Genomic DNA, 283,570 nt, shown 5'->3' with positions numbered 1-283,570 from the left:
GAAAAAGCAGCTGTACCAAAATGAATTATTGCGAAAATGATGGATATTTGAGGGAGGGGCCGTCAAAAGTTGTCCTCGCCCAGGACGCCACTTGAAGGAAGCAGCGGGGGCGGACGCGGGTTGGAATCCTCTCAGCCCGGCCTCCCTCACAGGGTTGTTGTGGGGGGTAAATGGCGGGGAGCCCCGCCCGCCCCCCCCCACCGGAGCTCCTGGGAGGGAGAAAAAGGAATGCGAAAGCGCTAATAATAAAAGCCAATTTATATATGTGGAGAGAGGGAGGGAACCCTGAGGCCGCGTCAGGCCCACAAAGGCGGGAAGGGGCCCCTCAGCCGCGCAGGAGGCGCCTGTCCCGCAAGAGGCCAGCAAAGGTCACCTCTGACGCCCTTGCGCCTCCCTCCCTCCCTCCATTGCGCGCGCAGCGGGGGGGCGTCGCTCACCATCCTCCGTGGCTGCGCGTGGCGGCTGCAGGTCGGCGGGCCCCTCTGGCGCGCGTGGACGGCGGCGCCCCTGGCGCAACTCAGGCGCTGGAGGGAGCGGAGCGAGCGGTACATGGCGGAGGCTGAGGAGCGAGGCGCCGCGGGCGGGCGAGGGGGAGGAGGACGGTGTGGGCGGAGTCGCAGCCAATGGGGTGGAAGAAACCCACGTTTCCTTTTTGAAAGAGAAACTTTTAAACGAGCGCGTGGTTGAAGAAGGCGCTTGCCCAGCTCCCCTCTGCGCCTCGGAGGGCGGGTTTGAGCACGCGCAATGCGCCGCCCTCCCGCCCTGCGCCGCCGCCGTTTCGCGTTCCTCCCTTTTGTGCGCGCTGCCCCGCCGCCGCCCCATTGGCCGGATCCTGTCAGCTGATCCTGTGTTATTTCCTGTGTGTGTGTGTGTGTGTGTGTGAGGGGAGAATGGAGAGAGAAACCTCGGCACCATCACCGCGGAGCCGCCCCCGGCTCGACGCGGATCCTCGCCGCCGCCGCCCCGCCTCTCGCCGCCCGACTCGCCCGCCTCCCTCCCACGGCACACCAGGCAACGTCTCGCGGCACACTAGTGTGCCGCGGAACACCGGTTGGGAAACACTGGTTTAGACCACAGCGCCACACGCGTCCCAGGGCTTGGGAGATGGTAAGTCCTAAATATCAGAGTACAGTAATGTTTCCTCTGGGCTGGAACACTGTGGCCATCGAACTATTAACCACCTCAGGTTGGTCAATCCCTCTCCGCTCAGTATAATATGCCAAGAAGGCAAGGGTTGAGCATACATTAGGTGTGTCCCCATTTGTCCAGTCACCTTGGTTACATCCTCAGGCCTTGGCAACTGAAATCCACCCAACGGAAACTAGCGCGGGTGAAACTATGGAGACCTCCAAATACGGATTCAACGGTTGCGCCTGAGTCAGGGCAGACATGGGTTGTTGTTTTCTAATCCTCTTTGAGCTTTGAGAACATGTCACAAGAGAACCCTCTAGGGTTCTGCAACGTCCCCAGGCAGGCCAGATTGCAAAAAGCCCTGAAGGAACCGCCAAAGCTCTGCTGGGGGTGGCACTGCAAGGATGCGATGGCGCTGGAAAATAACTGCTTGTTCCTTGACACCACGGCCACCGAAGAGGCTCCCACTAGCGTCTTCAGTCAGACTTCTTGTGCTGCAGCTATCTTCCTGTGTGAGCCAGTGTGGTGTAGTGGTTAAGAGCGGTGGGCTTGTAATCTGGTGAACCGGGTTTGCTTCCCCGCTCCTCCACATGCAGCTGCTGGGTGACCTTGGGCTAGTCACACTTCTCTGAAGTCTCTCAGCCCCACTCACCTCACAGAGTGTTTGTTGTGGGGAAGGAAGGGGAAGGAGAATGTGAGCCGCTTTGAGACTCCTTAAAAGGGAGTGAAAGGCGGGATATCAAATCCAAACTACTCCTCCTCCTCCTCCTCCTCCTCCTCCTCTTCTTCTTCTTCTTCTTCTTCTTCTTCTTCTTCTTCTTCAGGGGTGATATGATAGCCATGTTCAAATATATAAAAGGATGTCACATAGAGGAGGGAGAAAGGTTGTTTTCTGCTGCTCCAGAGAAGCAATGGATCCAAACTACAAGAAAGAAGATTCCATCTAAACATTAGGAAGAACTTCCTGACAGTAAGAGCTGTTCGACAGTGGAATTTGCTGCCAAGGAGTGTGGTGGAGTCTCCTTCTTTGGAGGTCTTTAAGCAGAGGCTTGACAACCATATGTCAGGAGTGCTCTGATGGTGTTTCCTGCTTGGCAGGGGGTTGGACTCGATGGCCCTTGTGGTCTCTTCCAACTCTATGATTCTATGATTCTATGATTCTTCCTTCCTGCTTGGTTGCCCTTTGCTCCCTAAATTACCAAGGAGCCAGTTGGGATAAGCTAAGCAGAAAAGGGTGCTGAGGAGGAAGGGGGTCAGAAGGCCTGACTCATCTTCATATTCTGCAGAGTGACCTGTGCCAGCTGCGGCAACTGGAAATTCCCCAAGGTTGTCTGGACTCCTGGGGATTCCACGAGCCTCCGGGGATGGACCTGCAGATCCATCCCAGCAGAGGGGACTAGATGCAGAGAGACTAAGAGCGCCTCCGGACATGCAAACCACATGTAGGAAACTTGTGCAGCAAGCAAATCAGGACGAGCGCGAGGCAAACGCTCGTTGTCAACCACCCCATAAACTAGTCAGAAGGCATGCTCGATAAAACCAGATATGATCTAAGTACCTGTGTTAACTTTTGTGCAAGCAAATCAGGAAGAACGCTCAGTGAACAGACAATATGGAAGAGCCCTAAACCTCAACAGGAAGCAATTAGATCAGGGGTTGGCAAGGTTTACCTCGCCTGGGCCGGTTCACTCCAGTGGTGATCCCTTCGTGGCGCCTGAATTTGCGCAGATGCGATTTCCGGCACCACGGAAGCGAGTCCCTGTGCCGCTCCGGTTTAGCGCAGCGTCCAGGGACTCAGCGAGTGGGCAGCTCAGTTTGGGGGTAGCTCGTGAGCCGGTTAAACGACCCTCGTGGGCCTCTTGTGGCCCATGTGCCTTAGGTTGCTGACTCCTGAATTAGGTTGACAGAGGGAGGATTTATTTGGCTATAGACACTCTATGGACAAATACGAAAGAAGAAGAAGAATATACAAAATGGATGAAGACAATGCGAAAAATTTAGATGTGATATAAAAAGCCAGAAGGAAGGGAGTTGGCTCTTAGGAGCAAATATAAATGTAAAATGTAATATAATATGTGCATGTGGAGTACATTAATGAAAATCAATAAAGAATATTATGAAGGGGGGGGAAGAATTAGATTGACGGAGATGTCAGAATACCCCACTCCCCACCCCCCTTCAGAAGTAAAATGTGTGACGAGTCAGTGGCGTAGCGTGGGTTGTCAGCACCCGGGGCAAGGCAAGTAATTTGCACCCCCTAACCCGTGGATTTGCGCCCCCTAACCCTAACCCCCAGATGTTGCGCCCGATGCGGCCGGGCCCCCCTGCACCCCCCACGCTACTACACTGTGACGAGTTGGCTTTTATTTTTGTTTTATCAGGGATGTTGGAAGCCCCCTCTAGTATCTTTTTTTTTTAAGTGGGGTGCACACCTTTGAAATAAGTCAGTATGCTCGGATGGCTGTAAGCTAACCAAAGATGCACCTGTTCGGAAGGGTGCATCACCTGCGAGACACGATGCACGCACCAAACTTCAAGCGCGTTTGAATGCTTGCAGGTGCTATTTGAAAGGGCGTTTCTCGATCTTGCAGTCTGCGTGTGTGGGGCTATGCGACTTTTCACGGCTGCAAAAGTAACAGGGTTTACATGCAAAGGGGGGAAAAGAGAACATGCGACGGTTAAAATTCCACTGGGAGGAGAGTCTCCAGCCCAGCCAGACAAGTGTGGGAGTGAATTTGGCAGGCCTTCATTTCCTCTGTCCAGAGCTCAGCCCGAACCCACCCAGTTGTTCTGAGATGCTGATTGACCCAGCATTTACGCCAAGGCGGGGGCAAGCGGGTTTAACCCCTACTAAACCTCAACAGTGGGAGATGTTGGGAATCAGAAAAAACTGAGGGAAAACTAGGCACTGAGCCCAACAAGCTCATGCTTATTACTGCTCACATTTTATCAACAGGTCTGAAGGCTTAGAATCTTTCAAAATCCAGTGGTAAAAAAGTAAGAAATTTGAAAGCCTTGTTTGTGTGTATATATTTAAAAGCAGTGCTTTTTTATGGGGGAACACAGGGGTACGCATACCCTTAAACATTTTGTGAATCTTTGTACTTTTTTCCCTTTACTGTATTTATTTTTCCTGATTTGAACTATAAAATGATGGTTTTCTTGAATCAAAATGAGAGTACCCCTAAACATTTTTTAAGAAAAAAACACTTTCTAAAAGCGTGTGTCTTTCAGTTTTACTAAGTAAAAACAGGTGGTTTCCAGCCAGAAGTGGCATTAATGAAAAATATGGTATTTTTCAAAAGTGTCAGGGAGCAGTGAACAAGAGTCCGCAACAAAATGTTGCAGTTTGCCCTGGTTTGCATGTGTGAACCTGATCCTGTGGCTGAATTGGTTGGGCAAGGGGGAGAGTTAGTATCAAAGGAAGGAGTCTTTGTTCTAACTTGGGTCTTACTTCATGTTTGTATATTATGTGTGTTTTAAGGTTTTGAACGTTTAAAAATGCAACCAGTCTGCATGCAAGTCACTGGAACAGGAGTGCAGCATGTGACTGAGTGACTGGTTCCGCCTGGAAGCGCAAAGAGGCAATTTAAGTAGACTGACCTTTGCTGCAACCTGAGAGGTGTGGGGAATTTTTTGAGTGGGGGACCAAACTATCCTCAACCTCACCTGCAAAATTAACAGTACGCTATAGAGGCAGGGCTGTTGTAGACTATTCTCAGTGAACCCTCCAACCTGCAATACATGTATAGCAATGAACGCAGGTGGCGCTGTAGGTTAAACCACAGAGCCTAGGGCTTGCCAATCAGAAGGTTGGCGGTTCGAATCCCTGCGATGGGGTGAGCTCCTGCTGTTTGGTCCCTGCTCTTGCCAACCTAGCAGTTTGAAAGCACGTCAAAGTGCAAGTAGATAAATAGGTACCGCTCCAGCAGGAAGGTAAACGGTGTTTCCGTGCGCTGCTCTGGTTCGCCAGAAGCAGCTTAGTCATGCTGGCCACATGACCCGGAAGCTGTACGCCGGCTCCCTCGGCCAATAAACCGAGATGAACGCTGCAACCCCAGAGTCGGTCACGACTGGACCTAATGGTCAGGGGTCCCTTTACCTATTTATGCTGCAGAACTGCTGTGTACAGTTCAACCCGCAATATGGGGATAAAAATAAGAGTTTTCTTCCCTCCCCCTGCCCCAAAACAGGCAGCATCCTGTGCCCACTGAGTCCTCACCCCAAAGATACTGCAGACTTGGCGTTCCCTTCAGCCTGCTAACACTTCCCTCTCATGCTCTTTTGACATCCTTCCCTGAAGATTGGATCTGTAAAGATTTTGAGAGATACCAAAAGCTCTGCTCCCTGCAAAGCAGATACGCATCCAAACCAGGGATGGTGGTGGAATCTCGGGGCATAATTCTTTCAGAAATCCTTTCAGAGTCAGCTGCCTTGGATAAACTGACCAGGCAAGAGATGCCATTCCAGGAATCTACTTGGCAGCAGCCTGGGCAGCAGCGATGCCATCAGGGGAGCACTGCGGGAGGCCGAAGTCCAAGCTGAATTAGCAACAAGGCCCACAAATGCAGCAGGGTTATCTTATTACATTTTGAAGCCCTTACTTACTGTCTAAATAGTGTGTGGGGGGGATGTCCTTAGGACCGTACAACTAAAACGACCAATTGCACCTTAGCTGTCTGGCGCAACTTAACACAGTTTAGCTACCTATTGATATCATTTCACCCTCCCCTCATGCATAGTTGCAAAATTTCTGAAATATGATTCAGGAGAGCCATGACAGGGTTTCTTTATATATTTCTTTTAATGTTTCCCAATTAAAAGCAGCTATGGAAGCTTCAGATTTTGACTGCAGCAGGATAGGTTTCAGTCCGTCCCCCCTAAAAAAAAAAAGCCCACCTGAGGCCCCTAAATTGGGTAGGGGCATGGAAGGGGCGCCAGATGCCCCTCTCATGCCAGTCTTTTACCTGAAAAATGGCAAGGGGGGAGATGTAAAAACCAGGCTCCCTGCAGCTGTTTGAAAGCAAAACCACAAACCGCAATTTGAAATCTTCCTAGCTATTTTAGATCAGTCTGCAACAAGCAGCTAGAAAAATGTACAGTGTCAAAATTCCATGCTGTTCTGCTTTCTTTTCCACATGAGTAACGTGAAGTATAAACAGAGCAAGAGGAACACTCAGAAACACATTTTTAACATCAAATGTGAAAATGGTTGTTTTGAATATGGCAGCATAACAAAGACTTTGCACAGTGCTGTGTTGGAATTTGTCCTCCAGTTACTTGAGTTTTCATCCCCTGCAAAAAAACTAAAAATTGCTACTTTATTTTTTGCATCATTCTCAGGGTTCTTTAGAAATTCAGTGGCTGCGAGGTTTTGAGCCTTCCTTACTGTTGAGCGGTGGAGAAGGGTGGTGTATGTTTTTCTTTCTGGTAAACATTTCTCAAGCACATGTACAGCCTCCTTGGTTCCTTACACTTCCTTACCCTCTCACAAGAAAGATTGCCTCATAAAGGTTTCCCCTGAGCTCTAGCTGAAACTTGGGCACCTGGGGAGGCTGCAAAGTGCAGACTGCTGGTGAGATGATTTGTCGACTGAAGGAACTGCCATACACGAATATCCTTGGCCTCCTCAGAGGTAAGGTAAGTGCAACAAAAACCACGAAATTCACTAAAAAAACAACAACCTCAGATGCAACTTGTTTTCTCATTAGCTGATGGGAAAAGCTGATGGGTGAAGGAAGAAGCATTCGCAGACCTGCTGCCACCGCCTTTGAAAGCCTAATAAGAGCCCTGTGGGATCAGGCCAAGGAAACCATCTAATCCACATCCTGTTTCCCACAGTGGCTAACTAAACGCCTCCAGGGAAACTCAAGAGCAGGACGTGAAGTCAACAGCCACCCTTCCCTACTGCTGGCTAGCCTAGTATTTAATCACATAGCACCTCCCAAAACGGAGGCTAATTAATAGTTGGGTGATTGATAGCTGTTGATAGACTTGTCTTCCCCAGTCGAATGTTTCGCAGCTTCTCTGGAGCTACCGCAAAGAACCTGACGTGCCTAAGAGTTCTTAATTTCTGTCATGCAAAAGGATTTTTAAAAATGAAAATTGCCAGGCCTTTGGCTGCCCTACATATAACACATTCCTTGCCCTGGGAAATGGAATAGAGAAAAAGCGAGTCTGCCCATTCTCAGAACAACTCTCCTTTTTTATTATGTTCCACATCTTTCAGACCCTCCAAGTGTCCCTATTTTCCAGGGAGTTCCAGATTCATAGATACCGTCCCGGTTTCTGATTTGATCCTGGAATGTCCCGCTTTTCCTTAGGACGTCCCTGTTTTCATAGGAGAAATGTAGGAGGGTATGGCGTTAGGCGACCTCCAAGCCAAAGAGATAAGTAACTATGCAACCTTTAGGTGACATCTCAAGGCAGCCCTACATAAGGAAGTTTTTATGTTTAACGTTTCATTATGTTTCTATATATGTTGGAAGCTGCCCAGTTGACGTCCTTCTCTCCATCGGGGAATGTTGGAGGCTATTCGGCGTGCGAAACCTGCCTCCCGAGTTCGCCAGGAAATCACATATTACCCTCCATTACAACTCCAGGTGTGTACCTAAGAGGGCGGACGGGGAGCCGGTTAACGCCACTGCAGCCGAGGAACGAAAACCTCTGCATATGCTCAGGAGAACTGCGCCTCTTGCTTCTCGAGCAGAAGCCTCCCTGCCGCCTTATCAGAGGCTTCAGATACCTCGGATCCAGACCCCTCCCCAACTCGCCCTTGCGCTTTCCCTTCTCCGGCCGAAGTCGGGAAAAGGCGCAGCCCCGTCCCGACGGCGCTTTCTGAGCCGCCCCGATCGCTCCACCCGGCCCCGATCCTTGAGTTTTGGCACCAGACCGGAGCCCGCCCGCCTGCTTTGCCTCCGGCTCCGGGGCAGCGGGAAGCTGAGCTCGCCCCGGGCCTGTCTCCCTCTCCCAGCCGGTCCGCGTGACGCATCCGGCTGCCGGCCCCCCGGAAAGGGCGGCTCCTCCCGGGGCAACCGGCGGGGCTGGGCCGGGACGCGCTGCTCCTCCTCCTCTTCCCCAGCTCGGGCGCGGGGGCGGGGAGAGCCGGGGCGGGGCGAGAGCGGGCTGAGCGAGCGCGCCAGACGGCCGGGGAGCTGCGCGCCGGGAGGGTCCCTCTTTGGCGTCTCCAAACGCGCCCTGGGCGCACCGTCCTTTCCTTGGCTCGCCTTGCGCGCGCGGATCGAGGCTCCTGCGGCGAGCTCAGGCGCCGGATGCCGTTCCCCGGCGGCTTGTGGTGGTTGCTGTGCTGCAGGCAAGGCTTCACCTTGCTCCGACGCGACTATGGCGAGGCAGGCAAAGGGGGGGCGGACGACGACGAAGCCGAGGAGTCCTTCGAATTGCGCAGCAAAGGCGACGAGGTGAGTTGGGCAGCTCCCGGAGTTACTTGCTGCAGCTTCTGCAGAGCTGGCCGGCAGATCTCACTTTTATTTTTTTAATACCTTGCGCTTTTGCGACCCTAGAGGAGCCCGCGTGCCTTAACTCGTCCCCGCGCCCCCGATACGGGGGGGGGGGGAACCAGTAGGATAAAGTGTCCTGAACGCGGCTGGGACGTAAATTCGCGCAGGTTAACTGCGGCTTCGCCTTTGGAAGCTCTGTCCTGTGCGCCGGGGGCGGGGGGAAGAGAATTGCTGGCTTTACTCAGTGTAAAGGAATTCGCTTGAAACGTGTTCGGAGGCTTTGCTGAGCCTTGACTCATGCAGCCCTGGACCTGCGTTCTTGATTTGCAAAGGAGCACATGAAGGTGGAACAAGGAGGGCTGGCGCGGTAAGATATCCGTGCATAAACTTCTTCAGGCGCTTTTGCACCTAGGATATATGCTCTTTGGGGCCGCCGATCTAACCTGCAGGATAGCACCCCCGGCCCCATCAGCTTGTCTCCATTCTGTAAGCAGTTTGGGAGCCATCCCCAGGGCAGCACTGCCCGTCTCCTCATCCTCCTAATTTCGGGGGGGGGGGTGGATGAGCTTCTTCCGGATAGGTAGCATGAACTAAGTGGCAGGAATGATTTGCTGGCAACGTGAGTTGGGGAGCGGGTGTCTCCTCATATTCATAATCCTTATGTAATTCTACGGCCATGAATTATGCAGAATGAGCTGTTGTCTTGGCTGCTTGGCCACCTCTTCCTCCCAGCCCATTTCCTTTTCACCGCGGGCAAAAGGAAGTCATGGAGAGCTGAAACCTGGCCAGCTTCAAGAGTGACAGAGAGCAGGGCTGCCTTTTGGCTGGCTGGGACACAGGGCCCTTCACAGCGCGACCGGAGTTCAGAAAGAAGCCATTCATCTTCCCCACCCTGCATTTCCCTCCGTTTTCTCCCTGGGGAGCAAAAGGTGCACTGCCAATTGCCCACCCAACCACCTCTTCCAGAATAGGACCCAGACCAGTTTCAAAGGATGAATTTCTTGACATCAGCTGAAGCTGTAGATTTGTGCCAGTTGTTTTTTTTTTGCAGGAATAATGATGCTTACTCTAGGGTAGAACGAGCCTGTTTGCTCTAATAAAAGATTTCCTTTCTCTGACCTAGTACTTTGAATACTAGGCATACCTTTGCACTTGTGGGCTTCCTCTGCAAGAGACCTGGAGAGCAGCAACACGAGAGCAGGGACTTCTCTGTGGTGACTTCCCACTTGTGGAATGCTCTCCCCAGGGAGGCTTACTCTGGCGCCTTCGTTACCTGTCATTAGGCACCGGGCAAAAACATTCCTCTTCTCCCAGGCCTTTGGCTAATTAAGCATTCTATGGCCTTTTAAACAGTGTGCGGGGGTTATTGTTTGTTACAATGGTATGTATTTATGTATTTTTACATTGTAAACCGCCCTGTGATCCTTGGACAAAGTGTGGTACAGTGGTACCTCCGGTTACAGTCTCCGCTAACCCAGAAATAGTACCTCAGGTTAAGAACTTTGCTTCAGGATGAGAACAGAAATCGTGCTCCAGCGGCATGGCAGCAGCAGGAGGCCTCATTAGCTAAAGTTGTACCTCAGGTTAAGAACAGTTTCAGGTTAAGAACGGACCTCCAAAACGAATTAAGTTCTTAATCAGAGGTACCACTGTACAGGCAAAACATTGTAGAGAAGCGGATTGCAGTCTGGCTGGCCAAGGGACTTGAAAAGGTTTAGCTTAACCCGAAGCTGGATCTGCTGGGAAAATTGGGAGTCTCTTTCTCTCTCTCACACACGCACACCTTTCTGCTCTGAAACTTCTCCAGTCAGAAAGGCAGGTCCTGTCAAGAGGAACGGGATGTGACATGTTGGAGGCGATGCATCACCGCAGCCTGGAAGGAACAGGTTTGGGGTTCTCCAGATCTCTGCAGAGGTGTTATTAGACGTCCACGGAAGAGGAAGCGCTAGCCCTGGGATGGGAGGAGGGGAAATGGATCTCCAAGCTGGACTGCCCAGCGAGTTGTAGCCTTCGTTTGCCAACACATTGCTGCCTCTGGCTGCATTTGTAGGCCCTGTTGCCCTTCCAAGAGGAAACAAAATTTGGGGCTGTAGATGATTTGGCTGAAAAGGCTGCATCACAAATCCTGGAGACCAAATTAAAGGTAAAGGGACCCCTGACCATTAGGTCCAGTCCTGGCCGACTCTGGGGTTGTGGCGCTCATCTCGCTTTATTGGCCGAGGGAGCCGGCGTACAGCTTCCGGGTCATGTGGCCAGCATGACTAAGCCGCTTCTGGCGAACCAGAGCAGCGCACGGAAACGCCGTTTACTTTCCCGCCAGAGCGGTACCTATTTATCTACTTGCACTTTGACGTGCTTTCGAACTGCTAGGTGGGCAGGAGCTGGGACTTCACGCCGTCGCGGGGATTTGAACTGCCAACCTTCCGATCGGCAAGCCCTAGGCTCTGTGGTTTAACCTACAGAGCCACCAAGAGACCAAATTATTGGAGACCGAGTTATTGGGGGCTAAATATACACATGCTGCTTTGAGCCGCCCAGAACTTTTTATTGCACTAGCCATAGGCCATGGCATCATTCAGAAGGAGAACTGCAAACAACAACAATAACCATAACCATAACAATCATCGGGCACCACACATACAATAAAACCACAGTCTACTAAAATTATTAGATGCATTAAATATAATAGAGTAGCAGAAGATTCTCAGGTAAGATGTGCCAAATTAAATATCCGAATCCCCTTTGCAGTTGACCGCTATTTTGTCTAGTTCCTTCCTCCTGATCTTCTTAGCTGCCGGCCCATAGAGTGCTGCTTTATAAGTAACAGTCGTCTGTGTCGCTCAGCAGCCATTTCACCCTTTCCACCCTATTCAGATGTATTCCACTCGTAAACGGGTTTTATAAATCCGTCTCTTGGGTCTATATATAACGGGCACTGCAATAAATACAGTGGTACCTCTGGTTATGTACATAATTCATTCTGGAGGTCCATTCTTAACCTGAAACTGTTCTTAACCTGAAGCACCACTTTAGCTAATGGGGCCTCCCGCTGCTGCAGTGCCGCCGGAACACGATTTCTATTCTCATCCTGAAGCAAAGTTCTTAACCCGAGGTAATATTTCTGGGTTAGCGGAGTCTGTAACCTGAAGCGTATGTAACCCGAGGTACCACTGTAATGGCACAGGTCCTCGACCCAGGGTTGTCCACACAGACAGAGTCTCTCTTCATAATGTACTTTGAGCACCTCCTATTTAATCCTGCTTAGCAGTAAAATTGGAAGCATGTATGTCCAGCTAAAGCAGGAATGGTGAAACTGTGGCCCTCTATATGCTGTTGGACTACAGTTCCCATCTTCCATCACCAGTGGCCATGTTGCCTGGAGCTGATGGGAGATGGTCCATCAACAGCTCGCCCGCCCCCGTCCCCCGTCTGAATTAGATGGTTCTGGGAAGCCCACAGCAGGGCTTGAACCCAACTGCCCTCTCCCTGGCTGTTGGACTAATTACTATGGCTAATACCTATCGATAGGCCCGTTTATAGAGGATAGGTCCAATCCCATTTTAGAGCCATCTAAGCCCATGGCGGGGGACGCGGGTGGCGCTGTGGGTTAAAGCCTCAGCGCCTAGGGCTTGCCGATCGAAAGGTCGGCGGTTCGAATCCCCGTGGTGGGGTGCGCTCCCGTTGCTCGGTCCCAGCGCCTGCCAACCTAGCAGTTCGAAAGCACCCTCGGGTGCAAGTAGATAAATAGGGACCGCTTTCTAGAGGGAAGGTAAACGGCGTTTCCGTGTGCAGCTCTGGCTCGCCAGAGCAGCGATGTCACGCTGGCCACGTGACCCGGAAGTGTCTTCGGACAGCGCTGGCCCCTGGCCTCTTGAGTGAGATGGGCGCACAACCCCAGAGTCTGGCAAGACTGGCCCGTACGGGCAGGGGTACCTTTACCTTTTAAGCCCATGGCCATTGTCTCTTGTGGCCGTAAGTTCAATACATTGCGTCAGGGCTGGGGAACCTGTGGTCTTTCAGCTGTTCCTTGACTCCAGCTCCCATCAGCCCTAGCCAATGTGGCCAGTGTTTAGGGATGATGGGAATTGTGGTCTAGGAATGCATTGTGTGACTTTCTTTTGTCTGTCCCCAGTCTGCTGGCCAACCAATTTAACAGCGTGACCCTCAGTTTTAGCATTGAAAGGGGCGGGGACATTCCCCCTCCCCAATACCATGCCTGATTTTGCGCACCTCTGTCTTAACCATCCTTGTCTGTCAGCCTAGGTAGCTCAATTGGTTAGAGCGTGGTGCTGATAACGGCAAGGTTGCAGGTTTGATCCCCGTATAGGTTAGCTGCATATTCTTGCATTGCATGGACTTGGACTAAATAATAATAATAATAATAATAATTTTTTAAAAAATTATTATTTGTACCCCATCCATTCTGGGTGGCTTCCAACAGAGATTAAAAATACATTAAAATACATTTAATAAAGGTAAAGCTAAAGGGACCCCTGACCATTAGGTCCAGTTGCGCCCGACTCTGGGGTTGCAGCGCTCATCTCGCTTTATTGGCCGAGGGAGCCGGCGTACAGCTTCCGGGTCATGTGGCCAGCATGTTGCGAACCAGAACAGCGCATGGAAACGCCATTTACCTTCCCCCCGGAGTGGTACCTATTTATCTACTTGCACTTAGACGTGCTTTTGAACTGCTAGGTTGGTAGGAGCACGGACTGAGCAACGGGAGCTCACCCCGTTTCGGGGATTCGAACCGCCGACCTTCTGATCGGCAAGTCCTAGGCTCTGTGGCTTAACCCACAGCGCCACCCGTGTCCCAAAATACATTTAATATAAAGATTAAAAATAAACCACGGCAAAGCTAAACTGGTTCCATTTCTTTATCCTCAGGGTCCCTTACAACTCTACAATTCTGTGGTTATCTGATTCATTTATTCTCTCCCCCCCCCCAAAAAAAAGTAATTACCAAGTGTTCTACCTTTTTTTTTTTTTTTGACAGGGGAAATGCTCTAGCTACTTCATCATGTCTTTTAACTATAGGCTTTGTGCGATGCTGCCAGAACCTGTTTTCCCCAGTGGGGTGCTACGCCAAAGCAGCGCTGGGGTGGGCGTGAGCTCACTTACCACCACAAAAGCAGCTTAGCTGGAGAGACCAGATCCTGAACCTGGTCATCTGATAGGTGTTAACTGGGCGTGCTGTAGTGTCACACATGCCTGGCACTCCTTACCTTGACCCCTCAGGAAATTTAAGGATTTGGCATCCCCAAACTGGGCCCTCCAGATGTTTTGGGACTACAATTCCCATCATCCCTGACCACAGGTCCTGTTAGCTAGGGATGATGGGAGTTGTAGTCCCAAAACATCTGGAGGGCCGGGTTTGGGGGCGCCTGATTTGGAGGATGCTATCCAGCTTGGGACGCGGGTGGTGCTGTGGGTTAAACCACAGAGCCTAGGACTTGCCGATCAGAAGGTCAGCGGTTCGAATCCCTGCGACGGGGTGAGCTCCCGTTGCTCGGTCCCTGCTCCTGCCAACCTAGCAGTTCGAAAGCACGTCAAAGTGCAAGTAGATAAATAGGTACCGCTCCGGCGGGAAGGTAAACGGCGTTTCCGTGCGCTGCTCTGGTTCGCCAGAAGCGGCTTAGTCATGCTGGCCACATGACCCGGAAGCTGTACGCCGGCTCCCTCGGCCAATAAAGCGAGATGAGCGCCGCAACCCCAGAGTCGGCCACGACTGAACATAATGGTCAGGGGTCCCTTTACCTTTACCTATCCATCTTAGGTTGGCTGGGGTTAGGATGGTCCCCAGGAACATCGCCGCTGGTCAGGGAAGAAGGGAGTTGAAGTTTGCCAATATCTGGAAGGCCACAGCTTCCTCACCCCACCCCACCCAGCATTTGAAATTAGCCAGGTGCCATGCACGTTTTGTGACTGGCATGGGTTCAATTGCGACCACTTGGAGATCTTCGAATGCCAGGTTGGAACCTGTCATTTCCACCTGGCTGGCCCCTCCGGCTTTCTTAAGCAGCTAAGCAGTTAATCATTGCAACGATCCTGTGAGGTAGGCTGTGACCGAGTGCATATGTGAACCGTGATCTCCCAGGTCCTAGTCCGACACTCTAACCCATGGGTGGGCAAACTAAGGCCTGTGGGCCGGATCCGTCCCTGTCGCCTTCTAAATCCAGCCTGTGGGTGGTCCGGGAATCAGCATGTTTTTACATGAGTAGAATGGGTCCTTTTATTTAAAATGCATCTCTGGGTTATTTGTGGGGTAAAGGAATTCGTTCGTTATTTTTCCTTCAAAATATAGTCCGGCCCCCCACAAGGTCTGAGGGACAGTGGACCGCCCCCCTGCTGAAAACGTTTGCTGACCCTGCTCTAACCACTACATCACCTTGGCTTCCTAGAGTACTTCTGCTGTGCTATGAGCTAAATTAAGTAGGCAAATAAATATGGGGGGGGGGGAGCAAAATGTCACTTGGAGAAGGATCTGAAATATTTTCCTTTCAACATGAATTGGTTTCATTCTGGATTTTTTTATTTGGTGTTTTAATGTGTTGTAAAGCGCTTTGAGATTTCTTCTTCTTCGAGATATAAAGCAGTCTAGAAATGAACTGAAGAAAAGGAAAAATAAATCTCATTAGGAGGGTGGAATGGCACCTAGACATTCTGTTGTGGCGACCGTAACCTAGGTTTTAAGCTGCCATTTTGCAGTGACCTTATATGTCTTGAGTTTCCTAACATGGCTCACCCCTGGTTTATGGAACAGCAATTGAAGAACATCTAGCCCCACATTCCCCTTTTTAGTGGCTTCCCTCCAAGTCCAGTGTCTTTGCCCTGCCAAGGCTTTCTGAAAGAGGAATGCAGAATTTATTTTTCAGTCATGCAAGTTCCTTCATTTCGGGCCCTCAGAATGGTAAGGAAAAGTGTTCAGTTCTCTTCTCCATCAGGTTGTGGTGAAAAGTGATCAGACACAACCGTGTTTTCACCCGCAGACCCCACTTTGCCCAAGTGAGAAAATCCATGATTTGTCATTTATGTAGATTGTCGTCCAAAGAGTTCCATAAGCTGAAACAGTTTTATTTTTAAGGGAGTAGAGTTCTCTCTTTCGAAGGAGGAGTGAAAGCTGCTGTAGTCAATGGGTAAACTCTTACAAAGAGTTTACTATTTCAGAACACTTTACAGTGGTACCTCTGGATACTACCAGGATCTGTTCTGGAGCCCCGTTCGCATCCAGAAGCGAACACAACCCACGTCTGCGCAGGTCGTGATTCGCCGCTTCTGCGCATGCGCATGATGTAATTTTGACTGCGCATGCGCGAGTGGCGAAACCCGGAAGTAACGCATTCCATTACTTCCGGGTCACTGCAGAGCGCAATCCGAAAGCGCTCAACCTGAAGCAACTTCAACTGTATTTCTAAAGTATTACAGTGGTACCTCGGGTTACAGACGCTTCAGGTTACAGACTCTGCAAAACCAGAAATAGTACCTTAGTTCAATAACTTTGCTTCAGGATGAGAACAGAAACCGCACGGCGGCAGCGGGGAGGCCCCATTAGTTAAAGTGGTACCTCAGGTTAAGAACGGACCTCCAGAACGAATTTAAGTTCTTAACCCGAGGTCCCACTGTACACTGTTCACCTGAACTAGAACCCTACCAAAGAAAGCAAAGAGAAGTACCTGGCTTCTTTTTGCTCCCTCCCCCCACCAGTCCCTCACAGTTCAGACTGCTAATCTGAAATATTTCAAGTCAAGGTGCTTTTTCGGTGAGTACAAGGGCTTGCAGACTCAAAGAGGGCCCTTCCTTACCATGCAAATTTGAGATAATTGCTACAAACAACCATTAAACTTTTAAAAGCCTTCCTGAGCCTGGTCATTATAGTATGGCGTCATTCCCTTCTGGAGAAGGAGGAAGGGACACCTGTCAGAACAGGGGAGGGATGTTTAATTTTCATTTTTCATTTTTCATTTCACATTTAATTTGTATACCACCTTTCTATTTCACTATACCCAAGGCGGTTTACAAGCTGAAGAGGCAAAGAATGTACACCATGTAACAATCCAATCCAAAAATGTGATAATAAAACATAACTTTAAAATAAGCAACTTATATCAAATAAAGTCAGATTCAACAATCCACTAGAAGAGTATAGAATATTAAACATCAGCGTATAAAAATGAAACAGAAACCCACTCTTAACAATTACAATAAATAATTTCTAAAGTATAATAAATAAAAACAAAGGCAAGTCACAGTGTATAAAATAATACAATACAAATTGAGAAGCCATGAAGGAAGGAAGGATAACAACAGGAAGATTTAAAGAAGGAACTATTGGAAACTCAAGGCAGTAGAAACATAAGATGATTGGAACCCCACTGAACTTGAAGCATGGGAAGCCCCAACAAAAAATTATAATTTGGCAGAATATTTGGATTATATGAGATGTATTTGTATAATTTGGAATGTGCAATGTGATCTGATTGGATTGTTAAAATGGAAAACTTAATAAAAATTATTATTAAAAAAGAGAGAAGCAGAGATTGGAGGGTGGGGCACGGCAGGCAGAAAGGTCTTGCCTGATGGACAGCTGGAAGTCTCTCTCCTTGAGGAGACCTTGAGGAGTTCTGCCTAGGGTTCTCCTTGCCGGAAGCAAATTAGGGCCTTCTCCCACAAAGACTCTGGACCTGCAGTTTCCAGCTCTGGTAGCTTAATCCTGCTAGGAGGTCTTCTGAGAAGGGTTCTAGGAGAGCAGTCTCAACTCCTGGTGGGCTCATCATGCAACGGATGAGTGTTGGCCTAAGACCTGGGAGACCAGGGTCCATGTTTCCACTCAGCCATGAAGCTCACCACCACTGACCCCAACCCAGCTCACACGGTTGTTGTGAGGATAATACAGAAAGGGGAAGAGCCACGGACATCATCTTCAATGTTTGAAATTGTGTTGTTGTTGTTTAGTCATTTAGTCGTGTCCGACTCTTCGTGACCCCATGGACCAGAGCACGCCAGGCACTCCTGTCTTCCACTGCCTTCCGCAGTTTGGTCAAACTCATGTTGGTAGCTTCGAGAACACTGTCCAACCATCTCATCCTCTGTCGTCCCCTTCTCCTTGTGCCCTCCATCTTTCCCAACGTTGGGTCTTTTCCAGGGAGTCTTCTCTTCTCATGAGGTGGCCAAAGTATTGGAGCCTCAGCTTCAGGATCTGTCCTTCCAGTGAGCACTCAGGGCTGATTTCCTTCAGCCCTGATAGGTTTGATCTTCTTGCAGTCCATGGGACTCTCAAGAGTCTCCTCCAGCACCATAATTCAAAAGCATCAATTCTTCGGCGATCAGCCTTCTTTATGGTCCAGCTCTCACTTCCATACTTCCATACATGATGTATGGAAGTTTGAAATTAGCCGGGCACATTTTGTACCTGGCTATCGACCACTTGGGGCCAAGTCAAGATGCCTGGGCTTCAGGATGGTGCCTGACATGTCCATCATCTGGGGATCATTGGATCTGGACTGTTTTCACACACTAGTGCCATGTCCTGTAGAATTTTCTCCGTTTTATTTTATCTGCACAATCAGAATGAATTTCTGGAACCAAATTGTTGTTTCTTCTTTTTCTTCTGTGCAGCCTGAGTAGGAGCAGTCACTGTTAAGAAAAAGAGGGGCAAATAGGTCATTATATGTGTGGATTGTCCCTGGATAAGTTCTCAAAGTTCTTAAGCTAGTCCAAGGTTGTCAACTGAACTAGACAGATGTTTAACATAATCACAGTCAGTCCATCATTTGGAAAATAAGATTTTAGTGCTTGCCTCGGCAGCACATATACTAAAATTGGAGCATGGGAAATAAGACTTTAGAGCCTTCTTGCCCCAAAATGGCAACCGGACATTCCTTTTTTGGCGACTTTAACCTTGGTTTAAGGAACCATTTGGCCCCTAGCTTATATATCTTAGTTTCTAATGCTGGTTTGAGCGCTTTGGAGGAAAGCTGGGACAAGAAAGCTAATTAATATACAGTGGTACATCGGGTTAAGAACTTAATTTGTTCTGGAGGTCCGTTCTTAACCTGAAACTATTCTTAACCAGAAGCACCACTTTAGCTAATGGGGCCTCCTGCTGCCACTGTGCCACCGGCATGTGATTTCTGTTCTTAAGTAAAGTTCTTAACCCGAGGTACTACTTCCGGATTAGCGGAGTCTGTAACCTGAAGCATCTGTAACCTGAGGTACCACTATACTATACTATACTATACTATACTATACTATACTATACCGTATTTTTTGCTCTAAAAGACTCACTTTCCCCCTCCTCAAAAGTAAGGGGGAAATATGTGTGCGTCTTATGGAGCGAATGCAGGCTGTGCAGCTATCCCAGAAGCCAGAACAGCAAGAGGGATTGCTGCTTTCACTGCGCAGCGGTCCCTCTTGCTGTTCTGGCATCTGAGATTCAGAATATTTTTTTTCTTGTTTTCCTCCTCCAAAAACTAGGTGCATCTTGTGGTCTGGTGCGTCTTATAGAGTGAAAAATACAGTAATATTATAATATAATGTGATATGATATGATATGATATATAATATAATATAATATAATATAATATAATATAATATAATATAATATAATATAATATGCATTGTTCTGGAAGCACCCTGTCTGTGTGCCATTACTGCTGATCAGCCATGGTGAAACTGTAGACTCTGGGTTGCCCTCAACCCCACAAAGGAGCTCAGTCTCTGGAACGGGGCTGTGGCATTTATTCACCAGCCCTTGCCCGGGCACCCACTGGAAAGATGCAAAAACAAGGGCAGGGCCTCTTGCACTTGGAATAATTGTGCAGAAGAAGGCATTCCAAGAGTTGTCGCTTCCATGACAACCTCACATGGGACGAAGATGGCCCCATCGGTGCTGCAAACCTTGCCGCTTGGTGCTTTGGGGAAATCGTGGCTTACGGAAGCTGGCGTTCCCCACCCCCCGTAACATGAGGATAGGTAAAGGTAACCATTAGGTCCAGTCGTGACCAACTCTGGGGTTGCGGCGCTCATCTCGCTTTATTGGCCGAGGGAGCCGGCGTACAGCTTCCGGATCATGTGGCCAGCATGATTAAGCCGCTTCTGGCGAACCAGAGCAGTGCACGGAAACGCTGTTTACCTTCCCGCTGGAGCGGTACCTATTTATCTACTTGCACTTTGACGTGCTTTCAAACAGCTAGGTTGGCAGGAGCAGGGACCGGGCAACGGGAAGCTCACCCCATTGCAGGAATTTGAACCGCCGACCTTCTGATCAGCAAGTCCTAGGCTCTGTGGTTTAACCCACAGCGCCACCCGCATCCCTTTAACATGAGGATAGTTGAGAGCTAAGGGAATCCCAGCGGTCTTATAGTCTTGGGGGATGTAATGGGATGGCTGCCAGACAGCGCTTGCTTCTACTTGTCCTCTGTTGCAAGCCCCCTTCTTCCTCTCTGTGTGCCCAGTGCTTGCCCTCTGGGCAGATAAATATAGTGCTGTTAAATATGTGCTGAGCAACAGTGCCAGAGTGCAGGCATACTGTGATTTTTTAAAGATACAATGCAGCCTGACATATTACAGTGGCACTCACGAAATCAAGACAGCTTTTCCTTATGTCTTGGCCTCCACATACTCGTTGTTTCTTGCCGTCTTTTCAGCCATGCTCATCTTCCTCTGCAGGTTGGGACAACGTTGAAGCGAGGGCTAGCTTGGTGCATGAATTTTAATATGCTTGTAAACGCTATAATCTGAATTATGACATCTGATTTTAAGCTGAAGAGAGCAAGATGGTGCATGTTGCCGAACCAAAAGGGAACCCAGCAAAGTTTTGCATTTCCCAGCATCATCAGAACATCCCACTTCTTCTGCTTTGCTGATAATTTTCTGAATGAGGAATTCATTTTAAACACAGCCTACGTGCTGGAAAGGCTGATTTTATGCATGCTGAGTGAGTCATAAATCAGGATTCGCTTCTTCTTTTCCATTGCTAGTTCCACCTTGTGATGGCAAAGGCATTTGTCCTTCTCCTTGTCTTGTATCCTTCTCCATAGCCTTGGTCAACATTTTGATCTCCCAGTTCTCCTATATGACCCACCATTATTAGCTTCTGCCACTTCCTCTAATTCAGATGAAATCAACAGCAATGGCAGCGCATGATGCTGTGCTGTATGGATGTAGTCAATGCATAGCATGGATGTAAAGGATGGATGGCGGCTAACAGACTGGGGTTGAATCCTGACAAGACAGAATTACTGTTTTGGGGGGACAGGAGGCGGGTGGGTATGGAGGACTTCCTGATCCTGAATGGGGTAACTGTGCCCCTGAAGGACCAGGTGCGCAGCCTGGGAGTCATTATGGACTCACAGCTGTCCATGGAGGCGCAGGTCAATTATGTGTCCAGGCGGCTGTCTACCAGCTCCATCTGGTATGCAGGCTGAGACGCTACCTGCCTGCATACTGTTTCCCTAGAGTGGTGCATGCTCTAGTTATCTCTCACTTGGACTACTGCAACGCGCTCTATGTGGGGCTACCTTTGAAGGTGACCTGGAAACTACAACAAATCCAGAATGCGGCAGCTAGACTGGTGACTGGGAGTGGCTGCCGAGACCATATAACACTGGTCTTGAAAGACCTCCACTGGCTCCCAGTACGTTTCCGAGCACAATTCAAAATGTTGGTGCTGACCTTTAAAGCCCTAAACGGCCTCAGAGCAGTTTACCTGAAGGAGCGTCTCCACCTCCATCGTTCTGCCCAGACACTGAGGTCCAGCGCCAAGGGCCTTCTGGCGGTTCCCTGGTGAGAAGCCAAGTTACAGGGAACCAGGCAAGAAGGCCTTCTCGGTAGTGGCACCCGCCCTATAGAACGCCCTCCCACCAGATGTCAAGGAGAAAAATAACTACCAAACTTTTAGAAGACATCTGAAGGCAGCCCTGTTTAGGGAAGCTTTTAATGTTGAATAGGTTATTGTATTTTAGTGTTTTGTTGGAAGCCGCCCAGAGTGGCTGGGGAAACCCAGCCAGATGGGCGGGGTATAAATAATAAATTATTATTATTATTATTATTATTATTATTATTATTATTATTATTATTATTACATCTAACACCAATAGCAGCCTTTTGTAGGCATTATTTGGGCTCCACAACGTTCGGGGTGTCCTGGTTTTTACTTTCTGAAATATGGCAAACCCTAGGCTTTTGGCGCATACCTGAATTTATACATTCCTCAGCTCGCCACTTCAAATCAGTGGTTTTGATCCTAAAATCCGGCAGCATTTATGATATGGGTGGGGATAATTAACTGAGCTAGGAGAGAGAGGGTTCTACTTTTCTTTTTTTGATAAGCATTTGAAGGTGTACGATGGTATCCCGCCAGTTCCAGCTCTGCTTCTTCTGCAGAATAATCCTTCCACACTCTCTTGGCGCCTGCTGCCAGCCCGCCTGCCTTCCCCTGCAAGGATTATGGCAGCCCTTGCAAACTTGATCTGATTTATAACAGGTGTTCTAATGCCAGAGGACAGTTGGTGCCCCGTCTATAACAGGCTACCTGTTGCAGCAGCTCCCTGGCTTTATATTTCGTCTCTCCCGTTTTTTCCACCTGGCCTTTGCTCTGGCAGAGAGAGGGGGCCTGGAGGAGCGCATTGGCCTATGTCAAAACCGGACCTGGCTGTGTGTCCTGCACTGCCCCCGTCCCCTTTAACTGTGCCAAAAATCTCCTTGCAGATTTTGGCGCCTGCCAACACCACCGAGCCCCTTTGAATAACGTGCACGAAGCCAGGTTTCCCTCTTGCCCTCTGCTGGGGACTTTTCTGCTCTCCCGGCCTGCCCATCCCCCTTTGCAGAGGAAGGAAGCCTTGGCCACAATAGGACTTTGTTTGCCTGTATCTTACTCAGCAATGTGCTTGTGCAATTCTGCACAGCCCTGGAGCCCAGTGCCAAGGTCTGCTGAGGATACAGGAACCCGTTCAGCTGCTGCAGCTTGCGGTGTGTGCAGTGGGGAGGGTGGGGGGTGGCTAGCCAGACAGACTGTGGCCTGGGAGGGGCAGCAGCCCAGACGAGGCAGCCTGGGAAAATTGCAGATTAATAATTCGCTCCCATGTGTGGTTGGGGAAATGGGAAGGGCAACGTTACTGTGCATTTCCCCCCTATCTTTCTCTGGACCGGCCTCTTGCTTTTATGTGAGAACACACACACACACAATATAATAATGTGCGGCAGAGGGTGTTGTTCTGGGTTTTGACCCCCCCCCCGTCTTCAAAGCCTTCCAACCTGTCTTCTAACGCAGGTGGCGCTGTGGGTTAAACCGCAGAGCCTAGGACTTGCCGATCAGAAGGTCGGCGGTTCGAATCCCCGTGACGGGGTGAGCTCCCGTTGCTCGGTCCCTGCTCCTGCTAACCTAGTGTGGCAAGGCCACCTGGAAGAGTTTTACATTTTCTGTATAACCATGTATCCCAATAATGCTTAAATTGTTAAGGCTAGAATCTTAGGATTCTAAATCTTAGGAATCCAAAAATTTTAGGAATCCAGAGTCTCTCTCTGCCCTGTTCGAAAGCACATCAAAGTGCACGTAGATAAATAGGTACCACTCCGGCGGGAAGGTAAACGGCGTTTCGGTGCGCTGCTCTGGTTCGCCAGATGCGGCTTAGTCATGCTGGCCACATGACCCGGAAGCTGTACGCCGGCTCCCTCGGCCAATAAAGCGAGATGAGCGCCGCAGCCCCAGAGTTGGCCACGACTGGACCTAATGGTCAGGGGTCCCTTTACCTTTAACACGTCTCCTTATCCAAATCACCTGCAAAGCGTAGTTTTGTTTTCTTGTGTCCTGATCAGTGTCTCCCTCCCCCCCTTGCTTTTCAGGGAGCTCCCTTGCAGGTGAACGTCACTCAGCCCAGTCGGACCAGCAGCGGTTCCGAAAGGTGAGCAGCGAGGGGTCGTGGGGCAGCTCGGTCGGTAGAGCACAAGGCTCTGAATCTCGGTTGCAGGTTCAATTTCCACGTTGGTCAAAAGATTACTGCATTGCATGGGATTGGGCCTGTAATAAACAAAAATCTGCCCTTATTCCCCATAAGGGAATAAGGGCAGATTTTTATGACCCTACCAACTCTACAATTCTGATTCAGTTTGGGGCGTGGCACTCAAATAGGTAAATGTGTTATTGGGGGCGGGGTAAGCTGTTCATGTCAGAATTCTGGCTCCTGTCCTGTCCAGTAGCTACGTGCTAAGGGAGGATCACGCACTGCATGTGATTTTCTTGTTGCATGTTAAAAAAATACCAGTCCTGGGACTTCCATCTCAAATTAGCATATGACTGGGGGTTCCTACTGACTTAGATTGCAGGCATAGGAGTGGGGGAAAGATCATTCTAGTTGCCCAAACAGGTATTTAATTTTTAAAAAAGAATAAGTGGCAGGGCATAAGCTTAGCTAGGAAACCAGCCATCTCCCCTGAAAGTATTCCCTCTGATTTCAGATATCTGTGTGGGGAGAACACTTTGTACATGTTCAGATGCAGTCTGCTAGCATTTTACATGAGAACTGGCTAGCTTGGGGGGGGGGCGCATTGGACTACCTGATCCTCATTGTGCCTTCCAGTGCTGCAATTCTGTGATTCTCTGTTTTAGAGCAGAGAGGAGCCATAGTTCAGTGGCAGAAGCACCTTCTTTGCAAATAAAATATCCCAGGTTTAGTTGGACTAGGGAGAGAAATCCCATCTGAAACTCTGGAGAACCACTGCAAGTCATTGTAGATTATTATTATTATTATTATTCATTTATTTCATTTTTCTACTGCTTTATATTTTAAAGAAAAATCTCAAAGCGGTTTACTTCATATTAAACATCAATAGCACAATCCAGAACCAAACATTTCTGAAGAAAGTACACAGTCAAAGCAACACAATTAACAGGAAACCAAAATACCATCTCAGAGATTTCAAAATAAAACATCACAAAGGAGGTCAACCACAGAATACATATTTAACACAAAGTTAACGAAAACAAAACAAAAATCTTAAACATTTCAAAAGAAAACGTTGCTGAGTGAAGTCAAATATAAAATGCACATTTAAAACAGCATAATTAACAAGAGAACAAAATATTATCCTAAGCATGACACGGCTGCTTGGCAGGCACAAAAAAATGGGGCAAAAGAACCCAATAATTAGGATTTGTTGCCAGGCATCACCATAGATGATGCTGAGCTACACAGACCAATTTCCTGACACAGAAAACCTAAGAGTTCAGCCCCAATTTGGGGAGCATTCCTCCTGGGTCTCAGACTAATGTGTCCCAAAGTGCGCCTTGTTTTGTTCCTTTTTGGAAGGTTTCTCAATTCTTTCTCAACTAGAGAGCAACTGGGAGAGAGAGAGAGAGAGGAGAAGCGATTGTGGGAAGAATTCTGTCTGGTGACCCACACTCCTCCCGCCCCGCTTGCAAGCTAATGGTTCCCAGCTGGGGTCAGGCCTAGCCTGGAGGAAAGGGAGTCCAGCATCTTCCTCTGTTGCAAGACAGGGCCTGGGAAAAGGCCGAGGGGAACAGAGGCCCATGTGCGAAGATGAGAGCTCTGGGGTTCGTCCTCCGCAGAGCGAGCGTCTGAACATTGCTGTGGCTGAGCGCCTGGGAAAAAGCAGAAAAGAAAAGGGGCGAGTGATGCCTTTTGGGAGGGGGGTTAAAAACATCTAGGTGGCAGTGGACTCTCATATATATATATATACCGTATTTTTCGCTCTATAAGACGCACCAGACCATAAGACGCACCTAGTTTTTGGAGGAGGAAAACAAGAAAAAAAATATTCTGAATCTCAGAAGCCAGAACAACAAGAGGGATCACTGCACAGCGAAAGCAGCAATCCCTCTTGCTATTCTGGCTTCTGGGATAGCTGTGCAGCCTGCATTCGCTCCATAAGACGCACACACATCTCCCCTTGCTTTTTAGGAGGGAAAAAGTGAGTCTTATAGAGCAAAAAATACGGGGTATATATATATATATATATATATGCAGGTTTTGGTGTCCTCGGGTGTCTTCCCGTGTAAAAGTTGGGGTGTCTAGGCGACGTTTCGACGAGGTCTCACTCGTCATCTTCAGGCTGGTGCTTTCGGCTTCTTGTTACTGGAACAGAGCAGGATCTCAGTGTTTGAGTTCCTATAAATACTGTTGAGGGGGTGTGGTGTATAGCCTCCAATGTTCTGGGCAGAGAGGAAGTTCCCAGGCTAGTGTGCCTTTTCTTCTTTTGTTCCTTAATTACTTGAGGGATATCTTGAGTGATTTCTTGAGTGATATCCTGAGTACCACTTAGGTGGGTCATTAGGTGTGGATTAGTTGCTAAAGTCTTTGTGTCTTGACCTCTTGAACTTTGTGAAGAGTTTTTCTGAGAAGATGGCTGTACTGCACTTAGTTGTGCTCTGGCTTGGCTTCGTGTATAGGGGCGAGCTGTGGTTTTGTGGCCACACCCCCTCAACAGTATTTATAGGAACTCAAACACTGAGACACCCCAACTTTTACACGGGAAGACACCCGAGGACACCAAAACCTGCATTCCTGTACCCGTGAAAATCTACGAAAGCATATATATATATATATATATATATATCTATCCAGAATGCGGCAGCTAGACTGGTGACTGGGAGCAGCCGCCGAGACCATATAACACCGGTCTTGAAAGACCTACATTGGCTCCCAGTACATTTCTGAACACAATTCAAAGTCTTGGTGCTGACCTTTAAAGTCCTAAACGACCTCGGTCCAGTATATCTGAAGAAGCATCTCCACCTCCATCGTTCTACCCAGACACTGAGGTCCAGCTCTGAGGGCCTTCTGGCGTTTCCCTCATTTCGAGGGAACCAGGCAGAGGGCCTTCTTGGTGGTGGCCCTCCCACCAGATGTCAAGACAACAAACAACTATTTTACTTTTAAAAGACAACTGAAGGCAGCTCTGTTTAGGGAAGTTTTTAATGTCTGACACTGTGTTGTTTTTAATATTCGGTTGGAAACCGCCCAGAGTGGCTGGGGAAACCCAGCCAGATGGGTGGGGTATAAATAATAAATTATTATTATCTTAGGTGGGGCCAAAGCCAGCAGTGGATGTGGCCAGGACCAAAACGTAGATGGGGCCTCTCTCTTTCCCTCTTATTCTCCACTTTGCAGTCTGCTATGGGAGGGACGGGTCACTCTTGCAAGAAGCCTAAAACTGGCCTTCAAAGTTAGCCCGACGCCTGCTTTTTGCCTGCCCTTGTCTAGGAGTAACTGGAAGTCTTGGTTTTCCTGTTTTCCATCTCCCTTGTGGGGGTGTGGGGGGACCCCCAATCTACCTCCCTCTGGAAGGCCCTCCCCCTAAGCCCCAAATGGATAATAAGTGCTCATTCCGTAGTAACTAATGATAGTACCCCTGAGCACCTAAAATGGAGTTTAGAGTCACCCACCAAAAGGAGAATATCGTATATCCCGGACTCATGGAAGTGTACAAATGGGAAACAGCACTTGCAAGTGGATGCATGGGATGGAGTCAAAATTCAGAGACGGCGGTGGGCGGATAAGGCCGGAAATCGCTTAACTATTTTGCACATTTTGGAGCAGTTCTAGCAACACGGGGGGGGGGGGCAATGCAAATATGCAAGTCAGAAGCAAAAATAAGTAAAATAAATGTGGGGCTGGACTCCCTTCATTGAGAGGGTTGCAGAATTTAGGGGTAGGGTGGGGGGCAAGCCCTTCCCTTCCTCTTTTGTCGTCCCCCCTTGCCCAAATGCACACACTGTTCCCTCGGACAATCCAGCCGGCATCCTCTCCTCTCCTGAGCTCCTTCGTTTCCCAAATTCTTGGCAGCCTTTCTATATAAACAGCTTATTTTTAGCCGGAGGTTAACAGTGCAAGAGCTGGCGGCCCACTTTCCCACAGCCGTGGAGGGAAGTGGGTGTGGGGCCGCGTCCGAGGAAGAGGAGGAAAAGCAGTGGGGACGGGTGCTGGAATGTGCGTAGGCCGCAGTTTGGGGTTCTGTGGGGAGGGAGGCGAGGAAACATGGGAGCACGCAGTTTCCAAACCCTGAGCCCCACCTTTAGCAATTGTGAGGCTGTGTTTTAATTTTTGGCCGTATACTGTATTTTTCACTCCATAAGACACACTTTTTTCCTCTTAAAATCTAAGGGGGAATGTCTGTGCGTCTTATGGAGCGAATGTGTGGTCCCTGGGACTGGGGGGGGGGACCCGGGCTTCCCTTGCCAGTCCCGACCTGCTCTTTGGGACAGAGCGAGGCTCTCTCACTTCCCCCACCTCCCGCAAAAGTCCTCAAGAGCCGCATTTTTTTCCTCTTGAATCTCCCCCCCCCCCCCAAGTAGGTGTGCCTTATGGTCAGGTGTGCCTTATGGAGCGAAAAAATACGGTAGGTTGCAAACTCACTTTAGTTCTAGCTGAAATGCAGTTTTTTTACTCCCGACCCACCGGTTGGAGACCAGGCCTTCAGGGATGGGTCACACTCAGGGTGGATTTGATTTAAATCAAATTGATTTAAACCACGATTTAAACCACTAGTCGGTAAGACTTGATGTAAATTAAATATATATTTATAGAAAGACTCATTATTTCTGGTATAATCTTAATATTTATAACCAGGTGGAGGTTTCATTTTTGGAAGAATAAATTTACAGAGTAGTTTTTGCAGTTGCATCAAAAATTACAGATGTGTTTAGCTATTAGAAATACCTAGATAATTTTGAAATTATTGTGAGGTTTAATAAGTTAACTGTGTGGACAATTTTTCTGCTGTACTTTATTGGAAGGAGGAAAACAATCATTTCCTTAACAACAATTTAAACAATTTGTTTAACTAAAACAATAACATTATAGCATATGCATCCATGTTTGTTAACTGATGTGGTTAAACAATAAAAACAGACTGAGCTTTAGCACACATGAAAACCTTAAAAACAAATCCTTATTTCCTGATGAATAGCCTTTGGAATATAAAGTAGCTTAAATAGAAAACTAGAAAGATTTTTTTCTCCAAAAGCATTTTATTTAAAAAAATTCGATTTAAATAAAAATAATCCAATTTAAATTTTAAAAATCTGATTTTTAAAGTTGATTTTTATTCACCCTGGTCACACTAGGGCCTCAGGTTGATGTTTCCATCTCTTTAGCTCAGAGGTGCATAAAGCCCTGAATTAAAGCAAATGTGGCCCTTCAAGGCTCTCTGTTTGGCCCTCAGCACCTCCCCCTTGCAGCCACACCCTGTCTCTCCAGACCACAGTCCTCCTCACCAGCTCCAGAATATTGCCTGACTAGAATATTTCCTTGCACTCAGAGGGGCATAGAAACTAGCTTACGTGGAAAGTTTTGAGCATTTGCATTTTTTGCTCCACCCACTTTTGCCTGTGGCCCCCAGAAGCTTGCTGAGGGGGAATGTGGCCCTCGGGCTCAGTGAGGTTCCCCGGCCCTGCTTGACCCAATCTGTCATCCCGCAGGTCTCTGCCAGTGTCCGAAGAAACGCACAGTCTTATCACGGAGAAGAAGAGCGGGAGACTGCAAGGAGAACCCGATGCTATCGTGAAAGGTAGGGTCTTAACGCAGCGCGACTCCCTGAGCGTGGTACTTGCATTGCAAGTTGCGCTAAATTAAAGAGCAGCCACAAAGCGTTTAGGGGATGCGGGTGGCGCTGTGGGTTAAACCACAGAGCCTAGGACTTGCCGATCAGAAGGTTGGCGGTTCGAATCCCCGTGACGGGGTGAGCTCCCGTTGCTTGGTCCCTGCCCCTGCCAACCTAGCAGTTCAAAGTGCAAGTAGATAAATAGGTACCACTCCGGTGGGAATGTAAACAGCGTTTCCGTGCGCTGCTCTGGTTCGCCAGAAACGGCTTAGTCATGCTGGCCACATGACCCGGAAGCTGTACGCCGGCTCCCTCGGCCAGTAAAGCGAGATGAGCACTGCAACCCCAGAGTTGGCCACGAGTGGACCTAATGGTCAGGGGTCCCTTTATCTTTTTACTATTCCTTCTCCTACATAGATGGGCTACCTTCCCAGGTTGACCAGCCCTATCTGCCCCACCTGTAGAAGCAGAAAGAGAGCCAATGTGTTCTTGGGGTGGGGGCCAACCTGAGCACAGGCTCCACCTCACCATCTTTCTATTGCCTCTTTCAGGCTGGCTGCAACGGGAGGTCCGGGGAGGTATAAAGACCCCTTGGCTGCGTCCTCGCAAGTACTGGTTTGTGCTGACGGAGGATTCGCTCGACTACTATAGCGGTTGTGAGGTGACCGCCCGGTGCCTTGGTTCGCTCGTCCTCACCAGTCTCTGTTCTGTGCTGTGGCCTGACAAGCAGACCTACAAGGAGACAGGTAAACAATGTGCCTGGCTGTGGAGTGGGAGCCCGGGAGCCAGAGCGCCCTTGCTTGGGTATTGAGCCTTTTAGCACAGCGTTGGAGAACCTCAGATTCAAATGTGGCCCCTTGAACCCTTTCCTCTGGCCCTTGGGATTCTCCTCAGACCACGCCCTCTTCAACTTGGGGGGTGGGGTAGGTACCAACAAGTTTTCTGTCCGGATTTTCACTTTTTGAAATATAGCAAACCGACTGGAACGTGACCTTGTAACTTGTTTGGGTGGAGGTGTGTGTTGCGTGTAGAAACTGGCTTTTTGTGTGCATTTTGTGCGGCTGGAGTGCAGCCTTCTGTACAAAGGGAAGAATCGTGCCTATTGCTCTGCCCGTGTTTGTGTCTGCCCTGCCCATTGCTGGCACCCCTGGCCCATGAGAAAATGTGGCCTTTGGGCCAAAGCAGGTTCTCCACTCCTGTTTCAGCTTTCTTTGATTGATTGATTGATTGATTGATTGATTGATTGATTATATGCCGCCCATCAGACTGGGTTACCGCAGCCACTCTGGGTGGCTTCCCGCAATTGAAAACATCAAACACAATAAAACGTCAAACATTTAAAACTTCCCTATGCAGGGCTGCTTTCACATGATTCTTAAAAGTCAGATAGTCATTTATTTCCTTGAGATTTGAGGGTGGGCACAACGACCGAGAAGGCCCTTCTGATTTTCGCTACCTCGGTCTCAAAGCTGCTTTTCTGCAATAGAAATACATTGCATGCAAAATGTAAAAACATAAAAAAAATATTTATGTAAAAAGATAAATTAAACCACAGAACCTTGGGGGTTTTTAAAATATGGAAAAACTTAAAGGGAAAGCATCAGGGAATTTTAAACTTTGGAGAAATGTTAATGAGACAAAAGGCTCCTAAGTTTGAAAGGATAGATATAGATATAAAAGAATAGCCTCTCTATGGCCTGTGTGTGGCTGTCGTGGGGAATCCAGAGCCCTTTCTCTTCCTACTTCCCGCATTTCTGTGTTCCTTTCAGGCCTATATCTGCTACTAATGCTTATAGATAGGGACGCGGGTGGTGCTGTGGTCTAAACCACAGAGCCTAGGGCTTGCTGATCGGAAGGTCGGCGGTTCGAATCCCCGCAACGGGGTGAGCTCCCGTTTCTCAGTCCTGCTCCTGCCAACCTAGCAGTTTGAAAGCACGTCAGTTGCAAGTAGATAAATAGGTACCGCTCCGGTGGGAAGGTAAACGGCGTTTCCGTGCGCTGCTCTGGTTCCCCAGAAGCGGCTTAGTCATGCTGGCCACATGACCTGGAAGCTGTCTGTGGACAAACACCGGCTCCCTCGGCACATAGAGCGAGATGAGCACACAACCCCAGAGTCGTCCGCGACTGGACCTAACGGTCAGGGGTCCCTTTACCTTTACTAGTACCGTATTTTTTGCTCTATAAGATTCACTTTTTCCCTCCTAAAAAGTAAGGGGAAATGTGTGCGCGTCTTATGGAGCGAATGCAGGCTGCACAGCTATCCCAGAAGCCAGAACAGCAAGAGGGAATGCTGCTTTCACTGCACAGCGATCCCTCTTGCTGTTCTGGCTTCTGAGATTCGGAACATTTTTTTCCTTGTTTTCCTCCTCCAAAAACTAGCTGCATCTTGTGGTCTGGTGCATCTTATAGAGTGAAAAATACGGTATATTATACCTGTGTATACGCGTGTGTGTGTTTCTGTTAATCACATGCTGGTACTCCCTTCTGTCTCCCTCCTCCGCAGGATACTGGGCAGTGACTGTTTTTGGCAGAAAGCACTGCTACCGCCTCTACACAGAGCACTTAAACGAAGCTGTGCATTGGGTTTGCGCCCTACAGAAGGTCATCATCAGCAAACCCCCCGTGCAGACCCCAACACAGCTCCTCATGTGTGACATTGAGGTGAGTGGGGCATGGGCCAGGAAGGGAATGGGTGCGGTGCCAGGGCCAGGGCCAGGACACACCTGCTGAGGCTGCAAATGGGCCAAGCCACACTCCCGTCAGGCAGCAAAGGAGTTGGGAAGCCCTTGGAGCTGTGAGGGTTTTCTCCCTTAAATGAAGGGAGCGGCAGCTGCAGACACAGCATTTCCTACTCCTTTAAGGTTTGGACTGTCATTTTTGCACGCTTTAATTCTTATTCATAACTGCTTTAAGAGCGTCTGCAATGTTACGGGTTTGACGGGTTGTTTAAACATCTATTTTTGTAATTATTATTTTTCCTGCCTGTTGTAAAATAATTTTTATTTGATTTTAGAAAATATATGAAAGTCAATTAAAAATCCATATACAGTGGTACCGCGGGTTACATACGCTTCAGGTTACATACGCTTCAGGTTACAGACTCCGCTAACCCAGAAATAGTGCTTCAGGTTAAGAACTTTGCTTCAGGGTGAGAAGAGAAATCGTGCTCCAGCGGTGCGGCAGCAACGAGAGTCCCCATTAGCTAAGTGGTGCTTCAGGTTAAGTACGGACCTCCGGAACGAATTAAGTACTTAACCCGAGGTACCACTGTAAAGGGATTGCTCTAAATCTCACGACTCTCCCTCCATCATCCTCCCCATGGGTCCTAATGCCAATATTTACAACTGCATATCCATTATCCACATTTTTTATCCATCTAAATCAGGCATCCCCAATCTTTGGCCCTCCAGATGTTTTGGACTACAGTTCCCATCATCCTTGACTATTGTTCCTATTAGTTAGGGATCATGGGAATTGTAGGCCAAAACATCTGGAGGGCTGCAGGTTGGGGGTCCATAGTTTCTGTTGCCTAAATTGTCCATAGTTTCTGTTGCCTTTCAGGTGTGATTTAAATCCTGCTAATGTTTTCATCTGCGTTCCATAGTCTCCTAAATAATTTATAAATTTCCCCCATTCTTTAAGTTTTTGTCCTCTTGGTTCCTGAGCTTTCCATTTAATTTTGCTATTTCAGCTTAGTCCCATCTGTGGGCTAATAACATAAACATATTATTATTATTATTATTATTATTATTATTATTATTATTATTATTATTATTGAAATATTATTATTACAACAACAACAAAACAACAACAACAATAATAATATCATAATTTATACCACCCATCTGGCTGGGTTTCTCCAGCCACTCTGGGCTGCTTCCAACCGAATATTAAAAACAACACAGCGCCAGACATTAAAAACTTCCCTGAACAGGCCCTAAATTTAATGATCTAAGTCTTGGGGCAGGGGGCTGGTTTCATAGGCGAGGCCTATGCTAATTAAACAGACAACCAATTAATATTGTTGCGGGTAGGGGTGGAGAGCTAGGCCCGTTCCTTATTGCTGACGTGCCCCAAAGTGTTAAGTTGCACCATCTGCCCTGGGGATTTGCAGTGTGAAATGCAAACGGGTTTCGTGCCCGGAGCCCACGCGCACCTGGTTAGCCACCTTTGCCGAGGGCAGCCCCTTCATGGTGGCAGCAGGTATTTGCATGCAGGTTTCCTAAAGCTCTTTAGGAAGGTGCTCTTGTTGACACCGCAGCAGTTCCTAGACTTGAATCACTAGCTGTAGAATTTCTGCAGGCAGTGAAATGGCTCAACTGACAAATACGTTAAGGGGAAATACAAAACAACCATTTACTCAAAAAAGGGATGTGTTCAAGAAATACCTACAAAAATATAATAACGATATAGCATCTATGGCAGTGATACGTTATAAGAAAGTATTAGAAAATATATTTAAGAGTAAGCTAATAAGTATAAGTACATTCAATATTGTAAATGTAAAGCACATCAGGAAATGATGGGAAGTCTGTCTTAACATAGGGTGGTACTGTGGGTTAAACCACAGAGCCTAGGACTTGCCGATCAGAAGGTCGGCGGTTCAAATCCCCGTGATGGGGTGAGCTCCCATTGCTTATTATTATTATTATTATTATTATTATTATTATTATTATTATCATCATCACTTATACCTTTGTATGTGAATATAAGATCATGTATGATATCCATGGATTTCAGTAAAGATGATAATAATAATAATAATAATAATAATAATAATAATAATAATGAAATTCTTCAGGCAGGGTGGACCTGTAAGTCAGCAAAAGCCTTCTGGGAAATTATTTATAGTGAGCTAAAAAATTGTTTAAAATAACTTTTGTTAAAAAACCAGAGGCTTTTCCATTAGGTATAATATTAGAAGAGATAGTGAAAGAGGGAAGAAAGAAAGAACCCCATCAAAGGAAGAATGGATATTAAAACTGATGGATTATGCCGAAATGGCGAAATATACACCAAGAGGACAAAAAAATTAGAAATGAATGGATTAACTTTATAAGAATATATGAAGGAGCATTACAAACATTTAAAAACGTTAGTAGGATTGGATTAACACTTGTAATATAATTTGATAAAGGGTATTGAAAAAGGAGACTTAATAGATTGGATAAAAGTATTTAGTCACAGAAAAGAGAAGAGATAATTACTGGAAACCGGGGAGAGGAGTGGGGGGAAGTCCGGGGGTCAGAAGAACCCCTATAAAAATATTGAATTTGTTATGGATTAGTGCAATTTGTGTGTTTTTTCTCTCCTCCCCATCCCAGGAGAACCGTAACAGCCCAGAAATCCTGGATCAGATTTATCAAAATAACCCCATCCTGTGCTACACGGCTGGCCCAATCTACGCGCCTCTGCTACCCTTCCCGTATGCAGGTGGGTGACCGCTTCCTTGCACATGGGTCAGCATCGTCCTAAAATTGTTGGCTTCAGTCCTTGGGCAGCATGTGCCGTTGGCTGTACAGTGCCAAACAGTTCAGCAACTTGGTGGTACGTGTCTCAGGGCCGCAATACCTCAAGGTTCGCATATGAACCTACCCAATCCCTGAGTTCATCTTCTGAGGCCCTCCTTCGTGTGTCTCCTCCTCGAGAGGTCCAGAGCGTGGCAACACAAGAACGGGCCTTCTCTGCAGTGGCTCCCCGTCTGTGGAATGCTCTCCCCAGGAAAGTTCGTCTGGCACCTTCATTATACACCTTTAGGTGCCAGGCAAAAACGTTCCTTTTTAACTAGGCCTTTGGTTGATCTTGGGACGCGGGTGGCGCTGTGGGTTAAACCACAGAGCCTAAGACTTCGCGATCAGAAGGTCGGCGGTTCGAATCCCCGCGATGGGGTGAGCTCCCGTTGCTCGGTCCCTGCTCCTGCTAACCTAGCAGTTCAAAAGCACGTCAAAGTGCAAGTAGATAAATAGGTACCGCTCCAGTGGGAAGGTAAACGGTGTTTCCGTGCACTTCTCTGGTTTGCCAGAAGTGGCTTAGTCATGCTGGCTACATGACCTGGAAGCTGTACGCCGGTCAGTAAAGCGAGATGAGCGCTGCAACTCCAGAGTCGGCCATGACTGGACCTAACGGTTAGGGGTCCCTTTACCTTTACCTTTTTTGGTTGATCTTATTGACATCCAATACCCTTTTAGAATGTGGCTCTTGGGGGGGGGTTTATTGGGCTATTGTTTTTAATTTGATTTTATATACAGTGGTACCTTGGTTCTCAAACTTAATCCATTCTGGAAGTCTGTTCCAAAACCAAAGTGCACTTTCCCATAGAAAGTAAGGCAAAATGGATTAATCCGTTCTAGACTTTTAAAAACAACGCCTGAAACAGCAATTTAACATTAATTTTATTCTCTAATGAGGCCCTTGATCCATGAAATGGAAGCAGTAAACAATGTATTGCAGTCACACAATCAGTCAGTAGCTAAACTGGGTTCCACACAGTCACAAAAAAACAAAACAAAAAGAGCTGCAATAACAGAAACGCGAAATAAATAGCAAAAACAGACAGACCTCAGCGTAACACTTAAAACGGATGTGTGGCCCTCGAATCGGAAGTGTAACACTCAAAACGGAGCACGTTCGGCTTCCGGAAAAAGTTCACAAACCGGAACATTTCTGGGTTTGCAGTGTTTGAGTACCAAGGCGTTTGAGAACCAAGGTACCACTGTATTATGATTTTCTTTGTGAACCGCCCTGAGACCTCCGGGTATAGGGCGGTGTCTAAATCCAATTAACGATAATGGATCCTGAGCGCACAGCTTATTTCTCCGTGTCTCTGCAGCTCCTGGTGGCCAGGGCTACGCGGGGATCCGTGACGAAGCTGTCAAGCTGTTCCACTCGCTGCAGCAGCTGGAGGGGCTGCGGGAGCCAGCCCTTCTCATGCAGGGGGTGCTGCAGACGTGCCATGATCTCCCCGCCCTGGTGGACGAAATCTACTGCCAGCTGGTGAAGCAGACCACAGAGCCCCCAGCGCCGGGTGCAGCCGCGGACCTGCGCTACTGGCAGCTGCTTGCTTGCATGAGCTGCACGTTCAGGCCGTCGCTTCCTGTCCTCTGCTACTTGCAGCTACATCTTCAGCGGTGAGCCCTGGGGGAAAAGGGAAATCGGAGTGCGTGTATGTATGGGGTGCATGTATTGCCTGTCAACAGGCGGAGAGGCCAGAGATGATGGAATTGTGGAGTTGCAAAGGACCCCAAGGTTCACCTAACTCAACCCCCTGCGAGGCAGGAAACTTTCCCCCCCAATTTTTTTTTTATTTTCCAAAAAATTTAAACAAACAAACAAACAAACATACATTTTAATTGTACTTAACCCAGTCTTAGTAACATTGTTGAGTGACTTCCTCCAATCCCCCTGGCTGAATTTCAGTGTATATCATTGTAACAGTTTTCCAAAACCAATTTTCACATTGTTGTTGTTTAGTCGTGTCCGACTCTTCGTGACCCCATGGACCAGAGCATGCCAGGCACTCCTGTCTTCCACTGCCTCCCGCAGTTTGGTCAAACTCATGTTGGTAGCTTCGAGAACACTGTCCAACCATCTTGTCCTCTGTCGTCCCCTTCTCCTTGTGCCCTCCATCTTTCCCAACATCAGGGTCTTTTCCAGGGAGTCTTCTCTTCCCATGAGGTGGCCAAAGTATTGGAGCCTCAGCTTCAGGATCTGTCCTTCCAGTGAGCACTCAGGGCTGATTTCCTTCAGAATGGATAGGTTTGATCTTCTTGCAGTCCATGGGACTCTCAAGAGTCTCCTCCAGCACCACAATTCAAAAGCATCAATTCTTTGGCGATCAGCCTTCTTTATGGTCCAGCTCTCACTTAACATCTTTCTTTCTTTTCATTTTAACTTTAAACATGTTATTCTCTAACATTACATATTTAACATTACATATTTAAATCCTAAGCCTATCTGGCATTTGCAAGTTTTTAACGTATTTAACTAAATAGTCTTTGAATTTCATCCATTCCTCCTGGTAGTCTTCCTCCCTCTGGTCGTGGACTCTTCCAGTCAGGTCGGCTAGCTCCGAAAAGTCCATCACTTTCATCTGCAACGCAGGAAACTTGTGCTGAACGTGGGGCGCAAACCCACAGCCCTGAGATGAAGAGTCTCATGCTCTGTTAGCTAAGCTATCACTTGGCAGAAGCTTCTCTGCTACTCTTAAGCGAAGGCAGTCCTGTTCTCCCTCTGCACCGACTCTTGTTGATAGGACGGTCAGGAAAGGGGGCCCTGTACTCTATCTCCTTGCTTTGAGGTGGGATGCAAAAAATTGGAAAGAAAAGATTGTCCCAACTAAGGATCAGTGGTTGGATAAATTAATAGAGTTTGCAGAGTTAGCAAGCCTGATGGCCAAAAGAAGGAATACCTATGGGGGGGGGGAGTGAATGGCAATGCCTTGAAGAGTATTTAAAGAAAGTTGGCATTAAGGTAAACTGGCAAGTAGAATGAGCATATGATCAGCAGCGGAGAATTCAGTGGTACCTTGGGTTTACATACGCTTCAGGTTACAGACTCCGCTAACCCAGAAATAGTACCTCGGGTTAAGAACTTAGCTTCAGGATGAGAACAGAAATCGTGCTCTGGCGGCGTGGCGGCAGCAGGAGGCCCCCATTAGCTAAAGTGGTGCTTCAGGTTAAGAACAGTTTCAGGTTGAGAAAGGACCTCAGGAATGAATTAAGTACTTAACCCAAGGTACCACTATATAAGTGATTGTTGTTGTTGTTGTTTAGTCGTTTAGTCGTGTCCGACTCTTCGTGACCCCATGGACCAGAGAACGCCAGGCACCTCTGTCCTCTACTGCCTCCCGCAGTTTGGTCAAACTCATGCTGGTAGCCTCGAAAACACTATCCAACCATCTCGTCCTCTGTCGCCCCCTTCTCCTTGTGCCCTCCATCTTTCCCAACATCAGGGTCTTCTCCAGGGAGTCTTCTCTTCTCATGAGGTGGCCAAAGTACTGGAGCCTCAGCTTCACAATCTGTCCTTCCAGTGAGCACTCAGGGTTGATTTCCTTCAGTATGGAGAGGTTTGATCTTCTTGCAGTCCATGGGACTCTCAAGAGTCTCCTCCAGCACCATAATTCAAAAGCATCAATTCTTCGGTGATCAGCCTTCTTTATGGTCCAGCTCTCACTTCCATACATCACTACTGGGAAAACCATAGCTTTAACTATACGAACCTTTGTTGGCAAGGTGATGTCTCTACTTCTCAAGATGCTATCTAGGCCTGTCATTGCCCTTCTCCCAAGAACCAGGCGTCTTTTAATTTCGTGGCTGCTGTCACCATCTGCAGTGATCATTGAGCCCAAGAAAGTAAAATCTCTCACTACCTCCATTTCTTCCCCTTCTATTTGCCAGGAGGTGATGGGACCAGTGGCCATGATCTTCGTTTTTTTGATGTTGAGCTTCAGACCATATTTTGCGCTCTCCTCTTTCACCCTCATTAAAAGGTTCTTTAATTCCTCCTCACTTTCTGCCATCAAGGTTGTGTCATCTGCATATCTGAGGTTGTTGATATTTCTTCCGGCAATCTTAATCCCGGCTAGGGATTCATCCAGCCCAGCCTTTCGCATGATGAATTCTGCATATAAGTTAAATAAGCAGGGAGACAAAATACAGCCTTGTCGTACTCCTTTCCCAATTTTGAACCAATCAGTTGTTCCATATCCAGTTCTAACTGTAGCTTCTTGTCCCACATAGAGATTTCTCAGGAGACAGATGAGGTGATCTGGCACTCCCATTTCTTTAAGAACTTGCCATAGTTTGCCGTGGTCGACACAGTCAAAGGCTTTTGCATAGTCAATGAAGCAGTAGTAGATGTCTTTCTGGAACTCTCTAGCTTTCTCCATAATCCAGCGCATGTTTGCAATTTGGTCTCTGGTTCCTCTGCCTCTTCTAAATCCAGCTTGCACTTCTGGGAGTTCTCGGTCCACATACTGCTTGAGCCTTCCTTGTAGAATTTTAAGCATAACCTTGCTAGCGTGTGAAATGAGTGCAATTGTGCGGTAGTTGGAGCATTCTTTGGCACTGCCCTTCTTTGGGATCCTTCTTTGGTGTCACTTCTATAAGGTGTTGTAAGTCTTCATAGAATTGGTCAATTTCAGTTTCTTCAGCACCAGTAGTTGGTGCATAAACTTGGATTACTGTGATGTTAAAAGGTCTGCCTTGGATTCGTATCGAGATCATTCTATCATTTTTGAGATTGCATCCCAGTACAGCCTTCGCCACTCTTTTGTTGACTATGAGGGCCACTCCATTTCTTTTACGGGTTTCTTGCCCACAGTAGTAGATATGATGGGCCGGAGGGAAGGTGCTCCTCAAGCGAGGGGGTCATCCGATATGATAGATATGATGGTCATCCGAACTGAATTCACCCATTCCCGTCCATTTTAGTTCACTGATGCCCAGGATGTCAATATTTATTCTTGGCACCTCATTTTTGACCACCTCCAACTTACCCAGGTTCATGGTTCTTACATTCCAGGTTCCTATGCAATATTTTTCTTTACAGCATTGGACTTTCCTTTCGCATATAAGTGATGGAGAATGCTAAAATAAAGGTGTAGCAAAATAACACGAATCGGATGTCGGGATTGGTTGGGAAGTCCATGTAAGAGGATGACAAAATGACGAATGTGTGTAAAATATAATCTGGAAAAAATGTAAAAATAAAGCTCCGTGCTTGGAGGTGAGATTAAACCTGCCAAGAGGAAGTAGACATTCTTCATGCCCGCCTGTCTCTGCCACTGCCAGAGCAGTGTATTTAATGCACGACAGCAATTTGCAGGTCCTTTCTTGGGAATCTTGTTTGTGGCTAGGGGTGTGGAGTGCTGAGCACCGTTCTCGGGTGTGGGTTCCCTAATGCCGGTGTTTCCCCGGTCCCAGCAGGACAGAGAACCAGTTCCCAGGCTCGGAGGCGACTTGGTACGGACGCTTCATCGCAGAGGCCCTGCACAAGACCAAGGGGCGAGAGTGCGTGCCTTCGCTGGAGGAGATTGCGGGGCTGATGGGGCGCCAGGAGACCGAGTGCGGTGTGCATTGCCCTAGCATCGCCACCTGCCATGTGGCCGTCACCTCCCAGACCACAGTCCAGGAGGTGAGCAGAAGCCCTGGGGCTGAGTGGCGAGGGTGGGTGGTGGGCAGGGGTGACGCCAGTTGGGGCGATATTCCTACCCGTGGGGCTTGCAGATTGCCAACAGGAAGCTGCGGCTGAACTTGTGGACGATATTAGTGGTGTTTACTTAGGGTTTGCGGGTGGCGCTGTGGGTTAAACCACTGAGTCTAGGGCTTGCCGATCAGAAGGTTGGCGGTTCGAATCCCCGTGATAGGGTGAGCTCCCGTTGCTCAGTCCCTGCTCCTGCCAACCTAGCAGTTTGAAAGCACGTCAAAGTGCAAGTAGATAAATAGGTACCACTCCAGCAGGAAGGTAAATGGCGTTTCCTTGTGCTGCTCTGGTTTGCCAGAAGCGGCTTAGTCATGCTGGCAACTAATAATAATAATAATAATAATAATAATAATAATAATAATAATAATTTAACACTCTGGGCGGCTTCCAGAAAAATATTAAAATAATGCAATACATCAAACATTAAAAGCTTCCCTAAACAGGGCTGCCTTCAGATGTCTTCTAAAAGTCTGGTAGTTGTTGTTCTCTTTGACATCTGATGGGAGGGCGCTACTACCAAGAAGGCCCTCTGCCTGGTTCCCTGTAATATTACCCGGAAGCTGTACGCCGGCCCCCTCGGCCTATAGAGCAAGTTGAGCGCCGCAACCCCAGAGTCGCCAATGACTGGACCTAATGGTCAGGGGTCCCTTTACCCTTTACCTTACTTGGGAGAGAGGAGGGAGGAAGGGAAAGAAGACTTGCCTCTTTCTTTGCCAAAAGGCCCAAGCAGCCAGGATTTTGTCTTGCACTGTGGCGCTGGCTGCTTCCATTCCACGGTGCGGTTGGCGAGAGATGAGGCAAGCTTCTTTTCCCTTTTCCTCTCACCACTGTGCACCAGTTGGGTCTCTGTGCCCCTACCCTTCCACCCCTACCCTGCCCCCCTCTCCGCCCCTCTGCATGCTTGACACTGTCTGTCTGTGTGTGTCCCCTTTGCAGCACTGAGTGCCCTCCTGCTGGACATGCCCAGGCCTCCTGTCACCCCCTTTGTCTCCTCGTCCCAGGTGGCCCTGGAGCTGATGTTGGGCCTGGGCCTGGCGCATAGCCCCAACTCATTTGCTCTCTACGAGGAGAGCTGGAAGCACGTGCGCCCCCTGCCGGAGGATGCCCTGGTGGCAGATGTTCTCACGAGGTTCGAAAGGTAAATGACCTCCCCTCAACCCAGTAGAATTTAACTTGACACACAGGAGCCAGGAGGAGTTAAAAAGAGTTGCCAGCACGTTGAAAATCCCAACTCAAAATAAAGCGACATCCTAGCCTTTGCGGCTCCAGAGAGGATCTTGCAAATATACGGGGGGAGTGGCTTGGGAAAAGCTGGGTTGCCGGAGGAGGAATGTGCATGTGATTGCAGAGGTGGGGTCTATTTCAGCTAGGAGGAGCGGAACTCTGCAAAAATATTTTTTTTAAAAACCCCTAGTTATGCAGGGCACACTTCTGAGATGAGTACAGAATGTATCTGACTTTGTGGGGAAGAGGGACACAGTAAAACCTCGGTTATCGAATGTACAGTGGTACCTCTGGTTAAGAACTTACTTCGTTCCGGAGGTCCGTTCTTAACCTGAAACTGTTCTTAACCTGAAGCACCACTTTAGCTAATGGGGCCTCCCACTGGTGCTGCGCCACCACCACCCGATTTCTGTTCTCATCCTGAAGCAAAGTTCTTAACCTGATGTACTATTTCTGTGTTAGCGGAGTCTGTAACCTGAAGCGTCTGTAACCCAAGGTACCACTGTAACCCATTCCGGAAGGCCATCGGCTTCCCAAACGTTCAATGACCGAGGCACGGCTTCCAATTGGTTGCAAGAGCTTCCTGCACACAAGCGGTAGCTGCGTCGGATGTTTGGCTTCCGAAAAACGATCGAAAACCAGAGCATTTACTTCCAGGTTTTTGGCATTCGGGAGCCGAAACATTCCAAAACGGAGGTGTTCGGGAACCGAGGTTTGACTGTTATCAAGCTACCAGGAAAGTTTCAGTCTTTTTCGTTTGCCCCGGTATCCGTGGCATATGGGGTCAGAACATTGGATCAGGTTAGGGCATTTTTGCTTGTCCCAGAACTGATGGGATGTCTTTGCTTGCCTTGTTGTAGCTCAGCTGGGGAAGAGCCACCCAGGAATCCCCCTGGCAGACTCTGGTTCAGGCATTATGGGTGTCTGAATCTGGACTGCGTCCCCTGCAACAGCCAGGAGTTTGCAGTGCTATTTGAACAGGTAAGAAGAGGTCACGCTGACCAAGAGAACAAGCTTGCAGGAGTGGGGAGTGCTGTTGTTCCAAGCGACACACCCTCTCCCTACAATGGCCATTAGCTGTTCATCTAAGGCCACATTGCCCATTTGAGACCTTTCCACCCTTGGGCTACGTCACACTTGCAGAACCTGAATGGAGGCTTCTCCACCCACGCCTACATCCCTTGCTTGGACCAGCTTTTCCTTATTGACCTGCTGTCCACCCGCCTTAGTTTCCTGCTCTCTAATTCCAAGATCTTCCTTACCACCAGGGCATCTCTCGCTGGAGCATTGTCTGCTGGGCTGTGGGCTCTCCCGCCCGCGGTCAAGCTGCGAGCAGAGTGGAAGCAGCTCCCGTGCAGCCATTTCCTGGAGACAGCCTCTCTGACGGGAGTTGCCGTGTGCGAACGGAAACAGATACAGGGGACGAGGCAGCCAGAGATCAGCCTGGTGGGCACGTGGTTGGCCTTTGGGTCTGTCCTCTGTGACGCAGAGGTTTATTTATCAGGTAAGTCGTCCCCCCTGCTCTTCCGTATTTCCGGGCACGACTTGAGAAGGTACATGATGGAGAGAACTACGAGAGATCAGTGGCACAAACTCGAATAGTGTGCAGGCACTGCTCTTTGGCAAAGCAGGATCCGGCCATTATTGTGGAGGGAGGATTTTCCAACACATGTAGCACACTCCAGAATCAAAACAGATTTGGGTATATTTGCAGGTGGAGCTGTGGTTAAACCACAGAGCCTAGGACTTGCTGATCAGAAGGTCGGCGGTTCGAATCCCCGCGATGGGGTGAGCTCCCGTTGCTCGGTCCCTGCTCCTGCCAACCTAGGAGTTTGAAAGCACGTCAAAGTGCAAGTAGATAAATAGGTTCCACTCCAGCGGGAAGGTAAATGGCGTTTCCGTGCGCTGCTCTGGTTTGCCAGAAGCGGCTTAGTCATGCTGGCCACATGACCCAGAAGCTGTACGCCGGCTCCCTCGGCCAATAAAGCGAGATGAGCGCCGCAACCCCAGAATCAGCCACGACTGGACCTAATGGTCAGGTGTCCCTTTACCTTTACCTTAGAGGGGCAGGAAACGGCCTAGGAGGGGTAGGCCGAGCTCTGACCTTCCCCCCATTTTCTTCTCAGGCAAAGGAGGCGGTTCTGCAGGCCCAGCGTATTCCGCACGGAGCTGCAGGAGGAGACTCTCGCGGTGACCGCCACCAACAGACAAAGGTCTGCACTTAACCAAACAGCCAGCGATGGGGACCCTGCCTGCGCCGACTTTTCGCCCTGGCAGCAGCCTTGAAGGCCAGGGAGATCTCGTGCCTTCCCCAGCCAGACACTTGCAGTGACAATACCCGTGGTACTTTATGCTCCTAAGGAGCTGGAAACGTATGTCCTCTCCTGTGTAGAGGGATTCCCTTCCCTTCCCCAACGCGTGTAAAAAATTATTTATATCGATAGATCTCCTTTCCTCCATTCGGTCTCTCGGAACAAGTAGTTGGCACACCTCTCTCTTCTGCCTGTAAAGCTGCAGGCAGCTTGACACTGTGCCTATCGTCTGGTCTGTGCAGACAATGCCGTGTTTTCACTCGCACATGAAGAGATGGTGAAAAACAGCAGAGGACTTGGGAGTGCTGGGTAGCATCTCCTCCTATGGGTCTCTCTTGCAAAGCTGTTTTTTTAAAAAAACAAACAAAATAAATGTAGTAAACACAAGCCAGTGGCTGCTTAGCTTTGAGCTGGATGAAGCGTGTCTTGTGAGAGGGATTACCAGTTTCCCCCCGGAGTTTCTTGTCTCTTTTCCCACCACAAAGGCCTCTGGCCAAGCTGTTCTGAGCCCAGCTGATAGCATCGTGATTATCAGTGAGAATCGTTTTTTTAAAGGCAGGGTGTAAATCTATAAATACTATACGGTAACAGGGTGCCTCTAAAACAGCTGGTGCTCATGTTGCATCGCATGGCCTCTTGCCTTTTTGTGCTGAATCTCTAATATTGTAGCTCGTTTTTCCGATCTCTCTCACTGCATGGCGAATGGCTTGCAGTCTGCACCATCTGTAAGAGCGTTCATGTGAACAGAGGCTTGTTCAGCCGCAAATTTGTGCACATGGAGTTTCCACTCCTTCTACACAATGCCCAAAGAAAAGGATTTCACAAGAGTTTTGAGTAAATGAAGTCCAGGGGCCTGCTGGACCAGGGTGAGAGAGCCCACGTCACGCTACAAGCATTTTGGCAAATAGTTTTGTTTTCTTTGAAGTCCACAAATTGTGTCAAGACCCGATAGGCAGCAGGGAACTACGGAAAGCTGCTTTGAAGCACACACAGAAGAATGACTTTCACTTATCCACTGAGCAAGTGTGTTGAGCCCGAACCCACAAGAATGTGAAGTGGCCTTCAGCCCTTGCTGAAATCAGAACTCAAAGAAGCAGGTTATTCTTGTCTCCTCAGCTGCAACCATCCAGGATGATCTTAAAACACACCAGTTTAGGCCTGGAAAATATTTTTCAAGCCTAACCAACACGGGGAGGGAAGAGAGGCAGTAAATGTAGGGTAGGTTCTCACAGGCCCCAAAAGGTTGGCAACCCCTAACTCCTATCTCCAGGGACGTGGGTGGCGCTGTGGGTTAAACCACAGAGCCTAGGACTTGCCAATCAGAAGGTCGGCGGTTCGAATCCCTGAGACGGGGTGAGCTCCCGTTGCTCGGTCCCTGCTCCTGCCAACCTAGCAGTTCGAAAGCACGTCAAAGTGCAAGTAGATAAATAGGTACCGCTCCGGCGGGAAGGTAAACGGCATTTCCGTGTGCTGCTCTGGTTCGCCAGAAGCGGCTTAGTCATATTGGCCACATGACCCGGAAGCTGTACGCCGGCTCCCTCGGCCAATAAAGCGAGATGAGCGCTGCAACCCCAGAGTCGGGCACGACTGGACCTAATGGTCAGGGTTCCTTTACCTCCCATCTCCACTGCTTGTGCCCTACGTACCAAGAAAACAGAGTCCCATCAAAAGCTTCTGAATCCACCCAGCAGCACTTAATAGTTAAATTCCACCTCCTGCCACCAAAATTCCACTGTAATGGTTTTGTGGATTTCTTTTTTGCACCAATCTCTCCCCCTTTTTTAAAAAGAGCTGCCCATTCTACATAAACAAGATCAAGTCTTTGTTGTTTAATCAAACACTTCCATTTGTGGGATGGGTGAATCACTCCCCATTTCTGGGACATTTTTTCAGGGGGCGGATGGGTCACCTATGAGCCACTTGCTACGAAAACGGCAGAGGCTGGAGGGTAGCAAGATGGCAGGAAAGAATAAAGAGCTTGATGTATCGCTCCCTCGCGCGTCAGGAAGTGACAGCAGCTGAAAAGGTTAATCTGGCGGTTCATTGTTTTTAAAGATGGCAAAATATGAGGCACTCCTCGGTTTTGATCACCTAGCACCAATTCTTGCCCATCATGACAAAGCCATTTGTGGGCTCCTGTTTCTCCTGCGGTGGTTGGACTGTGCAGAGCAGAGGGAGACAACCTGTAGCCTCATTTGGCGGCAGGGCCAACCTCACCCCAGTTCCCATGCAGCCCCTGCCAAGCCGCCCTTACGCCAGTGCATCCCTTAACAGGTTGGGCCACGCTAATGCAGTTTCCTCAAGGTGCAAGAGCTTTCAGAAGAATTCATGGTAGGAAATGGGAGGAGAATCCTATTGTGCTGTTTGGAGCACAAGAAAACATTGCCATTGCTATCCAAAAGAAAAGGGAATAAAGGGTTCTTTTGTTCAGCAGCTTTAGGAGCAAAGAATATGTCTTTTTCATCCCTGCTACTGGTCTCCATGGTCCTGTCCCTTTATCAGCATGAACCTCCCTGTTAAAAAAAGGTAGCCGGATGCTATGATAGAGGTTCTGAATGTTAGTCTGGTATCTCCTCACCCGTGTCCTGTCTTACGTGTAGCTACGGCACAGTTTCTTTCAGCTGCTGTGGGATGGTAACACAAAATACACAGAAACACAGATGCCTAGTTAACTTCAAAACGTTGCATCTCTTTGGTGCTTATTTCCGCCTGCGATCGAATAAGTTTCAATAAAACACACGTGCGACAGGAAAACCGCTTAGCAGAGGAAAAAAGCTTTTTAGGGATACGGAAAGGAACAAACAAGAAAAGGAGCTATCCTAATGCTGCTAACCAGACTCGCTCCTTGGGAAAATGCCAAAGAGACAGCCTGGTTCTTTTAAGGCAACGGGGGTGCAGTCAGGCCCAGGAATCGGAGCATTAGGCTGCAGCTTGACAAGTGATGGATATTCTAACAGGAGAGCCAAAAACAACACAAGGAATCCCTTCCCCTGTTTAGGGACCTGCAGGTACCCTCACAGCCCCAGCCCTGGGTCACAGGGGGTGAAGGACGGCATCTTTGTCACTTCCAGAGGGATGCCCATGCCTCACTGCTCTTGTGTGCCCCAGGAGATGTAGTCGGGCCGGGTGGCGGCATGGTATTCGTCTATCAGCTCCTGGACAACTTTCCGGGAGTCGTCGAGCTCGTCAAAGTTCTCCTTGAAGATGTCCTCCTTGCGGAACTGCTCCAGGAAAGCTTCGCGTTTGCGCAGCTTGTCGTATTGCTGGCAGGTGCGTTCAAAGAGCTGGGTAAAAGAAGAAGAGTTTGGATTTGATATCCCGCTTTATCACCCAAGGAGGGACGCGGGTGGCGCTGTGGGATAAACCACAGAGCCTAGGGCATGCCAATCAGAAGGTTGGCGGTTCGAATCCCCGCCACGGGGTGAGCTCCCGTTGCTCGGTCCCTGCTCCTGCCCACCTAGCAGTTCGAAAGCACGTCAAAGTACAAGTAGATAAATAGGTACCGCTCCGGCGGGAAGGTAAACGGCGTTTCCGTGCACTGCTCTGGTTCGCCAGAAGCGGCATAGTCATGCTGGCTACATGACCCGGAAGCTGTACGCCGGCTCCCTCGGCCAATAAAGCGAGATGAGCGCCGCAACCCCAGTCGGCCACGACTGGACCTAATGGCCAGGGTCCCTTTACCTTTAAGGAGTCTCAAAGTGGCTAACAATCTCCTTTCCCTTTCTCCCCCACAACAAACACACTGTGAGGTGAGTGAGGCTGAGAGACTTCAGAGAAGTGTGACTGGCCCAAGGTCACCCAGCAGCTGCACGTGGAGGAGCGGGGAAGCGAACACGGTTCGCCAGATTACGAGTCCACTGCTCCTAACCGCTATACCACACAGCTCAGAAAGCCACAGGGGGGCAGGACGCTGTAGATTTTGCATCAAGGTGGAGCCAAGCTGAAATAAATCGGCAACTTAAAAAAACCAACAACTACGGTATGTTTTGTGCAGTAGGGTTACTAATAGTTCCAATGGCTCCTGCTGCTCAGAATGCAACCAGGCCTCTCAAGGCACTTGAAAGAGCTCCACTGCCCAATGTATTACAGATTAAGTTGCAGCGGGGAAGGATTTTTTTCACTGCTGCCATCTCTGGCTGCATGTAAAGCCTCCGGACCAGCTGTCAACAGGGGCTGGGGATCTCTTGAGATGATCTATCCATGGAGGCTTTTAAATCCTAATGGTTTCATCATCATCTTCATCATCCACCACCCATTTAGCTGAGTTGTCCCAGCCACTCTTGGCGTCTTCCAACTCACGTACAAAAACATAATAAAACATCAAGCATTAAAAACTTCCCTAAACAGGGCTGCCTTCAGATGTCTTCTAAAAGTCAGATAGTTGTTTATTTCCTTGACATCAGGTGGGAGGGCGTTCCACAGGGAGGGTGCCACCACTGAGAAGGCCCTCTGCCTGGTTCCCTGTAACCTCACTTCTTGCAGTGAGGGAACCGCAGAAGGCCCTCGAAGCTGGACCTCGGTGTCCGGGTTGAACGATGGGGCTGGAGATGCTCCTTCAGGTCTAGTGGGCTGAGGCCGTTTAGGGCTTTAAAGGTCAGCACCAACACTTTGAATTGTGCTCGGAAACGTACTGGGAGCCAATGCAGAGCTCTCAGGACCGGTGTTATGTGGTCCCGACGGCCACTCCCAGTCACCAGTCTAGCTCCTGCATTCTGGATTAGTTGTAGTTTCCGGGTCACATTCAAAGGTAGCCCCACATAGAGCGCATTGCAGTAGTCTGAGACGGAGATAACCAGAGCATGCACCATAGTTCTCCCATAGTTCTGCCCATTGCTCCATACAGTCACAGCAACACCCTCTCCAAACAACCCAGAACCACCCACCCTTTACTAGAAGCCTCTCCAGGAACATCTTACAGGACTTTCTTTTCTCTCCTACATTTACTTTCAGAGAGCTATCACCTTACGGCCCTTGCTTTTCTTACATATATCTCAACAAACATGAAACCTGAGCACGAAAAGCCTTAAGGGAAACTGAATCCAGTTTACAAGTTCCTGGACTGTGATCAGCGTTAGCTACTAGTCAGGAGAGTAGATGGAAGTAACAGGCATGCTGCCAGGGCAATATTTCTTAGGCCTGAAAACGCCAATCCCCTTAGGAAACAGCCGCATCTGTGCTTGCACCCAGACTCACCGATGAAATGTTGGTATGGTTGGCCATCATCAGACCGCTGACCCGGTGTGCTGATGGCAGGTATGGAGACTTCCTAGAAAGTGCTACTTGGATGCTGGCTGGGCCCCAGGGAATGAAATTAGCCAACTTCCTCTCTCGGATCCGCTGCAGGCTCTTGTGGACCTGGAAGGAAGGCAGATTATTTTCAAGGGTGCAAACCGAGGGACATGTATAGAATTCTAGAGTTGGAAGGGACGACGAGGGTCATCTAGTCTGACCCCCTGCAATGCAGCAATTTTTCACCCAGTGCGCAATTCGAACCCACAACCTTGAGATGAAGGGTGCTGTGCTCTACCAACCGAGCTATCCTGACTGCTTCCTCTTTGGATCATAGAAAGGTAGGAGTTGGAAGGGACCCTGACGATTGCCTAGTCCAGGGTTTCCCAAACTTAGGTCTCCAGCTGTTTTTGGACTACAATTCCCATCATCCCTACTCATGCTAGCAAGGGATGATGGGAGTTGTAGTCCAGAAACAGCAGGAGACCCACGTTCGGGAAACCCCTGATCCAGTCCAACCCCCTGTAATATGGAAATAAGCAGCTGCCCTATACTGGGATCGAACCTGCGACCTTGGCATTCTCAGCACCATGCTTGAACCAACTGAGCTATCCAGCCTAGGAAGAGACTGTGGACGCTTTATATTTTGAGTAGTTGTGGACCTCTGCAGCATTCCACAGGCACCGCAGAGGTGCCTGGAGATGGTTGGAGGATGGATGGCGTCTAACAGATTGAGGTTGAATCCTGACAAGACAGAAGTACTGTTTTGGGGGGATGAGTGGGCAGGCGTGGGGGCCTCTTTGGTCCTGAATGGGGTAACTGTGCCTCTGAAGGAGCAGGTGCGCAGCCTGGGAGTCATTTTGGACTCACAGCTGCCCATGGAGGCGCAGGACAATTATGTGTCCAGGACACCTGTCTACCAGCTCCATCTGGCCCACAGATTGGTGCATGCTCTAGTTATCTCCCGCTTGGACTACTGCAATGTGCTCTACATGGGGCTACCTTTGAAGGTGAGCCAGAAACTGCAGCTAATCCAGAATGAGGCAGCTCGACTGGTGACTGGGAGTAGCCGCCAAGACCACATAACATCGGTCTTGAAAGACCTACATTGGCTCCCAGTACGTTTCTGAGCACAATTCAAAGTGTTGGTGCTGACCTTTGAAGCCCTAATCGGCCTTGGCCCAGTATACATGAAGGAGCATCTCCACCCCCATCCTTCAGCCTGGACACTGAGGTCCAGCTCTAAGGGCCTTCTGGCGGTTCCCTCCCTGAAAGAAGGGAACCAGGCAAAGGGCCTTCTCGATAGTGGCACCTGCCCTGTGAAACGCCCTCCCACCAGATGTCTAGGAAATAAGCAACTATCTGACTTTTAGAAGACATCTGAAGGCAGCCCTGTTTAGTGAAGTTTATAATGTTTTATCGTGTTTTTAATATTTTGTTGGGAGCCGCCCAGAGTGGCTGGGGAAACCCAGCCAGATGGGCAGGGTTATTTATTTATGTATTTATTGATGAATGAAATGTGGGTATGCGGTTCTCAGACTGCTTTCCTTGACACTGCCCATCATGAGCAGTGGCACACACACACCCCGGTGCAGGTTCCTCCATACAGTTGCTCTCCTAAGGCTGATCTCTCTCTAGCCACTGACCTGGGTGGGGTCCACTTCCCCCTGGATGATGTTAAGGATGGCGATGTAGCAATGGTTCGTCTGCCGGTCACGTCCCATGGACACCATGACGTTTTTGGGCTGCAACAGCCGCCGCATCACGTCAAGGACGGTGGTTTTGCGGACGCTGGCCACCTGCGGGGGGGGGGGGGGGAAGGTCAGTATAGGCCAGTATTGGTAGAGAGGTCAGTATTGGTAGGAGAAATGAAATGTTCATGCCGCACACCGAGAGAGTGGATCATCACAGCTGGGAAGAATTACCCATTTCAGGAAGTGTCTTCACCAAGAGGCTATCCTGAGACATTACAGAAGAATCACCCCTAGGTTCCAAGACCATTCGGAAGGAAAATGTTTCAGCCTCCCAGCTCATACAACATCTCTTTTAATAATAATAATAATAATAATAATAATAATAATAATAATAATATTTACTTATATCCCGCCCTCCCCAGCCGAAGCTGGGCTCAGGGCGGCTAACAACAATAAAACAATACAACATTCTAAAATCATTTCATTAAAATTAATTCAGCTCAAATTGATGGCAACTATATTAGACTAAAGTTCAGTGAAGATTGCCAAAGGAGGGAGTCAGGCTGTGCCCTGACCAAAGGCCTGGTGGAACAGCTCTGTCTTGCAGGCCCTGCGGAAAGATGTCATGTCCCGCAGGGCCCTAGTCTCTTGTGACGGAGCGTTCCACCAGGTCGGAGCCACAGCTGAAAAAGCCCTGGCTCTAGTTGAGGGCAGCCTAACCTCTCTGTGGACTGGGACCTTCAGGATGTTTTTGTTTGAAGACTAAGTTCCTCTGTGGGACATACCAGGAGAGGCAGTCCCGTAGGTATGAGGAATAGGGCTTTAAAGGTTAAAACCAGCACCTTAAACCTGATCCTGTACTCCACTGTGAGCCAGTGCGGCTGGTATAGCACCGGGTGAATGTGATCTTGCAGCGAGGACCCCGTAAGGAGTCTCGCTGCAACATTCTGCATCCGCTGGAGTTTCTGGGTCAGTCTCAAGGGCAGCCCCACGTAGAGCGAGTTTTTCTGATATTTGGGGGAGCAGATTCACCTTCTTGGGCCACTCTGGCTTCCATTAAGTGACAGAGATAGAAACAGAAATACCAGCTGCCAGGTCAAACCCTGTATCCACAGATCAAGGTCAAGAAAATAGGGAGCGAGAGAGCTCTCACACACAGAAGTCGCCACACCCACACCATGCATTTGATACCCTCTTCTGAACTGCCAGCCTCTGCGATCTGCCCTTCTGCATCTTCTCCTGCTGCTTGCGAGGGAAGGGGTGAAAAGGGGATAAAACATCTGTATTTAGCAGGGTGGGAGTGCTGCCAAAGGGGTCAGCCTCAGGTATTACCCTTCCTTTTCGTTTCTGCACACCTGCAGGCAGCGATTTTTTCTGGGGAGGACACAGGGGGACACATACCCCTAAACATTTTGTGATCTAACGGGAGAAGAAACTAAAAATTTCCCCAAAAATATTAGTTTCTTCTCTAGCACGGTGAATCGTCAGTCCCGTTGCTACCCATGATGGCGGCCTCATTCCCTGCCACAGTGTTTCCTGAGTCTCAGACGGAAGCGAGCGTTTAATGTGTGAAGTAGGAGTTGGAATCTAGCATGGCGATGGGTCAGTTTCGGGAAGATGTTCGTGCACACAACCGCATGCCGATGTGGAGGTTACTGGGAGCTCACAGCTGTGTAATAGGAGGCAATGCGTGTTCTTTGTGCTTTTGTCCATTTACTGTATTACCGTATTTTTCGCTCCATAAGACGCACCTAGTTTTTTAGAGGGGGAATGCAAGAAAAAAAAATCTTTAAAGGGAGCGCTGAGCAGAGCCTGTGTGCATCCTTTCACGACCCGCGAGGTTGACGGGCTGCCCTTCTCCCTCCTTGGGGAAAAGTCTGCAAGCGCAGCACACACACTCCTCGCGGCTCTTTAAAGGGAGCGAGGTTCTTGGGGTATAGCTGCACGAAGCCTCCGCAGGGCACAAGAATGAAGGCTCACCGTGCCCTGCAGAGGAGGAGGAGTTTGGATTTGATATCCCGCCTTTCACTCCCCATAAGGAGTCTCAAAGCGGCTAACATTCTCCTTTCCCTTCCTCCCCAACAACAAACACTCTGTGAGGTGAGTGGGGCTGAGAGACTTCAGAGAAGTGTGACTGGCCCAAGGTCACCCAGCAGTTGCATGTGGAGGAGCAGGGAATCGAACCCGGTTCATCAGATTACGAGACCACTGCTCTTAACCACTACACCACACTGGCTTCGCGCGAAGCTATAACAGCTCGAGGAAGCGCTGCGCAGCCCTCCCTCTAGCTGTTCTGGCTTTTGGATAGCCCCGCAAAGCCTCCACAGGGCACGGGGATGAAGGCTCCCTCTAGCTGTTCTGGCTTCTGGGATAGCCTCCAGTCTGCATTCGCTCCATAAGATGCACACATATTTCCCCTTACTTTTTAGGAGGGGAAAAGTACGTCTTATAGAGCGAAAAATACGGTATTTTCCCCAATTTGAACTAGAAAATGGTGATTTTCTTGAGTCAAAATGAGAGTACCCCTAAGCATTGTTTTAGAAAAAAAGCACTGCCCGCAGGCCTCTAACACCATTATAATCATTGCAACCATAGGCCGGACACATTCTGACTGCACAGTTCCTAGGATGTCACATGGCTGGCCATTAAAACAGGAGGGCAGGAGACTGAAGACGGTGTCTTCTCAGACCCCTTGAGGGTGCAGAGGGGGGCCAAAGGCCAGTAATGGAGCAAGCATGAGAACTCCCAGAGCTTGGCTTAGAATCAGAGGCAGGAAAGCACTTACAGCCTGGTCTGTGGTGAGAGGAGTGTAGCCCGTGATCAGGAAGTGCAATCTGGGAGTGGGAATCAGGGAGGCGATCAGCCCGATCAAGTCATTGTTCATGTAGCCCGGGTAGCGCAATGTGGTGGTGCTGGCAGACATGATGGTGGAGACCTAGCCAAGGAAGCAAAACCAAAACCTTAAGTCAGGGCAAGATTTTTCCTACCTTGGATCCCGAACGCCATGGTACTCGGACGTTTTGGCTCCTGAACGCCGCAAACCTGGAAGTGGGTGTTCCGGTTTGCGGACATTCTTTGGAACCCAAACGTCCGACGGGGCATCTGTGGCTTCTTTTAAATAACTTTTTTTTAGAAACTTAAACAAAACATATTATCCAAAAATATCACATCCTTAATTTTCCCTATTTTCCTCCCTCCCCCCACCCTCCCATAAAGGATTCCCCCCCCCCCGACTCCCCTCAGTTCCAGTCTTTGGTTTCTCTGTTGATACTGTTCTCTGCATGTTACAAATTTGTATAAATCCTTAAATTATCTAACTGATTATTGTCAATAAAGAGTTTGTGTTTATTCAAAACCTGGCAAAGAGTCCAATTCACTTTGTTGCGTCATCAAGTACTTTGTAAAGGGTTCCCATTCATCTTTGAAATCACACTTGTCCTTGTCCTGTAGCTTATGTGTCATTTTGGCCAGTTCTGCATAATCCATCAATTTCTCTTGCCATGATATCCATGGCTTCTGATTGGCTGCAGGAGCTTCCTGCAGCCAATCGGAAGCTGTGCCTTGGTTTCCGAACGTTTTGGAAGTTGAACGGACTTCTGGAACGGATTCCGTTCAACTTCCAAGGTACTGTTTTCAAGGGGCTCCAAGAAAAGGAACATGTGTCTGTTTTCCAGGACCACATCTCTCAACCTCCTCTCAGAATCCTAAAATATAATAGAATCATAGAGTTGGAAGGGACCACAAAGGTCATCTGGTCCAACCCCTTGCAATGCAGCAATCTTTTGCCCAATGTGGGACTCGAACTCACAACCTTGAGATGAAGAGTCTCCTGCTCTGCTGATTGGACTATCCCAGGTCCAATGTGGGCCACAAAGCCGAGTCAGAGGGAGATGTGCCGGCGCGAAGAGTTTATTCCAAGTACTTCCAAGTTTAGAAAATAAATGGAGCCAAAATGTAGCCTTTCCTGGGATGCAAATGTTGAGCTTGGACGTATGAGAACCAGGTTAACCAGCCCTTCTACAGGGCTCTCACCTCTGGAATAAGGCAATTAATCTTGCCAGATGTAATAGCACTCTTCAATTAACCACACACAACCCAACACAAGCCAGTAAAAACACGCAAACACTCAAACTTGCAGAGAACATGAGAAAAACCAATAGCTGGCAAACCAGAAATGCCCAACGCTGAAATCTGAAAAAGAGGAGTTATTTCTAGCAAGCGAATAAAGGTAAAGGGATCCCTGACCATTAGGTCCAGTCGTGACCCTCTCTGGGTTGCAGTGCTCATCTCGCTTTATTGGCCAAGGGAGCCGGCGTACAGCTTCTGGGTCATGTGGCCAGCATGACTAAGCCGCTTCTGGCGAACCAGAGCAGCACACAGAAACACCGTTTACCTCCCCGCTGGAGCGGTACCTATTTATCTACATGCACTTTGACGTGCTTTCGAACTGCTAGGTTGGCAGGAGCAGGGACCGAGCAAGGGGAACTTACCCCATCGCGGGGATTCAAACCACCGACCTTCTGATCGGCAAGTCCTAGGCTCTGTGGTTTAACCCACAGGGCCACCTGCGTCCCTAGCAAGTGAATAGGGTGGGGCAAAAATGTCATTTGGGTCAAGTTCATTAGAAGCCCACACTTTTATTTGCCCGAAAACATTACGTGCCACTTTTCATAAGCACATTTGGCATACAGTCGCCATTTTAAAAAGCGCCTACAGAACCAAAGGTATAGTAAACAGCAGATTTAAATTCCCAGCCCTGTATTTTGACATCACCTTAACCCCCAGCCTTCCTTCTTCAGGGGCTTGGGGGTGGGGACAACATCTTCTTCTCCCATCATCCCTGCTTACTCACCAGCTGGTTAATTTGGGAAAAGGTGGGATTCTGGATATGCAGTCTGTCAGTCGCAATGCGGTTCAGGGCTGTGTTGTCTAGAACCACCTATCAAAGGGGAGGCAGGGGTTAAGAAGCAAAGGATGAGTACATGCGGGGAGGGAGGGCATCCCTCTGCCCGCTTAATAATAATAATAATAATAATAATAATAATAATAATGTATTTTTTAAAAAATAATATTTATTCAAGTTTTAAAGATTACAATTTTTTTTAGAAAAAACAAAAAAGGAGGAAAAATATATATATTAAAAAATTACAGAAAAAATACAAACAGAAAAAGAAAAGCAGCTCAAACTTTTACATAATTTTCTTTCCTTTGCTTATTTCCTTGACCTCCTCACACCTCCCTTTTTTGTATTCTAGTTCAATTAGATATTTCAGCAAATCCTTTCCAGCTTTGTTTTTATCCTAATGTTTTATCTTAATATACTATAATTTTACCTTCTCGTCTTTCACCAATTAAAAAATCAATTTTTACCTAATCCTTTATACCATTTCTGCTAAAACCACATTACTTCATTCCAACATCCTTCTAACATTCCTTAATTTTACAATGTTTCTGTAAATAAACTTTAATTTTTTCCAATCTTAATAATAATGTATTTTTTATACCCCGCCCATCTGGTTGGGCTTCCCCAGCCACTCTGGGCGGCTTCCAACCAAATATTAAAATACAGTAATCAAACATTAAAAGCTTCCCTAAACAGGGCTGCCTTCAGGTGTCTTCTAAAAGTCTGATAGTTGTTGTTCTCTTTGACATCTGGTGGGAAGGCGTTCCACAGGCCAGGTGACACCACCGAGAAGGCCCTTTGCTTGGTTCCCTGTAGCTTGGCTTCTCGCAGTGAGGGAACCACCAGAAGGCCCTCAGCGTTGGACCTCAGTGTCCAGGTAGAACGATGGGAGTGGAGACGCTCCTTCAGATATAATGGACACACAATGTTCCAATTCCACCCCACATCTCCATTTGTTTCTTGACTGCTCTCAGCTGAATTCTCAGCCACATTACAGGGTTAACTGACGTGAAGGCATTAGGGAACAACATATAAAACAACAATGCAAGCTCAGGAAACACCAAGGAGCTCCCTGACTCTGACTGTGTTGCCGTACGACCCGCGAAACCTTAACAAAATACCAACCAACTCTACGGAAATTGTTCCCATGGTCCATCTCTCCATACACAGTGGTACCTTGGTTGTCAAACAGCTTGGCTCCCTTACAAATCGGCTCCCGAATGCCGCAAACCCGGAAGTGAGTGTTCCGGTTTGCGAACGCTTTTCGGAAGCCGAATGTCTGACGCAGCTTCCGATTGACTGGTTTTCGAAACGTTTCGGGAGTCGAATGGATTCCTGGAACGGATTAAATTCGAGAACCAAGGTACCACTGTATTTAAGAATAGGGTGTTAGGCTTCTCAGCTCTACTGCTGAGACCTGGGGGGGCAAGGGAAGGAAGGAAGGAAGGGAGTTTCGCCTTCCCCACCCCCCCATGGCAGTCCCCAATTTTGCACCCCTTACCACACAGTCGGCATTCTGTGTCAGCCGCTTGAGGGTCAGGAGAGAGTTGTACGGTTGCACAACCACATCGCTCATCTCATCCTGGTTGGGAAAGACCGAGTATGTCTGTACCAGCTTCTTGGGGTACCTGCAAGGAGAGAGACGGCCGCTTCAGTAAAGACAAACATCCTGTATCTCTTTGTGCTTTTGCAGGACTCGTTTCTGTGGACACAGCGCCAGGGTGTGCATGACGACCCGGCAACCATTTTAGGAGATTAGATGTGCTACTGGGCTGAGGCCTAATCAGATGCTGGGGTGATGAGCGTCGCGGGGTATCTTACTGACTCCTGCCAGAGTCCGTTAACAATTTATACTTTGTTCTTGGCTTCTTCCCCTGCCAGATAAATTTAGATATATATTTCTGCCGTTCCTTGAAGTGTCCTGCACTGCTGATTACGGGTATCGATTGGAACAAAGATAATATTCTTGGCAATACATTCATTTTTATGACTGATATCCTCCCCCACAGAGATAAATTCATCCTTCCCCATACCTCCAATTTTTTCTTTATTTCTTTCCAGGTATTTGTATAGTTATCCTTAAAGATATTTATATTCTTAGCTGCCAACCACACTCCTAAGTATTTGACCTTCTCTTCTATTATCAATACCGTAATTCGTTGTAGGTCTTTTTTATATTGTTCTGCCACATATTTCACCGTTTTCATTTTACTTTTTTTAACTTGAAACCCGCTACCTGGCCAAACTCACAAATCTTATCCAAGACCAACCATCAGGTCTTCCACAGTAATCACAAGGTCATTTGCATGCTTTACTTCCCACTGAGAAGTAGAGGAAGACTTAATGGAGTGGGACAAACATGTCGTTTTTTCAAGTACAGTGGTACCTCAGGTTAAGAACTTAATTCGTTCCAGAAGTCCGCTCTTAACCTGAAACTGTTCTTAACCTGAAGCAACACTTTAGCTAATAAGGCCACCCACTGCTGCCGCGCCACTGGAGCACAATTTCTGTTCTTATCCTGAAGCAAAGTTCTTAACCAGAGGTACTACAGTGGTACCTCAGGTTACAGACACTTCAGGTTACAGACTCCACTAACCCAGAAATAGTGTTTCAGGTTAAGAACTTTGCTTCAGGATGAGAACAGAAATTGTGCTCCAGTGGCACGGCAGCAGCAGGAGGCCCCATTAGCTAAAGTGGTGCTTCAGGTTAAGAACAGTTTCAGGTTAAGAACGGACTTCCGGAACGAATTAAGTACTGTATTTTTTGCTCTATAAGACTCACTTTTTCCCTCCTAAAAAGTAATGGGAAATGTGTGTGCATCTTATGGAACGAATGCAGGCTGCGCAGCTATCCCAGAAGCCAGAACAGCAAGAGGGATCGCCGCTTTCGCTGCACAGCGATCCCTCTTGTTGTTCTGGCTTCTGAGATTCAGATTTTTTCTTTTCTTGTTTTCTTCCTCCAAAAACTAGGTGCGTCTTATGGTCTGGTGCGGCTTATAGAGCAAAAAATACGGTACTTAATCGGAGGTACCACTGTACTACAATCGTGTGGGGACATCACAGCCCACCTATTTTTGCAAAAACCGAGAAGTTGCCGCTTTCAAACATAATGAAAATTAACCACAACCAAGGAGTGTTTACTTGGGGCCTTTTTTCTGAAGCCAAAGGGCAGGAGTCAAGTAAAGGCTGTGATGTATCTGCACCGTTTCAAACGGCTCCATCCCCTTCCTCCCGATTTCTGAAAACCTTGCAAGGATACGGGCTCGCAAATCGCTACGTGTCGACGCCAAAGAGATGCGGTTTGCTTTCGCAAAAGCTCAAGAACATTCCTTGCCTGTGGTGGCAGGCTGATCTCAGCCTCTCCCCCCCGTTTCAAGTCACAACTTCACCAGCTCCAAGGCTTGCCCAAGCTGGTGTCTGGGTGGGGCAGGCCTGACTCTGAGTCAGCCGGGCGTCTTACTCATCCTCTGGGCTGCTGGCTCTCCAAAGCAGCCTGGCTGGCTGCATCGCCTACTGCTCCCTGAGTGGTGTGTGCATATGGGTCCATGCATGTGTGGGTTTTTTTGTGCCACTGCTCACCTGTCATTTAATCTCTCCAGGAGGTAAGAGCCCAGACCAGAGCCTGTCCCACCGGCGATGGAATGGCACAGGACAAAACCCTGGAGGAAAGAATGACATGCGACAGAAAATATGTCAATGCACATTACAACCGTCAGGCCAAAGGACAATCGAAGCCACTGTCTGGTACTCAACAAGGGACGCGGGTGGCGCTGTGGTCTAAACCACTGAGCCTCTTGGGCTTGCCGATCAGAAGGTTGACGGTTCAAATCCCCGGGACAGGGTGAGCCCCCGTTGCTCTGTCCCAGCTCCTGCCAACCTAGCAGTTCAAAAGCACGTCAAAGTGCAAGTAGATAAATAGGTACTGCTGTGGCGGGAAGGTAAATGGAGTTTCTGTGCGCTCTGGTTTCCGTCACGGTGTCCCGTTGCACCAGAAGCAGTTTAGTCCTGCTGGCCACATGACCTGGAAAGTGTGTGTGGACAAATGCCGGCTCCCTCGGCCTGAAAGCGAGATGGGCGCCGCAACCCCAAAGTCGCCTTTGACTGGATTTAACCATCCAGGGGTCCTTTACCTTTACCTGTACTCAACAGGTGAAGGATGGCTGAACTAGCCCATTTTTTTAAAAAAACTGCCACGCTGTGTTCATTGAGTTTCCATGGAAAATTCAGACAACGCTGCTGGCCCAATTCCTTTCTGTATTACCATCTTGTAACCTTTTCAGTGCCATTTTTAAAAAATAAAATAAAAAGCGAATCTGAAATGGTAGACTGTATGGAAGGATTCCTTTGTTTTTTAGCTGCAACCTTATTCCTTGCCCTCACCGCTTTTATTTTATTGTAAAACCTTCCCCTGCGTTTGTTTGTATGGGATTTCCTGCTTTTATCCGTTATTAATTCCAACTGATCTGTCCACTGCATTGATACTGACCTTAGGATTATTTTTAGCGGAGCTCAATTCTTTCGATATTGTATGGGGTTTGTTAGGTTTTTTGCTAACCTTTTGCATACTTCGTATTTCTACAAGCCACCTTGAGTCTTCTTGAGACAGGCAACGGATAAATTTAAGGACAACACAACATCCGCAGCTCAAACGCCCCAGGAGATTTGCCGCACCCCTGTCCCCTAACCCAAATTGTAACCATGTTCCTCAGTGTTGCCTGAAAAAAACAGAGTGGATTACATAAATCTGTTGGGTAGTCAAGAGAAGAAAAGGACCTCGAAACCTGTTTTCAATTCAGAACGCAGACTTAGAACTTCCAGATTAGTATTGTTCCGAGTGGGGAGCCCCAACCAAACGTTGCAGCGTATCTAGCAGCTGTCAAGAGGAGTGCTTTTGTTTAGGGGTCTAGATAGAGAGCCTTGTAGAGCTGTATGATACTACATGGTGGCTGGGTAGGATAAAAAATTATAGCTTTTCTTTTTAACTTTCCCACACAAGGAGGAAAAGTATCCTATTTCCCTCCTCCTGAAGCTTCACTATACAGTGGTACCTCAGGTTACATACGCTTCAGGTTACATACACTTCAGGTTACAGACTCCGCTAACCCAGAAATAGTCCTTCAGGTTAAGAACTTTGATTCAGGATGAGAACAGAAATCGTGCTCCAGCGGCAGCAGGAGGCCCCATTAGCTAAAGTGGTGCTTCAGGTTAAGAACAGTTTCAGGTTAAGAACGGACTTCCGGAACTAATTAAGTACTTAACCCAAGGTACCACTGTAAACTACAGGGCAAAGAGTTTTTAATCTCATGACATACAATGTTCCAGAGCATTATAAATGGTTAGGGCAGGGGTTCCCAAACTTGGTTCTCCACCTGTTTTGGACTACAGCCCCCACTATCTGTACCTAGCAGGACCAGTAATCAGGGATGATGGGAATTGTAGTTCAAAGCCTCCCCCAGATTACAGTGATACCTTGGTTCTCAAACGCCTTGTTACTTGAACAACTTGGAACCCAAACTCTGCAAACCCGGAAGGAAGTGTTCCAGTTCTGCAAACCCGGAAGTAGGTGTTCCAGTTCGCAAACCTTTTTTCGGAAGCCGAATGTGCTCCGTTTAGAGTGTTACGCTTCTGATTCGAGTGCCACACTTCCGTTTTGAGTGTTACACGGAGGTCTGTCTGTTTTCGCTATTTATTTTGCGTTTTTTGTTTCTGCTGCTCTTTTTTGTTTTGTTTTCGTGCCTGTGTGGAAGCCAGTTCAGCTACCGATCGATGGTGTGACTGCAGTACATTGTTTATTGCTTTCATTTTATAGATCAAGGGTCTCGTTAGATAGTAAAATTAAGCTGCTGTTTTAGGGGTTGTTTTTAAAAGTCTGGAACAGATTAATTCATTTTGCATTACTTTCTATGGGAAAGCGTGCTTTGGTTTTGGAACGGACTTCCAGAATGGATTAAGTTTGAGAACCAAGGTACCACTGTATATGGAGAGAGAGAGGAAGGGATGGAAAGAGAGAGACAGTATCAACTTCCCCCATATTAAAGAGAGAGAGATTTGTTGTTGTTGTCTAGTCGTTTAGTCGTGTCCGACTCTTCGTGACCCCATGGACCAGAGCATGCCAGGCACTCCTGTCTTCCACTGCCTCCCGCAGTTTGGTCAAACTCAGAGAGAGAATTAACTTTTCCTTAATTCCGGAAATTTACTGAGCCTAATCGAGCTGCTTTAAAACAACAACAACAACAACTTTCCTTCCTTTAATCTACAAGTCAATACAGTGGACGCTCGGGTTGCGGACGTGATCCGTGCGGGAAGCATGTCCACAACCCGCAGTGCTGTGTCTGTGCATGCACGGGTTGCAATTCAGCGCTTCTGTACATGCACAAAGCGCGATTCAGCGCTTCTGCAAATGTGCAAGTGCCGAAACCCGGAAGTAACCCGTTCCTGGTTCAGCACGGTGCACAACCCAAAATCGTGCAACCCGAAGTGTCTGTATGTATGACTGTACATGTGTGCCTAGTGGAATCTCATACAAGCAGAAAACACGATCTTGTTTTTGGACAGCCCTGTTTCAAGACACCTGATCACTCAAGCTTGGCATGAGAGGGAATAGCAACAGTTTCTATCTGCCTATAGGATTCAAAGCAGTACATAGCTGTCAACTTACAGATTTGAAAATAAGGGACCAGCAGCCTAGAAAATAAGGAATCAGCAGCCAAAATAAGGGATCGCCTTTCCTTTTCCCCCACCATGTGCCCCTGCGCCAGACAGACCTTTCCCCAGGCAAGGGTAAGTGGGCCGTCGATGACGTATCCATCCGATTCTGATCCAAGCACTCAGCACAGGTATGTTCAACTTCTGAGCCCCTCCGAGCCAAAGGCAGAAAGCCCAGCCAGCAGCCAAAGGAAGCCTCAAGCGGTGGTTCCCACAGCGCAGCAACCCGGCAAAGAGGATGCAGCAAGGAAAACCACCGTCACCTCTCTGCTGGGAAGCGCTGAGCAAAGGCGAGTCCCCAGGCAATGCGGCCGACTTGATCGGCACAAGGCATGCAAGCTCCGCCCCCAGTCGTTCTTAGACTCCTTATTGGGTGAGCAACACAGCCAAGCAACACAGTTGGAGCCTCCCTCCTCCCTGGCCGGCAGGGAGGGAGGGAGAGGAGCTGCTTCCTTTGAAACCCGGGAAATTTAAGGGGCATCATCAATAAGGGACAGCAGTGGGACACAGCGCTGGGATGAGGGACTTTCCCGCCAAATAAGGAACAGTTGACAGCTATGAAGCAGTATACCTGGAGGATTTCCAAAAAGAAAAGGCCTAGGCAGAAGCTAACCAGACCACGGATTAGACACTGATAGCTAAAGGAAGTAACAAGGTGTCGCATTGAATAGAACTGCCATCCTTGACTGTGAAGCAGAAAAGCGCCTCTCTCGTTTTACTAGTGTCAGTGGCGCGCAAGTAGCCAGAGAGACAAATCCCCAAGGTGTAAGCCTGTACCTAGAAGCAGCAGCAGAGCAAAAGTCTGAACTCCTCTGGAGGGAGGAGCCCAGAGAGGGCGGCTGCTGCTGAGGTCTGCCAGGCGGACTGCCAAGATAGGTCATGCCTCGTTGCAGCTGCCAGCGGAACAGCAAGAGTAACCTTAGTGGATTAAAACGAAAGGGATCTGGGGGAGTTAAAAAGAATTTTTGTAAAAGGGTTTCTTCCTACGAGCAAGAGTGACACACAGCTGTTTGCGAGAGCTGGTGCAGCCTTGTACACAAGGCCAGAAACACCACCAACCGTAGTTTTACCAGTCTGCTGTTTTTACCTGCTACCAAGCAGGCTCTGTCCCTCCTCAGCCAGCTCTACGTGGGGCTTCCAGAAACTACAACTAATCCAGAATGTGGCAGCTAGACTGGTGACTGGGAGTGACTGCCGAGAACACATAACACTGGTCCTGAAAGACCTGCATTGGCTCCCAGTACGTTTCTAAGTACAATTCAAAGTGTTGGTGCTGACCTTTAAAGCTCTAAACGGCTTCAGCCCAGTGTACCCGAAGAAGCGTCTCCACTCGCATTGTTCAGCCCGGACACTAAGGTCCAACTCCAAGGGCCTTCTGGTGGTTCCCTCCCTGAGAGAATTGAGGTTACAGGGAACCAGGCAGAGGGCCTTTTCAGTGGTGGCCCCTGCCCTGTGGAATGCCCTCCCATCAGATGTCTAGGAAATAAACAACTATCTGACTTTTAGAAGACATTTGAAGGCAGCCCTGTTTAGTGAAGTTTTTAATGTTTGATTGTTTATCGTGTTTTTTATAGTCTATTGTGAGCTGCCCAGAGTGGCTGGGGAAACCCAGCCAGATGGGCAGGGTACAAATATATTATATTATATTAATTATATTATAATTATATTATATTATATTATATTATATTATATTATATTATATTAATTATTTCAGCGCTGGCTGTGGTAGTCAAAGGGGTGGACTGAGGTCTAGCCAGATGCTAGGAGCTCATCTCCTGCAGGTTTTTCTTAATACAGTGGATGCTCAGGTTGCGAACGTGATCCATGCAGGACGCACGTTTGCAACCTGCAGTGTTTGCAACCTGCAGCGGTGCGTCTGCGCATTCGCATGTTGCGATTAGGCACTTCTGCGCATGCGCAAAGCGCGATTTAGCGCTTCTGCACGTGCGTGGCTGCCGAAACCCGGAGGTAACCCGTTCCGGTACTTCCGGGTTTCAGCGGTCCATAACCCAAAAAAAACACAACCTGAAGCGGCTGTAACCCAAGGTATGACTGTAGTTCAGTTGTCAGTGAGAGGGTTTTTAATGCTTTACTTTTCACCGTTTCCCACATTTGAAAAGGTTCCTCTACTCCCATACTGCTACTTGTCCAATGGGGTAAGGCACACATAAACCTGAAAGGTATATTTATGTGTCCCCCCCCCCCCAAAGTGCAAATTATTAGCTGGGGGTGAGCTGCAATTTAGATAAGGAAAAATCCAGGGTGGTGGTGGTGTTAAAACATATTTTCCTTGAGCCACTCCTTTAATTGGCCACCTACCTCTGTAGCTGCTTTGAGCTAAACAAAGGAGGAGGGAAGAATGCGAGAGAGTCAGTCACAAATCTCTGCCACAAACCTGACTGAGTGATCTTCTTTGAGCAGTTATCTCAGCCTAACGTGGGTCGCATGGTTGTTGCGAGAATAAAAAAAGGGGATAGTGAAGAAAGCCACAACCACATATCTCAGCTTGTGCTCTTTGGAAGAAAGGCAGAATTTAAACAAAAAACAACAATGCAATTATTTAGTGATGTGGATTAAAAGATAGCCAAATTTAGCCCGCCTGTATGTGAGTTGTTGTTGTTGTTGTTGTCATTTAGTCGTATCCGAGTCTTCGTGACCCCATGGACCAGAGCACGCCAGGCATGAGTAGAAGTTTGTTTTTGAAGAGCAAAACACAGGGGGTGGAGGTGGAGAACTATTGAGCTATTTTGGAACAAGCATGCAGGAAAAGGCCTCAAAGAGGGACAAAAGCAGTATACAGTGGTACCTCTGGTTGCGAACGGGATCCGTTCCGGAGGCCCATTCGCAACCTGAAAAGAACGCACCTGTGCGGGCCGCAATTTGCTGCTTTTGCACATGAGCATGACATCATTTGTGTGTCTGCACATGCGGCGAAACCCAGAAGTAACCCGTTCCGGTACTTCCGGGTCGCCGCGGGATTCAACCTGAAGCAAACGTAACATGAGGCATGACTGTATCCCTGCTAAAGATTTGGAACAAACGGACTGGAATCCTTCTGGAAAGAAATAGCTGCTTCCAACAGAAAAGCCTAGGAAAACAGACCAGGAAGGCCTCCCTGGACCAGCAAAATGTCAGGCCTAGCTGTGTTTTGGACAGTCCTGAAGCCAGTACCTCCCTCCTTGCTTCTTCTCTTACCTCTAAACTGTCACTGCCGTCAGCTTCTCTGTCGATAATGTCAAATATATCTTCATGGATCTTTTCTCCCTGAAGAAAGAATCGCAAAACAAACCCAAATATTTATCCTCCATTTGACTTTTTAAGCCAACAGAAAATTAGAAAACTATGAAACTAAACACTGCTGTTGATTATATCTTCCATTCAAGCAGTTAAAAACTATGAGACATGATGCTATTTTGAAGGGGGTATCTTTGCCCCCCCCCCTTCAAAAGGAACCAAGGCTGTTTCCATACCTGAGCCAGCAATAACCAGGTATGGAAACAGCAAAAATTGCCTACAATAGAAGAATGGCAGTACAAGGTTATAGAGTTCGCAGAAATAGCCAAATTAACAACAAAAATTCGGCATCAGGGGGATGAAACATATCAAAAAGAATGGGGATAAATTATGTTATATAGAGAGAAGATGATGTGAAATAGGGAAACCAGTAGAATTAAAATAATATCTCATAACGGGGAAAATACAAGAAATTTACTGGATAATAATATCAAAATGAATTAAAAATGCATATTAGGATTATTATTGAACAATATTTGTAAATGAATATAGACAGACAGCAAGAATTTGTATATATAGAAAGATTTATTTGTTTACGGACATTTAATGGAAAAAATGAAGAACAATCTTGTGGAAAGTGGACAAAGACAATGCGAAAAGTCAAAGAGGACACAAAAAGCCAGAAGAAGGAAGGAGGGAAGTCAGCTCGGGAGAGCAAGAACAAATGTGAAATATAATGTATGTGTATGTACAGTATGTAACTAAAAATTCAATAAAGATCATCGGGGGGGGGGGAGGAACCACGGCTGCTCAGCCCCCAGTTCTGTGACCCTCTTACCTGTGAAAAGCCACTGGCCCAGTTATTCCCGGCCCCGCCGCCATGCTCAGACAGGTATATGTTTTCTGGGTTGTACAAGTTGGCATACGGAGAGTTCAGGATGGAATGGATCACTCGTGGCTCCAGGTCTAGGAGGACAGCTCGAGGGATATAGTGTTCATCGTCTGCCTGTTAGCAGGAAACGCAAGCGCCTTGAACCAAAAGGACAACAGCACCAAAAAAAAACACTCTGCCCCTTCCAGGAATTTTCTGCCGGCAAACCTGTAATCTTAAAATGAGTGCCACACATAGATAGTGACAATTGCCACAAGAGGGCCTTACCAGTTTCTGTTATTTTCTCTTTTTTATAAAAATGGTTTCATATTTCAATAAAATAAACATATTCAAACAAACGCAATGTACAGGCATAATAACCACTTACAGTGGTACCTCAGGTTACATACGCTTCGGGTTACACACGTTTCAGGTTACAGACTCCGCTAACCCAGAAACAGTACCTCAAGTTAAGAACTTTGCTTCAGGATGAGAATAGAAATCGTGCTCCAGCGGCACAGCGGCAGCGGGAGGCCCCATTAGCAAAAGTGGTGCTTCAGGTTAAGAACAGTTTCAGGTTAAGAACTAACCTCTGGAACGAATTAAGTACGTAACCAGAGGTACCACTGTAGTTTGCTTTGTTTGCCCTGATACCATACAGCCTTGGCCCAGTATACCTGAGGGAGCATCTCTACCTCCATCGCTCAGCCCAGACACTGAGGTTCAGCTCAGAGGGCCTTCTGGTGGTTCCCTCACTGCAAGAAGTGAGGCTACAGGGAACTAGGCAGAGGGCCTTCTCGGTAGTGGCACCCGCCCTGTGGAGCAGCCTCCCGCCAGATGCCAAGGAAATAAACAACTGACTTTTAAAAGACATCTGAAGGCAGCCCTGTATAGGGAAGTTTTTAATGTTTGATGTCTTACTGTGTTCTAATGGAAGCCGCCCAGAGTGGCTAGGGCAACCCAATAAGAGGGGAGGTATATGAATAAATTACTACTACTACTACTACTACTACTACAGTACTAGCTATTCTGCCTGCTTGCTATGACACTTATCCAGTCATAGCTGCTATGTCCAGTTCCCACTCATAGCAGAGCATTTTGTTCATTGCAAATCAGAGGGAGGCTACCTCCCCTCAGAACCCACAAGGCAGAGGGAATAGAAGCCTATTGTACCTGGTAGAAGAAGACATCTTTTCGGTCCGTGCCCTCGGTTGCAAACTCCTCCACAATGCCCTCGGGGCTGATGCCATGCTCTGCGCAGAGCTGCTTCCAGAATTCAAAGCCAACTGCAACAGGAACGAAAGCATAAAGGTGGTAATAATAATAATAATAACAATTATTTATTATTTGTACCCTGCCTTGCCATCAAGTACAAAGGAAGGTAAAGACATCGCCCTACTACTAAGGGGGAAATAATGCGTGCGCAGCGGCAGCTGCATTCCCCGTCCCACAGAATTTTGACGATACAATACTAGCCCATGAAAATAAGCCCATGAAGTTACCAGCTTACTTAAAAAATACCCCAAAACTAGCTTGCATTGGGAGGGGGCCTGCAGAGGAGGAAGAGTGAGTTGCATACCTTCATAAATTTAATAAAGAAAGAAATATGCATCATCTTTGGTGCAAAAATGGTCCTCAGGCAGGATGCAAGGAGCCTGAGGTATTCCACCTGCTGCACATCACAGTGCCAGTCCTCACCCCAATTCCACAGGGACAAGCAGCCTTGGCAACACAAGAGAGTGAGAGACTCAGCCCCTATGCTGTTTTTTACCGGCTCTCCTTTCCTCCACTCCCAGCCCCACTACATTCTCCATTCTAACAAAATGGCAGGTGCCATGCTGTTTATTCCCTTGTAATTATTGGTGTGGCTTTAATAGTTTTATACGTCTAGGTTTAATTTGAGCAATACTTTATTTTAATGATTTGTGTTTCCTCTTCCCCGTCCCTCCACCCCTACAGCCGCTCTGTGTTCAGGATGTTCTTGATTTTATCAGTAAGCCGCCTCGAGTCCCTGTTCAGGGGGAAAGACGTGCTTTTAAATAAATATATGGTAGAGCAGGAGACCCTTAATCTCAGGGGCCGTGAGTTTGAGCCACATGTAAAGCAAAAGTGTATCTCCACCTCCATCGTTCAGCCCGGACACTGAGGTCCAGCTCCGAGGGCCTTCTGGCGGTTCCCTCCCTGCAAAAAGTGAAGCTACAGGGAACCAGGCAGAGGGCCTTTTCAGTAGTGGCACCTGTCCTGTGGAACACCCTCCCATCAGGTGTCAAGGAAATAAGCAACTATCTGACTTTTAGAAGACATCTGAAGGCAGCCCTGTTTAGGGAAGTCTAATGTCTGATGTTTTATTATATTTTTAATATTTTGTTAGAAGCCGCCCAGAGTGGCTGGGGAAACCCAGCCAGATGGGTGGGGTAAAGGTAAAGGGACCCCTGACCATTAGGTCCAGTCATGGCCGACTCTGGGGTCACGGCGCTCATCTCGCTTTATTGGCCAAGGGAGCAGGCGTACAGCTTCCGGGACATGTGTCCAGCATGACTAAGCCGCTTCTGGCGAACAAGAGCAGTGTACGGAAATGCCGTTTACCTTCCCGTCGGAGCGGTACCTATTTATCTACTTGCACTTTGACATGCTTTCGAACTGCTAGGTTGGCAGGAGCAGGGACCGAGCAACGGGAGCTCACCCCGTCGTAGGGATTCGAACCGCCGACCTTCTGATTGGCAAGTCCTAGGCTCTGTGGTTTGACCCACAGCACCACCCGCGTCCTGATGGGTGGGGTGTAAAGAAATAAATAACAATAACAACAACAACTATTATTATTATTATTGTTATTCCTGCATTGCAGAGGGGCTGAACTAGATGGCCCTTGGCCTACCTTCAAAATCTTCAACTCAAGTGTCTAGTCCTCAACACTTTTCCGGCCCCGCCCCAATAGAACGCGGCCAACGCCAGGCCCCGCCCCTTTAGAACCTTCGCTGTCCCCACTCCTCCCTCCCCCGCCCTGCGCGCTTTTCCATAGACCTCCCCCGCATTCCGGCCTTACTTTGGTTGCCGCATTGCCCCAGCTGCAGAGTGATGATCTCCCGCGGCATGGCGGCTCCGGGCCCTGCTCCTCCCGGGCCTGAGACGCGTCCCCTTCTTTAAAAAAAAAAAAAAAGAATAAATGCCGTTTGCAGCCCCGCTACGCTTCTTCCCGCCTTCACCTCCTCCTCACACCCTATGAATCCGGTATATAAATATATATATATTTTCTTCCCTCGGCAACGCGCATGCGCCGAAACGGCAGGAAGCGCGCTTTCCGTACGGCAAGATGGCGCCGCCGGTATGGGGGCGGCCATGCGAGTGTGTGAGAGGCGGCGGCGGCGGCGGCGGTAGTGCCGCTTGCCTCTGCGGTGTCCGTTGGTGACGGAGAACGATGATCCTCCTCCGCCATCCGCGGGTCTCCCGGTGACGCTGGGCAGAGAGGAAGGATGGAGGCCGAGGCGGAGGCGGCCGGAGGAGGAGGAGGCGGCGGCGGCCGGAGCGGCGAAGGTTCCCTCAGCGGCGCCCAGGCCCCGGCGGCGTCGGAGCGGGAGCGGCGGGTGCGCGCGCTGAGCGCCTACCTGAAGGGCCGCCTGGGGCCTTACGAGCCGGCGCTGAGCGCCCTGCAGGCCACGCTCGTCTGGGAGAAGCCGGCGAGGAGCGCGCTGGGCTGGGCCGGAGCTCACGCCGCCTTCGGGTGCGAGGGGCTGAGGGGGGTCAGGAAAAGGGGCCTCTCGGAGGGATGGAGGAGGCGAGGGGACGCGGGCGGGAAACGGGCTTGGCGTGGGGTGAAGCTTATCCTTCTCCTGCGACCTGAAGTAACAAATCCTGAGGGAATATCCTTTTCAGGGGTTTGCTTTTGTTTTGGCGGGTGGGGGTGTCGGGTACCTTGTTAAAGTCATAGAATTGCAGGCTTGGGTTCTGAGGGTCATCTAGTCCCACCCCGCTACAATGCATGAATCCTCCCCCCCCCAAAAAAAAAGTGGGGCTGGAACCCACGACCCTGGCATTAACCCAGCCAGATGGCAAGGTATAAAAAAAATATTACTGTATTATTATTACAGATAGGTAGCCGTGTTGGTCTGCCATAGTCAAAACAAAACAAATTCCTTCCAGTAGCACCTTAAAGACCAACGTTGGTCTTTAAGGTGCTACTGGAAGGATTTTTTTTGTTTTGTATTATTATTATCATCTTTATTATCATCATCATCATCATCAAGAGGCTCCTGCTTTTCAGACTGAGCTGTCCCAGGTTGTTGGTGTTGTTTGTTTATTAGCGCTACCTGAAGTAGCAAATCATGAGGGAATATCCTTTCAGGGGTTTGCTTTTGTTTGGGGGGGGCGTGTCGGGTAAAGTCATAGAATTGCAGGCTTGGGTTCTGAGGGTCATCTAGTCCCACCCGCTACAATGCATGAATACCCCCCCCCCAAAAAAGTGGTGCTGGAACCCACAACTCTGGCATTAACCCAGCCAGATGGCAAGGTATAAATAAATCATTATTATTATCATCATCAAGAGGCTCCTGCTTTTCAGAGTGAGCTGTCCCAGGTTGTTGTTGTTTGTTTATTAGCACTACCTGAAGTAATAAGTTATCATTGAGTGGCGTGGAAGCAGACTTGAAGTACTCTTTTAGCCTCCTTTCACAAAGTTGGAAGGGGTCCCAGGGGTCATCTAGTCCAACCCCCTGCAATGCAGGAATATTTTGCCCGAGGTGGGGCTCCAACCCACGGCCCTGAGATTAGGGGGCTCATACTCTATCAACAGAGCTATCCCTGGTTGTTATTTATTACAATTACAATTATATGCTTATTTATACTGCACCCCCCACCTTTCCCCCCAGACTACAAGGGACTACCAGGTCTTACAACAGGTGGCTTAAACTCTCCCAACGAAATGAGTCTCTGAAGAGGAATATCCATTATGTTTTTATGAAGCATGGTGGTATTCTGATTAAAAGGATGGCTTATGTGGCAGCTTTGCTGAGCTCTTGTCAGGGAGCCTGGCCTAGAGGCTAGGAAGAAAGGGACTTGCTGGAGGCTGGTCCATTTGGGGAATGGGGCACTGCGCCACCAACCTTGGGTTGGCCTCAGTGAGCTGCCACTACCACTCCATCACCCTTCTTACTGCCAATCCAGGGGTTGGCAGCTTCTTGAAGAATTTGTAGAAGTCACAGAATTGTAGGATTGAAAGGGACCAGTCCAGCCCCTGCAGTGGTGTTCCCATGCAATGGAGGAATCTTTTGCCCAATGTGGGACTCGAATCCAAGATCCTGAGATCAAGAGTCTCATGCTCTAGCAACTGACCTATTGTTGGGGCCCATATTCTATTGCCCCTGTGAATCCCTCCTGTCTGCACGCCTGTTGTCAGTTTTGAATAAAAAAGCAAAAAGTAATGGACTGAGGAAGAGCTCCTCTCTCCACCCTCCATTGTGAAGACAATTCTGCTTGCTAGCTAGCTTGCATCTAGTGTTTTGACATCAAGACAGTATATGGCATAAAAGTATTTATGGGAATAGAGCCTTCTTTGTGTCCAGAAGTGAGATTTGAACTGATCTTATTTTTGCTTTAGTTTTTTCCTAGCCAGAAAGTTCATGTATACTCTTAAAGGCTTAGACCCAAGGGAAAAGGTTGCCGGCAGAAGTCATTGCCTAGATCTGTTTTATAATGTGGGTTTGTTAGGCAGGTTGGAGCATGCTGAATTGACAGAGTTCAGTTGCTCTCTGTTATGAATCATGAGGGCTAGTGATGGGTGTGCTGGCCAATCCTGCACTTGCCATGGGAACACCTGGAGACTTGATGGAGCTGTTTGGATACTGGATGGAAAAGTTAGGATCTTAGGCTTTCCTAGTGCTTCACTCAGCATCGATGGGTGAAGCTATGATCCCCTCCCTGAGGTTCAGGTACCCTTTATAGAATCCCCTTCAGTTTCTTAGACTGATTCTCAACCCAGCAGAGCAAAGCTTTGTCCTTGGCCAGCCAAAATCTGCCTCTTATGTGGTCACTGCCTGTGCTTCCAGAAAGTGGTTCTGGAGATCCAGATTACAGACTTCTGATCCTCCGTTCTAGAGAGTAATGGCGTCTCATTGTGATAGACTGCTTCTCAGAGCACCAAGCTGCTATGCCTGCAGCAGTGCTTTTAAGGAAACAATAGGAAATGTGTGGTCCCCTGAACTGCCTTCGTGTGAGCGTAAGCATGTACCTGCTGACCTATGTCTGGAAATAAAATGTTCAGTTGCAATTAATAAAAACAGAGGATGAATGCAGGCAGTTACACACTGCACAAGTGACTGGGGAACCCTGGTCTACCCTGCTCTCAAAGGGAAATCCTCTGATGCTTGATAATCTATTATTGATAACCTGTTGTTATTGGGTGAACCCTGGGGGAAGCTTCCCCATTCAGTATGACCTTCACCGCAGCAAGATTGCTTTAAATGCACACACATTTCCTTTGGTTGTACTGTATTTATCAGCCAAGTACCGTATTTTTTGCTCTAAAAGACTCACTTTCCCCCTCCTAAATAGTAAGGGGAAATGTGTGTGCGTCTTATGGAGCGAATGCAGGCTGCGCAGCTATCCCAGAAGCCAGAACATCAGCGATCCCTCTTGCTGTTCTGGCTTCTGAGATTCAGAATATATTTTTTTTCTTGTTTTCCTCCTCCAAAAACTAGGTGCGTCTTGCAGAGCGAAAAATACGGTAATTTGTATTCTGGAAAACAGACCTGAAGCGTGTTAATTCCATAGGTAGGACACCAAAGAAAGATTGGCATTGTTCTTGATAGGAGCCTGAGGTCTTCTGTGTATCTTCTTTCTAAGTACTGGTGTGTAATTGGGTCTCATTGAAGAGCCCCTTATTACATGCCTCAGATTGATCATTTATATCATTAGTGCTACAGATGGCTTGTGACTTTCTCCCAAGGGCTGCTTCTCATTAAATGATTGAAAATAGCCATCTGTCTCTGATTCTGGTGGACGCAGCTCCTTCCCAACAATACTGATTATATTTGACTAATCATTGCAGAGAAAGCACACAGCTCTTATTCAGTGAGGGAACAAGCAAGTCTTCAAATCTTCTGAAAAAAACAGAACCTCTGAGCTCACATGTCATTTTGTGTGTCACTGCTGAGTGGTTCTGCCTCTCACTGACTTAACAGGCTTCTTGGCATTCACTGAGTATCTCTCTTGCTACATTTAACAGACTGCAGTCATTCAACAAGGCTCAGCCTTAGCTTACCAGAGATATTAAGACTGTAAAATCCATAGTAATTTATGTCTATGTTGAAACATAATGACAAGGATCTTGTGTTGGCTGCTGAGTGTTTCAGTTTGAAAAAAGTGTAATCTTTCTTTGTATGCATGGATACAAAGTTATTTACATGTTTACATTTATGGTAAAAATAATTTTGACTATAGAAAGCTGTGTATTCACAGTTTACTAGCACTGCAGATTTTGCTTCTGGTTATAATTGAGTGGAAAGTGACCACTGACTTGAATACTTTCTAAATGCCCGATATGTTGATACTCATTTGTTTATAATGACTCTTAAGAGATAAATAAGAATAACATGAGAATATATATATATACACACACACAGCCATCTTTCTGTAGTCCATAGGCAGTTTTAAGCTTTCTCCCACTTTTCTGCAAACTCCTGACACTTGATGCCAAACAATTTTTCTTCCCTTGAACTTCGTCTCTTTAAACATTGTCCTGCCAGAAGGTACAAACCATTGTAAACTGGTTCCTGTCCACAGCAACCCATATGCTTAAGATTTCAATACTGTATAACGATAATAAATAAGCTGCAGCTGCCATAAATGTCAGTTTCCTTCTTGATTGGCAGAGTGAATAGCTAAAATGATCAGTTTTCAGATCATTAATCAGAAACAGGATGGTATCTGGTAGATGTCATAGAGGTCACACACACAAAATCGTCTCTCTCACATTATTTAACCCTAATGGAAATATACTGCAAAGAGCTGTTGTGATACCTTCTATTCCTTACCTGTTGTTTTCTAACCTCTTCCTGCCAATCATAAGGCAATAATTATTTATCTTGGGATTCTCCTGCTCCATGGCCTAACACCAGCTCTTGCTTTTAAGGTAACATTTCTAAAGGAAAATTGTGTACTGACTAGCTTTATTTTCCCTCAGGTTTTTTGCTCTGACGTCTCTTCATCTGATATTCTTGGTTGCTTTCACCCTGATACTAATAGTGTGTTTAGATCAGTGGAAGAATAAAATATGGCCTGAAATAAGAGGTATGTTTTTCCCTACTTGACCCTTGAATCCAGCTGTGGTCTCTTCCCCCATTTCTGAACTCAAGAAATTGCAGATCTCATTAATCAAAACAGTCATTGACAAAGATCTTGTAAACTGGGCGCCTTCCTAGTTGAAATGAATGTTTAGGAGTTGATAGTGTTGAAAAGGCTCCCTGGCTGCTCAGATGGTGGGAGGGAGAGGAAGTATTCCACCATAATGAAACTGGTGGTTTGGAAAATTGGGATTTGTATTTCAGGTTGCTGCCTTTTCACTACTTGTTCATGTGTAGGAGCTTTGCTTTCCAAATTCACTTACCCAGATCTCAGATGTTCCAAAGATCTGCTTTTGTTCTCTAGCTCCAGAAAAAGCCTTTGTTTATCAATGTTAAAACATATTCCAGAGGGGTATTTTTTCTTATTGGTTATAGAGACATACAGTCCAGGCATTAGTTCATCATTAAATTGAGCATTGAACTAACATCTTCGTGTATATCTTAAATTATATTTTAGTCTGAAAGCAGTCAAGTCAATTCAGTTCATAGGGAGGTAACCATGGTAAAAAAAAAATCTTTGTTGACTATAGTAGTAGTTAATGACATAGAAAGCTGTATTCATGAAGGATGGAAGAATAAATTAAAGCAGTAGTTTTAAAGGCTTCATTGAAGACTGAAACCTGATGGTTTTTCTCTCTAATATGCTGGAGCTGAGGTAATATTTGATTAAAAAAACTTGTTATTAATTGAAAGCCTGCTTGCATTTTGAGAACTATCACCTTAGATAAGAACTAAAAGAGTATTAGTTCAGGTTGCACATAATGCTAAGCAGAATCATGGTTTACTGCAAGGCCGCAGGTCCTTGGAGAGGAGATGGTAGTTTCTTGTTCCTCCAGTCCTACTGCTATGAGCTAAGCCATAGTTTGGCTTAGTATGTCATCCAAACCCAAGCTTGTAGTCTGTCTCCATCAGATAAACCATGAGCTGTAAAACAAGGGTAAACTTGAGTTACTTTTGTGTCAGACCACGAGCTTGATTTCAGATTACATGAATGACTGAAGAGCAAAGTGACCGTAATATCTTCTCTGGCAACCCACACATTTGCACTAAGCTATGGTGAGGTTTGGGGATGCGGGTGGCGCTGTGGGTTAAACCACAGAGCGTAGGGCTTGCCGATCAGAAGGTCAGCAGTTCGAAGCCCCGCGACGGGGTGAGCTCCCGTTGCTCGGTCCCTGCCCCTGCCAAAGCACGTCAAAGTGCAAGTAGATAAATAGGTACCGCTCTAGCGGGAGGTAAACGGCGTTTCCGTGCGCTGCTCTGGTTCGCCAGAAGCGGCTTAGTCATGCTGGCCACATGACCCGGAAGCTGTACGCCGGCTCCCTTGGCCAATAAAGCGAGATGAGTGCTGCAACCCCAGAGCCGGTCATGACTGGAACTAATGGTCAGGGATCCCTTTACCTTTACCTTTATGGTGAGGTTTAGCATTACATGCTAACCAGATCATTGACTGCTAGCTCTCCCCCCACCCCCCATCAGGCTGCTATAATAATAAGAGCATTACAAGAAGCTATCTTGAGGAGTGTTTTAATTTTTAAAATACATTCTAAATATATTTGCAGATTTATAAACTGCTTCACAACCAACAACAAAATAGCAAAAAATACAAAATGTTTGCATTTGTAAACTAAAGGCAACAAAACCATTTCTACAATTGTACAATTGCATTTGTACAAAATTACAAACATAATAAATAAAAAAGTTGAGTTTATAAAAGTGGGGGCACAGGATAAAATACTAAGCTCAGGATGTTTTCAGTTGCAGGCTGTCAGTGGGAAACAATTATGCATTATTCTCAAGTCATCTGTGTATTTTAATTATGCAGCAAAGAGTTTTCCCGGGCATTTCCCTCACAACTAATCCTGATCTGTCTTTAATGTTTTAGTAGCAAGACCTGATGAATTAGACAATGAAAGGTATGAAAAATTAAATATCCTTTTCTTTGTAGCATGTCTCATGTTACATGTGCTTGTGTGGCTTAGCTGTAATGCTTTTTGTTACTTTAAACCTTATTGGCAAGTGAATGCCCTTCCCTGGCTGGCTGGATGGAAGGAAACATCCCTTGCTCCTAAATATTGTTGCTTACCTACCTCTTCTCATAGTTTGTAACTAAGACTGCAATGCCATGCTTGCTTGGGAGAAAGTCTACTGCTAAGGCCCAGAGTAAGGTTGCAATTCTGTGTCCTATTGCAGTGAATAGGACTTCATTCTGAGTTGACACATAGAGCATTGTGCTGTAAACCATTATAGTGGTACCTTGGTTTGCATACATCCTGGTTTGCATACGTTTTGGATTACAAACATGTCAAACCCGGATGTGCCTGTCCCGGTTTGCAACCTTTTTCTGGATTACAACCCTTGTGGGGTTTTTTTGGATTACAAACAAAAAAAATTGGGGGGCCTCATTGGCAAAAGCGCACCTTGGGCTACGACCTGTTTTGGTTTACAAACGGACCTCCGGAACATATTATGATTGTAAACCAAGGTACAGTACCACTATATTAGGATTAGGTTGCAAGCTACATAAATCTGAGACCTTGAACTCTACATGCACTGGGTTCTTAGAATCTCCAGTTTTCCTGGGGAAATGGGTTGAAAAGCTGGGGAAATCCAACCTGTTCACTGCTCCTTAATCTCTTCGAGTGCACAGCCAAGGACATATAGATTTAAGAACTTATTAACACCCTTTCAACTGCCTAATTGTGAATACATGTGAGTGGCTTGTTTGCCTCCAGTGTCAAATGCTTCTGCGCATATCCCATTGAAATGAATTGAGAAAATCTCATTTACTTCTGTGGGATATGTGCTTGGGAGTGCCACTGGTTTACAGAGAGCTCAAATTAAGCAAGTGTGGGTGTTAAGTTCAAACGCAGGGTCCGTTTCTTGCGTGTGAAACGTGAACCCTGAGCAGCTTTGATGAGGTGGAATGAGAAGAGGTCTATTTTAAAACTGCAGTAGGATTCATTTCTTGATTTTTTATTAGCAAAGTAAGATGTCGTTTTTGTTCTCCCTCCAGCTGGGGCTACGTCCACCCCCGACTGCTGAGTGTGCCTGAACTATGTCACTATTTGGCCGAAGGATGGGTCACAGGAGACAGCTTCATGAGGAACCTGTTGGGCTTCAAAAGGCAAAATCCGGGCAAGGTGAAAAGCAGTCCTCATTGATACTAGCCATCGGGGAATAGGTTGGAGGGGAAGGGGAAGCAAAGAACCAAGAATAGCAGCAGTTTGAATTACTCTTTTCATTATGTAGAGGTATAATCCATCTGGGACACGGGTGGCGCTGTGGGTTAAACCACAGAGCCTACGACTTGCCAATCAGAAGGTTGGCGGTTCAAATCCCTGCGATGGGGTGAGCTCCCGTTGCTCAGTCCCTGCTCCTGCCCACCTAGCAGTTCGAAAGCATGTAGATAAATAGGTACCACTCTGGCGGGAAGGTAAACGGCGTTTCTGTGCACTGCTCTGGTTCTTCAGAAGCGGCTTAGTCATGCTGGCCACATGACCTGGAAACTGTACGCTGGCTCCCTCAGCCAATAAAGCGAGATGAGCGCCGCAACTCCAGAGTCGGTCACGACTGGATCTAATGGTCAGAGTCCTTTTTATAATCCATCTGCAACTGTGTACGCAAAGTGCTCTGTACAGGTGTGCTTTCATTACTAGGAAAGAAGCAAACTGGAGGCTTGAGAGGCAGGTACAAAGGGGAAGAGGAATGGGATGCCAAAATGGAAAATACCGCAGCCATCCTATTAGATGGAGCTTTCATCAGACTGGTCTTGCTTCCACCTACGTTCCAAAGTAGAAATGTTGCCCTGATTCTGTCAAAATCACTCCAGGGCTTGGTCCAAAGGTAGCTGTTGCTCATGAGGTTCCTCCCTCCCTCTCTCCTAATTCTTATGCAAGTCTTCTCAAGCAGAATTCCTCTGTTTTGGTCTCTGTTCCCAAGCAGTGAGCTTGCTGGCAGCAGGCAGTGTGTCTGTATGATCTTGAGCCGTAGGAGCCACTTTGCTCATTTTTCTCAATTCGGTAGAGACTAACTTTGGGTTTTGTTTTCCAGTTCTGCCTTCTGGCTTGCGGTGTCCTCACATTTTTGGCTGTGTTGGGCCAGTACATTCCAGGTGTCTGTCTTGCCTATCTAACAAGTGAGTATCTGTGTGCTGGGTGGGGATTGGGCAACAGAGTGCCTTTCACTTGAAAGTACAGAGCATTTGCAAACAAGGTTATTCTGAGCTGTTCCAACTCGGTTGCATTGCAAACTTGTGTGTACATAATGTTTAAACAGTCCCTTAAGTGGTTTACAAAAAAAGAAGAAAGTACAAAGCAAACAATAAAACCACAAACATATCTATACGTTTAGATAAGCTCTTTCTGTATGATATAATACATGATATCTCTGTTCTATTATATTGTATCCCAAAATGCCTTCTGAGACTGTTTATTGAACACCAACACTCTAATCATCCTCTTCCTGCAGTGGTTTCCTTTTTTTTTTTTTAATAACAATTTTTATTAAGTCTTCCATTTTAACAATCCAATCAAATCACATTAAATATTCCAAATACATATCATAAAGTCCAAATATTTTGCCAAATTATAAATTTTTGTTGGGGCTTCCCATGCTTCAAGTTCAGTGGGGTCCAATCATCTTATGTTTCTACTGCCTTGAGTTTCCAAAAGTTCCTTCTTTGAGTCCTCCTGTTGTTATCCTCTTCCTGCAGTGGTTTCCATCCTTCTGTGGCCACTTGCTGTTTACCACCGGCTGGCTCACCGCCTGTACACCAAATTGGAGCCAGCTCTGCAGCGGCTGGACTTCAGTGTTCATGGCTACATGATGTCCAAACATAAGGAGAGGCAATGTAAGTCTTCTGCAGGGCTGGTACTAACTCACCCACTCCTTGTCTGCCACCTCTTTTTGTTGGTGATGTGAGGAACCTGAGAAGATCAGATGAAAACACTGAATGAATCAGTAGTTACCTAAGAATGTTCCTCGCATCCCTGACCACACTTTGTGGGGGTTTGAGGGGGGGAGGAAGAGAATGGGCATTTCCCACAATTGGATGAGCAATTGAATGTCTGAATGTCCGGAATTGTTGCAGTCCTAATTAGGGCACAGTGGTCAGTTAGCATTTTAGCTCTTGGGGCGCCCCTCTGCAGCCTCTGGTTTGCAATCCCAAAAAAGTCTTCTCTCTGGATCACACCTGCTTCTTCTGCTTGGCTTCTTTACTGGCATGCAGAGTTGTTTCCTTCCCATTTATAACTGCTATTCTGTCCCCTGATTTCTCTGCAGTGCGACAAAAGATGCTGAGCCATCATGCTGCTAGTGCTGATGGGAGCGACAGTGAAGAAGAACTTGCTGCTTTCTGTCCCACGGTAAATAGGGCATGGATCTTGTTAAACAGCAAAGGTAAAGGTACCCCTGACCATTAGGTCCAGTCACGGACGACTCTGGGGTTGTGGCGCTCATCTTGCTTTATTGGCCAAGGGAGCCGGTGTACAGCTTCTGGGTCATGTGGCCAGCATGACTAAGCCGCTTCTGGCGAACCAGAGCAGCGCACGGAAATGCCATTTACCTCCCCTCCGGAGCGGTACCTATTTATCTACTTGTATTTTGATGGGCTTTCGAACTGCTAGGTTGGCAGGAGCAGGGACTGAACAATGGGAGTTCACCCCGTTGCGGGGATTCGAACCACCGACCTTCTGATCGGCAAGGTCTAGGCTCTGTGGTTTACACCACAGTGCCACCCGCCGCTAAGATAGGGTGCTGCTAAGATTGGGGTGGGGGAGGGTAAGCAACAAGGCGGCCTGTGAGTTTTTACTCATGGTCAAACTTGCCTGATTTCTGAGATAAAGCATCTCCTGCTGGCTCTTTTCTTCTTAACTTGAATATAAAATTGTTTTTTTATAGTGCCATTGGATTTCCCTCATTACAACTACATCTCATACTTTCAGAAGCAGATATAGGCATTTTAAATTTTGTAAAACAATTTTTGGGCAACACTTGGGTGGCTGTAAAATGAAGTAAACACCTCCAGAATGGAAATGAAGAACTGGAGGGCAGTGCCTGGCTTTCAAGTTCCTCATTTCCATTGCTGAGAGGAATGTCTCTGGGCCCATGTGGTGTTGAATAGCATTATGGAGGTATGTGTGCTCTCCAGTAACCCAAAGTTATCTTGCTGAGATCTTTTGTTTTATCATTTGCTTCTTTTCAAGTTGGATGATGCAATAGTTGCCAAAGAGCTGGCTATCTCTGATTCGGAGCACTCTGATGCAGAAGTATCCTATACCGAGAATGGAACATTTAATCTCTCACGAGGTCAAACCCCCTTGACAGAGGGATCTGAAGGTGAGGACAGCTATTATCGAAGTTATAAAGAACATAGTTGCTACCAAATAACATATTAATCGTACTCTTGCAGCTGTTGGTTGTTGGGATAAAAAAAGCAAGATATCAGAATGTTGATAAAGTGAGACCAGCCAGCCTTCCAACATGGAAAGTTTGCCTTGGTCCTGCTTTAAAAAGCTTGTAGTTTACATTGAATGAAGCAGACAAAGATTGGTGCAGGCAGAAGCTGAGTACACTGGTCCACTGAGTGACAGAACCTGGAATTTTATTCTTTGAAATGGGAGCTTTCAGTCCTCAGCACCTTCAATTGAGGGCTTTCTGGTGTTAAGAGTTAGAAAGGCTTCTGCCTGCCGGATTGTTTTAAGACCCATTTGCCAATTAAGAATGCCAGAACCCAGATAGAGTTAGTTCTTGGTCCCTCAAATTCAATTCTGAGGTCTGCTGCAGTACAGAAGCTTTGTAAATTTTCTCTCTCCTGCAGAAGAGGCAGCTCAGTCAAGTATTTGGGAATAGGTTTCATAACTCTAATTTTTTACTCGGCCCCCAACATTATAGATCCCTGTGGGAAGACAATATAGTTTGAAAGAAATTATTGCCTGTTTTCCAATAGGAAGTTAGGCTACTTAGTGGTAGGCAAAGAAACCAAATATTGACTTTTTGCCAAACTAATTCTCTCTCAATAGACTTTGATGGCCACAGCGACCCTGAGGAATCCTTTGCCCGAGATCTTCCAGATTTCCCTTCCATCAACCCTGAGGTGACAGGCATAGACGATGAAGATGATACCAGCATAGGCATACCAAGCCTTGCCTGTCGTGTACAAGGCCAGGAAGAGCTGCGACTTTCTCATGACCGGGAGGAAGTGACCTCAGATATCCTAGGTAACCTGCCATTAATGCACAACCTCACAGATGACTTGGCTGGCTTTGTGACCAGGGGAATGATCCAGCTGGCCTTGTCGGGAGCCTCCCAGTCTGGCTCTGTGCCTGGCAGCAGACGGCAGCAAAGTGCCAGGGCTTTCCTCCGGACCTCCAGCTCGGAGCTCGATACAGATGCTGAAGGAGATGACTTCGAACTGCTGGATCAGTCAGAGCTGAATCAGATGGATCCATCCAGTTCCCGCGGCCAATAAACAGTTGTCTTCCCTTCCCTGCTGTGGCTCTTCTGTCTCATGGAGCACAGATGGAGAGCCTTGTGCAGGAGTAGGATAATACCCCATTCTTTGATGTAAAGCCTGATTGGGCAAATTTGGAAGACAGTGTGAATTTTAGAACAAAACCCTTCTGGTGCAGAATCGGAAGATATTTGTTGCTGAACCTGCCATGCCCTTCACCTTTCTAGCTTGCTGTGTGTTGCACTCTTTGTTCAAAGCCAAAATGTCCCGCTCCTGTGGTTCACGTTCCAAAACGGGCCTTCCAAGACAGATCTCAGCTCATGTTTAATGCAACACAAGTCAGGCAACAGGAATTGGCTTTTATTCAAAAGCCAGATAAAGAACAAGTTCTAAAATCTCTTGAGTGATGGAAGTGACTTGTGCCCAGCTGCTGATTGTAAGAAGGAAATCTTCAGATCCAATTGAGTGTACCTCTGTTATGTTTGTGTATGGGACCCTACCCTGACATCTGCAAGGTATAGGAAGCAGCCTCTATCTATCCCCAGTAAGCATTTGCACGTAATGACCCCAAATCCTTATGTTTTGAACTTCTGGAGCTCTATTCTGGCTCTTCTCGCACATGATAATGGCAATAATATTTTGGTGGGTTGGACACTCACGCAAACAGTCACACACACACACTTTACTATTAACTATTTCAGAGAAGTTCCCAGCACTAAAAATGCCCTCCACCCTGCACCATAAAGGTTTGGGCAGAAGCAACAAAAGATTTGGCTCCTAGTTACCCTCTGTCATTCACCAAAGCCAGCACCGATGCGGGAACCATGAATATGCTTCCTCACTAAACAGTCTGCAGTCTGTAGTGGCAAAGGGTCTGTTAGTCTGGTGTGTCCATGCACTGGTCCATGCACTGTTTCAGAATTCATGGATGTTTTATGCTCTCAGATGGCCCCCTCTTTTTGAAGAAAACAATATAGGTACTACAGAATTTTTTTAGCCTAGGGTCACAGATGAAAACGAGTAGCAAAGCCAGACTCCTAGGGCCTGCTCGCCCACAATATGTGCAGTTTTGCAAGTAGAGCATAAAAGTGGGGATCACGGCTTCAGAATATTTCATTAGAAAAAGCCTCTGTTCATACTGAATGAGACTAGTATCATCATTTCTGTGGATCTCTGCAATCAGTATGGCGGCAGCATTGTTTTGGCTAAAGGTATTTGAAGACCAAATTTAGATTGGCTCGATGACTGATTTAGGGTACCAGATTCTCATATCTTGGTTGCACTGTGTGCATTGCTGTGAAGATGGTGCTGTGTTCCTCAAGAATAAACCATTTACAAATGGCATCTGGATGTTGCTAATGTTTTGGTTTGGATTTTCACAGGACCCCCGATACCTGTTTCTCCTTGTTTCAGTAAAACCAGCACAAGTTGTTAACTATGCTCGTATGATTTTAACCAGTGTCTCAGACCTGCAAAGAACCTCCACAGAACATACTGTGTGGAACTATGTGCTGCAGCTAGTAAGTTGGTGATCCATATCTTCCCTTATAGAACACCACATCCAGACTTTGGGTTTGTATACAAAAAGATTGGAAGAGTGTACCTTAGAAATAATTACTCTTGGTGCAAAGCCATTCTGATAACCCTCTGTGGACTGAAGAGAGAATTGAATAAATGCTGTGCTTTTACTTTTAGTTTTATTTAAAAGGTTTCCAGCCTACTTTCACAACTTGTGAATCTGCTGAACTGAACCATCTTGAATACCTGCATATCCAATTAGCCTTCTAGGTTCCCATAGTTCCAGCTCAACTTGATTCCTATTTCAGGCTCTGTAGTTAGGCGTTTACATATTTTCCCCGACTTCGCATCTGAAGACCTCTGTGATACGCTGCCTATTGTTTTCTTGGCCAAGCAGTAATGTGATGTAGATGCTATATGCCTAAATAGCACATTCTTGCAGAAAAGACTCAAGAGGGTGGTGCTTTGTATATTTGAAACAGCTTGGTTTTGGTAGCATTTGTGTGGCAATATCATGGTGTTTAACTGCCTTTTTTAGTGTTTACAAATCAGCCAATATTGTGGAAGTTTATAGAGTAATTTGTCATCTTGCAGAAGTTTTTAAAATAAGATGCTGATAAATTTTGAGGTGGGAAACTGACATTATTTCATTAGGTTTTGTGTTATGTGGATTAGAACAAGATTTTAGTGCAATAAAACAACCATACCTTACCCACTGTATCAGTAGTGGGATGATACTTTTTTGTTTTTGTTTTTATTGAGTGTTTCTTTCTGCCCTAACTGGTGCAAAATAAAGAATTTGAGACAAGCCTGGTTTCTTGGTTTCTTCAGTGCTACTATACAGATAATACAGAGATACTTCAATGGGGCATGGGCGCACATGCAAGCCCTACCTCTAATGTCCCTAATGGACTCATTTTTAGATGTGCAAAGCTCTGCAGCGGACAACTCCCTGTGATTGAGAACCTGGCTTCAAAATGCTTAGAAACCCTTAGCGGACCTTGAAGCTACAAGTGCAAAGGCCAGAGAAGAGCCCAGGGACATTGCATGCATCCCTGCCCCTATCTAGGCCTACACTGAGTGCTAATGGCAGGCTTTCCTGGTTCAGATCCAGCAATAAGTATTATTGGGCCACTGACCTTGCCAGGACTAAAGACGGTTGGATTGGCTTCACTCAAGCCTCAGTTTGGAGTGATGCCAGCTAAGTAGTATGAAAATTTGCACAAAATATCCAGCACAAAAAAGAGCAGCAAGACCACCCCCTTCCTACATTATCATAGTACTTTTAAAGTGTCCTGCATAGGTTTTGTTTTGTTCTGCCAACCCACACAAAACAGGTATATTTGTTTATTTTAAAAGCCTTTCAAAACAACTTCATTTTTTTTTTAAATCTCTAAGCGGTACTTACACTATGAACAATATTAAAAACGATATTCATTATAACAAAAGTGCAGACGATGAATCAATAGAGCGGTATGACAACATCAAAGTAAATAGAACAGATTCTGGGGGTTCATACGCATTAATGAGGGCCCAATCTTATAGGTCAAGGAAAGGTTTAACAAACTGCCGTCTGCGACAAGCAAGGTGGCAGGTTTGGAATAAGTCTTGGCCGCACTTGCATTCTGACTACCGCAAAGTGTACTGGTTAATAAAGGTTTTTAAAAATAAAAAACAACCCTTTAAATTCCTTTCTCTTCGCCTTGCCATCGATCAAATGGTTAATTTCGTGCAAATTAGAATAATAATCCCAATGCTGCCAGAATTTATTAAAGGCAACAGGAATGAGTGCAGCCCAGCCTTGTAAATCATTATAAACTCCTTTTGAAATTGAAGCATCAACTCCCTCAAGAGCCTGAACTTTCTTGTCTCCGTGGCTACCCTTTTGCGGGCAGGCGGGTTTACCGATTCCTTGCCGAAGCCACCAGCTGCATCTACCCCGCAAAAACTGCATTTCTCCTTATTTACTCCCCGCGAGCCCGGAAGCCACACAGTGCTTTGTTGTTGTTTAGTCGTTTAGTCGTGTCCGACTCTTCGTGACCCCATGGACCAGAGCACGCCAGGCACTCCTGTCTTCCACTGCCTGCCACAGTTTGGTCAAACTCATGCTGGTAGCCTCGAGAACACTATCCAACCATCTCGTCCTCTGTCGTCCCCTTCTCCTTGTGCCCTCCATCTTTCCCAACACCACGGTCTTTTCCAGGGAGTCTTCTCTTCTCATGAGGTGGCCAAAGTCTTGGAGCCTCAGCTTCAGGATCTGTCCTTCCAGTGAGCACTCAGGGCTGATTTCCTTCAGAATGGAGAGGTTTGATCTTCTTGCACTCCATGGGACTCTCCAGAGTCTCCTCCAGCACCAGAATTCAAAAGCATCAATTCTTCGGCGATCAGCCTTCTTTATGGTCCAGCTCTCACTTCCATACATCACTACTGGGAAAACCAGTAGTGATGTATGGAAGTGAGAGCTGGACCATAAAGGAGGCTTTACTATACGGACCTTTGTTGGCAAGGTGATGTCTCTACTTTTTAAGATGCTGTCTAAAGACAGTGCTTATCCCTCTACCATTATAGCTCCGTGGTTTCCAGGGCGCCCTCCCTCTCCTGGCCCGAACGCGCTCCCGGAAGCCGGGCAGGGCCTACCCACCCACAGGTATAGCTCTATGGTTTCCACTGGGCCCGCCTTCCCGCCCTCTTAGCGGCAAGCTTCCGCTTCCGGGTTTTTCCGGTAGGGGGGTCTCCGCCGTGGCCAGGATGAGCGGAGCAGGGAAAACCCGGGAGGGAGCTGCAGGTAAGGCAGTGCGGGGTGGGGAGAACGTGGGGAATCGAGGGGAAGGCGGAGGGGGTGGGGAGAGAATGAGCGCGAGCGTGCGCGCGCGTCGCCGCCTCTAGGCCGCGGCTCGGGCCTACCCTCCTCCCTCCGGTCCTTGGCGTTGCTAGGCAACGGCCGGGCCTCTCGCCGCAGGCCTCCATCGCCCGCCGAGTCCGGATCCGGGCCTCTTCTGGCGGTGTGTCCGGAGACCTGTTACCTGCTTCTTGCCTTCCTTCAAGCGCCAATTCTCCCGTTTTCTGGAAGGCCGCAGAGGCTGCGTGGCGATTACTATCATCATTATTACTGTATTATTATTATTATTATTATTATTATTATTATTATTATTATTATTCATAGCATTTGTATACCGTCCTTCATCTGAGGGCCGCAGGGCGCCTTACCAACTAATAATAATGATAAGTAAATAAATAGAACAACAACAAGAAGAACAACAATAAAGGAAATCGAAATATGTAACAAAGGAACAAAAACAAACCCCTAACACCCTCCTTTAATCAGCCAAAGGCCTGATTGTGAGACCTCACCTGATTGTGAAGAGGAGGTTGTGAGACCTCCGGGCATAGGGCGGTATATAAAGTCAATAAACGAATAAACAGGGACATTTTCACCCGGCTCCTAAAGGTGTACGATGATGACGTCCGGCAAGCCTACCCAAAGAGAGTGTCCCGCAAAAGGGAAGCTGCCGCTCAAAAGGCCCCGTTCTCATGTTGCCACTCTCCTTATCTCTCAAGGAAGGGGGTTGCACAGAGAAGGGCCTCAGATAGTGATCATAAATAATAATAATAATAATAATAATAATAATAATAATAATAATAATATCTTTATTGTCATTGCCCCCTCTCAGGGACAACGAAATTACTTGGCTGCTCCATCCACCCAGATAGGGCACTCCACTCAAAATCAGAACAACTATAAAAACACTAATTAAAACAATACAGTATAATACAGCAAGGAAGATTAGATGACTTTCAAAGTCCAGGCTTCCCATTCAGGGCCAAGATCGCTCTGGAGAAGAAGCTGTTCTTGAGACGGCTCGTTCTTGTCATCATCGTCCTGTATCTCCGCCCCGAGGGCAGGAGCTCAAAGAGACAGTGACCAGGATGCGATGGATCTTTTACTATGTCCGGTGCCTTCCTATGGCACCTTGTGGCATAAATCTGCTCTAAGGTGGAGAGTGGGCAGCCAACAATGCTCTCTGCTGCCTTAACAACTCTGCACAACGCCATCCTGTCCTGGGTAGTACAGCTTCCGTACCACACACATAAGCCATAAGTGAGCGCACTCTCAATGGCACAGTGATAGAAGGCAAGCAGCAGTTTCTGTGGAAGATGGTTTTTCCTTAGGATTCTTAAAAAGTACAGTCTCTGCTGTGCCTTCTTCACAAGCCCCCTTGTGTTGACACTCCAGGACAGATCCTCTTGTAATTCAATACCCAAAAATCTGAACGTTGTTACCCTCTCCACACAGACCCCATCAATCAAAAGTGGCTGGACATTGCTCTTCTGTCTCCTGAAGCCCACCACAAGCTCCTTTGTCTTCCTTGTATTTATGAGCAAGTTGTTAGCTCTGCACCACTCTGTCAGCCGCCCCACCTCATCTCTATAGTCCGTTTCACCCTCCCTTTCAGAGATGAGCCCAATCACGGTTGTGTCATCTGCAAATTTGACAACCCTATTACTAGGGTGAGCAGCGGCACAATCGTACGTGTAGAGAATATAAAGGAGCGGACTAAGTACGCATCCCTGTGGTGTTCCTGTGTTAGTCTTAAGTGTATTAGAGGTATAAGGGCCCAACCAAACCCTCTGGGTGCGGTCTGACAGAAAGGCCGATATCCACCCACAAAGTGATAATGGGAGCCCCAGATCTTCCAGTTTAGACACCAGATGTTGTGGTAGAATGGTATTAAATGCCGAGCTGAAATCCCCAGCCACTCTGGGCGGCTTCCACAAAGACCAAAAATACACTTAAGATGTCACACATTAAAAACTTCCCTGAACAGGGCTGCCTGAAGATGTCTTCTGAATGTCAGGTAGATGTTTATCTCTTTGACATCTGATGGGAGGGCGTTCCACAGGGCGGGCGCCACCACCGAGAAGGCCCTCTGCCTGGTTCCCTGCAGCTTTGCTTCTCGCAATGAGGGAACTGCCAGAAGGCCCTTGGCGATGGACCTCAGCGTCCAGGCAGAATGATGTGGGTGGAGACGCTCCTTCAGGTATACTCATCATTGCAGGATCTGGTCTGTTCATGTGATGCTGGAGCAGGCCCTTGGGATGAGCTGAACCAAGAATGGAAGCCCTTGGTCCTCTCTCTGTGTGTTTATTATTAGTTGGGGGCAACCCAAAGCAACTTGCCAACAAAGAAACAGAAAAACTCACATCGACACATTAAAACTGGGGGGGGGGGGGGGAGAGAGAATGCATCAATACATGTTTGTTCACCGCCACCTTTTCTTCCTATATGAACACGGCCATATACTGAGCATCCCTCCTATTCTTTCCCATTGCAGTTCTTCCCAAGTTGCTGTCATTGGCAATAGAAGGGCCTGCTTTCTGCACTCTTGATGGAATGGCCTTAAATGCCATTTTGATTTCTCTCCCCATCCTCACCCTCCTCTTTCTTTAATAATAATACTAATTTATTATTTATACCCTGCCCATCTGGCTGAGTTTCCCCAGCCACTCTGGGTGGCTCCCAATCAAGTGTTAAAAACAGTACAGCGTTAAATATTAAAAACTTCCCTGAACAGGGCTGCCTTAATATGTCTTCTAAATGTCAGGTAGTTGTTTATCTCTTTGACATCTGATGGGACGGCGTTCCACAGGGCAGGCGCCACTACCGAGAAGGCCCTCTGTCTGGTTCCCTGTAACCTCACTTCTCACAATGAGGGAACTGCCAGAAGGCCCTCGGCGCTGGATCTCAGTGTCCGGGCTGAACGATGGGGGTGGAGACGCTCCTTCAGGTATACAGGACCGAGGCCGTTTAGGGCTTTAAAGGTCAGCACCAACACTTTGAATTGTGCTTGGAAATGTACTGGGAGCCAATGCAGATCTCTCGGAACCGGTGTTATGAGGTCCCGGTGGCCACTCCCAGTCACCAGTCTAGCTGCCGCATTCTGGATTAATTGCAGTTTCCGGGTCACCTTCAAAGGTAGCCCCACATGGAGCGCGTTGATTCACACCGCTGCTTTCTGTTTCCAAAGGAGCTGGAGAAGGTGCAGCTGCCATCCTACTACGTTACCTCCAGGAGCAGAACCGGCCTCACAGTGCTCAGGATGCCTTTGGCAACTTACAACGAGAGCATGGCCTGGGCAAGACGGTGAGAGAAGATCTTAGAGGTGAAGGTGTGGGGGCCTCATCATCCACCATTAGCGCAAAATAGACATGTGCAACACCTTTCAAAAGCTAAGCACACTCTGTATACAGTGGTGCCCCGCAAGATGAATGCCTCGCAAAACGAAAAACCCGCAAGACGAAAGGTTTTTCGGTTTTTGCATCGCTTCGCTAGACGAATTTCCCTATGGGCTTGCTTCGCAAGACGTTTCTTGCAAGTTTGTTTCCTTTTTCTTAAAGCCGCTAAGCCGTTAATAGCCGTGCTTCGCAAGACGAAAAAACCGCAAGACGAAGAGATTCGCGGAACGGATTAATTTCGTCTTGCGAGGCACCACTGTACCTTTCAAAGGCCCCCGATCATACAGTGGTACCTCAGGTTACATATGCTTCGGGTTACATACGCTTCAGGTTACAGACTCCGCTAACCCAGAAATAGTGCTTCTGGTTAAGAACTTTGCTTCAGGATGAGAACAGAAATTGTGCTCCGGCGGTGCAGCAGCAGTGGGAGGCCCCATTAGCTAGAGTGGTGCTTCAGGTTAAGAACAGTTTCAGGTTAAGTACGGACCTCCGGAACGAATTAAGTACTTAACCCGAGGTACCACTGTATAGGGTATTCCTAGTTTGATATTGTCTGGATTTTAAGCAAATCTGACAAATATTTTGTACTTCACAATGCTGGACATTCAGTGGTAACTGACTGACTGAGATATATACTTGTTTCTCTATACAAGTTATAAATTCAGCTAAGCTTTGCTTACAGCAGCAGTTTCTCATCATTATACAGTGTAGTGACGTTGCAGCATGGGCGGCTGGCTGGAGAAAATCTCATACTGTGCTTCCTAGGATATTGGGCTCTACAGCTCTTCCCACTTCTACAGCTTACTGATTTTCCCCTGGTTACTAGTAGATAGTGATGTGAGTTGTCAAGTACTGTATCATGCTGGACTTTAGAATTCATGTTTAGTAAGTCTCCTTTGATGTGCAAGTATCTTGTGGGAAGGGGAGTCCTCAAAGTTTTAATTTTCAGTTTTTGTTGCTTGACAAAGATACTTAGATGCACATACAGAAGATCAGTCTGTCCACTTCACAGATATCTTGTGAACATATTTTTTTCTTTTCTCAGTCTATTCCTTCTCTTGATTCTTTAGGCTGTAGTGAAAGCACTAGAACAGTTGGCTCAACAAGGGAAGATCAAAGAGAAAGTGTACGGAAAGCAAAAAATTTATTTTCCAGATCAGGTAAGGGAAATGCCTTTCACGTTCCATGGGAAGTAAATATTTGCTCACACCAGTAACTGAAGCAAACTATTAAAAAGATTTTCAATGACAACTGTGTAGGAAACTCAAATTCCATGAGTGAAATGTAATTGCTGGACAGGGAAGTAGAGTTTGTGACACGGTAGCAATTTTATCCTCTGTCCCATTGGTCTTATTATGTTGATAACCCTCACGTCTTTGGTCATGCAGGATCGCTTTGGTAGTGTGAATGACTCAGAGCTCAAAGGCCTGGACAATGAGATTTCGGAACTGTCTTGCAAAGTACAGACCCTCCAACAGAACTGTCGTCATATGGAGTCAGGTGTGTTCAGGCAGGTTCAGTCCATCTGCTGTGCTAGCCTTTGCTGAGTGAGTGCATGTGCGATTGAGCACTTGAACAGTATGGAGCCTTTGTGAAATGTTTGTATCTGAGCCATAGTACACAGAATGCCTAGAGTCCTTCCCACTGACCGATGCCATCTCAGATGTTGTAACTAGCAATTCCATTCCAGAACTGAAAGAACTGAAGGGCTCAATGACAACCCCAGAGATGGTTAAGGAGATTGAAGAGTTAAAAAAAGATTGTGCCAATTATACAGAGAAACTGGAGCGAATTAAATCTGCTGCCAATCATGTGACTCCTGAGGAGAAAGAAAAGGTAATGGAGCTGCCAAGGGAGAGGCCAATAGTGGAGACTGGCACGGTCCAGACAGGTATAGTTCTTTCTGGGTGCCCTGCCAATCTCTGCCAGCCATACGCAGGGCCCCTAGCGCTGCTGAATTTTCAGCTAGCCTCAAACACCAAAGGACGGGAGGACTCCAAAATGCATACTGTCATTTATTTATTTATTACTCTTCCTGGGATCTGGGCAGTTCCAGCACTCATCCTGTACCTAGAGCATTCAAATGGGGATAAATGTTGAGTTGTCTGGCATTTAATCAAATCAAGGCAACCAGTGAGCACATGTTCTCAGGAGCCTTTTAGCTGTGGGGCTTGTTTAGAATTTCACCAAAGCAATTTTTGTACTCTGGATGTCCTTACTCACAAGGTGAACAGTCCCCTCTGTAAAAGCACAGCTGCCTGCCATTTCTGGGACTCTTTCCCACACAGAAAGCTTGTGCACACACTGTCCAACACAATTGTTGTGGTTTTGGGTTCTCACATCATAGCCGGCTGCGTTACTGGCCATTCTGTTGGGGACTGAGTGTAAGAATTGTTTTCCTTTTGCTTGTTGCAGGTGTACAATGAAAAGAAGTTGTATTGCAGGGAATGGCGTCGCCGGAAGAGAATGGTAAGGCAACTTGTCTTTCATATAGGATGAAAAGAATAAGTGGTGCGCACAGTCCCAAGGGCAATTTTAAAAATACTATTGTTTAGATCAGAGGTACTACCCCGCCTACTACTACCCCATGTCATGTTGGAGTAGTGTGCCCACCTTTGGTCCCCACCTTTTACTCAGGTCTTACCTATGGCTCTTAGAAGATGTCAGAGTGCAGCAGTGGCCACATGCCAGGAATGGCCTCAACTGGCCGGCTAAAACAGGCAAGAGTGATCAATTGGTCTCAAACCCTCTGTGAGTTTGGGACTTCCCCTGCATGAAATGCAGGCTCCAGCGGATTGAGCAGACAAAACCAATATAATGGATGCTCAGGTTGTGAACGTGCTCCGTGCAGGAGGCACGTTCACAACCCACAGCGCCGCGTCTGCGCACGCGCGTCACAATTCAGCACTTCTGTGCATGCACAAAGCACTATTTAGTGCTGTTGCGCATGCACTGAAACCCGGAACTAACCCATTGCGGTACTTCCGGGTTTGGCTTGGTGCGCAACCTGAAGCATCTGTTACCCAAGGTATGACTGTAGTGCGTTCAGTGGTCAAGAAGGTGGTTTCTGCACGTGCTGCAGAGGGAAGTGAGGGGCAGATGGGGCTCGTCCACCTGTGAAGGTAGCCCACCTAGGAGAAGGAAAACTCTGATCCTAAACCTCTGCTGCCTTGCGAGGTATCTTCGGGAGAAGAAAAGGCTAAATAGCAAACCCCACACAAATCCAGAGTGGAGTCCCTAAGACGGTTGGACGGCACCTTGTATGCCTCCTTCCGGCAACTCCTGCAGCCAAGCTGGAGCCGAACATGATGCTCTATTTTCTTTTGGACCACTATCTGCAAGGTCGAGAGGGGGGTTTTGTCATCTGGGCTGCCCATGAGCTCAGATTACCATATTTTTCGCCCCATAGGGCACACCGGGCCATAGGGTGAACCTACTTTTTTGGGGGGAAATAAAGGGGGGGAAATTATTTCCCCCCCCAGGCGCGGGGCTCGGGCGGGGGAAGCCCGAGCTTCCCTCGGCCCCAGCCCCCAGAACAGGCTGCTATCCGCAAGCCTAGGGAGCCCGGCGGGAAGTCGCGCCGGTCTTCCCAGGCTTGCGGATATCTGCCGAAGCCCGGGGTGCGCTGCTCAGCGCGCCCCAGGCTTCGGGATGCAGGCAGCTATCCGCAAGCCGTGGGAGCCCTGCGGGAACTCCCGCGGGCTCCCCAGGCTTGTGGATAGCTTCCTGAAGCCTGGAGAGCGAGAGAGGCCCCATAGGACGCACACACATTTCCCCTTCATTTTTGGAGGGGAAAAAGTGTGTCCTATAGGGCGAAAAATACGATACTTTGGTGCTGCTGATGCAGAAGTTTCACTTCATCCCCAGAGGTGCACTCCATTGTCCCTCTCTTGAGATGCCAACAATTGTTTAGTTCTGTAACTTCATCCAACCAGAGGTGCCTAGAAAATGCTATACACATGTGATAGGTGCTACGCAAGTCTGGAAAAACGAAAAAGCAAGGCCCTGCAATGTTCAAATGCAGATCCACTTTGTTGCCCAGTTTAACCGGGTTGCAAGTTAGGAGGGAGAAGTTTCCAAATACCCTTTCCAGAGATCAGAACCCCAGAAGTAATGAGAGATGTCTCTTAATTGAAAGATTTCATCAGTTTCTCCTTTGTGAGTTTGCCTGTTTGTTGGTCCTGATGAGTTCAATGGGATTGCAGGCTGAACATTCTCAATAATTCTAGCTCATTATATTTAATGTTCCTGGGATTGTGCTTTCTGTTGAATAATTGCTAATCAGTGGTGGGAGTTATGAGGGGCTGTGGTTTGCATGTCGTTTTGCACCATGTCTTCCTTGCCAAGGATCTTGCCCACACACATGAATAGTTATTTGCTTATGAAATCTCTTTTCTTCAGTTTGTTTCCTTATAACTCCTTTGAGGTGTGTAGCTGAGCGCTGTACCAGACAGTCCAATTGGCTCTTTTGTATTTTGAGCTAAATCTTAATTCTAGCTTTAGTCACTGTAGTCTGCTGAACATAACAACAGGTTCTGGTTTTTAAAAAGAGAATACCCAGGAATTTCAGGTTTCAAGATTTAGACCTTTTGTATTTCTCATTGGCTCATTATAATACTAAGCTAAACCATGGTTTAGCATGATCCCACAAGTGTGCTGATGCACGTTTAGAAAATCACAGCTGATTTGATGCTTCCCTGCTCCTTCCACACTACCAGGAGCAAAACCATTGTTTGGATCAGCATTACTTCTGAATCTGGTCTCCAGAATGGTAAGTCAGGATCATACCTAGAGATGGGAAGGCGTAGAAAACCCCCAGAAAAATTGGGGAAACAGTTCGATATAGTTTGAATATTTCACACACTTTTTTTTTCATTTTTTCTAGAAAAAACCGGGGGGCGGGACTGCCCCCCCCCATTTTTTCCAGGCCTTCCCATCATAGCTGTCAACTTTCAGATTTGAAAGTAAGGGATCAGCAGCCTCAAAAATCAGGGATCAGCAGCTTCACCTGTCCTGGGGACAGTCTACAGGATATCTAACAATCTGGGATAGCAGCGGGGAACGGTGCTGGAATAAGGGAATTTCCCGCAAAAAAAGGGGAAGGTTGACAGCTTTGATTCCCATCTCTAATCATACCAGACTGTTGTATTCTGCACTACTAAGTACTCTGAGGAGTGTGTTCTTCAAGTGGTTGAGAAATACGGAATAGCTTGTTGCCATTGTTCTTCCCAGCTACAACCTGTAAACTCAACCGTGGCTCCTGAAACATTTAGGCTCATCCTTTTTTTGGTCATTTTTGTCTGTACCATCAAGAGGGCTTGTTTCTGTCTACCAGCACTGTGGTATAATTCTGTCTTGGTTGAAGGGCCAAGTAGCCAAGTGTGTGCTTTGACTTTCTCAACAGGCGACAGAGCTACTTGACGCGATCCTGGAAGGCTACCCCAAAAGCAAGAAGCAATTCTTTGTGAGTACAAACCCAACCCATCGGCCACTGAATGACATGGCCTCATAAAAGTGGGTTGAGCAGGCTTTTCTCGGCGAGCCCCCGTAATGCATTAATCCAACTGCTGCACAGAGGTGGGATATAGGATGCTTCTGTTTGCCTGCCCTGCATCTTAAGGAGTCTGTGTTGTCCTTTGTGCAGGAGGAAGTTGGCATTGAGACAGATGAAGATTTCAATGTTACTTTACCCACCGTCTGAACCCAAGGGCTTCCCTGTTTTATGAAACTGTCACCTACTTAGCACTCAAGTTTCAGTCCTACATATTCCACGTTGCTGTATATTTTTGAAACTACGTTTCCGTTGGATGGAGATAAGCAGACCCTGCCTACTGCACTATTATTTCTTAGTTCCGGCACCTCTCCCCTGGCATGTCAGGCTAATTGCCGTTTTGTTCTTAAAGCTGTTAGTCTCACTACACAGGACTGCTGATAAGCACTTGAGAAAATTGTCTGGGGGTGGGGTGCGGGACACAAAATAAAATACTTGAATTAACTCTGAAGGCCGTATCGTTTTTCTCTGTTTGTGACCAGCCTGCATTCTGTATAGATGGTGTGATGTGCATATTAAACCCACCCAGCTTCTTTGCGCTCTGCATTTAATGCTTCTTCTGTCTGCTTTGGGGAACTTGTCTTTCGTCTAGACTATTTATGCATTGGGAAGGGTGGCTGAATATATATTAAAAAATTGGCTTAGCCATAGACATATGTGGTTGACATACCTCAGGAAGGTTCCTTTGAGATTTTAACCATAGAAATATTTTTTCAGAGCAGCATTTGTTTGTTTGCTTAAAACAGGAGACCGCAAGGCTTAGCGGCCATGGGCCAGATCACTCCCGCGGAGATTGTCCGTGGGTGGGACCAGAAATCGCATCTGCGCATGTCCGCGGCACTGGAAATCACTTCTGTGCATGCCCAGACACCGAAAACTGTGCCTGCGCAGAAGCAATTTTCAGCATCTGGGCATGCACAGAAGTGATGTCCAGTATCTGTTAGTGCACAGATGTGATTTCCAGCACCGCTTGCGAGTCCCTGCGCTGTGCCGGTGATTCACTGAGTGGGCAGGGGATTCACTGAGTAGGCGGCTCGTGGGCTGGTAAAATGATCTTCATGGGCCGGATCCGACCCATGGGCTGCACGTTGCTGACCCCTGACTTAAAAGGCTGGGGGGTGTGTGTTTTTAGCCTAAGATATAGCCTGACTTGCGCAAGTAACACTTGGGCGTCTAGATGATTGCTCCAACTCTCACCGAGAAGAGATAAATGCCGGAATAACTTGAGTGCTGGAACTCTCAAGGTATTCAGAGATGGATGTGTCAGTGTGTTGGAGAAGCCGGTTTCTAAAATTTAGCTTTGGCTATGCGTGGCTGAAAGCAAACAGGCAAGCACTCCCCAGTCATTCAAACACTTAGCAAAATTTATTAGAATTGCTTGTCATGATATAAAAAAATAGTTTTCATTTTCACAAGTGAGGTCTGTCTAAGCGAGTCCTTATCCACCAGCCAGCAGCAGATCTAGAAAGTGGTGCTTACAAAAGGACAGGGGACCCTCCTTCTTTGTAGCTACAGAAGAGAAAGCAGAAGCTGCAGAGGAGGTTGGCTTAGGCTCACTTTTGCTGCATTTTTAGAAACTGTGGGGCTCCGAGGGGCTGAAAAGGCTTCCCCTGCCATGTAAGCCTTGCCAGCCTCTCTCAATCTGTGGTACTGAAGGCAAACGGTATTGTGATCCGGTCAAACAATTACAGTAGCTGGAATTGGAGAGCAAGGCTTCAGTGTTAGCATGGCTTATTGCCCTTCCGCACCACAAGCAGAATACATCATGTATGCAAAACACACCCATTTATTGCATAACTTGTTCAGGTCACAGCCCTTGGTAGCCCAAACTAAATGCTGGGCTAAGGCATCTGGGTGTGTAAATTGGGTGTCTGAATAAAACACAATAGAGAGGGGGCTCTGTTTTAAAGTGTCCACACCAAGTTAATGCCACTTAGACCAAAGCCTTATGTGTACTGAGAATTTAAGAGCGTCTGCTCTTGATTTGAGGTGAAGCGAAGGCTGGAAGAGAGCTTGAGTCCCGGTACTTGCGTACCCTTAGGGAAGGAACTTTGCTCACAATCAAAGCCTAGGACTGTGCGTTGTAGATGGGTTTTTATCAGACAAGCTAGGTCAACATGAAGAACACATCAGGGCCAAGGCTTGAAAGAGCGAGACCGCAGCGACTGATCCTCATGAACAGACAGCTAATTTCTTTCCTGCTCACATAAGGAGGCCGAGAGAAGGGTTTCAGAGGTCAATACAATCAAATAGCCCTCCAAAAAAGCTTGAAGAGGAAGTACGGGCAGGAATAGCCTCTACAACACACCCCTCCTGGGGTGCCCAAGTGTGGTCAGTAGAGCTGGCTCTTCAGTTGTTGCAGGACGCCAATCACAATGTCCCGTAGGGTCTAGAAGGGGAAAGTCCATAGGAATTCGTAAGAAGCTGGTTCAGGTTAAAGGGTATTCTTTGGTAGGTCTGGGAAGACAGGGGAAACTAGCCTGGATGGGATTAAACCCTTTAGTTTTCAGGCTCCTGACCCATGGGGATCATCAACCTCTTAACAGGGGGACACCACAGTCTTTCACCTTACCCTAAGGACTACCTGAGACATCATAATAATAATAATAATAATAATAATAATAATAATAATTTATTGTTTATAACCCACCCATCTGGCTGGGTTTCCCCTTATGTCCCTGTCTAATCGCTGAGACCTACTGGAGGAATGCCATTAACTGTCTCAAGTGAATGAGGACTGTCGGTATCTATGAAAAATTCAGCATGGCTGATCCAGCAATGTGGAATGCCCTCGCGATGGAGATCACCCAAGAAACATCACATCTTATTTTTAGACGACTTCCTTGGGTTTACGTTGGGTGGATTTTATGTGACTGGCGAGTTCTTTCTGATTTTATGTTTACTGTATGTAGCTTAGACATTTTCTATACGAGTTAGCAGTATATAAATCTTTTTATAAGCAAATACTACACAACAGTTGGAGGAGGAGCCAGTGGTCAAGTTCCTTAGGATCATCCTGCGTAAAGTGCTGGAAATCAAAGCCTGATGTGGCACTATCCTGAGGATCTGAGGTGGGGCGGGGGAACGCTTGAAAAAGTTGAGCAGTTTATCAGCATTGAGCAAATATGGACGAGACTTCTGGCAATGGGAGGGGAGATCTTCTATGAATACATACCTGCCTTCACATCTCGACTCCCTTCCAAAAAATTGTGCAAGTTAAAACACTCAGATCTTACTGTTCAAACTAAATTGTGAATTTACCTAGGTAAATGTTAATGTGGGTGCTGAACTGAGAATTCAGCACAGAATTCTTCAGCAAGCAGTGCAGCAGGCAGTAAAGCCAGGGCCAAAATCAGGAGGCGTGGGACATCTTAGGAGCCAAGTGGAAGTTGTGTCCATTGGGACACAACTGTACCACTTCCACAGCACTTTGTCATCTCACTGCTGGGGACCAGGCTAGTATGAGCTACTCTCGACAGTCCTGAGTCTCAAGAACTGCATTTATTCAGTTTTCAGATATGCAGCTGAAACCACTTGGGCACTAAATGAACTGATTATCAGACACTGGGAGAGGAGAGGCAGATGGACTGGGAGCTGGCATAGCTGGGGACACTGAGGTCCATGAGATCAGAGACCAGTTGTCTCCTGAGTCAGAATGGGGCAGAGCATGCTATAGGCTGGCCAGCAGCCCTCATCTTTTTGAGTCCAGTGATGGGCAAGCAGCTCCCACGTAGGCTGAAAGCGTTATTCATACTTTCCCAGAAGGCCATTTTCCCCCTGATTTTGCCCCTATATTCTAGTGGAAGGAGCTAACCCTTTGCTCCCTGCTCTAATGCCCTGCTGACTTGGGAGTATTTGCATAATTAAGGTACAGTGGAAGATAAGGAAACCATTTCTCTCCTATCAGGAGTCCAATCTACCCAGTTCCAGCTGTACAAAGAGAGGAACACCATAGGCTACTAAGTGGTACTTAGCAACAGCAGGAGGAGTTAAGGAAATCCATCTCATGACCCCTTGATCGATTCAATTTCCACCTGCTTGCCTCTGAGCAGGAGGCAGCACGGACTCCAAAGAGGTTAGCATGAGCAAAACAAGCACGTATTTGCTGCACGAAACGGCTAGCCACATGCTCTCAAACTGCGGAATTACCTGTGGCTTGCAGTGCTCTTCTATCCAGCTGAAGACACATGCAGAGAGCTCCTGAAAGCTTGTCACGGAGATGGAGGCGTTGAAGGACTGGAACAAGGAATCCATGATACCCTGGAAAACGTTGAACTTCACCTGGTCGGAGACCTGGTTCTTCCCTTCGTTAGGATTGTCCTGGTGAGCTTTGACAATCTGTTCGTAGTTTCTGAAATGCATAAATGTGGGCTTAGGAGAAGTAGGCTGGGCTGGAAAGACATGGAGGGCTTATCTGAACTTTGGGATGTTTTATAGCAGTTGTTGCAGCTCAAAGAAACAGGATAGAACTGACTGCTCACAATTAAGGAGTTGACTTCCGTCCCTTATAAATATTGTGGGAACAGCTGCTACTGAAGCATGCTGGCATAGGTACATTAACAGAGGGTCTTACATTTTCATGATTTTCAAGGCCATTACATCTTTCCGGAGCGTGGAGACCTCTTCCTCCTGCTTCTTCTTTTCCTTCTGCAAGAACTGGATATAATCAATGGCTGAGGAGCAAAGACACCAGCGGGTTAGAACGCAACCACGAGGGGGCTTCTCAAAAGATAACCAGAACCTGTGGGCTATTCTGCCCTGTTAACTCAGGAAAGTTGCAGTCTCTCTCTCCCCCTAGGAGGAAGACAAGGAAGCTAGGCTCCCTTTAGGCACTAGTGCTAGTTAGACACATCTATTCAGAGTTTCATAATCTGAAAAGGAGAGCGAGCGAGCAGAGGATGAAACTGGTTTCCAGACTAGTGGGAGCTTGGCAAGAAATAAGACAGAAGATAATAAGAAATTAAGCTGCACAATGCAAATGGAAGGAAGGCTGAAAGCCAAAGACACCCAAGCAGTTCCTCAACTCACTTTTCTGCAACACAATTGCCTTGCTTAATTTCCCTGAGCCTATGGAGAAATCCTGCTGCTGGCAGGTAGGTACAATTGACTGCAAATCGTCGTAGCCTTTCTGTAGGAGAGAGGGAGAGCGGTGTTAAAACTTACAAAGCAAGGCTGCCCCCCCCAATGATTAGCTAAGTCAGCACACCTCCAGCCGCCATGTCTTGTCTCCCTTTCTCCAGGGGAGGAGCAGTGCAAACTTGCTATATCAGGGGGACAGAAAGGGGCGTTGAGCATGGATGGATGTGTAGGTCACCCCACTTTCTGACCTTGATGGCATCCCTCCGCTTCTGCTCAGCCTGCGTGTGGGCACGGCGGCGGCGGTCTTTGTAGATTTCTTTGTAGGCTTCCTGCTGGTAGTCAGAGTCTTCATCATCTGCAGCAGGAAAACAGGCCTTGTCAGCTAAGGGGCAAGGCAGCAGGAAGGGGCCTAAGGGAAGCGGGGGAGGGGCACCCAGCAGCTTCCTCACCGCAAGATTTCATCAGGCTCAAGTTGCGATGAGAAAACTGCAGGGTATATGGGAAGAATCGCCATTTGTAGGCTGTGAAAGCGCAAGCCAGCCTCAGATCCCTTTTCTGGGAATTAAAAGGGAATACACCTTCATTTTCTCTGCATTTTTTCACACTTCCATGGGCCAGTGAGAAGGAGGGATGGGACGTTAACACCTTGCAAAAAAGGCAGGGATTAGCCGAGAATTTGGCTATGTCAAACTAGGAGTGCAGTTTCCAAAAGTCATTACCAACCAGCTGATGTCCCATTTGGCAGTCCTTTAATACCTCTCTTCTTCCCTTCCATGGCACTCCCTTCAATTGGAATACTTAAGACACTGCCTCCCAGCTGCCCAGGAATAATGCAGGGGTACAGGTGAGAGGCTCTGTTCACTTCACAGTTGGGAGACGAGTGACTGTTCCATTGACAGAGAAGCCAGTGGGCTGTACCTGTGTTGGGTACTGAAGAGGCACTGGTGGAACCGATGCTGTTTGCTCTTGATACAATGCTCCCTTTCCTCCTGCTTTCCACAAAGAGTGCTGAAAGAGAAACACCACCAAAGTAGACCTGACAAGAGTGCATCCTCCACATAATTTTACTCCTTAATACCCTCTATCCACCCTACTGCGTTTGCAGTTAGGGGGATAAAAGGGTTTGGGTCCTCCCTCTTTGATGGCACACTTTTATGTGAAGCAGGGATTCACTGGTTGCAATTGGGCAACCGGGAGCTAAGCTACATTAACTGAATGCAGTGGTGTGATCCGTCATATATATCTCTGGTAAGTGTATATATGGCACAAAGGGCCCACAAACGAGGTCGCCATAACTGCCTGCCTCCCTCGCAATTGTCCCTTCATGCTTCCAGCTCAAAGATGAGGCGTCGTCCCTCTCCCACGCTAACAATATGGGGTACACAGATTCACACAACCCTTCCGTTCCCAGCTGAACGCTTCTGAAGGGGCAACACAGGACACCTTGTCCTTCCCAAATCCTGTGTGTGTCTGAGGAGGGGAGGGGAAGAGTCAGTGGCAACCACAAACTACGGCTAGCCAAAATTTGTGGATCCAAAGCCCAGCTGAAATGTGTAGCCCCAAAACACGAATCCACCAAACAAGGGAATAGCTCCTGTTAAAACACAAGGGCCCAGGGAGAAGCAGGGGAAGCAGCTAAGGATATTTAGCAAGACGCTAAGCAATCCAAGAAGTCATGAGAAAGAGGGGCTACCAAACACTTACCAGGATCCAGCCCGTTGTCGCTAAACGTCGAGTCAACCTGGTTTGTTGTGCCACAAGAAGAGAAGGGGGTGGAAATAGGACAACTTTTTATTTAGACATATCCCAATGTCTTACTTGAACTGAGGCTGGTTCTTAAGCATTCTTAAGCATCTGTAAAACTGATACCTCTGTGCTGAGTGCACAAAGAGGAATGTTCAACAAATACGCTGTTATATCAAGTAAAACTAAAAGAAATCATTCCATCGACCCCCATTAAAACATTTTTTTTCAAAACCTAATTACTCTCTGTGTTGAAATCTCAAAGTGACGGTGCAGGAATTCAACGTCCTGAAAGGTTGCTTTTGCCCTCATATATTTTATAGCCTCTGGATACGAGACAAGCAATATTCCTCCCTACCTTCTGGGAGAGAGGTGTAGCTTTGGGAACTATCCCAGAATCAACAGCAGCAGGGCCTAAGAAAGGATCTTGGAGAGCTGTTGCCAGCAAACAACACTAGGTGGGATGGCTCAGTGGTCTAAGGCAGCATTCCTGAAACAGGAGCCTCACAATTTCAGGCCTTTTGGAGCAGAGGTCTCAGTGCTGAGCTTTCCCCACTCCTCTCATTCTGGCAAATTTGCAACGCAGCAAAAAACGAGCAATGGGCACTATAATCTCATCTACAACTCCCATCATTCCTGACAGCTGGTCCTGCTAGTTAGGGATGATGGGAGTTGTAGTCCAACATCTAGGAACCCACAGCTGGGAAAGGCTCCATCACCATGAGCTCAGAGGGAGGGTCAGTTCAGGCTGTCAAAGGGGCAGGAGGAGTTTTGAAAGCCAATCCCATAGCTGTCAACCTTTCCCTTTTCTTGCGAGGAATCCTATTTGGAATAATAATAATAATAATAATAATAATAATAATAATAATAATACATTTTATTTATATCCCCGCCCAGGCTCAGGGCGGCTAACAACCAATAATAAAAACAAGTTGATTAAAATACAATTTAAAAACAAGATTAAAATGCAACATTAAAACATTAGGAAGCAGCCTCTTCGCAGGAGGAGAAAGGAAAAATAAAGAGGGAGAGGGAATCAAACTTGGAATAAGGGAATTTCCCTTAAAAAAAGGGAAACGTTGACAGCTATGAAACCCTGGGAGAACCAACTGCTGCTTTTTTTTTTAGTCTCCTTGGCATCTTTTAATGCAATTAGGAGGGGTTGTTTATCAGCTCCATTAAGCCACGTTTAAACTAAGCCCAGATTTCGTAACCAGAGAAATCCGCCCCAGAGGCGATCGAGCAAGCAGCGCCTTTCTTCCCACTTCTCCCTCTTCACTGACCTGGCGGGGGCTGGTTTAGTTATATACACTGAAAAGGCCCCAGGCCTGCCTGCTTCCCAGGGGGGAAGGGGCATTCTTCACATGCTCAGAGACACTCTCTTCAGAGCCTCGCGCGTTCCGAGCTGAGCAGGCGACCGGGACCCACCCGCCCCGTCCCGCCGACCTGCCCCATGGCTTGAGCCTCGGTCCCCACCCGCTCGCCTTGCCCTTCCTTCCCCCGCTCTCACTCACTCTGGCCGTCCAGGAGCTCTCCGGAGAAACGCTCGGCGGCTCCGCCATCTTTCCAGACCCTCCCCTCCCCTCCCCCCGCCCCCGGGTCCGGCACAGCGTCACGCGTCATGCCGTGACGTCGCCCAATCAGGGCTGCGGGAGGGCAGTTCTTGGAAGGGAGTGCGCTCGGATGACCAGGGGAAAGATTACACACAAACTCTCTCTCTCTCTCTCTCAGACGCCCTGCAGGATTAGGCCAGGCAGCCAGTCGTATTCCGTCCACCTGCACCGCAGACTTCATCATCATCATCATCATCATCATCATCAATAAATTTATTGCACTAGCCAAAGGCCACGTCAGATCCCTGCAATCATTTTAAAATGTAAGGCACACACACATACATATACCTTCATCATCCTCATCATCAATAAATTTATTGCACTAGCCAAAGGCCACGACAGATCCCTGCAATCATTTTAAAATGTAAGGCACACACACATACACATACTCAGACACCCTGCAAGGTAGGCCAGCCAGCCAGCCGTATTCCGTCCACCTGCACTGCAGACTTCATCATCAATAATCAATAAATCAATAAATTTATTGCACTAGGCAATGGCCACAACAGATCCCTGCAATCATTTTTAAATGTAATGCAAACACACGTACACATACTCAGACGCCCTGCAGGGTAGGCCAGCCAGCCAGTCGTATTCCGTCCACCTGCACCGTAGACTTCATCATCATCATCATCATCATCATCATCATCATCAATAAATTTATTGCACTAGCCAAAGGCCACGACAGATCTCTGCAATAATTTTAAAATGTAATTCGAGCAGCTGCTAATAAAAAACAAATGACCATGCACTGCGAGATCATCAATAGCAGGGATACCACTAGCTGAGTTGCAGTTGCAATATTGTTGTTGTTGTTGTTGTTCTTTAGTCGTTTAGTCGTGTCCGACTCCTCGTGACCCCCTGGACCAGAGCACGCCAGGCACTCCTGTCTTCCACTGACTCCTGCAGTTTGGTCAAACTCATGTTGGTAGCTTCGAGAACACTGTCCCACCATCTCGTCCTCTGTCGTCCCCTTCTCCTTGTGCCCTCCATCTTTCCCAACATCAGGGTCTTTTCCAGGGAGTCTTCTCTTCTCATGAGGTGGCCAAAGTATTGGAGTCTCAGCTTCAGGATCTGTCCTTCCAGTGAGCACTCAGGGCCAGTGGCGTAGCATGGGTTGTCAGCACCCGGGGCATGGCAAGTAATTTGCACCCCCTAACCGGTGGATTTGCGCCCCCAACCCGTGGATTTGACTTCCTTGAGAATGGAGAGGTTTGATCTTCTTGCAGTCCATGGGACTCTCAAGAGTCTCCTCCAACACCAGAATTCAAAAGCATCAATTCTTCGACGATCAGCCTTCTTTATGGTCCAGCTCTCACTTCCATACATCACTAATAGGAAAAGGATAGCTTTAACTATATGAACCTTTGTTGGCAAGGTGATGTCTCCGGTTTTTAAGATGCTGTGAAATAACGTAGCCCAGTGCTATTGCTCCCACATCAGGGACCAGATTGAGGGGAAGTGTGCAATAGCCTTGGCAGGGTACCTTAATGCTGGTTTGAAGCTGAGGTTGGTTTGACATTCAAGTCAACACACACGCACACACACCATAGCTGTCAACTTTTTCCTTTTTTTAAGGGAAAGTCCCTTATTCCGAATAGGATTCCTTGCGAGAAAAGGGAAAAGTTGACAACTTTGACACAAACCTTCAGGCTGTATAGGCTCGAAATCGCCCCTCTTAGACACCCCTCCCTTTGCAGAAGACCCTCCTTGCAAACCGCTTGCTTGAAGCCTCCATAGACAGGCAGGTGGCAACTGCAGACGTTGCAAAAGTACAAAACAAATTCTATGTCTGTATTGTTTTTAATATTCAGCTGGAAGCCGCCCAGAGTAGCTGGGGAAACCCAGCCAGATGGGCAGGGTATAAATATATTATTATTATTATTATTATTATTATTATTATTATTATTATTATTAATCACAAGGCAGTAGGAGCAGACACATCTCTCTTTGCCTGTCCTTTTTTTTTTGAAGGGAGACAACCAGCTGAATGGTCACAGTTAAATCATAAAAAAAATAACAATTCTCCCCTGATTCCTATGGACAGCCCGGGGGAGTGAACATAAATAAAAATTATAGTGAGAGCAGAACACGCATCTCTAAACTTCAGACTCTAGAGAGCAGGCTTTAATCAGCCTTGCTGTGATTGGACTACGACTCCCATCATCCCTAGCTAGCGGGGCCAGCGCCGGGGGATGATGGGGTTTGCAGTTCAACGGCAGTGTCCAATCTCGAGAAGGGCTTCTCTAGCCTGGTCCTTATCTATGGTTCCCCCTCAAGTCTATGGGCATCGTCGTAGGAAGAGGAAACCGGACGTGACGGAGATTGTTTTCTTTCTTCCCGCTCCCCGCCCCGCCCACATTCTCTATGATCCTTGCGCTGTAGAGGCGCCCCCGGAAGTGCCGGTCGTCGGTCGCCTGAAGGCTGCGCGGTGGGCGCAGGGCGGTGGAGGCGCCATGGCGGAGCCCCTGGACGAGCTCGCTAAGCTCGAGTACCTGTCCCTGGTCTCCAAAGTCTGCACGGAGCTCGACAACCACTTGGGCATCAACGACAAGGATCTGGGTAGGCGCCGAGGGTGTAAAGGGGTCCATTTTGTCATATTGGCTGTTACTGTTTTTATCTGTAAGCCGCCTCGAGCCCATGTCAGGGGAGAAAGGCGGGGTACAGATAAATAAAGATGTTGTTGTTGTTTAGTCGTTTAGTCGTGGCCGCCTCTTCGTGACCCCATGGACCAGAGCACGCCAGGCACTCCTGTCTTCCACCGCCTCCCGCAGTTTGGTCAGACTCATGCTGGTAGCTTCGAGAACACTGTCCAACCATCTCGTCCTCTGCTATCCCCTTCTCCTTGTGCCCTCCATCTTTCCCAACATCAGGGTCTTTTCCAGGGAGTCTTCTCTTCTCATGAGGTGGCCAAAATACTGGAGCCTCAGCTTCAGGATCTGTCCTTCCAGTGAGCACTCAGGGCTGATTTCCTTCAGAATGGATGGGTTTGATCTTCTTGCAGTCCATGGGACTCTCAAGAGTCACCTCCAGCACCATAATTCAAAAGCATCCATTCTTTGGCGATCAGCCTTCTTTATGCTCCAGCTCTCACTTCCATACATCACTACTGGGAAAACCACAGCTTTAACTATACGGATCTTTGTTGGCAAGGGGATGTTTTTTTTAAGATGTTGTCTAGGTTTGTCATTGCTTTTCTCCCAAGAAGCAGGCATCTTTTAATTTCGTGATTGCAATCACCATCTGCAGTGATCATGGAGCCCAAGAAAGTAAAATCTTTCACTGCCTCCATTTCTTCCCCTTCTATTTGCCAGGAGGTGATGGGCCCAGTGGCCACGGTCTTAGTTTTTTTGATGTTGAGCTTCAGACCATATTTTGTGCTCTCCTCTTTCACCCTCATTAAAAGGTTCTTTAATTCCTCCTCACTTTCTGCCATCAAGGTTGTGTCATCTGCAATGACAGTAATAAATAATCTGTGACTTCTTAAACGTGTGAGAGGGCTGTTATTATGGTTATAATTTATGCTTCCTAATGTGTTGTTAACATTGATTTTTTTTGCATTTCTTATGGTTCTAGGGGGCCTCATGCACAGTATACAAATATATATTGTGACATATGCATTTTAAAAATTAAAATTAGAATGTACACCACCGTCACCTGGTGACTATGGAGAGGTTATCACTTATTATTATTATTTTAACAATTTCTTAGTGATTTCTTCCTCAGTACTTCAGCTGTGCTTTCGTTCTTTTATTGTTCTCTTTCTTGGATGCCATGTTCTTTGGAAGCTTGTTTAGACCAAGTGAATGGCATTGTAGGCTTCCTCCACATGAATAGGAGTTCACTTTTTGAATAATAAGAATTATAGGTCACAGGATTTTAGAGATGCTTAGGCGGGGCATGGCAAAAAAAAAGAGTTGGGACTCACTGGTTTACGCTGTGCAAATTATGGTCTCAATGTTGTACGCAGCCCTGGGATCTTTGGATAAAGGGTGATATATAAATCGAATAAATAGTGAGTTTGCGAGAAGTGAGGTTACAGGGGACCAGGCCTTTTCGGTACTGGCACCCACCCTGTCGAATACCTTCGCATCAGATGTCAAGGAAGTAAACAATGATCTGACTTTCAGAAGACATCTGAGTAGGCAGCCCTGTTTAGGGAAGTTTTTAACGTTTGGTATTTTATTGTGTTTTTAATATTCTGTTGGAAGCCACTCAGAGTGGCTGGGGAAACCCAGCCAGATGGATGGGGTATAAATAATAATAGTAGTAGTAGTAATAATAATAATAATACAGTGGTACCTCAGGTTAAGTACTTAATTCGTTCCGGAAGTCCGTTCTTAACCTGAAACTGTTCTTAACCTGAAGCACCACTTTAGCTAATGGGGCCTCCTGCTGCTGCTGCACCGCCGGAGCACGATTTCTGTTCTCATCCTGAAGCAAAGTTCTTAACCTGAAGCACTATTTCTGGGTTAGCGGAGTCTGTAACCTGAAGCGTATGTAACCTGAAGCATATGTAACCCGAGGTACCACTGTATTTGTTTTGTCTGTCAATAAAGGAAGAAGGTGAGGGGATTCTGGGATGAAAATCCCACATTTGCTGGGCTGCCTTGTGCTCTCTGGAGGCTGCGTTTATGAAGCTGGGGTATTAATAAATTAATAAATAAGAATGCCAGAAGAGGCTTGCTAAATCAGGAGAATGTCCCACCTAGCCCAGTATCCTGTTCACATAGTCGCCCACCAGATGCCTGTGAGATGCTCGCAAGCAAGACATGAGTGCAACAGCGCTCCCTTCCCACCTGCAAATTGCAGCAACTGGTATTTAGAGACTACTTCTTTGACGATCATTCGTAGCTGAAGAAGATTGTCTTCCATGAACCTGGTCTTAACAGTGAGTCCGTAAGGGACTGTGGAGACCAGTTCTGGATGCACACATCCTTCCACAGCAGGGACATAGGTTTCCAGGCGGGATCACGGTGAGGGTTTGCCAAGTGTGTCTTCCTCTTAGCACGTTTCTCCCTTGTGTCCTGAGTTCAAGCGTCTTCAAAGCCCACAACACCTTTGGTAAAGGCTCTTCTCCCATTGGAGCTCTCGCAGGCCATTGATTTCCAGCTGTCGGTGTTTATACTATACTTTTTTAATATTTAGAGAAATACTGCCTCTGACAGTGGAGGTAGAACATAGTCATCATGGCTGGTAGCTGTTGAGATAAAGCGCTCTCATAAAGAGGCAGAGGGTTACCTCCCCTCCGTCAAACTACCAATGGTGTGAATTTACGTTTTCTTAGAAAACTTCCCACTGCCCTAGATAGGTGGTTCATTGTAGCATGTTTGTATATGATGAAAGAATACAATTCAAAAATAAAAATGTTCACCTGTGGTCATATGACTGACAGTAATGCCTTCATGCGACAAATGTATGCATTTTAACTTATTATTTGTTGGATTTTTATTCTGCCTTTCCTTCAACAAGCAATGAAACCATTTTAAAAAATCATTGGTACCATTTAATATCTTTTAAACAGTTCTTTTAAATTCATCATAATCAATTCTGTTTCTCCCATCCCACCCCCAATACACCCCTACCTGTTGCCAGGCTTCTGTTAGAGATGTTCCTAAATCTGAGAGTGCCCTTCCTGGGGGGGAATATGCTTCTTGACTGGCTTGCTAATGTAATCTGGACTGTTTTTAGCTGTAGGCATCTCTTCTTCGTTAAATCTGCTACAGTGGTGCCTCGCAAGACGAAATTAATTCGTTCCGCAAGTCTCTTCGTCTTGCGGTTTTTTCGTCTTGCGATGCACGGTTTCCCATAGGAATGCATTGAAAATCAATTAATGCGTTCCTAGGGAAACCGCCTTCAGACCAGGTCCGGGGACAGTCTGTCCCCGGACCTCTTCTGAAGGCTGGGGGGCGCGGGCTTCGCAGCAGCGCTACGAAGCCCGGCGGCTGGGGCAGGTGTTCCCGCCCCCCGCCCGGCTTCGCAGCAGCGCTACGAAGCCCAGCGGCTGGGGCAGGTGTCCGGGATCTCTTTTGAAGCAAGCGGCTGCGGAGAGACGCGATCTCCCCGCAGCCGCTTGCTTCAAAAGAGGTCCGGGATCTCTTTTGAAGCAAGCGGCTGCGGAGAGAAGGGATCTCCCCGCAGCCGCTTGCTTCAAAAGAGGTCCGGGATCTCTTTTGAAGCAAGCGGCTGCGGAGAGAAGGGATCTCCCCGCAGCCGCTTGCTTCAAAAGAGGTCCGGGATCTCTTTTGAAGCAAGCGGCTGCGGAGAGAAGCGATCTCCCCGCAGCCGCTTGCTTCAAAAGAGGTCCGGGATCTCTTTTGAAGCAAGCGGCTGCGGAGAGACGCGATCTCCCCGCAGCCGCTTGCTTCAAAAGAGGTCCGGGATCTCTTTTGAAGCAAGCGGCTGCGGAGAGACGCGATCTCCCCGCAGCCGCTTGCTTCAAAAGAGGTCCGGGATCTCTTTTGAAGCAAGCGGCTGCGAAGAGACGCGATCTCCCCGCAGCCGCTTGCTTCAAAAGAGGTCCGGGGGCAGCGGGAAGAGCTGCCCCCGGACCTCTTTTGAAGCAAGGAGCGGTGGGGAGAAGCGATCTCCCCGCCGCCCCTTGCTTCAAAAGAGAAGACCCGCTGTCCCCGGGGCAAGCTTCGTTTTGCGAAGCAAGCCCATAGGGAAATTCGTCTTGCGAGACAACTCGAAAACGAAAAAACCTTTCGTTTTGCGAGTTTTTCGTCTCGCGAGGCGTTCGTCTTGCGGGGTACCACTGTATCTGTTTATAGCATCATGCGAATTGCATAGAGAGTGCACCGGTTCTTCCAAGCAATATGTACTGTATTTTTCGCTCCATGGGACGCACCTTGTTTTAGAGGGGGAGAACAAGAAAAAAAATCTCCCCCTCTCTGCTCAGCGCCCCTTCAGCGAAGCGGCAGGAGAAACGGATCCCCTTCCATTTCTCCTCCCGCTTGGCTGAAGGGGTGCTGCGCAGCTCTTCCTCTCTCCTGAAGCCAGGAGAGTCTTGCTCTCCTGGCTTCAGCAAAAGGAACCTGAAGCCTCCGGAGCACAGCGGGAACTCGTGCTGAGCTCCACAGGCTTCAGGCAGCTATCCCTGAAGCCTGGAGAACGAGAGGGGTCTGTGCACACCGACCCCTCTCGTTCTCCAGACTTCAGCGAAAGCAATGCGAAGGAGCCTGCATTCGCTCCATAGGACGCACACACATTTCCCCTTAATTTTTGGAGAGGAAAAAGTGCGTCCTATAGAGCAAAAAAATACGGTAGTTGGGAAATGTATATGCAGGTATTTTAGGATTTGGGACCGTGCCTGCTCCGAAACAGTGTGAGCCATTTTCGCCTAATCCTTTTTCCTTTCACCCTCCAATTGTTTACAGCTGAATTTGTGATAAACCTCGCAGAGAGAAATACAACCTTTGATGCATTCAAGGCAGCCTTGGTGAAGAATGGTGCCGAATTTACAGTGAGTGCCAAAATCTTTTGAAGGCAGCAGGTGCAGAGGGTGGTGTTGGTGGTTGAGCTGGTGGGGGGGGGGGGAAGGATTGCAGGAGCAATAAATTCTATTTCTGCTTTGTTTTTTAAACCCAAATTCTGTATTTCAGGATTCCCTCATTAGCAACCTGCTGCGTCTTATACAGACGATGCGACCGCCTGCAAAACCTTCCACTAGCAAAGGTAAGTGAAGCCTCACGGGCACACAGGCAGAATGGAGGTGGAAGGGACCTAGCAACTGCAAGTTGTGGTTAGAAATCAACCATTAATAGTTGCACAGTTCTGGAGTAGGTGTACAAATAAAAATATGGGTTAAAAACAGATCCCACTATGGATTGGTACAAGCCAGATTCTGGGTCAGCACACTTGCAGTCTCTCTTACAGTTTCATAGTGTGAGCCTTTAGTCTTTAGGTCTTGGGATTGCTGCCAAAATTCCACACCACGAGTTACAGGGTTTCAGTGCACATCTTGCCATCCTCAGTGCTTGGCCTGTCAGAAGGGATCCCATCACCTGCCTGTCACCAGGAGAAAGAAATACATATCTGCCATGGCCCTTCGCCTTTCCAGAGTGCAAGTAATGCAGCAGAGCTAATAACATTTAGATGAAAATCTAATAGAGAAAGTAACAAAGAATGGAGGTATATATACAGGTTACAAGTGAAATGAAATGAAATTTCAAGGCGTGTGTGTTTTCTTTTGTCTCTTATCGCTGTAGAGGCTGTAAAACCGAAAACCGAAAAGGAAAAGTACAAGGAGTTGTTTCCAGCCCTCTGTCGACCAGACAATCCCATTGTCAGGGTAGGTGGGTTTTTGCTCATTTATGAGCTGCAGACGGGAAGAGCAGAGTGCAGAGGTATGTGGGGCAAGAGAGCACATTAGGAACAGGGTGAGTGGGTGGTGTAGTGCTTAAGAGCAGTGGACTCGTAATCTGGTGAACCGGGTTCACTTCCCCGCTCCTCCACCTGCAGCTGCTGGGTGACCTTGGGCTAGTCACACTTCTCTGAAGTCTCTCAGCCCCACTCACCTCACCGAGTGTTTGTTGTGGGGGAGGAAGGGAAAGGAGATTGTTTGCCGCTTTGAGACTCCTTAGGGTAGTGATAAAGTGGGATATCAAATCCAAACTCTTCTTCTACTCTTCTTTTTCTTGCACACAAGTGTGGGTTGCAGGCATAAAGGCTGGAGGGAGGAGGTTTGTGAGATTAGGGAGGAGAGCCAGGCACCCCAAGTGCGGGAATGGAGTGGGGGTTGTGAATAATAGCAAAATAACAGCATTCCCAATAAATTATTATTATTTATACCCCGCCCATCTGGCTGGGTTTCCCCAGCCACTCTGGGCAGCTTCCAACAAAATATTAAAATACGGTAGTCCATCAAACATTAAAAGCTCGCCTAAACAGGGCTGCCTTCAGATGTCTCCTAAAAGTCTGGTTGTTGTTTATCTCTTTGACATCTGGGAGGGCGTTCCACAGGGCGGGTGCCACTACTGAGAAGGCCCTCAGCCTGGTTCTTTGTAACTTGGCTTCTCGCAGTGAGGGAACCGCCAGAAGGCCCTCGGCACTGGACCTCAGTATCTTGGCGGAACGATGGGGGTGGAGATGCTCCTTTCTGTTTTCTCTTGCTTCCCTGATCAGCAGCAGAATCCTAACCATGCCTACTTAAAAGCGAGTGCTACTGAATTCAACAGTGGGGTCCAAGTGTGGTGAGATTTGACTTTGGAGCCAAGAAGAACTCGGTTCTAGTTCAGCTGTCACCACATGGATCTGAAAGAGATGTTGAATTAGTGTACCAGCGGTCTCTTCAGGGGGATTCTCTCCTTTCCTTCACAGACAATGTTGGATGAAGATGATGTGAAGGTAGCTGCCGATGCCCTCAAGGAACTGGAAGCTTTGATGCCAACTTCAGGGAGGCAGGAGAAGCACCGAAGCAGTGAGGACCAGTAGGTTCCTGGGGCTTCATCTCCTCAAGAAGGAAACTTTTTCAGTGTGTTGTTGTTGTTTTGGAAAAGTCATAGGTGATCTAGCTCAGAGGTGGGCAGAAGGCAGGTTGGGATCTACTGGTAGGTTTAAGAATGGCACACAGTAGATTGGCAAGAGTTTCTGATTCCCAGTTGTTTAACAATAAGGTAAAGGTAAAGGGACCCCTGACCATTAGGTCCAATCATGACCGACTCTGGGGTTGTGGCGCTCATCTCGTTTTATTGGCCGAGGGAGCCGGCGTACAGCTTCTGGGTCATGTGGCCAGCATGACTAAGCCGCTTCTGGCAAACTAGAGCAGCGCACGGAAACGCCGTTAACCTTCCCGCCAGAGCGGTACCTATTTATCTACTTGCACTTTGATGTGCTTTCGAACTACTAGGTTGGCAGGAGCAGGGACCGAGCAACGGGAGCTCACCCCGTCGCGGGGATTCGAACCGCCAACCTTCTGATCGGCAAGTCCTAGGCTCTGTGGTTTAACCCACAGCGCCCCCCCACGTCCCTGTCTAACAGTAGCCTTGTTGCAAAGGTTCCTCTCCTCTAAATGAGCCAGGTAAAAACAAATGTCACAGCGTGACAAAGGGTGTGTGCAGATGACAAGGTGAAAGGACTTGCAAGGTTCTGTTATTGATCGCAAATTTATTGATGGCTCGTGTACCTCTTATTTTCTTAAATCTTAGCGCCCCTCCCAAAAGAGCTACTGTTTTGCACCTGCCTCTTATTGGTGGACCTCAAGATTTTACTTAAAAAATAAAGTAGATCCCGAAAGCCTGAAGTCTGCCCACCCCTGATCTAATTCAACTCTCTTATCTCAGGTCGGATATTCCATCACGAATCCACAAATTTCACCATTGTAGTGGACAATATTGGAGTACAGACCGCAGCCTGGAGAAGCTGCCGAATTTTGCCATTTTGTTTTTGTAAAACAGAAAGAAAAGGCACCTGCCAGTATTTTTACTATTATCATCCAAATTAGGTTGCCCAACCAGATTCTGCTGCTGTCACTGATTCTGCCATGCCCTGTAGTCTTCCACTTGACTGACCAAGGAGGAGGCTGCAGAGGTGTTTTAAAAACAACTCACCTTGGTTGCGGGGATTCGAACCGCCGACCTTCTGATCGGCAAGCCCTAGGCTCAGTGGTTTAGACCACAGCACTGCCTGCGTCCAAGATACCACTGTATTAGAGTAGCGTCTGAATCAAGAGTGGACCTGACTACTCATACTTTCTGTTGTTTGCAGCAAGAGAAGGCGGAGGAGCCGCAGCCGCAGCAGGAGCCGGGACCAAAAGCGGAAGCGGAAGTCGCCCTCTCGTTCCCGGACGAGGGAGCGGAATAAGGGAAAGTCCAGGTATCGTTCCAGGAGCAGAAGCCCCAGCTGGGACCGCAAGGAGCGGGAGAAGCCTGCAGAGAAGAGCAGCGAGCGATGGCGGGATAAGCATGTGGACCGGCCCCCACCAGAGGAACCTTCCATCGGGGACATCTACAACGGCAAAGTCACCAGCATCATGCAGTTTGGCTGCTTTGTGCAGCTTGAAGGACTCAGGTATTTGATACAAGGTGGGCTTCACCTTTTGCATCCCTGGCTGCCACTGATCTGTGCCGTTCCAGAAAGTGAGAAACTGACGCAGCACTTTTTTAAAACTGCAAAGCCATGTCTGTGGCATTTTAAAAGGCAAAGGGGACCCCTGACCATTAGGTCCAGTCGTGACCGACTCTGGAGTTGCGGTGCTCATCTCCCTTTATTGGCCGAGGGAGCCGGCATACAGCTTCCGGGTCATGTGGCCAGCATGACTACGCCGCTTCTGGCGAACCAGAGCAGCACACGGAAACGCCGTTTATCTTTCCGCTGGAGCGGTACCTATTTATCTACTTGCACTTTGATGTGCTTTTGAACTGCTAGGTTGGCAGGAGCAGGGACCAAGCAACGGGAGCTCACCCCGTCGCGGGGCTTTTATGGCATTTTAGGCACGTACAAAGTAAGTTACGTTGAAGTCCAGGGGTTTTTGTTTTGGGTAAGCTTGCTTGGGATTATATACACCTCCCAGTCCAACAATTAAGTGTGTTATTACCATATCCGTCTTGATACCTTTACAGTGGGTGGAACTTACAGTGTATAACTTCGAAAAGCTCCTGCATGAGACGTAGCAGATACCCACTGGCTTTTTCCGTGTCCGATTCCCCTTTTTAGGAAGCGCTGGGAAGGACTTGTCCACATCTCAGAGCTGCGCCGCGAGGGGCGTGTTGCTAATGTGGCCGACGTGGTGAGCAAAGGGCAGAGGGTCAAAGTCAAAGTTCTGTCCTTCACTGGCTCTAAAACCAGCCTCAGCATGAAGGTAAGAGAGGGTCCATTCCATAAAAGCCCACCTCCTGTCTGCTTCTGTTTCTTTTCCCTTCCCTTTCTGCCCTTCCCTTCTGTCTTGCTCCATGTTTCCCTGGGACATTAGCGTCTCCTCTTTCCTCTGTCTGCTTCATCTTGCCTTGCTGCTCCTCCAGTGCTCATTTGTCAGTCCCTGGCCATCCTCATTCCACTCCTCCTTACTTTGGCCATATAATAAAACAAGTCCATCTCTGAATTGGGCCAAGGGGTGGGTCTCTTTTAGGACAACGTATTGTGGTGTGAAAACGCTTGCTCCCTAGGAGGTGAGCGGTTGCTATCAGGGAATAGTGCCAAGGCAATGTTTCTACCCTGAACTTCAACTATTCAGCCTTGCTCTGCAGTTATTTTGGCCTTGGGATATCTCATCGGCCCTTTCCTCTAATTCACATGAGCACTTTTAAGGAAGAGGGTAAAAGGGGGGAATCCTGCATGGACCACACTGATCTCAAGAGCCACCTGCTACTGACCTTGGAGGTAGCAACAGATGCAAATGGGCCATTGTTTACCAGCCAGTGCTTGTCACTTACTGGGAAACCCCAAGACAGGAGCTGTTGTTGTCGATATCAACCATGCAGCTACATGTCTCACCTGGGCGACACGCTAAGCTTGCACACTAATTGCAAAATGGAACTATTGGAGATGTGGAGTAGAAATGGGTATCATGTTTCATATGTGGTGGCTACGTAAAAAAATTAAGATCTTCTGAGATGACATATACGGTGAACTTAGGAAAATGTTCAGGGTCTTATTTTAAAAAAACCAGAGGGCTTTCTACTCGGAATTACAGAACCAGACATTCCTATACAGTGGTAACCTCGGGTTAAGTGCTTAATTCGTTCCGGAGGTCCGTTCTTAACCTGAAACTGTTCTTAACCTGAAGCACCACTTTAGCTATTGGGGCCTCCTGCTGCTGCCGTGCCGCCGGAGCACAATTTCTGTTCTCATCCTGAAGCAAAGTTCTTAACCCGAGGTACTATTTCTGGGTTAACAGAGTCTGTAACCTGAAGCGTATGTAACTTGAGGTACCACTGTAAAGGTAAAATACAGTTTTTTATATGCCATTTTATACATTAGTCTTAATAGTGACTAACTGGAAAAGTGATAAAATTCCTTCCAGATCAGAATGGTTACAAAATCTAGCTGAGTATGCAGAGCTGGCCCCCAACTATCTGAAAAAATGAAAGACAAGTCAAAACAAACATTTATTGCAGAATGGGAAGTTTTCAAAACATATCTTAAAAATAATTGTTGGATTATGAATTCAGTCGCTGCCTTTGAATAACTTTTGCAGCTGTACTAAATAAGAAATAAAGACACAGAAGAGTAATGTTTTGTTGTAAAATGAGCATATAGATTTATGCAATAAGTTTGTAAATTTTGAAAGAAGTATGGAGAAGACAGGAAGTTGGGTGTACTTTGAGAAGATTTACTGACAAAACATTAAAAAATATTTTTTTGTTTATTTTGTATTTGAGGTGGTGGGTGTGTAAATGTATGGTTGTGTGTTATTTGTTGTTGTTTTTGTTGAGGTGTACAATAAAGCATAAATTTTTAAAAAATAATTGCAAAATGGAACTAAGCTAATTTTCTTTTTTAATTTTTGCATTGCTACATTGAGGGGAGTGCCAATCTGTGATTTATGTGTGCTTTAGGATGTAGATCAAGACACAGGGGAGGATTTGAACCCAAACAGACGTCGGAACCTCGTCGGGGAGTCTGAGGAGGCAGCCATGAGGAACCCAGACAGGCCGACCCACCTGTCCTTGGTCAGCGCTCCGGAGGTAGAGGACGATACGTTGGAACGGAAGCGCCTCACCCGCATTTCTGACCCTGAGAAATGGGAAATCAAGCAGGTAACGATTTCTGGCTTGGGACTAAATCACGATTAATAACGTGAACGATTTCTGGCTTGGGACTAAATGGCAACTAAGCAGGAGACAAGTCCTGAGTCCTTTGCCCGAGCATGAAGTGGGTGTTGGCCGCCGTTTAAAGAAACTTGTGTTTGAAACAAGACAGACCTCTAAACTTTTTGGCTGAAGGTTTGGTCCTTGTGCTTCCCCACCCTCTTCAGATGATTGCTGCCAACGTGCTTTCCAAGGAGGAGTTCCCTGACTTCGACGAGGAAACGGGGATCCTGCCAAAGGTTGATGATGAGGAAGGTAATGAAAGCTGTGATGGTCTAGACTTGATTCACCTCTGTGCTTGTTCCTCATCTAGCAATTCATTTTGCTCACGTCCCACTCTGAACTGGAGAATGGTGGAATTGAGGTACAGTGGTGCCTTGGTTCTCGAACTTAATCCATTCCGGGAGTCCGTTCAGCTCCCGAAACAGTTCGAAAACCAAGGCACAGCTTCCGATTGGCTGCAGGAGCTTCCTGCACTCAGTTGGAAGTCATGGAAGCAGCGTCGGACGTTCAGCTTCCGAAAAACGATTGCAAACCTGAACACTTCCGAGTTTGCGGCTTTTGGGAGCCGATTTGTTCGGGGGCCAAGCTGTTTGAGTACCAAGGTACCACTGTACTTCCACTATCAAGACTAATTAACTGCTCCCCTGTTTTCCACACTGCCTAGAAACATGGCTAACATCTGCACCCATCCAGATGTTGCTGGACTACAGCTCCCATCATTCTTACTTTTGGCCCTGCTGACTGGGACTGATGGGAGTTAGTCTGCCAACATCTGGAGGGCTACAGTTTACCTGCCCCTGGCTGAGAACATCTGCAAGGTAGAACTCAAGGGAGAGTCTCTTTCTATTGTATTTCTGTGTCCTCCAGAAGCTAGGACCGTGCTTTATTGGAGGGCAAAGGTTTTCCAGAACAGGGACCAGTCTGCTCTCTTTGAAGGGGCTAGATCAGCCTAGGTAAAGGGACCCCTGACCATTAGGTCCAGTTGTGGCCAACTCTGGGATTGCGGCACTCATCTCGCTTTATTGGCTGAGGGAGCTGGCATACAGCTTCTGAGTCATGTGGCCAGCATGACTAAACCGCTTCTGGCGAACCAGAGCAGCGCACAGAAACGCCGTTTACCTTCCCGCCGGAGCGGTACCTATTTATGTACTTGCACTTTGATGTGCTTTCAAACTGCTAGGTTGGCAGGAGCAGGGACTGAGCAATGGGAGCTCACCCCGTCGCGGGGATTCAAACCACTGACCTTCTGATCGGCAAGCCCTAGGCTATGTGGTTTAACCCACAGAGGCTGCTAAATAATAATAGAATTGTAGAGCTAGAAGGGGCCATGAGGGTCATCTAGTCCAACCCCTCCTGCCCTGCTGGAATCTTTTGCCCACTGTGGGGCTTTACCCACTGAGCTATCCCAGGTGCCATGCCCTTAATTAGCTGGTAAAGAACAAGGTTGGGGCTTGTTGATGAGAGCAGGGAACCTTGTTAAAATGTGCCTGGGACTAAGCTTGGTTCCCTCTTTCAGACGAGGACCTGGAAATCGAACTGGTAGAAGAGGAGCCGCCATTCCTGCGAGGACACACCAAGCAGAGCATGGACATGAGCCCCATCAAGATTGTGAAGGTGACAAGATCCAGACCCCGGGCCCTTCCATAATTGCCAGCAGAGGGGAGGGATGGCGTGTGTGTGCTGATATTTGATTTGGGGGTGTAATTTGTTGGGGTGGCTACCGAGATGAGAGAAGCTCAACAAGGACTTCATGGACAAACTTAGCTCTGCAGCAAGTAATAGAATACGTTTTCCTGTATTACTCCAGAACCCTGACGGCTCCCTGTCTCAAGCTGCCATGATGCAGAGTGCGCTTGCGAAAGAGAGGCGAGAGCTGAAGCAAGCCCAGAGGGAGGCAGAGATGGACTCCATCCCCATGGGACTCAACAAGCACTGGGTGGATCCCCTCCCAGACGGTAACCGAATCTCACTCCTGATGTATTTTTGGTTGTAAAATGCACTTCTGTTTAGACATCCCTGTGGGAACCTTCTGTAACATGTAACATGTACTATAAATTGGGATGCAGCAGGCAATTTAGGAGACGCAGAGATCCAGAAATTCCAGCTGGCCTTGATAGCCAACTTCTGTCCCCCTCTAAGCAGCTGTGGAATGAATGGTTTTTGCTGTCCTGTTACTTGAGCCCGTGTGCTCACTGTCGGGATCTCCGCTCGGCCAAGCTGATAAAGCTCACTTTCATCTGGCTGAGTCCACCGACAATAATTAACGACCTGAGCCTTTGATGAGGCCTCAGGCACATTCCCGTTCAGCAGAGTTTCCAAAGCAGCAGAAGTGATGAGATTTATTGCTACATCGCTATGCTTGATTTCTTACTACTCAGACAGCAAAGAAACATACACCCTCTCTCTGTGAAAGCAGAGAGCAACTGAAACAAAGGAACAGGAAACCAGTAAACATCACATCCATCTTCTGTCGTCCGTGAGACTTCCAACAGCCTGGAAGGTCTCTGGAATGTAAACAGAGTCTTGTGACTCCAAAAGCACTGCACAGTGGCAACACACAGAAACTAACACTCACACCACTTTCTAGTCAGTCCTCTCTTACCCCTTCCATGTTGCCATACGGACCAATGTGTGATGTACATTTTCCTCTCTCTTTCCAGTGGATGGGAGACAAATCGCTGCCAACATGCGAGGGATTGGCATGATGCCAAACGACATCCCAGAGTGGAAGAAACACGCGTTCGGAGGCAATAAAGCCTCTTACGGAAAAAAAACTCAGCTGTCGATCATTGAGCAGAGGGAAAGTCTCCCGATTTACCGGCTGAAGGATCAGCTCATCCAGGTAAGAAGAAGAAGAAGAAGAAAGCCAGCTGTCTGGAATTGAATCAAGGGTCTTCAAATCCAGCATCTCAACATGCCGATATCAGGTGGTTTGGCCTCCACAGGAGATGACCATGGTGTTCCAAAATCCTAAGGAGCTTCTATATTCCTGCCAGTTATTCTCCCGTTAAATTCTGCAAGCAGAAAACACAGAAAACCTGTGATTGTTGGGAGATGATGCAGCGTCATATAGGAATGCCCTTACCTAGCAAATGTTTCCTGTTTAATTCATTAAAGCTGCACACCCTGCCTTTCTATCAGAAATTCAGGGTGGCTTACAACCCAGAGAATAAAACAGTAAAAACAAATTAGTTAATATCACGCAGTCAAACAGACCGGGAAGCCTATACAGTCGTACCTTGGTTCCTGAACGCCTTGCAAGTCGAACATTTTGGCTCCCGAACACCGCAAACCCGGAAGTGAGTGTTCCAGTTTTCAAATGTTCTTTGGAACCTGAACATCTGACGGGGCTTCCAATTGGCTGCAGGAGCTTCCTGCGGCCAATCAGAAGCCACGCTTTGGTTTCCGAACGTTTTGGAAGTCGAACGGACTTCCGGAACGGATTCTGTTTGACTTCCAAGGTACGACTGTAGAAGCATAACATCAGCTTTATAAAGAGAGGGCTGTGAATGTGGTATATGTACTTTGCATGTAGGTTTGCTCTTCTGGATGTTCAAAACCGGAGCAGGGTGTGGCAGGGTGTATGAAACCAGAAGTTGCCCTATAAGAAACTTTGAGAACACCAGATAGAATTAGTTGTCTAGAGGCAGGATGCAAAGCAAATGGTGTCTGCTCAGTGAGCTAAAAGTCACCATCTGGTCACTGGAAGCTCCCCCCCGGTGTTAGTTTGTTTGAGCATCTTTTTCCATTTGAGCTCTTTCTTGAGTAACACTAAGAACCACACACTTCCAACAGAAAGCTCTGACATTTGGATTCATCGGGTTTTGTGGTTTTGGCAATAATTTCGAGGAAACATTTTTCCACCTGCCGTGCTATTGCATCCATGCAGATTTGTAGGCCCCTTTCTGTAGCGTCCGAACCTGCGGCTTGATTTTAAAAGAAAAACCGATTTGTGCAGACAAAGAGCAACATGCTTCCCTGTTGGACATAATGTTCACGGAGGAGAACGGACAGAGTAGCAGGTGGAAGAGATTTGAGTAGCTTTGAACACTGAAGATAACTGAGCATCCGATGGCTTCTCTGTCCTAGGCTGTTCACGATAACCAGATTCTGATAGTCATTGGGGAGACGGGCTCCGGGAAAACGACGCAGATCACGCAGTACCTTGCTGAGGCTGGCTACACCTCCCGCGGGAAGATTGGCTGCACCCAGCCACGCCGAGTGGCTGCCATGTCCGTGGCCAAGCGGGTATCGGAGGAGTTCGGCTGCTGCCTGGGACAGGAGGTGAGATGCGCTGGTACTTTGTGGATTGACCCTGCAATGTGCCAGAAGTGGCAGATCATACAATTCCATGGTGGCAGCTACGCTGATCACTTTCCTCAAACTGGCAGGAGTGGAAAGGAGGTGGGAGGTTGTGCTCAGGGCCAACACAATGGAATGGGCAAGAGACCAGTTGGGAATTGCAGATCTGTTCCACAGGCCAGAGGTTCCCATCCACGCGGGAATGCTTCCATCCATCCATCATCTATGAATCCATCCATTCCCATCTACGCGGGGCTGCCCTTGAAGCTGTCCCAGAAACTCAAGCAGGTGCAGAATGCTGCAGCGAGGCTCCTCACAGGGTCTCTGCCATGGGAGCATATTCACCCAGTGCTTTTTCAGCTGCACTGGCTCCCGGTGGAGTACAGGGTCAGATTTAAGGTGTTGGTTTTGACCTTTAAAGCCCTTCACGGCCTTGGACCCTCGTACCTATGGGACCGCCTCTCCCGGTATGCCCCACGGAGAGCCTCAAGGTCCATAAATAGCAACACCCTAGTGGTCCCGGGCCCTAAGGAAGTTAGGTTAGCTTCAACCAGTTAGATTAGCTTCAACTCGTTAGATTAGCTTCAACCAGGGCCTTTTCAACTCTGGCTCCGGTCTGGTGGAACGTTCTGCCTCATGAGACCAGGGCCCTGTGGGATCTGATTTCTTTCCGCAGGGCCTGTAAGACAGAGTTGTTCCTCCTGGCCTTTGGCTTGGAGCCAATTTGATTCCCTCCCCCTCTTTCTTTTTTCTTCTGCCTTTCTCCTCCTGTGATGAGGCTGCATTTTAATATTTTAATGTTGTATTTTAATCTTGTTTTTAAGTTGCATTCATTCAACTTGTTTTTACTATTGCTTGTTAGCCGCCCTGAGCCCGGCCTTGGCTGGGGAGGGCGGGGTATAAATAAAAAATATTATTATTATTATCCTTGCTGTACACCTTTAAATTTGCAGTTGTTTCTTGCAGGTGGGCAGTCAAGACGTAATCGCTAGAGCAGAAATGGTTGCCCATTCACCCCCTTCTGACCGTTTTGCCCCATTCTCCCCGGCAGGTTGGCTACACCATCCGGTTTGAGGACTGTACTAGTCCCGAGACAGTGATCAAGTATATGACGGACGGGATGTTGCTGCGAGAGTGCCTGATTGACCCAGATCTGACGCAGTATGCCATCATCATGTTGGATGAAGCCCACGAGCGCACCATACACACCGATGTGCTCTTTGGTCTCCTGAAAAAGGTAAATTCTTTCAAATCTCCCCCCCCCCAAAAAAAAAATAATGAATTACGAAAGAGCAATTGATGAAAGACTTTATTTTATGTTATTTTTATAGTCTTTTAAATTTGATTGTCAAAAATAAAAACGTACAACGAAACACAATACCAAATCCAAATACAGTGGTGCCTCGCAAGACGAAATTAATTCGTTCCGCAGGTTTTTTCGTCTTGCGAGTTTTTCGTCTTGCGAAGCAGGTTTTCCCATAGGAATGCATTGAAAATCAATCAATGCGTTCCTATGGAAACCGCCTTCAGACCAGGTCCAGAGACAGTCTCTTCCCCGACCTCTTCTGAAGGCTGGTGGGGGGACAAGGGCTTTTCTTCCCACCCCCAGCATTTTAAAATCGCCCCGGGACAGCGGAGGACCTCTCCGCTGTCCCGGGGTGATTTTAAAGCCCCCAGGAAGGCAGGCGGGGGGGGGAGCAAAGACTTTCGCCCCCCGCCAGCCTTCAGAAGAGGTCCAGGACCTCTTCTGAAGGCCAGCGGGGGGCAAATGTTTTTGCTCCCCCCCCCCCGTCTGCCTTCAAAAGCTGTCCGGGATAGCGGGAAGCGCTTCCCTGCTATCCCGGACCGCTTTTAAAATGCTGGCGGTGGGGAGCAAAGCCTTTCGGCCCCCGCCGGCCTTCCTGGACCTCTTCTGAAGGCCGGAGGGGGGGGGAAGGCTTTGCTCCCCACCGCCAGCATTTAAAAGAGGTCCCCGGAGATTTCCCTATGGGCTTTCGTCTTGCGAAGCAAGCCCATAGGGAAATTCGTCTTGCGAAGCAACTCGCAAACGGAAAACCCTTTCGTCTTGTGGGTTTTCCGTCTTGCGAGGCATTTGTCTTGCGGGGCACCACTGTATCGAGATTACTCTGAATCTCTTGACTTTCCCCCATCTCTTCCATGGGTCCTTTTAGTTCTATTTTCAACTGCATATCAATACTTCTCCAATTTTTCATCTTCCTCAGTTATCCATGCATTCTGTTACATTTCAGTTGTATTTAAAATCTCGCTAATGTTTGGACCTGTTTATAGTGATTTTGTATATACATTGTAAACATTTCCCATTCTTTTTAAAATTTCTTGTTTTCTCGAGCTTCCCAGTTAGTTTTACCATTTCGGCATAGTCCGTCAACTTGATTTGCCATTCTTCTCTGGTTGTGGGGTTGTCCCTTCCTTCCACCTCTGGGCTAACAAAATCTGAGCGGCCGTTGTAGCATACATGGACAATTTCCTCTGGTCCTTTGGAGTCTCGATACCTATAATCCCTAATAAAAAAGCTTCTGGTTTTTTAACAAAAGCTATTTCAAACTCCCCCCCCCCATTTAATTACCCATATTTTTCGCTCTATAAGACGCACCAAGTTTTTGGAGGAGGAAAACAAGAAAAAAATTATTCTGAATCTCAGAAGCCAGAACAGCAAGAGGGATGGCTGCGCAGTGAAAGCAGCATTCCCTCTTGCTGTTCTGGCTTCTGGGATAGCTGCACAGCCTGCATTCACTCCATAAGACGCACACACATTTCCCCTTACTTTTTAGGAGGGAAAAAGTGAGTCTTATGGAGCAAAAAATACGGTATATATCATTTCCCAACAGTGAAAGGCTTTAATAACAAGGATATGGATTCTCCACTGTGTAACCCTGTGCTCAGAAAATAAGAAAGAAGCCTGTCTGTCCTGGGCCCCAGCTCTTGATTGGTCCTCGGATTAGTCTGGCTGGCAGCCAGGGCTGTTGCCCCCTCATGGCTTGTGTTGCTGTGTACCTTTTTTCCTGCACTGAACACGCTTTGCCAACTTCTCTCCTGCAGACGGTTCAGAAGAGGCAAGACATGAAGTTGATAGTGACGTCGGCCACCTTGGACGCGGTCAAATTCTCCCAGTACTTCTACGAGGCTCCCATCTTTACCATCCCAGGAAGGACGTACCCGGTGGAGATTCTCTATACTAAGGAGCCAGAGACAGATTACCTGGATGCCAGCCTGATCACAGTCATGCAGATCCACTTGACGGAGCCACCAGGTAAGGCATGGAATGTTGGTGCTCATCTTGAAGGTTGCTTCGTGTTGGATGGAAGGCTTTCAGTCCCATGCAGTAATCATAGAGCACTCCTGCGGCTTCCAAGGTGGCCCTGTGGTCTAAACCACCGAGACTCTTGGGCTTGCCGATCAGAAGGTCGGTGGTTTGAATCCCCGCAACAGGGTGTGCTCCCGTTGCTCTGTCCCAGCTCCTGCCAACCTAGCAGTTCGAAAGCACGCCAGTGCAAGGAGATAAATAGGTACCGCTGTGGCGGAAAGGTAAACGGCGTTTCCGTACACTCTGGCTTCCAGTGTGATGTAGTGGTTAAGAGCGGTAGACTCGTAATCGGGTGAACCAGGTTCGCGTCTCCGCTCCTCCACTTGCAGCTGCTGGGTGACCTTGGGCTAGTCACACTTCTTTGAAGTCTCTCAGCTCCACTCACCTCACAGAGTGTTTGTTGTGGGGGAGGAAGGGAAAGGAGAATGTTATGCCTTTGAGACTCCTTCGGGTATTGATAAAGCGGAATATCAAATCCAAACTTTTCTTCTTATTATTCTTCTCTTCTTCCATCACGGTGTCCTGTTTCACCAGAAGCAGTTAAGTGCTGCTGGCCACATGACCCAGAAAGCTGTCTGTGGACAAACGCCAGCTCTCTCGGCCTGAAATCGAGATGAGCGCCACAAACCCCATAGTCACCTTTGACTGGATTTAACCATCCAGGGGTCCTTTGCCTTTTTTTTTACCTAGGGTGGCTGGCTTGGACTAGATGATGTTTAAGTCCTCTATTTTGTGTTCATCAGTTTTGTTTTTGAAGTTGTAAAAAAAAAAGTTGACAGACCCTTTAAAGGTCTATCTCATCTGCATAGACCTGCTATGAGAGTGGGGTAGTCTGCTGTAGATACTCTTCACTGGCCAACAAGAAGAAACCTTTGATGGTGGGTGGTGCTGTGGGTTAAACCACAGAGCCTAGGGCTTGCCGATCAGAAGGTCGGTGTTTCGAATCCCCGCGACAGGCTGAGCTCCCGTTGCTCGGTCCCTGCTCCTGCCAACCTAGCAGTTCGAAAGCACGTCAAAGTGCAAGGAGATAAATAGGTACCGCTCCGGCGGGAAGGTAAACGGCGTTTCCGTGCGCTGCTCTGGTTCACTAGAAGCGGCTTAGTCATGCTGGCCACATGACCCGGAAGCTGTACGCTGGCTCCCTCAGCCAATAAAGCGAGATGAGTGCCACAACCCCAGAGTCGGCCACAACTGGACCTAATGGTCAGGAGTCCTTTACCTATCCTAGAATAATAGAATTGTAGAGTTGGAAGGGGCTACAAGGGTAATGCAGGAATCTTTTGCCCAATGTGGGGCTCGAACCCACGACCTTGAGATTAAGAGTCTCATGCTCTACCAGGTGAGCTATCCCAGATCTGTAGCACACTACCCTCCTATGTGCACCCATCTTGCAAACGAGAAGCTACATTTCCCCAAACCATACTACTCTATAGTCATTTACGGACTCCCTGTTAAGCCCGTGTTCATGGAAGACAATCTCACTCAGCTACGAGTGATCAGAGAAGACGACGACTACTCTGTTTATGGTGAACTTGCCTCCTAAACCCTTCTCCTTCAGGCACAGCAAATCATGCAAAGCTGTCGGTTTGGCACCCAGCTAACCACAAATTTTCAAGCCTGCTTTGACAGCCATAAGGGCCAGAAGTTTGCTTTTCCGTCGATTTAAACGAAGCTGAGTTTGTGAAAACTGGCCAATTTCATACTTTTTATCTTCATTGGCTCCCAGTACTTTTCCAAGCACAATTCAAAGTGTTGGTGCTGACCTTTAAAGCCCTAAACAACCTCGGTCCTCTATACCTGAAGGAGCGTTTCTACCCCCATTGTTCAGCCTGAGGTCCAGCGCCGAAGGCCTTCTGGCAGTTCCCTCACTGCAAGAAGTGAGGTTACAGGGAACCAGGCAGAGGGCCTTCTCAGTAGTGGTGCCTGCCCTGTGGAACGCCCTCCCAGCAGATGTCAAGGCAATAAACAACTATTTTACTTTTAAAATAGAACTGAAGGCGGCCCTATTTAGGGAAGTTTTTAATGTCTGACACTGTATTGTTTTTAATATTCAGTTGGAAGCCGCCCAGAGTGGCTGGGGAAACCCAGCCAGATGGGAGGGGTATAAATTATTATTATTATTATTATTATTATTATTAATCTGTTCCTGAAGTTTTAAATGTTGTGCCCTGGCCTGCCTGCGGGTGGAGCTAATCGGAGGAACCGTTTTTCTGTTCTACAGGAGACATCCTGGTGTTTTTGACTGGCCAGGAGGAGATCGACACGGCCTGCGAGATCCTCTATGAGCGAATGAAATCCCTGGGTCCTGACGTCCCTGAGCTGATCATCTTGCCCGTCTACTCGGCCCTGCCTAGCGAGATGCAGACTCGCATCTTTGACCCAGCTCCCCCAGGGAGTCGAAAGGTAGCTGCTTCTACCACTTTCTGGCAGGGATGCCCACCCCACCCCCCAATACGATTCCTGTGAAAGTTCCCTTCTGGACCAGTCTGTGGAAGCTTTTGCTGCCTCCTGTTTAGCATGCTGTCTGACCCAGGCTGCGTGTCTGTCCCTTTCGTCCTATCTAGGTGGTCATTGCCACGAACATCGCTGAAACTTCGCTCACAATTGACGGCATCTATTACGTGGTGGACCCTGGGTTTGTGAAGCAGAAAGTATACAACTCAAAGACAGGAATTGACCAGCTGGTTGTCACACCTATTTCTCAGGTACGTGGCTGGGTGGCTGTTCTACACAAGATCTGCGGCTGGGGTCCGTGGGAGATAGAAGAATTTCTGTTGGCAGATGTGATGGATTTCTCTTGCTCAGCCCTGTGAAATATGGAGAAGAAAATGATTTGTCTGCTTGTGCTATTAGGTGAATGTTGTTGTTGTTGTTTAGTTGTGTCCGACTCTTCATGACCCCATGGACCAGAGCACGCCAGGCACTCCTGTCTTCCACTGCCTCCCGCAGTTTGGTCAAACATGGGCCAATTTATTAAGATAAATTCAATAGTGTAAATAGTTTTGATGGATGTAATAATGGAAAACTGAACGGTTTAGTTTATATAAAATACGCAGGGATTTACGTTATGCAGAATAAACCATGGAAAGAGAAGAAGGGAAGGCATTGATGTTTTAAGGTTGCTTAAATGAATATTCTAAAATGTAAAACAGATAATCTAATAAAAAATACAGAGGGAGGGGGGTGGGAAATCACTGACCTGGTTTCTTATCTATGACTCCCGCAGGCCCAAGCCAAGCAGCGAGCTGGGAGGGCTGGGAGAACCGGGCCAGGCAAGTGCTACCGGCTGTACACAGAACGGGCCTACCGTGACGAGATGCTCACCACCAACGTGCCTGAGATCCAGAGGACCAACTTGGCCAGCACTGTGCTGTCCCTTAAGGTAGGTGCTGGTGACGCAGCAGCTGGTATCTTATGGAGGAGCCATCTCGAGAAAAGCCTTGCAGAGCATCTTTGTAGCGCCTTGTAAAATGAACCTTCCTTCCGTTCGTAACATTTGAGCTGCGTTCTTTTCATTTGGTCAGGGTGGTGGAAGATGTTTATACAAGGAATGGTCTAAACCACTGAGCCTCTTGGGCTTGCCAATCAGAAGGTCGGCGGTTCGAATCCCTGCGATGGGGTGAGCTCCCGTTGCTCTGTCCCAGCTCCTGCCAACCTAGCAGTTCGAAAGCATGCCAGTGCAAGTAGATAAATAGGTACCACTGCAGCGGGAAGGTAAACGGCGTTTCCATGCGCTCTGGCTTCCGTCCCGGTGTCCTGCTGTGCCAGAAGCGGTTTAGTCATGCTGGCCACATGACCTGGAAAACTGTCTGCGGACAAATGCCAGCTCCCTCGGCCTGAAAGCGAGATGAGTGCCACAACCCCATAGTCGCCTTTGACTGGACTTAACCGTCCAGGGGTCTTTTTTTGTTGTTTAGTCGTTTAGTCGTGTCCGACTCTTCATGACCCCATGGACCAGAGCATGCCAGGCACTTCTTGTCTTCCACTGCCTCCTGCAGTTTGCCCAAGAAAGTAAAATCTCTCACTACCTCCATTTTCCCCCCTTCTATTTGCCAGGAGGTGATGGGCCCAGTGGCCATGATCTTGGTTTTTTTGATGTTGAGCTTCAGACCATATTTTGCGCTCTCCTCTTTCACCCTCATTAAAAGGTTTTTTGATTCCTCCTCACTTTCTGCCATCAAAGTTGTGTCATCTGCATATCTGAGGTTGTTGATATTTCTTCCGGCAATCTTAATTCCGGCTAGGGATTCATCCAGCCCAGCCTTTCGCATGATGAATTCGTCTTTTACCTTTACCTTTTTTATCTAGATGGGGACACGGGTGGCGCTGTGGGTAAAACCTCAGTGCCTAGGACTTGCTGATCGTATGGTTGGCGGTTCGAATTCCCGCGGCGGGGTGAGCTCCCGTCGTTAGGTCCCAGCTCCTGCCCACCTAGCAGTTTGAAAGCACACTTAAGTGCAAGTAGATAAATAGGTACCGCTTTATAGTGGGAAGGTAAACGGCGTTTCCGTGTGCTGCGCTGGTGCTGTGCAGCTTCGTCACTCTGGCCACGTGACCCGGAAGTGTCTTCGGACGGCGCCGACTCACGGCCTCTAGAGCGAGATGAGCACGCAACCCTAGAGACGGACACGACTGGTCCGTACGGGCAGGGGTACCTTTACCTTTTTATCTTGATGTTTATACAGCACACCTCATGTTCTCTCCTCCCTCTCTCTCATTCACACATACAGGCTATGGGAATCAATGACCTGCTCTCCTTTGATTTCATGGATGCTCCGCCAATGGAAACTCTGATCACTGCAATGGAGCAGCTGTACACTCTGGGTGCCCTGGATGACGAGGGGCTGCTCACCCGATTGGGACGCCGGGTAGGCCCTGCGCTGTTCAAGTCTCATAGCTGGGGGGGTGATGGAAGGAATATCCAAGCTCAGGGAATCTTTGGAAAACACGATGTTTAAAACCTAGTGTTTGCAGCTAGAATAAGCAACTTGAGTCTGCTTACATTTGCTGCTCCTCCTTATTTGTTATTGCATTAAAATTCTGGGATTTTGATTGTGGTTATTTAAATGCCGCCCATTAGCTTCCAGCAAATTAAAACATCGAACATTAAAAAACTTCCAGATACAGGGCTACCTTCAAATGTCTTCCTAAAGTTGTATAGTTATCCTTCTCCTTGACATCTGATGGGAGGGCCTTCTACAGTGTGGGTGTCACTACCAAGAAGGCCTTCCGCCTGGTTCCCTGTAACCTCGCTTCTCACAGTGTGGGAACCAAGAGAAGGCCATCGGAGCTGGACCTCATTGTCTGGGCTGAACAATGGGGGTGGAGAGGCTCCTTCAGGTATACAGGGCCGAAGCCATTTAGGTCTATAAAGGTCAGACCAACACTTTGAATTGTGCTTGGAAACGTACTGTGAGCCAGTGTAGATCTGGAAATAGTGGAAATAGGCCAGGAAATAGATGCAGCAGTATGGGGGAGAAGGACCCGCAGAGGGTGTTGGAAACCCTTTTCTCCCTACCCCAGTGATCTGGAAAGCTCTGCTCAGCCTTTCTCCCTGAGATTGTACCGGATCCAGAAGAGAGATGATACGTATTTCTAATTTCTCACCCATAAGATCTAGAAACTTGTTTTACAAAAGGAGAGAACAAGCTGGCTGAGCTTGCCAGAGTCCTGAAATCGATTGCGGGTGTGCTAAACCCTCGTGCCCTGCCCTGACTTGGGGCGGGTGGGGGAAATCTCCCTGTGTAGCACTGGAGCAAGGGATGGTTAGAGGTCCCTAGCACTGGATTTGCCTGGTATGCTCTGGGAACCATCTCGGAAGGAAGAGCTTCAATTATGATAGCAGTACCAGACAACCAGCCTCAAAAGGTAGAAATGAAAATCAAAGAGGGAGTATTGAAATGTGTGTGCAAGTACTTGGGGCATTCTGTTCCTGCCCCCCCCCCAAGACAAAGTTTGGTGGTTTGCTGCAATCAGGTTGACTGCCACTGCTTGGGGAGGCTGCACAGATTCGAAAAAATAACCAGCTGTGAATGCCGTTCCCTTCCTTCCCGACAGATGGCCGAGTTCCCCCTGGAGCCCATGTTGTGCAAGATGCTCATCATGTCGGTGCATCTGGGATGCAGCGAGGAAATGCTCACCATTGTCTCCATGCTGTCGGTGCAGAATGTCTTCTACCGACCCAAGGTAAATGGGCACATTTGGGGATTGGACTTTCACTGGTTGCAGCTGGGCTAGCGCCAGGGAAGAGAAAAAGAACATGGAGTGCTGTTCTGGTGGGTAGTGAATCAGACCTATATGTGGGAGACTGCAGTTCCCTGTCACGGATTCACTTTGCGCAGCTAGAGTTAACCGGCATCAACTCCTTGTTTAGGAAAATTGATTAATTTTTTGACTTTATGTGCTGCTTTCCCACAATGAGCTGTGCTCAAAGAGGCTTGCAACAAACCTTCAAAACGAGAACATTGGAAATACCAAATGTACAAAACAACAGAGCATGTCAGTAAATTCAAAATAACAAAAATCAACAAGAAGAAAATGTAGATCGGGCATACAAGGAAGTGCGCAGGGTTGATGTGTCAGTTAGCTGTGATTGATTCCCTGTTAACTACTGTTGAATTATCACTGACTCCCTTGTGTTAACGTTTGTAGTAAGCGAATGTTTTAAATACTTGACCATTATTTGATATTCTCTGTCCCATACTTAGCAGATATTTCAGCAGGTCAGGTGCCTGACTCTGGAGCAGATGTAGGTGGCCTTTGGCCCTCCAGGTGTTGCTAAACTACATCTCCCATCATCCCTGGCCGTTGGTGATACTTGTTGGGGGTTGATGGGAGTTGTATTTCTGCAACATTTGGAGGGTCAGAGGTTCCCCACACCCGCTCTAGAAGGTGTACAGAGCCTAAAATTATGTCAAAAGGGGGAAGGAGCATAGGCAGTCGTCCCTTGCAGCTGAGCTGATGTCCAATAAAATGTGCAACTTTTGTTCAGTTTGTGTCATGAGCCAGCCAGCCTTGAATTGCTTCATCAACTAGAGATGAAAATCAAAATGTAGTGTTGAAATACATATATATAGAAACAGTTTGTGTTTTCAGTTTGCACAAGTAATTGAAGGTGCCAGTGTAATAGAAGGCAAACCAATTCTCTTCCCACACCCCACAGTGTCTGCATCTGTCCAGAAACATTAGCACAAATCCCTTGGTAATGCCAGCCCCTTAAAATAGTGCAGTAACAAATAATGACTACAGAAAATTGTGTGATGGGTTCCAATAATCTGTTCAAAGGCTATATAGTCGTACCTTGGTACTCAGACATTTTGGCTCCTGAACGCCACAAACCTGGAATTGAGTGTTCTGGTTTGCGAACGTTCTTTGGAACCCGAATGTCTGACGGGGCTTCTGATTGGTTGCAGGAGCTTCCTGCAGCCAATTGGAAGCCACGCTTTGGTTTCTGAACGTTTTGGAAGTCAAACGGACTTCTGGAATGGATTCCATTTGACTTCCAAGGCATGACTGTAAATGTTGTTTAAAATATTTGCAATTGTGCCTTTTTTTAGCTGACCTGCATAGATACTACCATTTTGTGAATGCACTTGTTGCAATTTTGTAAATTTTAGGTAAAATATATTGGCTCCTCCAGAAACCGATTCCTTATAAGCTGGAGTTCTGTCCATGTTCTTTTGCTGTTCCTGATGGCAGGGGGCTGCTGGAGAAAACTCACTTCCTGTTTTGCTTGTGTGCGTTGTAGGACAAGCAAGCTCTCGCTGACCAGAAGAAAGCCAAGTTTCACCAGACGGAAGGGGACCACCTCACGCTTCTGGCCGTGTACAACTCCTGGAAGAACAACAAGTTCTCCAATCCCTGGTGCTATGAGAACTTCATCCAAGCCCGATCGCTGCGCCGTGCCCAGGATATTCGCAAACAGATGTTAGGCATCATGGATAGGTGAGGGTCTGGCCACGAACAAGAGAAATGTGCTAGAACAGGAGGTTCCCAAACTGTCATGGACCAGTGATCCATGAGCTACGTTCAGGTGGTCTGCAGCTCACCAATGGATTCGTGGTTGAAGATGGGAGCCGGGACATCCATTACGTTCAGTGCTCATATGGATTTTTTAATTGTGTTTACATTTTCTTCTTCTATTGCTTCCTTGGGGCAGGGGAGACAATGGCAGAAGCATCCATTCTGTGTATCAGTGCTCCCAAAGGCATCTCAGCCTTCCAGAGTCTTAATTAGAGCTGGCCGGTTTTCAGTTCATTGTCCAAAACCCGTATGATCTTCAGATCACGTTACCGGTTTCAAACCTTTTGAGCTGGCAATACATCGCAGCTCCAGTGTGGTGTAGTGGTTAAGAGCGGTAGACTCATAATCTGGTGAACCGGGTTCGCGTCTCTGCTCCTCCACATGCAGCTGCTGGGTGACCTTGGGCCAGTCACACTTCTGTGAAGTCTCCAGCCCCACTCACCTCACAGAGTGTTTGTTGTGGGGGAGGAAGGGAAAGGAGAATGTGAGCCGCTTTGAGATTCCTTAGGGTAGTGATAAAGCGGGATATGAAATCCAAACTCTTCTTCTCCCCAGCCACTGCCAGCACACCTGCCTGCCTACCTGCGCTGTGCTGGCAGCATCATGATATATTCTCAGCTCAAATCGCCTGCTCTCCCGTCTGCCTGCCTGGCTGCGAGTTTGCCTCTAAGCGAGCAAGCGGGGGGGGGGGCGACCAGTCTCTTTCCTCCCCATTGGTTGCTCAGGAGGACAGAGACTGGCTGCCCCACTTACTCGCAAGGAGGCAAACACACAGCCAGACATTGCCCAGCCCTAGTCTTAATTAGTTAAGAATGTGCTCATGGTAGGCAAGGTAAAGGGACCCCTGACCATTAGGTCCAGTTGTGGCCGACTCTGGGGTTGTGGTGCTCATCTCACTTTACTGGCCGAGGGAGCCGGCATACAGCTTCCGGGTCATGTGACCAGCATGACTAAACTCTTCTGGCGAACCAGAGCAGCGCATGGAAACGCCATTTACCTTCCCGCTGAAGTGGTGCCTATTTATCTACTTGCACTTTGACGTACTTTTGAACTGCTAGGTTGGCAGGAGCAGGGACTGAATGATGGGAGCTCACTCCGTCGCGGGGATTCAAACCGCCGACCTTCTGATCGGCAAGTCCTCGGCCCTGTGGTTTAACCCACAGCGCCACTCGCGTCCCTTTCGCTAAGCACTAGAGCAGCAGAAATAGTACACCCAATGAAGATAATCTAATTTTCAAAAAGTTGAACCTAAGTTTTTGAGCTGGGCAAAAGTCTAGAGCAGAGCGCTTTCCTGGGGATCGTGGCAAAGCTTTAGCTGTGGAGTTTGTGTGTGGACTTGGGTGTAGGGTAGCTTGGATTTGCATCAACTGAAGCTTCTGTTCTAAACTCTTCCCCCACTCCTCTGGTTGGACAGGCACAAGCTGGACGTAGTGTCATGTGGAAAAGCCACCGTACGCGTCCAGAAAGCCATTTGCAGTGGTTTCTTCCGGAATGCCGCCAAGAAAGATCCCCAGGAGGGCTACCGGACCTTGATTGACCAGCAGGTCGTCTACATCCACCCCTCAAGTGCCCTCTTCAACCGCCAGCCTGAATGGTAAGGAGGCTGGTGCTGCCGGACGTCATTGTTTCTACCAAGAAAAGGGTTGTTTGTATGACACAGTTGAAAGTTAAGAGGGAGATCATGGGCTTCAACCCCATTTACTGTTGAATAGAACCACATGGGAAGGCTTGCAAAGGACTTGATTTGACTGCACTCCTGGGAAGTGGCATGTAATAATAATAATAATAATAATAATAATAATAATAATAATAATAATTTTAAATTATTTATACCCCGCCCATTTGGCTGAGTTTCCCCAGCCACTCTGGGTGGCTCCCAATCGAGTGTTAAAAACAATGCAGCATTAAATATTAAAAACTTCCCTAAACAGGGCTGCCTTCAGATGTCTTTTAAAGATAAGATAGCTGCCTATTTCCTTCACATCTGAAGGAAGGGCGTTCCACAGGGTGGGTGCCACTACCGAGAAGGCCCTCTGTCTGGTTCTCTGTAACCTCACTTCTCGCAATGAGGGAACCGCCAGCAGGCCCTCGGTGCTGGACCTCAGCGTCCGGGCAGAACCATGGGGGTGGAGACACTCCTTCAGGTATACTGGGCAGAGGCGGTTTAGGGCTTTAAAGGTAGCACCAACACTTTGAATTGTGCTCGGAAACGTACTGGGAGCCATTGCAGATCTCTCAGGTCCGGTGTTATGTGGTCCCGGCGGCCTCTCCCAGTCACCAAAGCAAGCTCCCATCCCCCGCAAAGCATTGCCCACCCCCTAAATTATTGGAAGGAAGATGCTAAGTAGGAATGACCCCCCCCCCCCGCACATCAGCTGGTACAAAGGGAAATCAATCCAGCTTGATTCAGAAGTGCAAGGGAACTTCATCCCTTGCACAGCCCATGCACTTTGCTAGGCTTTGAAGTCCTGAAGTCGGGACCTCCAAGCTCCTTGCAAAAGTGCTTTGAAGTCCCAACTCTGAGACTTCAAAGCATGACGCGAATTGCGATGTCACTTAATTGACAGGTGGGTGGTGACGCCCAATGGTCAAATTTGGTCCGCAAGGCAAATCCTGATAAGGGTCTGTCTTGTGGAGCCAAAATGCTTTCCCAGCCCTGGTCTAGGTGGTTCTTACAGGAGGAAGAGTATGTGGTTGGCAAGCAGAGTGAATACAAATAAAAGTGTGGCATGCATTTTAAAATAAATATACGGTATCTTAGCTGTGTGGGAATTTGCTCCTGTCACAGCTGGAGACCTTTTGAAATACACATGCTTTTGTCTTGTCATATTTCAACGCCAAATTTGTTTGGGCGCAGGATTCCAAACCAGCTGCCACGTTGCTGAAGACTTCAAGCTCTGATTTATGACCTCATTCTTGTTGATCCTACAGCAGTGTTTCTCAAACCTAGGTCCCTGGGTGTTGTTGGACTACAACTCCCATCATCCCTAGCTAGCGGGACCAGTGGTCAGGGATGATGGGAGCAACAGCTGGGGACCCCAGTTCAAGAAACACTGCCCTATAGTTAACCTTGGTGTAGGGCAGGCATGGCCAAACTTGGCCCTCCAGGTGTTTTTTTGGGACTACAACTCCCATCATCCCTAGCTAACAGGACCAGTGATCAGGGATGATGGGAATTGTAGTCCCGAAACAGCTGGAGGCCCAAGTTTGGCCATGCCTGGTGTAGGGGATCCGCCTTCATATTGCACATAGGGGAAAGGGTTTTTAGAGTGAGCTGCATTCTGGGGAGAGAGGGATGGCCTAACTCACCTGTCCCCCTTTCTCGTCCTGCAGGGTGGTATATCATGAGTTGGTGCTCACCACTAAAGAGTATATGCGGGAGGTCACCACCATCGATCCCCGCTGGCTGGTGGAGTTCGCCCCTGCCTTCTTCAAGGTCTCTGACCCTACAAAACTCAGCAAGCAGAAGAAGCAGCAGCGTCTGGAGCCCCTTTACAACCGCTACGAAGAGCCCAACGCCTGGAGAATATCGCGAGCCTTCAGGCGTCGGTGAGCCCTCCTCGCCTGCCAAGAACGGTGGCTGGACACGGCACCATCACGCGGTCCAGCCTTGGGCATGTCTGGACAACTTGCTATGTACGTTTCAAGACTAAAGGGCGTAGTGGTGCAATGCCAGCTCTTAAAGGCACCGCCTCCATCATGGCTGGCCTCAGAGACACCTTTCTTCACGGGATATTTTCTTTTGTCGCCATTCCTGCGCTGTGCAAGGGTCAAAAGTTGCTGTGCGGTTTCTAGTCCCCTCTGTTACTGAAAGGCCTCCTTTCTCCGCTGTCCCAAACGGGAACCGAAAGGGGAACACAAAGCTCTCGTGTGACCTTTTCCCTTTGGAACTACCCTATTTTTCTTCAAAGCAACCCTCTGGAAGCACATTTGAAAAGACTGCTCCTGGAGGAAGCAAGACAAATACCCAGACCCTTTACACTGGTGGCCTTTCTTGAATGTGGTCTTCAGCTGTGCTGCCATGTTGCTTGCCCACTTCCTGTCAGAGCCCAAACAGTGTACAAAAAGCTGCTCTTTCCCCCCCTCCCCAAGGATTCACTGACACCTGAAGCAACACTCCTGTGTTTCGTCAGTAATATTGCCAAGCAGTTTTTAAATTTGAAGAAAATAAAAAAAGAGCTGGAGGCCGTGTTGTCTAGATCAGAGTTTTTGTCTGTCTTTTTTTCTACGATCTTACTTGCGTCTAGTGAAAAATGTCCTCTGTCCTCAAGGTTGGATGTGACTTTGCAGTACCAGGGAGGGGTGACTAACCTGTAGTCCTTCAGGTGCTATTGAAGTTCGACCTCCCTCCACCTCTCAGGCCCAGTGGTTGGAGATTATGGGAGTTGTAGTCCCAGCAATATCTGTAAAGCCACCTGTTTTAGGAGATGCAGTAGAGATTCAGATGTACTTGAGGAAGCGGAGAAGAGATGGCAATGCCTTCTTGATGACTCTATGACTTCTCAGCACCCCTTCATTGCAATTGCGGGCAACTTTCTGCTTGCCTGTTGAGGGGACTAAGAGAGGTTGTGTGATCTTCCTTTATGTCCCAGGTGTCTGTGGTACAAGGAGGACTCTTTAAATGAAAAGTTGTCTTCAGATTTTTTTCCGCTGTCTGGAAGCTGGTTTGTGTACACACACATGTACAGTGGTACCTCGGGTTAAGTACTTAATTCGTTCTTGAGGTCTGTTCTTAACCTGAAACTGTTCTTAACCTGAATCACCACTTTAGCTAATGGGGCCTCCCGCTGCTGCCGCGCCGCCGGAGCACGATTTCTGTTCTCATCCTGAAGCAAAGTTCTTAACCCGAGGTACTATTTCTGGGTTAGTGGAGTCTGTAACCTGAAGTGTATGTAACCTGAAGCGTATGTAACCCAAGGTACCACTGTATTGTGGTTGTCATCCTTCCGTCTTGAGAGATGATGGAGTGTGAAATCAAATCACTTGGATATTCAGCACCAAAGTGAACCTCCTCTGGACGCAAGCCTGGGCAGTGTGTTTGGAGGTCCTGGGCTGCCCAGACTTCAAGACCCGCTTCTCGGCCTTGCGGTGGTGGTGTGAACGGAGACAGGGGGTTTGGAAGGTTGCCAAGGTAACGGTGTGAGGTGACAGGAATAGAGTGTCTTTTAGCAGGGTGTTCTGAAGAGGAGGTGGAGAAGGAAGGAAGGAAGGAAGGAAGGAAGGAAGGAAGGAAGGAAGGAAGGAAGGAAGGAAGGAATCCATCTTGGGCAGGCTGGCTGAAGGCTGGCTGCACTGCTGTGGGGTACAAGCCCCTCTCGACCATGCTGTACGATCTGGACTCCCTCCATGCAGACTGAAGGTGTAAATAGGTGAATAAACCATATTTCTTAAAGCTACGACCATCTCCGCTGTGTCTCAATTCTCTAAAGCAGGGGTCAGCAAGCCTTTTCAGCAGGGGGACGGTCCACTGTCCCTCAGACATTCTGGGAAGCCGGACTATATTTTTTGGGGGGTAATGAATTCCTATGCCCCACAAATAACCCAGAGATGCATTTTAAATAAAAGGACACATTCTACCCATGTAAAAACACCAGGCAGGCCCCACAAATAACCCAGAGATGCATTTTAAATAAAAGGACACATTCTAATCCTGTAAAAACACACCGATTCCCGGACCGTCCGCGGGCCAAATTTAGAAGGCGATTGGGCCGGATCCGGCCCCTGGGCCTTAGTTTGCCTACCCATGCTCTAAAGGAACACAGACACTGGGTGAGTGCCTTGAACCCCCGGGAATCTTGCAGAGGCTGGAGGTGGCACACAACTTTTTTATCCATACACACACACTGTGATATTCTGCCTGCTCCCTTCTAGGGGATAAACACTACTACTAATATTATTAACAGAGACACATACATCTCATACACTCTTCTATTCCTCCCCCTGCTGCCACCTCTATCCAGAGATGTCCAACACGCACTGAGAGGGGACCAGCTTCCTCCATATATCCATCCTAATGTAGTTTGCGCAAGCATTGTTTATGCTACAGTAGAGTTTACAGTTGGGAGGGATGCGGGTGGCGCTGTGGGTTAAACCACAGAGCCTAGGGCTCGCCAATCAGAAGGTTGGTGGTTCGAATCCCTGCAATGGGGTGAGCTCCCGTTGCTCGGTCCCTGCTCCTGCCAACCTAGCAGTTTGAAAGCACATCAAAGTGCAAGTAGATAAATAGGTACTGCTCCGGCGGGAAGGTAAATGGCGTTTCCATGCACTGCTCTGGTTCGCTAGAAGCGGCTTCGTCATGCTGGCCACATGACCCGGAAGCTGTACGCCGGCTCCCTCGGCCAATAAAGTGAGATGAGCGCTGCAACCCCAGAGTCGGCCACGACTGGACCTAATGGTCAGGGGTCCCTTTACCTTTAGGGTTTGCAGTTGTTTTGATACAAGCAGTTGTAAAGAGTATAAGGAGAAAAGAGGAGCGCAATGTCGCCCTGTATGCCCCCTCCTCGTTTCTGCAATCAAACTGCTGGAAAAAAATCTTTTTTGTAAGGGAGAGAAATGCCTCTGTGTTCCGTCGGCTTCCCCCCGCTGCGATGTGGAGAGCGATCGAGGGAAAGCACTTTGCCTAACCATTCTTCATAATTCCAAATAGCTCGATATATGACAACCAGCAGCAGCTTGACATTCCTTGCTCCAGTTCCAAGCAGTGAACACATCTGGTTTAAATTAATTTAAAAGAATAAACTTGTATGACTTTTTGAGAGCAGGACGAGAAGGAATCTCCTGTTTATAAGTAGAGCTTTCTTTAAAAATGACACCGAGGAGAGAAAAGTGACCTTGAAGGCCTTCAGTGGGCGAGAAATTGACATTCCCTGAGTTACTAAAGTGATCTTCGTACCGCAATGAAGTAGAACAGAGGATTCTGTGGAAATGAACCACTGGGAACCGACAAGAGGCTAGGATAGGATTTGTGCTTGGAATACAAAGGCCTGTTCTTTCTAAGTGTGAGCCTTGCTGCCTCACGCTTTTTACACTTGTAATGCTATTTCTAAATTAAGTTAATAAACTGGGGGGTGTTTAAGCATTCTCTTAAATTTATCCCAGATTTCCATGATTATCATAGAATTGTAGATTTGTAGACTAGATGTAGCATCATCTAGTCCAGGCATGTCCAAAGTCCGTTTCGGGGGCCTAATCTGGCCCTCCAATTGGTTTAATCCGGCCCCTGCGGCAGCTTATTTTGTGGGATAAAATCCCAAAAAAAACTCACAACAACTTCAATCAAGAACTGCAATCCTTAAAAAAAAGCTTAAGAACTTTGGGGGTAAAATCCTAAAAGAAAGACCAACAACTTCAATCCTAAAAAAAGCTCAGCAACTTTGGTTGGCCCTCACAGCCCTTCATTTCATCAAATCTAGGCCGCTTTGAAAAAAAGTTTGGACACCTCTGATTTCTAGTCCAATGCTGGAATCCCAGCTAAAGCATCTGTGCTGCTGAATTGCAGAAATATTCTCTATGTTGAAGATTCCCATAGGATCTCAAGGTGAGACAATCTTCTTTTATTTTGTAATATTTATTTACGTAAACAACAAGGGTATGAATATAGAGAAGAAACCAACCGAAGCGGGCCTTCAGAACAGAAAACGCGGCATCTAAAAGTGTATTAGTGGTGCAGCTGTAAAGCTGCTGGCACATTTGCAAAGCTAAGCAGGGTCTGGTACGGTTACAAATTGGATGGGAGAGGCCGCATGTTTCGATTCCTGCAATGCAAGAAGGTTGGGCTAGATGACTCTCTTGTCCCCTTCCAATATAGTTAAAGCTATGGTTTTCCCAGTAGTGATGTATGGAAGAGAGAGCTGGACTATAAAGAAGGCTGATCGCCGAAGAATTGATGCTTTTGAATTATGGTGCTGGAGGAGACTTGAGAGTCCCATGGACTGCAAGAAGATCAAACCTATCCATTCTGAAGGAAATCAGCCCTGAGTGCTCACTGGAAGGACAGATCGTGAAGCTGAGGCTCCAAGACTTTGGCCACCTCATGAGAAGAGAAGACTCCCTGGAAAAGACCCTGATGTTGGGAAAGATGGAGGGCACAAGGAGAAGAGGACGACAGAGGACGAGATGGTTGGACAGTGTTCTCGAAGCTACCAGCATGAGTTTGACCAAACTGTGGGAGGAAGTGGAAGACAGGAGTGCCTGGCGTGCTCTGGTCCATGGGGTCACGAAGAGTCGGACACAACTAAACGACTAAAGAACAACAACATATCTATTCACAAGTCACAAGTGGGAAACAATACGAACAGACGTACAGTTGAGGAGCACCGAGGAGGCCCAAACAAGAATGCAACTCAGTAGTTCTTCCAAAATGAAGTCATACTTGGCAGGACTAAGCAGTTTATCATGTGTTTGTTCATGTAGGTCATATGAAGGTCAGCGCACTGCAGCAAAATCATCTGAGGATGCTTTGCCCCTGGGTAGCCCTCAGATCATGCGTGGGTTTTTCCTGGGTGATGAGAAGCAAGGATTTATTGTACCACGCATCTCAAGCAAAGGTCAAAGCATCTTTCCAGCTTTGAGAAATATTTAGACAGGTCATGACCCAGAGGAATAATAGTAGAGGTTTCAGCAACAACTCAGAATTTCCCCCCATAGAACATGCATAATAAACAAAACTTTGGATCCATAAAATGAAAGTAATAATCAATGTATTGTACTGTAAAATGAGTAAGACAGTATGGAAGATGATAAAAATTAAAGTTTTTTCCTTTTCTTACCTGCACTGATGATAGTCATTGTTTGGATGGCGGACTTTTATCCATTTCCGCAGTCACACAATCAATCAATCAATCAATCAATCAGTAGCTGAACTGGGTTCCACACAGTCACAAAAACAGATTAACCAAAAAAGCCTCAAAAACAAAAGCGCAAAATAAATAGCAAAAACAAGAGTGCCAAACTTAATCCGTTCTGGAAGTCCGTTTGACTTCCGAAATGTTTGAAAACCAAGGTGCAGCTTCTAACTGGTGCAGGTGCCCTGGAAACAATAACTGACAGCCACATCAGACATTTGGCTTCTGAAAAAACGTTCGGAAATCGGAACATTTACTTCCGGGTTTTTGGCGTTTGAGAAGCAAGGCATTTGAGAACCAAGTTACCACTGTATATAGAAATAATAATAATGAGAGGAAGACTCCCACAAAGGGTCCAACATGCTCTGTCAACACAGAATGTGGCCATTTTCTGCAACTTTGGAATATTACTTTCCTGGCCGAGCAGGCAAACGTTGGGATTTTTACTGCACCTGCCCCAGTAACCTTTATTATGTCTATTTTGTTTAGATTAATAATGTGGAAGCCACTCATTGTGCTAACCAATGTGTGCCCATCTGCCTATGTTAAGTTTTTAGTTTTGTTAAGTTTCCTAATGCCCTTGAAGCTGTCCCAGAAACTCCAGCGGGTGCAGAATGCTGCAGCGAGGCTCCTCACGGGGTCTCTGCCATGGGAGCATATTCACCCAGTGCTTTTCCAGCTGCACTGGCTCCCGGTGGAGTACAGGGTCAGATTTAAGGTGCTGCTTTTGACCTTTAAAGCCCTTCACGGCCTAGGACCCTCGTACCTACTGGACCGCCTCTCCTGGTATGCCCCACGGAGAGCCTCAAGGTCCATAAATAGCAACACCCTAGTGGTCCCGGGCCCTAAGGAAGTTAGATTAGCCTCAACCAGAGCCAGGGCCTTTTTAACACTGGCTCCGGTCTGGTGGAACGCTCTGTCTCATGAGACCAGGGCCCTCCAGGATCTGATTTATTTCCGCAGGGCCTGTAAGACAGAGTTGTTCCACCTGGCCTTTGGCTTGGAGCCAATTTGATTCCCTCCCTCTCTTTCTTTTTTCCTTTCCTTCTCTTCCTGCGATGAGGCTACATTTTAATATTTTAATGTTTCAATATTTTAATGTTGTATTTTAATTTTGTTTTTAAGTTGTAATCATTAAACTTGTTTTTATTATTGCTTGTAAGCCGCTCTGAGCCCGGCCTTGGCTGGGGAGGGCGGGGTATAAATAAAAATTATTATTATTATTATTATTATTATTATTATTATTATTATTATTATTATTATCTCCAGTATGTTGACCATGAAAAACTAGTCCTATAAACACCTACAAGAGACAAAGACTATTTTAACCCAGTGGGGTTTTACTTCAGAGTAGACATGCAGAGGCTTGCTTTGTAATTCATAAATCTGTGGTGTCCTGATGAGGTTGAAGACTAATTTAAAGGTTCTTATTCTTGCTGCTGCTTGACCAACTTTGATATCTGAACTTGTGTAATGGTCTTTTGGAAAGCTAACACAGGATCCAATTGTTGTGACAACTTGTCATCATTAAGATCTAGTTCAAGATGGCCCACAAATAAAATCTGATTTGAGAATAACATGTGGGATTATTCATGTGTGTGTAAATAAATGATAAAACTGCCTACAGTTTGCAAGGACCCTTGACAGCAGACATTAAATTTAGCCCGCTCAGATCACATTTTTCTTTCCTGTGAAATGGTCTGTAAAAGCTTCCATCTCCTTACTAAACTGAGCTGTGTGCTCTTCAGGGAGTGGTGCTAATGTTAGGAATTCATCAGTCTGATTCCCCCCGCTGAACAAAATGAAGTCATCACTTGGTAAACTTCAGATTTTGTAAGTAAACTGTGTACAGTTCTCTGAATCAATTCCAAGTTCCTAATGCACATTACAGTGGACTGGGAATCAATCTGTCCTGGATTGCTGCGTTGTGTTGTGACGTGGAATCGCAGCCTGTAAGTCGCCCCAGGATTGTCCCATTTACAGCGGCTTTCTTCTTTACTTCGCTGAAGGCTTGAGCAGCTATTGGGCTTTCTTCTTAACTTGCAAAAGCTAGTTCTGTTGTGTACAGTGGTACCTCGGATTACAGACGCTTCAGGTTACAGGCGCTTCAGGTTAGAGACTCCGCTAACCCAGAAATAATACCTCAGGTTGAGAACTTTGCTTCAGGATGAAAACAGAAATTGTGTGGCGGCGGCAGCGGGAGGCCCCATTAGCTGAAGTGATACCTCAGGTTAAGGACAGTTTCAGGTTAAGAACGGACCTCCGGAAGTTCTTAACCTGAGGTACCACTGTATTTAGATGACCTCCAGGATGGCAGCCTACGGCTTGCACGTGTGGTTTTGCCGTAGCAATTTTATGTTTTTGGTTTCCTAAAAATCTACCTGCTTTCTTCATAAACTGAACTCCCTCAAAGCGGTTCGTAGAAACTCAGATTGTGAAGATACCAGTCAGGAACAAAGAAGATGCCACATTCTGCATCGGCCCTCAAAGTGACTGGCTAGCATCTAGGCCTCGATTTCCATGTCAAGAAGCCCTCCACTGTAGTTTAAATCTTGTACAGAGCTGGCCCATTACATTTTGCCGCCTGAGGCGAAGAACAGCGCCCCTTCCCATTCCGTGCACAGAAGCTGGTAGCTCAATCTCACTTCAGTACAGGAGTCATGACAGAGCCTTCCACTGCACCTGAGGGCGGCAAGTTTAGTTTAGGAGGTGCAGGTCAGATGGTTCATATGATGGTATGCAGAGCTCTGTCCCTCACCATCTTGCCACTGCTCTCTGCAACCTGCCACCTGGTGCCCAAGAAGATTGCCTCATTCTGTCTAATGGTAGGGCCGGTCCTGGAAGAGAATACACATGTAGCCTAATATGGTGAGATTTCTCTTTATGTGTGTGTGTGTGTTGTTGTTGTTTTTTTCTGGGTGATAGACCTCAATCAGAAAGGGGAATGACAAACAGTGGTACCTCGGGTTACAGATGCTTCAGGTTACAGACTCCGGTAACCCAGAAATAGTAACTCGGGTTAAGAACTTTACCTCAGGATGAGAACAGAAATTGCGCAGCAGCGGCAGCGGGAGGCCCCAGTAGCTAAAGTGGTACCTCAGGTTAAGAACAGTTTCAGGTTAAGAACGGACCTCCAGAACGAATTAAGTTCTTAACCCGAGGTACCACTGTATTTCCTAGTCTATGTCTAGTCATGTGTATCTAGAGACATACGGTATTTTTAAAAAAATCCAGGCCTTTTGTTCAGTCTTCACTGAACATTATTATGACCATGGGTGAGTTCAGGTGTCCTGTGGTGCCCTGTAATAGCTGTTAAACTCATACATATAATAACTCAGTTTTGAAGTTTATCATGTTGGGCTGGGGTATCGTTTAGGGGATTTTGTTGGTTTTGTTGTTGTTGCCGTTATTGGTATTAATTTTCTGCATATTTATTTATTTAGATCTATGGCGATTTATGAGGAAATGTTCAATTTTCCTGTGTATTTTTTGAGGTGTTTTATATATTGATTATGGCTACTTTTGTTATTATGCCAATCTTTTCAAGTTGCAATCCTCCTTGAGCAGGGTTTAAACTGTGGAATGGCGGCATACAAATAAATTGACGGTGGTGTTGCAGGGTTATTTTTGTTGTTTTTTTAGCCGCTTTAAGTTCTCTTTTCTGAAAGGTAACGAATAAATATATATATAATAAAAGCAGTCAAGCTTAACCTCAGCTCCAGAAAGGCATAACCATAATTGCAAAGTAATACTACTGTATTTTACAGCAGTCTAAAAGTGTATAGGCATTTCAATTGCATAGTGTCGTCTCTAGCCCAGAATAGAAAATTTGTTGTTGTTGTTTAGTCGTGTCTGACTCTTCATGACCCCATGGACCACACAGGCTTCCTCAACGTTGGCCCTCCAGATGTTTTTGAGACTACAATCCCCATCACCTCTGACCACTGGTCCTGCTAGCTAGGGATCATGGGAGTTGTAGGCCAAAAACATCTGGAGGGCCAAGTTTGAGGAAACCTGGACCTGAGCATGCCAGGCACTCCTGTCTTCCACTGCATCCCGCAGTTTGGTCAATCATGTTAGCTTCGAAAACACTGTCCAACCATCTCGTCCTCTGTCCTCCCTTTCTCCTTGTGCCCTCAAGGAATGGAAAATTAGCTTGCTTTAATAGGCTGAGAGACAAATTGGAGGACAGTGCCTTCAACGTGTCAGATTTCCACATATCGGGGCTGCGACTTGGAGAGGAGAGTTGGTCTTGATAATATTTTGGATGCATTGCAGTCTGGTGATTTTATAATAGGTCCGCCTATTTTATGCTTTTTCCGTGTGTGGGGGGGGGTAGAAGTTTCCAATGTGGCAAATTTGGAAGCAGATTATCGCACTGGGGTTGGGGGCGACACCAAAAGATGGAGCGTTGCAGCTCTTGAGTTGCATATGAAATATAACAAATTGGTGGTGACCAATCATCCCAAAATGCAGGGTTGCAAAATACTGGAGCGGGAGGGGGAAGCCTTATTATTTGCAAGACATCTAGTCCATTAACTTTGGGTCTGAGTGGAGGTAGACCTGATATCGCCGTGCAATCCCAGGCAACCTATGCCATCTCCGCTTTTGCAAAAGCTGCTCTCCTTGCGTTCCCCGTGCATAACAAGACAAAACATGCACCCGCGCGCAGCATCGCGCCCATTTAAAAATGCCCGAGTGCAGCTGGGAGGAAAAAGGAGGTGTCTTTTAAAAGTGCGGCCGCGGTGGGGAGAAATGCTCTTGATTTTTAAGGTGGGCAGAGGGAGAGAGCTTGCTTCCCGCCCCCTTGCAAGAAGGATTTGGGGAAGAACAGGAACCAGAGCCTCTCTCTCTCTCCTTTCCTCCCCTCCGTCCCCCTCCGCCTCACTTGCAACGTGTTGCAATTCCTCTTAGCGCACATCCAGCTTGCCAAACCGCGGAAAAAAGTTTGAGAAGTCTTGGAGAAAGCTTCTCTCCCCACCGTCCCCCCCCCCCATTTCCCTTCCGCCCACAACTGGCTGGGCAGCCTGTGGGGCTCGTGACGCAGCGTCTGAATTCTTAGAAGGCAGGGGAGGGGCGCTTTTTTCTTTTTTTGAAAGGGGGGGGGCGCATTCCTTGTCTCTCTCCCATCTCCCTGTCTCTTTACCCTCCCATCACCTTCCCAACAGGAGGAGGGGAAGGGAAGGACCCTGAGTCAGCACGGAGAGAGAGAGTGCGCAAAGACGCAAAAGAAGGAGAAGAAGAGAGGGAGATCAGTCCCAGCCCCCAGCTATGAAACTTCCCAGCCCCCCCTCTTCGCCACGGCCTCGCTTGCTGAGCTGCGCCCTGGGCATCCTTCTGACCATTGAGCTCGGACTCTGCGCTCTTCTCCCAGGTAGGGCTGAGTTGGCCAGATCTGTTTGTTTTTCCTCCACTTCCAAACTTGCAGCGTCTTTTAAGAAGGGCGGGAGGTTGGGTGGTGGTGGTGAAAGGAGGTACTCTTGTATATCTGCCTCTTAAAAAAAGAAGAAGGGGGGAATCGGCTCCTCACAAAGTTAGCATGCACTTTTCTCCCCACCCCGATTTCCCTCCCCCCCATTTTGGGCAGTTGTTGGGGCATTTGGGGGGGGTGTACGCGAGCTTGCGTTTTGCAAAGAGGGGAGGAGAAACCTGAATGGAACCAGATGTGGTTTGGAATTGCGAAGGGAGGAGGAGATGGAAGTGGCTGTTTTTGAAAGAAACTTGGGGGGGGGGCGCTTCTCTTCTTCTCTTCTACCTCCCCATCAGCAAAAAAAAAAAAAAAAAAAGAGAGGATTTTCTCTAGTTGCAAGATCTGATCCCTGCTGCATTTGAAATAAATGCTCTTGTCTCTGCGCCCCTAAGGTTTGGGAATTTTATTCTCTCACCCACCAGTTCTGCCTTGCAACCCTGCAGGCTTTTTGCATGTGTCCAGCCATAATAAAAACCCTAACACACCACCGGATTTTTCCGGAGGAATCAGTGTTTCCAAAAGCATTTTCCAAGCTGGTCTCCCAATTGTCCGTCCGAGGAGGATAGCGATTTGGCCAGCAACAACAGTGATAGAGACGGGGAAACTAATGAGAGGCATTTGTTGGTCCCCAGAGCTTTGTCAAAGGTTCAGTGTATTTGCTCCACATGCACACTGGCCTTGCAAGTTGGCCAGATTTGCAAAACTTGCTCCAGTGTCTGGACCCGGTCAGTTGCGCCAGACAGTGACATTTAAAGAAATAAATAAAACCCCTGCTTTTTTGCTCCAGTTTCCATGCAGTCTGCAACCAAAGGATTAACAAAAACAAACAAACGTTGCAGCGTGATAAATTTCTAAAAGAGCCTCATTGTGGCTTACGAAGCGAAAAAAATGCAATTTAAAGTAAATCAGGAAGCCGCTGGGAAATGGGGGGAGCAGGAAGCTGTTGGGAAAAGGGTCAGGAATGAAGCAGTGTGTGGTCGGTGGGTTGTCTCAGTTTTGGGTGGGAAGTTAGAGCAAAAGATGCAGTGATGGAGTGAGAGCAGCTTTTGTTGTTCTTTAGTCGTTTAGTCGCGTCTGACTCTTCGTGACCCGCTGGACCAGAGCACGCCAGGCACTCCTGTCTTCCGCTGCCTCCCGCAGTTTGGTCAGCCTCATGCTGGTAGCTTCGAGAACCCTATCCAACCATCTCGTCCTCTTTCGTCCCCTTCTCCTTGTGCCCTCCATCTTTCCCAACATCAGGGTCTTTTCCAGGGAGTCTTCTCTTCTCATGAGGTGGCCAAAGTATTGGAGCCTCAGCTTCAGGATCTGTCCTTCCAGTGAGCACTCAGGGCTGATTTCCTTCAGAATGGATAGGATTGATCTTCTTGCAGTCCACGGGACTCTCAAGAGTCTCCTCCAGCACCATAATTCAAAAGCATAAATTCTCCGGCGATCAGCCTTCTTTATGGTCCAGCTCTCACTTCCATACATCACTACTGCTCCTCCAGTTGGATCACGTTTGGTCAAAACTCTCCACTATGATCTGTTCATCTTGGGTGCCCTGCTCGGCATAGTTGATAGCTTCTCTGGGTTATTCAAGCCCCTTCGCCACGGCAAGGCAGTGATCCATGAAGGGGTGAGCAGCTTATATATGGCTTATTGCATAGGCTGATTGGGGTAGGAGATCGCCCACAACCACATGCTCTTCTCTGTCTCCTCCCACCCAGCAGCCTGCGCACCTCTCCAGCCAGCCAGGTACCTACTCAACACTGGCAGAAACTTGTATTCCTGCCTTACCCCCTGGAAAATGGGGAGCAGGAGGAATGGACCACCCCACTCACACAGTACGCTGCTCCAACCAAATGCAGACCTCTGCTGCCTGCAGCTCCTTTTACACGTAAAAACCAGCCGGGGTAGATGGGAATTCTAGTAGAAAACATCTGGAGGGGCAGCAGCTTGGAGGAGGCTGGTAAAACAAAGAATGCAAAGAGATTCAAGAATGTGCAGTGGTACCTCAGGTTACATACGCTTCAGGTTACAGACTCCGCTAACCCAGAAATAGTACCTCGGGTTAAGAACTTTGCTTCAGGATGAGAGCAGAAATCGTTCTCCGGCGGTGTGGCAGCAGCAGGAGCCCCATTAACTAAAGTGGTGCTTCAGGTTAAGAACAGTTTCAGGTTAAGAACGGACCTCCGGAACGAATTAAGTACTTAAAAATAAATAAATAAATAAATTTTAACATATTAATTATCATACATACCACAAAACTTCACATCTTATACAATCTTTTTGGACTTCCATCAGCACCTCTGATGATCCACCATTCTTATCATTTCTTCTGCATTTATTAAATTCATATTGCCTTTAATTATCATAACTAACAATCCCCCTCTTTATCCCTTTTTGCAATAATTCAAATATTTCACCTCACAAAACTTCTTGCAAACCTACAAATGTAATCTGGTCATCACAATTAACAGTACTTTTCAGATAGTCCGTAAATTTACACCAGTCTTCTGTGAATCTCTGGTCCCGCAGGTTTCGAATGGACCTCCGGAACGAATTAAGTACTTTACCTGTAGTTTGTTCCCTAATACATTGGACTTGGATGTGGGAGACCTGTAGTCATAACTCACACCACAAAACAGTGGCCATGAACAGTGTTCCTCTCTGTAAAATGGGAATAATAATAATGTCCTAGTTCTCTGGTATTGTGAGGACTTCTGTATTAAATGCTTAGAATGCTGTTGCTGCTTAGCAAGTAAAACAAGCTAAAATGAAATTAAGAGTAAAGAGATGCACAGAATATGAAATGATGTGTTTTAAAAACACTTGGTGCAGTTTGACTGAGGCTGCTTATATACCATACATTTAAAGCACACTTAAAACACATGACTTTCCCCAAAGCAGCCTGGGAACTGCAGTTCTTTAAGGGTGCTGGGAATTGCAGTTCTGTGACAGGTAGATGAGAGTTCCTGCAATTATTTTGGGGAAGTAATATGCTTTTAATGTATGGTGGGAACACAGCACTGTGTAAAAGGAAGACAGGTTCTAATGTCTCTCGCTCTTGAGCTTTAAGATATATTAATGGACTCCTTTTTGAGCACTGGCATATTTCTAGTGTGTGTTTTTAAAAGCCACATAACTATGTTGTACTGTGGGTGGCCTGTTGCTTTCGAAGTGCCGCTCTTAAAATGAGAAGTGAACTGTTGGCGTAACTCAGTCGTCCATCAGACAACTGGCATCTAACTTTTTCTCTAACTTAATTTGCTCAAAGATAGTTTCTCTTCGATTACTGAGTCACTTCTGCCTACATGTTGGATGGAGTGGAAGGGTTTAGAAGCAAAGCTGTGAGATCTCTTAAAAAAACCAACATGACAATTCTGAGTCCTTTTTATTATTCTTTGAACCAAGAGAAGTAATGTGTGGGATGGGAGTCAAGAGCCTCTGCTAACCTTTAGGTTAGATTACTGCAATGTGTTATACATGGGGCTGCCTCTGAATACTGTTCTGAAACTTCAGCGGGTGCAGAATTCAGCATCCAGGTTGCTCACCGGGGCAAGGCAGTTTGCGCATATCATAGAATCATAGAGTTGGAAGAGACCACAAGGGCCATCGAGTCCAACCCCCTGCCAAGCAGGAAACACCATCAGAGCACTCCTGACATATGGTTGTCAAGCCTCTGCTTAAAGACCTCCAAAGAAGGAGACTCCACCACACTCCTTGGCAGCAAATTCCACTGTCGAACAGCTCTTACTGTCAGGAAGTTCTTCCTAATGTTTAGGTGGAATCTTCTTTCTTGTAGTTTGGATCCATTGCTCCGTGTCCGCTTCTCTGGAGCAGCAGAAAACAACCTTTCTCCCTCCTCTATGTGACATCCTTTTATATATTTGAACATGGCTATCATATCACCACTTAACCTCCTCTTCTCCAGGCTAAACATGCCCAGCTCCCTTAGCCGTTCCTCATAAGGCATCGTTTCCAGGCCTTTGACCATTTTGGTTGCCGTCCTCTGGACACGTTCCAGTTTGTCAGTGTCCTTCTTGCGAGGCACCACTGTAAAGCTATTTGCACATAACAAATAGGAACCTACACAACACAAAACACTGTTGATGTAAATAGGTTTTATTTTGTTTTTTTATACTTTGGAAATGTACATCTAGTTTTTTTCCCCTTTAAATTTTTTGGCGTCCCCCAAGAGAGTGGGGCCCTAAGCTATAGCTTGTTTAGCTTACATGTAAAACCGGCACTGGTTCCAACCCAAACTTATGAATCCCTGTCAGTGCTGCTGCTGTCGCTTGGGGGCATTCCTGGCTCACCATTAACATGTCTATAGGATGCTGTAGCTCAGGGGTCGGCAACGTGCGGCCCATGGGCCGGATGCGGCCCACGAAGACCGTTTTACCGGCCCACAAGCCGCCACCGAACTGCCCGCTCAGTGAGTCCCCTGTGTGCTGCACTAAACCAGCATTTTGATCAGTATATTAACCATGTCGTGCTAAGGTGGTGGGAAAGAACTGTATGCCAGGATACCACCCGGAATTTCATCACGTGAAATTGCAATGCAAAATTCCCGCAGTTTCCTGGGATTCAGCTGGATTTCCCGGAAGTGGCTTTTGCGTTTTGTGAAAGAACACGAAAATTGTCAGAAGGAAACTGAAATAAAGTGCTTTGTTAATGCAGTCTTCTCTCCTAAATGTGAAGCAAAAACACAAAAAGCAAGCAACAGCCATCACCGCTGTTTAAAATAGGGAAACCGGAACGATATTCCAGTCCGATAGTAGCAAATATTATTTTTCCAGAATTTGGAAGTTATCGCAGGACTGCAGGCAACAGAACAGAAGACTTTCTGGTTAGTCACTTCTCTGGTTCTGTATGTGTCATGTGAGCTCAGAAGAAGGCAGGCCAGTAAGGAACAGACCTGAATACAGTGGTACCTTGGGTTACATACGCTTCAGGTTACATACGCTTCAGGTTACAGACTCCGCTAACCCAGAAATAGTGCTTCCGGTTAAGAACTTTGCTTCAGGATGAGAATAGAAATCATGCTCCGGCGGCACGGCGGCAGTGGGAGGCTCCATTAGCTAAAGTGGTGCTTCAGATTAAGAACAGTTTCAGGTTAAGAATGGACCTCCGGAATCAGTGTATCAGTGATGTGGAAAGGCTTTTTGTGAAACATCTTGTAGTTGGCCAAACCAGCTATCAGTATCAACATGCAGTGGAACCTGGTCTGTATACCACACTTGGGTGTGGTAGGTCAGTTCCAACTCATACATTTAAAGCAGGGGTCAGCAGACTTTTTCAGCTGTGGGCCAGTCCACTGTCCCTCAGACCTGGTGGGGGGCCGGACTATATTTTTTGGGGGGGAAGTGAACAAATTCCTGTGCCCCAGAAATAACCCAGAGATGCATTTTAAATAAAAGGACACATTCTACTCATGTAAAAAACATGCTGATTCCCAGACCGTCTGCAGGCTGGATTTAGAAGGCGGTTGGGTTGGATCCAGCCCCCAGGCCTTAGTTTGCCTACTCATGATTTAAAGCAGTTATGCCACGCCAAGCGTCATGGCTTCACGCAAAGAATTCTGGGAAAGGGAAGTTAGTTATGGGTGCTGAAAGTTGTTGAGAGAAATGACATTCCCAGTGATTCATCGGGGGAAGGCATGGGGTGTAAATGTATGGGGTGGACTTCAGCTTTTCCTCCATAGAAATTCCAGGATTCTCGACCCTTTATTGCTCCGCACTGCCCCGTTGTAGCTTCTCTCCATTTATGTCCCTGTTGAATTTGCTCCAGTTTATCCTCTATTTCTCCCAGGTTTCCCTTAGTACAACCGCAGACCTGTTAAAAACTAGATTCGTGCACACTGACGGGCTTCCAGTTTGATTCAGAATTTAACTTTGGTTTGGGGGGGGCGCGGGTGATGCTGTGGGTTAAACCACAGAGCCTAGGACTTGCTGATCAGAAGGTCGGTGGTTCGAATCCCCGCGACGGGGTGAGCTCCCGTTGCTTGGTCCCTGCTCCTGTCAACCTAGCAGTTCAAAAGCACATCAAAGTGCAAGTAGATAAATAGGTACTGCTCCGGTGGGAAGGTAAACAGTGTTCCCATCCACTGCTCTGGTTCGCCAGAAGTGGCTTAGTCATGCTGGCCACATGACCCAGAAGCTGTACGCTAGCTCCCTAGGCTAATAAAGCGAGATGAGCGCCACAACCCCAGAGTCAGCCACGACTGGACCTAATGATCAGGGGTCCCTTTACCTTTACCTTTTAGTTTGGTAGGGGCAAAGGTGTCTCACACTTGCATCCGTGTTTATGTGACCTGAGTCTTCTGCCTGCAACTGCTGCATGGATTTGCCTTAGGAGGGTGGATGGAAGGTCCTTATGGAGGCACTTTAACTCGACTGACCTTCTGGAGCAACCTGAGGTATGCTTTGCATAGGAAACCTTTTCTCTGTGGAAATCCAGATTGGCCACCAACAGTGGCCGGGTGTGTGGGCAGCATTTTAAAGCACCATTTAAGACCTCTGAGTGTTGTTTTTAAAAAGGGTGTTGTTATTATTATTTGTGTAAAAGCTCTGAAACAGCTTGCAGCAGAGGCTCTGGAGCAATGATTTACCCCCCCCCCCTTTTTAGGCTGTTTTTGCAATATAAACACAAACAAACACATAACCCTCAGAGGTGCTTTATATACTATGAAGCTTTTATTGATCTAAAGGCAGCATTGCCCTTTTGGGATTTCAGGGAAAAGTGGTCTAATTAACTCTAAAAAAAATACTCCCTTTTCTCTTTAAAACTTTCTATATTAATACGTGCCGGAAAGTGCAGTGTACCAAAGATCCATCTTTTACAGATCCCGTGCCATTTTTAAGCTGTTGTCCTATTTCACCTATATACAAATGATATTGTTGAGTTTCTGTCATCACTAACTTATCACGTCTCCAAGTTGGCCACAAAAAAAGATTTCTGTTTTATTGGATGTAGATGATCCTACAAGTCTAGTCCAGAAAAAAATGGGTGTGAGGGTATTTTCTGAATATTGCTAAAAAGAAGGTGTTTTCTAAATGATACACACACCTTCCCCAAATGGTATTTAGATGAGCAGCTTATTGAACAAGTAACAATTGGATATAGAGTTTTCTACTTCCTCCAGGTCTCGCCACCCAAAAATTAAAAAATGCTATATTTTCTAACCTCGAAAGCAACTTCCTGGCTTGGGGTTAGGTCCACAGGCTCTCTTCCTCCTAGGAAAGGAGCATCGCCTGAGAGGAGTCCTTTGCTACAGATGGAAGGCGTCATTTTGCATTGATTCCCTTCACAGAACTACAATTCCCAGAGTTCCCTGGTGCGTGGATGCAGCCATAATGTGGAAAGTTGGTCGGAATCAGTGCCCATTTACCAAATACAGTGGACGCTTGGGTTGCGAATGTGACCCATGCGGGATGCATGTTCGCAACCCGCGCCTGTTCCGGTACTTCTGGTTTTTGGTGGTCCGCAGCCTGAAAAAACGCAACCTGAAGCGGTTGTAACCCAAGGTATGACTGTAGGCAGATTAGGCACCAGCCTGTGGGCCCCATGCCTTTTAGGGGGTGTTATGTACTGAAGTTCTCACCCTGGGCCAGCAGGGGGATACTGTAGATAGTTATGCAAATGAAGGACCAAAAGTGACGTTCAGTGATTGGATAGTTTGTATGCAAATGAAGGATCGAAAGTGACGTTCAGTGATTGGATAGTCTGAGAAAGTTGCTACAGTTACGTTGTTGTGGAGCTCTATATAAGCAGGCTGACTGAGCTCCTCAGTTCAGTTCTGTTCCAGCTTACAAATAAAGAGCAGCTTTGGAAGAATCGCTGTGTCGTCTGATATGTTCACCCACAACTTAACAGGGGGCGCTGGGACAACGGATCAAAATCATAATTGATTTTGAAATACTGATCTTGAAAGAAAGTGTCAATCAAGCTTTCTTCTCTCCTAAAATTTGTGAGGGGATCCCCTGAGATTTTGACTGCCTAGGGGCCTCCGCAGGGTTTAATCCGGCACCGGTTGGGATTCTGCTAGCCGTTTACGACAGAAGAGGTTGTGCCAGGAGTCAGCAGTCTGGAAGCATCCTTTGCAGTGCTGAAATTCACCTTTCAGGGTGTGTGTTTTTTTAAAAAAGAAAAGGCTAAGAACATGTTTAGACAGCATATTATGGCTCAGCGTCATACAGCCACATCCGAAGGGCAGGAAATGTAATGGAGGAAAATATATTTCTATCTCCATTTTTTTTGGCACTTCCACTCCCTGTGTGAGACTTGCTAGATCACACAGGCAGGGCTAGGAGGTCCCATATTAAGAGAGTATTTTGTGCCTTTGCTCTTCCCTCCTCAGGTAACTTGCCTTTGTGTCTCCCCTTCCTGTAAAAGGTTCTGAAACCTCCAGCGGCTGTAATTTTCTAAGTTCTCCTGCAAGTGGTAATTTTCTACTTTTAGCCCTTTGTCTGTTTTTAGAGTCGGCCGATCTCTCCCTTTCGGTCATAGGCACAAATTCTTTTTCTGGTCTGGACAGTTGAGTATGACCTTATGGTTTCTAAACTCATCTATCCAGGAGCATGGCGAAGCCATAACAGAACCTGTTATGTCTTGTCTTTTGTTTTTGGGGCTGCTGACACCATTGCTTCCTTTTGTACCTGCACAGAAAGGGATATTGAGAGTGAATGATAAAAAAAATAAATCCATATGGCATACCCTCCAATATTTCTCCAATGAAAATGTCAGCATCGCCCTTTGAGCCAGTGCCACCAACTGGACTCATGCACTTCAGCCCCGACTGGGCCAGGCGAGCTGGGTAGCACTTCCAGAGACCACCTTCTGGACAGGAACAGGTCAAAGTGCTGTGGACTCACAGCTTAGAGTTGTGAGCACCGGATTCACTTCCACAAGTAAACAGTCGTCGCACAGCAGAGTCTAGCGGAGTATATAAACGACTTGGAGAGCAGCTCTGTAGAATAACTTCTTTTATTCTATCTACAACTATTATACAACTATGTTGTTGTTGTTTAGTCGTTTAGTCGTGTCCGACTCTTCGTGACCCCATGGACCAGAGAACGCCAGGCACCTCTGTCCTCCACTGCCTCCCGCAGTTTGGTCAAACTCATGCTGGTAACCTCGAAAACACTATCCAACCATCTCGTCCTCTGTCGCCCCCTTCTCCTTGTGCCCTCCATCTTTCCCAACATCAGGGTCTTCTCCAGGGAGTCTTCTCTTCACATGAAGTGGCCAAAGTACTGGAGCCTCAGCTTCACAATCTGTCTTTCCAGTGAGCACTCAGGGTTGATTTCCTTCAGTATGGAGAGGTTTGATCTTCTTGCAGTCCATGGGACTCTCAAGAGTCTCCTCCAGCACCATAATTCAAAAGCATCAATTCTTCGGCGATCAGCATTCTTTATAGTCCAGCTCTCACTTCCATACATCACTACTGGGAAAACCATAGCTTTAACTATACGAACCTTTGTTGGGAAGGTGATGTCTCTACTTCTCAAGATGCTGATTATACAACTATATACAGAGCTAAATGAGGTCTAAGCATAAAGAAATGCTGAACCGCACTGAGTGTCTGCAGCTGCTCCTAGCAGCAACCTTATCTATACACACGATCTCTCAGTCTCTCTCTCTCCAACACACTGTCTCTCTCTCTCCAACACACTGACTGACTGACTGACTGACTGACTGACTGACGTGGTGCTGGAGTAGAATAAGTAGAGAGCAGAACACGCCTCCTTCTCTCTGGAGAATCAGCAGAGAATATCAGCAGATTCCTGGATATGGAAGGGGTGAAATCTCCTCAGAAAATAGGAATGCCCTGTTCAACAACAACAACAATAACAGTACCCCTTCCATCTGACTGGGTTACCCCAGTCACTCTGGGCAGCTTCCAGCCTATATAAAAACATAATAAAACATTGAACATAAAAAAAAGCTTCCCTATAAGGTTGTCTAGTTACTTATCTCCTTGGCTCGGTGGGTCACATAACTCCACACCCTCCAGGGTAGATAAAAATCAGTGATTTTAAACACACACACACAGATTTTTAAAATTTAAATCGGATTTTTAAAAATTTAAATCAGATTTTTTTATTTAAATCGGATTTTTAAAATAAAATGCTTTTGGATGAAAAATCTTTCTAAATATAGTTTTCTATTTAAGTTACATTATAGTCCAAAGGCTATTCATCAGGAAATAAGGATTTGTTTTAAGCTTTTCATGTGTGCTAAAACTCAGTCTAAGGTTGTGTTGTTGTTTTTTAAAAAAATCGTTTAACCACATCAGTTTACAAACATGGATACATATGCTATAATGTTATTGTTTTAGTTAAATAAATTGTTTAAATTGTTATTAAGGAAATGATTATTATTCTCCTTCCAATAAAGTACAGCAGAAAAGTTGTCCAAATATAAACAATAATTTCATAATTACCTGCCTTTTTCTTTCTAATAGTATAACTAAATGAGTAATTTTGATAGAACTGTAAAAACAACTCTGAAAATTTATTATTCCAAAGATGAAACCTTCTTCTGGTTGTAAATATTAATATTATACCAGCAAGAATGAGTCTTTCTGTAAAAAATATGATTTAAATCAAGTCTTACTGACTAGTGATTTAAATCAAGTCTTAAAAAGGTAAAGGTAAAGGACCCTTGACAGTTAAGTCCAGTTGCAGACGACTCTGGGGTTGCGGCGCTCATCTCGTTTTACAGGCCGAGGGAGCCAGCGTTTGTCCACAGACCGTTTTTCCGGGTTATGTGGCCAGCATGACTAAGCCGCTTCTGGCGAAACCAGAGCAGCACACGTAAATGCCGTTTACCTTCCCACCGGAGCGGTACCTATTTATCTACTTGCACTGGCGTGCTTTCGAACTGTTAGGTTGGCAGGAGCAGGGACAGAGCAACGGGAGCTCACCCCATCGCGGGGATTCGAGCCACCGACCTTCTGATCGGCAAGCCTTTGAGGCTCAGTGGTTTAGACCACAGCGATTAGTAATTTAAATTGTGATTTAAATAGATTTGATTTAAATCAATTCCACCCTGATACCCTCCAACATTTCTCTGAGGAAAATAGGGATGTCCTAAGGAAAAGCGGGACATTCCGGGTTTAAATCATAAACTGCTTCTGTAAATTTGGGGCTGTCCCTGGGAAATAGGGACTCTTGGAGGGTTTCAGATGGTTGTATTGTGTTAGTATGGCTTCCATCAGCAGGACATGGAAGCAATCGATTTCTGGCGATTCCCTTGCGGAGGGTTCCCCAACCCTTTGGAGCAGAATTATGGAGGGGGGTGGGCTACAGGAGGAAAACCAGTTCCCCTCACATTCTGCTGACGGAAGTGTTATGGTCATCTGAACAGCACATTGTATACAATCTAGAAGCAACATCTCATCAGCTGAAAACCCTGACCTTAAGCCAGAAACAAGGCAAAAGCCCGACTCCAGCTATGGCCTGGGTCTTGAGAGGAACTTTGCTAAAGAGATTGGCTTGGTGCGAGAAGGTAATTGCAGGTTTTAATAACCGTTTGGGGTTTTAAGCAAAGCAGCAAGTAAAATGCGGTTCTGCAAGAATGCATGTTTTCATATTCAGAGGCGGTTGTATACAGTACTATTCTGGTTGGCTGCCCCTGCCATCTGGGAAACTATCTCATACTTGATTCCTGCAGAGATGTTTGCTACCATTATGGGGCTATTGAAAACAGATCCCACCAGATCTGGGCACTATTCCACATTATGCCTGCTCTAACTCAGGTTTTCATTTCATTTCATGCATTTGTTTATTAAATGTGTATACCAACCTTTCTCCAACGATCACGGGGGAACATAAAATTACAAAATAAGAACACAAAATATAGTACAGTGGTACCTCTGGATGCGAATGGGATCCGTTCCGGAGCACCATTCGCATCCTGAGTAGAACGTAACACTTGACTGGTGCCTAAAGGTACGTTATGCGATAACATACCTTTGGGGAGAGCATGCTGCAAACGGGGAGCCACTGCAAAAAAGGCCCCTTCTCATGTTGTCACCCTCTAGACCTCTCATGGAGGGGTCACACAGAGAAGGGCCTCAGATGATTATCATTACAGGGTCTGGGTCGGTTCATATAGGGGAGAGGCGGCCCTTGAGATATTGCAGTCCTGAGTCTTTTAAAGCTTTGTAGGCCAAAACCAGCACTTTGATTTGGGCTCAGAAACTTAATTGTCGGCCAGTGCAGTCAGGCCAAAATCAGTTTCATAGGTTCAAACTGTCCTCTGAATTAGCGGGTTGACCTGTGTTGTTGTGAGGATGGTCCTGTCTGTGACAGGGAGTTGCTAACTACATGGAGGGTTTTTTTATACAGTGGTACCTCAGGTTAGGAAGGGACGTGGGTGGCGCTGTGGGTTAAACCACAGAGACTAGGACTTGCTGATCAGAAGGTCGGCAGTTCGAATCCCTTGCTCCTGCCAACCTAGCAGTTCGAAAGCACAAAGTGCAAGTAGATAAATAGTTACCGCTCCAGCGGGAAGGTAAACGGCGTTTCCGTGCGCTGCTCTGGTTCGCCAGAAGCGGCTTAGTCATGCTGGCCACATGACCCAGAAGCTGTCTGCGGACAAACGCCGGCTCCCTCGGCCAATAAAGCGGGATGAGCGCCGCAACCCCAGAGTCGGTCACAACTGGACCTAATGGTCAGGGGTCCCTTTACCTCAGGTTAAGAACTTAATTCGTTCTCAAGGTCTGTTCTTAACCTGAAACTGCTCTTAACCTGGAGCACCACTTTACCTAATGGGGCCTCCCGCTGCCGCTGCGTTGCTGCATGATTTCTGTTCTCATCTTGAAGCAAAGTTCTTAACCTGAGGTAATATTTCTGGGTTAGTGGAGTCTGTAACCTGAAGCGTATGTAACCTGAAGTGTATGTAACCCAAGGTACCACTGTATATAAAAAGTATACAGTGGACACTCGGGTTGCGAATGTGACCCGTGCGGGGTGCACGTTTACAACCTGCACATGCGCGGGTTGTGATTCGGCACTTCTGTGCATGCGCAAAGCGTGATTTAGCACTTCTGCACATGCGCAACCGCCGAAACCCGGAAGTAACCCATTCCGGTACTTCTGGGTTTCGGCGGGTCCGTAATTAAAAAAAACGCAAGCTGAAGCGTCTGTAACCCGAGGTATGACTGTATTTTGTTTTAATTTTCACAGACTCTGGGATATTCCTCATCTATAGCAGTGGTCTGCAAGGCTGCTTGGAGACTAAGGACTCTTTAGTGAAAATTTCCAAGAGTTGCAACACCAGCCTCCCAGCTCAGAAGTGGAAATGGGTTTCCCGGAACCGGCTTTTCAACGTTGGGACCATGCAGTGCTTGGGGGTCTCCTGGAAGTCTGCAAACTCCAGCGCAACTGCCCAGGCACTAGGCACCTATGAGTGCGACCGGGAATCTGTCAACATGCGGTGGAACTGCCGGAGCCTGGGTGACCAGCTTTCCCAATATTTGAGCTCCAGGTTGGGGAACTGGTCACTGACGCCATCGGAGAGGGGTGATCAGGCACGAGGAGGCCAGTGGAAGATCTATGGCCACGATGAAGATTTGTGCTCCAGGCCGTATTTGGGTAAAGCCTCTAGTAGAGCTTTGAAACTTCTTCTTTCTCATTTTTTGCTGTTGCTGGTAGCACAGTGGTACCTTGGTAGTCGAACGGTTTGACTCCAAAACAAATCAGCTCCCGAATCCTGCAAACCCAGAAGTGAGTGTTCTGGTTTGCGAACGTTTTTCGGAAGCCAAACGTCCAACACGGCTTCCAATTGAGTGCAGGAAGCTCCTGCAGCCAATTGGAGGCTGCGCCTTGGTTTTTGAATGTTTTCTGAAGTCGAACGGACTCCCGGAACAGATTTAGTTCGAGAACCAAGGAACCACTGCATGTCTTTCATGGGTTTGCTGTGCGAATTCAGAAGGCCGGTCTCTCAGCTGCCCCAATGCTGGGTCTAGCACAGCAAAAGTGGTTCCTTCTACGTTCTGCACTGAGTTGTAGGAGTTTTCAGAGCTTAGGATTGCTCTGCAAATCATAGTTGAGTGGAGCATCAGAAACTGTAAAATTTCCAACTGTTTGTAAAAGCCAAGGCAAACAGGAAAATGGTGCTGTGTTTCTGAAAGATGGGTCCTTGATTCTTTGCCTCTCTTCAGCGATGCTCACTGCGTTCCCACCATATTTTAACTGTCTCTCTTGAGTTTCATTTTGCCAAAGTCTGGGCCGTCGCCAAAGCCACCGACCACCATTCAGTCTAAATAACGCTTAAGTTCAAACATCAGCCTCAGTTTGCATTGGAAACAGCTGCATAGTGAAATTGTGGTTTAAATTGCTTTAGTTTGAATCCAGGTTAAGTTGGTTGCCTTCTGGCTGTTTCCACACTGGGCCCTTGCTGTGAAATAGCTGTGCTTTTACTGACTTTCAACGAGGAATCTGCATCCCCTTAACAAAGCATCCCCCACTTTATCTTTTCGTAAACCCCTTTGGGGCTTTTTTTTTGCCCCCCACAATCATTTTACGAAATAAAATAAACACATTTTACGAAATAAAATAAACATGTTTGCAGTTCAGATTTTTATTTTTATTCGTAGCTCAAAAATTCTGAGTTTTATAGCTCAATAGAACAGTTGTACATTTTCTCCAGGTTTAGATCACAATTTTGGCTGTTTTGGGACTACAACTCCCATCACCCCTAGCTAACAGGACCAATGGTCAGGGATGATGGGGATTGTAGTCACAGAAAACAGTTGGCGGGCCAAGTTTGGCCATGCCTGGGTTAGATCATACAGTATGGCCTTTGAAGATTGCTCAGCTGTTTTGTCGATTGCATTCTAACCATTTCCTTCTCTAGGATCTAGCTCTCCTCCTAGGAATCAGCTGTGTCACAGTAACCCTTCCATTTACCTAAATAATACTACCTTTAAATCTGGTTTCCCCCACCGCCAAAAAAAAGAGACTGCAGTTGAAGGCAACTGTGATTGGTAGCGAGGCAGGGGGAGAGAGTTTGTAATCCTTTATCCTCACACAGTAGGGACGCGGGTGGCGCTGTGGGTTAAGCCACAGAGCCTAGGATTTGCTGATCAGAAGGTCGGCGGTTCAAATCCCCGCAACAGGGTGAGCTCCCGCTGCTCGGTCCCTGCTCCTGTCAACCTAGCAGTTCGAAAGCACGCCAGTGCAAGTAGATAAATAGGTACCACTCCACCGGGAAGGTAAACAGCGTTTCCATGCACTGCTCTGGTTTGCCAGAAGCGGCTTAGTCATGCTGGCCACATGACCCAGAAGCTATACGCCAGCTCCCTCGGCCAATAAAGCGAGATGAGCGCTGCAATCCCAGAGTCGGTCATGGCTGGACCTAATGGTCAGGAGTCCCTTTACCTTTTTTATCCTCACACAGTGGTCGCAGAGCAGATTCTCTCTCTCTTAACTTACATGGCTGGGGAAAGAGAGATTGCCCTTTGGCTACAGGGTATTAGAGTGGCTATTCCGCTTCCAGCTTAAAGTAGAACAGCGATTCCGTGCTGTTAAATTGTCCCCGTCTGGGATCACCCTTTAATTTCCAGTGAGGAAAGTTAGCCATGACTAACAAAGGTTCCACTAAAATGAGTGCAGGATTAAAGTTCAACTAATTTAGCCTGGATGGAACCCTCTATCACAAAACCTATGTGTGTTCTAAATTGCAGCATAAAACTGCTCTGTGATGTGGAACTGAACGGTGCTGCGAAAGGTTGCATTTTTGTCCCTCAAGGCTGCAAAGATAGGTAGAGGTACATAGGCAGGTACCTGATAGAATCTAAGGAGCCAGATGGAGGACCAACTTTCCAGAGGACCAGGAGGAGTCCGGTGTTCCAGTGCTCTTTAACCTTTCTTCAAAATAAGTGCCCGACAAAAATGCCATTTTTGTTTAATTTGAGTAATTTATATACTTCACGGAACTGAGCTGTTCTTTGGCAGAAAATTTGGGCTACCTTGATGCGGACTTTTTTGGGAGGAAAAAAATACCTGAATACATATACATGTATTGCAAGGTGACTAAATGAACAAAAAAACTCCGAACTTTGACCAGAGAGCAGTTTCCGAATATGAATGGAGTCGTAGCCCAAAATTCATAAGTCAAGTCAGTGTGTCTTTCTGAAAGGACAAATGAGCTCACAGAGGGCAAATCTTCACCACCTCTGCGTTGTTGATATATTAGGAGAGGAAGGGAGGAATCGCATTTCAAAGAAGTTCTTGTTTTGCTTTGCCTCTTCCCAGTCCGCTTTTGATGTGCTAACTTTTCAGACAATGCCAAACCCCAAAACCTTGCGAACCGATTCTGGATTGAATAGTCGGGAAGACCTTTTTTAAGTGTCTCCTATTTTTGCCGCAGTAAATAGACTAAACCTTTTGCTTTGGGAATTGAGGCCAACGCATGTACGTTTCCAAAGCCTGTGAGAGATCAGTTTCCCTGCTGAATATTTAGGGGCTCAGATGCAAATGGTCTTATTTGATGTCTTTGCCTTCTGCTAGTTTGATGACCTTGAAACTTTTTCAGCCAGCTGTGCTTCAGTCAGCATCCTGTCATTAACAAACAAGCCCTGTGTTCTGAACAACTCGCTTGATGCAGGATTTCTATGTTTGTTTTGGTAGCGCAGTTCGCGCATACTCTCGGTGCATGTGGAAAAAATTTCATCATGTGCTCAGTGGAGCAGCCCGCCAGCCCAGATATGTGCTGGATTCATTTGAAGTCAGGCAGGGTATGCTGTGAGGGCACAGCTAGCCGGAGGAGTTGTGGAATGGCGTGTTGAATGTTAACTTAGGGCTGCAATAACATGCAGGCGAAACTCGGAAAATTAGAATATTGTGTTAAAGTTCATTGATTTCAGTAATTCAACTTAAAAGGTGAAACTAATATATGAGATAGACTCATGACATGCAAAGCAAGATATGTCAAGCCTTTATTTGTTATAATTGTGATGTACAGCTGATGAAAACCCCAAATTGACAATCTCAGAAAATTTGAATTTTAAACGAAATCAGCAAAACAAGGACTGCAAATAGAGCAATATTGGGCCTCTTGAGAAGTAGAAGCATGCATATGTACTCAGTACTTGGTTTGGGCCCCTTTTGCATCAATTACTGCCTCAATGCGGCGTGGCATGGATGCGATCAGCCTGTGGCACTGCTGAGGTGTTATGGAAGACCAGGAAGCTTCAATAGCAGCCTTCAGCTCTTCTGCCTTGCTCGGTCTCATGTCTCTCATCTGTCTCTTGGCAATGCCCCATTGATTCTAAAAGGGGTTCAGGTCAGGCGAGTTTGCTTGCCAATCAAGCACAGTAATCCCATGGGCATTGAACCAGGTTTTGGTACTTTGGGCAGTGTGGGCAGGTGCCAAAGTCCTGCTGGTAAATGAAGTCTGCATCCCCATAAAGCTCGTCTGCGGAAGGAAGCATGAAGTGCTCCAAAATCTCCTGGTAGACGGCTGCGTTGACCCTGGACGTAATGAAGCTCAGTGGACCAACACCAGCTGATGACATGGCTCCCCAAATCAACCCAGACTATGTAAACTTCACACTGGACTTCAAGCATCTGGCATTGTGTGCCTCCCCAGTCTTCCTCCAGACTCTGGGTCCTTGGTTTCCAAATGAGATGCAAAAGCTGCTCTTATCAGAAAAGAGATTTGCCAAGAGACAGATGAGAGACATGAGACCCAGCAATGCAGAAGAGCTTCTCCATGATATTCTAATTTTCCGAGTTTCACCTGTAGGTTGCCAAGGCCTTTGGGGTTAAATGATAAGCAGTCTCTCTCTCTCCATATCAAAGGAGGACTCTCCATATGAGCTCTTTCTCTCTGTGTGTTTCATCTCTCTCTCTTCTGTTCCTCCAGAAATTTACACCATTCAAGGCAACTCTCACGGGAAGCCCTGTACCATTCCCTTCAAGTACGACAACCAGTGGTTCTATGACTGCACCAGCATGGGGCGTGGAGATGGTCACCTCTGGTGTGCCACCACACAGGATTACGGCAAAGATGAAAGATGGGGGTTCTGCCCTATTAAGAGTAAGCTGCTTCTGTGGGGTGGGAAATCACGGGCAGTGATGGGCATGTAGCAGCCAAACCACAGGAGTGAACAGATGGTTGTGCCAACTGTTCAACTGAAAAACAGTCCTCCTTTCTTAAGGCACCATGGGAGGTTTCCTTTTGCCTTCTAAGCCTCCAGGGGTTTGGTTTCCAAAACTACCCTTCTGTAAGTGTCCCATTTACACAAACACACACACACACACACACACACACACCCTGAGCGGTTGCACTGTTTTCAGTCTTCCCCCTCAAGAGTTGGAGTATTGATGAATATTCCATGTTGGTGTCTAGGGACAAGGGACTAAAACAAGTAGCGTTCGCCGTAAATAGATAAGATAGGCATGCAAGTGCTGCAGAAGCTGTAGTACTGTATAGAACAGGCGTCCTCAACCTTGGCCCTCCAGATGTTTTGGGCCTACAACTCCCATGATCCCTAGCTAGCAGGACCAGGAGGGCACCCCGTGTGTGTGTGTGTGTGTGTGTGTCTCCTTTCCACCTCCCATTCCGTTGTGGTCAGCAAAAGGGACAACTCTCCTTTGATACTACCTGCAGATGGCTGCCCACAGTGTGTCTGTTGATCGGTATGGATAATGGTCATGTTAATTTGCAGTAGTAAATGCCCTTCTTTCTTTCTTTTTTGCCTGTCCTCTTAGGCAATGACTGTGATACATTTTGGGACAGGGACCAGCTCACCAACAGCTGCTACCAGTTCAACTTCCAGTCCACCCTGTCTTGGCAGGAGGCTGGGAAGAGCTGTGAGCAGCAAGGGGCCAGCCTACTGAGCATCACCGAGGTCCACGAACAGACCTACATCAATGGTGAGCAATGGGCACAGGGAACTGAAGGAGTCCCTGCTGCCAAAAGTTTGCAGGGTGCCCTGACTGCCTTTCTCCTTGTGTACATGCACACCAGCAAAAGGCCATTCCAGTAATGTTTGTTCTCCTGGTCTACTTCAGTGAGTGGGAACTCGGTTTGGGAAGGGGCTATACTGAGGACTGGGAAAGTGGGCCAGTCACTGTATAACATATGTGGAAATGTGTTTCTGAACAGCGACAGGAGATTTGGAGTTGCAGTTCTGTGGTCACTTGAGATTCTGCAGCGGATTTCATTTCATTTTTAATTTGTATACCGCCTTTCCGTCTTACAATACTCAAGGCGGTTTACAAGCTGAAGAAACAAAAAAATGTACATCTTATAACAATCTAATGCAATACAAAAATATGATAATAAAACATAACTTTAAAATAGGCAACCTACATCAAAAAAGTAACATTCAACAATCATTAGAATAGTATATCAACATATAAAAGTTAAACAGAAATCCACTCAACAGTTACAATAATATCGAAACTATAATCAATAAAACGGCAAGCCTCAATACATAAAACTATACAATACACATTGAGAAGCAGAGAGTGGGGCAAGGCAGGTGGAAGGAGGCCTTGCCTGATGGAGTCTTTCCCCTCACAGTCTCTCTAAAATAACAACAACAACAATTTTTATTTATACCCCACCCTCCCCGGCTAGAGCTGGGCTCAGGGCGGCTAACACCAATAAAATCACATTAAAAACGTAATAGGGGGGAAAGAAAAGAAAAATTAAAATACAGGTTAAAATGCAATTTAAAATGCAGCCTCATTTTAAAAGTAGCCGATAAATCAAGACTATAAGGGGAGGGAAACATAAGGGTCAGGCTGAGTCCAAATCAAAGGCCAGGCGGAACAGCTCTTCAGTACAGTCAAACCTTGGATACCGAACGCTTCCATTTTAGAACTAACTCCCAAACACCGAAAACCTGGAAGTAAATGCTCTGGTTTTCGAACCTTTTTTAGAAGCCGCACCTCGGTTGTCGAACGTTTTGGAAGCTGAACGGGCTTCCGGAACGGATTATGTTCGACAATCGAGATTTGACTGTATTGCTGCAGAAATTCAGAATCTCTTGAGTATCGGAAGAAAAGGAAAGCTGGCAGGCTCTTGTTGCAAATGAGAGAAATAGGATCTGGGGAAAATCAGGCTGTGCTATGTGGTCAGCAGGGCAAGCGTCCAAGATTTGGGGAGGTCTCCGTGGCTGGAGGGAGTGGGGGCTAGGTTCTGCCAGGGACCAGGAAATGCTTGCGTTGCTGGATGTGTCTTATGCTGAGAAGGTGGTGGATCTGACACAGAGACGTTCTGCCCTTTTCCTGTCTACACCAGGACTGCTAACGGGATATGGTTCCACACTGTGGATTGGGCTTAATGATCTGGACCTCAACGGGGGCTGGCAGTGGTCAGACAACTCACCTTTGAAGTTCCTTAACTGGGAGAGTGGTAAGTAAGAAAAATACCAAGAAGATGGGTGAGATCCCAGTGAATTGACAAATGAGCCACATGGCTGGCAAAGGCTGTTTGTATTTGCTGGAGACTCATTTTACGTGGGTGGCGCTGTGGTCTAAACCATTGAGCCTCTCGGGCTTGCCGATCAAAAGGTCGGCAGTTTGAATCCCCACAACAGAGTGAGCTCCCATTGTTCGGTCCCAGCTCCTGCCAACCTAGCAGTTTGAAAGCACGCCAGTGCAAGTAGATAAATAGGTACCACACCGGCGGGAAGGTAAAGGGCATTTCCGTGTGCTGCTCTGGTTCGCCAGAAGTGGCTTAGTCATGCTGGCCCCATGACCCGGAAGCTGTACATCGGCTCCCTCAGCCCGTAAAGCGAGATGAGCACTGCAACCCCAGAGTCGTTTGCTATTGGACCTAGCAGTCAGGGGTCCCTTTACCTTACCTTAGTGCTACTATATCACTTTTTGGAATACAAAGTGTTGTGACACTTCTGATATTGGTTTGGCCAAAGGTACCCCACAAATGTCATCCCTCAGCAGTCACTTGAGCTTGGCAAATCGAGCTCTTCAGCTGTGCAGTATAAATTCTCTCCTGCCTTCAGTGATGCAGCTAGATAATTTAAAACCCCAGACTTCGTGACCTTTTCCCCCTCTTCTTCTTTTTTGCAGTGAGGGGGTTTTGATGCCCATGTATATTGTGGGCAGTTGTGAAGCAAACAATACACATTTCTCTTCTCCACTCCCTTCCAGCTCCCCTCCATACTTTAAAGCTGCTTCTACATTTCTGATAAATCAGAGCAAGAAACACTTTGTGAATTCTGATTTTGTAAATTAAGGAGCTTGTGGAGTTTCTCATTTTAAACTAGCCATCTGGACTATGGGAATAAAATGGGGTTTGCTTTTGCTGAATGCATTTACTTGGGAATAAGCATCATACTTGCTTGCTGTGGAAAAGGTGGTAATGGTTCTAAAGTAAATAATGAAACGAGCATTCTGTACATTGGTGCTTGGCCATTTCTTGACACTCTCTCTCTCTCTCTCTCTCTCTCTCTCTCTCTCTCTCTCTCTCTCTTTCTCTCTTTCTCTCTTTCTCTCTTTCTCTCTTTCTCTCTCTCTCCAGTGGTACCTCGGGTTACATACGCTTCAGGTTACAGACTTCGCTAACCCAGAAATAGTACCTCAGGTTAAGAACTTTGCTTCAGGGTGAGAACAGAAATTGTGCTCCGGCGGCGCGGCAGCAGCAGGAGGCCCCATTAGCTAAAGTGGTGCTTCAGGTTGAGAACAGTTTCAGGTTAAGAACGGACCTCCGGAACGAATAAAGTACTTAACCTGAGGTACCACCGTAAAAGCAAGAAGATCAAGGGATGAACCTGGATAGCTCAGTTCTTTAGAGCATGGGTAGGCGAACTAAGGCCCGGGGGCCAGATCTGGCCCAATCGCCGTCTAAATCCGGCCCACAGACGGTCCGGGAATCAGCGTTTTTTTACATGAGTAGAATGTGTGCTTTTATTTAAAATGCATCTCTGGGTTATTTGTGGGGCATAGGAATTCATCCCCCCCCCCAAAAAAAAATATAGTCCAGCCCCCCACAAGGTCTGAGGGACAGTGGACTGGCCCCCTGCTGAAAAAGTTTGCTGACCCCTGCTTTAGACGTGGTTGCAGGTCGGATCTCAGTATGGGACTTCACTGTGGGGGGTTGGATCCTGAGGATCTCTCCCAACTCTGCAATTCTATGAGTCTTAAGGATACTGCAGCAACTAGCATTGGCCCCAGTGACCCATGGCCCATGGTACCCAGGTGCTGACACCAAGCCTGTTTGCCACTGCCCCATAGCCGGCTGTAATTGTGGATGGCTGTGTTGTGGGGCCTTGGGAGTTCATCCAGAAGGCACAACCACGGCTGCCCCACTGCGTGCCTCTTCCATGTCTCAACAACAACATCCAAAGGGCATTTCTTATTCCGATTCTCATTGGAACACAGTGGTACCTCTGGTTACGTACTTAATTTGTTCTGGAAGTCTGTTCTTAACCTGAAACTGTTCTTAACCTGAAGCACCACTTTAGCTAATGGGGCCTCCCGCTGCTGCTGCGCCGCCAGAGCATGATTTCTGTTCTCAACCTGAAGCAAAGTTCTTAGAGAGCCAGTGTGGTGTAGTGGTTAAGAGCGATAGACCCATAATCTGGTGAACTGGGTTCGCTTACCCATTCCTCCACATGCAGCTGCTGGGTGACTTTGGGCTGGTCACACTTCTTTGAAGTCTCTCAGCCCCACTCACCTCACAGAGTGTTTGTTGTGAGGGAGGAAGGGAAAGGAGAATGTTAGCTGCTTTGAGATTCCTTCGGGTAGTGATAAAGCGGGATATCAAATCCACAACTCCTCTTCTTCTCCTTCCCCTTCCCCTTCTCCTTCTCCTTCTCCTTCTCCTTCTTCACCCGAGGTATTTCTGGGTTAGCGGAGTCTGTAATCTGAAGCGTATGTAACCTGAAGCGTCTGTAACCCAAAGTACCACTGTAAATGCATAGGCTGCCTCCACACCATATACCGTATTTTTTGGTCTATAAGACTCACTTTTTCCCTCCTAAAAAGTAAGGGGAAATGTGTGTGCATCTTATGGAGCGAATGCAGGCTGCACAGCTATCCCAGAAGCCAGAATAGCAAGAGGGATTGCTGCTTTCATTGCGCAGCGATCCCTCTTGCTGTTCTGGCTTCTGAGAGTCAGAATATTTTTTTTCTAGGTTTCCTCCTCCAAAAACTAGGTGTGTCTTGTGGTCTGGTGTGTCTTATAGAGTGAAAAATACTTTATTTAAAGCACAGGATTCCACCCAAAATCCTGAAAACTGTAGTTTGTTATGGGAATTATAGTTCAGAGAGGGCATGAGCTACAGTTCCCATGATTCTTTTTTTGGGGGGGAGCCATGTGTTTTAAATGTGTGTGCGCAGCCTCTGTATTTGAGATTCAGAACTGATCTCAGATGACATCCTCGGGTGTGGTTTTGCCTCTTGCCGCACAGCAAAGCCACTCTCAGGCTGTGCTTTTCTAGGTAAATAACAGCCGTAGTTGCAAAGGTTGGTGATCTCCCCCTGCCGCCCCTTGCAGATCAGCCTGACAACCCCAGCGAAGAAAACTGTGGGGTGATACGGACAGAGTCGTCAGGGGAATGGCAGAACCGTGACTGCAGCATGGCCCTGCCTTACATTTGCAAGAAGAAACCCAATGCCACTTCTAATATATACTTCTTACGTGAGTAATGTGGAGAAAGCGATGGGTTTGACATATATATATATCATGATCTGAAAGCCACCTATCTCGCGCCTGCCTTTCTGCAACCCCAACAGCTATTGGCCGAGCTGTTCTGATGTCACGGAATGTCCGTGGAACATGTGCTGACTGTTTGGAGTAGAAGTGAGTGTCGGGAACGGAATGCTGCAAAGAGCGCAGCTTCTGTGAGACAAGTGAAAGGGCAGTTTAACTGCGGTCTTTTTTTCCCCTGGCTGAAGCCGAACAGGAAGAGTAGGCCTAGGGGAAAGCATGACTATAAAGCAGAGAGTGGGCAGAAGAAGCTTTCAGGCAGTGCTGTGGAGAAAAAGACAAAAGCCTGAGGGGGAAATGAAGGAGGGAGACCTGGTGGAAAACATCTTGCTGGATTTAGGGGCAGAAATACATGGAGTTGGTTGGAAGGAAGTAGGCAAGCAATGTCGGTTTGTAGAGAAACTGCCAGGCAGTCCTAGAGGGTCTAGGTGAGGAGGGAGGGGAATTTTACACTTTCATCTGCATTGGCTGGAGGGCCTGTAGCATGAAGGATTTTATTAGCTCTCTGTTAGATGGAGCCTTTTGGATCCATATATTTATTTACTTTTTACGATTTCTGACCTGGCCTACCCTGTAAGGCTCCATACAATCAAAACTAAATAAAAGAAGGGAAAAGGTTTACAGTCGTACCTTGGAAGTCGAACACAATCCGTTCCGGAAGTCCATTTGACTTCCAAAATGTTTGGAAACCAAAGCGCGACTTCGGATTGGCTGCAGGAAGTTCCTGCAGCCAATCGGAAGCCCCGTCGGAAGTTTGGCTTCCAAAGATAGTTCACAAACTGGAACAGTCACTTCCAGGTTTGTGGCGTTCAGGAGCCAAAACGGTTGAGAACTAAGCTGTTCGAAAACCAAGGTACGACTGTGCATGCAATGATAAAAAACAAATAAAACAGTTCCAATCAAAACTGGAAGTGAGTCCTTCAAAAAACCCACAACCCCATTAATTGACAGAGGCCAGAGTTAAAGAGGTGCGTCTTTTCAGCACACGACAGAACCTAGACAATAAAGATGCTTGCTAGTTTGTTCGTGGAGGGCGTGCTAAATTTCTGCTTTCCGGCTTGCGGATCTTGGGTGCGCGCTCCTAATTAAAATATCAGTCCCACAACTTTCCCCCGGATACTGCTTACTCAAAGCTTTGCTTTCCCTAATTGCAGTGGAGTCTGATGTGAAGGTAGACTGTGATCCGAGCTGGCAGCCTTTCCAGACCAACTGCTATCGCTTGATCAGTGAAAAGAAGAGTTGGCCAGATGCCAAAAAGACCTGCTTGCGGAGCGAAGGGGATCTGGTCAGCATCCACACCCTCAACGAACTGGAGTTTGTTACCAAGCAAATCAAGCAAGGTAAGCAATGCTGTGTCACATGTGCTCTGTGTGTGTGTTTGCTTGTGTGTATGTGGATTATCCCATAAAGAAGGCTGATCGCTGAAGAATGGATGCTTTTGAATTATGGTGCTGGAGGAGACTCTTGAGAGTCCCATGGACTGCAAGAAGATCAAACCTATCCATTCTGAAGGAAATCAGCCCTGAGTGCTCACTGGAAGGACAGATCCTGAAGCTGAGGCTCCAAGACTTTGGCCACCTCATGAGAAGAGAAGACTCCCTGGAAAAGACCCTGATGTTGGGAAAGATGGAGGACACAAGGAGAAGGGGACGACAGAGGACGAGATGGTTGGACAGTATTCTTGAAGCTACCAGCATGAGTTTGACCAAAGTGTGGGAGGCAGTGGAAGACAGGAGTGCCTGGCATGCTCTGGTCCATAGTGTCACAAAGAGTCGAACACGACTAAACGACTAAACAACAACAACATGTGCATTATCTCTGATTTAACTTTTTTTTTATGAGAGCAAAAGTTTTGTTGAATATCGAGCAGTGACTCTGCTGTAGAACCAGAGTTGCTCCTTTTATATCTGCACACACTTCCAAAATGAATCAAGCATAGGATCAGCTGATTCTCTCCAGGAGAAGCTGGCTGTGCAGAATGCTGATTGGCTGGCTCTTGTGACAATCACAAAGCTGCCTCCCTCCCATCTCGCCATCCAGATGTTTTGGGGACAATCTTGAAGCTATTCACCTCAAGCACAGGGTGTTAAAATGGGAGTCTTTTAGAAAATCTGGATTTTTATTTTTTTTAAGCACTGAATAAATGTTTAATGGATAAACATGCCACGGGGTCTGGAAAAATCATTTTGAAATGTCACAGTCTGGAAGAGCAAAATCGAGGAGAGTGAAGGTTATGGGGAGGAGCTACAGCAGGGAAATGCTCCCCTACTTCTGTAGGGAGCGATTTCTGCCTCTTCCTCAAGTTTCTAGTCTTCATGAGGATCAAGTGTTTTGCTAAATGCTCACAAAACAGAGGGAACTGGTTGGGAGCTGCACGGCCAGGGAAAAAACAATGCTATCCAGGGTTGTAAAGATTGCAGAGAGAATAATTGGGTGCACTTTTCCCACCTTAGATCAAATCTATGCTGCCAGGTGCCATAAGAAAGCGGCAGAGATAGCACAGGATAGTACGCACCCCGGAAACGATCTCTTTCAGCTTCTGCCTTCTGGAAGAAGGTATAGGGTTATAAAGGCCAGGACTAGCCGCCTGAGAAACAGTTTCTACGCAAATGCAATTCTGGTTCTAAACGCAGCATAAGGGGTCTCTATAGTATAGTGTATTTTAAAATGGGGTTTTAAAGTTTTTAGGGGTTTTTGAATGTTTTATGTAGTTTTTATGTAGTTTTCAATTTCATTGTTCTGCAAGGGACGATGACAATAAAGATATCGTATCGTATCGCCTGGGTGTATTGTGTGGCAGATGAAGAGGATTTTTTCTTCTTCATTTAGTCAAAATCCCCTCTTTCCCTGCTTGTTTTGGCAGATGTCGAAGAGCTCTGGATTGGCCTGAACGATCTCAAGCGGCAGATGAGCTTTGAGTGGTCAGACGGCACGCCAGTGCATTTCACATTCTGGCATCCCTTTGAGCCCAACAATTTCCGAGACAGCCTGGAGGACTGCGTGACAATCTGGGGGCCGGTATGTATAAGAGCTGGAAGGATACCCATCACCAGAAGGGGACATAGCTCTGAGCATACAGGATAGAACCCTCTTTGTATCTGTTGTGCAACACTTAGGAATGCAAGCTTTGACAGATTAGAGAACTGGGCCAAAAGAAACAAGATGAACTTTAACAGGGAGAAATGTAAAGTATTGCACTTGGGCAAAAAAAATGAGAGGCACAAATACAAGATGGGTGACACCTGGCTTGAGAGCAGTACATGTGAAAAGGATCTAGGAGTCTTGGTTGACCACAAACTTGACATGAGCCAACAGTGTGACGCGGCAGCTAAAAAAGCCAATGCAATTCTGGGCTGCATCAATAGGAGTATAGCATCTAGATCAAGGGAAGTAATAGTGCCACTGTATTCTGCTCTGGTTAGACCTCACCTGGAGTACTGTGTCCAGTTCTGGGCACCACAGTTCAAGAAGGACACTGACAAACTGGAACGTGTCCAGAGGAGGGCAACCAAAATGGTCAAAGGCCTGGAAACGATGCCTTATGAGGAACGGCTAAGGGAGCTGGGCATGTTTAGCCTGGAGAAGAGGAGGTTAAGGGGTGATATGATAGCCATGTTCAAATATATAAAAGGATGTCACATAGAGGAGGGAGAAAGGTTGTTTTCTGCTGCTCCAGAGAAGCGGACACGGAGCAATGGATCCAAACTACAAGAAAGAAGATTCCACCTAAACATTAGGAAGAACTTCCTGACAGTAAGAGCTGTTCGACAGTGGAATTTGCTGCCAAGGAGTGTGGTGGAGTCTCCTTCTTTGGAGGTCTTTAAGCAGAGGCTTGACAACCATATGTCAGGAGTGCTCTGATGGTGTTTCCTGCTTGGCAGGGGGTTGGACTCGATGGCCCTTGTGGTCTCTTCCAACTCTATGATTCTATGATTCATGAATTGAAGGTTGCAATTGATTGGCGAAAATTATATTTGTAAATATGGCTCCTGGGCAAACCCCTGAGCTGACAGTTAGCAAAGTTGTTGGAATTCAGAGCCTTAAAGAACAGGCAGTTTTGCGGGCCGTCATGCAACTGGGTCAGCTCCCTCATCCTTTCAGTAGACTGGATGAAAAAGAAACTTAGAGATGACTCCCCTTTCCAGCTTGGCCTCAAAGCAAATGTGTAATGCAAATGGCTTTTCTTCTAACAGTAAGAGCCTGTGGACAACTAAATTGGATACAGTGGTGCCTCGCAAGACGAAAAGAATCCGTTCCGCGATTCTCTTCGTCTAGCGGTTTTTTCGTCTTGCGAAGCAAGCCCATTGACAGCTTAGCGGATTAGCGCTACAGCGGTCTAGCGGCTTCTAGCGATCAGCTGTTAAGTGGCTTATCAGCGGATCAGCTGTTAAGCGGCTTAGCGGCTTAGGAAAAGGGGGGGAAAGCGAAAAAAACCGCGGGGACTCGCAAGATTTTTTCGTCTTGCGAAGCAACCCCATAGGGAAATTCGTTTTGCGAAGCGCCTCCAAAACGGAAAACTCTTTCGTCTAGCGGGTTTTCCGTCTTGCGAGGCGTTCGTCTTGCGGGGCACCACTGTAATAGTGTCCAGGTGAAATCTCAGTCAAATGAGAATCTTGGGCCTAGAGGGTTAATTTGGCCCCAGGCTCCTCTCTGGCCCTCAGGACTGTCCTCAGGCCACCCCCCACCCCTCTTCCCAGGCCACAGCCCTCAGTGGTCCTGGAATTAACTCTGAGCATGCTCCGTGCTGGAGGATGGAGAGGGATGGATGAATGTGAATAAACTACTGTAGTCTACAGTACTGTGCAAAGGTAAAATTCACATATGTTGTACTGCCCGTATTCCTTTCTGGGTAACCACCTAGCTATTGCACACGGTCCGGAAGGGAATATGGCTCTGGGGTCGAATAATAATAATAATAATAATAATAATAATAATAATAATAATTTTATTACTTATACCCCGCCTATCTGGCTGGGTTTCCCCATTCATATCCTACAGTAATGATAAGTAAAGGTAAGGTACGCAGGTGGTCTAAACCACTGAGCCTCTTGGGCTTGCCGATCGGAAGGTCGGCAGTTTGAATTGCCGCGACGGAGTGAGCTCCTGTTGCTCTATCCGAGCTCCTGCCAACCTAGCAGTTTGAAAGCATGCCAGTGCAAGTAGATAAATAGGTACCGCTGCAGCGGGAAGGTAAACAGCATTTCCGTGCACTCTGGTTTCCGTCACGGTGTCCTGTTGTGCCAGAAGCAGTTTAGTCATGCTGGCCACATGACTCGGAAAGCTGTCTGTGGACAAACACTGGCTCCCTCGACCTGAAAGTGAGATGGGCGCCGCAACCCCATAGTCGCCTTTGACAGGACTTAATCATCCAGGGGTCCTTTACCTTTTTTCTTTTTCTTTTTTTTTGCAGTAATGGTAATCATGAACATATGTTTATATGTTTATTTTCTTACAGAGTCCCCACCCCGTACCTGGGAATAACTTTTGCTGCAATTCTGATTAAGTAAAACAAGGGTAGGGAATAGATCTCAGGACTGATCAGTGGAAAGTGAGGATGTGTAGGAGAAAATTAGACTGAAATGGAGGAGCAGGCAAGATGGAGTATCGCTGCAGAAGGGCACAGAGACAAATAGCATGGTTGGTGTTTTTTTTTTTGGGGGGGGGAGTCTTCTAACCTATGCAGAATTCCTCCGATAAAGCAAGGCTGGGGAAGCTTTGGCCATCCAGATGTTGTTGTATTCCAACTCCCATCCAGCATGATCAGTGGTCAAGCATGATGGTAACTGTAGTTTAGCAGTATCCAGAAGGCCGCAGGTTCTCCTCCCTGCAATAAAGGACTGTATTGGTCCTGAGGTTTTTGTGTGTGTGTTTTTTTAAATGCAGTGGTACCTCAGGATGCAAACAGGATCTGTTCTGGAGCCCTATTTGCATCCTGAATGGAACGTAAGACGCAACGGCGCGTGTGCGCGGGTCGCGTTTTGCCACTTCCACGCATGCGCATGACGTCATTTTGAGCGTCTGCGCGAGCGGCGAAACCCGGAAGTAACGCGCTCAGTTACTTCCGGGTTGCCATGGAGCGCAACCTGAAAGCGCTCAATCTATAGCACATTCAACCCGAGGTAGGACTATAGAATTAAATTTCATCAGTGCATCCTTCAATGGACTTATTTATTTCCTGTGCTCATTTTAGGAGCTCTCTTTTGCTGGACCAAAGTGAGATTAGGGCAGAACAAACTGCAAGTAATTCTAGTGCTCTGAAAAGAACATGTGGTTGGTGTCCCCACAGTTGCATAATGATATAAATAATTTGAGTCCCGCAAGATCCGAAGGGCACTAGGTTGGAGAAAGGACGGACTGGGCATACACTGTAGGGCGGAAGGCTTACTGTGTTTTTCGCTCTATAAGACGCACCGGACCTCAAGACGCACCTAGTTTATGGAGAAGGAAAACAAGAAAAAAAAAAATTCTGAATCTCAGAAGCCAGAACAGCAAGAAGGATTGCTGCGCAGTGAAAGCTTCTGTGATAGCTGTGCAGCCTGCATTCGCTCCATAAGACGCACATTTCCCCTTACTTTTTAGGAGGGAAAAAGTGAGTCTTATAGAGCAAAAAATATGGTACATTTTTGGGTCACATGTTTTGAAGCTTCTGCCTACTGTTGGGAATTCTTTTCCTTGAGATGAGACTTCTCTGCTTCTCTCTGTCCAGGAGGGGAGGTGGAACGATAGCCCTTGCAACCTGACGTTGCCTTCCGTGTGCAAGAAGCGTGGCCGCGTGAGCCAGGGGAGAGAAGAAGAGGACCACGGCTGCAGAAAGGTAAAGAGAGCAATGGCGGCATTGCATGCAAAGGGAACAGGGCGGAAGGCCGCAGGAAGGGGAGAAGGGGAGGCTGGGAGTTGCGGTCCAAAGGCTGCCTCTTGTGGAACAGGCCTCTACAGGTCGACATATGAGCACTTCTGGAGAGGCAAAGGATGAGGCCCAAGGCCTGTCCAGCCGAAGGCAGGTGAGGTTTCTGACTCACGAGCAACTGTCGAGAATAATAATAATAATAATAATAATAATTTTAAAAAATATATTTATATCCCGCCCTCCCCAGCCGAAGCTGGGCTCAGGGCAGCTATCAACAATAAAATAATACAACATTTTAAAATCATTTCATTAAAATTAATTCAACTCAAATTGATGGCAACCATTAGGCTAAAGTTCTGTGAAGATTGCCAAAGGAGGGAGTCAGGCTAAGCCCTGACCAAAGGCCTGGTGGAACAGCTCTGTCTTGCAGGCCATGCAGAAAGATGTCAAGTCCCGCAGGGCCCTAGTCCCTTGTGACAGAGCGTTCCACCAGATGGGGCCACAGCTGAAAAAGCCCTGGCTCTGGTTGAGGCCAGCCTAACCTCCCTGTGGCCTGGGACCTTCAGGATGTTTTTGTTTGAAGACCATAAGTTCCTTTGTGGGACATACCAGGAGAGGCGGTCCTCTAGGTACGAGGGTCCTAGACCGTGTTTTCAAATGCTGCTTTGGAAACACTCATTTGGAGCAGAGCAGTGAACAACTAAGAAACCAGAAGTTCATAAACAATGCTTTCTAAAATAAAAGCAAGATGCGTGTCCTGTACTCTGTTTAAACTAAGCCATTGCCCTTTGAGAGAGACATTGTACCAGCTGCATGTTGTCTATCCAGATGTGTGCTGTCCAGATAGACTTCCTTTTTCCGGCGCACCTCAGCTGTCCAAGTTACATCTTCTTTCCAGCTGGCCGGGGCCGGAATGTGCTCGCCTTTCTCTCTCTGCAACAACAGCGCAAGCTGGGAAGGGGGACATGGAATGTTTCTGTATTAACTGCTTTTAGCTAAGGGAATTCTGGCATTGTCAAGGGCCGTGTGGCACCAGCTGGGAGGGGGCAGGAATGTTTGCCTATGTCAGAGAGGGGTCCCAAGGTGTGAGTGGAGCGGGTATGCAGCTCAAGCTGCGGCTTAGTCCTGCCATGGGTCACAGAAGGGGAGGCAGAGCTGGCAAGGCTAGTTCAGGGAGGGGGTCCGGTCGCCATCCGTGTCGTGCAAACTGACACAGCTCCACACAGTGCACACTTTTAAGCCCAGCCTTCCTGTTTGTGACGAGTGCCTTGCAATTGACAGCTGCACCCTGCTCTTTAAAAGTAGAGGTATTTTGTTATGCCAAGCCATGTATCATGCTTTAAACCACGCATCCTATACTTTGAGCTGAAGAAGAAGAGTTTGGATATCCCGCTTTATCACTACCCTAAGGAGTCTCAAAGGGATGCAGGTGGCGCTGTGGGTTAAATCACAGCCTAGGACTTGCCGATCAGAAGGTCAGCAGTTCGAATCCCTGCGACGGGGTGAGCTCATTTTGCTCGGTCCCTTCTCCTGCCAACCTAGCAGTTCAAAAGCACGTCAAAGTGCAAGTAGATAAATAGGTACCGCTCTGGCGGGAAGGTAAACGGCATTTCCATGCGCTGCTCTGGTTCGCCAGAAGCGGCTTAGTCATGCTGGCCACGTGACTCAGAAGCTGTATGCCGGCTCCCTTGGCCAATAAAGCGAGATGAGCGCTGCAACCCCACAGTCGGCCACGACTGGACCTAATGGTCAGGGGTCCCTTTACCTTTACCTTAAGGAGTCTCAAAGCGGCTCACAATCTCCTTTCCCTTCCTCCCCCACATCAAACACTCCGTGTGGTGAGTGAGGCGGAGAGGCTTCAGAGAAGTGGGACTAGCCCAAGGTCACCCAGCAGCTGCATGTGGAGGAACGCGGAAGCGAACCTGGTTCACCAGATTACGAGTCCGCTGCTCTTAACCACTACACCACAAGACCGTGTGCAGATTTTATCGATAAAGCTTTCAGACTTTCCCCCAGCTGAGAGTCCCCAAGGCTTTCATCCGAAATCGGGAGCCGCAAGGAGAGACACAAGAAATCTGTAAGATTCCTTAGAATACTGTTTTTGAATTGAATTGCTGTTTGGGTGTGGAGGAGGATAACAGAGAGGAGAAGTGGCTGAAGTTTACGAGCATTGGTCAGTTTGTTTATATGCTTGTTTAAATGCTCCCTTTTAAGTAAACCCAGCTCTGAGGGATGAGGGTAAAAGATTGGCCTGCTAAAAGTTGAACCCAACTTCTTATAAACATTAAATGGCAACCTTTGCCTTTGGACAGCTGGTCCCTTGACTTAGATATGGGCAGGAAGTAAAGCCGCATCATTCCTCAAAAGTTGTGGTGGGAGCTCTGAATTGCTCTCTAGGATCAGAATGCATTGGGCTTGTCTGCACCTTTGAAAACCACCATGTCACTATTTGCAATAGACACTGGGCTGGTTTCTGGGTCTTCTAGCAGATGCATCTAAAGTTTCCCTTGTAGATGCTTCCTTCGTTTTTGGTCCTCTGGCTTTTGCTCGGTTCTTTTCCATTGTGTTTGCTACCTTCCCGTTTAAGGAAAGCTTTGTGTGCCTTTTTAAGAGTCCGAATGGTGCCCCCCAGATGTGGTTGTGCCAGCTCGAGCTGGTGGAAGTTGTAGTCCAGCAACATTGGGTGCTTTAGTTGCGATTCCTGCATTAATGTATTTTTAATCTTTGTTGGAAGCCGCCCAGAGTGGCTGGGGAGACCCAGCCAGATGGGCGGGGCACAAATAATAAATTGTAATTATTGTTGTAAGGGGTTGGACTAGATGACTCCTAAGGGGTCCCTTCTAACTCTGAAGAATCTAACATCTGGAGGGCACCAGGTTGGCAATAAATACCAGCCAAAGGTGGTTCTTTGAAAGGAGAGTCATCTGGACTGCTTTGAGTAGCCCAGCTGCCATGTGGACCATGCCAGGTGTGTGTGTGTCTTAGCACTGCTTGGACTCCCATGCAGAAGAAAATCCCACATCTTGCTTCCTGGTTTGCAAACTCCTGACCCAAATCCTTCTCCCTTCTCCAAAACACTTTTTTTTCCAGCTCTCAAGCCTCGGGACAAGGAAGTATTCTTGAATAATAATACTTCTTCTAAGTCACGAACATAGCTGAGTCCGTACACAAGTGCTTTTCGGCCCTTTGCCTAGATCTGCAAAGCTACAGAAGCAGCAAAAAGTTGTGTGCCCACATAGGAGCCCAGAGGTGAAGCCTGCCAGCTGGCAGCCCCTGAGGGGTGAGGCATGGATTGCTGGGGTTCTGGGTGCTGTGTTCCCATGCCCTGCAGACTTACATATGCCTTGTGTATATATTTAGCCTCTTGAACCCCAAAGGAAAAGGATCTGGCTGTAGAAGAAAACATTCACCAAATGCAAAGAGGGACAGCTGCTTAGACAGAGATGCTTCGCGACTTTGTTTTTCTGCCGCTCACCTAGGCAGTCTGCTGCAGCAGAATTCCTTTCTTCTCAAGCAGTTTTATTACGAAGTGTGAAATGTTCTCCTTGACGATAAAGAGTTTCCTTGAAATGTGTCTGGAACCCTAGCTGTCAGTGCAGCTATCTTTTCCGTTCCCCTTCATTGTTTCTGCTGCATGCTGAATGTGTGCCCCTCTTTCCTCTGCCTTCTGACACCTTACGTCGATATAGATGTATTTAGGAGGCACCCTGTTCCTTTGATTTTCATTTGCTTCAAACCAATTTGCATGTTGCATTTTAAACCAGTGCTTCTCCACCTACCTGATGTGGTGGGTTGACAATCCCTGCTCCATTGCGCCAAGGGACCGCATTTGGTCCCGGAGCCATCCCACCCAACCTGGGCTGCGGCACCCCTCCGCAGGCCAACACTTCTCTTGAGCGCTTTTAAAAATTGCTGGAACCTTGTGGTGAAGACAGGCAATAAACTTGAGTAAAACAAGTACTCAAGTAGGTTAACCTTATTCCCATTTTACAGATTTGGGAAAACGAGCCTGAAAGTGATTGATTCCCCTAAGGCCAGTTCTGGACCAACCAGAGATATGACAAGAGTGTAAAAAAAGAAAAAGCGCAAGCCACTGGATAATAATTTATTACTTATACCCCGCCCATCTGGCTGGGTTTCCCCAGCCACTCCGGGCGGCTTCCAACAAGAGATTAAAAATACATTAAAACATCAGTCATTAAAAACTTCCCTAAATAGGGCTGCCTTCAGATGTCTTCTGAGTATCAGATAGTTGTTTATCTCTTTGACATCTGATGGGAGGGCGTTCCACAGGGCAGGCGCCACTACCAAGAAGGCCCTCTGCCTGGTTCCCTGTAACCTCGCATCTCACAGTGAGGGAACCACCAGAAGGCCCTCAGAGCTAGACCTCAGTGTTTGGGCAGAAGGATAGGGGTGGAGATGGTCCTTCAGGTATACTGGGCCGAGGTCGTTTAGGGCTTTAAAGGTCAGCACCAACCCTTTGAATTGTGCTCAGAAACGTATTGGGAACCAATGTAGATCTTTCAAGACCGGTGTTATGTGGCCTCAACGGCCGCTCCCAGTCACCAGTCTAGCTGCCGCATTCTGGATTAGTAGTAGTTTCTGGATCACCCTCAAAGCTAGCCCCATGTAGAGCCCCTTGCAGTAGTCCAAGCAGGGGATAACTTCTGGACTTCTCTTTTCCTCGTCTCCCTTCTTCCCCTCCCCATTGTCAACATTCCAGATGTTTCCTCCAGCTGTCAGAGGCTCCCGATCTGGTTGCTGGCCCACAGAGCTCAGCAAAAGCTCCAGCACTCCCTATCTTTTGTCCTAAAGCAACCAAGATGGTGTTTTTGGCAAGAGGTGAGCCCATCTGTCTAGCGGATGCATTCCTTGCAGGCAGTATTGCAAACTTGGATGAAGACTGGCGTCCTTCCTCCTCCCTCTCTCCTTCCCAGATATCCCTGTTCTTTTCCAGCATGACTTTTTAAAACAACAACTTGCTGACATTTCCTTGGTTCTGTATTCTCCCAACTGGTTTCCTTCGTAACTAGGAGGACCCAGCCACAGGCCATTTATGCTTACAGCAGAGCTCAGAAGACCAGCTCCTAACCCCCCATTAAGTACCGTATTTTTTGCTCTATAAGACTCACTTTTCCCCTCCTAAAAAGTAAGGGGAAATGTGTGTGCGTCTTATGGAGCGAATGCAGGCTGCGCAGCTATCCCAGAAGCCAGAACAGCAAGAGGCATCGCTGCTTTCGCTGCACAGCGATCCCTCTTGCTGTTCTGGTTTCTGAGATTGAGAATATTTCTTTTCTTGTTTTCCTCCTCCAAAAACTAGGTGCGTCTTATGGCTTGGTGCGTCTTATAGAGCGAAAATACGATAGTTTCCTTTCTGAATCTGCATCCAGTTGTTGAATATATGAGCAGGAGTTCTCCGCTGGAGTAAGATGCTTTGGAAGCTGTGGAATCTCTTCCTTCAAAGAGCTTCAAGAAACGATTGGAAGCTGCAGTAGAAAAGACATTGTAAGGAGGGGAATTCTCTTGTTGCATTTCACCCTCCATCTTTCCTCCCCCTTGTCATTATGGGTTGAGAAATGGTCCATAAAGGTGAAGCAGAAGAGTGTGCAAGGGAGAGAATCTTTCTCTGAACAAGAAGAGGGAGATGGTTCTCATTCTTGGGGTACAGAATCAGCCCAGGGAAGCTGTTAGGATATCTGTCTTGAGATTGGGGATAGCTGATGTTTTTTTTAAAAAAGATATTTATTGAAGTTTCAAAAATTATATAAAAACAAAACAATAATACAAACAAAACAAAAACAAGTATAATTTCAATCCCTTATTTTCTTATAACTTATTTCCCCGACCTCCTCATACCTCTCCTTTCTGTATTCCAGTTTCTAATTATTAGTTCAGCAAATCCACTCCCTTATTTTTCAATTGATTTTTAGCCTTTCTTTTCTTTTTACTTAATCATTACAGCTGAAAACCACTTAATTTCTAAACCAACGTCATTCTAACATTCATTAATTTTGCAATGTTTCCTAAGATAATCCTTAAATTACTTCCAATCTTCTTCCGCCGTCTCTCTTCCCTGGTCTCGGATTCTGCCAGTCATTTCTGCCAGTCCCATATAGTCTATCACCTTCATCTGCCATTCTTCCAAGGTGGGTAGATCTTGTGTCTTCCAATACTTTGCGATGAGTATTCTTGCTGCTGTTGTAGCATACAGGGGATAGCTGATGTTGTGCCCTCTAGATGTTGTTGGACAACAACTCCCATTATCCCTAGCCATTGGCCGTGCTGGCTGGGAATGATGGGAGTGGAGTCTCTCCTGGGGATCTCTTAGCCCGTTGTTTTTCAGCTGCGGTACTCGTATCACCCGATGGGCTGTGAAGCATCGCTGGCTGAAAAATCCTTGGGGTTAGGTGATCCGCTGTGTCAGGGAACTGCCATCAGCTCAGAGGTAAGAGGTGGAAGGGCAGTTGTGTTACAGGGAGCCTCCAAAGATCTTGCGACGCTGTTCTTCCTCTGGCAAGGAGGGAAGACCCGCCTGCAGTGGGGAAGGGGCGCAGGGATCAGAAGATGCTAAAGAGAACCTCAACACCGAGCCTGAGCAAAGGGGAGTGGAGGCAAGACCCACTTTGTGCAGTAGGTTTGCGCACAGAGAGGGGAGGAGAAGGGTGGGGGACACACGACTTATGCTGGGGAAGGTGTAAGGACCGCCCACTCCCAAATTCTGCTAGCGACTGAGCAAACATGGACTTGCGACGCTCTACATTGTAAATACAGATAATAAAGTCTGGAAAAGACAGGTTGGAGTCTTGCCTGTTTGCTCTTGAGCAACCACACTAGCAACTGACACACTGGGTCCCTTGTGACTGGTGTGATAGGAATTTTATGGTCTTAGATATATGGTAATGTTCATAACCGCACATACATAGATCAGCACAGGAAGGCCAACCTGGAACCATTTTGATTCCTAAACTGAGCAAATGTTTTCTCTGCAAGGTCAAACTGGAAAAGCCCCCCCCCCATTGTCTTTTCCTTCACAAATGCTGTCTTAAGGGTATGTCTGTGTTTGAATAGGGGTGTGAGCCTGTGACCTGGCTCAGGAACTAAGTATTTATCATTAGTATTTATCATTACAAAAGACTGGCCAGGCTCCTCAGGCAATCCAATCAAGTAACCTGCCAGACAGGAAATAAACAAGGACAAGAGAAAAACAATATTGAAATTCCTATTTTACGACCACCTTTTCTGTGATGTATCTGAGGGGTGGTCTTAGGTTACACCCCTTCTGTGATGTATGTATGATGTTTCTGGGGGTGGTCTTGATCTACAGGGTGGCAATTTCAAAAGTCTTTATAAGGCCTTGCACAGCATTTTTCTGGGTCCTCCTCCTTTCCTGCGAGTGAGGGGAGCACCCTGTTGCAACAGATCAATAAAGATCAGGCTTACTAGCTGCTTTGCTTCTCAGTATTCTCTGGTTGGCCTCTGTTATTTTCTCCTACCAATAGGGAACCTATGTAAGGACTCTATATGGGCTCTTGGATACCCCATAAGGGAAAAGGGCATATTTTTGTTTACAACACTGGATAGGTCTCTGCATGGTCCAGATGTCTCCCTAGCTAAGGCGTCCTCACTGCTTTCCTGTTTCTTTCCTTCTTGCCCTGGGTCTTCCTCCATGCTCATTTGATCCCTTCTCCTTTTAGCCCTCCTCCTCCACTCTTGTGGCCTGCTTGCCGCCTCCTCCCAAAGGCTTCTCCCACGCTGCATGTTGATAGTGGCAAGCCCTGTGGTTGCCTTCAAAAGGAGCTTTTTCAGATCTCTGAATGATTCCCCCTCCATCTGCCTGACCAATATGAGCTGCCTATTGTGCTCCCAGCTTAGGAGAGGCTCCAACATCAACAAACCAGAGCTATGAAAGCGCTCTGCGGTGGGGTTTGAACTTCTTCCCTTTTTCCTTTTTTCTCGTGCCGAAGGAAGAGAGTTCGCTTCCCCTTCTTAGACTCTTCTGGGCATTGGTAGCTTGGGTTAGGGTGTGGGGATTTCAAGCGGCTTTGATGTGTTTTCCTTCTTCCTTTCTAAACTCTGCAACGTCTTCTCCTTGTGCTGTGACCTTGAAAACTAAGCCAGAGCCAACCTAGGTGGAGAGGGCAGACACCAATAATGGAGACCCCACCACCCATGACCCACAGGCCAAGTCCACACAAGTAGTCCATAGCTGCCAAGCGTCCCTTATTTGGCGGGACAGTCCCTTATCCCAGCGCCATGTTCCGCTGCTGTCCCTTATTGATGATGTCCCTTAAATAAGCTACTGAAGGTAATGGGGACCTTTCTATGTCCAGCTGTGCTTTGTCAACAACAAATTGTTGCTGTTTTTTGTGTTGAATATATGCTAAATGGTAATTTATGGACCTAATAGGTATCTAAAGCCATTTGCATGCAACAAAATATGTATTTTATCAAAGTAATTGTTGATCCCTTATTTTGGCTGCTGATCTCTTATTTTCGAGGCTGCTGGTCTCTTATTTTCGAGGCTGCTGGTCCCTTATTTTCAAATCTGTAAGTTGACAGCTATGCAAGTAGTCACTTCCTTTCTTTCCCGTAAAAAGGATGCTGCAGAAATCCAAAGGGTTGCATCCAGTGCTAATTCTGCTCCAATGCTTTGCTGTGCAGCAATAGGCAAAACCACACCTGAGGATATCATCTGAAATCAGTTCTGAATCTCAAATACAGAGGCTGCACACACACATTTAAAACACTTGGCTCCCCCCCTCCCAAAAAAGAACCATGGGAACTGTAGCTCATGCCCTCGCTGAACTATAATTCCCATAACAAACTACAGTTTTCAGGATTTGGGGTGGAATCCTGTGCTTTAAATATATGGTGTGGGGGCAGCCTATGCATTTACAGTGGTACCTCGGGTTACATAAGCTTCAGATTACAGACTCCGCTAACCCAGAAATAGTACCTCGGGTTAAGAAGAAGAAGAAGAAGAAGAAGAAGAAGAAGAAGAAGAAGAGGAGGAGTTTGGATTTGATAACCCACTTTATCACAACCCAAAGGAGTCTCAAAGCGGCTAACATTCTCCTTTCCCTTCCTCCCCCACAACAAACACTCTGTGAGGTGAGTGGGGCTGAGAGACTTCAGAGAAGTGTGACTGGCCCAAGGTCACCCAGCAGCTGCGTGTGGAGGAGCGGAGACGCGAACCCGGTTCCCCAGATTATGAGTCTACTGCTCTTAACCACTACACCACACTGGCTCTCAAGCAGTTCCATTGAAGTTAATTGACATGCCTAACTTGCACCCATTAAATTCAGTGGGTCTACTTTGGGTGGGATGGGAAGGGACTGTGAAGCCACAGGGCCCATTTCTCAGAAAGCACATCCTACATGTCAGTCAGGGATGGGAAAGGAATTTGCTGCCTTGGTTGCCCTTCTTCCACATTTGTTTGTTTGTTTATAATAATAATAATTTATTATTTATACCCCGCCCATCTGGCTGGGTTTCCCCAGCCACTCTGGGCGGCTTTCAACCAAATATTAAAAACACAATACAGCATTAAACATTAAAAAAAACTTCCCTAAAGAGGGCTGCCTTCAGATTTCTTCTAAAAGTAAAATGGTTGCTTATTGCCTTGACATCTGTTGGGAGGGTGTTCCACAGGGCGGGTGCCACTACCGAGAAGGCCCTCCACCTGGTTCTCTGTAATCTCACTTCTCGCAGTGAGGGAACCGCCAGAAGGCTCTCGGAGCTGGACCTCAGTGCTTGTTTGATTGCCACCCTTTATCAAAAGATCTCAGGGCGGTTCACAAAGATAAAAAAACACAGGTAAATAATTAAACCGAAACAACAAAAAAGATAACCCCACCTTCTCACAGAAACATTTAAAAGGCCGTAGACTATTAATCAGCCAAAGGCCTGGTTAAAAAATATAAAGTGAAGGTACCAGGCAAACCTCCCTGGGGAAAGCATTGCACAAATGGGGAGCCACTACAAAAAAGGCCCGTTCTATTTATTTTATTTATTTGCTAAATTTATATATACACTTCAGTGTTGAGGATTTTATTCTATCTTGTGATGCCCTGGTGCTTAATTTTAATAATGAACAGTTTTTTTATTTCCACTATGTTGGGGTTCTTTGCTTTCATTGTTGGCTGTGCTTTTATTGCTGTAGTTTTTATCCTGCATTGTAAGATGCTCCAGTTTCTGTTTTGAAAAGAGTGGGGTGGATGTGAGTATTATTATTTTTTTACAGTAAGCGGTCAGCGTGCTTAGGACTGCAGCCAAAGGTGCTTTTGATATACGGTGTGACTATTTGATATTTTCTCTTGGGATGGTAAAATAAACAGCGATTGTGACAAATGCCTCCCTCCTTAGTTGAGAGCTTAGGTTTGCATACTTGGTAGTTGTGGTCTCTTAATTAAACTGCGTTGAATTTCATCTCCACCACCACAAGCATGCAGCCACCATTAGCAATGTGCTGAGCTAAGCTTGAATGGATAATACTTCTTTCCCCTTTAAAAAGCAGTCAGTGGGATGGGCTGCCAAAAGCTGGCCCACACTCAGCTTGCAGCAGCAGATGGCAAGTGGCTTGCCTTGCTAAGCCTTGATGGTGGACTTAACAAAGTACTGTTTCAAACACGGGTTCAAATGATCATGTGGATGACTCTAAGCAAGGAGGGAACAGAAATACTGTCTGAAATATACTCGGTGTCGAGAGTGGATTTCATGCTCTTTATTCAGCTCATAGTGGTGAGGAGGAATGAAAGTTCCCCCCAAATATCTGCTTTATATACATTATTTACACAATGGGCTGCACGTGATTGGCTAATTCCGGGATTCTCCTGTAGGCCAATCAGGTTGTGGATTCACTTCCATCTGGAGCTGGATTGGGTGGCTCCTGTGGACCAATCATACTGCTGCATTGTTCTAGGACCAATCAGACTGCTTCATTCTGAATCCTATTGTTCTAGGACCAATCAGACTGCTGCATTTTGGATACTATTCAACTCAGTACATAACACAGTCGTACCTTGGAAGTTGAACGGAGTCCATTCCGGAAGTCCGTTTGACTTCCAAAATGTTCGGAAACCAAAGCACAGCTTCTGATTGGATGCAGGAAGCTTCTGCAGCCAATCAGAAGCCCCATCAGATGTTCAGGTTCCAAAAAACATTCACAAACCGGAACAGTCACTTCCGGGTTTGCAGTGTTTGGGAGCCAAAACGTTCGAGAACTAAGCTGTTAAAAAACCAAGGTACGACTGTACATAGAAAGTGTGTGACTCCTTTCCAATTTGCAATGTTGACTCATCATTTTTTTTAGCATTTATGCATTTCTGAATGTATTTTATGGGACACGGGTGGCACTGTGGTCTAAACCACAGAGCCTAGGGCTTGCCGATCAGAAGGTTGGCGGTTCAAATCCCCGTGATGGAGTGAGCTCCCATTGCTCGGTCCCTGCTCCTGCCCACCTAGCAGTTTAAAAGCACATTAAAGTGCAAGTAGATAAATAGGTACCGCTCCAGCGGGAAGGTAAACAGCGTTTCCGTGCGCTGCTCTGGTTTGCCAGAAGCGGCTTAGTCATGCTGGCCACATGACCCAGAAGCTGTACGCCGGCTCCCTCAGCCAGTAAAGCGAGATGAGCACTGCAACCCCAGAGTCATCCACGACTGGACCTAATGGTCAGGGGTCCCTTTACCTTTATCTTAAACATATTTTCATCATATTTTTGGAATGGTTTTTGAGTTGAGAGCTACATAGCAAAATTTGGAGTTGTATGAAATATGAAGAGTAATTAAATTTTGATCTGCACATCAGTCTGGGAAGTAGGATCAGGCCAGGATATGTTGGAAGACTCTCACACTGCAGTCTTGACTCGACTGGAGCTTTCCCTTGGTGAAGATCAGGTTATCTTCAGAGGCGAACTATCAAGCAATTTGCCTTAGGCGTCCTCATAGAATAATGGATCATGTGAATGAACAAATATTGGAAATACAGTTAATCCGCCTGAGGACAGAATTCTCTCTAGTTTCATCTAAATTTGGGGAAAATATTGAATGGCATTTGCTGCTGACTTTTTATTCACACCATCACCAATATATACTAGAAATGTTCACAACAGCAAGAGAGTTTGTGATTTTTTTTCCCAGAATGGGAGGTTGGTAAGTTTTCTCTCTTTCTCAGCACTCAGCAGAGCATTGGGAAGGAGTGACAAAAAATTGAATCGCTCCGTGGGGTCCACAATGACAGCTGTTGTGGGTGTTTTGAAGAGTACTGGCCACTGCCATTTTAATCCCGCCCTCCTTGGCAAAGTAACATTTTGGTCAGATTAAAAGTAATAGAAATTGCCTTACTTACTCTTTGCAATTCTTTTTTATTTTATTTTATTTATGCTTTTCAGATTTATACATTTCACTAATTTTACAATCATTTAAACATTTCAGAACTTGACTTCCTTCCCCCTCTCTCTGTGGTTCTTTAAATTTATTTTTACTATCTTCTGCGTATCCAGATTAACTTAATTTGCTCATTTATCCATCTACTTTAAATATAAGCTCTTATAAAACTGCAGGTTATTGCAATAATCCTGCCAATGTTCTTACCTGCTTACAATTTATCTGTAAATATTCAATAAATCATTTCCATTCTTTTATAAAAAGTTTGTTGTCTTGATTTCTTATTCTCCCGGTAAGTTTTGCCATTTCTGCGTATTCCATGAGTTTTTGTATCCATTCTTCCTTTGCTGAGACTTCTGCTTCTTTCCATTTTGGGGCGAGTAACATCCTTGCCACTGTAGCCACATACATGAATAAGTTTCTATACAGTTTAGGTAGTTCTGTCCTTATAATTCCCAAAAGAAAAGCTTCTGTGCTGTTTTTTACAAAGGTTATTTTAAACATCCTTTTCCATTCATCATATATCATTTCCCAGTAAGCTTTAACCTTACTACAAGACCACCACATATGACAGAAAGAACCTTCTTTCTCTTTACAGTTCCAACACTTACTCGATTTAGATTTATACATTTCGTTGACGTTTTTCTGTCACGTTTTCCCCAGGGTTGGAAATGGCAAACTCCATCTTGCTATTGGCTGGGAGATGACCATGTGACGTACAGTGATGCTCGGAAGGTGTGCACAGATTATTCGGCTACTCTGGTCACCATCACCAACAGGTGTGTGTTGTGTTGTAAGCCATCCAGAGTTTTGATTCAACAAACGTCTTTTTTATTATTTAAATAAATTGGATTATCATGGAATGGGTTTTCAGATACAGTGGTACCTCAGGTTAAGAACTTAATTCGTTCTGGAGGTCTGTTCTTAACCTGAAGCACCACTTTAGCTAATGGGGCCTCCTTCTGCTGCTGCTCTGCCGGAGCACAATTTCTGTTGTCATCCTGAAGCAAAGTGCTTAACCTGAGGTACTATTTCTGGGTTAGCGGAGTTTGTAACCTGAAGCGTATGTAACCTGAAGCGTATGTAACCCAAGGTACCACTGTATTGTGTTGCAAACACTTAGAGGGAAAGGCTAGGCAAGGCACTTGACCTCTTGGTTATTTTTGGAAGGAGCTATGCTGCCTGGCTGCCACATGGCAAAAAGCAACAGGATGCTAGGCTGGGGACTGAGAGCGGCCGCCATAACACTGGTCCTGAAAGACCTACATTGGCTCCCAGTACGTTTCCGAGCACAATGCAACGTGTTGGTGCTGACCTTTAAAGCCCTAAATGGCCTCAGCCCAGTATCCCTGAAGAAGCGTCTCCACCCCCATTGTTTAGCCCGGACACTGAGGTCCAGCTCCAAGGGCTTTCTGGTGGTTCCCTCCCTACAAGAAGTGAGGTTTCAGGGAACCAGGCAGAGGGCCTTCTCAGTAGTGGTGCCCTCCCATTGGATGCCAAGGAAATAAACAACTATCTGACTTTTAGGCAATCTGAAGGCAACCCTGTATCAGAAAGTTTTTAATCTTTGATGTTTTCTTCTGTTTTTAGTGTTCTATTGGGAGCTGCCCAGAGTGGCTGGGGAAACCCAGCCAGATGGGTGGGGGTATAAATAATAAATTATTACTATTACAGTGGAACCTCGAGTTACAGACACTTCAGGTTACAGACGCATCAGGTTACAGACTGCTAACCCAAAAATAGTACCTTGGGTTAAGAACTTTGCTTCAGGATGAGAATAGAAATCACTCGGCAGTGGCACAGCCCATTAGCTAAAATGGTTCTTCAGGTTAAGAACAGTTTCAGGTTAAGAACGGACCTCCAGAATATTATTTGACCATCAACCTCTGGAGGAAAGATCACAGATTGGTGGAAGTGGTGAAGAAGCGACTGACTCATTCCCTTGTCTCCCTGGCCAAGGTTTGAACAGGCCTATGTGAGCAGCCTAATTTATGGCTGGGAGGACGAATATTTCTGGACAGCTCTACAGGACATAAATGAAACGGGCTCCTTTCGTTGGTTGAGCGGGGATGAAGTCACCTACACCCACTGGAATCGCAACCAGCCCGGTAATAGATCTCTCTCTCTCTCTCTCTCTGTGTGTGTGTGTGTGTATGTGTGTGTACCTAAGGTTTGTTTACATCTTTCAAGTGACTTAGTATTTGTCTCTCTTCTGCAATCACAGTGGGTTATGCATCCCCCCTTTTTTCCTTTTAAAAAAGAATATTTATTTTGCCTTCTCCCACAGTAAGAAATTTGGCTTGACTGTCTGAATTGTCTGCACTTCCTTTTTCATTTTTGAATAAATTTTATTCGGGTTTGTAGAGAAAAATACAAAACTTAATATCAAATATCTTTTCCTTTTTTTTTTTGTCCAAACTAAGACTTTGATCTAACAACAACAAAAACATAAAGGGAGGGGGGAAAGAGAGAAAGGAATGAACAAAGGAAAAGAGAGAAATAAAGAAAAGAAGTTCAAGAGAGAGAGAGAAAAACAAGAAGAAGAAACCTTGGTTTGTTTGGAGCTAAACAAACCATAATCCCTGGTTCAGGTATAAGGTTAAATTAGAGATTGTGACTGGTTTCCTCCACCCATTCGTGGGGAGAAGCAAAGGGGGTGTGGTTTCTTCATGCACAGTAAACCATGGTTTATAGCTTACCATGATGGGCGCAGCCCTTATCTAGTTTTGTGGTTATTGCCTGATTTTGCCAAGCCAGGTGGAAACCGTTTCCTTTGGCTTAAATTTTTTCTCTGGCCTATTTCCCCCTTCCCATGAGGCTTTCAGGTTATAACAAAGGCGGCTGTGTTGCCTTGGCCACGGGGAGTTCCATGGGACTATGGGAAGTGAAGAACTGCACCAGTTTCAAGGCCAAATACATCTGCAGGCAGAATTTGGGGACTCCGGTGAACCCTGAGCTTCCTTCGCCTCATCCCACCCCGAGCCTCACGGGAACATGTCCAGTGGGATGGGTCACCAGCCCCAAGTTGAGGCATTGCTACAAGGTACGTACAAAATGAGGGGAGGCAGCCAGCCAGTTCATGCTCAAAACTTTTAATGCAAAGTGAATCGTATTAGCGCAAATTGGTTTTGGATTTAACATTTATCACAGCAGTTCGGGCTTGTAATACTCTCACCGACTGCAATCAGTTTGTGAAACGGCTCCCTTTTTTCTTTTTCTTTTTTTCTTTTTTTAAAAAAAATTAAAATATTTTTATTAAGTACAAATTAGAAAACATACATATTCACAACAAAAGAAAATACAAAAGAAAAAGGAAATACATCTAACCAAGGAAGAAAAATTAGAGAATATTTTGCCTCTTTTCATATTTGCAGTTATTTATACCTCTATAAAATGCTATTCACAATAAAGCAGTGAAATGAAAGATAAGATATCAGAAAAAAAGAAAAAAGAACAAAGAAAAAAGAAAAAGACCATAGGTGAAATTTTTTTAAAAGTAGTTAAGTACTCACAATACATAGGCTCCCTTTTTTCTTTTCTTTTCTCCCCAAAAATTATTGATTTTCTCTTATAGCACACAGACATAAACACAGAAAGGAACATTACATTTATCACAACATAAAAACTTAACAACAGTAAAAACACAAAAGGTAAAAAGAAGAATTTTCCCCCTTTCTTATTTCCTGGTATATTTGCATTGCTAGAAGACTTCCTCAACACCTTCCAATCTGAATTTCATCATAACACATATTTAGCAGTTCCCAATTTCATATTTATAGCATCAATATCCTCTTCCATTACAAACCTCTTATCTTTCCTTCCAATTGTAATCCATAATATTATTATTAATCTTTTTCTATCCCTTAGCCTAATCTATTACTTCTAGGAATTTCTTAATTATCTTATATTGCAATATCTCACTAAATATTCTTTAAATTTCTTCCATTCTTCTTGTTTTTCCTCCTCTTTCTGGTCGCAGATTCTTCCCAGTCAGATCAGCCATCTCCGAAAAGTCCATCATCTTCACCTGCCATTCTTCTATTGTCGGCATTTCTTGCAATTTCCAATTTTTGGCTAATAAAATCCTCCTGCTGTAGTGGCATACAGAAACAGTCTCACATCCTTCTTTGGCAATTCTGGTCCTGTTATTCCAAATACAGTGGTGCCTCGCAAGACGAAATTAATCCGTTCCGCGAATCTCTTCGTCTTGCGGTTTTTTCGTCTTGCGAAGCACAGCTATTAGCGGCTTAGCGGCTATTAACGGCTTAGCGGCTTTAAGAAAAAGGAAACAAACTCGCAAGAACTCGCAAGACGTTTCATCTTGCGAAGCAAGCCCATAGGGAAATTCGTCTTGCGGAACGACTCAAAAAACGGAAAACTCTTTCGTCTTGCGCATTTTTCGTCTTGCGAGGCATTCATCTTGCGAGGTACCACTGTAAAAAGGCTTCTGGTTTCTTAATAAACGTATTTTTCAACCTTTTTTTTAAATTCATTATAAATCTTTTCCCAGAAGTCTTTCACCTTAGGACACGTCCACCACATGAATCTTATTAGCTCAAATTGGTTTTGGATTTATATTTGTCACAGCAGTTCGGGCTTGTAATTCTCGGAAGGGGCGGCTCTCGCCGACCGGGTTCGGTTTGTGAAACGGCTCCCTTTTTTCTTGGGCAGGTGTTCACCTACGACAAAGTTCAGGAGAAGAAAAACTGGATCATGGCCCATTTGTTCTGCAGCGATCGGAAAGCACAACTCCTGAGCGTCGGCACATACGAGGAGGAACATTTTATAGCCAACACGCTCAACAAGATATTTGGGTGAGGACTGAGTTACGGAAGCAGGAGATGTATGTTTCTGGGCGACACCCTGGCAAATACCGTATTTTTTGCCCCATAGGACGCACCGGCCCATAGGACGCACCAAGTTCTTTGGGGGAGAAACAAAGAAAAAAAATATTATTTCCCCCCCCAGGCGCTTGTGGGGCCGGCAGCAGGGAGAAGCACTCTTCTCCCCGCCGCCCACCTGCAGACCAGGTCCGGGGACAGTGGGAAGACACGCTGCGCCTCCCAGCTGTCCCCGGAGCTTGCGGGGCAGGCAGCGGGGAGAAGAGCTCTTCTCCCCGCCGCCAGCCTGCAGGCCAGGTCCGGGGACAGCGGGAAGACGCGCTGCGCCTCCCCGCTGTCCCCGGAGCTTGCGGGGCTGGTGGCAGGGAGAAGCACGCGTCTCCCCACCGTCAGCCTCCAAACTACATCGGGAGACAGTGGGATGGCGGCGTTCCGCCTCCCCGCTGTCCCCCGACCTTGTGGGGCTGGCGCTGCGGCTCTCCTGAAGCCTGGAGAGCGAGAGGGGTCGGTGCGCACCGACCCCTCTCGCTCTCCAGGCTTCAGCGAAAGCCTGCATTCGCCCCATAGGACGCACACACATTTCCCCTTCATTTTTGGAGGGGAAAAAGTGCGTCCTATAGGGCGAAAAATAGGGTATGTTCCTGGGCGACACCCTGGCAAATACCGTATTTTTTGCTCCATAGGGCGCACTGGACCATAGGGCGCACCTAGTTTTTAGGGGGGGAAATAAAGAAAAACATTATTCCCCCCCCCAGCCGCGGGGCTGAGCTTCCCCCGCCCCCAGAACAGGTCCAGGAGCAGCAGCAAGATTGTGCACAACCTCGCTGCCGCTCCTAGAGCTTGCGGGGCTGGGGACGGGGGAAGCCCGAGCTTCCCTCGACCCCAGCCCCCAAAACAGGCTGCTATCTGCAAGCCTTTGGAGCCCAAAGGCTTGCGGATAGCTGCCTGAAGCCCTGGGAGCGCAGCAGGAGTTGGCGCTACGCTCCCCGGGCTTCAGGCTGCAGGCAGCTATCCGCAAGCCTTCGGAGCCCGGTGGGAACTCCCGCCGCGCTCAGAAGGCTTGCGGATAGCTGCCTGAAGCCTGGAGAGCGAGAGGGGTCGGTGCGCACCAACCCCTCTCGCTCTCCAGGCTTCAACGGAAGCCTGCATTCGCTCCTTAGGACGCACACACATTTCCCCTTCATTTTTGGAGGGGAAAAAATGTGTCCTATAGAGCGAAAAATACGGTATATCCATGTGCTCTCAGGCACACTTGAATGTTCCTTCATATGTAAGCGCATTTGCGAGTTTTGGTTTACGTGCCTGCAGTGTGATTACGTTTTATATAGACAGATAGACAGCCGTCCTCCTCGTCCCTTGCTTTGAGAGACAGTTGAAACCCACATTTAAAACCCCACCTTTTTTAAAAAAAATAGGAAGATGGAAGCTGAAACAAAAAGTTAAGAGGTTCTGCTTCCTCTTGAAACTTGTGAAGAATCATAATGTTTGATCTGGTGGTTGTGAATGGGTGGGGATAGGGAAAGAGTGAGAGGTACCGTATTTTTCGCTCTATAAGACGCACCAGACCACAAGACGCACCTAGTTTTTGGAGGAGGAAAACAAGAAAAAAATATTCTGAATCTTAGAAGCCAGAACAACAAGAGGGATCGCTGTGCAGTGAAAGCAGCAATCCCTCTTGCTGTTCTGGTTTCTGGGATAGCTGCGCAGCCTGCATTCACTCCATAAGACGCACACACATTTCCCCTTAATTTTAGGAGGGAAAAAGTGAGTCTTATAGAGCAAAAAATACGGTATCTGCTGAACTGAGAAGAAGCGTGGCTGTTTCCTAAAAGGGGGAAGTGGAAATGATGGGTTCAGGTTTTGCCAATAAAAAATAACCCCCACATGGTTAATCAGCAGTCCTTGATTTTTTTTCGGGGGGAGGCAAGCTGAACAGGGCCTAGATGGTGTTCTGTGCATTTTGATTCCGAAACCTCGGCAGTTACTTAGCTTGGCCCGTCACAACCGTGAGATGCTGTCACCATGGCTACAAAATGGAGGGGGAAGTTGGCGCCTCCCGGGTGTTGCAGGACTACAACTCCCATCATCCGTGACAACTGGCCATACTGCTTGGGCTGATGGGAGTTGGGAGTCCCAAGAATATCAGCCACACGCGTGCCCCAACCCTGCTATAAGCAGCTTGAATCAATTGAGCCAAATCACATCTAGCAAATTGGGGTGGCGGCTGGGGGGGACAAACCTTGAGAGCTTTAGTCGAGCATTAAGTCTTCGCACAGTTACATTCATGGAAGAACTGACCCATCTTTTTGGATGCCTTCCAGGGCATCAGAACCTGAAATCCATGAGCAACATTGGTTTTGGATCGGCTTGAATCGCCGGGACCCGGGACTTGAGAGGAGCTGGCGATGGAGTGATGGTCTTGGGGTGAGTGATGCTTTGCTCAACCTATTAAAAAAAAAAAAAAAGCACACCAAGAACTCAAATAAAGATTACAAATTCTAACAGAGATTACAAACTCTAACTCATAAATATATATATAAATGGTATATAATACTGTTTTATAATTTATGATTGTTTTATAATTTATGATAATTTAGAATCTAAATGTATTTTCATGTAATGTTTGATACTTCCAGCTGATGAATACATCGAAACAGGGCCTGTCCTGGCTTCTAATCCATAATTGACTTTTGCCTTCTTCTCTGTGATTGAAACTGAGTCTCCATCTGCAAGTTGATAAGGATCAACATTATTGTTGAGTAAAAAAGAGAAAATCTTTGTAACAAATTATTGTCTTATACATACAGTGGTACCTCAGGTTAAGTACTTAATTTGTTCCGGAGGTCCATACTTAACCTGAAACTGTTCTTAACCTGAAGTACCACTTTAGCTAATGGGGCCGCCACAACACCGGAGCACGATTTCTGTTCTCATCCTGAAGCAAAGCTCTTAACCTGAGGTACTATTTCTGGGTTAGCGGAGTCTGTAACCTGAAGCGTATGTAACCTGAGGTACCACTGTATCTTTATGAGTTAGAGTTTGTAATCTCTGTTAGAATTTGTAATCTTTATTTGAGTTTGTAATTCTTGTCAGAATACATACTTTTGAATGGATTAGTTTTTGTTACTATTGACTTGTGAGTAGGGACCACTCCCACTATTGAAACTTACATTGGCCTGAGTTCTTGGTGTGCTTTTTTTCTTGGTATATTTAATAACAAGAACTCCAACCTATTCAAAAGGCACTGGGAACAGAGATTTGCATGTTTGTGTGTGTGTGTGTGTGTGTGTGTGTTTTAACAAAGTACTCCTGTCGGGAGATAAGTAAGTAAAATAGAATGCCTCTGCTGTTATTTAGAAGGAAAAGAGGAACAGGAGTTGTGTATTGATGGAGAAAATAGAAATCTGACAAAAAGTCCCAAGAGTTGTTTTGTCAGAACAGTATCTGAATTGATGCCTAAATTGTCACCTCTTCTTTATTTCAGAGATTCTTTTCTCTTTGTCTTTGTTGATATTTTGTCAATACAGAATTCGTTAGAGATGCAGATAAATAAATGAATGCAAACTTCCAACGTTAAAAAACAAACAAACCAGAGTTATTTTGTCAGGTGATTTGCTGGAAATCACGGCTCTCCTTTTACTAATGTATTAAGGCTTCTTCTCTTAAGGAGCCCCCATAAGAAACCCAGACCTCTCTCGACGCTTGTTTGTTGCCGAGGTAGAGGGAAATGCATTTGAGATAATGCAGAGCACAGTGTGGAGTGGGAATTCCTTCTGGTGGGGGGGGGGGGAAGAGGAAAGTATTCATGTCACTGCGCTCAACTGAGTTGGATGAGCTAGTGACCTAAGGCATGGGTAGGCAAACTAAGGCCCGGGGGCCGAATCCGGCCCAATCGCCTTCTAAATCTGGCCTGCAGACGCTCCAGGAATCAGTGTGTTTTTACTTGAGTAGAATGTGCACTTTTATTTAAAATGCATCTCTGGCTTATTTGTGGGGCCTGCCTGGTGTTTTTACATGAGTAGAATGTGATTTTATTTAAAATGCATCTCTGGGTTATTTGTGGGGCATAGGAATGCATTCATTTCCCCCCAAAAAATATAGTCCGGCCCCCGACAAGGTCTGAGGGACAGTAGACCGGTCCCCTGCTGAAAAAGTTTGCTGACCCCTGACCTAAGGCTTCAGTTGACTAAGCATGACATTGAGGGAATAATAATTATAATTATAATTATAATTTATTATTTATACCCCGCCGAGCTGGCTGGGCTTCCCCATACACTCTGGGCGGCTTCCAGAAAAATATTGAAATACTGTAATACATCAAACATTAACTTGCCCTCCCCCATCTTTCTTTTGCCTTCAGTTCTCCTACCATAACTTTGACCGCAGCAATCATGACGACGAGGACATCCGGAACTGTGCGGCGCTGGACTTGGCATCCTTGCAGTGGATGCCTCTTCAGTGCGACGCTCAACTGGACTGGATCTGCAAACTGCCCAAAGGTGACTGGAATGGCGATGGGTTGGCCGGGAGGGGAAGAGTTAGCCACAGTAAAGAACTTTGCAGTCACCTCTTTCATGTCTACGTATCTACAAATGTGAGATTTTGAAAGAGGATTCTTGAGGTAATGTTCAGCCAACTCAATAATGTCCATTAAGCGAAGGAGTTAAGTACCTTGCCTGGGCTTCAAGAGGGTTTTGTTTACAGCTTAATATCTTCATAGGTCACCACAGTGCGCTATGAGTTACCGTATTTTTTGCTCTATAAGACTCACTTTTTCCTTCCAAAAAAGTAAGGGGAAATGTGTGTGCATCTTACGGAGCGAATACAGGCTGCACAGCTATCCCAGAAGCCAGAACAGTAAGAGGGATCGCTGCGCAGCGATCCCTCTTGCTGTTCTGGCTTCTAAGATTCAGAATATTATTTTTTTCTTGTTTTCCTCCTCCAAAAACTAAGTGTGTCTTATGGTCTGGTGCGTCTTATAGAGTGAAAAATACAGTAATTTTAATACCATTTGGCCTGCCAGGTTGAGGATTCTTTTGTGGCTGACCTCTTTGGGGGTTTTTTATTGGGGTTTAGTGCCTGCTTTCATTTTTACTGCTGTTTATTTTTGCTGCCGTTGATTGCATGACTAACGTTTCAGTCTATGTTACTGTTTTGAAAAAACGCTATAAGCTGCCCTGAGCATGGCAAATTTCTATGCGAGTGTGAGGTGTACAAAGATTGTGGTATTAAGTGCATCTGTTTCTTGTCAGTTCCTCAAATAGGATTATCTTCCCAAGATAACTTGGTGTCCCTACTTAATGGGTATGTTAATATTTTTAGAATAACAAAGTTTCTCAGCTCCACTAGTTCATACTAAGATTACTGAACCTCTCAGGGACGTTCTGTCTTCCTTTTGGAGCCTGTGTTTGACTTCCACCCTCTCCCCACAATCTAACCCTTTCTATTTTTTAAAAAATTAATGTTTAATTATTTCTTTGATACATAGTTGAATGTGTGTAAAGACAAGTAGCCGCATTCGAATAAACAAAGGATGAGGCTTGCTTCTCCTTCATAACCAGCAGGGCTTGCAGTACAGAAAGGATAGGGGGAATATCTTACTTTCCTGAAGGGGCATTTTTTCCTGAATCAGGAACTGAAATGAATTCTGGGCTAGGCCCAGAACATCTCCCTTGCTGATCGTGTGCTGTTGTTTAATAGGCACTGATGTGAAAGAGCCAGAGACAACCGTTCAAGGTGAGTGAATATTTCCGCCCCCCTCATCCCATGTGGCAAAACCTCTTTTGTGCAGAGATCGCTCTTGTCTCCACCCCCGCCCCTTACGCCTTGACTTGTGGACGCAAAAAAAGTGTGTGATTTCTGGATGCATGCAAGCTAGAGGAAACACGGTGCCAACTTCCCGCCTCTGTTACACTGCGCTGTTGGCATTGTGCTTTTAGAGCGGTGTTTCTCAAACTTGGGTCCCCAGGTGGACTACAGCTCCCACCATCCCTAGCTAGTAGGACCGGTGGTCAGGGATGATGGGAGTTGTAGTCCAACAACACCTGGGGACCCAAAAGTCTGAGAAAGGTTTGTTGGGAAACTGTGTGCGTGCAGCTACTCACACAGAGTCAATTAAGGTTTGGCAGACAGCCAGAAGGCAATCTGAAGGAGTAAGTCTGCCTGGTGATAACAGAGGCATGGAGACCGCTCCCTGATTGGTCAAGCTCTCTCAAGGGAGTGATAATTAATGGCCTACTAACTGGAATGTGTTCAGAGTTCAGAGGTTCAGAGTTCTGTGTCAGTGTGGGAGTTGTGAGTTGTATCAGAGAGAGCTAGCAAAAGATCCATTTTCTGTTCCTGTAAATAGTCCACTGTATGTAATAAACACCTAACCAGAAGTTCCTGGTTCCTGCTTCGTCTATCCTGTCTGCAGCCAAGTCGCCAATTGCTTCCGTGGATTCTGTGTTTGCTCTGCTAAGGTCTGGCTAAGGTTCCGCAACTAGTCCGAAAGTTGCGAAACACCAAATAGGTTTTGCCATTAAGGTTCAGCAAGGTGGTCTTGTCAAGGATTGGTAGAGTGCTGCCAGCAGTCTTATGTGTCACTGCCCCTTGCTCTCTCAGCTGAGGCGATGTGGGGTCTGCAGTTGGGAATGTGGGCTATGTCCCTGGGAAAGGGAGTTATGTGTTATCCCAAGCTTATGTCAAAAGCAGGCAACAGAAATATCAGCTAACTGAATAGATAGAGTTGGATCCCTCTCAGCTATAGGCCTGCAGAGGTCAAGTATGAGTTTAAGAAGCCTGCACTCATGTACCTAGCTTCATCCAAGTCTAGAAATAGAATAGCTATGCTGGAGGCATGGAAAACAGGGCAACTGAACCATCTTGACTTCTGATTATTTATCTTACCGAAGAAAAGAATGTTTTTGATGTAGGAAAAAGGCAACAGGGCTGTGTGTGTGTGTATTTGTGCATGCATAATGTGACAGAGGTTTACAAAACCATGAGTGATGTGGAGAAACTGAGATCCCATGAGGTCTGGCTAGTGCTAACTTTGGCTTTCTTTCAGTGCCAGGTTAAGACCTGGTTATTCTCTCGGGGTCTTTATGAATTGTTAATTCTGCAGCCTAACATGATGGTATTTGCATCTCTGCATTTTAAGTCAGACGCAGTGATTTATACTTCTGCTCCTGCTATATTCGTGTAAACGTTTTGAATGAATTGTGTGCCCTGCTAAGAGATCAGTGTGATGCAGAGCTGGCTATAAATATTTTCAGAAACAAATAGTGGAGACATTCATCCCCCAGCCTCAACGCCTGGGGCACCTGTTCTTGAAACTGATAGGAATAATAATAATAATAATAATAATAATAATAATAATAATTTTATTCATACCCCACCCATCTGGCTGGGTTTTCCCAGCCACTCTGGGCGGCTTCCAACAAAATATTAAAATACAATGAAACATCAAACATTAAAAACTTCCCCAAACATGTTTCAAGAAAAACAAACAGTGCTTCTTCACACAACACATCATTAACCTATGAAATTCATGACCCCAGGTTGTTGAGGTGGCATTTAGCATTACAGTGGTACCTTGGTTCTCAAACTTAATCCGCTCTGGAAGTCCGTTCTTAAACCAAAGGATTCCAAAACCAAGGCGTGCTTTCCCATAGAAAGTAATGCAAAACCAATTAATCCGTTCCAGTCTTTTAAAAACAGCAATTTAACATGAACTTTACTATCTAACAAGACCACTGATCTATAAAATGAAAGCAATAATCAATGTACTGTACTATAAACTAAATAAGACAGTATTGTAGATGATAAAAATTAAAATTGATTTTTTTTCCTTACCTGCACTGTTTAACGTTTGAAATGTTCAAAAACCAAGGCACAGCTTCTTTTCGGCGCAGGCGCCCCGGAAATAATAACTGACAGCTGCATTGGATGTTCAGCTTCTGAGAAATGTTCGAAAACTGAAACACTTATTTCTGGGTTTTCGGCGTTTGGGAACCAAGGTGTTTGTGTTCCAAGGTGTTTCAGAACCAAGGTACCACTGTAAAAGCCTTTAAAATTGGATACATTCATGGAAGATCCAACTTCCATGCCAGCTGGGATTGCAGCACCCATATTTCAAGGCAGGAATCATCTAATGTCCAGATGCTGGGAATAAGCAACAGAGCAGGAGTGGCCGTGAGTTTTTATTGCGGCATGTGTGCTACACGGGTGGCCAGGAAGGCATTAATGAATAAAGTAGGGACACGGGTGGCACTGTGGTCTAAGCCACTGAGCCTCTTGGGCTTGCCAATCAGAATGTTGGCGGTTTGAATCCCTGCAATGGAGTGAGCTCCCGTTGCTCAGTTCCAGCTTCTGCCAACCTAGCAATTTGAAAGCACGCCAGTGCAAGTAGATAAATGGGTACCACTGTGGCAGGAAAGTAAACGGCGTTTCCGTGTGCTCTGGTTTCTGTCACGGTGTTCCGTTGCACCAGAAGCGGTTTATTCATGCTAGCCACATGACCCGGACAGCTGTCTGAGGACAAACGCCGGCTCCCTCGACCTGAAAGCGAGATGAGCGCCGCAACCCCATAGTCGCCTTTGTCTGGACTTAAATGTCCAGTCATGGCCAACGCTGGGGTTGCGGCGCTCATCTCACTTTATTGGCCGAGGGAGCCAGTGTACAGCTTCCAGGTCATGTGGCCAGCATGACTAAGCCGCTTCTGGCAAACCAGAGCAGCGCACGGAAACGCCGTTTACTTTCCCGCCGGAGCGGTACCTGTTTATCTACTTGCACTTTGACGAGCTTTCGAACTGCTAGGTTGGCAGGAGCAGGGACCGAGCAACGGGAGCTCACCCCGTCGCGGGGATTCGAACCACCAACCTTCTGATCGGCAAGTCCTAGGCTCTGTGGTTTAACCCACAGCACCACCCGCGTCCCTCCAGGGGTCCTTTACCTTTTACCTTTTTACCTGATGAACAAACATGGTACTGTGTTAGAATCTACACAGTTTGGTCAACCTGTCTGCGTAAGCAAACATAGAATGTGCATTCTGAGTCTCTGTTGAAGGAGAATTAGGTTGACTAGATAGCTGCGTTGACACTTGGAAGAGTTGCAGCTCTTCTGACAGGGGGCATCTAAGGGAAATACAAGGTTTTGGTGGTATTAGCTGCCTTAAGCAATCTCCACCTGGAAAGCACCAAGTTTCCCCAGGGTCTCTTAACACATCCCGTTTCTCCACAGCGAGCAATGAGTGGGTGAAATACCAAGATGCTGAGTACAAGTTCTTTGACCATCATTCAACTTGGGTACAGGCTCAGAGAATCTGCACTTGGTTCCAAGCTGAGCTGGTGTCAATTCACAATCAAGCTGAGCTGGACTTCCTGGGTCAGAACTTGAAGAAGGTAGGGAGCCACCTGGAATGGCAATGGGTTCGGGCAAAAAAGGAAACAATTTTAAAAATCCCAATCCTGAAGGGGAGTGAAAGGCGGGATATCAAATCCAAACTCTTCTTCTTCTTCTAATTCCTCCTTTGGCCAGTTTTCAAGGGGACAGGAGCAGCACTGGTGGATTGGGCTGAGCACCTATGAGAATGATGGACGATTTCGGTGAGTCTCTCTATTAAGTGTCTTCTGTCCTAGAAGTATTTTTTGGTGTGTCTTAGATTCCTGCTTGTGTTCAAAATGTGGAAACCTCCCCAATGTGTTGTTTGCCATCTCCAGGTGGTCTGATTACTCTCTCTTGAACTTCATCTCATGGGCACCAGGAAAGCCCCGGCCTACCACCAAGGACCGGAAGTGTGTATACATGACTGCTAGCCGAGGTAGGTAATGGCCATGCAGACATTGGCCTGATATTCCTAATCAAATTACAGATCAACATTCTCCCCTATGGCCCTTTGCAGTATCTATGATCAGCTCAGACCAGCCTCCTGATAATTCCTAAAAAATATTCCACCCTCCAGACACCCATCAAACCCTGAATTTCTGGCTGATGTCCCTGAAAACATACAGTGGTACCTCGGGTTACATACGCTTCAGGTTACAGACTCCGCTAACCCAGAAATAGTGCTTCAGGTTAAGAACTTTGCTTCAGGATGAGAACAGAAATTGTGCTCCGGCGGTGCGGCAGCAACGAGAGTCCCCATTAGCTAAAATGGTGCTTCAGGTTAAGAACAGTTTCAGGTTAACAACGGACCTCCGGAACAAATTAAGTACTTAACCCGAGGTACCACTGTATAGGGTAGGCAGTGGAAATGATAAGATCACTGGTGTCCTAACTTATTATTGTGATGTTGTTTTTAAGTAGTTGCCTAGTCTTTAGAGTTATAATACAGTGGTACCTTGGTTCCCGAATGACTTGGCTCCTGAACAAATCAGCTCCCGAACGCCGCAAACCCGGAAGTGAGTGATTTGGTTTGGGAACATTTTTTGGAAGCTGAACATCCGACGAGGCTTCCGCGGCTTCTGATTGAGTGCAGGAAGCTCCTGCAGCCAATCAGAAGCCGCGCCTTGGTTTTCAAACTGTTTCGGGAGTCGAAAGGACTCCTGGAACTGATTTAGTTCGAGAACCAAGATACCACTGTACATGAACACTCACCATTTTAAAAAAATAACAACAACTATTGGACAGCTGGATAAAAGAATGTTAGGCCCCAAAGAGAAACCTGACCCAGGTTTGGGGTTTTTTCTGTGTTGGAATTTTTTTATATAAAATGTTGGGACAGGCTGTGATGGCTGCTGTTTCTTACAGTGGTACCTCAGGTTAAGTACTAAATTCATTCCGGAGGTCCGTTCTTAACCTGAAACTGTTCTTAACCTGAAGTACCACTTTAGCTAATGAGGCCTCCCGCTGCCGCTGCGCTGCCGGAGCACGATTTCTGTTCTCATCCTGAAGCAAAGTTCTTAACCTGAGGTACTATTTCTGGGTTAGCGGAGTCTGTAACCTGAAGCGTATGTAACCTGAATCGTATGTAACCCGAGGTAGCACTGTACTTGCCATTGTAACCAAGCAAAATATAGAATCTGCTCTCATATCTTCTCCTTTCTCTCCTTCTGCAGAGGACTGGGGTGACCAGAAGTGTTTCACTGCTCTGCCTTACATCTGCAAGCGCACCAATATTACCACAGGCTCCTTGCCACCCCTGCCGGCGCCTACTCCTGGCAGCTGTGCCCAGGGCTGGCATGCTGTGGGCAATAAGGTATTTGGAAGTGCTTTCCCTGGCCCTGGGCACCATCATTCTTGGCGGGGGGGGGGGGGAGTCTGCCAGGAATGTTTGTGTGCCAGGTCCCCCCTTGAACTGGACGGGTGGTGGTGTGGAAACAATTCCTGCAGAGTATACAGAAGGGCAGAAGTTTGGCTGATGGACATTCCTGGTTCAGAAACCACTTACCCATTTAATTTCCCCCTCCTGTTCGTGAACGTATGAGAATGTGGAAGGCAGTATATTGTGTGCCATATCTAGGACTGATGAGACATGGGTTCAGATCACTGTCCACCAGCCTTGCTTAGTGAGATTTCAGATAGATAGCCGTTTCATATTGCAAGTCTGTCTGCCCAGTTGTGTGTACAGTGGTGCCCCGCTAGACGAATGCCTCGCAAGACGAAAAACCCGCAAGACGAAAGGGTTTTTCGGTTTTTGCGACGCTTCGCTAGACGATTTTCCCTATGGGCTTGCATCGCAAGACGAAAGCCCATAGGGAAATCTCGGGGACCTTTTTTTAAATGCTGGCGGTGGGGAGCAAAGCCTTCCCCCCCCTCCGGACTTCAGAAGAGGTCCAGGAAGGCCGGCGGGGGCGAAAGGCTTTGCTCCCCACCGCCAGCATTTTAAAAGCGGTCCGGGATAGCAGGGAAGCGCTTCCCGCTATCCCGGACGGCTTTTGAAGGCAGGCAGGGGGGGCAAAGACTTTTGCCCCCCCTGCCTGCCTAACCGGGGGCTTTTAAATCGCCCCGGGACTGTCCGGGGCGATTTAAAAGCCCCCGGACGGCTTTTGAAGCCTCCCCCCCGCCCGGCTTCGGGGCATCATCCCGATGCCGGGCGGTGGGGCAGGAACGCCTCTCCCAGCCGCCCGGCATCGGAACGATGTCCCGAAGCCGGGCGGCCGGGCGGGAAAGCCTCCCCCCCCCGCCCGGCTTCGGGGCATCGTCCCGATGCCGGGCGGTGGGGCAGGAACGCCTCCCCCAGCCGCCCGGCATCGGAACGATGTCCCGAAGCCGGGCGGCCGGGCGGGAAAGCCTCCCCCCCCCGCCCGGCTTCGGGGCATCGTCCCGATGCCGGGCGGTGGGGCAGGAAAGCCTCCCCCAGCCGCCCGGCATCGGAACGATGTCCCGAAGCCGGGCGGCCGGGCGGGAAAGCCTCCCCCCCCCCGCCCGGCTTCGGGGCATCGTCCCGATGCCGGGCGGTGGGGCAGGAACGCCTCCCCCAGCCGCCCGGCTTCGGGGCATCGTCCCGATGCCGGGCGGTGGGGCAGGAAAGCCTCCCCCAGCCGCCCGGCATCGGAACGATGTCCCGAAGCCGGGCGGCCGGGCGGGAAAGCCTCCCCCCCCCGCCCGGCTTCGGGGCATCGTCCCGATGCCGGGCGGTGGGGCAGGAAAGCCTCCCCCAGCCGCCCGGCATCGGGGCATCGTCCCGATGCCGGGCGGTGGGGCAGGAACGCCTCCCCCAGCCGCCCGGCATCGGGGCATCGTCCCGATGCCGGGCGGTGGGGCAGGAAAGCCTCCCCCAGCCGCCCGGCATCGGAACGATGTCCCGAAGCCGGGCGGCCGGGCGGGAAAGCCTTTGTCCCCCCTGCCTGCCTTCCCAGGGGCTTTTAAATCGCCCCGGACAGCGGAGAAGTCCTCCGCTGTCCCGGGCGATTTTAAAATGCCGCCCGCCAGAAGAGGTCGGGGGAAGGCTTTTTCCATAGGAACGCATTAATTGATTTTCAATGCATTCCTATGGAAAACCGTGCATCGCAAGACGAAAAACTCGCAAGACGAAGAGACTTGCGGAACGAATTAATTTCGTCTTGCGAGGCACCACTGTAGTTCAATTTCCCCTTCTCTCAAATGCCTTGATATTTTTTACCTTCTTACTTCATGGTATCGTTGCAGAGAGGGGGAACCATCTTGAGCTTTTGGGGAGGAAAGGATGGGATAAAACTGAAAATAAATAAAATAAATGTGAAAGTCCAGTGCCAAGGGCCTTCTGGCGGTTCCCTTGTTGCGAGAAGCCAAGTTACAGGGAACCAGGCACAGGGCCTTCTCAGTAGTGGCACCCGCCCTGTGGAACGCCCTCCCACCAGATGTCAAAGAGAAAAACAACTACCAGACTTTTAGAAGACATCTGAAGGCAGCCCTGTTTAGGGAAGCTTTTAATGTTTAATAGAATATTATATTTTAATATTTTGTTGGAAGCCGCCCAGAGTGGCTGGGGAAACCCAGCCAGATGGGCGGGATATGAATTATTATTATTATTATTATTATTATTAATTATGTCACAGGATGGGAAGTACCTTGCCTGAAATGTCTTCTGTTTATAAATCTCCTTTTCTGTCAATTTTATAACACAGTGCTTTAGGATTAACAACGAAGAACAGGTGACCTGGCAAGAGGCGAAGCGAAGGTGTGAGATTCAGGGGGGCGTGTTGGCAACCATCTCAAATTACGTTGAGCAAGGTAAGGGCCTTTTGTTCACAAGACAACTATGCGTATGTGCATGCACACACACACACATTGTCTCCCCTCGCCTCGCCTCTGGGAACTGATCCGCTTTTGGCCCAGGCAAGTGTCTTCATGAGCCGAAGAAAACCCAAGGATCATTCAGGCATTTCCCTGAACATGTGAAAGGGTGGTCTGTGGACTTATTGTACTGAACACTGGACTGGAATGGACCCTTGATTTGAGGGCCTTCTCGGCAGTGGCCCCCTCCCTGTGGAATGCCCTCCCTTCAGATGTCAAGGAGATAAAGAACTAAATAACTTTTGGAAGACGTCTGAAGGCAGCCCTGTATCAGGAAGTTTTTAATGTTTGACGTTTTGTTATGTTTTTATATGAGCTGGAAGCTGCCCAGAGTGGCTGGAGCAGCCCAGCCAGATGGGCGGGGTATAAATAAAACGATCACCGTATTATTGGAGTGATTGCAAGAAAATTAGAACAGTCCATCATAATATATCAGGGGTCAGCAAACTTTTTCAGCAGGGGGCCGGTCTACTGTCCCTCAGACCTTGTGGGCAGCCGGACTATATTTTGGGGAAGAAAGAAAAAGGACAAATTCCTATGCCCCACAAATAATCCAGAGATGCATTTTAAATAAAAGCACACATTCCACTCATGTAAAAACACGCTGATTCCCGGACTGCCTGTGGGCTGGATTGAGAAGGCGATTGGGCTGGATCCGGCCCCTGGGCCTTAAGTTTGCCTACCCATGTAATATATGAAGGAATAATAGAGAACAGAGTGCCTCTGAGAAAGGACAGAATGTATTTCCTTCACCCACTGAATAAGCGTTGTCTTTCCCTCACTCACCTCGGAGGCAGTTAGAGGGCCCTGCGACGTCTCTTTTTTGCCACTTGATGGCAAAACTGAACTCTGGCTTTGTAGGCCTCTAGTCCATATGAAAACAAAGCTTTGCACCTTCATCTGACTTCCTCCAGTAATGGGCCCTTCTTCCCACTTACAGCCTTTATAACCACTCTTCTTCCAAATGTGACCTCTGACCTGTGGATCGGCCTCCAGGATGCAAAGAAGGAGTTCCAGTGGGTGGAAGATGAGCCTGTCAGCTTTGTGAACTGGGGTCCTGGTGAACCCTCTGGATGCGGGGCATCCACAGCTAGTGAGAACCCGGTGAGCCAAACCCTGGGGGACCCCCTCACCCCATTTTGTAGCTATCTATTTGGGGAGCCTCATCTTTTTCTGGGGATGCTGTGTGTTTCATAGAGGGGCGTGGGTGGCACTGCGGGTTAAACCACAGAGCCTAGGACTTGCCAATCAGAAGGTCGGCGGTTCAAATTCCCACGACAGGGTGAGCTCCCGTTGCTCGGTCCCTGCTCCTGCCAACCTAGCAGTTTGAAAGCACGCCAAAGTGCAAGTAGATAAATAGGTACCACTCCAGCAGGAAGGTAAACGGCGTTTCCGTGCGCTGCTCTGGTTCGCCAGAAGCGGCTTAGTCATGCTGGGCACATCACCCGGAAGCTGTACTCTGGCTCCCTCGGCCAATAAAGTGAGATGAGCGCTGCAACCCCAGAGTCGGCTACGACTGGACCTAATGGTCAGGGGTCCCTTTACCTTTACTGTGTGTTTCATAGAATTGTAGAATTGGAAAGGGACCCTGAGCATCATCTAGCAATGCAGGAATATGCAGCTGTCCCATCCGGGGATCAAATCTGCAACCTTGGCATTCTCATCACCGTGCTCTAACCAGCCGAGCTATTCCTCCCTTTGTTTCCTCTGCCAATACCTTTTTGATCATTGGTCCAACACGTGGCCCTCAAGGCTGTCTTTGGCGGCCCTCGGCAGCTTCTTAGAGCAGTTTGAGTAGCCGGCCTTTTGTTGTTGCTGTGAGGCGCATGGGAAAACAAACAGCCAAAGTGCTTGTCGTGTCTCAATCTTTGCGATGCCAAATGGGCCAGCCCTCCTCCTCTAACATCGCCCTGGCCCACACCAACAAGGCTGTAGTGCGGCGGGCATCTTATCATCCAGGCAGCCCAGGACCTCCATACACACAGCCCAGGCTTGCACCCCAGGGAGGTCACTTAGGTGCCAACGCAGCAGTTTGATTTCACCCCCAGAGGCATACTCCATTGGCTCCGGAGACAGACGGATGCTGACAGTATCTTTTGATGGCATCCTAGAGGCCACTGAAACATCTTGTTGCCAGTGAGTTCTGCATAAATATTTAGTGTCTGTCCTCAACTGGGTGCCGGCGTTCTGCGCCAGCTGCAGATTTGCAACAGTTGTGAGGGGTTGTTGCGTGTGGACGTACCGTATTTTTCGCTCTATAGGATGCACCAGACCACAAGACGCACCTAGTTTTTAGAGGTGGAAATCAAGAAAAAAGAATTATTTTTCCCCCAACCCCAAAGAGCAGCGAAATCAAGAAAAAAAATATATTTCCCCCCCCCAACCCCAAAGAGCAGCGGACAGGCTGCATGCAGCCTGTCAGTTTCTCCCAGAGCTTCTCAGGGCTGCAGGGGAAGCCCGGGTCCCCCTCCCCCCCAGCCCCAAAGAGCAAAGAAGCCAAGACAGCGAGTTTGAACCCAGCCCCCAGAACAGGTCCAGGAGCGGCGGCAAGGTTGCTCGCAGCCTTGGTTCCACTCCCAGAGCTTGCGGGGCTGGTGGGGGAAGCCCAGGTTCCCCCCCCTCAGCCCCAGGGACCACACATTCGCTCCATAAGATGCACAGACATTTCCCCTTAGTTTTGAAGAGGAAAAAAGTGTGTCTTATGGAGCGAAAAATATGGTATTTTGCAACTGCATAACCTCAAGTCTGGATGGAGCCTTGCGTGCAGTGAACAGCCTTCCCACTGTGGGCACAGGCGAGTGACTGACGCTCCTGGTTCTGTCTCTCTCAGACCAACTGCGCTGTGATTTGGCATGGCATCCCGCCCCAGTTCACTGGCCGCTGGGATGACAGGAATTGCCTGGAAGAGAAAAATGCCTTCATCTGCCAAAGGAGGAAAGGTAAGAGTGCAGGAAAGATGCAAGCGGGGACTGGGGGTGGGAAGGGTCAGGTGGGCTGCAGAAAGCAGCGAGAAATGGCTGGTGGTGGAAAGAGCAGGGAGGGAACACTCCTGGCTCCCGGTGGAGTACAGGATCAGGTTTAAGGTGCTGGTTTTAACCTTTAAAGCCCTATACGACCTAGGACCCTCGTACCTATGGGACCACCTCTCCTGGTATGTCCCACAGAGGAACTTACGGTCTTCAAACAAAAGCATCCTGAAGGTCCCAGGCCACAGAGAGGTTAGGCTGGCCTCAACTAGAGCCAGGGCTTTTTCGGTTGTGGCTTCAGTCTGGTGGAACGCTCTGTCACAAGAGACTAGGGCCCTGCAGCACATGACATCTTTCCACAGGGCCTGCAAGACAGAGCTGTTCCACCAGGCCTTTGGCCAGGGCACAGCCTGACTCCCTCCTTTGGCAATCCTCATAGAACTCTAGCCCAATGGTTGCCATTAATTTAATTCTGAATTAATATAGAATTAATTTATTTTAGAATGCTGTGTTACTTTTATTGTTGTAAGCCGCCCTGAGCCCGGCTTCGGCTGGGGAGGGCAGGATATAAATAAACATTTATTATTATTATTATTATTATTATTATTATTATTATTATTATTAAGCACATTTGAGTGGTGTTCAAAAAGCTCCAGTATGCTTTTGAATTAAACCAATGTTGTTGTTGTTTAGTCAACTAAGCTTTTGCTCTCATAAAAAAAGTTAAATCAGAGATAATCCACATGTTGTTGTTTAGTTGTTTAGTCATGTCTGACTCTTCGTGACCCCCTGGACCAGAGCACGCCAGGCACTCCTGTCTTCCACTGCCTCCCGCAGTTTGGTCAAACTCATGCTGGTAGCTTCGAGAACACTGTCCAGCCATCTTGTCCTCTGCTATCCCCTTCTCCTTGTGCCCTCCATCTTTCCCAACATCAGGGTCTTTTCCAGGGAGTCTTCTCTTCTCATGAGGTGGCCAGAGGATTGGAGCCTCAGCTTCACAATCTGTCCTTCCCGTAAGCACTCAGGGCTGATTTCCTTAAGAATGGAGAGATTTGATCTTCTTGCAGTCCATGGGACTCTCAAGAGTCTCCTCCAGCACCATAATTCAAAGCATCCATTCCACGGCGATCAAACCAATACTGCTACGTTAATGGCTCTGGGGGGCAGGGTGGGATGGAAGTGCAAGCTACGGTTATTCCACTTCTAAGGATCTCTGGTCCTCTTTCTTTCTCCCACCCCAGACCCTGCCCTGAGCCCTTCCCCAGCAACCTTCCCCCCTGCTCCCAACTCCACCCTCTCGTACTTCAACAGCACTTACCGCATCGTGCAGAAGCCTCTCAGGTGGCAGGAAGCCATGCTCCTGTGCGAGAGCCTCAACACAAGCCTGGCGAGCATGACGGAGCCGTACACTCAGGCATTCCTCACCCAAGCAGTGAGCAGCCTGCGGACCCCGCTCTGGATTGGCTTGTCCAAAGAGGAGGTAAGGCAGCCAGGGGGACTGGCGAAGACAGAGCGGCGAGAGCAAGGGAAGTAGGGCTGGCCCTGCCGTTTGCCAGGGTGGTGCTTCTGCTTCAGACAGCGCCACTAGATGAAGGCAGGCATCTAAGTGGTATAGCAAGACCTTTTCGACATTGTTGGACCTGGTAGGCTTCAGGTGGCAAAGTGTCTTGGGCCAGTACTGGTGGACAGGTGGGGATCAGAGTTGGGAGTGGCACAGTCGCTAGAGCCAGTAGCCAGAGCTACAGAGGTCAAATGACCCATGATACACACCTCCTGGATGGGAGTTCAAGTGTCAGGGGCTGGACTGAGGAGGAATGGTGGGGACCGCACCCTCCCTTCTGAACCTTTCCGAGAACAGAAGGACACTACAGTCATACCTCGGGTTAAATACGCTTCGAGTTGAGCGCGTTTGAGTTGAGCTCCGCGGCAACCCGGAAGTAACGAAGCGCGTTACTTTCGGGTTTCTGCGCATGCGCAGATGCTCAAAATGCCGTCATGCGTAGAAGCGGCAAAAAGCGATGCACACAGACGTGCCATTGCTAGTTATGTTTACCTCTAGATGCGAACGGGGCTCCGGAATAGATCCCGTTCGTATCTAGAGGTACCACTGTATAGATTTGCAACAGTGGCTTGCAGAAGGTTCAGAGGCTGCAGAGGGGAGAAGATGGGAAATATTGGGGGAGCAGCAGGTAGAAGCAGCAGCACCAGGGGAGAGACAGCTGACAGACTCAGTGTCTTTGGAAAGCATTCCGGACCCCCCCTCTCCCAGGACCAGACGAGCATTGAGGGTAGAAGAACAAAAAGGCTCAGAGGCAGGAAGCTCAGATTAGCCAACACAGGGGTGACATAGAATAGGAGAGACGTAGCGGGTGGGACTTTACTTGGAGCAATGCCATTATCTAGGGGAGACCGCATTCCTTCGTCTCTCTCTGTGACTATTGAATAAATTACTTGGTAAGAACTTTTATTGCGTATCAGCTTCTTGGCTGCCATTGTGGGAGGGATAGGATTCCCCATGGCCTGACAAGGTGGGACCAGGTGTAAGGCATGAGTCACTGGAAAAGGGGTGCTTTCATAGCTGGATCCTACTCCTGAAACATCTTAAGATGAACTACCCGTGTAGGACACGGTATCAAACAAATCCAGAATATTTCACAAGCCTTACAGGTGCACCCTCCTGACCACTTGGATTTTATCTCCATCCAGTCCCAGTTACAAGCTTATTCTGCCTGGTCCGACTTGGCAGATCTTTTATTGGTTTACTGGGTTGCTTTTAGGGGAGGCGAAGCTACACCTGGTTCACAGAAGAGAGCCTTTCCTACACAAACTGGCGAGTTGGAGAACCGCAGCAGCTTGTGGGGTGCGCATACATGGATGTAGATGGGACCTGGAGGACCGCCGGCTGCGACACCAAGCTTCAAGGAGCCATCTGCAAAATGAGCACAGGTGCTGTATTTGGGAGAGAACTCAGCCGGGGCAGGAGGGGATGCTCTAGCCAGCCCTGAGCCTGAATGGAGAAAAGGCCCAGACATTTCTTCTAACCAGCTCTTCCCTTTCAGGGGCCCTTCCACCCCACAAGTGGAGGTACAATGGGAGCTGCCCGAAATCTGTGGAGGATTCTTCCTGGATCCCCTTCCGGAATCACTGCTATGCCTTCCACATGGAAGTCGTGCTGGGCCAGAAAGAAGCTAAGAAGAGATGTGAAAAAGGTAAAGTGCTTCCAAGAACCTCAGAGGGATCAACCATGCTCCAGTTCCCATGCCCTAGGACACGGCTTCCGGCGCAAAGTCATGTTTTCTTTTGCTCTGGCTTTTTTCTTTGTGTTTGGTTTTTTCCTCCTTCCTTGTGCCTAAAGCACACGCCAGCATTTGTCTTGGAAGTGCATTGCTGGAGGTTTTATCCAGCGGCATCTACCTGCCTATTCCTCCACTTGGGACTGTTGAGAAGTTCTTGTAGGTGGGACAATAATTTTTAGAAAGCAAAGTCATTAATGCACTCATCTCTTTATATTTAGCACAGGCAAACAATTCCCGGACGACAACCCACGACAACAATGGAACATCAGAGTAATAACCAAATACAGTGGTACCCTGAGTCACATACACTTCAGGTTACATACGCTTCAGGTTACAGACTCCGCTAACCCAGAAATAGTACCTTGGGTTAAGAACTTTGCTTCAGGATGAGAACAGAAATCGCGCTCTGGCGGCACGGCAGCAGTGGGAGGCCCCATTAGCTAAAGTGGTGCTTCAGGTTAAGAACAGTTTCAGGTTAAGAACGGACCTCCAGAATGAATTAAGTGCTTAACCCAAGGTACCACTGTACCAGTGCTGAAGGAATCTGCTCACCCCTACTTTGTGCCTGTTTTAGTACAGAACGGTGTGCACACACCATTGGTGATGCGTTTCTGTAGAAATCCCAGTTGCTGCAGACATGCTCTTCTAAAGCCCAGGCACCTTTCTCCCTAGAAAGTCAGAGAACTGCTAACTCTAAGAGTCTATAGACCACCATTTTTTCCCTTTCCTTTCTCCTGCAGAGCCAGTGCTCGAGGAGAAAGCAAGCAGTTGATTGGCAATAAGGCAAATGGCAGAGCTTTTCCTTGGGCAGAGATTATTCTGCCCATTTAAGGGTCCTCTTTGGTTAGAAGGTTTCGCTACAGGAGCTATGAAGGGAAAACTTTTGCGGCCTTCAGGCACGTAACATGCAGGCACCTGTGATTCTGTCAACCAAACTCAGTATCCTGAATATGAGTGTTTTTGGCAAGTTTTTCATGGGAAGTTTGCCCGTAATGTGTAAGAGATCGAGGAATGAATAAGAATTACCTGCGTCAAATCCCGTCTTTCGTTCTCATGACACACAGAAACAGCATCCTTTCTCCCAACATGAGAGACAGTAATATTGGCTCACTTTGCAGATCAAATGAATATATGAAAAGGGTGCTTAATTTGCATATCTTTTTTTTATTCTGGTGACAAAATTTGAGCTTCCTTCATGTGGACAAGGGTGTCGTTCAGAAAATGCACAGTGCGAGAGCCTCTCGGCTGTACTCTTCTTGCCCAGAAAAACTTTCAGGCTTGTGCATCTGTTTCTTCTCCTGTTCCATCATCTCCCGCTTCCCCCACAGTTGGAGGTACGGTGCTGTCCATCCTAGACGAGATTGAGAACCTATTTGTGTGGGAGCATCTTCAGGCTTATGAGAGCCAATCCAAAGGAGCTTGGCTAGGGATGGCCTTTAACCCCAAAGGTAAGGCTGGCAATGTCTTGATTGATTGGCATGTAGTTAACAGCATGTTATCGTCGTAGGAAATGAAGAGCAGTGAGGAGGGAGAGTTTGGGGCAATAAATGAAAGGTGGCGTTAATACATGAACTGAGACCAGGCATGGGCAAACTCAGCCCTCCAGATGTTTTGAGACTACAATTCCCATCATCCCTGACCACTGGTCCTGTTAGCTAGGGATGATGGGAGTTGTAGTCCCAAAGCATCTGGAGGGCCAAGTTTGCCTATGCCTGACTGAGACTGAGGAGCAGTCCAGTTTGACCCCACATATGGATCTTGGCCACTTTGATTCCTATGCATAAAAGGACATTTGAAGTCTATAATCTGCACCCAGGGGAAACAGCAGAAGGAGAGGAGAGGGAAATGGAAAGAGTGATAAATGGGGGTAATATGCAATCACATTTATTTAAAAGCATTTCTAAACATAGATAGGTGGCTTATAAAAAACGGTAAAGGACCCCTGACAGTTAAGTCCAGTCGCAGACGACTCGGGAGTTGTGGTGCTCATCTCGCTTTACAGGCTGAGGGAACTGGCGTTGGTCCACAGACGGCTTTCCAGGTCATGTGGCCAGCATGACTAAGCTGCTTCTGGCGCAACGGAACAGTGAAACCAGAGCAGCGCACAGAAACACAGTTTACCTTCCTGCCGGAACAGTACCTATTTATCTACTTGCACTTTGGGGCGTGCTTTTGAACTGCTAGGTTGGCAGGAGCTGGGGCCGAGCAACGGGAGCTCACTCCATCATGGGGATTCGAACTGCTGACCTTCTGATTGGCAAGCCCGAGAGGCTCAGTAGTTTAGACCACAGCACCACCTGCGTCCCTTTAGGTGACTTATACCCAGCCATTTCTGCCCAGCAGACTACACTGTCATTGTCACGGTCCAGTTCATGGGCGATCAAAGTCCCGGCAGGGGGACGTCAGGACCGGGGGCAAGATGGCAGGGTGGGAGTAGGAACGGGGGTCTAGAAGCCAGGAGTCAGGAAGCCAAGAGTCCAAGGGTCAGAGAGCCGGGAGTCAAGAAGACAAGGGTTCGAGGGTCAGGAAGCAAGAAGCCAAACACAGCAAAGCAGGGAGCATGTTGCTGTGGCAAAGAGCTGAAGGAAAATGTTGACCTTATATCCCTTCCCAGCTCTTGCCACCAGGTACTGTGAGTTACCAATCGGCCTCACCTGTTACCAATCGCCTTGCCTCTTCAGAACAAACTTAGGAAGGCCCCAGTCCTGCAAAGTCCTATTGGTCACAGGGCCTGGCTCCTGCACACACACCTGACAGTAATCCTTGAAACTTGTTTCCTCTTTCGGAAAAGGAATTTTTCATCCTTTTCTGCCGTCCAGCAGTGCTGCTCCCTCCCTCTCCCTCTCCTCCCACCCCGCCACCCCACAGCATGTTTCTCCTTCCTCTGCAGGGGGCACACTCGTCTGGCATGACAACATGGCGGTGAACTATTCTAACTGGGGGCAGGATGACACGGGACCCAGCATGCTCAGCCAAAACAGCTGCTACTGGATCCAGAGCAGCAATGGGGTGTGGCACTTGGGCTCCTGCTCCAATGTCACCATGGGAGTCATCTGCAAGACAGCCCGAGGTAAGCGGGTGGTTTTGAAGGCCTTGGAGCTAAATAATAATAATAATAATAATTTTTTATTTATACCCCGCCCATCTGGCTGAGTTTCCCCAGCCACTCTGGGCGGCTCCCAGTCAAGTATTAAAAACAATACAGCATTAAATATTAAAAACTTCCCTGAACAGGGCTGCCTTCAGATGTCTTTTAAAGATAGGATAGCTGCTTATTTCCTTCACATCTGAAGGGAGGGTGTTCCACAGGGTGGGCGCCACTACTGAGAAGGCCCTCTGTCTGGTTCCCTGTAACCTCACTTCTCGCAATGAGGGAACCGCCAGAAGGCCCTCGGCGCTGGATCTGTGTCCGGGCTGAATGATGGGGGTGGAGACGCTCCTAAAATGTGGGGTGAGGCTTCTAATGGCCATGGGTCAGACTTCAGCATCGGGGAATCAGAGCAGGAGTTTGTTGGGGTTTATTAATGGGTCCCCATCACTATAGTCATCCCTCTTGTTACGTTTGGTTCAGGTTACGTTTGGTTCAGGTCTTTTCAGGTTGTATCCCACGGCGACCTGGAAGTACCGGAAAGGGTTACTTCTGGGTTTTGCTGCTCGCGCATGTGCAGACGCTCAAAATGACGTCACGCGCATGTGCAGAAACGGCGAATCGCCAGAAGCAGGTTGCGTTCTGCTCATGTTGCGAACGGGGCTCCGGAACGGATCCCGTTCGCAACCAGAGGTACCACTGTACAATGTAAGGGCCAGTTGCAGTAAATCACACATGATCAACAGCCAGTGAGGTGGGTTTCGGTGGCTCAGAGAAACTGCAAGGGATTGACCTTACTTCTCTTTTGTTTAATTATAGAATCCTGTATATATCTTCATGCATTGAGACTTTTTCTAGTCCACTGCTGTGGTGGTGGTTTTTGGATAATACTGATAATTTAAAGAGAAACAGTCTTGACCAAAGACATCCAGTGTGCTCTTTGGGAACCTGGCCCTCTTGTGAGCTGGGTGGTTTAAACAGAATATGTTAGACATGGATTGTCCTCTGCAGATGGCCTTTGGTTGTCCCAAAACTTGACATAGAATGAAATAGTTTCTTGGGTCAGCTAAGGCTGCTGTGGGAATCTGCAGAGTTCTATGGGTTCGTGAAACTCTTCATCAGCTAGTGAAAAGCGAAGCGGCTTTCAAGTAGATAAGAGAGGGAGCTGGGTGACTTGTCTAATCTAATCTTTTCCATTCTGCCTAATGAAGAGTTCTGTGAAGGCTGAAAGGCGTGCATACTCTTAATCATTCCTAAATTGGTTCAGTAAAGGTATTACTCTTAATACGTTTGATTAATGTTACTTTATGGAGAAAAATGAAGGACAAAAAAAGCTAGACAGTAAGGTTGCTCTACCAGTGGACAAGGGGACAAGTGTGGTTGCAATTGAAAGAGAGGATATATTATTACTTTTATTATTATTATTAGGGTTGAAAGGGAAAGGTAGCTAATGAAAGTCAAAGGAATGCAACAGCAAAGCATGGAGGGAGTTGCTTTGGAATGTTTTGAGCAGCTCTGAAGGGCTGTTTTCAAGCAACATAAGAAACAGGACTAGGAACAGGCAAATTAATGACACCCTTTCTTTCTTTCTTTCTCTCTCTCTCTCTCCCGCCACTGGCTGGGTTCTCTTTCCATGGCAGCGGAAGAAAGCAGCCTCTCCAGATCAGGTACGTACCAAACTGGAAACTAGTTGCAGTGTCTCCTTGTAGGTGAGCTTGGCTTTGCCTCCTTTGAACACCAGTCCTGAAACAGATGGACTCCCAGTCTGTTAAACTGGTTGTAAAACCGGAGTCTTGTGCCTTTTGCACTGTAGAAGGTGGTGAGAATTTGAAACAGGAAAGCTGGACCTTCTTCAGTTGCAATGACTGGGCACAAGTGAATTGGACAGGCCTAGGGCCCTCGTACCTACGGGACCGCCTCTCCTGGTATGCCCTGCGGGGGACCTTAAGGTCCATAAATAGCAACACCCTAGAGGTCCCGGGACCTAAGGAAGTTAGATTAGCCTCAACCAGAGCCAGGGCCTGAGTATCATAGAATCAGAGGATCATCTAGCAATGCAGGAATACGCAGCTGTCCCATACGGGGATGGAACCTGCAACTTTGGAATTATCAGCACCACGCTCTAACCAACTGAGCTATCAATGCTTTCTCATGGATTTATAGAACTTGTATCTTGAGCAGAATTCATCATGCCAAGGGACTCTGTTGACATTTAAACTGAACTGTTAGGTAACTGGGGACCTAGTTTATTTTATTCATCCGTTTTCTTTCCTCCGAAAGGAGTGCAGGGTGGCAAGCAACAATTTAGATGGAGGAATGAGCAGAGCTTCTAGTAGTGAGTGGGTGGCACTTCGGTGCTCTGCATACTTTCTTACTCCTCTCCCATGGTTAGAGAAGCTGAATACATTCTGCAAACCGAATTTAACACATCTGTTTATAATATTCACCCCAGAATTTGGTTCTTTGGCACACAAAGGGGCTGTTTTTAGCACAGACAGATCTGTGCAAATGTTGCCGCTCTGGCAGAGAGATTGTTACAGGCAGGTAGCCGTGTTGGTCTGCCGTAGTCTAAATAAAATAAATTTAATTTAATTTAAAAATTCCTTCCAGTAGCACCTTAGAGACCAATTAAGTTAGTTATTGGTATGAGCTTTTGTGCGCATGCACACTTCTTCAGATACTTGAAACAGAAGTCACCAGACCCTTATATATAGATGGCAGAGAGATGTTAGGTGGAGATTTAGGGAGATTTTCTCCTTTTGAACCCCAAATGGCAAGAGTTTCCCCATTTTGATGTGTCTGCTCAAAATTCCGCATCCCGCTAAGCGAACCGAAACTAATCCTGGCCAGTTCTGTGCACAAAATCTCCCCCTCGCTCTTCCACAAAAACGGGTCCCCTTCTGACCCTCCTTCCCTCTCTTTTGCAGCTTTCCTGGAGAACACAAAGGCCATCGCGGTGGTTATCCTCTCCTCCCTAGCACTGTGTGCCCTGATAGCAGTTGCTATCTATCTGTACAAGCGCCGGAGGACCTCAGAGCGAGGGGCGTTTGAGAGTGCCCGTTACAGCCGTACCAACTCCAACCCCAGTGAATCTGCAGAGAAGAACATTCTGGTGTCTGATATGGAGATGAACGAACAGCAAGACTAGTGGGGGAATTGGCGAGCCGGGGTGGGGGGAGGGAGGGACCTGAGTACCTGTCATAACATGCCATCTCAACAGCAAGCCCCCGAGGACAGCATAGGGCAACAGCAGGGTCAAAAGATAGGACTGTGAACTGCTAAGGAGATGTGGAGAAATACTAAAAAAAAAAAAAAGTCCCATTTGTATGTGACACTAGAAGAAATTCAACCCTGGCCTTGTACGTCTGCCCTTCTCAAAGAGGAGCCATGGGAGAAAAGGGAAGGTGGTTCATTTGCTGGAGAGAGAGAGAGAGAGTGTGTTAGAAAACCTTATTTTGGATGCTCCAGTCTCTGCAGTGTCTTCTCCACATTTCCTTAGAGAATGAAAATGCAAGCATGGTTCTAATATTAAAACAGGGAAGGGCTTGCAGGGTTTCCTCGTGTTCTTCTTGGTAAGAACACGCCTTTCTTATTTTGGATTACTTCCTGAAGCCATGTGGATAGTTAAAAGAGTGATGGGCCCTTGAATTCCTAATAACGGTGGTTCGATCTTCTATTCCTCTGATGCCGAGATACCCCGAGATAAATGCTTCCCCAGCCGTGCCACTGCCATAGCAACCATTCTTCTGTTGAATTCTGTTGCCGTATAGAGGGCCTTTCTGCGAAAACGACTGAAAGTGGTGCCACAAGCGTTTTCGCAGCTTCAGGATGGCCTCTTGGTGACAAATGAGTAACGGGTGTGTGCTTGGGGGTGGTGAGGAAGACAGAAACGTTGCTGTTTGCCTCTGCCTCTTTTAACAATGACTCCGGCTACATAGGCATATTGCAAAACTCATAAGCCATCAAAGAATCGAACATCATTATCAGCCCTTCTACAAACAAGTGGTGGTGGTGGGGAGTTCGCTAAATGGTCCTCAGGGTTGTGTCCTTTTCCCACTGATCACAAAACGAAACAATGCATCGAGTAGGTCAGGTGTGGGGCGGAGACATCTGCATTTTGAACAGGAACAATGAGCATGAGTTGTCCACCCGAGGCAAGGCCTGCTTTCCCCCCAAGAACAAAATGTTGCGGTCTGAGCACTTAAAGAAAATGCATTGTATCTGCAACAGAAACACTGCCCTGAACTTAAAATGGGAAACAAATGCATATTTATTGCAGAAAACAGGGGTTTTTTTGCAGAAAGGTCCTCGGAACAACAGCATTTCTTGAGTGGAAAACTAATATACTGGCACTTCTTTTTAATTTTAATTTTGTTGTTGCCTTGCTGGATAAGAGGTATAGACAACTCGTTTTCTGATACTTCTCATTTTATACTGTATCAAAGTGCATGTTTGACAATTATACCTTCTTTTGGGGGTATTTTGTGTCTGTGTGTAGATGTGATGGCCAAAGGTTCTACAATTCCCCCCTTTCCCACTTAATTCTCAATCATTCTAAGCAATGCAACAGGACACTAAAGTTTTCTTGCTTCCAGAATAAGTATACAACTTGGGTTTGGATACCATATGCTAGGAGCTAGTGAGAGATCTTGGGTGAAAGAAATGTGGAATTAAGGGGAAAAAAATTGAACGGGATGCTGTGATTGTCGTTTTATCCTTTGCTTCCAACTAAATAACTTTTGAACAGTGGCTGTGCTAAAGATGATAAGGGGAGAATAGTTCTTTTCTGCTACTCAAATAATTATGAGAATTGTTGTATATATATAAAAAAAAATCTGGTAATTTTCACTTAAGCTGGATATTAAGTGTTCATAAAAATGTTTACCTTTGTCTCTTTAATCTTTAGGTGCCTGGAAGCTGCCATACCAGGCCATGGTATGGAGAGTTTCTGAGACAATCTTAGGTTTTCCAGTTCCTTTTCCCTTGATGACTGCTGCTTGTTTCCTGGGCATCTTTTTGGTTTAGATAAAGATGTTCATACATATTGGTTTATGGCTAATGCTAAACAACTTCTCTGCTCAGGGGATCGTTTTTGAGGGCTGAATTTGAATGACTTTGCCCTGAACTCCACCATGAGATGTGTGAAGTAACATTGCCTTCGGTAATACGTAGTGTGCCTTCATCTCTCTCATAAGTAGCCACAGGCCAGCCTTGTGTGTCTGGGCAATTACGGTAAGCTCCCAGGCAAAAGGCCAATTTCTGGGCTCGGGTGCTGGGAACCTCTCATTTTACAAATGAAACAGTAACCCTTTTGCAGCAATATTGAACAGAGGATTCCAATGCAGACGTGAAAATGGTGCAGGCATGAGAACTCAAGTATCCATGTTCACTGAAATGGATATTCTCTGAAACCAAAGCTTCTGCCCCAAGAATGTTGATGTGCTGTATGAGCACTTCTTCAACGTTTTGACAAAGGAATTGTCATGGAAATGCCTTCTGCCAAGAAGGCAAGCCTGCCGGTCAATATATATTCAGGAATTAAGTGCAATAGCAGGCCTGAAAGGAGGGAAGGCTCTTCTCAGATGTGTATGCTGCTGCTATTCCCTCAGACTCTCCCTCAGTAATTATGAGAGTACCATAGCCACCCCTTAACAACAGTCTTGACCATGTTATTCCCCTCTCTGCTTTCAAGGTGAATAAAACACAACCAGACAACTATCGTTGCGTTCCGTACAAGGAGGGAAGAGGTATATCCCAAAATAATGAGAAGTTTGCTCCTTTGTTTGTTTGTTTGTTTGTTTGTCTGCAATTACTGGAAAAATGCCTCAGATTAAATGCATTTCCTATCACCCTTCTGAATAATGTGAAAAGGTGCTGGAAAAGAAACTGGCAACTTTTAAAGTAATTACTTTTGCTTTAAAAAAAAAGTCTTCTAGAATCTTGGAATAAAGCTTCATTTCCCCATCCGTTTCAGCAAAAACAGACTCTTCATCTTCTTCCATGGTTTTCAGTAGTCGCAAGAAGCCAAAAATCTCTTTTGCCCCATTTCTTGCTTTCTCAGAATTTACCATTCACTGTGCAGTGCGTCATTTTAATTAAAGTTGCGAAAATTCAACTCTGATTGATCCCAAGATTGGTAATGGCAGAAATTCCTCTTCAGTGGCTATATTTGGACTTAAGATGAATTTCGAGAACGTCAGTCTTGCAGTCTTTTGAGATGAGCAAAATGTGGGCTCAGCCCAATTGTTCAACTCAACTTGTCCCAAACCTTTCAGCTTTCCCATCGCCTACCTCACAAACTGCTCACATAGCCTTTAGGAGAACAGCCAGGGAAGCTCATTCTCAGCTAAGACAATCTGAATGCTAGTGGGATCCACCCAATGTATCAGCCACTGAATTGTGTCAACATGTGGAGAAACCTCTGGAAATAAACTCTTAAAAACTCTGTCTAGATAGAAGTGGTAACATCATCATTAAGGGAAGGAGCTTAAGCAATGCTCTCTCTTTGAAACAGAGGCAGGTGGTGTGAGAAGTTGCCTTTTGAGCTACAATTCAAGGCACTACACTGGACCAGTTAAGCCCTTCAGTGCTAAAACACAATGGACCAAGCAAACCAATTCTGAAACAGAGCGCACATGCGTTTGTGAAAGGCATGACAGCACTGGACGACACCCAATGAGGAATGCCTTTCTATCGTAGGCTCTACCACTGGGGCAGATGACGACATCCCAAGTGCCTCTCCCTATGCAAATCAATTCGCTCTAAAGCCTAATACCAGTAATACACGTTTTCAAAAGCCGCCTTTTCACATTTGACACCAGCAACTGCAGCACAGCAGTAAGTACAAGTTCTTCAAGTGCCGCCTGCTGCAATTGTGAAAATGGGATAAATTTGCTCTAACCTTCAAGTTTCATGGCGTCTTTCCAGTGTGGGCTCTTAGTATACGGTGGACCCTCTAGTTACGTATCGCTTTGGATACATAACTTTTGGGTTATGAACGCGGCAAACCCTGAACACTTCCAGTTATCGTTGTGTGCGCAGAAGTGCTAAATCACGCCGCGTGCACAGAAGTGGCGCCTCTGCCTACGGACTTTTCGGGTTGCGGTCGGACTCCCGGAATGAATTTTATTCATATCCGGAGAGTCCACTGTAATCAGTAGTCATTCAAGCTGCATTTGCTGCTATTACTATTTTAGCAGCAATCCAGCATTGGCAGTGTTGCAGATGCTGTACAGAACCCAGGAATTGGCAGTCTATCTTGGCTGCGTGATGCAGCAGGGATGGGTCTGAAGGAGAGAGAGGCACAGATTGCCTTAAAGCATCTCTCCTGAAAGTTCTGTCACAAGGGGAATGCCCTGGCTATCTGATATTCACCTGTGGGAATCTCCCTCCAAAACAGCAACCTGTTCACTTACTGATCAAATTTTTAAAAAAGAACATGGGAGGGGGTGCCTGAGGAGTGAACAAAAGATTAAATATTTTTTATTAGGGCTTGCCATTCAAAGGAAGGCAATAATGTTATAAGACTGATCATACAACAGTACATCAATACATTTACATTTGTGTGCCATGAAATGTCCTGTGAAAAGGCTGGGCGTACAACAACTCAGTTTTAACGTAAAAAACATTGCTTTTATCTCCAGGGAACCCTGACCCCCAAAGGCGCATGTCTGAAATGGTGCAGAGTGGATTCTAGTAGGGCAGGTGCTGCAAATGTAGATACCTAGTTTGCCATCTTGAACGGTTTGCCAGAGGTCAGTCAAAGCACACACACAACGCACGCGTGAAACCCTAGCCAACGTTCTAAATTTTGATCTGAGTAGCTGGGGGCCAGGAAGTAGGAGAGATTAAAAAGTTTACACTCTGCGAGTTGCTGTTAATAACCCATGTTGTTTTAAAAAGATTGTCAGTCAATATTGCAACTTCAAAAACAAAAAAGAAAAGGGGGAAAACCCACAAGAATCAAACCACACAAACAGCCAAAACAACCCCAGACCCTTAAAAAGTCTTTTGATTTCAATGGGTGACACGGAATATGAATGGCGTACATACTTATTGTGGCCTGGTGTTAAGAAAGAGTGAAAGTTGAAGGATGTGAAGAAGGGCTCTCGGTCAGATTCCCAAAGAGGTCTCCTCCTTAGATCCTTCTTGAGAGCTCTTTTACCCACTGTTGCCAGAATTGGCTGAATCTGCAAAGATGGAGGAAATAAATCACTTCTTAGAACGCTTTTCTGTATAATGTGGCAATTGCCTTAAATGCATTCAATACACTATTACTCAAAAGAGCAACGGAGGCTCAAATGTTCACCATAAATCCAAATTTAATTACTTATCTCCAGAGACTTGTTTTGACACATTTCATAAAATCGGGGAGCCAGAGAGCCCAAAAAGTAAAGCATCCAAGGTGCCAAATTTAGTTAACTCCTACTTGCCATATGCTAGGACTATCTGAAAGGATGTGGATATATGTTATGTTAGGAAATTCCACTCAAATAAATGAAAGGAGGCTTGTACTGTCAGTCCCCCATGACTGCTGTAAACAATGCAAGAACTACAGGAGTGCAGGCAATCTGGTTGTGGGGGAGAAAAGGTTGAATGATGACCAGTGAGACCCTTTCAAATTACTGTATTTTTTGCTCTATAAAACTCACTTTTTCCCTCCTAAAAAGTAAGGGGAAATGTGTGTGCGTCTTATGGAGCGAATGCAGGATGCACAGCTATCCCAGAAGCCAGAACAGCAAGAGGGATTGCTGCTTTCACTGCGCAGCGATCCCTCTTGCTGTTCTGGCTTCTGAGATTCAGAATATTTTTTTCTTGTTTTCCTCCTCCAAAAACTAGGTGGGTCTTGTGGTCTGGTGCATCTTATAGAGCGAAAAATACGGTATATTTTCCTATGATTGTACAGACAGGAAAGTTGTCCTTCTAACAGTGCAATTCTAATAACCATGTCTACTCAGAAGTAAGTCATACTGAATTAAGTAGAGCTTACTCCCAGTGCGTTACGATTGCAGTCCAAAGCAAATGTTTTATTTTCAATTCAACTTTTTTCACAGCATAAGCTTGCGCAACTGTTAAATAAAGAGAGATGGAACTCAAGAAGTCAAGAGGATGTGCAGAGATAACTTGGAGCACAGCTTCAAATTCTACTGAGGCTGCAAGCGCTCAGCTCCGAAATGTGATATTATAAAGGAGGGCAATCCCCTTGGTACATGCAGAGTGCATTTCACCTCATCGCTCGTTAACCACATTGGACACCATGAGTTGGGGCATTACTGGGGCATAACTGACCAAGCTAAAAAGCTGTCTGCCACATTTCTGTAACTTAGCTAAATACAGTATAAGGGGCCTCCTGATTTGAATGCTATTCTTATCTAGGAACTTCAAAAGTGGTAGGAGCCATGTGGGTATGTTGACGGAAAACCAACTTTCTTTGCACACCTTGAAGGTGTGTGTGAGTGCGCACGTGTGTGTCCGTGCGCGCGCGCGCACGCTCACACACACACACACACACAGAGTGCTTTTTTCTGGGAGTACGCAGGTGTACACATACCCCTAAACATTTTGTGAATCTAAATTTGGCTTCATTGAGGGGCAGTATTTCAACATGAGTAGGAAAGTGAGAGTACCCCTAAACATTTTCTAAGAAAAAAGCACCATATATATTATAAGCAGTGGAGCATCACAGTCCTTCTGTGATAGACTTGTCCTTGCTTTCAGACATACCCCTAATATAAAACAGACAAAAGCGGAGGAAGAAGACCCTGCCACTAACCCAGATGCGAACTCTATCCCCGTGTCTACTCAAGCATTACAAATCCTAATAAAAGCCAATGCCATAGGGTTCACCTGCTTACTCAAGATGATATGCTACAGTCTGTTTGCAAAAGAATAAGCAAAAAGCCCAGAAACCAATGGGGAGAAGCCTTTGGTTTCCCAAGGCACTTCAAATGGAGATTCCAGTGTGAAATTGCTATATTAGAATTTACACAAGGAAGTCTTTGCTTGAGCCAAGACAGGCCTCAATCAATTTCATACCCACTGTTGATGTTACTTAACAAAGGAAGGGTTATCGTTATCACCAGTTATTGCTGTTGTGATTAGTCGTCATTATAGTATCTGTTTGTTTAAGCCTTATATAGAACTACCAGTGGCCTTCTTGAATCTTGCAGCTTTTTTGCACCACTGCATATCCACCTGAGTGTATATATATTATACACACATACAAATATACACTACTATACCTACTGACTGAGGATTGTTCTTCCTGCTCTAGTCTGGAAAGCACAATAAACCTGGTAGGCTGTAATCTGAACTAGGAGGGGTTTTTTTTAAGTAAATGTGCATAGTATTTACCAACAATGAACGGGTCTAAATGGCACAATAGGGCGACACCTCTATTAGCATTCATTAAAATCTCACAATGCAGAAAGCATTTCCTGAAATGCACTGTCAAGCTTTAAAAAAAGCGAGAGGAAAAAAGCTGTGCCTCAAAGCGAAGTTTTACATTTGCCACAGAGTCAGGCTAATTTCCAGGAGGTGGTAAAAGGGCTTTTAAAGCTCAATCTTCTATAAGAACCCCTGTGAGATTTACTCCTAAGTAAGTAGAGGGTTGCAGACTTGTTAACATTGCTGAATACAAAACAGCTCAGATTGCACCAGGGGCTACTGAGACAAAACACCTTCCTCCCAATAATGACTATTCATCTATTTGCCTATTTCCAGTGCTTAAACAAAAGCTGCTACCAGCATCCTTGTTGGACAAGTAGATGAAGCTGTGCTTGGGCTTCAGTCCCTACTTGTTTATAATACAACCACTATTACTCTCTCCCCCTGCTTGTCAATTAATTTCTACCCTTTCAGATACCCTGAGCTCTCCTTTGTACAAAGTAAACAAGGGCTAGGAAACACTTCCCATTTTCATAAAGCCCCATGGAATATAATTCCCATTTTGACAAACCTCCAGTTCTTCTAAAATCACACAGCTTCCCTTTGTTATTTAGAGAAACCAGACTATCTTCTGCAGTGCCTGTGGTTTAATGAGACACTTGCACCTCTGATTAGATGCACCGTAAGGGAATCTAGCATCTTGGTAGATCTAAGATTCCTTTATCAGGAATACTGCAAAAAGTTACTGAGAAATAGTAGGAGTTGCTGGAAGCCCTACATAAACCTACTTTGGTTTTCCTCTGTTCTAGGCTGTCTTGAGAGCTAGGGGGAAAGGAAAAAAGGATTAATACATGTTGTTCCTAATAAGAGTGACGAGACACATAGTATTTCAACAATAATGTTGTTGGCATGGCCTGCGGAAAAGGCACTTTAAAGGAGGACAAAGAAACATCTTAAAAATCCAAGACAAGTGGGTAAACCATCCCATTGCGGAAATGTAAGGTACAGTGAAAATAATGTTAAAAGAGACAATCAATAGGTAAATGTTTGTCTATAAAATGAAAAATAAATTGCTTTCTTTGCCCACAGACCTATGACTGGATACCTTTGGGGAGTGCAGTCCTATATCAGGGGGAGGGAGGTTCTGTAGGGTCTTCAAGCAGAAGACAGTAGGTTTGAAAAAAACTTGGACAGGCACCTAGAATTTTGGCAGTTTAGTATACGATGTCACAAGTAAGGCATGTATTTCTGCTAAAGTACATACCAATAAGCACCCATAGGTTCCTTTTTTTATATGTGTACCTTACATATGGTCATATTAAAGCTACAGTGGTGCCCCGCAAGACGAACGCCTCGCAAGACGAAAAACCCGCTAGACGAAAGGGTTTTCCGTTTTGGAGGCGCTTCGCAAAACAAATTTCCCTATGGGCTTGCTTCACAAGAAGAAAGCCCATAGGGAAATCTCCGGGGACCTCTTTTAAATGCTAGCGGTGGGGAGCAAAGCCTTCCCCCCCCCTCCGGCCTTCAGAAGAGGTCCAGGAAGGCTGGCGGGGGCCGAAAGGCTTTGCTCCCCACCGCCAGCATTTTAAAAGTGGTCCGGGATAGCAGGGAAGTGCTTCCCGCTATCCCGGACGGCTTTTGAAGGCAGGCGGGGGGGAGCAAAGACTTTTGCCCCCCGCCAGCCTTCAGAAGAGGTCCAGGACCTCTTCTGAAGGCTGGCGGGGGGCAAAAGTCTTTGCTCCCCCCTGCCTGCCTTCCCGGGAGAGCGGAAAACGCAGCGCTGCCTTCCCGCTCTCCCGGGAAGGCAGGCAGGGGGGACAAAGACCTTTGCCCCCCACCCGCCTTTGGAAGAGGTCGGGGGACAGACTGTCCCCGGACCTGGTCTGAAGGCGGTTTCCATAGGAACGCATTAATTGATTTTTAATGCATTCCTATGGGAAACCGTGCTTCGCAAGACGAAAAACTCGCAAGACGAAAAGACTTGCGGAACGAATTAATTTCGTCTTGCGAGGCACCACTGTATTGGCCTGTTTAAGGCATCCTGGATATTTATGACGTGTTAAAAGGTAAAGGTAAAGGTACCCCTGCCCGTACGGGCCAGTCTTGACAGACTCTGGGGTTGTGCGCCCATCTCACTTAAGAGGCCAGGGGCCAGCGCTGTCCGGAGACACTTCCGGGTCACGTGGCCAGCGTGACATCGCTGCTCTGGCGAGCCAGAGCCGCACACGGAAACGCCGTTTACCTTCTCGCTGGTAAGTGGTCCCTATTTATCTACTTGCACCCGGAGGTGCTTTCGAACTGCTAGGTTGGCAGGCGCTGGGACCGAGCAGCGGGAGCGCACCCCGCCGCAGGGATTCGAACCGCCGACCTTTCGATCGGCAAGTCCTAGGCGCTGAGGCTTTAACCCACAGCGCCACCTGCGTCCCTTATGACGTGTTAGAGGATTGTAATTTCGTAGCTAAGTCACTTTATTTATTTCTTTGCTTGCTTGTTTCTGATGTCATAAATGAGACACATGAGGCAAAGGGAAGAGCACTTGTGTGGGGCAATGAAGGGGGTGAAAGATATGACAGTGTCCGAGAGCCAGCCCCATGCAACCCTGTAAGTAGCAAAAAGGGGTCATAAATGTGTAACTGATTTAGCAGTTATCTGACAGGACCTAATTACCAAATGGCCAAAGATGCTGACAGATACAGAATGCATGTACAGCTATGGTTGCTACAAGTGCACACTGAAGACAGCCCTTGGAAAAAAAATCATATTGCAGCACAGAGTTTTTATGGCAGTGCTTACGGTCCTGTACTGACATCAGATTAGCCAGGAGGCAGAATAGAATGCCCTGCAATAAAAGATGAAGAACTGGCATTAACTGGTTTTAGGCTGCAATCCTAAACACGCACCCTACTGCCCGTTGAGCAAAGCAGGACTTACTTCTAAGAACATGCGTAGGATTGCCCTGTCTCACAACCAGCATAGTAGGGCAGTTGAGTCTAACCGAATGATGCGATTCATCTCACAGCTGCTTCACCCTTTACCATTTTAGGTACCCTGGTATTTTCAGCAGAAAATATTAAACCAGCAAAGGGAAGATGCAATAAACATGCCACAGGGGACAGAGGCCAATTTCTGCTCCTTGAAACAGGACCCTAAGAGTTTGGGTCACTTTTACATCAAACACTGCATACATAACTTATCACAGCAATCACTGACGGGAGGCTAGTGAACCTAGGTTGCTGTGTATAAACAATGAGATGGAATTAGATATCCTCTTACCCGATCTCGGGAGGCTTGGTTGTAGTTTAATCTCATGAGTTCTGCAAACCTTTGCTCATACAGGTGAAGCAAGAGCACAAGATAGAGGCCTGAGTTCATCAGTTCATCCTGGGCCTGTATGTAGGGGGAGAAATGCTTTTGAGTTTCTGCCACAACTGGATGAGCATGCTAGCTGCAACTCCACATGACCCCGGTTGCCTTCCATGAGCTTCTGAAGCAAGGAGGCCTTGTCTATTCATGGAGGCTCCCTGAAGATTTCAGAACTTTTTGCATTGCTAGATGCAGGGATGGGGAACATTTTTCTGCCTCACACAGAACTCTGTGGGTTCTGCATGGCGTTGTTGGGTGGAGCAACGTTACATCCCAGCCACAAAAAGCCAGAAGATTCCTTCCACACCATTCTCCATCCAAGCTATTGGCATGGCCGCAGTTCAAGGACATATTTCAGCCAGGCAGAAACCCTTGAGAGGACACAGATAAGAGGCAGTGAAGGGTCCGAGGAGGGCAATTTGAAGAGGGTGCATGGTTTGGGGAGAGTCCTGAAAGGCCGCATTTGCCCCCTAGGTCTGAGGCTCTTCAAGCGTGCCTTGTTGTCTGCTTGCATTTCTTTCGCCAAAGCTTGTGTTCCCTTTTCCTTCTGATTCAGGCAAGATTTCCATTTTCTGAAGGATGCCTGCTTGTCTCCAATGGCTTCCTTGATTCTTCTCATTGACCATGATGGCACCCACTTGGCCTTTGTGCTAATATTCAGTCTAGATGAGCTTCTAATGTTCTGGTCTTAAATAGCCTTCAGCATTCCCTTTCAACTTCCCTTTTATCAATATCCTTATTTTCTAAAAGTTTCTCCTTTGGAACCCAAACATGGAAATTGTCAACTTACATCTATGTTGACTTTGACAGCTTCACAACCGCTGTTCCCAGTCAGTTCAGCAACACTTACGTCTCGCACTAGTTCCTGGGTACCACTTAAGATCAAGGCCAGGGTGACCTCCTCTCTCGCCATTTCCATGACAAGCTGTTATAAAGCACAGTCATTGCAGGGCATCTAGAAATGTTACCTCTCTGTCGTGAATTTACCTAGTCAATTGAAACTGCCAGTTTCTACAAAACATCTTCCTTTGGATGCCCTATTCATTCATTATTCTGCTCTGGTCAGACCTCACCTGGAGTACTGTGTCCAGTTCTGGGCACCACAGTTCAAGGAGGACACTGACAAACTGGAACATGTCCAGAGGAGGGCAACCAAAATGGTCAAAGGCCTGGAAACGATGCCTTATGAGGAACAGCTAAGGGAGCTGGGCATGTTTAGCCTGGAGAAGAGGAGGTTAAGGGGTGATATGATAGCCATGTTCAAATATATAAAAGGATGTCACATAGAGGAGGGAGAAAGGGTGTTTTCTGCTGCTCCAGAGAAGCGGACACGGAGCAATGGATCCAAACTACAAGAAAGAAGATTCCACCTAAACATTAGGAAGAACTTCCTGACAGTAAGAGCTGTTCGACAGTGGAATTTGCTGCCAAGGAGTGTGGTGGAGTCTCCTTCTTTGGAGGTCTTTAAGCAGAGGCTTGACAACCATATGTCAGGAGTGCTCTGATGGTGTTTTCTGCTTGGCAGGGGGTTGGACTCGATGGCCCTTGTGGTCTCTTCCAACTCTAGGATTCTATGATTTCATTCTTCACTTCATTATCGTCATGGACATTTTGTTAAGGGGGATGATAGTATATCCCTAGTACTAAATGACTCTTGGGATCAACACTCTGATTCAATAATAATAATAATAATAATTTATTTATACCCCACCCTCCCCAGCCAAGACTAGGCTCAGGGTGGCTAACAACCAATAATAAAAACAAGTTGATTAAAATACAATTTAAAAACAAGATTAAAATACAACATTAAAACATTAGGATGCAGCCTCTTCACAGGAGGAGAAAGGAAAAAGAAAGAGGGGGAGGGAATCAAACTGATTCTAAGCCAAAGTGGAACCAGGTGGAACAACTCTGTCTTACAGGCCCTGCGGAAAGAAATCACATCCCAAAGGGCCCTGGTCTCATGAGGAGAGCGTTCCACCAGGCCGGAGCCAGTGTTGAAGAGGCCCTGGCTCTGGTTGAAGCCAATCTAACTTCCTTAGGGCCTGGGATCTCTAGGGTGCTGCTGTTTATGGACCTTGAGGCTCTCCCTGGGGCATACTGGGAGAGGCGGTCCTGTACGTATGAGGGTCCTAGGCCGTGAAGGGCTTTAAAGGTCAAAACCAGCACCTTAAACCTGACCCTGTACTCCACCGGGAGCCAGTGCAGCTGGAAAAGCCCTGGGTGAACATGCTCCCGTGGCAGAGACCCCGTGAGGAGCCTCGCTGCAGCATTCTGCACCCGCTGGAGTTTCTGGGACAGCTTCAAGGGCAGCCCCGCATAGAGCGAATTACAGTAGTCAAGCCTGGAGGTGACCGTTGCATGGATCACTGTGGCCAGGTCGGGGTGGGAAAGGTAAGGAGAGGAGAGGAGTCTGCCCCTTTTGTGATCTCTAAATTGTTGGACTTGGTGCTCTTTGAGGTACGGAATGCTTCCCTGTTGTTCCTATAGAATTTGTTTTCCAAGATAACCATATCCCACCAGTTCTGCCCATTCTGCCAGGTTTTCAATACACCTGCTGTATCTATGCTGTCCTTTAAAGCCAAGCACTCCAACTCACTAATCTTGGCTCAGAGGCTTCTTGCATTGGCGTGTAAACACTAACACACCGCATTTCTCTACAAATTGAATTTTTCCTATGGTGCTTTGGCCTGTTTAAACGGCTATCTGTCCCTCTGCATTTTAGATGCCAAGTCCTAGTTTACTGCTGGTCCTAATTAACTGATGCCTGGTCCTAGTTTACTGATAATCATAGACATGTCTTTGGTGGCCATATTTTTTCTATATAAAAGTGCACACCATTCTTCATTAGAAGATGATTCATCCTGGTAATTTCATTTGGGGTTTTCTATCATTTCTAGCTCAGCTAGGACAGCAAACATTTCTCTAAGCACAGGTGCCTTTCAAATAAGCTTCTACCAATTGCTGAATTTTTCTTGTAAGATACAGAAGAACTGAAGAGCCAAACCAAAATAAAGTAAATAGAACATACATTTATATACAGTAGTGTTACGATACTGGGTGTTTGGCTTTCAGGACTGCATTGTCTCTTTTCAGTACCACTCCCACCCCAGTTAAAAGTCAAAAGATGCAGGTTTTAAGAGTTTACTAAGGTATATTGCCATTTGAAAAACACAAAATAAAAAAACCTCTGAGAACACTGATGAACTGAAATCCCTGTAGAATAAAGACAAGGTGGGATTTCCCTCTTGTCACAGCACTTTCATCTCTACCTAACAAGTCATTTAATGACTTCATTTAATTGCAAGTTTCATTTGCTTAAAATTAATTGTCCAAGGTGATGTGCAGGTTTTTGAAAATGATCATCAACTAGCATTATTTGGGAAGTTAGACATTGCTTAAAATATGAAAACTGAGTAAGTGCACATCTCTCCCTTGAACTTTCTGTTTTCCATGAAGACTTACAGGTCTTTGTGAAGCAAGAAGTTCAGGTTACCTGTTCTGTTTAATACAAGGAAAGGTGAGTAAAAAATAAATAACAGTTCATATGAAGACCTTATCAGGGCGCCCATTTCGTTTCTTACCCGAGACTGCTGATGATTCCTGTAATAGTCGTTCACGTTAAAATCATCCAGATCTACAGTAAGGCTCTGCTTACAGAGTTCACATGTTTTCACTGCACCAAGTTCAGCACCTGAAGAACAAAAATTCTTTGCTTTATCTTATATGCAGCACATACTTGCTGTAGGTTGAAAAATTCCACATTCCACTGAATACTACTCCAGAAATTTGCTCTGTTCAAGGCTCTGTGTATACCTTGTGATACAATATTTGGCACCAGAGGTACTAGCATGATTTTCTGGCCACAATACACTATATGTGGATTGGGTACTCCACCCTATTTACAAATGAGGACAGAGAGTAACATATACCGTATTGGCCCGAATATAAGCCACACTTTTTCCCCTCCAAATTCCAATTGTGAAAAGTTAAAGTGTGGCTTATACTCGGAACTGAGCACTGCATGCCCGCCTCCCAGCACTACCGCCCTGAATGGGGGACAGGGGTGGCCGGTGCCAGCTTGGGGAGGTGATGCCAGGAGTGCTGAGAGGCGGGCGCACAGCGCAGCACACTTGAAACTGAGTGCCAGTGGCAGCTTGGGGAATGGGGCACCGAGTGCCGGCCGACCCCGGTTCAGGGCACTAGTGCCAGGAAGTGGGTGCGCAGCACATTTGAAACCGAGCGCCGGCTCTGTGGGCCAGATCGCGTCTGCACAAATGCAATTTCCGGTGCTGCGGAAGCAAATCCCTGCTCTGCCGGTTTAGCGCAGCGTGTGGGGACTTGCCAAGCGGGTGGCTTGGTTTGGGGGCGGCTGGGGGGCCATTTAAATGACCCCGGTGGGCCGCTTGTGGCCCATGGGCCACAGGTTGCTGACCCCTGATCTAATCATATGTCTGAGAAAAAGATCTCTTGAACTACTTTTGTTTTGGAAATTTTCACAGGGCAACGTTCATCTTTTGTGAGACGTTCATTTGATCTAAAGCTTGGGAGACTCTTATTAGGGTTTGCCCAAGACATTTTGCTGCCCAAGGTGAAAGACAAGATGGCACCTCCCACCGCAATTCCACCTAACAAAACTGACCATACTGGAGCTGAAAGCACAATGGGACCATGCTTAGCTCAGTTGGTAGAGCACAAGACTCTTAATCTCAAGGTTGTGGGTTTGATCCCTGTACAGTGGTACCTTGGGTTAAGAACTTACCGTATTTTTTGCTCTATAAGACTCACTTTTTCCCTCCTAAAAAGTAAGGGGAAATGTGTGTACGTCTTATGGAGCGAATGCAGGCTGCGCAGCTATCACAGAAGCCAGAACAGCAAGAGGGATCGCTGCTTTCACTGCGCAGTGATCCCTCTTGCTGTTCTGGCTTCTGAAATTCAGAATTTTTTTTTTCTTGTTTTCCTCCTCCAAAAACTAGGTGCGTCTTGTGGTCTGGTGCGTCTTATAGAGCGAAAAATACGGTAATTAATTCCGGAGGTCCGTTCTTAACCTGAAACTGTTCTTAACCTGAAGCACCATTTTAGCTAATGGGGACTACTGCTACTGCCGCGCCGCCGGAGCACGATACCACATGAGGTACCACTTTAGCTAATGGGGCCTCCTGCCGCCACCACACGATTTCTGTTCTCATCCTGAAGCAAAGTTCTTAACCCGAGGTACTATTTCTAGGTTAGCGGAGTCTGTAACCTGAAGCGTCTGTAACCTGAAGCGTCTGTAACCCGAGGTACCACCGTATTGGGTGAAAGATTCCTGCATTGCAGGGGGTTGGATGAGATGACCTTGAGGTCCCTTCCAAGTCTACAATTCTGTGATTCTATGTTCTCTGTCACACCTGAGGGCAACAGGCAAGGCTGCTGAGCAGTCAAGGCACAGCTTGGAGCAGCAGCAGCAGCAGCTTAGCTTTGTTTTAACTTAAAGGAGAGAAGACAAGAACTTTCACTGAATTGTAAGAATCACTCCCCCACCCACATGCCCCAAAAGTGCTGCAACTTTTGCCTGTCCCCACAAAACCTGCTGATATTTCTCTCCCCACACCTTTGTGGGGAACAAGTGATCCTACAGAGGTGCAGCGGGGGAATTCTAACCGGCTACAAATAAAGCCACAAGCCTAAAGTTGTTGGATTTGTTTCCAACAGTCCTCAGCACCTGGGCAGCACTGTCCCTATTTGTTTGCTGGGTGACACATGAGAACCAATGAACTCTTGCTTGGCCCTGTCCATTTCTGTGCATGATGCCTGTGTTGAAACCCAAACAAGGTGTGAACATTTGAAACATCTCTTTTCCTAGTCATCTGCTGCTGATGCTCTTCATCAGTAGATGGTCAATGACAAGATCAACTAGCCCAACCATAAACTATTAAGCTGTGGTCCCTGGTTGGAACACAAGGTTGCTTGCTTTCATGATATTTCTTCTAAGTGTGCATGTACTGTTTGGGTGTACAATCTGCAAAATTTGGAAGCATTTTCTCAGAGAAGGCACATAAGCATCACAGCCTGTTGTTTTCTTGGTTTCGAGATCCTTTTTGATGTGCTGATGCTAAAGAAAGTCATTCCTAGTTAATTTACTTTGCCTGTTCTATCATGATTTTCCATTCCAGTAAGGTATTACTGTACATGACTCATTCTCCCTGCTTTGGCCTGATGTAACCTTGTTATACCATTTAACCCCAGCATAGACCAGACTATCAAGGATGATATCATTGAAGAAGAATAAGTGTACAGTGGTTAAGTACTTAATTTGTTCCTGAGGTCTGTACTTAACCTGAAACTGTTCTTAACCTGAAGCACCACTTTAGCCAATGGGGCCTCCCGCTGCCGCCGCGCTGCCGGAGCACGATTTCTGTTCTCAACCTGAAGCAAAGTTCTTAACCTGAAGCACTATTTCTGGGTTAGCGGATGCGTAACCTGAAGTGTATGTAACCTGAAGCGTATGTAACCTGAGGTACCACTGTAGTTATTTTCACTGTTACACCATATATACAAGTGTCTTTGGGGGAGGGAAAGCATTTGCAAAATCTGTTTTACTTTAAATAATTCCACTTTTATGTGGCCATTTCTCATGAGGTGTATGCAGAAACAAAAGTAATTAAATTACAGGTTTGGTAGTTACGGAGGGCTTGTTTTTTGTCCAGCCTCCAAAGCCAATACATACTCTGAGTAGGCATAGAGTACAGGAGGATATTCCTTTGGCAGAACTACATGTAAAAGTCCCTCCTTACTGAGACTGTAAATAATTTTACTGAAGCATGTTAGTAAACCATCTTGCAACACATAAAACACCCTGATAACTTTGAAAAACTGTTGAAAAACACTATATATTTTAACCAAATAGTTTTAAATGAATTGAACGTATAGAAGTCCAGTTATATGCATTTTTCTTTCATATAAAACATTCCAAATTTGTGGCCTTTCTCCAACTGATTTTGGTGGAGTTTAGGTATGCTTATTGTGACATCTTTCTGACAGTTCAAACCTAGGCATGTCTGAAGGCAGCCCTGTTTAGGGAAGCTTTTAATGTTTGATGTAGTACAGTATTTTAATATTTTTTTGGAAGCCGCCCAGAGTGGCTGGGAAAGCCCAGCCAGATGAGCGGGGTATAAATAAATAAATAAATAATAATTACTAAGAAGAAAAGTCTTATTAAGTTTAATGGAGCTTACTCCCAAGTAAGTGGGTATAAGATTGCAACCTCAGTATGAATAAAAGCACGTAACATTTTTGCTGAGGTATTCTCAGCCCTCTCTTAGTGGGAGTTATAAGGTTTCCCCAGACATGTACGTAGCACCTGATGAGCAGCCTAGTTCAAGACTGAGCAAGTCATATTTCTGCCACTTTTGATTGTTGCCAGAGTAGAAGGGGAACAGTCAAGCATTTCTAAATCTAGTTTTGCTTTGATGTCAGCAGACAGTACATACAGTGTGCCTGGGCCATGATGGAATTTTAAACTAAATTACATGCTAATCTTCTCTCTTTCCTTAAACTTGCAAACTCACCTGATTTGATCTTAGCCTTTAACCAGGTCTTTAGACATTCCTGATGGACAAATCGAAGAGTCCCGCCACACCCGCATGGTTCCAGCAGTGGATTGGTTATGGATCCCCCAGCAATCTGACATATCCGACACTGATCTCCCTCCTCTTCAGAGTCTTCTGCTAGGAGACTGGAGATACAGCAGAGGTTCCATAATTCAAAAACAGTGGTCTGGAGGAAAGACCTTCAATAGGGCATGATTGCAATGAATTTGAAAAGTGAAATTTATGGAGTGGGGTAGGGGAGAAGAAAGCAAAAGGATTCCTTCTAAATTCCCCTCTCACATGGTGGGTGAGACGGTCCTACTAGACCAGGCTTCCTCAACCTCGGCCCTCCAGATTTTGGGGACTACAATTCCCATCATCCCTGAACACTGGCCCTGCTAGCTAGGGATCATGGGAGTTGTAGGCCAAAAACATCTTGGGGGGCAATTATGAGGAAGCCTGTACTAGACATATACTCAGTTCAATGGATATGCATAACTGAGGCAAGGGAGGGTGTTCCCCTATTGCTAGATGCCACACCAATTAAGGAATATCACAGCAACACTTCCAAGGCCGTCTCTAACGTGAGTTCCTTCCTATCACTGCCTTGCACTGCCTCTGATCTGCCACGCAGGTAGCTCTTTCTGTTTGTGATCTATTGCAATTTAGATTGAAATGTAACTTGCTAGAAAAGCTTAGTACAATACTGTAGGAGTAATATACCTGCCAACAAGCAATTCTATGATTCTATGTAGGCCGGAAGATTACAAACATCCACGTATTTTTTTCTTCTTACCTATGTGAGATCACTGAGAGACATGCATAATCAGATGATTTGGAGTAAGGTGTCACTGATGACACTCTTAATCTGTATCAGGAAAGGCAGTTCAGGTGCTGGACTGTGACTCGCAGCGCCTGCTGTGGCTGAAGAGGCCCGTAACTTGTAACTGCTATCTCCCGCATTGTTTGTGCTGCGCTGGCGGCACCAAAGTGACCTCACCGGGGGGGAAGCTTGGCCAGTGTGTATGAAGGTTCTGGGCTAACCAGATGACAAGACTGATGTGGTCCAAAAGAAAGCTAGTAATTGGCACCAGCTTAGCTGGTGATTCTCTAGCAGTTTGAAATCAACCCTGGAGGCCTACTCCATTCAGTGCTGAATGATAAAGTCCCACAGAACCTGGGCCCCAAATATCTAAAAGAGCTCCTGTATCAATCTGCTCGGTTATTATGACCAGCAAGAGAGGCTTTTCTTACAATTCCACCACAAAGTGAGGTATGGGCAACAGTGGCCTATGAGAGCGACTTCTTGGTAGTGGCCCCCCGGCTGTAGGTATAAGAGGTGCATCTTGTTCTGACACTATAGTCCTTTAATCAGCAACTAAAGATGGACCTCTTAATTGGACATTTGCAGAAGGATAGGGCAGCACCGACTGTGCTGTTGGAAGCTTGTCAGCTCCTTCTGTTAAATGCTGTTTTAACCACGATTTTAAACGTTTTATATTTTGATGTTATATTGTTTTATCTATGTAGGTGCCGTGTCCTTGGGCTACTGGTGAATGGCATTTTATAAATCCCAAAAATAAATAAATAGAAATACAGTGGTGCCTCGCAAGACGAAAAGAATCCGTTCCGCGAGTCTCTTCGTCTTGCAGTTTTTTCGTCTTGCGAAGCAATCCCATTAGCGGCTTAGCGGATTAGCGCTATTAGCGGCTTAGCGGGCTTAGCGGATCAACTGTTAAGCGGCTTAGCGGATCAGCTGATAAGCGGCTTAGCGGATCAGCTGATAAGCGGCTTATCAGTGGATCAGCTGATAAGCGGTTTAGCGGCTTGGGAAAAAGGGGGGGGGAGGAAAAAAACCCCGCAGGAACTCGCAAGACATTTTCGTCTTGCGAAGCAAGCCCATAGGAAATTTGTTTTGCGAAGCACCTCCAAAACGGAAAACCCTTTCGTCTAGCGGGTTTTCCCTCTTGCGAGGCATTTGTCTTGTGGGGCACCACTGTAGACATTATCCCATTCCAAGGTTTCCTGAGTTGAACTCTAGCACTAACCACAGGTCTTTAACTGCCTCAAAATGGCTTCAGGCTAGGCAAAGGACTTCCGTGGCAAATTCCCCTCCTAATGACGTATCTTGAGACTGAAAAAGTACATTTGTCATAACTGCTCCTCCAATTATATACTGCTTACCTCTCTTGCAACTTCTTCAGCTTCTCAGGGTCTGTCTCAGGCTTGCTAATCTCCTTCATGCTTGGAGAACTGCAAGTGGTTGAACTGCTCACGAAACTGCTCTGATTTCGCAAATCAGATACCGTCAAGAAAATTGGTACTTGATCGGGGAGAGGGCCAGCCATGTGAAGATGTGCTGTGAAGTTTGCCCGGAAAAGAGATGGGGGGGAAGAATCTGTGGATGAGGAGGAGCTGTGGGAATTCAGAAAATTGTCTTCGTCGTGAGAAGTGGTGCTGGGGGAGAGGCTGCTTAGACCATTGCTTATGCTATCTTCCAGCAGGCTACTATCCTCAAAGGTGCTGATGGTAGGTGATGAAGACTGGCAGCTTTCAGTAGCTGAAAAGGACTCCCTGATTCTTATAGGAGATAGCTGCCTACGAACAGTGAACCTGGGGCTTCCACTCAGCTCTGTGGTTTGCATAGAAGCTGCAGCCACATCCACACTGCTTGTCGTTTCCGTTCTGTTTATAGGTTGTGCTAAGGATCCTGGGATATTAAATGCGGAACGCATGGGAGCCCTCTGAACTGCTGGCCTCGCTGAACTAATGAGTCCAGTGTAACATCTTTGATTGCTCTCAAAACCTTGTCTCTCTCTACCACAGCCGTTGTTTCCTGACCAGTCTTCGGTGGAACTTAAATTGCCAACGGTCTCGCTGGCTGCTGCGCTTCTGGGTCTGCTTTCAGCATGTGGGCTCTTGGAATTCTCACCTTCGCTTTTGTGGGCCTCTTCCGAAAGGTTGTTTTCTTCAAGAGCATGAGGGTTCCTTTGGTCTCTGGTCTTCCTTTGGCCCGCTGAAGGTTGTTCAGCTGCTCCCTCCACTGCTCCACTGTGTTGCCGTGGCAATCTGTGGGAAAGCTCAGCCCGCCTAACGTCACCCCCGACTCCCATATCACAGTTCGGCTGCTCGGCCTGTGCGACGGGCATCCCACTGACTCTGTTGTTCTGATCAGGAGGAGGAGACTTGCTGATATCATAGGAAAGAAACCCTTCTTCTATCTCGTTAACGTCTTCAGTGTCATCATTCTCTTCGGTAGAACCTTCCACATTTGCACACAACAATGCATAAAAATCGTCTTCTCTGGGCCTTATGGGTGTATTTTTAATGGGGGGAAGGTTGGAGTTGCTTGGCTCACTTGATAACAAAGGACCAGTAGCAACCTGAACAGTAGAATCCATCACAGTAGTGGGGGGCTGCTGAGCTGCTGTTAGAACACTTCCTTTTTTGAGATCCCTGTCTAGGCTTTTGCTGTCTATGTTTAGTTTGGAGGTCTGGATTAAGGTCCTCTTTTCTGGAGCTTTCTTCTTAGTCTTGAGAACAGGGCCACTTCTTTGTCCTGTGACATCCTGCGAGTCTGCATTGAGAGCAAGAGTTGCTTTCAGAATTTCTTTGCCAAAGCACTTTATTCAGTTTTAGTGATGTCCACAAACTGTTCACACAAGAACCACCAGTGGCAAATATATTTCCCAGATCCACCTGGGGATTACATGGCTCCTCCCCTTAAGCCCCCCACCCCAAACAATTTCTTTAAAAATGGCTATACTGCCCCTTAAATTTATAGATGTGGTATCTGGAAATGGAGTGAGGCTTCCTTTTAGCCTTTTGGCAAATTGGGGCTTCCTGCAAAATGGGAGAGAGACCTATCTTTTCTTTGAATCTCCCTAATGAAAGAAGTGGAGTGCTCTTCAGAAAAGACTTTTCCAATGATTTATCCAAACCCTGTAAGGCTCATTGGAAAAAGACACCTGTATGGTTCGTTGTTGTTTTTAGATTCAGCATAGTCCAATGGACTATGCTTGAAAAGACACAACTTCAGTTCCCTTCTTCACCATGAACTCACTGTATTGCCTTAAAACAAACCTTTCTGTTTGCCTCTTGCAAATTCATCTGTGTACAGTGTCTCTCTATGGGGCACTGCATGTAAGTGGCCTCTTTGGCTATTTCTATCGGCCCATATGGGACCAGCACAAGTGGCTGGGCCTGGTGAAATTTTAATTCCTTAACCCTATGGTTATGATTCGTGGGTTCCCACTTAATTTTATTTTGATTTTAAATGTGTTTCGAATTGTATTTTAAACTAATTGTTTGATTTTGTGTTTTCAATGTATTTTACATTAGCCGCCCTGAGCCTGGTCTTGGTCGGGGAGGGCAGGGTATAAATAATTATTATTATTATTATTATTATTATTATTATTATTATTATTATTATTGATACAAAACAGTGATGCCTTATTCATATTAGCTCTCATCCAGAATCAATATTTTGGGAACTTTACAAAAGGGGCCAACAAAGGGGGGTGGTAGAAGCAGTGGCGTAGCGTGGGTTGTCAGCACCCGGGGCAAGGCAAGTAATTTGCACCCCCTAACCCGTGGATTTGCGCCCCCTAACCCGTGGATTTGCGCCCCTAATCCGTGGATTTGCGCCCCCTAACCCTAACCCCAGATGTTGCGCCCGGTGCGGCCGGCCCCCCCTGCACCCCCCACGCTACGCCACTGGGTAGAAGCCTGTTTCACTTGTTTTAGCAGCTTCTAATAGCAGCTGCTTGGCCATTAATCATTTTAAGTATCTTCATGTGTGTGTTTGTGTATACAGACACACACACACGCACACACATGGCAGTGAGAACAAGCTAAGCCCCATTTCTTGTTCTCCTCTCTACATACATGGTAGATCATGCACATACATGGTAGAGCATGCACAGAGCCTTTCCTTGTCCACAAACGATGCCTTTGTATCGCTGGCGCTCCATGCACACTTTTTGACCAGCTGAGCTGTGATCTCTCAAACCACTTCAACAAAAGACCAATATCAAGGTGCAGCAGCTTTGATGTTCAAACCAAACTCTCCTTTGAATTCAATCTAAACAACTTCAGCTTCAATCAGGGGAGAACACGCTCACATAATAGTTTCACATATGCCGTGAAACAAAGATGGAGCTCTGGACCAGGGGTGCCTTCTATAAATAGGAGGTATAAACTTAATGCAATGTGGAAAAAGAGTTTCTCACCAGCACTCTTGGTAGTCTTTGCTATTCCGTGTAGCACTGGTGTTTTCCTCCCTCTTCCTTCCACTCTTTTCATATTCTCGGTGTCTGTGTTTTCCAGAAAACTTCTCTGGTTCAATCGCTGTCTTCTTGATAAAATTGGCTTCTGGAAAGCTGATAAACATTGTTTTATGCAAATTTTTTTTTTAAGGAACCTCTGGCTTATGAATCGTGGGTCCATGGAGACTAAGTTCTAAGAGAGCACAATATATGAGACTGCATAACATTTGCACACGGGACACGGCACAGGGAGTACATGTCTTAGCTTGCACTTTCTATGTGAAAAACTTCACTTTCTATGAGTGAATTTGCAAGGACTTGAAACTGTTCTCTTAAACCAACTGTGCTTTCTAAATCCTGGGTTTTTATTTCCTCCCTGCATGGTAATGCTAAAACAGAGGGGCAAGGTGAGTGGGGGCATGTAGAAGAATATGGTATGTTTCATAGCTATTCTTTTTTGTTACATCTTCCCCAAGGTGAGATACTCTTTCTCTAAGGTAAGGGGGTGAAAGACAGCAGAAGGTAAGGCAGGGGCAGTGTTTGAGCACAGTTGAAAAAAGCTTGTTTGAGACAGGCTGTCCACCTCAATTGTTCTAGTTACAGGTAGGTAGCCATGTTGGTCTGCCGTGGTCAAAACAAAATAAAAAAATTCATTCCAGTAGCACCTTGTTGTTGTTGTTTAGTCGTTTAGTCGTGTCCGACTCTTCGTGACCCCATGGACCAGAGAACGCCAGGCACCTCTGTCCTCCACTGCCTCCCGCAGTTTGGTCAAACTCATGCTGGTAACCTCGAAAACACTATCCAACCATCTCGTCCTCTGTCGCCCCTTCTCCTTGTGCCCTCCATCTTTCCCAACATCAGGGTCTTCTCCAGGGAGTCTTCTCTTCTCATGAGGTAGCCAAAGTACTGGAGCCTCAGCTTCACAATCTGTCCTTCCAGTGAGCAGTAGCACCTTAGAGACCAACTAAGTTTGTTCTTGCTATGAGCTTTCGTGTGCATGCTCACTTCTTCAGATATCTGTATCTGTATATGAAGAAGTGTGCATGCACACAAAAGCTCATACGATTAGCAAACTTAATTGGTCTCTAAGGTGCTACTTTTGCCAGTAGTGATGTATGGAAGTAAGAGCTGGACCATAAAGAAGGCTGATTGCCGAAGAATTAATACTTTTGAATTATGGTGCTGGGACTCTTGAGAGTCCCATGGACTGCAAGAAGAACAAACCTCTCTATTCTGAAGGGAATCAGCCCTGAGTGCTCACTGGAAGGACAGATCCTGAAGCTGAGGCTCCAATACTTTGGCCACCTCATGAGAAGAGAAGACTCCCTGGAAAAGACCCTGATGTTGGGAAAGATGGAGGGCACAAGGAGAAGGGGACGACAGAGGACGAGATGGTTGGATAGTGTTCTCGAAGCTACCAGCATGAGTTTGACCAAACTGCGGGAGGCAGTGGAAGACAGGAGTGCCTGGCATGCTCTGGTCCATGGGGTCACGAAGAGTCGGACACGACTAAACAACAACAAGGTGCTACTGGAAGGAATTTTTTTATTTTGTCCCCTCAATTGTGTTCACTCTCTGTGACACAGTCAAGTTCCACTGCTTCAAATTACCACCCCATCCCTCATCACAATTACACAATGAAATGAAACACTCATGTCAAACAGCACAGCAGTAAAAATCAATACTATTCCAGCCTTAAAACAAGCAAACTGATCAATCTAAAAGACCTGGGTGGATTTAAAGACACTAAAAATAAATAAGGCTTGACACCAGGCAATCCTCCCTTGTGAGGGAGTTCTAAAAATCGGACACTGCAGCTAAAAGGTCCCATCTCTAGCCTAACTTCTGGTAGTGATGATGGGGGAGCAGAGAAGAATCCCTGAGGATGAGCATAATACTTAGGCAAGTTCATGTGGCAGAAAGCCATCCCACAGGGGTCTCAAACTGTCTGGGGCAGAAGTTGAAACCAAACTTTGATTTGCGCTTGGAACTCCACTGGCATACATAAATTTACCACTCCTGGTTCCCAGTTAGCAATCCAATGACCGTGTTTTGAAGTATTTGTTGTTTCTGAACATTCATCAGAAACAACGCCCTGCGTAATGTACTGCAGCAGTCCATATCAAGCGTCCCCAGGGGATGATTAGCTGTGCCCCAGTTATCTCTGTGCAGGAGAGGTTGCCACTGGCGCAATAGCCTCAGGTGATGAAAGGGGCTTTGCATTTAAGGTTCCGCCAAGGAATCCAAAGACAGATCTAACAGCATCTCCTCCTGCAAACCTCCTCCTTCAGAGGGAGCTTAACTCTGCCTACAGCAGGATGAACAAAATATTCCAGTTCAGATACATCTGTCAGCAAGAGCAGCTCTGTAACATCTGTACTGAGCTGGGCTTGGCTGCCTTATTGGATTTGACTCTTTCGACTCCAATCCTTGCCTGCTCACCTAAAGATAAAGGTAAAGGGACCCCTGACCATTAGGTCCAGTCGTGGCCGACTCTGGGGTTGCGGCGCTCATCTCGCTTTATTGGCCAAGGGAGCCGGCGTACAGCTTCTGGGTCATGTGGCCAGCATGACTAAGCTGCTTCTGGCGAACCAGAGCAGCGCACAGAAACGCCGTTTACCTTCCCGCTGGAGTGGTACCTATTTATCTAGTTGCACTTTGGTGTGCTTTCGAACTGCTAGGGTGGCAGGAGCAGGGAGCTCACCCCATTGCGGTGATTCGAACCACCAACCTTCTGATCAGCAAGTCCTAGGTTCTGTGGTTTAACCCACAGCGCAACCCGCATCCCCTGCCTGCTCACCTAAATGTCTTCAAATATATTATGTCCTCTCTAGGACCCCCTTGAGCTTGTGAACATCACTGGCTCCAGCGCCACACATCAATTTCTTTCAATGAATAGCTGAGAACTTTCTCCATACACACCTGAAAAATCTTTTTTGGGGCCAGGTCCACTTTTTTCTGTTTTTTTGGAGCATGTGCTTGATTTCTGCTTCTGCTTAACAGATGTTTTGTCAATGGCAGGAAATTTAGCTTCTCCTTTGTTCCCAAGAGGCTTAATTGCAGATTTCAGTTCACATCCAGAAGATTCTTCGGAGGAGGTCTGCCAAGGCGAAAATTAGTTAATTTATTAACAGAATCTTCTTTACCAATGCAAAAGCTACATCCCAGTAGAAGAAGCCTCTTATTTTGCCTTCGATATCTAGGAGCTTACTGTGGCTACTCAGTAGTGAATAGTACTCTGTACTAAAGATGCCTGGAGAATTTATTTTTTGTGAATTCCAGTAAGACCTGACCAGATCCGCATCATCTGCACTAAATAAATTTTATCTCAAAACACACTTTTAAATGTGTATTTTGCTATCCTTTAGAGCTGAGAACTGTACCAGATCATTAAGAAAGTGCAAATGCCAATGGATAACATCATTATTATTATTATTATTATTATTATTATTATTATTATTATTATTATTATAAAATCTATACTGTTATTCATCTGAGGTTATCAGTTTAAGGCTTTATAGGTCAAAACCAGCACTCTGAATTGGGCCTGGTAGCTAATTGGCAGCCAATGCAGTCAGTCCAGGATCGGTGTAATATGTTCAAACCATCTTGCCCTGGTGAGCAACCTGGCTACCAAATTCTGCTCCAGCTGAAGTTTCTGAACCATTTTCAGAGGCAGACCTGCACACAACGCTTTGCAGTAGTCTAACCTGGAGGTTACCCAGAGTATAGGCAACAGTAATTAGGCTATCCCTGTCCAGATAGAGGCGTAGAAGATCCACCACCCAAGCCTCAAGGCCACCTAAGCCTCAAGCAACAGCAAAGGATCCAGGAGTACTTGCAAGCTACATACCCGCTCCTTCAGAGGGAGTGTAACCCTCAGGGACGCGGACTTATAAAAAATATTGGGGGGGCCCGGGAAAGCTCATGAATAATAAATAAGCTCATGAATATGCAAATAAAGTGGCGCCGCCTCCTCGTGAGCGAATAGGGGAGAGCGTGCTGCGCCTATTAATCAGCTCCAAAGGAAATTGGGTGCAGCTTTTGCTCGGGAGGGAGGGCAGGAGGCATGCAGCCCGCCCCTCCCTGTGCATTTTGGGCTGGGGGAGGGGCGGCGATGGCGCTCTGCTGGAGGGGCGCCGGATATTATTGGGGGGGCGGAGCCCCCCCAAACGAATTTTTGAGGGGGCTCGGGCCCCCTCAAGCCCCATGGAGTCGGCGCCTATGGTAACCCTATCAAGAGGAGGCAACCTCAAATCGATCTAACCTAGGGAACCAGCCACTAACAGTGTCTCAGTCTTAACTGGATTGATGGAAATGGATTGAAAGGGATCTAAAATATCAGTTTCCTCCAAGAGCGCCTGGATCTAGTCCACAACCACCTGCTCAAGAACCTTGCCCCAAAAGGGAGATAAGCAACTGGCCGTTAGTTACTTAGATTTTCTGAGTCCAGGGAAGTTTTCCTGAGTTGTTGTTGGACCACATCCTCTAGCAAGGAGGTATCAATCACCGCCGTAGTCCAGTCAGCTGTCCCCTCCCTCCTAGTTTTTATCAGCCAAGAGGGGCAAGGGTTCGGAACGCAAGTAGTCACCCTGATCAATCCAAGCACCTTGTCCATATCTTCCACCTTTACTAACTGAAACTCACCCAACACAACAGGACTAGACACTGTTCTGGGCACGCTTTGAGATTCATCTGCTATAACAGATCCCAGTGGATGCCGGTGATTTTGTCCTCAAAATGCTTTGCAAACAAGTCACAGTGAGCTACCATTGGTTCTACCACCTCCTTCGAGCCAGACTGTAAGGGGCTTCACACTACAGTGGAACCTCAGGTTGCGGACGTAATCCATGACGGAGACACGTCCACAACTCGCAGCGTTCATAACCTGCAGCACTGCATCTGCGCATGCACGTGATGCGATTTGGTGCTTCTGCGCATGCGCAAAGCGTGATTTAGCGCTTCTGTGCATGCACGGCGGCGAAATCCGAAAGTAACTCTTTCCGGTACTTCCGGGTTTCCCGCGATCCACAACTTGAAAACATGTCAACCAAAGCATTTGTAACCCGACATACCACTGTACCTGGAAAAGCTCTACTGGATGGCATAGTGAGAATGCAATGAAGCAGCAAAGTATGCCTTCTTTGCTGCCTTCACTGCCACTAGGTGGGCTGGATGATGAACCCTCACCAGTGTTCAATTGCATTCGATCAGATCTTTCCTCCACTCGCATTCAAGCCGAGATAGGCTTGTTTAAGGTTTCACGGTGTGAATAGATTAACTTTTACTCAGCAGTCAGCAGAGGGGTACTGTATTAAATTAGGCAAGTGTGAAAAATTAGCCTATTTCATTTTCAAAACTGTACAATGAATGCTTTGAAAAATAATGAATGCAGATGTTAAGGAAATAATAAAGGCTTTGCAAAGAGCAGATAAAACAGTAGATAGATATGTACATTTGCTTCCGAAGGCAAAGAAAAGCTAATTAAGTATATACTAGAGTATTTCTCCAAAAAGTAAACGCTTGATGAAAGCATATGAATAATCACCCAGTCTCCAGGATAAATATAAATGTTATACAGTGCATCTTATTTGTCACAGATACTTACATGGGAAAAAAATTAGAGAACAAATTCCTAGCAGCCATTTTTTTTCCTATTGAGCTCCTTTTCCTGATATGTTCTTTGTTTAACAACCAGATGGGTTGAGGCAATCCTGAACGCTGGAGTGGCTAGGGGGCATTATCAGATTACTCTTCTCTTGTACTTGATTTTTATCTCTGAAATTAACAAATAGCTACCTGTCTATTAGTGGGGACTCTGGAAATCCATGGCCTTTCATAAGTACGCACAGCAGAGATGGACGATATATTTGTCTGTCTCAGTTCTTGTCTGGCGTGTTGCTCTCGTTTCTTCTCAGACTGCTCTTTAGTCTGTTCTTGTTTTCTCAGGCAAGCCTAAGAAACAAGCACAACTTTGTATGAAAAGAGGTTTATGTGAGGGACTTAAAACAGTGCTGGATTTACGTATAAGCTGAACAAGCTATAGCTTAGGGCCCCACTCTCTTGGGGGCCCCCAAAAAATTAAGGGGAAAAAACCTGGATGTATATTTACAAAATATGAGATAAAAAACAAATAAAATAAAACCTACATACAGCAATAGTGTATTGTGTTGTGTAAGCTCCTATGATGTAAGTAATGGGCCCTGCCTGCTAGCATGCTCCCTAAAATATCACTAATTTGCTCTTTTCTATATACAGTGGTATGGGACGCAGGTGGTGCAGTGGGTTAAACCACAGAGCCTGGGACTTGCCAATCAGAAGGTTGGCGGTTCGAATCCCCGCGACAGGGTGAGCTCTCCTTGCTCGGTCCCTGCTCCTGCCAACCTAGCAGTTCGAAAGCACGTCAAAGTGCAAGTAGATAAATAGGTACCGCTCTGGCGGGAAGGTAAGCGGCGTTTCCATGCGCTGCTCTGGTTCGCCAGAAGCGGCTTAGTCATGCTGGCCACATGACCCGGAAGCGAGATGAGCGCCGCAACCCCAGAGTCGGCCACGACTGGACCTAATGGTCAGCGGTCCCTTTACCTTTACATACAGTGGTACCTTGGTTCTCAAACTTAATCTGTTCCGAAAGTCTGTTCCAAAACCAAAGGACATATAAAGGGCCCCATTACCTTCAGTAGCTAAGGGCCTCATCAAACCTAAATCCGGCCCTGGACTTAAATGATGGTGTACCTGATGAAGTTAGCCTCATCCCCCGTAGCTTTGTGTTTACGTTCTTCATGAAAATGGCAACACGGTGGATAAACGGCCCTACCTGATACTCTGAATCCATCTTGTGCTGCATCTCTCTCAGGTACTGAGCATCACTGATAAACTTCTGTCTTTCTTTTGCTTCGTACATGGCAGTACTTCAGGAAAACCTACAGATAAAACAGGCTGTCACAAAGCAGGTGTTGATCTTAGGGCATTTTCTCCCCTTCATAGTCAACATCTGATTATGATGGGATGCAAAAGCAGCTCCCAAACCAGCAAGATGATGTTATCCTTTAAATTTTTGGAAGCTAGCCACCAGATTCCTATTTAAACCAGAAAGGAAGCCCAACCTAAAATATAGCAATACTGTATTGGTAGGGTGTTTAGTGGTATTTTAAGGCTTAGAGATGGAGCGCAAATCAAAACCCATTTAAAAGAAAAATATGAGCTTGCAGTCTTTCACAGATGCATACACACACTAAAGCACAAAGCAGGGAACGCACAAGCACATTATTTCCTTATCTGAAAATAGTAATCTTGCTTTTGAAAGAAGTTACAAGGTGCATAATTACAGGATTCAGGTCAGTTCCAGGAATCAGCTCTGGCCTGTAAATCCACAAGTTGCAACCTGAGGCCAAAAGACTCAGTAGGCCAAGCCTATGGCATATACCGTATTTTTCGCCCCATAAGACGCACTTTTTCCCCTCCAAAAATGAAGGGGAAATCTGGGTGCGTCCTATGGGGCGAATGCAGGCTTTCGCTGAAGCTTGGAGAGCGAGAGGGGTGGGTGCGCACTGACCCCTCTCGCTCTCCAGGCTTCAGGAAGACATCCGCAGCCCGGGCAGCCCTGCAGGAGGTCCGGCAGGGATGTCTAGGCTGCGGATAGCAGCCTGCTTCCCGGAGCATCGGGCGCCCTGAAAGTAGAGCGCCCAGCGCTTCGGGAGCGCATCCGCAGCCTGGGCAGCCCTGTGGGAGCAGCCTGCCACCGGGCGGAGCACCCTGAAGCAGAGCGCCCTGTGCGCCGGGCAGACATCCGCAGCGTGGGGAGCGCTGCAGGAGTTCTCCACAGGGCTCCCCATGCTGCAGATAGCAGCCTGCCACCCGGCGGGCGGGGCGCCCTAAAGCAGAGCACCCTGTGCGCCGGGCAGACATCCGCAGCGTGGGGAGCCCTGCAGGAGTTCTCTGCAGGGCTCCCCACGCTGCGGATAGCAGCCCGCCACCCGGCGGGCGGGGCGCCCCGAAGCAGAGCGCCCCGCGCGCCGGACAGACACCCGCAGCGTGGGGAGCCCTGCAGGAGTTCCCCGCAGGGCTCCCCACGCTGCGGATAGCAGCCTGCCGCCTGAGGCAGACATCGGCCAGCCCCACAAGCTCAGGGAGGTGCAGCGCCCTTCCTCGACCTGGTTTGGTTTCCCCGACCTGCTTTTGGGGGGGGGAAATAAAGGGGAAAAAATTTCCTTTATTTCCCCCCCAAAAAAACTAGGTGCATCCTATGGGACGGAGCGTCCTATGGGACGAAAAATACGGTATATATGGGTGGCCTTAAAAAAACCCTGTGATTTCCTGAGCCAATATTTAGCTGGTTCCCAATAGGCAGTAAAATCAATTAACTCTAGATCTAAACTTTCATTAATATGTTGATGTCAGGTTAACAAAGGGCCAAACTTAATTTCCTAAATAAGACTGCAAGTCTAATGGCTGTCTGGGCTAAAACTTCAAAGAACGGGGAGAATCAAGATTGGGGGGGGGGACCTTTTTTCTCTTGAGGGTCACATTCCCATGGGGAGAATCTATCCCTAGCATTCAGGCTGCTGGTGGGTGGGGCTGCAGCCAAAAGTGGGCAAGATAGCCCTTTGCTCTCTGTTTCTGTTCCCCCTCCACCCCCTTTGTCTCTGCCACTCCCCTTTCGCTTTCTTTGATGTCAGCATGAAATGAGGCCTGCTGCTTGGGAGAAAAGCAATGACAAACCTAGACAGCATCTCAAAAAGCAGAGACATTAAAAAGCTGGACCATAAAGAAGGCTGATCGCCGAAGAATTGATACTTTTGAATTATGGTGCTGGAGGAGACTCTTGAGAGACCCATGGACTGCAAGAAGATCAACCCTATCCATTCTGAAGGAAATCAGCCCTGAGTGCTCACTGGAAGGACAGATCCTGAAGCTGAGGCTCCAATACTTTGGCCACCTCATGAGAAGAGAAGACTCCCTGGAAAAGACCCTGATGTTGGGAAAGATGGAGGGCACAAGGAGAAGGGGATGACAGAGGACGAGATGGTTGGATAGTGTTCTCGAAGCTACCAGCATGAGTTTGACCAAACTGCGGGAGGCAGTGGAAGACAGGAGTGCCTGGCGTGCTCTGGTCCATAGGGTCACAAAGAGTCGGACACGACTAAACAACAACAAACTCAAACCCACCAGTGATCAAGATAAAGTGTTTTTAATGTGGCATTTTAAATTGATGTAATTTGCCTTGCGACCTTAGGGTGAACAGTGGGTAATAAATTAACAATGATGATGGTGATTATAATTAATAATAAATGGAGGGTTATTATCAGTTTTGCAAGGTAAAATACATTTAGCAAATACTTATCAAAGATCACCCAGAGTGATATCCCAGGCAACAGAAGGCAGGTAATATGATTGACTCCATATTCTGTAGGGCATCATTTTGAAAACAGGTAAGGTCGAAAAGGATGCTGCTGTTTGGTTCCATGCAGAACAAACCTTATTTCTTATAATTAGAGTTTGTTTGTTTTTAATATAAGGAAAAATTAATTATTATCTATTCTGTGACATGAGTAGATGCATAAATTATACTATTTAATGCAGTACTTTTTTCCCTTAAAAAATATTTAGAGGTACTCCCATTTTCCTACTCATATTGAAATACTGCCCCTAAATAGGGCGAAACTTAGATTCACAAAATGTTTAGGGGTATGCGTACCCCTGCGTACCCCCCCCCCGAAAAAAGCACTGATTTAATGTATCTATGTCACAGCGTAGACGTATTAAGAATAACGCAGTTAATATAAAACTACTTCTATTCAATTCTGCCAAATAATTTATACATCTTGTAATTTATCCTCACAGCAAATGCAATGCGGGCAGAGAGAAAGCAATTCTGATTTTTTTATTTATTAAAACAATGTAGACTGCCTCCCATTTAAGGAACCCTGAAGCAGTTCACCCAATAAAATTCCAACACTAAAATGTTAAAGATATATAAAAATCAAATAAAGATTAAAATACACAATCTAGCTAAATAAAATCATCATCAAACCATAAGCAATGTCAAGGACGTGCACAATATGTGTTCTTAGCAGTCTTTAGCATCCTACTCTGGCTGCTTCCCATGTAGCCGTGGGAAGAGGGTATTCCAAAAAGAAGGGCTATATCTGTTGCATCTGTGTCACTGCTTACAGAGAAGGCCTGTTTCTAAGTCAGGCTAATATACCATTTATAAGAGAGTGAACACAAAAAGTCATTTCGTCCTAGGGACTTGCCATTTACCATGGCTGTGATATCCCTTGAATTGTATCAGCAACTATAACACCACCAACATTGTTCATTACACAACTGTTATGCGGCAATTTTTAGTGATGCCTTTAAGTCTCAATAATGCCGCATGAGAACAACATCCAGACACTGGCACCACGCTAGAGCAAGAATGCTCTCAATTAAATCATCTGTTTACTTAGGAACTTTTTCACAATCTCACAAGCCTTGAATTCCTGGCTTTGGGTAATCTGTGGTGTTTGCAGGGATTCCTGTGGTTCATTGCTAGTCTTAGACTTGTTCAGCTTCAGATCATTTCTACTGCTTCCTGTCAGCTTTTCCAAGCTGGACACTCTTCATTCAATAGATTATCAAATTATCCTTTTGTTGGGTTCCTGGACACATTGGGGTTAAAGGTGGTGAATGAGTTGCCCAGGCTGCCTGGATGGCAATTTATCTTGCCACCAAGCGGGTGGCGCTATGGGTTAAACCATAGAGCCTAGGACTTGCCGATCAGAAAGTCAGTGGTTCGAATCCCCGTGATGGGGTGAGCTCCCGTTGCTCGGTCCCTGCTCCTGCCAACCTAGCAGTTCCAAAGCACACCAAAGCGCAAGTAGATAAATAAGTACCGCTCTGGCGGGAAGGTAAACGGCGTTTCCGTGCGCTGCTCTGGTTCGCCAGAAGCGGCTTAGTCATGCTTATCACATGACCCAGAAGCTGTACGCTGGCTCCCTCGGCCAATAAAGCGAGATGAGCACCGCAACCCCAGAGTCAGTCACGACTGGACCTAATGGTCAGGGGTCCCTCTACCTTTACCTACCCAAGCATATAGGGATCATGTTGAGCAATTTTTACCAACATTTTCAAATCTAAACTGATGGCATAGCAGTAAATCTGTGGGAAAGCCAGAACGTCCATAAATTAACTATGTTTTTAAAGCAATATTTGGATCGTGACCATAGAGGGCAGTTGTCCTAGTTCAGCTACTTATTTGACATGCAATCCATATTCACCAGCAACTGAAGGGGGAAGCCTTACCAGAATGTAAAGTTCAGCCAACTTTTCTGCAGTCCCAGGTCCCTGATAATTGTCCCTAATAGGGCTTTTTATCTGGTAGCCCCAGATTGTGTAACTCCCAAGTTTTGTTCACCAAGCACCTGCATTATTATTTTTTAAGGCACCTTGCAAAATCTACCCTCTTCTCTCTAGCATGGATTGGCAACCAAGAAGTCTCAGTATCAAAACTGGGTCTGAAACCATTCTGAAATGGATCCACATTATTAAGTTTCATTTAAAAGTGTATTCGGTTCATCAGCCACCATCAATCTGAATACTATGGCCCACCCCCAGGCATATTTGAAACTGTCGTATGATTAACTAGGTCAGTAGGGTTTTCTAAAATGTGTTTGCCTCTGTCAAAGAAGGGGAAAGACCTCCTCTGACAAAGATGCTCTTTCTACCATGCTAATAAGGCTAGCCAATGTGCAATGACTTACTCTTCGTTAGCCAACAAGGGCAAGAGTCAAGAGGGCGTATTATGGCTCAGACTTCTTCAAGCACTTGTCTGCCTAAGTAGATAAAAAGCAGACCTTCCTGTATGTTTCATAATCCCTGCCCTAAGTTTGAACTGACATTTACATAGCTCAGGCTAAGTGACTGGAAGTGCTGAAAATACAGCCATACTGTGACAAGGCCTTTGAGACCAAAGAACAAATATCAAATTGCATCCCCCAGTTTCCATAAATGACAGCTGATGAATGCTAAGGTAAATCCATGCTTGGTATAATTAACTCTTTATGTTGTTGGTAAAAAGGGTAGCTATTTAGTAAATAACAGAAAAACATACAGGGATATAGAAGTAATGATTTTGGTTACTTTTGGCTGTTAGGTGTACTAATCTAATATAATGTGCTGAAGGTATTATTTCCTAGTTTTTACTTAACTTTAATTAACATTAACACATATTTGTAAGGTCTTTGCTTATTTAAAATGAAAAATGAAAAATAAAACCCTGTCTGGCATTATTTTGAAATGAAACATTAGCTCATTGGCAAGAAACATTCAGATTGACAAAGAGTTCAGAACTAAAATAACTGCCATGTCTGAGACTCCTGTTTAGGTAAAGTGATCTTAAGATATTCCTTTATTAACGGAAACTCAAACGATTAGGTGTTATAAAATGTACTTTTGTGTACATGACCCAGTAAACAAAAATACACGTGAAAGCAGGTTTCTCCACATAGAACTGGAACAAAAACTTAATAGCACATGTACAATCCTACGACTTTACTCCTTGAGTTACCCATGTAGTATTCCATGGGATTCCATATGGTAACCTATGAACAATTGCAGGGCAATCCTATATATGCTACTCATATGTAAGTTCCAGAGTTCAACGAAGCTCATTCCCAAGAAAGTGGATATAGTATTGCAGCAGTTAGTCACTGTTTCTCGGCAGTGTACAACCTTCTGCTGATCTCATGCTTCTCTAACTCAGAGCTGCAATGCTGTGATACTAAGATAATTTAGAAATGAAAAATGTTTAACCAAAAATATTTCCTCCACTTCAAGCAACTATGGAAAAGGAAACCATCGATCCATTCTCCTGCGCCTTAGTTCCGTTCCACGCAGTAAGGGTCATAGTTTGTTAATGGGTGCTGGAACCTCTGCAACTCGTTAATTGTTCCAATTTGCTTTTCTGTGCTCCTTAATCCAGTGGTTTTCAACCAGTGCGCCGTGGCACCCTGTGGTGCCTTGAATGAGGGTCAGGGGTGCCGAGGGCACCACTGGCCTCTGTCTCTCTTATTTTCCCTTCCTCCTCTGATACCCTCTTGCATCTCTGCCTCCCAAAGGCTTGCACAGCTGTTTTTTGCAGCAGCCCTAGCTACAAGCTTCCCAGGCACATGGTGCCTCTGGGGCCGGCCAGGGGTTGCTTCCCCAGGCCCCTGTGGGGCAGAGTGAAGAGGCACAACAGTGTGACGCGGCAGCTAAAAAAGCCAATGCAATTCTGGGCTGCATCAATAGGAGTGTAGCATCTAGATCAAGGGAAGTAATAGTGCCACTGTATTCTGCTCTGGTCAGACCTCACCTGGAGTACTGTGTCCAGTTCTGGGCACCACAGTTCAAGAAGGACACTGACAAACTGGAACTTGTCCAGAGGAGGGCAACCAAAATGGTCAAAGGCCTGGAAACGATGCCTTATGAGGAACGGCTAAGGGAGCTGGGCATGTTTAGCCTGGAGAAGACGAGGTTAAGGGGTGATATGATAGCCATGTTCAAATATATAAAAGGATGTCACATAGAGGAGGGAGAAAGGTTGTTTTCTGCTGCTCCAGAGAAGCGGACACGGAGCAATGGATCCAAACTACAAGAAAGAAGATTCCACCTAAACATTAGGAAGAACTTCCTGACAGTAAGAGCTGTTCGACAGTGGAATTTGGTGCCAAGGAGTGTGGTGGAGTCTCCTTCTTTGGAGGTCTTTAAGCAGAGGCTTGACAACCATATGTCAGGAGTGCTCTGATGGTGTTTCCTGCTTGGCAGGGGGTTGGACTCGACGGCCCTTGTGGTCTCTTCCAACTCTATGATTCTATGGCACCTTTATTTGGGGCAGGGGGGGCAGCTCAGAGACCAGGGCAGCAGCTGCGGCTGCCCAGAGGACTCCCAAGGAGAAGGGAGAAGAGAGGAGGTTGAGGGAACACTCTACAAGGGAGGGTTCGTAAAGGGGTGATGGGCTGCCGGCTCTGCAGGCAAGGGGTGACATAACTGGGCTCCTGAGCCCCACAGGGGTGCCAGAGGAAGAATTTAGTTGGTCAAGGGAGCCGTGGACCCAAAATGGTTGAAAACCTCTGCCTTACTCTAAAGCACTCACGCTCAGGATCACGGCAGCTGCTGTTGCCCTCTCATTGCGGCGCTCTACTGTGCAGAATTGGTTCTCTGGAGGCAGGTTTGCCACACTATGTACAACAAAAGGAAAGGGAGGAGGGAGAAGGAAAGGGAAACAGAGAGGGGAGGAAAGGGCATGGGAAAAAATGAAAGACGATTATATAAGACAGAAGGCAGATAGGACGTTTAAGTCAACCAGGTACTATGGTTCTCTGAAGTCTAAACATTCTGTTTCCCTTGGCTCTTCCAGTGACTTAACAATATTCTGAGAACTATGACATGTCACAGGTGGAAACAACTCCCCTAACAGATATTTCTGTCCAGAGTTACTAAACTGAGCAGGATGCTCAATAAACACTGCTATAAGTTGGCCCTAGAGATTACGGCAATGAATAATGCCATGAGAAAAAGACATACATTTTGCATCATAAAAATGTGACTATAACATGCAGGATAAGCACACCAAGAACTAGATAAAATTCAAGTTTATAAAGTTTGGAAATTGAGAATATTTGGATAGCGTATCTTGAGCCCAAGGAATTTAATTATCATGGGTGCTATCCATTTGGTAAGTCAATGCCGGCTCAATTAATACAAGTTTGTAGATACAGAATAGTTCACCCCTGGTTGCTGTATTGAAAGGTAATGGCTAGAGTTGTCACTAAATTAGTTGCAGAACCACTTTCAATGAGATAGAAATAACTCAGAAAATGAGATTTTAATAAGAACTTTACTAGTACAGAAAGACATTCCGGCAGCCATGGGTAGCAGAATTTGTGGTACAGTGGAGAGGATTTGGGGTCACTAAGTTTGCCAAAGAAGCAGGAAGTGCAAATCTCTCCTTAACCCCCTCTCCACTTTAACCAAGTTTCACCTTTCCCAAGGAAAACCCAGTTTGTTAAAAAGCTGTTGTGAGCTACCCTTTTGCAACGTATCTGGGACCCATTTGTGATATGAAACATCCTAAGTGGGCAGTAGCGTAGCGTGGGGGTGCAGGGGGGTCCGGCCGCACCGGGCGCAACATCTGGGAGTTAGGGTTAGGGGGCGCAAATCCACGGGTTAGGGGGCGCAAATACATGGGTTAGGGGGCACAAATTACTTGCCTTGCCCCGGGTGCTGACAACCCACGCTACGCCACTGTAAGTGGGGACACCTAGGCATATTAGAAGGAGAACCGCTGATTGTGCTCATATTTTACAGAACAGAGTTGCAGGGAGAGCCTGGGGTAGGGAGGAAGAGGGTGTCCAAGCTGCTTAGAAGATGGGAAGGCGAGTCCGTCCTGTACCAAATTGGGAAGGGGATTGAGTTTCCCTCACATATATAAAAATGGCTGCGTAAAAAACATTTTATATAATATAGGGGAAATGTGTAATTTGGACCAGAGGCTGCTCCCCAGCAGGGTGTATCTTTTATGTGTGTGTGTGTGTGTGTGTGTGTGTGCATGCGCATACACACACCTGTGTCTTTCTGTGTATGTGTGTGTGCCTGTGTCTGTTTGTATGTGTTTGTGTGAGTCCTTGCGCATCTGTGAGTGAGTGTGTGTGTCTGTGTGTGCCTGTGCCTGTGTATCTTTCTATATATGTGTGTGTGTGTACCTGTGTATGTCTGTGAGTGTGTGTTTGTGTGCATGTTTGTCTGTGTCCGTCTGTGAGTGTGTGCATCTGTGTGTCTTTGTGTGTGAGTCTGTCTATGTGTCTGTCTGTGTGCGTGCGTTTGTGTCTGTGTTTTAGAGTGTGTGTGTGTGCGCGCGCACACACACCTGTGTCTTTCTGTGTATGTGTGTGTGCCTGTTTGTGTGTGTGTGTCTGTCTGTCTGTCTGTGTGCTTGCGCGTCTGTGTGTGTGTGCGCGCGCCTGTGTCTGTGTATCTTTCTATACGTGTGTACCTGTGTGTGTGTGTCTGTGAGTGTGTGTCTGTGTGCATTCGTGTCTGTGTCCATCTGTGTGTCTTTGTGTGTGCCTGTGTCTGTTTTTGTATGTGTATGTCTATCTGTCTGTGTGCATGCGTTTGTGTCTGTGTTTTAGAGTGTGTGTGTGTGTGTGTGTCTCTGCGTGTCTGTCTCTGTGTGTGTGTGTGTGTGTGGTGAGCACCTGCTTGTGCCCACCTGTGCCTGGGTCTTCTTCCCTCTGCAAAAATCGGGAGCCACCACCAACATGACCATGGGGAGAAAAAACCTCCCCCTCAGCCGACTCCCCAGAGGAGGAAGAGGTCGGGTTAAAGCCGTGCAGATTTAAGAAGAAGGAAACCCGGGCCCCCTTCTCCCCGCGTGGGAGCCCTTCCTTCCTTGCAGGTGGGTGCGAGGGGGGGGGGAGGCAGAGTCAGTGTCTCCAATAGACGGGAATGGGGACGAAGATTTCCCGCGTTCGCCCCCCCGCAAACGGGCTGACGAAGGGGGGCTTGGAATTAATGTGGGGGTGTCGGTCAACCCCCCTCGCCCCACCCCCAAGGGAGCCCCTCCTTCCTTCCCTCCCTCCCTCCCCCCCTCACCTTTCCTTTCCCCCGCTGCCTCCCTCGCTCGCGCTCTCCTCCCTCCCAAAGCGCCGGCGGGCAGCGTCTCTCCCGTTTCCCTAGCAACCTCCACGGTTCCGGTTGGGAGGGGGCGGGGAGGAGTGCGCGCGCACGCGCGGGCGGGCGAGCGAGCAGGCGCGCTCCCTCCCGGCGTCAATACGTGAAAGCAGCACAGAGAGCTAGGAAAAAGAAAGAGAGCGGCGAGTCTGTCTGATAGGACTGCCGAGTTCACGTGGCATAAACATGATTCTTAGTCTTATTCAGGCCTCCCATGTGAAAACTGCCCTAAGTGTAATGCTTGTTACCATTATGACACGTACCTGGGAAGAAATCCCCGCTGAACTCTGTGGAACGATATTTCTAGACGCGTGTAGGGTTACTCTGTAATAAATCAGTGGAATAATATAAGTTTTTGGTTTGGGTGTGATGAGGTGTGTCCGTCTGAAAACGCTGTTTATTATTTGTTGGTCTGTGGTAAATTCATATACCGACCTTCATCAGTGCACCATAGGGCGGTCTAAAGCATAGAAACACCAAAATACATAAACAAACAATAACTCCCAAATCCACCCCACACAGAGAGCTTAAAAGGCCATAAAGGTAAAGGTAAAGGGACCCCTGTCTGTTAGGTCCAGTCGCAGACGACTCTGGGGTTGCAGCGCTCATCTTGCTTTGGCCAGCATGCCTAATCCGCTTCTGGCAAACCAGAGCAGCGCACGGAAACGCCGTTTACCTTCCCGCCAGAGTGGTACCTATTTATCTACTTGCACTTTGACGTGCTTTTGAACTGCTAGGTGGCAGGAGCAACGGGAGCTCACCCCCGTCGCGGGGATCCAAACCACCGACCTTCTGATTGGCAAGCCCAAGGATCAGTGGTTTAGACCACAGCGCCACCCACGTCATAAAAGGCCATAGATTGTGTAATTAGCCAAAGGCCTGGGAAAAGAGGGATGTTTTCGCCCAGCACCTAAAGATATGTAATCAAGACACCAGGTGAGCATCCCTGGGGAGAGCACCCCACAAGCAGGGAGCCACTGCAGAAAAGGCCCTGCTCTTGTGTTGCCACCCTCTGACTCTCTCCCGGAAGGGGGCACAGTGTCTCAGTGTCCTCATTATATAAACTACTAATCTGTCAACATAATATTGTATTATACCTTGTAATTGACATTCGCATCTGTCGGTCTTCAGAGACAGTGGGAGGGAGTGCGCCATCGGGGGTGAAGTCAAACCATTGGAGAGTTACAGCGCCTGCTGCAGCTGCAGAAACCAACACAGAAGAGACATGTTTTATTGCAGCTGCGGCAGATGAAAGCGTCTGGTTGCGCTGATGCAGGTGTAATGTGGCGTTTCTCTCTTGGTGTTCCTCCCAGTTGTCATGTCTCCTCAGTTCACTGCTGTGAGTACACAACCTGATTGTTTCCAGGCAATGCAGTGGTCATCTGCGAGGGATTTCCACACAGCAGGATTGATGTTGCCAGCCTTCATTTACCTGGGCATCCTGGTAAATGGGTGCTAGACGAATAATCGTCACCTGTTGATAGCGGACCATTCAAAATTAGATAGCACTCCTATCCTAGACCAGTGTTTCCCAACCTTTTTTGGGCAAAGGCACACTTGTTTCATGAAAAAAATCTCGAGGCACACCACCATTAGAAAATGTTTTAAAAATTAACTCTGTGCCTATATTGACTATATATAAAGTAACTCTCTTTAATAGGCATCAAATAAACACAAAGAAAGTATTTTATAATTCCTTTATTATGAAATAGTAAGTACCGTATTTTTCATCCCATAGGACGCTCCGTCCCATAGGACGCACCTACTTTTTTTGGGGGGGGGGAAATAAAGGAAAAATTTTTTTCCTTTATTTCCCCCCCAAAAAAATCAGGTCGGGGAACAGTGGGATGGCGGTGCTGCACCTCCCCGCTGTCCCCCGAGCTTGTGGGGCTGGCCCATGTCTGCCTGGCACGAGGGGCGCTCTGCTTCAGGGCGTCCCGGCATCGGGCGGTAGGCTATAGTCCGCAGCATGGGGAACCCTCTGTTTCAGGGCGCCCCACGCGCCCCCCGGGTGCGCAAGGCTTGCCAACACGAGCGCGGAGCACGGGGTGTCCTCCGAAGGGCGCCCCGTGCTCCGCGCTGCCAGCTGCCGCCCGCAAGCCTTGCGCTCTCGGGGGGAGATCCCCCGGGTGCGCAAGGCTTGCCGACACCAGCGCGGAGCACGGGGTGTCCTCCGAAGGGCACCCCGTGCTCCGCGCTGCCAGCTGCTGCCCGCAAACCTTGCGCTCTCAGGGGGAGATCCCCCGGGTGCGCAAGGCTGGCCAACACCAGCGCGGAGCACGGGGCGGCCTCCGAAGGGCGCCCCGTGCTGCCGGCTGCCGCCCGCAAGCCTTGCGCTCCCGCCGCCCGACTCGCCCGCCTCCCTCCCACGGCACACCAGGCAACGTCTCGCGGCACACTAGTGTGCCGCGGAACACCGGTTGGGAAACACTGTCCTAGACAAATAAGTGTGATTGCTTGGCCAAGAGCACCAGGAACTTGTAAATATTACTACAGTATTGTCTTACTTGATGGGTGTATAGTGGAGCTCAGGGAAGGGTGGGGGGCAAGCCCTGTACTCAGGTTACTGCCACATAGCCCTCCCCTTGTGTGATGTAACTATGATGTAGTTGTGATGTCGTTTTATGGGTGTTACTGGTAATTTTGGAAACTGATAGAAGTTTGAACCCTCCCTTGTTCTGGATTTCTTCCTACTTCTCCCATGTGGTGGGTGGAAGTGCTGTTGCAGCAGTCTTGTTGAATAAAGATCAAGCCTACTGGCTGCTGTTTTGCACCTATATTCTTGGCTAGCGTCTTTGTTTGGTAATCCAAAGTGAGCCCAAGGATTTTCCTACAACAGCACCCCTCTGTCTAAAAATACAGTGGAGTACACCTCCAGGGGTGAAGTCGAACCATTGTGTTAGCAGTACCAAAGTGGCGTCCTTGGGCGCCAGCCTGGGCAGCGCGTATGGAGGTCCTGGCATGCCCAGGCGACAAGACCCCACTCTCGGCCTCACCAATGTGGTTCAAAGGACAGCAGAGCAATACATTTGGCACCAGCCTGGCTGAAGGAGTTGACAAAAGGTGAAATATACTCGGAGTCGAGAGTGTATTTCATGCTCTTTATTCAGCTCATAGTGGTGAGGAGGAATGAATGTTTCCCCAAAGTATCTGCTTTATATACATTATTTACATAATGGGCTGCACGTGATTGGCTAATTCCGGGATTCTCCTGTAGGCCAATCAGGTTGTGGATTCACTTCCATCTGGAGCTGGATTGGGTGGCTCCTGCGGACCAATCATACTGCTGCATTGTTCTAGGACCAATCAGACTGCTGCATTCTGGATCCTATTGTTCTAGGACCAATCAGACTGCTGCATTTTGGATCCTATTGTTCTAGGACCAATCGGACTGCTGCATTTTGGATCCTATTCAGCTCAGTACATAACAGAAGGAGACGTACAAGGCGCCATCCAAGTGTATTAGAGACTCCACTCTGGATTTGTGTAGAGTTTGCTCTTCAGCCTTTTTTTTTCTGACAAAGATTTTCCTCCAAGGCAGTGGAGGTTTAGGATAAGAGTTTTGGGTGTTAGGGGAGATGTAGTACCTCTGAAGGGGGAAACATCCTGTTCCTTTTGTGGAAGTTTGTCCACCTTTGGTCTCTACTGTGCACTCAGCTCTCACCTGTCAGCATATAGGGTTGCCATATATCAAAAAGTAAAAACCAGGACACCTTGAAAGTTACTGAGTTATTTTGAAGGAATGCCGAAAACCCTGATTTTTCAATTTACTTCCCTAAGATCCAGGACAAAGCACCGCCTTTCAGAAATTTCTCCTGGAATTCAATTCCGCCTTTGAAATCCTGGTAATGTATGGCAGCACTAGCATACAATAGTAGCCAAGCCCCCGAGAAGGGCTTTGACAAATGACTAATAAGTTGATAAATGTCCTTCAGATGACAAATAAGAATAAATAAAATAAATAAGTATTTAACGGTATTGTGTGTGTGTGTGTGTGTGTATTTGCTGCAAGTTGCATGTGACAAGTGACTAATAAGCTTAATAAGTAAATAAATAAAAACTTGATGGTATTTTGTGTGTGTGTGTTTGCTGCAAGTCGCACAGAGACTTTGAGAAGATGAGCAACCAATAAGTTTAATAAATAAGTAACTAAAACAAACTATTTGATCCTGCTTCTGTTTTCATCCTGGGCGCTCACTGTGCTCCCCCAAACCCCGTGTATCTCCATTGCTTTCTATGGGCCCCCAAGCGCGGCGGGGTTGGATAGCCTGCTGAATATTGTCTCTCTTTTTTAACTCTCCGTTTCGTATTACTCTAACCTTTTTCTATCTCTGTGGCAGGATGCGCCTGGGGGCGGGGCTTACTCAGGAGGGCGGGGCCTCAGGAGCTGCACGCGGTGCGTCAGGTAGGAGCGATGAGCCAATCAGAGAGCTGGGCGGAGACAGCGCCGCGGGGGCGGGGGGAAGAGGAGCGAGCGAGCTGGGAGTGAAGTGGAGAATCTTGGACGGGAAGCATCGCGTTTTGATTGCTGCTCGAAGGCTTGCAGCGCAGACGTTTGCGCAAGTCAGCCGTCGTCATCATCGCTACGCAGCCAGGGACCGATGTGCAGCTCAAGTGCAGAAATACGGAATGCGGAACGAATTCATATATCTCACCTGGGATTATTAGGTGGGAAGGATGGGATGAGAAACGAAACTTCCAAAGAACCCCTTTTCTGCTACGCATAGCCAACCCCCCCGCTGAGTAACACTTTAAAATAAATTTGCAAATGTGCTAAAATCAAAGAAGACAGCAAAATAAATAAATATTTATTTCCTCAGGGTGCCCACTTATCAACAACCCAAGCAATTCATTCCAAAAGGTACTAGATAGACATTTAGGCGGGTGGTGCTGTGGTCTAAACCACAGAGCCTAGAACTTGCCGATCAGAAGGTTGGTGGTTCGAATCCCCACAACGGGGTGAGCTCCCGTTGCTCTGTCCCAGCTCCTGCCAACCTAGCAGTTCGAAAGCATGAAGTACAAGTAGATAAATAGGTACCGCTCCAGCGGGAAGGTAAACGGTGTTTCCGTGTGCTGCTCTGGTTCACCAGAGGCGGTTTAGTCATGCTGGCCACATGAACCGGAAGCTGTACGCCGGCTCCATGGATTAGTTGGTAGTTGTTGCTCTGGGCTGTTTTTGTGCAACCCTGTTTATTGCTGGAACAGGTAGCAGAACATGGAACCTGTGCAGATTTCATGAGTCTGCATGGTTTCCTCCTAGCCCTGTGTGACTTGTGAGCCAGGAGTTTTATCTTCTTCTTTTTTGTGAAAAATAGGTTTTGGCTGGGAAGAAGTTAATAACATTTCAAATAATGTACTGATCTCATTGCTCCTATGTGTATCTTGTCTAACATATGCCCCTGCATAATAATCAATTAATTATTTCATTATTGCAGGCGTTTCGGTTCTAAAACATTGTTCTTGGGTATCTCTGACACATCCCACTGTTTTTTGCAACAATTTTATTTATAAAAGGGATGCGCTGGCCTGTTCTGTCTGTTTTTGCACCATCCCTATCCAAAGTGTTTGTTCACACTTATTCAGTCTCACCATTTGAATTCCTATAGAACCATTGCTTTTTGAACCAATTTGAATCATGATTTGTTTTTCCGATCTACACAAGGTGAATATCTGCCATTCACATATGGAGCACAGCATAACTTTATGAAGACATTATGAAATGTTGTCACAGGGTGTATGGGATATTCAAATACCTTAAGAATATGTGTTTGGGTGCCTTGATACGTTTGTGGAATTTAGAAGTTCCTCAGCTTGCTGTGTGAGAGAGCAGCAATTGCAGTCTTTTTTATTTCTTCTTTTGTGTAGGTTTTGTTGTAGAACGCCTTGAGCCGTCTGATTGCGAGTTTACAAATGCCTGAAATGTTAAGTTGTGGGTGAACACATCAGACGACACAGCAATTATTCAAACAGCTCTTGTTTATTCACAGACCAGGACAGAACTGAACTGAAGGGCTCAGTCAGCCTGCTTATATAAACCTCCAGTACAAAGTTACTGTAGCAACTTTCTAAAACTATCCAATCACTGAACGTCACTTTCGATCCTTCATTTGCATAACTATCTACAGTATCCCCCTGCTGGCCCAGGGTGAGAACTTCAGTACATAACATGAAACAAAAGCAAAATTAAAGGAAGTAATAAAAGCAACTGTTGCTTCTAGAAGACAAGCAGAAAGTTGAAGGTCATTAGGATTCAGATAGAATAGTAGGTAATATGGATATGCAGTTCCCCAAAATTGAATGTGCACAGCTAGTTCAGCAACCCACTCTTAGCTGGGTGTCCCAAGACACAGACAGGCCAAGCATTTGAAACTTAGCCTTCATTGGGTTCTGCAGTTGTCTTGTCATCTGTGCAGGCGCAAGGGGGACTGAAACCTGCTGCCTGTGCTGCGGTAATGTGTCAGATCCCTGAGACCACTTTGGAGCATGGATGGGGAATGTGTGATCTTCCATCTCCTATTACCCCTCACCACTGGCCATGCTGGCTGGTACTCATAGTGGGAGTTAGGAGTCCAAAAATATCAGGTTTGCTACTCCTCCATTAGGGGTTGTTTAGTCGTGTCCGACTCTTCATGACCCCATGGACCAGAGCACGCCAGGCACTCCTGTCTTCCACTGCCTCCCGCAGTTTGGTCAAACTTATGCTGGTAGCTTCGAGAACACTGTCCAACCATCTCGTCCTCTGTCGTCCCCTTCTCCTTGTGCCCTCCATCTTTCCCAACATCAGGGTCTTTTCCAGGGAGTCTTCTCTTCTCATGAGATGGCCAAAGTATTGGAGCCTCAGCTTCAGGATCTGTCCTTCCAGTGAGCACTCAGGGCTGATTTCCTTAAGAATGGATAGGTTTGATCTTCTTGCAGTCCATGGGACTTTCAAGAGTCTCCTCCAGCACCATAATTCAAAAGCATCAATTCTTTGGAGATCAGCCTTCTTTATGGTCCAGCTCTCACTTCCATACATCACTACTGGGAAAGCCATAGCTTTAACTATTCGGACCTTTGTTGGCAAGGTGATGTCTCTGCTTTTTAAGATGCTGTCTAGGCTTGTCATCGCTTTTCTCCCAAGAAGCAGGCGACTGTTAATTTCGTGTCACCATCTGCAGTTAGGGGTACCATGGAAAAAACTGAGGAGCCATGCTGCTTTAGACCAAACAAACATCTAGTTCAATAGCTGTTCTCTCACAGTGTCAAATTAAATGCACCTATGATAAGGTTACCAGATGTCCCCATACAAAATCCATTGAAGTTGAAAAGTGTCACTGGTTTCATTGAAAAAAATCTGGTAACCTTAACCTATGAAGTTCACATGCAGAACATGAATGGGATAGCTCCCCCCCCCCTCTGCTGCCATGTCCTCTGGCAACACTCTGAAGATGGACAGACGCAGTGCTTTTTGTCTGCGTCTATTTTTGCTCCTCACCAGCCTTACATCTCATCTTATTACAGGGTTCATATGAAACCCTCTTTCTCTTTCAAAACCCGCCATCGGCAGCCTGTAATTTAAGCAACGAGAGACCTGGGCTTCTCGTCCCTTTCTTTAAACTTTACATCTACTGTGATGGGGAATTTCCGTCCCTTGTAATCAGTTACTTTGACAGAGGCTTTCAATAAGCCCCCAGCCACAGAGTAGAAATAGGCTTGTCCATTTACCAGAACAGATAAAGTCAGTGCCAGACAAGGGAAATAATTCCACTCCCACCACCCCCGAAAGAATATAGGATTTGGGGCAACATTTTTTATTTTTTTTTAAAAAGGGGAAACTATCTCTGGAATTCCGTTGTCAAATTCCACATATAAGCACATTTTTTAAGTTAGTGAAGTAGCAAAAGACTGATAATACGATCCCCATGCATGTTTACTAGGTAGGAAGATAGTTTTATTGTGTTCAAGTTTATTCCCCCAAGCAAGTGTGCCTAAGACTAAAATCCTATGCGTGTTACTAGAAAGCAACTCTCATTGCATTCAGTGGATCTTACCCCTAGGTAAGGGGCCTGATCCTGGACAGCATTTGCATGAGACTAACTTGGGGGGTTTATTTTTGAGTAAGCATCCTACTGATCGTGCTGACGTCGTAAATCAGGAAGATCTTGCCTCCGAGTCCCCATTAAGCAATAATACTAGGCTATCAACCTACTCTGTTTAAACAGTTGCTGAGACTGGGTTAGTTTCTAGTTATGCATCTCTAGGGTTTCTCCCTGAGGGGGGCTAAATATGCAAGTGGGTCATTCAGATCTGGTTTTTACGTGTATGTGTGTGATTGAAGAAGAGAAGAAGAAGAGTTTGGATTCAATGTTTTGCTTTATCACTACCCAAAGAAGTCTCAAAGTGGCTAATGTTCTCCTTTCCCTTCCTCCCCCACAACAAACACTCTGTGAGGTGAGTGGGGCTGAGAGATTTCAGAGAAGTGTGACTGGCCCAAGTTCACTCAGCAGCTGCATGTGGAGGAGCGGGGAAGTGAACCCGGTTCACCAGATTACGAGTCCACTGCTCTTAAGCACTACACCACACTGGCTCTAACATGTTAGTTTCCTAACATTCCAGGTTTTTGAATATATTTCTGCATGCCAACCCAATCTCTGAGTGCTGCAAGACTCCTGGGATTCCAGGCATTTATTCAGGGCCTGGTTTCCTTGGAACAAGGGACAGCAAAGATCTCATATGTGCTGTGAACCAGGTTGTTAAAATTTGGAAAGCCCTCAGCATATAGGAACTGGTGGAATTAAACATGATTTTCTCATTTGGGTTGCCGGAAACGAAATAAAGAGGTTGCAGCCAGGTGAGGAAAAAACAGAAGCAAAGGAGGAGGGGGGATAGTGGGCAACCACCAAAATTTCACCACACATGACAAATCTCTCACCCACCCCCCAAAAAAACACCAAAGAGCTTTCACGTCAACAGTGTCATGGGTGTATATCACATGTTATTCTTCCTTGTTTAATTTTCCTGGGAATCTGTAAATCCACATTAAATAAATAAAATATAAGGACTGGCATTTCGATGATGATGACATTATGTGGACAAAAAACCAGCAAATTCCACCAGGAGCAGCACTGATTCCACCATAAGCTTCTACCTGGAAGGACCGTAAATGTCATGCAGGAATCTTGGGCAACAAAGTTTGGGACTAGAAGAGTTTGGATTTGGATTTGATATTCCGCTTTATCACTACCCGAAGGAGTCTCAAAGTATCTAACATTCTCCTTTCCCTTCCTCCCCCACAACAAACACTCTGTGAGGTGAGTGGAGCTGAGAGACTTCAAAGAAGTGTGACTGGCCCAAGGTCACTCAGCAGCTGCATGTGGAGGAGCAGAGACATGAACCCGGTTCCCCAGCTTACGAGGCTACTGCTCTTAACCACTACACCACACTGGCTCTCACTTGAAACCTGGTATTCCTTTTCAAGCAAAAGGCCACCTTTTTATTTGAATGGGCAGAGACCACAGAAATTTCCTGAGTTCCCTCATGTTTGCAAATTTCTTATGGTGGCTGTTGTTCAGATTCCCATCTTAGTCTTGGATTTTATTGATACTGTCTAGAATCTTATGATGAATCATGTGAAACTGAAGTTGTTGTGGTGTCTCAGGGATCCAGGGTGGAGTTGTAGAAGCACACGCTCCTTGTCTTGGAGAATGTGAAAATACTTTATTTGAACAGCCACCAGGACTCATCACTTTGGGCTAATGAGAAATGTATTGCAAAAGATCTAAACAAGCCCCCCAATACACTTTACGAACTAAGGAAGATAAAATCTCTCTTAATAAGTAGGGTTGTGTATGAATTTATTCTGGGTAGATTGTATAACAAAATTATTTATGGAAATCGGAGTTTCAAGGCATTTAAATTTTGTTTTAAAAAAGGGGTTAAAATATGAGAATATACACTCTTAAATCCTGGCCGTTCCCAATGTGTTTGTGTTGGGAAGCTTTTAGTTCTTGGTGGCAGAAAAAAGCTTTACATTCACCCAACTTTACTAGAGAGTGTATAAATTTGGGGAAATAACTTTAAAAATCGCAATACATAAGGAGAAATAAAAATTTGCATATTCAACAAAATTGTATATAAAAATGTATATATTCGGCAAAATCTGAACCAAATGCTGGTGAATTTTCATGATGACCTTTAAAAAATAATAAATGCAAACTGATACAGAAATTTGGAGAACAGAACTTAAGATTGAAAAAGTGAGAAATTAGAATTGACAAGTTTGCCTATCCCCATGTTCACCCTATTCTAAGAAAAGAGGGAACACAGTAATATTTTCCACTAGCTTTTCAGTTAATATAATACTTATAATATTACATTACAGTATTGGCAATTAAATTTCTCATTTTAATTCTTCTGGAGATTACATCAATTTAATTCACTTAGAAATAAATTAATTAATATGTATTTTGTTTCATTTGAATGATTATTGAGTTGTTGATCATTTGCTATATTGGGGAAATGAATGAATTTGTATTTATGAATAAATAAATGTCTATCTGTCGGGGTGTGGGTGGCGCTGTGGTCTAAACCACAGAGCCTAGGGCTTGCCGATCAGAAGGTCGGCGGTTTGAATCCCCACGATGGGGTGAGCTCTCATTGTTCAGTCCCAGCTCCTGCCCACCTAGCAGTTCGAAAGCATTTCAAGTGCAAGTAGATAAATAGGTACCGCTTCGGCGGGAAGGTAAACGGCATTTCCGTGCGCTGCTCTGGTTCGCCAGAAGCGGCTTAGTCATGCTGGCCACATGACCCGGAAGCTGTACACTAGTTCCCTCGGCCTATAGAGCGAGATGAGTGCCGCAACCCCAGAGTTGTCTGCGACTGGACCTAATGGTCACGGATACCTTTACCTAAATGTCTATCTAATACCTTTTGGAATGAATTGCTTGGGTTGTTGATCAATGGGCACCCTGAGGAAATAAATATTTATCTATTTTGCTGTCTCCTTTGATTTTAGCACATTTGCAAATCTATTTTAAAGTGTTACTCAGTTCATAATAGGTTTTTTTTTGTCATTATGTTTTTCTTAATTAACAGAGCCTAAAAGTACAATTAGCATGTGGGCATCTGCAAAAAGAAGAAGAAGAAGAAGTTGTTGTTAGACGGTGTCCTCAAAGGTTCACATTAGGGTAAAGTGTCCATAAAAATGCATAAACAAGTGCAAAATAGCATACAAAGTACATTATAGAGGGGGAGATTGCTGTTCAAAAATGTGTATATTATTCAAAATCGCATTCAATGAAGTGTTTATTGGGATAAATTCACTCTAAAATCCTGCTGAATTTTCATGAGGACTTGTTTCTTGAAAATTCACAAAATGATGAGGAAATGTGGGAAACTGAACCTAAAAATTGGGACAAAAGCCTATCCCTGCTTCCAGATCAACTGTTCATCGAGCCTTCATCCTTATGTGCTTGCACAAAGTTTGCAGGGAGAATATACGATGCCAATTGTAGTATTGAGTTTTCACCCTGATTTGTTTCATGGGAGATTATATGATGTCGCATCAAGCAATTGTTATCCCACATTTTCCATTGCATTTCCCTGCCCCTTTCATTACCTCAAAAGGGCTGGTGGTTTGTTTTTTTCCTGGGGGGGGGGGATCCACTTTAATTGTGTCATCTGAACTTGTTCAGTCCCACCTGTGATATAGTGACAATCCAGAAGTAGCCCAAATGTAAATGTATATATTTATCCTAGCCTACGCTGTGGGTTAAACCACAGAGCCTAGGACTTGCTGATCAGAAGGTTGGCGGTTCGAATCCCTGCGATGGGGTGAGCTGCCATTGCTCAGTCCCTGTTTCTGCCCACCTAGCAGTTTGAAAGCATGTCAAAGTGCAAGTAGATAAATAGGTACCACTCTGGAGGGAAGGTAAACGGCGTTTCCGTGAGCTGCTCTGGTTTGCCAGAAGCGGCTTAGTCATGCTGGCCACATGACCCGGAAGCTGTACGCCGGCTCCCTCGGCCAATAAAACGAGATGAGCGCCGCAACCCCAGAGTCGGCCACGACTGGACCTAGTGGTCAGGGGTCCCTTTACCTTTACTAGTTTGACAGGTGAAAGCAGTTGAGTTGGAAAATATAAATACATTTGAGCTTTGTTGTTTTCTATTTGCCTTTTTGCTTTAGGTCTTTAGGTAGTTTTGGCATTGGAGAAAACTTACCTCTGGAAGTAGGTTAGCTAGAAACACTGCCCCACCTCCAATTAATAACATTACTGGATAAATTAAAACACTGGATTATTGCAGCCTGATGCAAAAGCTTAGCTTCTTAGTATGCCTGGAATTGTTTGTCACTTAGTTTATCACCACTAACTTGCACAATTTGGGGGCAGGAATGAAACCTAACATATGCCAGCTATGATGCTTGGGGAGTGTGTTTTTTTTAAAAAATAAATAAATAGAAAAACGGGGAGAAATATATTCTTTAGCAGTGCCTCAAAACATGGGCTCCATTGCTTATGTATGATCACCATGGCAACCAGGAAACTAGAACAAGGGGAAATGCCTTTTATGGCCTATTTCCGTATTGAGCATGGCCAGAACGGCTGCCTGCAGAATCCACGGTTTCTTAGCAACCTGTTCCTTATGCTGCAGTCGCTAGGATACACTGTCCATTGCAAAGCGAGGTGGGGTTTTGGTTTTTTTTGTTGGCGCCCCCCCCCCAATTTTAGCAGAGGCTGACATCATGATCATATGTTCCATTCTGCTTACTTTTGTTTTCCCCCTCTCCCTCCCCCTTTTTTGCTATGAATAATTAGTATGAGATAAAGCTGTAGAAAAAAACTGCTGTTTCTCCTTTGTCATTGCTGCTGCTGCTGCTACTCCCCCCCCCAGCCATGATTATTTAATGCATTAGAGAAAGGACAACAAAGGCACTCAGATTTCGTCTTTGAAAATAAATGTTCTCTTTCAATGTGATGCTTATCAGGTAGATTCTCCCCCTTGTTGGTAGTTGGCACTATGTAAACCTGTGTGTGTGTGTGTGTGTGTGTGTGTGTGTGTGTGTGTGTGTGAATGACATAGCCCCCTAGTTTTGTGATTATGTAGCGGGTGGTGCTGTGGTCTAAACCGCTGAGCCTCTTGGGCTTGCCGATCAGAAGGTTGGTGGTTCGAATCCCTGCGATGGGGTGAGCTCCCGTTACTCTGTCCCAGCTCCTGTCAACCTAGCAGTTTGAAAGTACGTCAAAGTGCAAGTATATAAATAGGTACCACTCCGGCGGGAAGGTAAACGGCATTTCTGTGTGCTGCTCTGGTTCGCCAGAAGCGGCCACATGACCCGGAAGCTGTCTGTGGACAAACACCGGCTCCCTCGGCATATAGAGCGAGATGAGCATGCAACCCCAGAGTTGTCAGCGACTGGACCTAACAGTCAGGGGTACTTTTACCTTTACCTTTAGCCTTGTATATACAGTGATACCTCGGGTTACATATGCTTCAGGTTACATACGCTTCACGTTACAGACTCCGCTAACCCTAATAACTTTGCTTCAGGATGAGAACAGAAATCATGCGGTGGTGGCACAGCAACAGTGGGAGGCCCCATTAGCTAAAGCGATGCTTCAGGTTAAGAACAGTTTCAGGTTAAGAACGGACCTCCGGAACAAATTAAGTACGTAACCAGAGATACCACTGTACTTAGAGCAATCTTCCTAAAGTGCTATCCAATATTCTATTGAATACAACATACATATTAAGGGTCCACCGTTATACGCAATATGCTAGCTGGGAGAAAGCATTTTAGGATATCGTATAAGACCTGCTGTGCTGCCAGATCCTCCCATTCGCCTCCACCAGTGGAACTATGCTGGTTCAACCCAAGAGGTGTGCAACTCCATTTGAGTGTATCTGAATCGCCAACACAAATTGGCCAGTGTTAGCAGAAACAAGGGTGAGAGCAGGGAAGGAACAGATATATTCAAAATCCTAAATTCCCCTTGTCTCTGAAGAGCCCACATCGTTGTGTACAATATTATTATTATTATTATTATTATTATTATTATTATTATTATTATTATTATTGTGGTGGAAGTCAAAAAGGTACTACTGAACTCAGTAGAGGGCACAAACCAGCCTCCCCAACTCCTGCAACGGAACCCAGCTTACCACAACAAGGACATGATTCAGGCTACATCTGTGAACATTGACGGCACACCAACCCTGGAATCTAGCTCCCCGACAAGAAGCCCACAATTCAGGCGACAGGGTTTGTGGCATGGGCCCATGTATCTCTGACCACACGTTCAGATATGGAGCACACTCAAAAGAGACCTTTTAGTGGTGGGAATCATGTGGAAATGTCACTTTGTAGAAAAGGAGAGCTCTTTGCACAAACAGCTTGGCCCCAGAACACACGCACAAAGAGCACATCCGTCCTCAGAACCCCATAGGTACTTTGGCCTCTGATTGTCCTTCACATGTCACTGCATGCACCATGAGAACACACTCCGCCACTGCGTTTATGGCTACTATGACTAAGCCACTGGTGGTGTTCCCCTCCATGAACTTTGTCTAAGCCCAAAATGGTTGCCATCAGTGCTTTTCCCCCCCAGGGAGTACTCAAGGGGGGCTGCAGGCGATATATTCATCTGCTGCCTCTCTGGATCCTGTGGCCCAAGGCGGTTGCCTCATTTTGCCTCATGGATGGGCCGGCCCTGACTCAAGTCGTATCTATATTTCTTTCTCCCTTTCTGCCTTACAAACACCTGTCATACATCCAGGTCTAGACCAAGTGTAGCTTCTTTCTCTCCCTGACCAGAACTTAATGGTAAAGCAAGTTTGCATGCAGAAGGCCCGAGGTTTGGTCACTGGGACCTTCAAGTTAAAAGAGCTGGATAGTAGATGAAAGGAAACACTTCTGCCTTAGGCCTCAAGAGAGCCATGGACAGTGTAGTAATACCAATCTAGAAATAGTCGGATGTGTCACAGCTGTTTCCTACGTACCGAAGACCAGTGCAAAGATACAGAACAGCAATATCTTCCACTCAAACATGGTTGTTCAGTTACACAATTACAACTCACTGTCTTCAAAATTTAATTTCTTGTTGGTGGTCATCAGTGGAATGGCGAGAGCTTCTGTTTTATTTTTAAATCCTTTCCCCACTCAAAGTAGAATCCACATCAGGAGGATTTTGGTTCAATAAGGCTGTCTGAATGCCTGCCTGCCTCAAGATTTTTAATTTGGTGCTCTATGGATGTTTTGTCTAAGTTTTAGCAGACCCTCCAAGTGTCCCTATTTTCTAGGGACAGTCCCTGATTCACAGAAGCCATCCTGGTTTCTTATTTGATCCTGGAATGTCCCTCTTTTCCTTAGGATGCCCTTATTTTCATCAAAGAAATGTTGGAGGGTATGGAATAGGACATAACCAGGGATTTTTTTCAGCCAGAACTCAGCAGGAACTTGGTTCTTGTACCTCTCAGGTGGGTGTCATTGCCATTCTAAGAGGAGGTGTTCGTGGTGAGTTCTGGCACCTCTTTTTCTAGAAAAAAAAATAGCACGGGACATCTATATTTTCATCAGAGAAATGTTGGAGAGTATGTTTTAGTTGGGCCATAAGTCATAGCTCACTTCAGACACATTGCTCTCTACTTTGCTTCCATTGTGTGGAGACACAAGTGCAGAAGATTCCCAATTGATAACCTGACATATTTTCATTAACTGTCCCAGTGTTAGAAGGCTTCCGATGTTTCTTGAGCACCTTTGCTATTTTACGACACACCTGGGGAATGGAGTGCACAGCACGCACTGGTGGAAGGCAGAACATGATGGCTTCATTCCTCTTTGATGATGTTCCAGTATCGGTAGCAGAACACTTGTTCTGCTAGTGTCTTCCACCAAGACAGTGAATGTTCATCTGCACCTCAGGTAATATAAAAGCAACAACAGGAAAATAGGGATGTTGACGCAGATTACACTTTCCATATTCTCATTATATGACATTTCTCTGACCATTATTACACCTGTCTCTTCAAGATGAGTAGCTTTTGGTTCTGCCCTTCACAAGATACCTGGGCAATGTTAACAAATTAATACCTGTCAAGTGCACATTGGGCTGGTGTTGTAATGATTATTCAGTAACACATCCGAGCAAGAGGTTCTGTATCATATCTTCTATGCTGCATGCCAGTGTGTGCTAGTTTAACTTGTAAATCAGTAATAATGCCTTAAGTAAGTGTCTCAATGTCTTCATTATGTAAACCACTCATTTGTCAACATGAACTTGTATTATAGCATGTGATGGTCAAGATATAAACTGTGGAAATGTTCAGGGACACAGGAGAGGATATATTGTTTAATAATACCCTTCCTAACTTGCATTAGCAAGTCCCTTTACTTAGCAGAGGACATTCCCCTTTTAAACGCACAGCAGTTAGCTTGCTGCAAGCTTGTTTAAGCTTCTCAGTTTAGGATTCCTGGTAATCCCCTTTTCTCGCCCTTAAAAAGAATAGACACAACACAGTCTTGTGTAAAGTATTATAAAAGAAGTTTACTCACACATTCAGTTCACAGATGGATCCCTGAAGGCAGACTTATGTTACAAAGTATATACAGTGGTACCTCGGGTTAAGTACTTAATTTGTTCCAGAGGTCCGTACTTGTGCTGGTCCCAGGGGGAAGGTTACTGCTACCATAGTCAAGGTTCAGTCCTGAGTCACTAGCCTGGAGATAGTCCACAAGATGAGAGGCGAGGTCCGAAACAGGGAGCCGGGCGGGGACAGGAACACTCGAAGATCAGAAGCAGGAAGCCGGGCAGGGAACAGGAACACTGGAGGAACAGGACTGGATGCTGGCCGATACAGCTATTCAATGATGACGTTGCTCCCGTAACCTGGGACCGGGCTGACTGGCCTTTATCTTCGCTGAGGCCAGGGGCGGTCCCGGCCCCCAGGAGACCCGCCTCCCTTGGCCTTAAGGCGAGCACTCCTCCTGGGAGAAACCAGTTCCCTTCGCCTCTCTGCCCTAAGCCTCTGCAGTTCAGGAGAGGCTGAAGGGTTACTGGGCCCAGGGGGAGACTCACCTGCAGGCACTGAGTCCTCAACCACCTCTGGGGCCAGAATGGATTCACCTGGTGCCTGCTCCTGAGGATCTGGCCCAGGTGCAGGCTCCTCAGAATCAAGGCCTTGCCCCAGTTCAGCCGGCCCTGGAGGCGGGGACTCCTGTGCCGGCTGGGATTCCTCCAGTTCACTCTCAGAATCGGAATCCCAGGCCATCACAGTACTTAACCTGAAACTGTTCTTAACCTGAAGCACCACTTTAGCCAATGGAGCCTCCTGCTGCTGCTGCGCCGCCAGAGCATAATTTCTATTCTCATCCTGAAGCAAAGTTCTTAACCTGAAGCAATATTTCTGGGTTAGCGGAGTCTGTAACCTGAAGCGTATGTAAGCTAAAGTGTATGTAAACCGAGGTACCACTGTACATGTGGAACTACCCCATATGGGAGTTAGTCCCAGTGACTGTAGACAGGCAGTCACTTGCTGCTCACTCGTCGAAAGCAAGATGGAGAAGAGGAGAGTGTGGTGCCTGCCTTGCCCCTTTTGATACCTGGGCAGGTAAGGTCACGCCCACCTCTAGTCACATGCAGAGGAAGTTTGCCCCAGTTCAGGAGGAAACAGGAAGTTTTCTACTGACTGGAGCAAACATCCCCTTTCATATCCACTCAAGGAATGTTGTATTTGATTGCTATCTATGTGTCACATCCCACATAAACCAGGGAACTGCACATTTATTAAGGATGATAACTTGTGAATTTGGTAATGCTTGAACTGAATGTTCAGCTACTCCTTTCAAAGTTTGCGTCGCCATTACAAGAGCCATATTACCAATGGTGTTCCTATAGGCATAATTCATACATAACAATGTTCAGGAGGTCTTATTCAAGTGATGCTTTTGAGAATTATTTCTGCACATATCCACCCAATATTCCCCAGGTATTATGGGGATTCTTAGTCAAAGATTATTTATTACACGTGTGTTCTGTTGCTTTCCTGTGGTAAGCTGTGCTTTACTTCAAAGTAGTAGTTTGTAGTTGTGGATTTGATATCCCGCTTTATCACTCCCCTTCAGGAGTCTCAAAGCGGCTCACATTCTCCTTTCCCTTCCTCCCCCACAACAAACACTCTGTGAGGTGAGTGAGACTTGAGAGACTTCAGAGAAGTGTGACTAGCCCAAGGTCACCCAGCAGCTGCATGTGGAGGAGCGGAGACGCGAACCCGGTTCCCCAGTTTACGAGTCTACCGCTCTTAACCACTACACCACACTGGCTCTCATGACATGGTACATGACAGGGGGTAGCAGCCCCACCTCCCATTTTTCTCCTTCTATCTGATTGATCCATCCTGACTCTCTGTTAAGAGGAGTACAGATAAGGAAAGGAGTTTGACTGGGCTGAGATCTCAGCCTATCAATAGTTTGTTTTTGCTTAATTTATTTATTGGCTTATTTACGTTATCTCAGGTAGAATCTTTATTTCTTTCCCTTTTTTATCACTTCCCTGCTATGCTAGTCCACTGATTATCCCGAACAATGGCTTCATCTAATGGAACTTTGCTCCCCAATTAAATAGAAGAGAGCAACACAATCTTTCTGAAGGAGCCTCCAGACACAGTAAGTTTCAGAGTCCCAGCCTGAGTAAAAACTCGCCTCTTGTCTTCTGAAGGGAAATTTTGACATGTGAATCCAAATTGCCTAACATATTTGCTCTTGTGGCAATTTTTTTGATGTCTCAGAGGAAATAGAGTAGGGAATCTATTTACCTACCACAGACACATTAGAATTTTATGAAATTGTGCCAGGGTCCAATTAATTTTTTTGTTCTTACAGATGTACTACAGGCCGACACAAACTAATTGTTTGGGATGCTTCTTAACTAATATTACTACTTTTCTTGGTGGACGCTCAATATCCTGTCTCGTAGATCAGTTGCTTCCTCGTCACACTTTAATCGCACTGTGACACGTGCAACCAGGCAGCATAAAAGTGTGAGTTTATTTCAATGCAATCTAGCTTTACTATGTTTTTAAAAAGCCATTTCCCCCTCCCCAACACAGCACAACACAACACAACACAGTGGGATCCATTCAGAATGGCTATTTTGGGAGAGGCTGATGCATGATCAACCCTGGAATCCCAGATGCTGTTGACAGATCTGTGTTATTTCATGAGCTTATCACATGTTGGATCTCTGAGCGCGGTATAGTTCCATGTTTGGAGCTCAACATGACTTGTATACTAAAACAGCATTGTGGTGCAAAGATTAATTCCAGCATTTGAATGCAAGTGTGGAACAAGCAGGTGACATCATCATTGTTGTTGTTATTATTATTATTATTATTATTAGCAATAACCAGAGTTAAACATACACCATCCAAAATAACACCATTCAGATTTCAAGGGCAAATTTCCTTCTGTCATTGTTGTCATCCAGATGGTGACCTATAAAAACTTAAATTCAGCACGGCAAAAGAATTAAATAAGATCTGTCAATAGTAAAAAAAAAAAAAGTGTTTAATTCTTGGTGGTATATGGGACAATATTTCAAGGCAGGCTGTGTACACCATGAGACACTACAGAATGTGTTGCTTCCTGCATGCAGTTTACACAGGGAGTGTCCCGCTTTGCTTAACCAAACAATGTAATTATATAGACTGCACTGTCCTATTCCCCCCCCCCCCCTTTTCAGGCCTTGGCTTCTGTTGCAGGCAAGAAATAAAGATGTGTATCTACAATCTGCTGCAGTCTTTTAAAGGCGTGTGGGCACTGCTGGTGAAGAAAAATTATGTGCTATTTTGACATTGTTTTCGTTTTAGTGGAATATACTAGACTAGGTTCATGCTGTATATCGGTAGCAAACTTGGTTCTCCAAGGAAGCTTGGGCATAGCTGGTGGGCAGAGGGGCAGCTGCCCCCCTAAATCAAGTAAATAAATAAAAATACTTAACTAAAAGTAGAAATAATCAGAATATTCAAAACTGAAATGATTGCTGAGGTCACTTGGGTGATGTTTTGGGCATTCTAGTGCAACTGAAGGGGATGCGGGTGGCGCTGCGGGTTAAACCACATAGCGGTTCGGTGGTTCGAATCCCCGTGATGGGGTGAGCTCCCATTGCTCGGTCCCTGCTCCTGCCCACCTAGCAGTTCGAAAGCACGTCAAAGTCCAAGCAGATAAATAGGTACCGCTGTAGCGGGAAGGTAAACGGCGTTTCCGTGCGCTGCTCTGGTTCGCCAGAAGCGGCTTAGTCATGCTGGCCACATGACCCGGAAACTGTACGCCGGCTCCCTCGGCCTATAAAGCGAGATGAGCACCACAACCCCAGAGTTGGTCACGACTGGACCTAATGGTCAGGGGTCCCTTTACCTTTACCTAGCGCAACTGAGCAACAGGCTTCTGCAAACAGACCAATCGCGTCAGTAACTTCCTAGTATTCATTTTGACAGGTTTTTGACAGGTTTTTCTCAGCGTTTGGGGTTGAAAGGAAGTAATTTAAAGCAACTGTTGAGACATTTCATTCTGAATCTGCTGGACAGACCCAGACAGAGGATGATAGTATATAAGTGTCCTGCTCCCCATAACATAAATCCTAGCTACGCCCATGCAAGGATGGATCCTTATGTCAAAACAAAAACCCACCACAGCACCATCAGTGTGCAAAAGTATCAACCTTCTCTTCAAGTCTTACTTACTAAATGTCATTGGTGTTACCATAGTTATTGAATTAGGTAGAAACAAATGGAATGACCCAAAGCCAGTAAGGTGCCAGTTTTAATGGTCTAGTTAATAGTACCTATTGTCGTTCCAGCTTGGGAGTTGAAGCACTGAACTGAGAGGGTTATGCACAGATGTGCCCTTAGAAGTGCATGCAACAAAACTGTATTTCCTTGTTCAGAATCTGCTTTAAACAATGGCTTGTGGTAAGTTGTGCTATCTCTAATTGCCTATTTTGAATTTATCCTTAGGTGAGGTAAGTGTTGCAGGGCTGTTGTTGTTGTTGTGGCTGCTGTTGTTATTTAAAGTGCTCCTTGCCATTGTCCCCGTAACATCCCCAAGTCCTATTGTGTTCAATGGGGCTTACTTCACGGTAGATCAGCACAGAAGTTAATAACTGTAGTTTTATTTTTGCAAGTCAATCAATCATTTTTATTGTATACAGTGGTACCTCGGGTTAAGTACTTAATTCATTCTGGAGGTCCGTTCTTAACCTGAAACTGTTCTTAACCTGAAGCACCACTTTAGCTAATGGGGCCTCCTGCTGCCGCCATGCCGCCTTAGAACGATTTGTGTTCTTATCCTGAAGCAAAGTTCTTAACCCGAGGTACTATTTCTGGGTTAGAGGAATCTGTAACCAGAAGCGTATGTAACCCGAGGTACCACTGTATAGCCAAAGGCCTTTACAATGGACGGCAGAAAACTTTCATCTAAAATCACACACGTAACCTGTAGCATCCACCTACCCACCCAGAGGTGTACGGGGGGGGGGGTACCTGGAATTCTTGGCAAGGGAGCTGGATCAGTGCCCCTCCCCCGAAAAAAAATCACTTTACTACAAATAGCCACATTAGAGATTAGGACATTTCATGTCTCCCAAGTACTTGAAATGCCCCGAATGACAAGATGGGGAGTGAGGGCACAGCGTAAGGAGTAAGGGTTTGATCATGCCCCATGACAGCAGAGGAGCATCAATACACACACACGTCACCGAGGGGCTATTTTTCC

At 46.8% G+C, this 283,570-nt stretch overlaps 8 protein-coding genes across 14 annotated transcripts; 5 read left to right on the top strand and 3 right to left on the bottom strand.

Annotated features, from left to right (window-relative positions):
- The first annotated feature begins 7,402 nt into the window (after positions 1 to 7,402).
- On the top strand, positions 7,403 to 44,269 carry PLEKHH3 (pleckstrin homology, MyTH4 and FERM domain containing H3). Of its 3 annotated transcripts, none has more exons than XM_081884088.1 (12): positions 7,403 to 7,733; positions 23,430 to 23,488; positions 29,023 to 29,111; positions 29,696 to 29,890; positions 31,648 to 31,805; positions 34,469 to 34,577; positions 35,974 to 36,271; positions 40,070 to 40,277; positions 41,348 to 41,484; positions 42,431 to 42,551; positions 42,839 to 43,074; positions 43,697 to 44,269. In XM_081884088.1, the coding sequence occupies exons 1-11, from the start codon at positions 7,653 to 7,655 to the stop codon at positions 43,052 to 43,054; spliced, it is 1,671 nt and encodes a 556-aa protein (XP_081740214.1). In that variant the 5' UTR covers positions 7,403 to 7,652; the 3' UTR covers positions 43,055 to 43,074; positions 43,697 to 44,269. The 3 variants fall into 3 exon arrangements, with proteins under 3 accessions (XP_081740214.1, XP_081740213.1, XP_081740215.1); XM_081884087.1 differs by lacking the exon at positions 7,403 to 7,733 and adding an exon at positions 8,265 to 8,549; XM_081884089.1 differs by lacking the exon at positions 7,403 to 7,733 and adding an exon at positions 15,282 to 15,498.
- Positions 44,270 to 46,545: 2,276 nt separating this feature from the next.
- On the bottom strand, positions 46,546 to 70,208 carry TUBG1 (tubulin gamma 1). Of its 2 annotated transcripts, XM_081884232.1 has the most exons (12): positions 70,120 to 70,208; positions 69,561 to 69,655; positions 67,691 to 67,803; positions 66,485 to 66,652; positions 65,608 to 65,676; positions 59,287 to 59,366; positions 57,210 to 57,336; positions 55,658 to 55,744; positions 53,591 to 53,740; positions 50,758 to 50,910; positions 49,076 to 49,237; positions 46,546 to 47,166 (listed from the first exon to the last, which is right to left on the bottom strand). In XM_081884232.1, exons 2-12 carry the CDS (start codon positions 69,607 to 69,609, stop codon positions 46,969 to 46,971), a joined length of 1,356 nt encoding a protein of 451 aa, XP_081740358.1. In that variant the 5' UTR covers positions 69,610 to 69,655; positions 70,120 to 70,208; the 3' UTR covers positions 46,546 to 46,968. The 2 variants fall into 2 exon arrangements, with proteins under 2 accessions (XP_081740358.1, XP_081740357.1); XM_081884231.1 differs by lacking the exon at positions 70,120 to 70,208 and having other exon boundaries at positions 69,561 to 69,695.
- RETREG3 (reticulophagy regulator family member 3) lies at positions 69,884 to 84,626 on the top strand. Of its 2 annotated transcripts, none has more exons than XM_081884217.1 (9): positions 69,884 to 70,235; positions 74,691 to 74,797; positions 76,736 to 76,763; positions 77,864 to 77,990; positions 78,901 to 78,985; positions 79,562 to 79,699; positions 80,131 to 80,213; positions 81,054 to 81,186; positions 81,870 to 84,626. In XM_081884217.1, the coding sequence occupies exons 1-9, from the start codon at positions 69,988 to 69,990 to the stop codon at positions 82,316 to 82,318; spliced, it is 1,398 nt and encodes a 465-aa protein (XP_081740343.1). In that variant the 5' UTR covers positions 69,884 to 69,987; the 3' UTR covers positions 82,319 to 84,626. The 2 variants fall into 2 exon arrangements, with proteins under 2 accessions (XP_081740343.1, XP_081740342.1); XM_081884216.1 differs by having other exon boundaries at positions 69,886 to 70,235; positions 76,733 to 76,763.
- Positions 84,627 to 86,468: 1,842 nt separating this feature from the next.
- PSMC3IP (PSMC3 interacting protein) lies at positions 86,469 to 96,140 on the top strand. Its single transcript, XM_081884458.1, has 8 exons — positions 86,469 to 86,603; positions 89,845 to 89,960; positions 91,123 to 91,212; positions 91,441 to 91,552; positions 91,743 to 91,888; positions 92,468 to 92,521; positions 95,457 to 95,516; positions 95,697 to 96,140. Exons 1-8 carry the CDS (start codon positions 86,567 to 86,569, stop codon positions 95,751 to 95,753), a joined length of 672 nt encoding a protein of 223 aa, XP_081740584.1. The 5' UTR covers positions 86,469 to 86,566; the 3' UTR covers positions 95,754 to 96,140.
- Positions 96,141 to 96,946: 806 nt separating this feature from the next.
- Positions 96,947 to 104,037, bottom strand: MLX (MAX dimerization protein MLX). The gene is made up of 8 exons (XM_081884433.1): positions 103,940 to 104,037; positions 102,387 to 102,423; positions 101,601 to 101,690; positions 100,931 to 101,037; positions 100,632 to 100,731; positions 100,177 to 100,276; positions 99,753 to 99,954; positions 96,947 to 97,992 (listed from the first exon to the last, which is right to left on the bottom strand). Exons 1-8 carry the CDS (start codon positions 103,985 to 103,987, stop codon positions 97,936 to 97,938), a joined length of 741 nt encoding a protein of 246 aa, XP_081740559.1. The 5' UTR covers positions 103,988 to 104,037; the 3' UTR covers positions 96,947 to 97,935.
- Positions 104,038 to 106,420: 2,383 nt separating this feature from the next.
- Positions 106,421 to 138,834, top strand: DHX8 (DEAH-box helicase 8). Of its 2 annotated transcripts, none has more exons than XM_081883832.1 (23): positions 106,421 to 106,600; positions 111,418 to 111,503; positions 111,643 to 111,715; positions 112,249 to 112,331; positions 113,360 to 113,469; positions 114,746 to 115,048; positions 115,694 to 115,838; positions 117,535 to 117,735; positions 117,954 to 118,041; positions 119,306 to 119,403; positions 119,597 to 119,744; positions 120,450 to 120,631; positions 121,879 to 122,073; positions 123,143 to 123,328; positions 125,152 to 125,362; positions 127,638 to 127,819; positions 127,981 to 128,121; positions 128,643 to 128,798; positions 130,147 to 130,284; positions 131,474 to 131,602; positions 133,164 to 133,360; positions 134,853 to 135,032; positions 136,772 to 138,834. In XM_081883832.1, the coding sequence occupies exons 1-23, from the start codon at positions 106,495 to 106,497 to the stop codon at positions 136,989 to 136,991; spliced, it is 3,558 nt and encodes a 1,185-aa protein (XP_081739958.1). In that variant the 5' UTR covers positions 106,421 to 106,494; the 3' UTR covers positions 136,992 to 138,834. The 2 variants fall into 2 exon arrangements, with proteins under 2 accessions (XP_081739958.1, XP_081739957.1); XM_081883831.1 differs by having other exon boundaries at positions 114,743 to 115,048.
- Positions 138,835 to 147,272: 8,438 nt separating this feature from the next.
- MRC2 (mannose receptor C-type 2) lies at positions 147,273 to 224,529 on the top strand. The gene is made up of 30 exons (XM_081883799.1): positions 147,273 to 147,655; positions 160,927 to 161,334; positions 165,611 to 165,784; positions 166,459 to 166,623; positions 167,999 to 168,112; positions 171,218 to 171,361; positions 172,585 to 172,770; positions 174,294 to 174,448; positions 178,137 to 178,244; positions 191,324 to 191,439; positions 192,620 to 192,768; positions 193,486 to 193,703; positions 195,332 to 195,474; positions 197,823 to 197,925; positions 199,862 to 200,000; positions 201,202 to 201,237; positions 204,724 to 204,884; positions 205,021 to 205,088; positions 205,203 to 205,303; positions 206,541 to 206,680; positions 209,031 to 209,136; positions 210,140 to 210,303; positions 212,030 to 212,138; positions 213,407 to 213,645; positions 214,943 to 215,111; positions 215,225 to 215,374; positions 216,790 to 216,909; positions 218,352 to 218,531; positions 220,190 to 220,216; positions 221,477 to 224,529. Exons 1-30 carry the CDS (start codon positions 147,553 to 147,555, stop codon positions 221,695 to 221,697), a joined length of 4,416 nt encoding a protein of 1,471 aa, XP_081739925.1. The 5' UTR covers positions 147,273 to 147,552; the 3' UTR covers positions 221,698 to 224,529.
- Positions 224,530 to 226,006: 1,477 nt separating this feature from the next.
- MARCHF10 (membrane associated ring-CH-type finger 10) lies at positions 226,007 to 261,798 on the bottom strand. Of its 2 annotated transcripts, XM_081883962.1 has the most exons (12): positions 261,751 to 261,798; positions 259,250 to 259,334; positions 251,951 to 252,056; positions 250,936 to 251,091; positions 248,059 to 248,236; positions 245,101 to 245,250; positions 242,054 to 243,446; positions 239,849 to 240,015; positions 235,883 to 235,992; positions 232,209 to 232,322; positions 229,724 to 229,757; positions 226,007 to 226,738 (listed from the first exon to the last, which is right to left on the bottom strand). In XM_081883962.1, exons 3-12 carry the CDS (start codon positions 252,035 to 252,037, stop codon positions 226,710 to 226,712), a joined length of 2,418 nt encoding a protein of 805 aa, XP_081740088.1. In that variant the 5' UTR covers positions 252,038 to 252,056; positions 259,250 to 259,334; positions 261,751 to 261,798; the 3' UTR covers positions 226,007 to 226,709. The 2 variants fall into 2 exon arrangements, with proteins under 2 accessions (XP_081740088.1, XP_081740089.1); XM_081883963.1 differs by lacking the exon at positions 261,751 to 261,798 and having other exon boundaries at positions 259,250 to 259,410.
- Positions 261,799 to 283,570: the final 21,772 nt, after the last annotated feature.

Source organism: Podarcis melisellensis (genome assembly GCF_964234715.1).
Source record: "Podarcis melisellensis genome assembly, chromosome: 13".
NCBI lineage: Eukaryota > Metazoa > Chordata > Lepidosauria > Squamata > Lacertidae > Podarcis > Podarcis melisellensis.
Note: the sequence above shows the minus strand (reverse complement) of the source record. Positions and strands in the feature narration are given on the sequence as shown.

Coding starts and splice junctions, on each gene's coding strand:
- DHX8 (XM_081883831.1), top strand. CDS start 106,495: ATGGCGGAGCCCCTGGACGAGCTCGCTAAGCTCGAGTACCTGTCCCTG. Junction 112,332..113,359: donor CAGACAATCCCATTGTCAGG/GTAGGTGGGTTT, acceptor TTTCCTTCACAG/ACAATGTTGGATGAAGATGA. Junction 128,799..130,146: donor GCACTGTGCTGTCCCTTAAG/GTAGGTGCTGGT, acceptor TCACACATACAG/GCTATGGGAATCAATGACCT.
- PLEKHH3 (XM_081884087.1), top strand. CDS start 8,403: ATGCCGTTCCCCGGCGGCTTGTGGTGGTTGCTGTGCTGCAGGCAAGGC. Junction 40,278..41,347: donor CCCAGACCACAGTCCAGGAG/GTGAGCAGAAGC, acceptor TCCTCGTCCCAG/GTGGCCCTGGAGCTGATGTT. Junction 42,552..42,838: donor TTGCAGTGCTATTTGAACAG/GTAAGAAGAGGT, acceptor CCTTACCACCAG/GGCATCTCTCGCTGGAGCAT.
- PSMC3IP (XM_081884458.1), top strand. CDS start 86,567: ATGAGCGGAGCAGGGAAAACCCGGGAGGGAGCTGCAG. Junction 92,522..95,456: donor GGCGTCGCCGGAAGAGAATG/GTAAGGCAACTT, acceptor CTTTCTCAACAG/GCGACAGAGCTACTTGACGC. Junction 95,517..95,696: donor AAAGCAAGAAGCAATTCTTT/GTGAGTACAAAC, acceptor TCCTTTGTGCAG/GAGGAAGTTGGCATTGAGAC.
- RETREG3 (XM_081884216.1), top strand. CDS start 69,988: ATGGAGGCCGAGGCGGAGGCGGCCGGAGGAGGAGGAGGCGGCGGCGGC. Junction 79,700..80,130: donor CAAACATAAGGAGAGGCAAT/GTAAGTCTTCTG, acceptor ATTTCTCTGCAG/TGCGACAAAAGATGCTGAGC. Junction 80,214..81,053: donor TTGCTGCTTTCTGTCCCACG/GTAAATAGGGCA, acceptor CTTCTTTTCAAG/TTGGATGATGCAATAGTTGC.
- TUBG1 (XM_081884232.1), bottom strand. CDS start 69,609: ATGCCGCGGGAGATCATCACTCTGCAGCTGGGGCAATGCGGCAACCAA. Junction 65,677..66,484: donor GGGCCAGTGGCTTTTCACAG/GTAAGAGGGTCA, acceptor TTCTTTCTTCAG/GGAGAAAAGATCCATGAAGA. Junction 55,745..57,209: donor CACAGAATGCCGACTGTGTG/GTAAGGGGTGCA, acceptor CCCCTTTGATAG/GTGGTTCTAGACAACACAGC.
- MRC2 (XM_081883799.1), top strand. CDS start 147,553: ATGAAACTTCCCAGCCCCCCCTCTTCGCCACGGCCTCGCTTGCTGAGC. Junction 168,113..171,217: donor GTTCCTTAACTGGGAGAGTG/GTAAGTAAGAAA, acceptor CGCCCCTTGCAG/ATCAGCCTGACAACCCCAGC. Junction 210,304..212,029: donor CCACAGCTAGTGAGAACCCG/GTGAGCCAAACC, acceptor TGTCTCTCTCAG/ACCAACTGCGCTGTGATTTG.
- MARCHF10 (XM_081883962.1), bottom strand. CDS start 252,037: ATGTACGAAGCAAAAGAAAGACAGAAGTTTATCAGTGATGCTCAGTAC. Junction 251,092..251,950: donor AGATGGATTCAGAGTATCAG/GTAGGGCCGTTT, acceptor CTTGTTTCTTAG/GCTTGCCTGAGAAAACAAGA. Junction 248,237..250,935: donor GAGTCCCCACTAATAGACAG/GTAGCTATTTGT, acceptor TCGCCTTGGCAG/ACCTCCTCCGAAGAATCTTC.
- MLX (XM_081884433.1), bottom strand. CDS start 103,987: ATGGCGGAGCCGCCGAGCGTTTCTCCGGAGAGCTCCTGGACGGCCAGA. Junction 102,424..103,939: donor AGAGCTCCTGGACGGCCAGA/GTGAGTGAGAGC, acceptor ACAACAAACCAG/GTTGACTCGACGTTTAGCGA. Junction 97,993..99,752: donor AAGAGCACTGCAAGCCACAG/GTAATTCCGCAG, acceptor TTCCCCTTCTAG/ACCCTACGGGACATTGTGAT.